Below are 262675 nucleotides of genomic sequence, written 5' to 3'. Positions count from 1 at the left end.
TTGAGAGACAGAGTAGCTGGGGCTGGGGCCTGGGAACCATAGTTTTGGGAGACATCTAGGTCAATTGGTAAAACATAGTTTATAAAGAAAATGTTCTACATCCCACTTTGAAGAGTAGCGTCTGGGGTCTTAAAAGCTTTCGAGTGGCTATCTAAGATATATCTATTGGTCCCATCCCACTCAGAGCAAAGGAGAATGAAGAAAACGAGATACAAGTTAAATACTAGCTCAGAGGACTAAAGGACCAAATGAACCAGAGACTCCACCAGCCGGAGACGAGAAAAACTAGATGATGCCTGACTACTACCAATGACCATCCTTACAGGGAACACAGCAGCAAGTCCTGGACAGAACAGGAGAAAAATGTAGAACAGAAATCAAATTCGTGTAAAACGACCAGACTTAAGAGTCTGACAGAGACTGGAGGAACCCCTGAAACTATGGCCCTCGGACACTCTTAACCCAGAACTGAAACCATTCCTGAAGCCCACTCTTCAAACAAAGATTAATCAGGCCTATAAAACAAAAAATAATACACGTGAGGAATGTGCTTCTTAGTTCAACCAAATATACAAGATCAAATGGGCAGCTTCTGTCCAAAAGCAAGATGAGAAGGCAGGAAGGGACAGGAACTGGTCGAATGGACATAGGGAATGCTTGAGTGGAAAGGGGGAGTGTGCTGTCATATTGTGGGGTTTGCAACCAATGTCACGAAATATTATGTGTATAAAATTTTGAATGAGAAATTAAATACAGCTGTAAATTTTCACCTAAAGCATGTTTAAAAAAAAAAGAAGAAGAAGAAGGAGAAAATACTATGGCTTGGGTCAGGTGCACCTTAAGTTCTCAAAGTGACGTCTTTGCTTTTTAACACTTTAAAGAGGTCTTTTGCAGCAGATTTGCCTGATGCAATATGTCGTTTGATTTCCTGACTGCTGCTTCCATGGGCGTTGATTGTGGATCCAAGTAAAGTGAAATCTTTGACAACTTCAGTCTTTTCTCTGTTATCATGATGTTGCTTATTGGTCCAGTTGTGAGGATTTTTGTTTTCCTTATGTTGAGGTGCAATCCATACTGAAGGCTGAAGTCTTTGATCTTCATCAGTAAGTGCTTCAAGTCTTCTTGGTTTTCAGCAAACAAAGTTGTGTCATCTGCATAACTCAGGTGGCTAATGAGTCTTCCTCCAAACCTGATGCGAGGTTCTTCTTGATATATTCCAGCTTTTCATATTATTTGCTCAGCATATAGATTGAATATATATGGTGAAAGGACACAACTCTGATGCATACCTTGCCTGATTTCAAAGCAATCAGTATCCCCTTGTTCTATTCGAACGACTGCCTCTTGGTCTACATACAGGTTCCTCATGAGCACAAGTAAGTGTTCTGGAATTCCCATTCTTTGCAACGTCATCCATAATTTGTTAACACAGTCGAATGTCTTTGCATAGTCAATAAAACACAAGTTAACATCTTTCTGGTATTCTCTGCTTTCAGCCAAGATCCATCTGACATCAGCTATGATATCCCTGGTTCCATGTCCTGTTTTGAATAATCTGGCTTGAATTTCTGGCAGTTCCCTCTCGGTGTACTGCTGCATCTGCTTTTGAATGCTCTTTAGCAAAATTTTACTTGTGTGTGATATTAATGGTATTGCTCGATAATATCTGCATTCAGTTAATCACCTTTCTTTGGAATGGGCACAAATATGGTTCTCTTCCAGTTGGTTGGCCAGGTAGCTGTCTTCCAAATTTCTTGGCATAGACGAATGAGCACCTCCATAACTGCATCCGTTTGTTGGAACATCCCTGTTGGTATTCTGTCAATGCCTAGATCCTTGTTTTTCGCCAATGCCTTCAGTGCAGCTTGGACTTCTTCCTTCAATACCATCAGTTCTTGATCATATGCTACTTCCTGTAATGGTTGAATGTCAACCAAATCTTTTTGGTACAGTGACACTGTGTATTCCTTCCATCTACTTTTGATGCTTCCCACGCCGTTCAATATTTTGCCTATAGAATCCTTCAATATTGCAGCCCAAGGCTTGAATTTTTTCTTCAGTCCTTTCAGCCTAAGAAATGCCCAGCGTGTTTTTCTCTTTTGGTTTTCTAACTTCACATTGTGTCTTTGCACATTTACTATAACACTTTGCCTTCCATTTGCTTTAGCTGCTCTACTTTCAAGAGTAAGCCTCTTCTGACATCCACGTTGGTCTTTTCTTTCTTTCCTGTATTTTTAATGACCTTTTGCTTTCTTCATGTATGATGTTCTTGATGTCCTTCCACAACTCATCTGGTCTTCAGTCATTAGGGCTTAATACCTCAAATCTATTCTTGAGATGGTCTCTAAGTTCGGGTGGAATATAGTCAAGGTCGTATTTTAGCTCCCATGAACTTGTTCTAATTTTCTTCAGCTTCAGCTTGAACTTGCGTATGAACAGTTGATGGTCTGTTCTACAGTCCACCCCAGCTTTGTTCTGACTGATTGATACCGAGCTCCTCCATCGTCTGTTTCCACAGATGTAGCTGATTTGATTCCTGTGTATTTCATCAGGCGAGGTCCACGCGTATAGTAGCTATTTATGTTGTTGATAAAAAGGTATTTGCAAGGAATAAGTCACTGGTCTTGCAAAATTCTACCATGTGATCTCTGGCCTCATTGTTTCTATCACCAAGGCCATATTTTCCAAGTACAGATCCCCAACTTTCATAATCCAATCACCAGTAATTATCAATGCATCTTGATTGCATGTTTGATCAATTTCAGACTGCAGAAGTTGGTAAAAATCTTCAATTTCCTCATCTTTGGCATTAGTGGTTGATGTATAAATCTGAATAATAGTCATATTAACTAGTCTTCCTTGTAAGCGTACGGATATTTTCCTATCACTGACAGTGTTGTACTTCAGGATAGATCTGGAAATGTTCTTTTTGACAATTAACATGATGCCAATTCCTCTTGAATTTGTCGATCCTGGCATAGTAGACCAGATGATTTTCCAATTCAGAACGGCCAATGCCAGTCCATTTCAGCTAGCTAATGCCCAGGATGTTAATTTTTAATGTGTTCCATTTCACTTTTGACAACTTCAAATTTTCCTAGATTCACACTTCGTACATTCCATGTTCTGATTATTAATAGATGTTTGTAGCTGTTTCTTCACATTTTGAGTTGTGCCACATAGCAAAGCTTGACTCCATGGGCATCATTAAGGTCAATTCTACTTTAAGGAGGTAGTTCTTCCTTAGTCGTTTTTTGAGTGCCTTCCAACCTGAGGGGCTCATCTTCCAGGATTCTATCAGAGTGTCTGCTACTATTCATAAGGTTTTCACTGGTCAATTTTTCCCGAAGTAGACCACAAGGTCCTTCTTCCTAGTCTGTCTTTGTCTGGAAGCTCCACTGAAACCTGTTCACCATGGGTGACCCTGCTAGTATTTGAAATACCGGTGGCATAGCTTCCAGCATCACAGCAACACCCAAGCCAACACCAAGCAACCACGGAACTACAAACTGACAGACGAGTGGGTACACCCAGTAGTCAATTGAATTCCACAAGAATAGAGGCCAACGGGCAGAGATGGAGCAGAGAAGGCAGGATGACTGGAGGCCAGTAGAAAAAGACAGTACCATGGACCAGCTCTACTCCTATATTCCCAGGGAGCAGGGGTGGATTAACCAGTAAGCAAGGTACACAAAGGCTTAGCTGTGTCTACTTACTAATCTGTAGTGCACAATTTCACATGTTATTGGAAGAAGGTATTTGCAATGAATAAGTTATTGGTCTTGCAAAATTCTGTCATCTGATCTCCACATCTTTGATGTGGTGAAAAACAGGTGAAATTGTACATCACAGATTAGTTAAGTAAGCACAAGTAAGCCTGTGCATACCTTGCTAATTGAGTAATTTATCCCTGCCAGGGAGGATTAGTAAACTCCCTTACATTAGGGCACTGTACTTGAGAAGGAGGAGGGGAAGGAGAGGAACATACTCTTGAAGGCTGAACTTTGAAACTGACTTAATAATAACCAAAAAGAGATTATTACACATGAAAACCAAAAAGCAAAGCAGAAAATAAGAATGAGAGGAGGTGGCTGAACAGATAAAAAGGGTTTAGCCTGTGAGAGTTTTTCCCGCAAAACAGAAACAACTATATTTGTTAATTGATTAATTTTTTTATTGTGGTGAAAATATACACACAAAAAATTTGTCAGTTTAACAGTTTCTACATGTATAATTCAGTGACAATGATAATATTTTTCATGTTGTGCAACCACCTTTTTTCCTTTTCCAAATAATTCCACCCAGTTAGCATAAACTCCATATCCTCTAAGCAAAAACTACCCCTTTCCCTTTCCCCCCAGTAGCCACTAATAATCTTTGGCTTCTATATACTTGCTTACTTCGTGTAAATGAGATCGTGCAGTATTTTTTCCTTTGCTACTGACTTATTTCACTCAGCATAATGTTTTCACATTCATCCATGTTGTGGGATGCTTTGGGACTTCATTTCTCTTTATGGCTGGGTAATATTCCATTGTATGTATATATCACATTTTGTTTATTCATTCATCTGTTGATGGACATTTCAGTTTTTTCCACCTTTTGGCTGTTGTGAAAAGTGTTGCCGTGAATCTTGGTTACAGGTTTCTCTTTGCAATCCCACTTTTACTTCTTCTGGGTATACATACCTAGGATTGGAATTGTTGGGTCACAGGTAGTTCTATGTTCAAATTTTTGAGGAACAGCCAAACTATTTTCCGTAGTGACTGTACCATTTTACATTCTAACCAGCTAATGGATAAGGGTTCTGGTTTTTCCACGACCTCGCCAGCACCTGCTGCTTTCCCTTTTCTTTTTTTTTTTAATCATTGCCATTCAGTGTGAGTAAGCTAGTATCTCATTGTGGTTTTGATTTTTTTTTTAATGGCTAATGCCGTTGTGCACCTTATCATGTGCTTGTTGGTCATTTTAACTTTTTTTTTTGGTTAAATGTCAGTTCAAGTCCTTTGCCATTTTTTTGATTGGATTGTTTGTCTTTTTTGTTGTTAAGTTGTGGCAGTTTTTTTAAGTATTTATTCTTATATTAGACCCTTATTGGGTATCTGGTTCCTGAAAATTTTCTGACACTTTGTAGGTTGTCCTTTCACTTTGTTAATAAAGTCCTTTGATGAACAAAAGTATTTAATTTTTATGTGGTCTCATTTATCTATTTTGTCTTTTGCTGCTCTTGTTTTTATTACCATATCTAATACTTCATCATTACAAACTAGTTTCTGCAGTCACACCCCTATATTTCCTCTAATAATTTTATGGTTTTAGTTTTCACATTTAGGTCCTTGATCCATTTTGAATTGGTTTTTGCGTATGGTGTGAGACATGGATCCTGACTCATTCTTCTGCATGTGGAAATCTAATTTCCCCAGCACCATTTATTAAAGAAATTCTTCCTTCCTCCATTGAATGAACTTAGCACCCTTGTTAAAATCAGTTGACCATAGACATATGGATTTATTTCTAAACTCTCAATTCTATTCCATTGGTCTGTATGTCTATTATTATACCAGTACCAGGCTGTTTTAATTACTGTGACTTTATAGCATGTTTTAAAATCAGGAAGTATGGCCCTCCTACTTTATTCTTCTTCAAGATCACTTTAGCTATTTGGGGTTCCTTGCCCTTCCATAGAAATTTGAGGATTGGCTTTTCCATCTATGCAAAGAAGGCTGTTGAAATCTGATGGGGATTACATTAAATTGATAGGTTGCTTTGGGGAGTATGTTTATCTTAACTATATTAACCCTTCCAATCCATGAACACAGAATGTCCTTCCATTTATTTAGGTCTTCTTTAATTTCTTTCACTAATGTTCTATAGTTTTCTGCATACAGTTGTTTCACCTTCCTGGTTAAGTTTATTCCCAAGTACTGTACTTTATTCTTTTAGATGCTATAGTAAATGATAATGTTCTCTTCATTTCCTTTTCTCCTTGCTCATTGCTGATGTATAGAAACCTGACTAATTTTTGCATGTTGATATTGTAACCTATCATTCTACCGAATTCATTTATCAGTTCTAATAACTTTCTTGTGTAATTGTAGGGGTTTTCTATGTATAGAATCAGACAGTGTTCCACTGCTATTCATAAGGTTTTCACTGGCCAATTTTTTTAGAAGTTATTGCCAGGTCCTTCTTTTTAGTCTATCTTAGTATGGAAGCTCCACTGAAACCTGTCCACCATGGGTGACCCTCCTGGTATTTGAAATACCAATGGCATAGCTTTCAGCATCACACAACATATAAGCTACCACAGTATGACAAACTGACAGACAAGTAGTAGTCAAGAACTGATGGTATTATGTGCAAACAAGAATCAGTTCCCAAACTGTCTGCAGTTGTTTGTTTTTTCTTGTCTCCCTCTCCCCTCTCTTATAAATCCTGTTTTTTGCGTTTATTCTTTCAGTACGATCTAATGTCTATCTTCTTTGCATATGAGTATATTTTCTTGGGCAGTAACTAAAAAAAAGACCCCATGGTATTGAAGGAAGAAGCCTAAGCTGCTCTGAAGACATTGGCAAAAAACAAAGCTCCAGGAATTGACAGAATACCAACTGAGATGTTTCAACAAACAGTTGCAGCACTGGAAATGATCACTTGTCTATGCCAAGAAATTTGGAAGACAGCTATCTGACCAATCAACTGGAAGAGATCCATATTTGTGCCCATTCCAAAGAAAGGTGATCAGAGTGCAGAAATTACTGAACAATATCATTAATATCACACACAAATAAAATTTTGCTGAAGGTCATTCAAAAGCAGTTGCAGCAGCACATCAACAGGGAACTGCCAGAAATTCAAGCCAGATTTAAAAGAGGACGTGGAACCAGGGATATCATTGCTGATGTCAGATGGATCTTGGCTGAAAGCAGAGAATACCAGAAAGATGTTTACTTGTGTTTTATTGACTATGCGAAGGCATTCGACTGTGTGGATCATAACAATTTATGGATAACACTGCAAAGAATGGAAATACCAGACATTAAATTGTGTTCACGTGGAACCTTTACATAGAACAATAAGCAGTCATTTGAACAGAACAAAGGGATGCTGGGTGTTTAAAATCAGGAAAGGTGTGCATCAGGGTTGTATCCTTTCACTATGTATATTCAGTCTATATACTGAGCAAATAATCCGAGAAGTTGGACTATATCAAGAACCTGGTATCAGGAATGGAGGAAGACTCATTAACAATCTGCGTTATGCAGATGATACAACCTTGCTTGCTGAAAGTGAAGAGGACTTGAAGCACTTCTGATGAAGATCAAAGACTGCAGCCTTTAGTATTGATTACACCTCAAGATAAAACAAAAAGCCTCACAACTGGAGCAATAAGCAACATCATGATAAACAGAGACAAGATTGAAACTGTCATGGATTTCATTTTACTTGGATCCGCAGTCAACGCCCATGGAAGCAGCAGTCAGGAAATCAAATGACGTATTGCATTGGGTAAATCTACTCCAAAAGTCTCTTTAAATTGTTAAAAAGCAAAAGACGTCACTTTGAGGACTAAGGTACACCTGACGCAAATCATGGTATTTTCATTCAGCTCGTATACATGCGAAAGCTGGACAATAAATGAGGAAGACCAAGTAAGAGTTGATGTCTTTGAATTATGGTGTTGGTGAAGAATATTAAATATACCATGGACTTCCAGAAGAATGAAGATATCTGCCTTATAAGAAGTATAGCTCAAATGCTCCTTAGAAGCGAGGACGGCAAAACTTCGTCTCACATACTTTGGGCATATTATCAGCAGGGAGCAGTTCCTGGAGAAGGACATCATGCTTGCTAAAGCAGAGGGTCAGCAAAAAAGAGGAAGACCCTCAACAAGGTGGATTAACACACTGGCTGCAACAATGGGCTCAAATATAGCAATGATTTTGAGGATGGCACAGGACCAAGCAGTGTTCCATTCCGTTGTACATAGGGCCACTATGAGCCACAACCTACTGGACAACGCCACCTAACAGCATGTACAGGATCATGTCACCTGTGAAAAGGGATACTTTTACTTCCTCCTTCCTGATTGGATACCTTTTATTTATTTATTTATTTTTCTATCCTAATTGCTGTGGCCGATTAATGTTTTAAAACACAGATTGCATGATGTCATATTCCTACTTAAAATTTTCCAGTAGTTTCCCATTGCATTTAGAATAAACCCTAAATCCCAATTGGGCCTAAAAGCATCCATGATGTGTGCCCATGCCTATCTCTCCAACATCTGACACCACTTTATTCCAGTCCCAAAAGCCCTAATAATAATGAGCTAATATTCATTGAACAATTACTCTCCCCACAGTCACTCTATGAAGTCATTGAACAATTACTCTCCCCACAGTCACTGTATGAAGTAGGTATAAATGAAGAAACCAAGGCCCAGAGAGGTTATGTAACTGCCCAAAGTCACACAGCAACTTAGGGGCAGAGCTGGGATTCAAATCCAGGCAGTTTGACCCTAGAACCTGGGCTCTTTACCACCACTCTGCACTGCCTGTTTCACTTCCTCCTGTTGCAGGCTCTTTCCCACTTCAGCACCTTTGTTCACATTATTCCTTTTATCTAGAATTCTCTTCATCCTGCTGTTAATAACCTCACTCTTTAGGTCTCAGCCTAAATATCACTTCCTCTGTGAAGCTTTTCCTTGGTAGCCATCCCCCCACAGATTAGGCTAGATCCCACTGTTACACAGCCTCGTAGTACCCTATATTGTTCCATAGCAGCATATTAGTAATACAATATTTATTTGTGTTATTATAGAGTAGGTGGGGGATTGAGTCAGAGGTTATATACTCTAAATCATGTACCCCAGAAAAAAGCTTTTTTTTTTTTCAAATAGTAATCTTACTTTTCATCCCCTGCTACCTTGTTAATATTTTTGATTATTGTTCGGTTGAACAATTTTGAGAAAGTCCTCAAACATATAGATAAGTAGTTGTAAATGATAGCATTTTATTTTTAACTACTGACCTTGCATCCTCAGGATATTTTTCAGTTATGCAGAGACTGTCAGAGGAGAAGCTCCAAGTCCAAGTTTTACACAAGTTAATATGCTGGTAGTCTAAAATGTGTAAAAAAAATCGGTAAAGGATATGTTACATGTGCCTTCTATGTATTTATTTTCTAAAAAAAAAAAAAAAAAACCTAAAATACATTTCAAAAATAAAATTAAAATCAAACATTTGTGCAGCCTCTGAAACATTTTCCTAAATTTTATAGAACACAACATAAAAAAATTTGTCTACTCACTATAAGTGATTATTAGGGTAATTCAGTTTCCAGTATTCTATACATCTATAAAATTGGTCTTAATCGTTCCATTGTCTTTAAAATTGCAAGTTGCTTTGTCTTACCGAGAGGATATATTCATTTAATAATCATTGAAAAATTGGGCAAAGTTCATTTGGTCTTATCATATCTGTTTCCTTTGTCAAAGAGGGGCCTGCCTTCTTTGCTACCAGTTAAAGACCTGAAGAACAAAAGCAGGGTAGTGGAAGTCATCAAATACATTTATTTCAAGGAATAACTCTATATGACAGTGTCCTGGACATAGAAAATTAAAACTAGAAAAATGGAAACTTTCAAACTATAAGAGCTTGAACTATGTGCCAACCATGATATTTCTTTGCACCAAACATACCATCTTATGGTAACGATAGAGACTGAGCCTTGTTCAAACCTGTTGGAATTTCCTCCAATCCTATAATCTGTAATCTTTTTACAAGATAAAAAGGTCATAATATTTTTTTTATACTCTGTGAATTCTGAGCTGGTAGAATAAGCAACCGTTTCTTTCTCTCTGAACCATGAACTTCTAGCTGAGACCATCACTGACAAGTTGGGCACACACTCGCCTACACATGTCACATGCACTTTGAGTTGTGCACATACAAAATCATATAACTCATTGTACTATGCCAAGAAAACCTAATTATAAGGCAAGAAGCCTCCACCAGCTGAAGCATGTCTATTTAGGGACATTCTTCCTTAGAGATTATTTTAGATGAAAAGGATGTTGCCACCCACGCAAGAACATTACCCACAGAAACTGCTCAGGCACTGACTGAGTGTAGAGGAAACAGTTATCAAATCCACAAGCTGTTGGCTTCTTGGAGGCAGTGTTCAAAAGCTATCTCAAAGGTTGTTCTAAAAATATAGACTAAGACATTTAGAGAGTGGATGGGGAGTTGATTGGTCTCAAAAAAAAGTTTTAATGATGCCTGAAGATTACAAATAGGCTAGAATGAAAAGACAATAAATATACATCAATTTAAAAGTTACCCTGGAGTTCAGCTTATATTCCAAAAACTACTGTTCATTTTCTTTATGTATTTTCTTTTTGTCTTTTTCGTTGTTGATTTTGTATTTGATGAGTCTTTATGTTTTTCTTGTTTTTTATTTTGATGTGTAGAATTGTTAGTTTCCTTTGTGGTTACCTTAATATTTACCCCTATTTTTCTAAGTTTAAACCTAACTTTTATTTCTATATATCGCCTTGACTTCTTCTCCACATGAAGATCTATGACTCCATTTTTAGTCCCTCTTTTTTGTTTTAATGTTGTCATCTTTTACATATTGACATCTCTGTTTCCCTATTTTCAGTGTTTTAGCTTTGATCTGTTTTTGTGACTTTCCTATCTGGGTTGATATATGGTTGCTCTGTCCTGTGTTCTAGTCTTGGGTTGTTATCTGATGTTATTGATTTTCTAACTGGAGGACTCCCTTTATTATTTCTTGTAATTTTGGTTTGGTTTTTGCAAATTCCATAAACTTCTGTTTATCTGGAAATGCCCTAATTTCACCATCATAATTGAGAGACAGTTTTACTGGATATATTATGCTTGGCTATCAATTTTTTTCCTTCAAGCCTTTATATATGTCATCTCATTGCCTTCTTGCCTTCATGGTTTCTGTTGAGTAATCCGAGCCTAGTCTTATTGACTCTCCTTTGTAAATGACTTTCCATTTATCCCTAGCTGCTCTTAAAATTTTCTCTTTATCTTTGGTTTTGGCAAGTTTGATTATAATATGTCTTGGTGACTTTCTTTTGGGATCTACCTTGTGTGGGACTCAATGAGCATCTTGGATAGACATCTTCTCATCTTTCACGATATCAGGGAAGTTTTCTGCCAACAAATCTTCAACAATTCTCTCTGTATTTTCTGTTATCTGTTATCCCCTCTCCCACCCCGTTCTGGTACTCCAGTCACTTGTAGGTTATTCCTCTTGATAGAAAAGTACCACATAATTCTTAGGGTTTATTTTTTTTAATTGTTTTGTCTGATTTTTCCTCAAATAAGTTGGTGTCGAGTGCTTTATCTTTAACCGCACTAATTCCGACTTCCACTTCCTCAGTTCTGCTCCTATGATTTTCTGTTGAGTTGCCTAACTCTGAAGTTTTGTTGTTAATCTTCTGGATTTCTGTTTGCTGTCTCTCTATGGATTCTTGCAACCTGCTAATTTTGTCATTATACTCTTCTGTAATCTTCTTAAGTTCCTCTATTGCTTTGTCTGTGCGTTACGTGGCTCATTCTGTGTTTTGCCTGGTCACCTTCCTGATCTCTTAAAGAATTCTGTATATTAACCTTTTGTATTCTGCCTTCAGTAATTCCAAGAAATTATCTTCTTCCAGAAGATTTCTCGATTCTTTGTTTTAGGAGCTTGCTGAAGCCAGCATGGTCTGCCTCTTTATGTGATTTGATATTGACTGCTATCTCCAAGCCATAAATAAGTTATTACATTTATTTATTTTATGTTTGCTTATTGCATGCTAGTTTCTTGTTTTGTTTTGATATGCCCAAATAGACTGCTCATGTGAGCTAGTTTGATTATTGGTATCTTTGAAGCTCTCATGTCCTGTCACCAGGTGGTTAGATCTGTTACTAGGTATGTGAGCCCAGGAGTCTGTCTACTTTTCTTGTATGATTTCAGCTCAGGTGTCCAGGTAGTCAGTCACCAAGCATGTGGTGCAGGCTCTCGCCTACAGTCCAAGACAGACAGGAGTGATTGGTGTAGGAACAGATATCTGGCTGCAGTAGGGGGTCACATGCTGAGCAAGGCAGGGGGCTGACAGCTGCCTCTGAGTGTCTGTGAGGAAAGCATGTCCCTGTTCCCTAAAACATGTAGGTGAATGGGTTTTGCAGCCAGAGTATGGGTACCCAATGCTGTAAGGACTGGGAGGCCCCACTTATCCTTGGACCCCTGTCGCAGATGGCTAGGTGGCATGGGTGAAGCCATCAGTCCTCAGGCCTCTGATATGGATAGGTTAGGACCCTTCTTAATGGGCAGAGCGGCGTCGAATGTCGTGAACCTGCCACTCCACCATATAGCTGATATAGTTGAAGTTAGACTTTGGGTGTATACCCTGTTGTACTGTGCTAAGGAGGGTCTATGCTGTTCAAATGGGCCCAGACGGGGCTGTGCAGGGGTGAAAGGCATTCAAAGTTCATGTACTGATTATGACTGTGCCTACGCAAAGTAGCTGTGCCTGACCTGAGTTCCCGGCTTAGGGGAGCTGACAAATTATTTTTTCCTGTTTGTTAATTTGTTTCCTCTCCGAGGCCAGGAGAATGGCTCCGCGTGTGTGACATGTCCTACTTCTGTCCCAGGGGACATGACAGTCTCTGAAACTTGCCTGGGACCCAGTGCAGAGGAGGGGGGGGCGCAGGTAAATGAGAGAGAGGTTTTTCCCAAAGGGGTGTTTTTTTGATCCATGTGGTAGATTAGACACATGTATTTATTTTTTGCCAACTGAGCATTGCTTTTCACTGGCTCTGGGGGTTGAGCAGACTCTTCGCTGCTTGGTGTCTCCTAATGTGGAAAATGCATCCCGAGCACCACCGCTTTCCTCACCACACACAGCCAATCTGGCCTGCAGGGTGCCAGTTCCTGCCAGATCAGGTCCAGCAACTCCTGGCTGCTTCTGAACCGTCTCTCCCTTCCCCTGCGGCTCAGTCCGATTCCTCAACTTTGCCTTTGATTTTCAGGGCTCCTAGATTGTCATATATAATTGACTGATTTGTTTTTTCAAGTCTTTGTTGTAAGAGGATCCACAGGAAGCATCCGACTACTGCACCATCTTGGCCCTACTTCCCCACTATTAATTTTATTTCGTATTCCCTATAAGGGAACCTAGAAGTCATTAAGTCCAGTGCCCTCCCAATGCAGTATTCTATTTTCTGGAATCTGTAGGAAATAATGTTAGGGAACTAATAAAGCCCGTCAAATTCCAAGTCCCCAAATATTACCAGAACCAATTGTTGATAAAGCTGATTTTATTCCTTACAGTGGTATGGGAGAACCCTACCAGGAAGTCTAGAAAAGAAAGTATACTTGACTGCTGTTGGGTGGAGTGTTCCGTATATATCTGTGAGGTCAAGTTGATTGATTGTAGCATTTAGATCTTCCATGTCTTTATTGAGCTTCTTTCTGGATATTCTGTCCTTCACTGAAAGTGGTATGTTCAAGTCTCCTACTATTATTGTGGAGCTGTCTATCTCACTTTTCAATGCTATTAGAGTTTGTTTTATGTATCTTGCAGCCCTGTCATTGGTGCGTAAATATTTAATATGGTTATATCCTCCTGGTATAGTGTCCCTTTAATCATTCTTTAGTGTCCTTTCTTATCCTTTGTGGTGGATTTAACTTTAATGTCTATTTTGTCAGAAATTAATATTGCCACTCCTACTCTTTTTTGATTGTTCTTTGCTTGATATATTTTTTCCATCCTTTGAGTTTTAGTTTGTTTGTGTCTCTAAGGTGTGTCTCTTGTAGGCAGCATATACATGGATTGTGTTTTTTAATCCATTATGCCTCTCTTTTTCTCTTTATTGGTGCATTTAGTCCATTTACTTTCAGTGTAATTATGGATAGAAATGAGTTTAATGCTGTCATTTTGATGTCTTTTTTGTGTGTTGTTGACAGTTTCTTTTTCCCACTTAATTTTTTGTGCTGAGTAGTTTATATATTGTCTTTTCCTCTTATCTGTTGTTGATTTCTTTTCTCCGAAGTCTCTATCTTTTTCTTCTGTTTAATTTTGATGAGTAGGATTGTTAGTCTCCTTTGTGGTTACCTTAATATTTAGCCCTATTTTTCTAAGTGTAAACCTAACTTTTATTTCTTTATATCCTCTTGTCTTCCTCTCCATATGAAAGATCTATGACTACATTTCTTAGTCCCTTTTTTTTGTTTTAATGTTGTCTTCTTTTACATAATGACATTGTTGTTTCCCTGTTTTGAGCATTTTTTTATCTTGATTTCTTTTTGTGATTTCCCTAACTGGGTTGACATCTGGTTGCTCTGTCCTGTGTTCTAGCCTTGGGTTGATATCTGGTATTATTGATTTTTTAACCAGAGAACTCCCTGTAGTATTTCTTGTAGTTTTTGGTTTGGTTTTTACAAATTTCCTAAACTTCTGTTTATCCGGAAATGTCCTAATTTTGCCTTCATACTTGAGAGATGGTTTTGCTGGATATACGATTCTTGGCTGGCAGTTTCTTTCCTTCAATGCTTTATATAAGTCATCCCATTGCCTTCTTGCCTGCATGGTTTCTGCCGAGTTGTCCGAGCTTATCCTTATTGTCTCTCCCTTGTAGGTAACTTTTCATTTAACCCTAGCCACTCTTAAAATTCTCTGTTTATCTTTGGTTTTGGCAAGTTTGATTATAATATGTCTTGGTGACTTTCTTTTAAGATCTACCGTACATGAAGTTTGATGAGCATCTTGGATAGATATCTTCTTATCTTTCACGATATCAGGGAAGTTTTCTGCCAACAAAGCAACAATTCTCTCCACATTTTCTGTTATCCCTCCCTGTTTTGGTACTCCAATCACTCATAGATTATTTCTCTTGATAGAGTCCCACATGATTCTTAGGGTTTCTTCATTTTTTTTTTAATTCTTTTATCTGATTTTTCTTCAAATATATTGGTGCCAAGTGTTTTATGTTCAATCTCACCAATTCTGCCTTCTGCTTCCACAATTATTCTCCTCTGACTTTCTATTGAGTGGTCTACTTCTATAATTTTATTGTTAATCTTCTGAATTTCTGATTGCTGTCTCTGTATGGATTCTTGCAGCTTATTAAGTTTTTCATTATATTCTTGAATAACCTTTTTAATTTCTTCAACTGCTTTATCTGTGTGTTCCTCGGCTTGTTCTGCTTATTACCTGATCTCCTTCCTGAGCTCATTCCTGATGTCTTAAAGAGTTCTGTATATTAATCTTTTGTATTCTGCATCCTGTAATTCCAGGAAGGCACCTTCATCCAGAAGATCCCTTGATTCTTTGTTTTGAGAGCTTGTTGAACCGATCATGCTCTGCTTCTTTATGTGATTTGATATCCACTGTTGTCTTTGAGCCATCTATAAGTTATTATATTAGTTTATTTTATGTTTGCTTACTGTATCCTAGGTTCTTGCTTTGTTTTGTTTTGATATGCAAAAATAGGCTGCTTGAGTGAGCTAGCTTGATTATTTTTGCCTTGAAGCTCTCACGTCCTGTCACCAGTTGGCTGGAGCTATTACCAGGTATATGAGCTTATGAGTCCATTCGCTTTTCTTGTATGGATTCAGCTCAGGTGTCTGGGTAGTTGGTCATCAAGTGTGTGGTACAGGCTCTGTCCTACAGTCATGGGGGCAGGGGTGATTGGTGTAGGTACAGTTATCTGCTTGCATCAGGAGTTCATGCTCTGAACAAGGCAGGGGGCTGACAACCATCTCCCGAGTGTCTGTGAGAAAAGCGTGTCCCTGTTCCCTAGAGTGCACAGGTGGGTGGGTTCTGCAGACGGTCCATGGGCACCCATTGCTTTTGGTTGTAAGGACTGGAGGTACCAGTCATCCTTGGACCCCTGTCACAGGTGGCTCTGTGACCTGAGTGGAGCCACCAGTCCTTAGGCCCCTGATGTGGGTAAGTGAGGACCCTGTTTAACAGGCAAAGCGGTGTCAAACATCAAAACACCCACCTCTCCTCCTCACAGCTGAAACAGTTGCAGTCTGCCAGCAAGGGCCTATTCTCCTGACATAGGCCTGCACAGGTCCATGCAGGAGGGAAAAGTATTCAAAGTCCACCGACCATTTATGCCTGGGCAGGAGCCACTTCTGTCCTGAGCTCCCCAGGTTAGTGGAGCTGGCAGATTATCTTTTCCCCCAACTGTGAATTTATTCCTTCTCCAAGGCTGGGAGAATGGCTCAGAGCGTGCCCAGAGAAATCGGCAGCCACTGAAGCTGGCTTCGGGGCTGGGGGGACAATAAAATATACACAAGTACTTAGCTTTTGCCAAGAGGGCTGTTCTTCTCTGGTTCTGGAGGTGTGAATAGGCTGTGCGGCTGCTTGTTTCTTCCTGAGGAAACTGCAACTGAAAGCTACCACCAGTCTGCTGCAGTTGCTTCCCAGAATGGTGCCTGAGGGTTCCTGACGATTCAAGTCTGGCAACTCCTCTCCGCTTCTGAACCATCTCTCCTTCCCCTGCTGCTCAGCCTGTTTTCTAACTTTGCCTTTGATGTTCAGGGCTCCTAGCTTGTCATAAATATAATCGTTTCACTTGTTTTTTCAGGTCTTTGTTGTAAGAGGGATCTCCGGAAGCGTATGACTACTCTGCCATCTTGGCCCCACCCCCCCACCAGGAAGTCTGTAGTTTATCAGAGGGGAAAGAACGAGATCTGACTTACTGAGATTTTGAAGTCTGATTTAAGGCAGGTCCATCAATGCAATAATCAGGGGGTTTGGGAGGGCTTAATTAGGATTAAGTAACAATCATGGTATAATATTAGAATTGGTGGAAAGAACAAGATGATGATGTTGAGGGTGGGGGTTCAGAGTCTTGGGATGTAAACTGTTGATGCTAGCTATAAAGAGTTGATGCGTATTTCTGGAAGTTCCTGAAATAAACAATAAAGTTATTTCCTGTAATGAACAATCTTCCTGGGTAAGAGGCTCCTGGAATAATAAATTTTTCAAATTATAAAGACAGTGAGAGAGGCGGGGCCAAGATGGCGGACTAGGTAGACGCTACCTCTGATCCCTCTTGCAACAAAGACTCAGAAAAACAAGTGAATCAATCACGTACATAACAATCTATGAACCCTGAACAACAAACACAGATTTAGAAACGGAAAACGAACAAATACGGGGAAGCAGCAATTGTTTTCAGAGCCTGGAGCCAGCGTCCCAGTCAGGTAATCTTTGGCGCCCGATTTAGGGCAGAGCCCAGGGGAGCTGACGGCGCAAACAAGGGGCCCAGCCCTATCCCCCTGAACTCACCCCGGGAGGGGGCCCAGCCGGTTCGTGCGGGCAGCGTGGCGACACAGCCGGTGGGAGAAGTCCCCGGGAGGCAGTGACTGGTCTTGGAGCTGGGAGAGCAGCGTCCCAGCCGGAGAATTGTGCCGCTGGGATTTTGGCTGGGCGCTGTCACAGCACAAGCACAGGGAGCTGCTTCATTCCCCTGAACTAACCCCGGGAGGGGGCCCAGCCGGTTCGCGGATGCGGCGCGGTGACGCGCCTGGCGGGACGAGAAGTCCCCGGGAGGCAGCGACTGATTTTGGAGCCGGGAGTAAAGCGTCCCAGCACGGGAACCTTGACGCTAGGATTTGGACTGGCAGCGGGTGGCTTCAGAGGGCCAGACCCCCGGGGGCAATCTCCACACAGCCAGCACACACAGGCGACGTGCCCCTCGGGAATCTCAGATATAATAGTCATTCCAAGCAAGACAAGCAACTCTGGCTATATTCTGAGGTGCTACTCTCCTATCTCGCTGATCCCTCCCCCACCCTCCCCAGGCGGCTTCATTAACATTGGAATTGCCTGAGCCAGAGGGAGAATGGCTCCGGCTCCGCGGCGGCTTTGCTCCCCCTCCCCCCTTTTTTTTTCTTTTGGTCTTTTCCTAACCCACTCTTTCGGCCTGAGAGAAGGAAAAAAAAAAAAAACCCAGGGACCAAAAATCCACCCCTAATTCGACTAAAAACACAGAACCAGCTACAGCCAAGCATATATGATCCAAATCTCAGACTTTCATCCTTACAGGGAACAAGGTGGCGGTTATAATCCAAAGGCAATTCTGATAGGGATCTGACAGCATTTTTTTTTTAGTGGATTTTCTGCAAAAACTAGTTTCCCAGTGATGGCTCGGAGACAGCAGTCCATATCAAACCACATAAAGAAGCAGACCGTGACAGCTTCTCCAACTCCCCAAACAAAAGAATCAAAATCTTTCCCAAATGAAGATACAATTTTGGAATTATCAGATACAGAATATAAAAAACTAATTTACAGAATGCTTAATGATATCACAAATGAAATTAGGATATCTGCAGAAAAAGCCAAGGAACACACTGATAAAACTGTTGAAGAACTCAAAAAGATTATTCAAGAACATACTGGAAAAATTAATAAGTTGCAAGAATCCATAGAGAGACAACATGTAGAAATCCAAAAGATTAACAATAAAATAACAGAATTAGACAACACACTAGGAAGTCAGAGGAGCAGACTCGAGCAATTAGAATGCAGACTGGGACATCTGGAGGACCAGGGAATCAACACCAACATAGCTGAAAAAAAATCAGATAAAAGAATTAAAAAAAATGAAGAAACCCTAAGAATTATGTGGGACTCTATCAAGAAGGATAACCTGCGGGTGATTGGAGTCCCAGAACAGGGAGGGGGGACAGAAAACACAGAGAAAATAGTTGAAGAACTTCTGACAGAAAACTTCCCTGACATCATGAAAGACGAAAGGATATCTATCCAAGATGCTCATCGAACCCCATTTAAGATTGATCCAAAAAGAAAAACACCAAGACATATTATCATCAAACTCACCAAAACCAAAGATAAACAGAAAATTTTAAAAGCAGCCAGGGAGAAAAGAAAGGTTTCCTTCAAGGGAGAATCAATAAGAATATGTTCTGACTACTCAGCAGAAACCATGCAGGCAAGAAGGGAATGGGACGACATATACAGAACACTGAAGGAGAAGAACTGCCAACCAAGGATCATATATCCAGCAAAACTCTCTCTGAAATATGAAGGCGAAATTAAGATATTTACAGACAAACACAAGTTTAGAGAATTTGCAAAAACCAAACCAAAGCTACAAGAAATACTAAAGGATATTGTTTGGTCAGAGAACCAATAATATCAGATATCAGCACAACACAAGGTCACAAAACAGAACGTCCTGATATCAACTCAAATAGGGAAATCACAAAAACAAACAAATTAAGATTAATTAAAAAAAAAATACACATAACAGGGAATCATGGAAGTCAATAGGTAAAAGATCACAATAATCAAAAAGAGGGACTAAATACAGGAGGCATTGAACTGCCATATGGAGAGTGATACAAGGCGATATAGAACAATACAAGTTAGGTTTTTACTTAGAAAAATAGGGGTATATAATGAGGTAACCACAAAAAGGTATAACAACTCTATAACTCAAGACAAAAACCAAGAAAAACGTAACGACTCAACTAACATAAAGTCAAACACTATGAAAGTGAGGATCTCACAATTTACTAAGAAAAACGCCTCAGCACAAAAAAGTATGTGGAAAAATGAAATTGTCAACAACACACATAAAAAGGCATCAAAATGACAGCACTAAAAACTTATTTATCTATAATTACCCTGAATGTAAATGGACTAAATGCACCAATAAAGAGACAGAGAGTCACAGACTGGATAAAGAAACACGATCCATCTATATGCTGCCTACAAGAGACACACCTTAGACTTAGAGACACAAACAAACTAAAACTCAAAGGATGGAAAAAAGTATATCAAGCAAACAATAAGCAAAAAAGAAGAGCAGTAGCAATATTAATTTCTGCCAAAATAGACTTTAGACTTAAATCCACCACAAAGGATAAAGAAGGACACTATATAATGATAAAAGGGACAATTGATCAGGAAGACATAACCATATTAAATATTTACGCACCCAATGACAGGGCTGCAAGATATATAAATCAAATTTTAACAGAACTGAAAAGCGAGATAGATACCTCCACAATTATAGTAGGAGACTTCAACACACCCCTTTCGGAGAAGGACAGGACATCCAGTAAGAAGCTCAACAGAGACACGGAAGATCTAATTACAACAATCAACCAACTTGACCTCATTGACTTATACAGAACTCTCCACCCAACTGCTGCAAAATATACTTTTTTTTCTAGCGCACATGGAACATTCTCTAGAATAGACCACATATTAGGTCATAAAACAAACCTTTGCAGAGTCCAAAACATCGAAATATTACAAAGCATCTTCTCAGACCACAAGGCAATAAAACTAGAGATCAATAACAGAAGAACGAGGGAAAAGAAATCAAATACTTGGAAAATGAACAATACCCTCCTGAAAAAAGACTGGGTTATAGAAGACATCAAGGAGGGAATAAGGAAATTCATAGAAAGCAACGAGAATGAAAATACTTCCTATCAAAACCTCTGGGACACAGCAAAAGCAGTGCTCAGAGGCCAATTTATATCAATAAATGCACACATACAAAAAGAAGAAAGAGCCAAAATCAGAGAACTGTCCCTACAACTTGAACAAATAGAAAGTGAGCAACAAAAGAATCCATCAGGCACCAGAAGAAAACAAATAATAAAAATTAGAGCTGAACTAAATGAATTAGAGAACAGAAAAACAATTGAAAGAATTAACAAAGCCAAAAGCTGGTTCTTTGAAAAAATTAACAAAATTGATAAACCATTGGCTAGACTGACTAAAGAAATACAGGAAAGGAAACAAATAACCCGAATAAGAAATGAGAAGGACCACATCACAACAGAACCAAATGAAATTAAAAGAATCATTTCAGATTATTATGAAAAATTGTACTCTAACAAATTTGAAAACCTAGAAGAAATGGATGAATTCCTTGAAAAACACTACCTACCTAAACTAACACATTCAGAAGCAGAACAACTAAATAGACCCATAACAAAAAAAGAGATTGAAACGGTAATCAAAAAACTCCCAACAAAAAAAAGTCCTGGCCCGGACGGCTTCACTGCAGAGTTCTACCAAATTTTCAGAGAAGAGTTAACACCACTACTACTAAAGGTATTCCAAAGCATAGAAAATGACGGAATACTACCCAACTCATTCTATGAAGCCACCATCTCCCTGATACCAAAACCAGGTAAAGACATTACAAAAAAAGAAAATTATAGACCTATATCCCTCATGAACATTGATGCAAAAATCCTCAACAAAATTCTAGCCAATAGAATCCAACAACACATCAAAAAAATAATTCACCCTGATCAAGTGGGATTTATACCAGGTATGCAAGGCTGGTTTAATATCAGAAAAACCATTAATGTAATCCATCACATAAATAAAACAAAAGACAAAAACCACATGATCTTATCAATTGATGCAGAAAAGGCATTTGACAAAGTCCAACACCCATTTATGATAAAAACTCTTACCAAAATAGGAATTGAAGGAAAATTCCTCAACATAATAAAGGGCATCTATGCAAAGCCAACAGCCAATATCACTCTAAATGGAGAGAACCTGAAAGCATTTCCCTTGAGAACGGGAACCAGACAAGGATGCCCTTTATCACCGCTCTTATTCAACATCGTGTTGGAAGTCTTAGCCAGGGCAATCAGGCTAGACAAAGAAATAAAAGGTATCCGGATTGGCAAGGAAGAAGTAAAGTTATCACTATTTGCAGATGACATGATTATATACACAGAAAACCCTAAGGAACCCTCCAGAAAACTACTGAAACTAATAGAAGAGTTTGGCAGAGTCTCAGGTTATAAAATAAACATACAAAAATCACTTGGATTCCTCTACATCAACAAAAAGAACACCGAAGAGGAAATAACCAAATCAATACCATTCACGGTAGCCCCCAAGAAGATAAGATACTTAGGAATAAATCTTACCAAGGATGTAAAAGACCTATACAAAGAAAACTACAAAGCTCTACTACAAGAAATTCAAAAGGACATACTTAAGTGGAAAAACATACCTTGCTCATGGATAGGAAGACTTAACATAGTAAAAATGTCTATTCTACCAAAAGCCATCTATACATTTAACGCACTTCCGATCCAAATTCCAATGTCATATTTTAAGGGGATAGAGAAACAAATCACCAATTTCATATGGAAGGGAAAGAAGCCCCGGATAAGCAAAGCACTACTGAAAAAGAAGAAGAAAGTGGGAGGCCTCACCTTACCTGACTTCAGAACCTATTATACAGCCACAGTAGTCAAAACAGCCTGGTATTGGTACAACAACAGACACACAGACCAATGGAACAGAATTGAGAACCCAGACATAGATCCATCCACGTATGAGCAGCTGATATTTGACAAAGGACCAGTGTCAATTAACTGGGGAAAAGACAGCCTTTTTAACAAATGGTGCTGGCATAACTGGATATCCATTTGCAAAAAAATGAAACAGGACCCATACCTCACACCATGCACAAAAACTAACTCCAAGTGGATCAAAGACCTAAACATAAAGACTAAAACGATAAAGATCATGGAAGAAAAAATAGGGACAACCTTTTTAGGAGCCCTAATACAAGGTATAAACAGAATACAAAACATTACCAAAAATGATGAAGAGAAACCCGATAACTGGGAGCTCCTAAAAATCAAACACCTATGCTCATCTAAAGACTTCACCAAAAGAGTAAAAAGACCACCTACAGATTGGGAAAGAATTTTCAGCTATGACATCTCCGACCAGCGCCTGATCTCTAAAATCTACATGATTCTGTCAAAACTCAACCACAAAAAGACAAACAACCCAATCAAGAAGTGGGCAAAGGATATGAACACACATTTCTCTAAAGAAGATATTCAGGCAGCCAACAGATACATGAGAAAATGCTCTCGATCATTAGCCATTAGAGAAATGCAAATTAAAACTACGATGAGATTCCATCTCACACCAGCAAGGCTGGCATTAATCCAAAAAACACAAAATAATAAATGTTGGAGAGGCTGCGGAGAGATTGGAACTCTCATACACTGCTGGTGGGAATGTAAAATGGTACAACCACTTTGGAAATCTATCTGGCGTTATCTTAAACAGTTAGAAATAGAACTACCATACAACCCAGAAATCCCACTCCTCGGAATATACCCTAGAGATACAAGAGCCTTCATACAAACAGATATATGCACACCCATGTTTATTGCAGCTCTGTTTACAATAGCAAAAAGCTGGAAGCAACCAAGGTGTCCATCAACGGATGAATGGGTAAATAAATTGTGGTATATTCACACAATGGAATACTACGCATCGATAAAGAACAGTGACGAATCTCTGAAACATTTCATAACATGGAGGAACCTGGAAGGCATTATGCTGAGCAAAATGAGTCAGAGGCAAAAGGACAAATATTGTATAAGACCACTATTATAAGATCTTGAGAAATAGTAAACCTGAGAAGAACACATACTTTTGTGGTTACGAGGGGGGGAGGGAGGGAGGGTGGGAGAGGGTTTTTTTTATTGATTAATCAGTAGATAAGAACTGCTTTAGGTGAAGGGAAAGACAACACTCAATACATGGAAGGTCAGCTCAATTGGACTGGACCAAAAGCAAAGAAGTTTCCGGGATAAAATGAATGCTTCAAAGCTCAGCGGAGCAAGCGCGGGGGTCTGGGGAACATGGTTTGCGGGGACTTCTAAGTCAATTGGCAAAATAATTCTATTATGAAATCATTCTGCATCCCACTTTGAAATGTGGCGTCTGGGGTCTTAAATGCTAACAAGCAGCCATCTAAGATGCAGCAATTGGTCTCAACCCACCTGGAGCAAAGGAAAATGAAGAACACCAAGCCCACATGACAACTAAGAGCCCAAGAGACAGAAAGGGCCACATGAACAAGAGACCTACATCATCCTGAGACCAGAAGAACTAGTTGGTGCCCGGCCACAATCGATGACTGCCCTGACAGGGAGCTCAGCAGAGGACCCCTGAGGGAGCAGGAGAGCAGTGGGATGCAGACCCCAAATTCTCATAAGAAGACCAAACTTAATGGTCTGACTGAGACTGGAGGAATCCCGGCGGCCATGCTCTCCAGACCTTCTGTTGACACAGGACAGGAACCATCCCTGAAGACAACTCATCAGACATGAAAGGGACTGGTCAGCGGGTGGGAGAGAGACGCTGATGAAGAGTGAGCTAATTATATCAGGTGTACACTTGAGATTGTGTTGGCAACTCTTGTCTGGAGGGGGGATGGGAGGATAGAGAGAGAGGGAAGCCGGCAAAATTGTCAAGAAAGGAGAGACTGAAAGGGCTGACTCAAGACGGGGAGAGTAAGTGGGAGTAGGGAGTGAGATGTATGTAAACTTATATGTGACAGACTGATTGGATTTGTAAACGTTCACTTGAAGCTTAATAAAAGTTATTATAAAAAAAAAAAAAAATTGAGAACCAGCTATAAATTAGATTTCTAACACCTGGTGTTATTTTTTTTTTTTTATTAACTTTTATTGAGCTTCAAGTGAATGTTTACAAATCAAGTCAAACTGTCCCGTATAAGTTTATATACACCTTACTCCTTACTCCCACTTGCTCTCCCCCTAATGAGTCAGCCCTTCCAGTCTCTCCTTTCATGACGATTTTGCCAGCTTCCAACTCTCTCTATCCTCCCATCCCCCCTCCAGACAGGAGATGCCAACACAGTCTCAAGTGTCCACCTGATACAAATAGCTCACTCTTCATCAGCATCTCTCTCCTACCCACTGTCCAGTCTCTTCCATGTCTGATGAGTTGTCTTCGGGAATGGTTCCTGTCCTGGGCCAACAGAAGGTTTGGGGACCATGACCGCCGGGATTCCTCTAGTCTCAGTCAGACCATTAAGTATGGTCTTTTTGTGAGAATTTGGGGTCTGCATCCCACTGATCTCCTGCTCCCTCCAGGGTTCTCTGTTGTGCTCTCTGTCAGGGCAGTCATCCGTTGTGGCCGGACACCAACTAGTTCTTCTGGTCTCAGGATGATGTGGGTCTCTGGTTCATGTGGCCGTTTCTATCTCTTGGGCTCTTAGTTATCGTGTGACCTTGGTGTTCTTCATTCTTCTTTGATCCAGGTGGGTTGAGACCAATTGATGCATCTTAGATGGCCGCTTGTTAGCATTTAAGACCCCAGACGCCACATTTCAAAGTGGGATGCAGAATGTTTTCATAATAGAATTATTTTGCCAATTGACTGAGAAGTCCCCTTAAACCATGGTCCCCAAACCCCTGCCCTTGCTCCGCTGACCTTTGAAGCATTCAGTTTATCCCAGAAACTTCTTTGCTTTTGGTCCAGTCCAGTTGAGCTGACCTTCCATGTATTGAGTATTGTCCTTCCCTTCACCTAAAGCAGTTCTTGTCTACTAACTAATCAGTAAAAAACCCTCTCCCTCCCTCCCTCCCCCCCTCGTAACCACAAAAGTATGTGTTCTTCTCAGTTTATACTATTTCTCAAGATCTTATAATAGTGGTCTTATACAATATTTGTCTTTTTGCCTCTGACTAATTTCGCTCAGCATAATGCCTTCCAGGTTCCTCCATGTTATGAAATGTTTCATCGATTTGTCACTGTTCTTTATCAATGCATAGTATTCCATTGTGTGAATATACCACAATTTATTTATCCATTCATCCGTTGATGGACACCTTGGTTGCTTCCAGCTTTTTGCTATTGTAAACAGAGCTGCAATAAACATGGGTGTGCATATATCTGTTTGTGTGAAGGCTCTTGTTTCTCTAGGGTATATTCCGAGGAGTGGGATTTCTGGGTTGTATGGTAGTTCTATTTCTAACTGTTTAAGATAACGCCAGATAGATTTCCAAAGTGGTTGTACCATTTTACATTCCCACCAGCAGTGTATAAGAGTTCCAATCTCTCCGCAGCCTCTCCAACATTTATTATTTTGTGTTTTTTGGATTAATGCCAGCCTTGTTGGAGTGAGACGGAATCTCATCGTAGTTTTAATTTGCATTTCTCTAATGGCTAATGATCGAGAGCATTTTCTCATGTATCTGTTAGCTGCCTGAATATCTTCTTTAGTGAAGTGTGTGTTCATATCCTTTGCCCACTTCTTGATTGGGTTGTTTGTCTTTTTGTGGTTCAGTTTTGACAGAATCATATAGATTTTAGAGATAAGGCGCTGGTCGGAGATGTCATAGCTGAAAATTCTTTCCCAGTCTGTAGGTGGTCTTTTTACTCTTTTGGTGAAGTCTTTAGATGAGCATAGGTGTTTGATTTTTAGGAGCTCCCAGTTATCTGGTTTCTCTTTGTCATTTTTGGTAATGTTTTGTATTCTGTTTATGCCTTGTATTAGGGCTCCTAAAAAGGTTGTCCCTATTTTTTCTTCCATGATCTTTATCGTTTTAGTCTTTATGTTTAGGTCTTTGATCCACTTGGAGTTAGGTTTCTGAAATCAGGTAGAGTGAGGCCTCCCACTTTCTTCTTCTTTTTCAGTAATGCTTTACTTATCTGAGGCTTCTTTCCCTTCCATATGAAGTTGGTGATTTGTTTCTCCATCACATTAAAAAATGACATTGGAATTTGGGTCAGAAGTGCATTGTATGTATAGACGGCTTTTGGTAGAATAGACATTTTTACTATGTTAAGTTTTCCTATCCATGAGCAAGGTATGTTTTTCCACTTAAGTAGGTCCTTTTTAGTTTCTTGTAGTAGTACTTTGTAGTTTTCTTTGTATGGGTCTTTTACATCTTTGGTAAGATTTATTCCTAAGTATTTTATCTTCTTGGGGGCTACTGTGAATGGTATTGATTTGGTTATTTCCTCTTCGGTGTTCTTTTTGTTGATGTAGAGGAATCCAAGTGATTTTTGGATGTTTATCTTATAACCTGAGACTCTGCCAAACTCTTCTATTAGTTTCAGTAATTTTCTGGAGGATTCCTTAGGGTTTTCTGTGTATAAGATCATGTCATCTGCAAATAGAGATAATTTTACTTCCTCCTTGCCAATCCGGATGCCCTTTATTTCTTTGTCTAGCCTAATTTCTCTGGCTAGGACCTCTAGCACAGTGTTGAATAAGAGTGGTGATAAAGGGCATCCTTGTCTGGTTCCCCTGTTCTCAAGGGAAATGCTTTCAGGTTCTCTCCATTTAGAGTGATGTTGGCTGTTGGCTTTGTATAGATGCCCTTTATTATGTTGAGGAATTTTCCTTCAATTCCTATTTTGGTGAGAGTTTTTATCATAAATGGGTGCTGGACTTTGTCAAATGCCTTTTCTGCATCAATTGATAAGATCATGTGGTTTTTGTCTTTTGTTTTATTTATATGGTGGATTACATTAATGGTTTTTCTGATATTAAACCAGCCTTGCATACCTGGTATAAATCCCACTTGGTCATGGTGGATTAATTTTTTGATATGTTGTTGAATTCTATTAGCTAGAATTTTGTTGAGGATTTTTGCATCTATGTTCATGAGGGCTATAGGTCTGTAATTTTCTTTTTTTTGTCATGTCTTTACCTGGTTTTAGTATCAGGGAAATGGTGGCTTCATAGAATGAGTTAGGTAGTATTCTGTCATTTTCTATGCTTTGAAATACCTTTAGTAGTAGTGGTGTTAACCCTTCTCTGAAAGTTTGGTAGAACTCTGCAGTAAAGCCATCCGGGCCAGGGCTTTTTTTTGTTGGGAGTTTTTTGATTACCGTTTCAATCTCTTTTTTTGTTATGGGTCTATTTAGTTGTTCTGATTGTGTTAGTTTAGGTAGGTAGTGTTTTTCCAGGAATTCATCCATTTCTTCTAGGTTTTCAAATTTGTTAGAGTACAATTTTTTTGTAATAATCTGATATGATTCTTTTAATTTCAGTTGGGTCTGTTGTGATGTGGCCCATCTCGTTTCTTATTTGGGTTATTTGTTTCCTTTCCTGTATTTCTTTAGTCAGTCTGGCCAATGGTTTCTCAATTTTGTTAATTTTTTCGAAGAACCAGCTTTTGGCTTTGTTAATTCTTTCAATTGTTTTTCTGTTCTCTAATTCATTTAGTTCAGCTCTAATTTTTATTATTTGTTTTCTTCTGGTGCCTGATGGATTCTTTTGTTGCTCACTTTCTATTTGTTCAAGTTGTAGGGACAGTTCTCTGATTCTGGCTCTTTCATTTTTTTGTATGTGTGCATTTATCGATATAAATTGACCTCTGAGCACTGCTTTTGCTGTGTCCCAGAGGTTTTGATAGGAAGTATTTTCATTCTCGTTGCTTTCTATGCATTTCCTTATTCCCTCCTTGATGTCTTCTATAACCCAGTCTTTTTTCAGGAGGGTATTGTGCAGTTTCCAAGTATTTGTTTTGTTTTCCCTAATTTTTCTGTTATTGATTTCCGCTTTTATGGCCTTGTGGTCTGAGAAGATGCTTTGTAATATTTCGATGTTTTGGACTCTGCAAAGGTTTGTTTTATGACCTAATATGTGGTCTATTCTAGAGAATGTTCCATGTGCGCTAGAAAAAAAAGTATACTTTGCAGCAGTTGGGTGGAGAGTCCTGTATAAGTCAATGAGGTCAAGTTGGTTGATTGTTGTAATTAGGTCTTCCGTGTCTCTATTGAGCTTCTTACTGGATGTCCTGTCCTTCTCCGAAAGTGGTGTGTTGAAGTCTCCTACCATAATTGTGGAGGTTTCTATCTCACTTTTCAGTTCTGTTAAAATTTGATTTATGTATCATGAAGCCCTGTCACTGGGTGCATAAATATTTAATATGGTTATATCTTCCTGGTCAATTGTCCCTTTTATCATTATGTAGTGTCCTTCTTTATCCTTTGTGGTGGATTTGAGTCTAAAGTCTATTTTGTCAGAAATTAATATTGCTACTCCTCTTCTTTTTTGCTTATTGTTTGCTTGATGTATTTTTTTCCATCCTTTGAGTTTTAGTTTGTTTGTGTCTCTAAGTCTAAGGTGTGTCTCTTGTAGGCAGCATATAGACGGATCGTGTTTCTTTATCCAGTCTGAGACTCTCTGTCTCTTTATTGGTGCATTTAGTCCATTTACATTCAGCGTAATTATAGATATGTGTTTAGTGTTGTCATTTTGATGCCTTTTTATGTGTGTTGTTGACAATTTCATTTTTCCACTTACTTTTTTGTGCTGAGACGTTTTTCTTTGTAAATTGTGTGTTCCTCATTTTCATAGTATTTGACTTTATGTTTGCTGAGTCGTTACGTTTTTCTTGGTTTTTATTTTGAGTTATGGAGTTGTTATACCTCTTTGTGGTTACCTTAATATTTACCCCTATTTTTCTAAGTAAAAACCTAACTTGTATTGTTCTATATCGCCTTGTATCCCTCTCCATATGGCAGTTCTATGCCACCTGTATTTAGGCCCTCTTTTTGATTATTGTGATCTTTTACATATTGACTTCAATGATTCCCTGTTTTGAGCATTTTTTTAAATTAATCTTAATTTGTTTTTGTGATTTCCCTATTTGAGTTGATATCAGGATGTTCTGTTTTGTGACCTTGTGTTGTGCTGGTATCTGATATTATTGGTTTTCTGCCCAAACAATTTCCTTTAGTATTTCTTGTAGCTTTGGTTTGGTTTTTGCAAATTCTCTAAGCTTGTGTTTATCTGTAAATGTTTTAATTTCACCTTCATATTTGAGAGAGAGTTTTGCTGGATATATGATCCTTGGCTGGCAGTTTTTCTCCTTCAGTGCTCTGTATATGTCATCCCATTGCCTTCTTGCCTGCATGGTTTCTGCTGAGTAGTCTGAACTTATTGATTCTCCCTTGTAGGAGACCTTTCTTTTCTCCCTGGCTGCTTTTAAAATTTTCTCTTTATCTTTGGTTTTGGCAAGTTTGATGATAATAAGTCTTGGTGTTTTTCATTTTGGATCAATCTTAAATGGGGTTGGATGAGCATCTGGGATAGATATGCTTTCGTCTTTCATGATGTCAGGGAAGTTTTGTGTCAGCAGATCTTCAACTATTCTCTCTGTGTTTTCTGTCCTCCCTCCCTGTTCTGGGACTCCAATCACACGCAAGTTATCCTTCTTGATAGAGTCCCACATGATTCTTAGGGTTTCTTCATTTTTTAAAATTCTTTCCTCTGCTTTTTTTTCAGCTATGTTGATGTTAATTCCCTGGTCCTCCAGATTTCCCAGTCTGCATTCTAATTGCTCGAGTCTGCTCCTCTGAGTTCCTATTGCGTTGTCTAATTCTGTAATTTTATTGTTAATCTTTTGGATTTCTGAATGCTGTCTCTCTATGGATTCTTGCAACTTATTAATTTTTCCACTACGTTCTTGAATAATCTTTTGAGTTCTTCAACTGTTTTATCAGTGTGTTCCTTGGCTTTTTCTGCAGATTGCCTTATTTCATTTCTGAGGTCATCCCTGATGTCTTGAAGCATTCTGTAAATTAGTTTTTTATATTCTGTATCTGATAATTCCAGGATTGTATCTTCATTTGGGAAAGATTTTGATTCTTTTGTTTGGGGGGTTGTAGAAGCAGTCCTGGTCTGCTTCTTTATGTGGTTTGATATCGACTGCTGAATCCGAGCCATCACTAAGATATTGTAGTGATTTATTCTATAATTGCTCACTGAATCTTATCTTGTTTTGTTTTCTTTCAATATACGTGGATGGGCTACTAGATTGTGCTATCTTGATTGTTGTAGCCCTTGACTTACTTATGACCTATTACCAGCTGGTTTGGGCTGTTACCGGATATATATGCCTGAGTCCATTCACTATTCTTGAGTAGAATCTGATTTTGGGTCATCAAGTGTGTGATGCACCCTGTCACCTATCCACCTTGAGAAGTAGTGGTGATAGTTGTGTGCACCAGATTCTAGTAGCAGCTGGGGTTCACACTCCAGGGGGGGGCAGGATGCTGACAGGCTTCCCCCAAGTGTCAGTGAGGTAGGTGTGTCTCTATTCCTAAAGCACCCTGGTGGGTGGGCTCTGCAGCTGTACCTTAGGCCCCCAATGCAAGTACCTCTGCAGATTGGTAGGCGCCACCCTCCTTAGACCCCTAAGGCAGGAGGCTAGGTGGTCTGGGGGGAGCTTCAGCCCTCAGTTCCCTGTTGTGGGTCAGTGAGGCTCTGTTGAATACGCAGAGATATCAGACCTGGGAAACTTGTCTTTCCAGTAAATTCGCTAAAAAAAAAAAAATGCAGTCAGATCCCTATCAGAAATGCCTTTGCATTATAATAGCCACCTTGTTCCCTGTAGGGATGAAAGCCCGACACTGTGGATCATATATGCTTGGCTGGAGCTGGTTCTGTGTTTTTAGTCCAATTAGGGAAGGATTTTTGGTCCCTGGGTTTTTTGCGGTTGCTTCTCTCAGGCCAGAAGAATGGGTTAGGAAAAGACCAAAAAAAAAGAAAAAGAAAAAGCGTGGAGCAGTTCTCCCTCTGGCTCAGGAAATTCCAATGTTAATGAAGCCGCCTGGGGAGGGGAGGGGGGTTCAGAAAAACAGGAGAGGGTAGCACCCCGGAATATAGACAAAGTTACTTATCTTGCTTGGGATGACTGTTTTATCTGAGATTCCCAAGGGGCGTGTTGCCTGTGTGCGCTGGCTGGGTAGAGATTGCCCCCGAGGGTCAGGCCCGTGTCCCGTGCTTGAGCTGTCTCAGAAGCCACAGTCAGTTCCTCCACTGCCAGTCCAAAGCCCAGCGTCAAGGTTCCCCGGCTGGGATGCTGCACTTCTGGCTCCAAAACCAGTCGCTGCCTCCCGGGGACTTCTCCTCCCGCCAGCCGCATTGCTGCGCTGCCTGCCCTGACCGGATGGGCCCCCTCTGAGGTCAGTTCAGGGGGGTAGGGCTGCACCCCGTGTTTGTGCCCTCACAGGATGTTGTGCTCAGCTCCCCTGCGCCCAGTCCAAAGCCTGGCGCCAAGGTTACCTGACTGGGACGCTGGCTCCAGGCTCCAAAAACAGTCGCTGCTTCCCCGTAGTTTTTCGTTCATGGTCTCTGTCACTCAGGTCAACTCTTTAAATCTGTGTTTGTTGGTCAGGGTTTGTAGATTGTCATGTATGTGATCGATTCACTTGTTTTTCTGAGTCTTTGTTACAAGAGAGATCCGAGGTAGCATCTACCTAGTCAGCCATCTTGGCCCCCTTCCCACCTGGTGTTATTTAATGGTGATTACTTTGATGAATTTCCGTGATAAAAAAGCTTTTTAATCTCAAATCTTACCATGTCTCAGCCAATCTCAGAATGAGAATGGAATATGTTATTGATCTAATTGACTGCAGCCTCAGCCAACCTTAACCTTGGAGAGATATAACACAAAAAGCTTTCTTTAGAGAAAGTCCATTCTGGGTTTGAGCCTTGGGTTCAGCCCTGAATTCCTAACATCTCAAGCTGTGTCTACCAGCTTCTGGTAGCACATTTCTTCCTTCCTTCCTTCCTTCCTTCCTTCCTTCCTTCCTTCCTTCCTTCCTTCCTTCCTTCCTTCCTTCCTTCCTTCCTTCCTTCCTTCCTTCCTTCCTTCCTTCCTTCCTTCCTTCCTTCCTTCCTTCCTTCCTTCCTTCCTTCCTTCCTTCCTTCCTTCCTTCCTTCCTTCCCTCCTTCCCTCCCTCCCTCCCTCCCTCCCTCCCTCCCTCCTTCCTTCCTTCCTTTTTATAATTTTTATTGTGCTTTAAGTGAAAGTTTACAAATCAAGTCAGTCCCTCACACAAAAACCCATATACATCTTGCTACACACTCCCAATTACTCTCCCCCTAAAAAATGAGACAGCCCGCTCTCTCCCTCCACTCTCTCTTTTCATGTCCATTTCACCAGCTTCTAACCCCTTCCACCCTCTCATCTCCCCTTCAGGCAGGAGATGCCAACATAGTCTCAAGTGTCCACCTGATCCAAGAAGCTCACTCCTCACCAGCATCCCTCTCCAACCCATTGTCCAGTCCAATCCGTGTCCGAAGATTTGGCTTCGGGAATGGTTCCTGTCCTGGGCCAACAGAAGGTCTGGGGACCATGACCACCAGGGTCCTTCTAGTCTCAGTCAGACCATTAAGTCTGGTCTTATGAGAATTTGGGGTCTGCATCCCACTGCTCTTCTGCTCCCTCAGGGGTTCGCTGTTGTGTTCCCTGTTAGAGCAGTCATCGGTTGTAGCTGGGCACCATCTAGTTCTTCTGGTCTCAGGATGATGTAGTCTCTGGTTCATGTGGCCCTTTCTGTCTCTTGGACTTGTAATCGCCTTGTGTTCTTGGCATTCTTCATTCTCCTTTGATCCAGGTGGGTTGAGACCAACTGATGCATCTTAGATGGCTGCTTGCTAGAGTTTAAGACCCCAGATGCCACTCTTCAGAGTGGGATGCAGAATGTTTTCTTAATAGATTTTATTATGCCAATTGATTTAGATGTCCCCTGAAACCATGGACCCCAGACCCCTGCCCCTGCTATGCTGGGCTTCGAAGCATTCAGTTTATTCAGGAAACTTCTTTAGGTTTAGTCCAATTGTGCTAACCTCCCCTGTATTGTGCAGTAGCACATTTCTTGATGTGCTTGGCTTGGTTCCTTTCCTTAGGTTGTAGATGACATGGTGTCTTCCCCTGTGTGTCTTACTGTTTCCATGTCTGTTCTCCACTTTTATAAGACACCATTCAGAAAGGATTAGGATTCACCCTATTCCAGTATGACCGATCTGATACAACAAAACCTGTGAAAGCCAAAACCTGTGTGTGATGGGTAAGATTGTGTGTCAACTTGGCTGGGCATGATTCTCAGTGTTTTGGCAGTTGTATAATGTTGTGATCACTTCCCTGCTGAGATTTGATACGTGACCACCCCCATGATGTTGAAAGTGAGTTTCCTTGAGTGTGTGGCCTACATTGACTATGGGTGAACGTTCAGGTAGGGCTCGGGGGCTTTTGCTCATTCTGGATCCTGCAGCTGGCTCCTTTTCATCTGACATCCGGTTCTTGGGACTTGAGCTAACAGCTTACCTGTGGTCTTGCCTGCACATCTTGGGATTTGTCAATCGTCATAGCCTGTGAGCAACAACCCTGCTCTCCAACATGCCAATCTTGGGATTGCCAGCCCCTGTGGCTATGTGAATCAGGAGGAGCCTCTTTCCTGACCCATGGACTTGGGATGTTTCAACCTCTACAACCAAATGAGCCATTTCTTTGATATAAATCTCTCTCTGTATATATATTTATATGCCCTACTGGTTTTGCTTCCCTAGAGAACCCAACCTAAGACACTGTGTAAGGCAGAAACCTTTCAAAAAAGGAAAACTCAAATATTTTCCACTAATACAGAGTGGTAGAAAAGTAACACTGCACGCTGTCAAGGGCAGAAAATTTGTGAGATCCAGAAAAACAAGGCAGTCCCATCAAGTTCCAGCTCTCACAGTTTTCACTGTACTGTCTTCAAGGAAAGACCCTATTTCGCCAAACAATGTCACATGCACAGTTTCAGGGGTTAGGACTTCAACATATCTTTTTGGGGGATGCAGTTCAAGCTATAACAATATTAATTTGCATTTTTCTTAATATGAGTAAATTTGATCATCACTTCACATCTTTAAGGGTCATTGATATTTCTTTTTCCATGAACTATCTGTTCATGTTCTTTGGCATTTTTTCTATTGGGTTAATAGGAGCTCTTCATTTATAAGGGAGATCAGTCTTCTGTCTGTGTGATGGTTAAGATTGTATGTCAACTTGGATGGGCCGTGATTCTCAGTGATTTGGCAGTTATAATGTAGTTTGGCAGCTGTGTAATGACATAATCACCTCCATGATGAGATCTGCTATGAGCAGCCAGTCAGTTGAAAGAGTTTCTTTGGGAGTGTGGCCTGCATCCAATATATGTGGACTTTCTGGCAAGGCTCCTGGGTTTTTGCTCACTCTGGATCCTGCATCTAGCCTCCGGCTCTTGGGACTTGAGTTATCAGCTTACCTGCTGATCTTGGAATTCATTGGCCTCTGCAGCCTGTGAGCCAAAAGTCTGCCATCTTACCTGCCAATCTTGGGTTTGTCAGCCCCTGCAGCTACTTGAGTCAGGAGAAGCCTCCAACCTGACTGACAGACTTGGGACTTTTTCAGTCTCTACAACCCCACGAGCCATTTCCTTGATATAAATCAATCTTTCTCTCTCTTTCTCTCTCTCTATATATTATATATATATATGTATGTGTGTGTGTAGCATAAGGTAGCAATAGAAATACACAAAATACCATCACCAGTCAATCAGGTCTTAGTAACAGTGAGGTTCTGGGTGATCACGTTTGATTCCTTTTTATGATTTTGTCATAATGAGAAGTATAAGGAAGCTGGTTGGTTGATCCTAATTTCACTAGACAGAGTGGTGAAATAAAGAGATGAGTTCAGAGTCACAGCTCAAGCACTGCATTAATGACCTCAAATTTGCCATTTGTGCCTTGAAAGAAAGCCTTATTTCTTATAGTAACAAAGCTGATATTGCTGAAAACCAAACCCAGAGTCTTATTGTAACAGTAGCTGAATTACATCTCAGTTGCCAACCTCGAGAAGTGTCTAAAGTTAAAGTGAGAGCATTGATTGGGAAGAAATGGGATCCTGAGACTTGGCATGGGGACATATGGACAGATATTCAGAAAGCTGGAGACACTAAACCCCTAAATTCCATTGAATGGCTCCTGCCAACAGAACCAGCCCTCTCACTCACATCTGAAGAGGTTACTCCATCTTTGTTGGCTAAGCCACCCTCCCCCTATTAAAACCATTAGTCCCTCCACCCCCATCTGATGAGATTAACGCAGCTGTGTCTGAAGAGCCTTTGTCTGAGTCAGCCCCTGGGGAGGCATCTGAGTCATTGCCTGGGGCATCACCTCAGGCAGACTCCTTCTAAAACATTGCTGAATGTTTGAATACATCCCCACCACCCATTTTACTTCTAGACCTATAACTAGACTTAAGTCCCAGCAATCCTCAAGAGGTGAAGAAAAAAGCATGACCCAAGGAAGGTATGCTACACTCCAAAAGAACTGCTTGATTTTTCTAATATGTACAAACAGAAACCTGGGGAATATGTGTGGGAATGGCTATTAAGGGTGTGGGATAATGAGGCAAGGAACATAAAGACAGACAGTCTGAGTTTATTGATGAGCCCACTAAACACAGAGTATTCATTCAGCGTTTCAGCTCGAGAAGTTAGGAAAGGGTCTAGTGGTTTATTTGGTTGGTGTGCTGAAGCATGGATTACATGGTGGCCTACACTAAATCAAGTTGAAATAACAGACCTTCCTCGGTATATTGTAGAGGAAGGAATCCAAAAGCTTAGGGAAATTGGCATATTAGAGTGAATTTATCAAGTTAGACCCATAGACCTGCACACCTTTTACTGCAAAGGTGAGAAAAAAATTTGTGAAGGGAACCCCAACATCCTTGAAAACTGCTATGATTGCTATTTTATGTAAATCAGATTTGACAGTGGGAACTGCCCTAACTGAATAAAGACACTTAACTACAATGGGGCTGATTGGATCCCTTGGTGGTAGGAGCCAAGTGGCAGCACTCAGATGATGAAGACAAGAGTAGGGGTGGATTCTGTAATGGGCAGCAGAGTTAAAGCAGTAATCAGAATCATCTGACTCATGGATTTATGGCATTGGCTACTTAGTCATGGTGTCCCTAGGAGTGAAATATATGGAAAATATACTAAATATTTACTTGATCTGTACAGGCAGAAGAATTCTAGGTCAAGTGAAAGGCAATCTAAGTCGAATTGCCAGAATAGAGAGTCACAGCCCCTCAATCAATACCGAGACTTGAGCCAGCTTACAGACCCACAAACCCTTGAATGAACGAGAGGCTGAGTCCCCTTTAGGGAGGATTTCACTGCACTGCCAAAATTTATACTGTTAATCTTTCTTTTCAGGAGTGACTGTTCATTGGGAAAAAGGAAATAGACTTTTCAGGGATTACTGGATACTGGTTCTGAACTGACACTAATTCCAGGAGACCCAAAACATTACTGGGGCCCACCAGTCAGAGTAAGGTTTATGGAGGTCAGGTTATTAATAGACTCTTAGCTCAGGTTCAGCTCACAATGGGTCCAGTGGGTCTCCAAACCCATCCTGTAGTGATTTCCCCCGTTCCAGAATGCGTAATTGGAATAGATATACCCAGCAACTGGCAGAACCCCCATATTGGATCCCTGACAAGTAGAGTAAAGGCTATTATGGTAGGAATAGCCAAGTAGAAGCCAGGAGAACTGCCCCTACCTAGGAAAATAATAAACCAAAAGCAATACTGCATTCCTGGAGCAATTACAGGGATTACTGCCACCATTAAGAAGGTGAAGGATGTAGGGGTGATGATTCCCATCACATTCCCATTCAGCTGCTGATTTGGTCTGTAAAAAAGAACAGGTGGGGGTGACTCCAATTGTAACTGCTCTTCCAGATGTGGTTTCATTGCTTGAGCAAATTAATACATCTCCTGATACCTGGTATGCAGCTGTTGATCTAGCTAATGTGTTTTCTCCATACCTGTTTCAAAGGACCACCAGAAGCAGTTTGCCTTCAGCTGGCAAGGCAGCAACACACATTCACTGTCCTACCTCAGGGATATTTCAACTTTCCAGCATTATGTCATATTTTAGTAGGCAGGGAACTTGATCACCTTTCCCTTCCACAAGATGTCACACTGATCCATTACATTGATGACATTATGCAGACTGGACGTAGTAAGGAGTAAGTGTCAATGACTCTGGGCTTATTGATAAAACATTTGCATGCTAGAGAGTGAGAAATTAATCCAACAAAAATTCAGGTACCTTCTACCTCAGTGAAATTTCTAGGGGTCCAGTGGTATGAGGCATGTTGATATAGTCCTTCTAAAGTAAAGCATAAGTTATTGCATCCGGTCTCTCCCACAACTAAAAAGGAGGCACAATTTCTGGTAGGCCTCTTTGGATTTTGGAGGAAACATATCCCTCATTTGGGTGTGCTTCTCCAGTCTGTTTATCAAGTGACTCGAAAAGCTGCTAGTTTTGAGTGGGGCCCAGAACAAGAGAAGGTTCTGCAACAGGTTTAGACTGGCTGCCATGCAAGCCACTCTGCCACTTGGACTATATGATCTGGCTGATCCGATGGTGCTTGAAGTGTCAGTGATAGATAGAGATGCTGTTTGGAGTCTTTGGCAGCGCCCTATTGGTGAATCACAGTGCAGACCCTTAGGATTTTAGAGCAAAGCCCTGCCATCCACTGCTGATAACTACTCTCCTTTTGAGAAACAACTTTTGGCTTGTTACTGGGCCTTAGTAGAGTCTGAATGCTTAACTATGGGCTACCAAGTCACCATGTGGCCTGAGCTGCCCACCATGAACCGGTTGTTTTCTGACTCACGGAGTCATAAATCATATCCACACAGCATCACCTCGGATCAAGGGATTCACTTCACAGCAAATAAGGTGTGGCACTGGGCCCATGCTCATGGAATTCACTGGTCTTACTATGTTCCCCATCATCCTGAAGCAACTGGCTTGATAGAATGATGGAATGGCCTTCTAAAGACCCAATTACAGTTCCAGCTAGGTGGCAACACCTTGCACGGTTGGGGCAATGTTCTCCAGGAGGCTATATATATTCTCTAAACTAGCATCCAATATATGATGCTGTTTCTCCCATAGCCAGGATTCACGGTCCAGGAATCAAGGGGTGGAAATGGGAGTGGCACCACTCACTATTACCCCTAGTGATCCATTCATAAAATTTTTGTTTCCTGTCCCCACGACCTTAGGCTCTGCAGATCTAGAGATGTTAATTCCAAAGGGAGGAGTGCTCCCATCAGGAGACACAACACTGATGCCATTGAACTGGAAGTTAAGAATGCACCCAGCCACTTTGGGCTCATGCCTCTGGATCAACAAGCAAAAAAGGAAATTACTGTATTGGCTGGTGTGATCGATCCTGATTACCAAGAGGAAATCGGACTTATATTACATAATGGAAGTAAAGAAGAATATGTCTGGAAATCAGGAAATCTCTTAGGGCATCTCTTAGTACTACCATGTCCTGCGACTAAAGTCAATGGAAAACTACAGCAACCCAATTCCACATGACTACTAATGGCCCAGACCCTTCAGGAATGAAGGCTTGGTTCACCCCACCCGGCAAAGAACCATGACCAGCTAGGGTGCTTGCTGCAGGTAAAGGGAATACAGAATGAGTGATGGAAGCAGGTTGTTCAAAATACTCGCTACAACCACATGACCAGTTGCAGAAATGAGGACTGTAATTGTTAGGAGCATTTCTTCCTCGTATGTGAGCATCACATATTTTTGTTTTCTTTGCTTATAAAATACAAGATGTGTAATGGTTAAGGTTGTGTGTCAACTTGGCTGGGTCATCACCCTCAGTGATTTGATAGTCATATGATGGTGTGATCACTTCCATGATGAGATTTGATACTATGTGATCACCTCCATGATGGGATCTGCTGTGAGTAGCCAGTCAGTTCAAGTGGCCTGCATTGCATATAAGTGGATATTCTGGTAAGGCTTGTGGCTTTTGCTTGTTCTGGATCCTGCAGCTGGCTCCTGTTCATCTGACCTCCAGTTCTTGGGACCTGAGCTAGCAGCTTACCTGTGGTCTTGCCTGGCAATCTTTGGGATTCATCAGTCTTCATAGCCTGTGAACAAGAACCCTGCTCTCCAACCTGCCAATCTTGGGTTACCAGCCACTGTGGCAACATGCATCAGGAGAAGCCTGACCCACGGACCTGGGACTTTCCAGCCTCTACAACCTCATGAGCCATTTCTTTGATATAAATCTCTCTCTCTCACACATATGTATGTATTTATACTTTACTGGTTTTGCTTCCCTAGAGAAACCAGCCTAAGACAAGATGTAAACAGGTCTAGTGCATTTTAGGTTGTATGCATTTTAGTTGTATCATGTTAGGTACAAATATGACTTTATAATTGTCTTTATTTACAGATTGTATATGGTTTAAGAAGATGTGTATGGGTGCCAAGTTGACAAGGGGTGGGCTGTGATGGTTAAGGTTGTGTGTCAACTTGGCTGGACCATGATTCTAAGTGGTTTGGCAGCTTTGTAATGATGTGATCACCTCCATGATGATATCTGTTATGAGCAGCCAATCAGTTAAAAGGGAGTTTCCTTGGAGGTGTGGCCTGCATCCAATATACGTGGACTTTCTGGCATGGCTTATGGACTTTTTCTCACTCCGGATCCTGCATCTGCCCTCGAGTTCTGGGGTCTTGAGCTAGCGGTTTACCTGCCGAACTTGGGACTCATCAGCCTCCACAGCCTGTGAGCCAGCGACCTGCCGTCTTACCTGCTCATCTTGGGTTTGTCAGACCCAGCAGCTACATGTGTCAGGAGAAGTTGCCAGCCTGACTCACAGACTTGGGACTTTCCAGCCTCTACAGCTGCGTGAGCCATTTCTTTGACTTAAACCTCTCTCTGTCTCTATTTATATATGCATGCTTTACTGGTTTTGCTTCTCTAAAGAACCCAGTCTGTAATAAGAATCATGAATTTGTCTTTTGGCTTTGCATATAGTGTATTTTGCTATGTAGAGGTTTTTCCATGTAGTAGAATTATTAATCCCTTATTTTATGGTTTCATAGTCTTAATTAGAAGGACTTCCTTCTCTTCAAGTTTTGAAAGGAATTGTTCTGTATGTTCTTCTAGTACTTTCATGGTTGCAAGTGTATGGTGCAAAGTATGAATTCACCTATTATTTTTGAGAAGGCTCTCCAGTTGTCCCAAAACCATTTATTTAAAGATACATGTTTATTCTGCTGATGTGAGATGCTACCTCTATCATAATTATACTCCCATTTATATTTATTTCCCAGTATTTTATTCTGTTCTATTTGTCTGTCTATTCATGCACAAGTACTATATTGTTTTAATTATTATGACTATATAGTTTTTTATTACTCGGTAATACAAGTCTTTTATCATAGTTCTGCCTTTTGAGAGTTTTCCTGGCTATTTTTGCTTATTTTCCAAATAAATAAATAAAATCATATGTTTATTGGGATCACATTAATTTACAAACTAACTTAGGAGGAATCGTTGAGGTTTCCTGTACCTAAAAATATCTTTCTATTTGTTCAAGATTACATTTGTGTCTTTAAATATGTTTTAACTTCTTCTGAAAAAGGTTTTGCATGTTTTCTTTCTAGGTATTTATTTTTTCGCGTTGCTTTTGTAAAAGGAATTAGGAAGTTTTCTCCTTAAACATATCTTCTAACTGATTATTATTTCTATATACAAAGTATTTTGATTTATGTATATTAATTTTTATATTCTGCTACCTTACTGAATTCTCTCTAGTAATAGTAGGGAGCCCTCATGGCACAGTGGTTAAGAACTATGGCGAGCTACAGCTACTAACCAAAAGGTTGACCGTTGGAATCCACCAGGCAGGCACACCGTGGAAACTCTATGGGGTAGTTCTACTCTGTCCTACGGGGTCGCTATGAGTCTAAATCAACTTGACGACAGTGGATTTTTTGGATAGTAGTAGTAGTATAAGGAGCCCTGGTAGCACAGTGGTTAAAAGCGCTGGGCTGGTAACCAAAATGTTGGCAGCTCAAACCTACCAGCTGCTCTGGGGGAGAAAGATGTGGCAGCCTGCTTCCATAAAGATTACAGCCTTGGAAACCCTATGGGGCAGTTCTAGGATCTGCCTTATAGGTTTGCTATGAGTTGGAATTGATTCAGTGGCACTGGGTTTGGTTTTTTCATTAGTACTAGTAGTAATTTTTTAGTTGATTATCTTGGGTTTTTCAGTCATGCAATCATATCACTTTTCAATAGTGATGGCTTTACTTTCACCTGACTTTTTATGTTTTCCATTTCTTTCTATTTTCTAATTGTGTTATCTACCATACCTCCAACTAGGCAAAGGCAATGAAGAGAAAGATAAGCAGGTAGTCAGAAAGGCCATAAGAGGACTTCAGTGAAGGTACTCCTTAAGTTTGTGTTTTGTCATATTTTCTCTTCCATTACAGCCACCAATTGTGCCAGGTACAGTGCTAAACTCTTAATATACAAAACCCCATTTAATCCTATAAGAACTCTATGAGGTTTGTACTATTACCATCTCCATGTTACAGATAAGAAAACTAAGACATGCAGAGGGGAAAAAAACTTACCCAAGGTCCCAAAGAAAGCGGTGAAACTAAGGCTCATATCTAGCAAAAAAAAAAAAAACCATTGCCATCGAGTTGATTCTAACTCATAGTGACCCTACAGGACAGAGTAGAACTGCCCCATAGAGTTTCCAAGGAGTGCCTGGTAGATTTGAACTGCTGACCTTTTGGTTAGCAGTCGTAGCACTTAACCACCATGCCACCAGAGCTTCCAGATTCATATCTGAAAAAAAAAAATCTAGGTCTGTCTAATTCCAAAGAAACCACTCTTGACTGCCATGTTATTTGGGTTCACCTGAGGGTAGCACAAGAAGATCTTTGCTGAAACTTATCAGACTTTGGTCTTGCTGAAAGGAGCCCTTGTGGCACAGTGGTTAAAGTGCTCCACTGCTAACCAAAAGGTCAGTGGTTCAAACCCACCAGCCACTCTGCAGGAGAAAGATGTGGCAGTCTGCTTCCAAAGAGGTTACAGCCTTGGAAACCTTATGGGGCAGTTCTACTCTGTCCTATAGGGTTGCTATGAGTTGGAATCCTCTATGGCAATGGGTTTGGTTTTTGACTGGTCTTGTTGAGACTGCCATCTCTGAGCTGTAGTCCATGGTTTTGGCAGGATCCAGACTCCAGTTTCCTAACCAGGTTTCCTGGGCTCTCTAGGGTGTCCATGAATGGATTTCCAATTGCCCATGACGCCTGAAGTGGAGTATAATTTTGTCTTTCAACTTGTGTCTTGTAAGTGAAATCTGATGGGACAACAAAGGATGTGCATGAAAAGGGGAAATACACACAATATGTATATCTGCCATTCCTTGCTGCCCCATTTGCTTATAGCATTCTCAGTGCCCCATGAACACAGAATTCTGGTGCAACCGTAATGCATGGGAGTTCAGCGAGACTCATGTTGGTAGATGTGCACGTATCAAGAAGTAAAATAAAAATAGTTGAGTTAGTTTCATGCAGCGTTTCTATTCTCCTGGTAATAATGAAACACATATTCATGAATGAGCTACAAAACATGAATTGTGTAATGTTGGTGATTTTGCAAACAAGTTAAATGCTCTTATATTTGCATTTAAAACTGACATTGTACAATATAAAGATGAACAATAAAGTCCCCACTCATTATTTAGATTTTTAATTTTTCTGTACTTAGAACATTAAACAGCAAATAAAAAAACACCATAACAAGTAGAGAGACAGGAGGAAAAGTGAAAAAGATTTATATTTTAGCACCTTTAATGGCATTTTTTTCCCCTACTTTTTGAACAAAACCAAACCCATTGCCATCGAGTTGATTCTGACTCATAGCAACTCTATAGGACAGGGTAGAAAGGGGCCTGCATTTTCATTTTGTACTGGGCCTCACAAATTAGGTACTGTCTTAGTCATCTAGTGCTGCCATAACAGAAATACCACAAGTGGATGGCTTTAACAAAGAGAAATTTATTCTGTCACAGTCTAGTAGGGTACAAGTCCAAATTCAGGGCATAGGCTCCAGGGGAAGGCATTCTCTCTCTCAGCTATGAAGGAAGGTCCTTGTCCTCAATCTTCCCCTTGTAGAGCAGCCACTTAGGTGCAGGGACCCTGTGTCCAAAGGATGCGCTCTGCTCATGGTGCTGCTTTTTTTGGCGGTATGAGGTCCCCAACTCTGCTTGCTTCCCTTTCCTTTTATCTCTTGGGAGATAAGAGGTGGTGCAGGCCACACCCCAGGGAAAACGTTTTACATTGGATCAAGGATGTGGCCTGAACAAGGGTGTTACATTCCATCCTAATCCTCTTTAACCACAGGCAGAGATTATAATTTATAATACATTGGAAAATCACAAAAGGGGGGACAACCACACATGGCCTAACCAAGTTGACAGATATTTTTGGGAGGACACAATTCAATCCGTGACATGTACCTAGCCCTGTTTTTAACAAGCATTCTGTGTAAGTGATTCTGATGTAAGGCCAAGATTCAGAGCCACCACTGCACCTCTTAAAGTTCCTGTCACTGCTGAGACGGCAAGTGGTGCCCTCTAGTGCCTCTGGCGCCATCTAGTGATACTCAGCTACACTTCGTAGGGTAGTAGCCTGCTGTGTGAGCTCTGGTGGTCTTGCTGCCTGACACTACTCTGGGGCTTAAAATAGCATGGAAATCTTAGCTCTTGGGCACTAACAAAGTTGCTTATGCATAAAAATATTGCTGCTGAATGGCAGCAACTATGCTCTCTGTCCCCAGAACCCAATGGAATATTTGGCACATCTTAGGTGTGCACTAGTATTTTCCAAGTGTAAGACAGTGAAACTCCTTTGTAGGGCTTGTGTGGAGGGACAAGACTCACATCATTGGCATCTCCGTCAGGATTTTTCTTCACAGGGCTATGATATGACCCATAATACATATGAATCAGTAAACATAACAGTTTCCTGAAGAAATTCTACTATTAAAATAATTGTGACACTGTAGTGTAATGGAAGTTTCTAAAAACAAATGACTAGGAATCCTTTATAGTTGTGTAAGTCCACAGAGTATTTTCCTGTACTTCATCTCCCTTGAAATTATCTCTGTAAGGTAGACAATGTACTGGTTGGAGCAGGTGAGAGACTTGCAGAATCTGGTGTTTTCCTGGGGCAAGAGGTTGGACTAATGGAAGATTGAGAACTGTTGTAGCATCATAGAGGGTAGCAACAGCTGCAGGAAGTAGGAAATTCTTGGGTAGTACTAGGAAATATAAACCAAACTGGTTGCTGTTGAGTCAGTTCTGATTCATGGTGACTCCTTGTGTGTCAGAGAAGAACTGCAGTCCATAGGGTTTTCAATGGCTATAATCTTATGGAAGTAGATTGCCAGGCCTTTCTTCTGCAGTACCACGGGGAAGATTCAAAGCACCAACCTTTCAATTAGTAGTCGTGCACAAGCCATTTGTACCACACAGGGAACATGTAGGAGATACAGTCCAGTAATAAAAGATTCAAGCTACTCTGTAAGTATCTTGACCTGCTACTAAAAAGTTGATGCAAGCTGCTTTCTACTTGTGTTTTCACCTTGTTTGATTTTCATTTACCTATCATTCAGTGCTCTTTGGTAAAAAAAAAAAAAAGTCTCCATGATCATGTATTATGGGATTTTCAAATTCAAGAAATATGTTGAAAGACTTAAATCCATCCCATGTTCAGGTGGGAATATCCTGAATTACCTTAAATATAAGGATCTATTTTGTTCACAATCTTGCTTGCTGAAGGTGAAGAGGACTTGAAGCACTTATTGATGAAGATCAAAGACTAAAGACTTCAGTATGGATTACACCTTAATATAAAGAAAATAAAATCCTCACAACTGGACAAATAAGCAACATCATGATAAATGGAGAAAAGATTGAAGTTGGATCCACAATCAATGCCCATGGCAGCAACAATCAAGACATCGAACAATGTATTGCATTGGGAAAATCTGCTGCAAAAGACCTCTTTAAAGTGTTAGAAAGCAAAGATGTCACTTTAAGGACTAAGGTGTGCCTGACCCAAGCCATGGTATTTTCAGTCACCTCATATGCACGTGAAAGCTGGACAATTAATAAAGAAGACCAAAGAAGAATTGACACCTTTGAATTATGGTATTGGTGAAGAATATTGAATATACCATGGAGTGCCAGAAGAATGAACAAATCTGTCTTGCAAAAAGTACAGCCAGAATGCTTCTTAGAAGCAAGGATGGCAAGACTTCATCTCACATACTTTGAACATGTTATCAGGAGGAATCAGTCTCTGGAGAAGAACATCATGCTTGGTAAAGTAGGAAAAAGAGAAAGATCCTCAATGAGGTGGATTGACACAGTGGCTGTAACAATGGGTTCAAGCATAACAACGATTGTGAGGATGGCACAGGACCAGGCAGTGTTTCATTCTGTTGTACACAGGGCCGCTATGAGTCAGAACTGACTCGATGGCACCTAACAACAACATTTTCTTCTTGAAGATATAATAAGAAGGATTTTTAAGAATAACATGTAATAATTTATTTTACTTGTCTATTTATTAGCTTATGGACATTTGGATTGTTTTGGCTATTGTGAATAACGTTGCTGTAGACATTCATGTACAAGTTTTTGTGTGGACATGTTTTCACTTCTCTTGAGTATATATCTAGAAGTGGAATTGCTAGGTCATAAACACTCCATGCTTAACTTTTTAAGTTTTAAGCTTTCTGAAGTGGCTACATCATTTTTTATATTTCTACCAGCAGTGTATGAGTGTTCCAATTTCTCCACATCCTTAGCAACACAAATTATTATCTTTTTCATTATAGACATCCCAGTGCGTGTGATTGGACCCCTCCTGGCACAGTGATTAAGAGCTTGGCTGCTAACCAAAAGGCTGGTGGTTCAGATCCACCAGCCACTCCTTTGAAACCCTACAGGGCAGTTCTACTCTATCCAGTAGGGTCGTTATGAGTCTGAATCGACTTGACAGCAATGGGTTGAGTGTGAAGTGGTATCTCATTGTGACCTTGATTTGCATTTCCCTGATGACAAATGATATTGAGCATCTTTTCATGTACTTCTTGGTCATTTGTATAGCTTCTTTGGAGAAATGTCTATTCAAGTCTTTTGCCCATTTTTACATTGGATTATCTCTTTGTTGTTGAATTGAAATAGTTCTTTATATATTCTAGATACTAGACCCTTATCAGATGTGCAAATATTTTCTTCCATTCTGTGGGTTGTCTTTTTACTCTCTTTGCAGTGTCTTTTGATGCAGAAGAGTTTTCCATTTTACTAGAGTCCAATTTCTCTATTTTTTGTTGCTCATGCTTTTGCCACCATATCTAAGAAGCCATTACCAAATCCAAGGACATGAAGATTTATTCCGATGTTGTCTTCTAAGAGTTTTGTAGTTTTAGGTCCTACATTTAGGTCTTTGATCCATTTTTGAGTTAATTTTGTATGTAGCATGGGGTAGGGGTTCAAAGTCATTCTTTTGCATGTGGATATCCCATTATCCCAGCACCATTTGTTGAAAAGGCTATTATTTCCTCCACCAAATTGTTTTGGCACCCTTGTCAAAATTCAATTGACCATAAATGTGAGAGTTTATTTCTGGATTCTCAAATCTATTTCATTGATGTATATTTCTATCCTTATGCCAGAACTGCACTCTCTTGATTACTGTAACTTTTCATAATCCGTTAAAAAGTGGAAACTGTGAGTCTTCCTATTTTGTTCTTCTTTTACGAGACTGTTTTGAGTCTCTTGAATTTCCATATGAATTTTAGGATCAGCTTGTAAATTTCTGCAAAGAAACCAACTGGAATTGTGTTGAATCTGTAGATCATTTTGGGAAGTATTTTCATTTTAACAATATTAAGTCTTCCAATCTATGAACATGGGGTTTCTTTCCATTTATTTAGATCCTTTAAAAATGTCTTTCAACAATGTTTTGTGATTTTCAGAGTATAAGTTTTGTATTTTGTTAAGTTTATTCCTAGGTATTTTATTCTTTTTGATGCTACTGCATATGGAATTTTCTAAAGTTCATTTTTGAATTATCATGGTTTACTTTTTAAAGTTTAGTTAAAATAGAAGATATCTATAGAAAAGTATACAAATCTTAAGTGTACAGCTTGATGAATTATCACAAGTAAACATGCCTAAATATCTACCTCTGTGATATTCAAGAAATAGAACATTACTAGCACCTCAAAACCCTATTGTATCGCCTTCTAATCACCTCTCACCCTCTCTTCTCTCCAACGGTAATTTCTATTCTGATTTCTAATATCCCTATTTTTAACTTCATATAAATGGAATCATACAGTATGTATTATTTTATCAACATTGTTTGTGAGATTCATCCATGTCATTGCATGTAAGATTCATTTATTCATTTTCATTATTGCATAGTATTCTGTTGTATGAATATGCCATGATTTATTTATCCACTCTACTGTTGATGGACTTTGTTGTTGCTTTTAGTTTGAGTTTATTTTAAAATAATGCCACTGTGAACATTCAAGTAAATGCCTTTTGGTGAATATATGTTTGTGTTTTCCTTGGTGTAAATTTAGGAGTGGACTTGCTGGATTATAGGGAAATGCATATGGTCAGCTCTAGTAAATACTGCCAAACAGTTTTCCATAATGGTTGTACCAATTTATATTTTTAGCAGCAATGCATGGAATTTCCAGTTGCTTCAGATCCTTATCACCACTGGGCATTCAGTCTTTTTAATTTTAGATTTTCTGGTAGGCATATAATCATATCTCATTGTGGTTTTAATTACTTGTACTTCTGTGATTACTAATAAGGTTTAGAACTTTATCATTTGTTTATCAGCCATTTAGATATCTTTTTCTTTGAAGTGCCTATTCAAGTCCCTTTCCCATTTATCTGTTGGGTTATCATTTTCTTATTGATTTGTAGAAGTTCTTTATGCATTCTGAATGCAGTCTATTTATTGGTTAAATATATTGCATATATCTTTTCCCCTTCTGTGGCTTGCCTTTCCACTCTCTTTATGGTGTAGTTTGATGAGTAAAAAGATCTCGATTTTAATATAGTCCAGTGTATCAATTTTTTTCTTTATGATTAGTGTTTTTTGTGTCCTGTTTAAGAAAATTTTCCTGTCCTCAAGGTCATGAAGATATTGTCCTAACTTCCAGCCAACATGGCACCATAGAAGAACCACGCTGTCCCTCCACAGCAAAGACCCAAAAAACTAAGTAAAACAAACGCCATTCCTGGAACCTGAAGTGTCAAATGAAGAGATGAGAACTCAGCCAAACACCAAATGGAATAAGGACTGACATAGGACAGAGAGCAAGAAGAGGTATGTGTGGAGGGCCCCTTTCAGCTAACACAGCACAGATCCGCCATCTTGGACTCCTGTTGGGAATCAGCGAACAGGCAGCATGGGAAAGCAGCTTCATGGAGCTCCCAGCAGGAGACAGAGCATCCAGTAACCAGCAGTACATGCTTTCCCACCCATCATTCTCTCCTCACTGCTCTACCTCCGAGCTTCCTGGCTGGATGCACTGGCTTGGCTGGCTGGGAAGTGCAGCATCCGTGCTGCTTGGATTCACCCCGTCTACACTGCAGATCGGCAGATAGGGAGTATGGGAAAGCAGCTTCACGAAGTTCCCAGCAGGAGATAGAGCACCCAGTAAAGAATGATATATGCTTTACTTTATCCGCTCCCGCTCGGCCTCCTCTGCTTCCCGCCAGCTGCAGCCTCTTGGCCAGGAGGCAACTGCATTGGCCTCAGGCCGCTTGGGTTCGCCCTGTCCACACGTGCCGGCCCCCTCAGCTGGTGCTGGTTCTTTCCATTTCTTTTGGTTTATTCCCTTCCTCCCGCTACCTGCCCTCCTTTCTCTCGAACACGTAGCTCTGTGTGCCGTCATTGCTTCTTCTTGAAAGGCTGTGAAGCCACACTTGACTGGGGAACCACTCCCCTGGCCCATCACACCACACTGGTGGGATCCCTGGGGCATTTTTTTTTTTTTTTTGCTTGTTTTGTTTTGTTCTGTCTTGTTTGTTTTTTTTCTTTCCATGGCTTGGGAGCCCCTTCTGGCCGGGCTGCACTGCACAGCTTAGGAGCCACTCCCCCAACCTGTGCAGCAATGTAGGTAGGATCCCTGGGGCATTTATTTTTTTCTTTCTTTTTTTTCTTTTCTCTTTTTCCCTTTCTTTCTTCAATTCTCAGTTTTCGTCTCTCTATAATTACCTTCTTTTCCTCTCTCCTGAATACCTGGTGCTGTATGACATCTATACCCCCTCTAGACAGGCTATACTGCACAGCCTGGGAGCCACTTCCCCAGTTTTTGTGGCCCCACCGGAGGGCTTTCTGGGGGCTTTTATTCTCTCTCTCTCTCTTTTTTTTTTTCTTTCCTATTTTTATCTACTTTTTTTTTCTTTTTCCCTTTTTCTTTCTTTTTTTTTTCTTTCTGCATTTCTTGTTTCTCATCTGTCCACTCCAATGACAAGAACCCTTAGCACTCTTTTTTTGTTTGTTTGTTTGTTTGTTTGTTTGTTTGTTTTGGCTCCTGTTTCTTTCTCCTCTTTCCCATACCCCTATTAGCTCTACACATCACAACCTCCCCCCTCTTTCCTGCCTACCTGCACCATGTGCTGTACAACATCACATCCCCAAGCAGCACAGGCACAGCCTACCAGAACCTGCCCAGCACTGATTCCTGGCCTGCCCTGTCAGCCCTAGCACATGCCACAAACAACCCATCCCAGACCCTCCCCTTGAGCTGGACCTGCACTGCTGCACCGTAGTTGAATGACTGGCCCTGCCCATTGGGCAAGGAGGTGAAAAGTATCATGACTACAGATGAGCAAACAACAAAGAACACACAGCCCACCTGCTCAGACATAACCAAATAAAACAAAAAAGCAGGATGAAGAAGACAAATCTACAATCAAGAAAAGAACTACTGAATGTCCCAAAGACAGCAGACAATATCAAAACATATTAAAAAACAGGACAGAATGGTTCTAGTAGGCGTCCAAAATAAAACACCAGATGAGTTTCCAGTAGAAGAAGAGGCACTAGAACTACCTAACAGGGAATTCAAATCTCTAATATTCAGAGCAATACAAGAGTTGAAGCAAAAAGCAAACAAAAAATGAGGAAAAAATAGACAAATTTATGGAAAAGGTAGACAAATTCATGGAAAATACAGACAAAAAAATGGAAGAATTCAGGAAAACAATAGAGGAACAAAATGCCAAAATAAATTCACAACTATAAATCATATAAAAACAACAATTAGAAATCTAAAAGATAAACAAGATTTCAGAAATGGGCAGTGTCATAGAAGGGCTGAGGAGTGGGTTTGAAATGATAGAAGGCAAGATCAGTGAAATTGAAGACAAACACTTGGATACAACTTTGTTTGCAGAAAAATCAGAAGAAAGAACAAAGAAAAATGAAGAAACCCTGAGAATTATATGGGATAAAATCAAAAGTGAAAATTTGGGAGTGATCGAAGTTCCAGAACAGGGAGGGAAAAGGGAAAACACAAAGAGGATCACTGAAGAATTGCTGACAGAAAACTTCCCTAGCATCCTGAATGATGAAAAGCTGACCATCTAACAAGCTCAATGAACCCCATATAGGATAGACCACAATAGAAAAACACCAAGACATATCATAATCAGACTTGCTAAAACTAAAGACAAAGAAAAAATCCTCAGAGCAGCTTGAGAAAAACAAAAAGTCACATATAGAGGAGAAACAATAAGACTAAGCTCTGATTATTCAGCAGAAACCATGTAGGCAAGAAGGCAATGGGATGACCTATGTAAAACCTTGGAAGGAAAAAATTGCCAACCAAGAATAATATATCCGGCAAAACTTTCATTCAAATATGATGGTGAAATTAGGACATTTTCAGATAAACAGAAATTAAGGGAATATGTAAAAACCAAACCAAACTTACAATTACTAAACAAACAACATCAGATCACAGACCAAATATAGGATGCAGGATTGTACCAGCCAGATACCAACCTAGGAAGTGGATTCTCAAGGGCTATCCAAAACCAAAAGAATTGCAACAGGGAACCAGAGAGGTTAATCTGTAAATGACAACAACATCAGAACAATAAAAGAGGGAATAAACAGTATAGTTATAGAACTTTCTACTGGAGAGGAATGCAAGGCAATGCCAAGTAATAATAGACTGGGTCAAACCTAGGAAGATAAGGGTAAATTTCAAAATAACCACAAAGAAAGTTAACAAACCTACTCACCAAAATAAAGAAGAAAAACATAAAGTCTCAATAAAAACAAAATCTACAAAAAAATTAAAAAGAAATCCACAGACAAAAGGAACTCAGCAAAGGAGAGTAAAAGAACAAAGAAAATGTTAGCACCGCAAAAAAAAAGCACTACAAGATGAGCACAATAAACTCACACGTATCAATAGTTACGCTAAATGTAAATGGCCTAACGGCACCCATAAAGAAACAGAGAGTGACAGATAGATTAAAAAAAACAGGATCCATCAATATGCAGTCTACAAGAGACACACCTTAGAAAGATGTAAATTTATTAAAAATCAAAGGATGGAAAAAATATACCAAGCAAACAGCTACCAAAAAAGAGCAGGAGTGACAATACTAATCTCAGATAAAATAGACTTTAAAACAAAATCCACTATAAAAGATAAAGAAGGGCACTATATAATGATTAAAGGGATGATCCATCATAAATATTATTAACCATAATAAATATCTACACACCCAGTGACAGGGCTCCAAAATATATAAAACAAACTCTGACAGCACTGAAAATAGAAATTGACAGTTCCACGATAATAGTAGGAGACTTCATTCAACATGCCACTCTCGGTAAAGGACAGAACATCTAGAAAGAAACTCAGCAAAGATACAGAAGAGCTAAAGAGCACAATCAGCCAACTTGACCTCATAGACATATACAGAACACTCCACTCAACAGCTGCAAAGTACACATTCTTTTCCAGTACACATGGAACGTTCTCCAGAATAGACCACAACTTAGGCCACAGAGCAACCCTCAACAAAATCCAAAACATTGAGATAATACAAAGTATCTTCTCTGACCACAATGTCATCAAAGTAGAAATCAACAACAGGAAGAGTAAGGAAAAAAAATCAGTTACATGAAAACTGAATAACACCCTGCTTAAAAACCACTGAGTAATAGAAGAAATCAAAGATGGAATCAAAAAATTCCTAGAATCAAACGAGAATGAAAACACATCATACCAAAGTCCTTGGGCAGGGACTGGAAAGCGGGAGGGAACAGGAAAGCTGGTAATAGGGAACCCAGGGTTGAGAAGGGAGAGTGTTGACATGTTGTGGGGTTGTTAACCAGTGTCATACAGTAATGTGTGTACAAACTGATGAGAAACTAGTTTATTCTGTAAACCTTCATCTAAAGTTCAATTTAAAAAAAAAAAAAGATATTTTCCTATGTTATATTCTAGAAGCTGTATAGTTTGTTGTCACCACCCTAAAGAAACAGGATAGATCCCTACTCAAAATTTGGTTCAGATGTTGAGACAGATGGTGCCACACACACACACCAGAGGGTATGAAAAGGTTTAATTACTTACATAATTGAGGTCTCTAGGTAGAGCAAATCAGGCCTCAAAAACAGGTCTGATATGACTTAAGAGAGCAAAGAAAGGAAACTGGCTTGGAGTTTTTATTGTGGTAAGCAATGGGGCCAAAGTTAGGGTTCCCATGTGTGTGCAAAGCCTTGAGTAGTTTGAATCTCCTGATGCCAAAGGAGAAAGGAGTTGGGCTTACTTTATCAGCTTGCCCACATGTGGGCTCAAGGAAAAGAGAGGGATGAGGTTTAAAAAGCTTCTAGTAGTCAAACATCAAAAAATGAAGTCAAACTATTTATGTGGTTTTACCTTTATCAAACTGTCCATCTGGAGTAGAATTTTGTGTATAGTGTGAGGTAGAGGTCATTTCATTTTTTTACCTATGGATATCCAAATGATCTAGCTGCATTTATTTAAAAGATTCTTCCTTTCTCTACTAATCTGCAATACCACATTGGTCATAAATCAACTGTCCATATATGTATAGGTCTGTTTCCTTACTCTCTTCTGTTCCACTGTTAGTTTGCCTATTCGCCCAGTGGGATTACATTATCTAATTACTATAGCTTTAGTATATGTTTTAATTTCTGATAGATGATCCTCTTTGTTCTTCTTCAAGATTGTCTTAATATTCTTGGTTATTTTCATTTCCATACATTATAGAATGATACTGTAAATTTTCACCAAAATTTACATTTATTTTGTAATATACATATTGGAGCTCTGTGCTATCAGGGCTCCAATGTGTGTGTGTGTGTGTGTGTATATATATATATATATATATATATATGTATGTATGTATGTTGTTGGAGCCCTGGTGGTGTAGTGGTTAAGAACTTGGCTGCTAACTAAAAGATTGACAGTTCAAATCCACCAGCTGCTCTTTGGAAACCCTATGGGCCAGTTCTACTCTGTCCTGTAGGGTCGCTATGAGTCAGAACCAACTTGATGGCACCTAACAGCAACAACAACATATATGTTGTTAGGTACCATGGGTGTTGATTATGGATCCAAGTAAATGAAATCCTTAACAACTTCAATCTTTTATCCATTTATCATGATATTGCTTATTGTTCTCGTCGTAAGGATTTTTGTTTTCTTTATGTTAAGGTGTAACCCATACTGAAGGCTATTATGTTCGACTTTTATCAGTAAGTGCTTCAAGTCCTCTTCACTTTCAGCAAGCAAGATTGGGCCATCTGAATATCACAGGTTGTTAATGAGTCTTCCACCAATTCTGATGCTACATTCTTCTTCATATAGTCCAGCTTCTCGACTTATTTGCTTAGCATACAGATTGAATAAATGTAGTGAAAGGATACAACCCTGACACACACCTTTCCTAATTTTAAAACACTCAGTATCCGCTTGTTCTGTTCGTACAACTGTCTCTTGGTCTATTTACGGATACTGCATGAACAAAATTAAGTGTTCTGGAATTCTCATTCTTCACAATGTTATCCATAAATTGTTATGATCCACACAGTCTAATGCCTTTGCATAGTCAATAAAACACAAGTAAACATCTTTCTGGTATTCTCTGCTTTCAGCCACAATCCATCTGACATCAGCAATGATATCCCTCATTCCACGTCCTCTCCTGAATCTGACTTGAATTTCTGGCAGTTTCCTGTCATCAATATACTGCTGCAAAGATTTTTGAATGATCTTCAGCAAAATTTTACTTGTGCGTGATGTTAATGATACTGTTCGATAATTTCTGCATTCTGTTGGATCACATTTCATTGGAATGGGCACAAATATGAATCTCTTCCAGTCGATTGGCCAGGTAGCTGTCTTCCAAATTTCTTGGCATAGACAAGCGAGCACTTCCAGTGCTGCATCAGTTTGTTGAAACATCTCAACTGGTATTCTGTCAGTTCCTGGAAGCTTGTTTTTCACCAATGCTTTCAGTGCAGCTTGGGCTTCTTCTCTCAGTGCCATTGCTTCTTGATCATATGCTACTGCCTGAAATGACTGAATGTCGACCAGTTCTTTTTGGCACAGCGACTGTGTATTCCTTCCATCTTCTTTTGATGCTTCCTGCATCATTCAATATTTTGTCCATAGAATCCTTCAAAATTGCAACTCAAGCCTTGATTTTTTTCTTCAGTTCTTTCAGCTTGAGAAATGTCAAGTGTGTTCTTCTCTTTTGGTTTTCTAACTCTAGGTCTTTGCCCATATCATATTTTACCTTGGCTTCTTGAGCTGCCCTTTGAAATCTTCCATTCAGCATTTCTTTCATCATTTCTTTCATTAGCATTAGCTACTTTACATTCAAGAGCAAGTTTCCAAGCCTCTTCTGACATCCATTTTGGTCTTTTCTTTCTTTCCTGTCTTTTTAATGACCTTTTGCTTTCTTCACATGTGATGTCCTTGATGTCATTCCGTAACTCGTCTAGTCTTCAGTCATTAGTGTTCAATGAGTCAAATCTGTTCTTGAGATGGTCTCCAAATTCAGGTGGGATATACTGAAGGTTGTATTTTGGCTATCATGGACTTGCTTTAGTTTTCTTCAGCTTCAACTTGAACATGCATATGAATAATTGATGGCCTGTTCTGCAGTCAGCCCCTGGCCATGTTCTGACAGATGATATTGAGCTTTTCCGTTGTCTTTATGTACAGATGTAGTCGATTTGATTCCTGTGTTTTCCATCTGGTGAGGTCCATGTGTATAGTAGCCATTTATGTTGTTGAAAAAGGTATTTGCAATGAAGAAGTCATTGGTCATGCAAAATTCTATCAGGTGATCTCCAGTGTTGTTTCTGTCACCAAGGACATATTTTCCAACTATCAATCCTTCTTCATTGCTTCCAACTTTCACATTCTAAACATCAGTAATTATCCATGCATCTTGATTGAATGTTTGACCAATTTCAGACTGCATAAGTTGGTAAAAATCTTCAATTTCCTCATCTTTGGCATTAATGGTTGGTTCATAAATTTGAATAATAATCATATTAATTGGTCTTCCTTGTAAGTGTATGGATATTATCCTATCACTGACAGCATTGTACTTCAGGATAGATCTTGAAATACTCTTTTTGACGATGAACACAACGCCATCCCTCTTCAATTTGTCATTCTCGGCATAGTAGACCATATGATTGTCCGATTCAAAATGGCCAATACCAGTCCATTTCAGCTCACTAATGCCCAGGATATCCATCTTTATGCATTCCATTTCACCTTTAATGAATTCCAGTTTTCCTACATTCACACTTCATATATTCAACGTTCCAATTATTAACGGATGTTTGCAACTGTTTCTTCTCATTTTGGGTCATGCCATATCAGCAAATGAAGGTCTCGAAAGCTTGACTCCATCCGTGTCATTAAGATTGACTCTACTTTGAGGAGGCAGCTCTTCCTCAGTCATATTTTAGGTGCCTTCCAATCTGCAGGGCTCATCTTCCAGCACTATATCAGACAGCATTTCACTGCTATTCATAAGGTTTTCACAGGTTAACATTTTTCAGAAGTAGACTACCAGGTCCTTCTTCCTAGTCTGCCTTAGTTTAGAAGCTCTGCTGAAACCTGTCCAGCAAGGGTGACCCTGCTGGTATTTGAAATACCAGTGGCAAAGCTTCCAGTCACACTTAATATAGATATATATATATCTATATATATCGATATATATCGATATAGATAGATAGATAGATAGATAGATAGATAGATAGATAGATAGATAGATAGATAGATAGATAGATAGATAGATAGATAGATAGATAGATAGATAGATAGATAGATAGATAGATAGATAGATAGATAGATAGATAGATAGATAGATAGATAGATAGATAGATAGATAGATAGATAGATAGATAGATAGATAGATAGATAGATAGATAGATAGATAGATAGATAGATAGATAGATAGATAGATAGATAGATAGATAGATAGATAGATAGATAGATAGATAGAAGTGTTCAGCTGCTAACTAAAAGGTCAGCGGTTCAAATCCATCAGCCACTCCTTGGATACCCTATGGGACAGTTCTACTCTGTCCTATATGGTCAGATGGCAACAGATTTGGTTTTATCAGTTTACATACATATATATATATATGTTTGTTGTTAGGTGCTACCAAGTCAGTTCCCACTCATAGTGACCCTATGCACAACAGAATGAAGCACTGCCCAGTCCTGTGCCATCCTCACAATCATTGCTATATTTGAGCCCACTGTTACAGCCAATGTGTCAATCCATCTTGTTGAGGATCTTCCTCTTTTGCACTGACCCTCTTGCACTGACCCTCTGCTTTACCAAGCATGATGTTCTTCTCCAGGGCCAATCCCTCCTGATAACATGTCCAAAGTATGTGGGACAAAATCTGGCCATTCTCTCTTCTGAGGAGCATTTTGGCTGTACTTCGTACAAGACAGATTTGTTTGTTCTTCTGGCAGTCCATGTATTCAGTATTCTTCACTGACACCATAATTCAAATGGATCAATTCTTCTTCAGTCTTCCTTATTCATTTTCCAGCTTTCACATGCATACGAGGCAATTAAAAATACCACAGTGTTATGGATTCAATTGTGTCCCCCAAAAATGTGTGTGAACTTGGCTAGGCCATGATTCCTAGTATTGTGTGGTTGTCCACCATTTTGTGATCTGATGTAATTGTCCTATGTGTTGTAAATTCTAACCTCTATGATATTGAGAGAATATTAGAGGTAGTTATGTTAATAAGGCAGGACTCAATCTATAGGATTAGGTTGTGTCTTGAGTCAAACTCTTTCGAGATATAAAAGAGAGAATCCCGCAGAGAGGAGAGGGACCTCATTACCACCAAGCAAGAAGAGCCAGGAGTGGAGCATGTCCTTTGGACCCGGGTTCCCAGTGCTGAGAAGCTCCTAGACCAGGGAAAGATTTATGACAAAGACCTTCCCTTAGAGCCAACAGAGAGAGAAAGACTTCTGCTGGAGCTGGCATCATGAATTTGGATTTCTAGCCTCCTAAACTGTGAGAGAATAAACTTCTGTTTGTTAAAACCATCTACTTGTGGTATTTCTGTCACAACAGCACTAGATAACTAAGACATATGGCTTGGGTTGGGCACACCTTAGTCCTCAAGGTGTCATCTTTGCTTTTCAACACTTTAAAGAAGCTGTGATGGTTAAGATTGTATATCAACTTGGCTTGGCCATGATTCTCAGTGTTCCAGCAGTTGTATAATGTGATCACTTCCCTGTTGATATCTGATATGTGATCATCCCCGTGATGGAATCTGCTGTGAGTAGCCAATCAGTTGAAGGTGAGTTTCCTTGGGCATGTGCCCTGCATTGAGTGTAGGTGGACATTTAGGCAGGGCTTGGGGGCTTTTGCTTGTTCTGGATCCTGCAGCTGGCTCCTGTTCATCTGACCACCAGTTCTTGGGACTTGAGCTAACAGCTTACCTGCAGTCTTGCCTGCCGATCTTGAGATTTGTCGATCTTCACAGCCTGAGAGAAACAGTCCTGCTCTCCAGCTTGCCAGTCTTGGGTTCGCCAGCCCCTGTGGCTCCATGAATCAGGAGAAGCCTCTTTTCTGACCTGCAGACTTGGAACATTACAGCCTCTGCAACCACGTGAACCATTTCCTTGATATAAATCTCTCTACATATATATGGAAACTCTAGTGGCACAGTGGTTAAGAGCTGCAGCTGCTAACCAAAAGGTTGGCAATTTGAACCCACCAGACATTCCTTGGAAACCATATGGGGCCATTCTACTCTGTCCCATAGGGTCGATATGAGTCAGAATCAACTTAGCGGCAACAGGTTTGGTTTTTGGTTTTTATGTATATATATTTTTATATGCTTTACTGGTTCTGCTTCTCTAGAGAACCCAGCCTAAGACAGAGGTCTTTTGCAGCAAATTTGCACAATGCAATACATCATTTGATTTCTTGACTGCTGCTTCCATGAGCATTGGTTGTGGATCCAAGTAAAATGAAATCCTTGACAACATGAATATTTTCTGTTTATCATGATGTTGCTTGTTGGTCCAATTGTGGGGATTTTTGTTTTCTTTATGTTGACGTGTAATCCATAGTGAAGGCTATAGTCTTTGATCTTCATCAATAAGTGATTCAAGTCCTCTTCAGTTTCAGCAAGCAAGGTTGTGTCATCTGTACAATGCAGGTTGTTAATGAGTCTTTTTCCAATCCTGAAGCCCCATTCTTCTTCATATAGTCCAGCTTCTCAGATTATTTGCTCAGCATACAGATTGAATAACTATGATGGAAGGATACAACCCTGGCATACACCTTTCCTAATTTTAAACCAGTATCCCCTTGTTCTGTTCAAATGACTGCCTTTTGGTACAGGTTCCTCATGAACACAATTAAGAATGGAATTCCCATTCGTCACAATGTTATCCATAATTTGTTATGATCCATGCAGTCAAATGACTTTGCATAGTCAGTAAAACACAGGGAAATATCTTTCTGTATTCTCTGCTTTCAGCCAAGATCTACCTGACATCAGCATGAGATCCTTCGCTCCATGTCCATAGAAGTATTTTTGAATATGAACATACTACCATACTACTACAGAAGTACAGTAGCATATTCATATTTTAAAAAATACACTCACAACTGTACCCCCCTAACAAACACTATCAGTTGAGGGTAATTCTTTCTGGATTTTTTTTTCTAATGCATACAATTGGGTATACATTTTTACACAGCTACAGTCATGGTGCTCAAGTAATTTCACATGCTGGTTTTTAACTTAACCTTATCCCATCAGTATTTTACCTAAATACTTCTTATTATAAATATCTATTTTTTCCAAAATCTCTTAAATTCCTTTTTTTTTTTGGTTCTCCCAGGAGAAGACCCACAGCTACTTCTTACACCCTAGTGAAGCAGCTAGCCTATGCAAAATCAAGCTGAGTAGTGGGTAGAAAATAGAGTAGCCCACTCTGCTGGTCCTCTTGCATCATGGCTCACCAGGCTTGGCCAATGGAACTGTGGAGTCAGAAGCCAGATATGGGGGAGCAAGGAATAGGAGGTCTTATCAGAATTAACAATACCCCAGCTGTATTCTAGCTCCCTCCTGCCCTCTCCTCTGTTCTGAGCCATGCATGTTAATCTGGCAGCTGGCTGATCTTTGCTCCAATACCTCCTCTGCTTCAGTGTGTTCAGTACCCACCCTGATCCTTTAGCATCTGGCCCAGCAACGACGCTAGCTTTTGTCCAAGCCTGCTAGTTAGGGGATGGGCTTTTTCTTTTCTCCTGTGCTAATTCATTTTTGTCAAGTTGGGCCTAACACCTGGCTTCTTACTCAACACCTGTCTGGCTGGTTGAGCAGGTGATTAATGAATATGTCATGGGACTGGATAAAAAACGCCAAATCATGACAGATGATATCCTTTATCTCCTCCATCTACTAGTAATGTTCCTGTGCCAAAGATTACCCTATTTTGGCAGGACCTGTTCTTTAGAGCAGTGGTTCTTCACTTTTTTCCGCCCTGATATATTTGACAAACGATATTAAAATACTCAATGTACTCCAGTGCACAATTTCCAGCATATATTCTGTAACTCTACCCCTCTGTCTCTCACACAGCAAAGCAGTCTGAATGAAAGTGGTATAGCAGAAAAATTTAAATCATCGTTATTTTTCATCAGGTAAAACATTCTCAGATTTTAGCATAATATTATTTAGTAACAAATCACCAAGACTGAAAGCCACTACTTTGGAGAGAAGTGATGCTTCTTCTCTTTATTAGAAAGCAGTTACTGAGCACTGATACAATAGATTCAATTCCCAGAATCACTTACCTGATAGAGCTTTGCTCCCCATCAACTGCTCTATGGCTTACTCTTGTCTCTAGCCCTGGTCTTAGGTACTTTTGCTAATTTAAGATTGCTTGGGAAAAATAAGGAAAGAAATAAGCCATCTCCCCAAGAAGAAAAGGACAACTGCTTATTATGCACCCATACAGGACCCATACAGTAATGCAGATTTTTTACCCAAACACAGAAGATCTGTAAATATAAAAAAGACTCTCCTAGGGTACTCAAGGAGTCCTCTCTGACATGAGAATGGTGGTTAATGTCATGGGTCCTTCTCAAAACCCTGGGTAGATAAAACAATTATTGGCCCCAGATTTCCAAGGGATGGATGCAGATGAACAGAAATGGCTAAATAGCCTAATCCTTTCTGCAGTTATTTGGAGAGAGGGGAGCCAGAAGAAGCCAATCGAAACTTTAGAATTTACGTTGATTGCTTGGTTGTATGGTTTTAATATAATTCCCATAAATAGGAGTTTTGCCCCATTCTGTGTTCATAATTCATTCATTCTATATTAATTGTATCCCCCTTTCAATGCAGAAACTGGTACTAACCTAAAGGTGCTTTATAGAGTTTACCACCTTGTAGAATTGCAATGGCATGTGTCAAGTAAAATAGGACTAAAATATTTCTAAAAGCCTTGTATTTTGATAAGGGAAAACTTTTTGACAGCATTTATGTCTCGAGATACAAATCTTTTAGCATATGGTGGACACTTTCACAAAAGCTTAGAGAAAATGTGCAATACAGGTAAGAGAATATATATATTTTACTGAAATGATTTCTCACAAGCTGCCTTTAACTACAGTGCTGTTTCAAGCTACATTTTCATTAAACTTTTAATTAAACCAGGAAATTGGTAAACTTTTTGTAAAAAGCCAGATAGTAAATATTTTAGATTTGGTGGGTCTCTGTCATAACTACCCAACTTTTGCCACCAACTATAGTGGGAAAGCAGCCATAGACAATATATCAACAAATGGCCATAGCTATGTTCCAATAAAACTTTATTTACAAAAACAGGCAACTCAAGTTTCCCAACACCTGCACTATACTACATTTTTACGAAGCATGCCTTTATTGTCTTGTTAAAGTGAAGTATAACTGTTTTAAAATGCAAGTGTTCAGTGAAAATTTATGTGAATAAAGTGCATAATTTTTCACCTTGTAAATTTGCTAATGTAGTCAGCAGTTTTTTGTGTGATAATTGTGGCAACCAAGAATTAGCTGAGGCAAGGCTCTTTGTTGGGGACCTACAGCAATGCTCTTGCTTTGCCTAGAGGTGTCTGCTGTATGGCAAAGACACAGTGTCATGCTGAGAGTAAGCGAGGAGAGAGCTGCTCAAGGACTGGCCCGGGGGCAAGGTTCCAAGACATTTACCCCACTATCTCGCAGCCCGCCTTTGCTCCCAGGTGTCCTGTTCTGAGCTTAGTCCTTAGTCCTTTGGGGGACTCTCAGCTACTTATTTTCCACATGAGCTTTTCTTCTGTCTATATTTATGAAGTTGAAGTCTGGTTAATATTCCCTTTAGTCCAGGCATATTTGTACTGTATCTCACTGAAACGTCACAAAATATAACTGTCCTTCCAGTGCTGATACAGATTTTCTCCTATTTTTATTTTTCCTTGGAATTTGAAGAGAAAATAATTAAATGGAAAAAGAAATCTAATTAAATGGGTTCCATACTCATTGCCAGTTCTTTTATACCATTACTTCTCTCGGTACTCTCAAGAATTTTCTCAGGAAGCATACATGGATGGAATGCACTGAGCCTTTGCATATGTTAAGAGCACCTTCTGTTACCTTTTTCTTCCACTTAAAACTTTTATCATGAAATATTTAAGATTACTAGCTGGCTTAGCTCCACTTTCCTAGAAAACAGAGCCCAGGCAAGGCTAAAGTACTAATTCTTTACAGGGAAAGTGAGGAAAACCTCCAATGAGGGAGGAAAGGATGGAAAGCAAATAGAAGGTGGTGCATTACAAAGTTGGACCTACTTCATGAAGAAACACCAGCTATCGCTTAGCCATATGTAGCATCTCTGGACAGGCAATATGGAAACACTGTGCTTTGTAAAGCTCTATTAGCACTGGGAATTGAGAAAGAATTCATCTGTCTGTCTGGTAGCCAGCCACCAACAGCATCCAAGATGGCTCTTAATAATCCTGCCTCCAAGTATTCACATTCTTCTTCAGTTCCCTCCCACATTATACCAGGTTGGCATATATGTGTGTGTGTATGAGTGTGTACCACATATAAAAAAAAAAAAAAAAAAACATATAAAAGGTAGTCCCCAATTAGAATGTATTCAAGTTATGACGAACTGCACCTACTACACTTTTTTTTTTTTTGGTACATCATATCATTAGTACATCTTCCTGGGAGAAAGTTACAGGAAAATGCATGCAGGGGATATGGAAAAATTGCTGAGTCATGTGAACACGCTCCAAGCATTTGATCAAGATAATACGGTGGAAGACACCAGTGGGAAAATCATCCATATGGCAAGAACGCTGAATTTAGAACTTGATGTCATCGATGTGGAACAGCTTATAGATCAAGGAGAAAGGAAATTGACAGATCAGGACTTAATGGATTTTGAAGAAGAAAGAAATGCCGAAGAAAAAAATAATGAAGAAGAAGGAAAGAAGTTGTCAAAAATTTGTATCGTGACAGGGTTAGCTGGAGTTTTTTCTAAACTAAATCAGGGGCTTCAGTTGCTTGAAAACATGGACCCAAAAGCTGATTGCGTTGCTAACGTCAATTGGCAGATTCGAGAAGCAATGACATGTTACCACAAAACATATGAAGAAAAAAAGGAAAAGACCATACAGACAATGCTCACTGATTTTCTGACTAGAAACACCAACCCCATATCCACGGATAGTCCAGATGATCCAGAACCTTCCATGTCATGGATTGAACTGTGTCCCTCCAAAATATCTGTCAACTTAGCTGGGCCATGATTCTCAGTATTGTGTGATTGTCCACCACTTTATGTGATTGTCCACCATTTTATGTGATTTTCCTATATGTTGTAAATCCTATCACTATGATGTAATAAAATGGATTATCGGCAGTTATATTGATAAGATCTACAAGATTAGGTAGTATCTTACGCCGATCTCTTGAAATATAAAAGAGAGAAGCGAGCAGAGAGACATGGGGACCTCGTAACACCAAGAAAGCAATGCCGGGAGCAGAGTGCATCCTTTGGACCTGAGGTTCCTGCGCTGAGATGCTCCCAGACCAAGGGAAGACTAATGACAAGGACCTTCTTCCAGAGCCAACAGAGACAAAAAGCCTTCCACTGGAGCCAGTGCCCTGAATTCAGACTTCTAGCCTACTGAACTGTTAGAGAATAAATTTCTCTATGTTAAAGCCATCTACTTGTGGTATTTCAGTTATAGCAGCACTAGATGACTAAGACATTCCACAAGTGCAGTCAACATCACCCAACTCTTCTTCATCATTGGAGTAAATTTTTATGATTTGTGTATTTCTTATGTATGTACGTATTAAAATACATCTGTAAGTTTATATGTAATGTTTCCAACCCCCAAAGACAAATAAAGACTGGCTTTATAAAGATAATGATAATAAAAGGCAATAATAATGAAAACTAAAAAAAAAAAAATGGAGTATTTGACTTATATCAAAACCAACTTATGACAGAGTTGTTAGAATGGAACCCTGTTGGAAGTCAGGGACTACCTGTACTTTTGCTTTTACAAAAATGGGAGAATACTATATGCACTTGCCGGTTTCACTTATATACAACAGCATATGTATCTACTTTATCTTTTTTAGTGGCTGCATAGTATTCAATTGTATGGATATGTCATAATTTATTTAACCAATTATATGTTTAAGTTGTTTCCACTCTTTCACTGTTGTAAATAATGATGCAGTAAACACCCTTATACATGTCTTTGAAAAAATGGGTGAGTTTATCTATTGGATAACATTCTAGAAGGGAAAATGCTGGGTCATAGGCTATGTGCATTTTACATTTCTGTAGGTACCCCTAAAGTGCACCCCAAAAGTTTATTCCTATTTCTGTTCCAACCAGCAGCATATAACAGTGCCTCTTTCCCATACCTTTCCTAACTTATTGTATAATCAAAATTTTATTTTTGTCAATCTGAGAGATTAAAATGGTGTCTCATTTTAATTTGCATTTCTTCTCATGTGTAAGGTTGATCAGTTTCAAGCTGATGAATAAACAGGTTTCTTCATCTTCTCTAGAAAATCCTGAAAACAACAAGGAAAATAAGAATTGAAAGCTATATCTTGGGTAAAACTAGGATATAGCTATAATCCAGAACCATAGTACTTATTTGTCAAATGAGTCATAAAGGCCTGCCCAGATTCAAGGGGAGAGGAAACACATCCTACCTCTTGGTGAGGGACTGATAAGTTTTGGGAAAAGCATGCAGGATTGGAAATATTATTATGGCCATTTTTGGAAAATACAGTATGCCTCAGTTGGCTTTTACAACTCATGGTTCACCCTGAGGAACTGGGCATATTGTGGCTTATAATAAAAGTTAGGCTTCATCATACATTCCTGGTAAGAATATAAAATGGTGCAGCCACTTTGGAAAACAGTTTGGTGGTACCTCAAAAAGTTAAAAATAGAATTACCATATGACCCAGCAATTCTACTCCTAGGTATAAATCCAAGACAATCGAAAACAAGTGTTTGAACAAAAACTCATACGTCAGAGCATTATTATTCATAGTAGCCAAAAAGTGGAAATAACTCAAATGCCCATCAACTGAGGAATGGATAAATAAAATCTGATAGCCATACAGTGGAATATTATTCAGCCATAAGAACTGAAGTACTGATACATGATACAACATGGATGAACCTTGTAAACATTATGCTAAGTGAAAGAAGCCAGACACAAAAGACCAAATATTGTTAAGGTTCCATTTATATGAAATGTTCAAAATAGACAAATCCATAAAAACAGAAAGCAGATTAGTGGTTGCAAGCAGCTGGATGTGGGGTGGAGTAGAAAGAGGAATGGGGATTGACTGCTTAATGGGTACAGGGTTTATTTTGGGGGTGATTAAAATGTTCTGGAATCAGATAGTGGTGATGGTTACACAACACTGTGAATGTACTAAAAGCTAGTGAATTCTACACTTTAAAATGGTTTAAATGGTGAATTTATGTTGTGAATTTTACCTCAATAAAAAAAGTTAAGGCTCAGTTAGCTTGATAGAATTGGGAGAATCACTGATTGGTAACCAATTTCCTGTTTTGTGAGGAAGAGAAGCCCTATTGGTCTAAAAAAGTATTTCTCCTTCATTTTTTGAAATAAATTTTTGGTTTGTGTAGTATTATGAGTTGACAGCTTTTTCATCCAGCACTTTAAAGATGTCACTGGACTGTAGCTCACATACTTTTTTTATGAGAAGTCTGCTATATTTCTTATTTTCATGCCTCTGTATATAGGGTCACTATGAGTCGGAATCAACTCAATGGCAGTGGGTTTGGTTGTTTTGGGTATGTAACGTGTCTTTTTTTCCTCAAGCCGCTTGCAAGATCTTCTTTTTGACTTTAGTATTCAGCAGTTTGACTATGATATGTCTAGTTGTGTTTTTAGGTATCTACCCTGCTTGGGACTCTCTGAGCTTCTTGTATTTGTGGTTTAGTACCTGTCATTAATTTTTTTTTAATTCTTAGTCATATTTCTAGAAATATTTCTTTGTCTGATTCTCGCTCTCTTCTCCTTCTGCAGTGCCAATTACACATATGTTAGACTATTTGATATTGTCCCATAGCATTTGGATGCTCTATTCTGGGGAGTGGATCCCACTTTTTTCTCTTTGTGTTTCAGTTTGGGTAATTTCTATTGAACTTTCTTCAGGTTCATTGATTCTTTCCTCTGCTGTGTTAAGACTACTGATGAGCCTGACATACAAAAGAATGTTTAACCTACTTAAAAACAAATTTATAAATATACAAGATACAATTTTTTACTTCTTGAATTGACAAGATCAAAAATTTGATGATACTGAATTGATGAATATGGGAAGAGAGGCACTCTGACAGTTTTGGTGAGAATACAAATTCATACATTGGTGGGCAATTAGGCATTGTTAATATTTAAAACCAACATTTAAAATTGATCTATCAATGAATTTGAACTCTTACCTTACACCACATATAAATATCAACTCAAAATGGATCAAACATGTAAATCTAAGAGCTACAACTATAAAACTCTTGGAAGAAAACAGAGGTGGAAACCTTCACACCCTTGGATATGGCAATGAATTTTTAAGTATCACATCAAAAGCACAGGCAATAATAGAAAAAATATATTGGACTTCATTAAACCTAAAAACTTTTGTGTATCAAAGGACACTACCAAGATAGTGAGAAGACAACCCACAGAATGGGAGAAAATTTTTGCAAATCATGTACTAATAAAGGGTTAATATCCAGATTATATAAAGAACTTTTACAACAACAAACAAAAAAATGGACAAAAATTTGATTACACATTTCCCCAAAGAAGACACCAAAATAGCCAATAAGCACGTGAAAAAGATGTTCAACATCATTAGTCATTGGGGAAACAGACATCAAAACCACAATGAGATACCACCTCACACCCACTATTATGAGACAGCTTTTGTGATGGTTAAGATTGTGTGTCAACTTTGCTGGGGCATGATTCTCAGTGTTTTGGCAGTTATATAATGTTGCGATCACTTCTCTGTTGAGATTTGATATGTGATCACCCCCATGATGGGATCTTCTGTGAGTAGCCAATCAGTTGAAAGGGAGTTTCCTTGAGCATGTGGCCTGTATCGAATATAAGTGGACATTCTGGCAAGGTTCAGAGGCTTTTTTGCTCGTGCTGGACCCTGCAGCTGGATCCTGTTCATCTGATCTCTGATTCTTGGGACTTGAGTTAGCAATTTACCTGTGGTCTTGCCTGCCAATCTTGGGGATTCATCAATCTTTGCAGCCTGTGAGCAAGAGCCCTACTCTCTGACCTGCCAATCTTGGACTCACCAGCCCCTGAAGCTACATGAATCAGGAGAAGCCTCCATCCTGACCCATAGACTTGGGACATTCCAGCCTCTGCAACCACATGAGCCATTTCCTTGATATAAATCTCTCTCTCTCTCTCTTTCTGTGTGTGTGTGTGCATGTGTGTGTGTGTGTGTGTGTTTGTGTATGTATATATATATATATATACCTTACTGGTTTTGCCTCTCTTGAGAACCCAGCCTAAGACAGCTGTTATCAGAAAACAATTATCGAGGTATTATCAAAAAGTATTGTCGAGGATGTGAGAAATCAGAATCCTCGTCCATTACTGGTGGGGTTGTAAAATGGTGCAACTGCTGAGGAAAACAGGCAGGTCCTCAAAAAGTTAAAAATAGAATTACCATATTACCCAGAATTTTGCCCTTAGGTCTACATCCAAAAAAGTTTAAAGCAGGGACTCAAACAGATACTTGTACACCGGTGTTCATAATAGCATTATTCACAATAGCCAAAAGGTGGAAACAACCCAAGTGTCCATCAACAGATGAATGGATAAACAAAATGTGGCATATACATACAATGGAATATCATGCAGCCATAAAAAGGAATAAAGTTCTAATGCATGCTACAAGATGGATGAACCTTGAAGACATGATGGTAAGTGAAATAAGCCATACACAAAAGGACAAATATTATATGATTCCATATATATGCATCATCTAGAATAGATAAATTCATAAAGTCAGAAAGTAGACTAGGGGTTACCAAGGGCTGGGGGTTACCAATGGGCAGTTATTGTTTAATGGGTACAGAGTTTCAGTTTGGAATAACTAAAAAGATCTAGAAACAGATAGTGATAGTTATACAACATTGTGAATGTAATTAATACCACTGAATTGTACACTCAAAAATTGTTAAAATGGTCAACTTTATGTTATATATGTTGTACCACAATTTAAATAATAATAATAATAGAGGGAAAAATTGATGTATCCATTTAACTTGCAGGAATTCTTCCAATTTAAATACTCATACCTGTGTGCAAGCACTTACTACATGACGTTCATGTCAGCATTGTTTGTTAGAGCAAAAGACTGTAAATAACTAAATATTTGTGATAGAGGATTGAAGATAAGTTATGTTGTAGTCATATAAAAAGAAGACTACAATTAATGGATGAATGGATAGACAAAATGTTATAAATCCATACAAAGGAATATTGCTTGGCAATAAAAAAGAATGAAGTACTGATAGATGCTACAACCTGGATAAACCTCAAAAACATTATGCTAATTAAAAGGAGCCAGACACAAAAGGCCACATTTTGTATGATTCCATTTACATGAAATATCTAGAGTAGGTAAATCCATAGGGACAGAAAGTAAACTTGTGGTTGCCAGGGGCTAGGGAAGAAGGGAAAGGAGACTGAGTGCTTAACGGGTACAAGATATTCTTTAAAACCACACTCATTGCCCTCGAATCAATTCTGACTCATAGCAACCCTATAGGGCAGAGTAGAACTGCCCGCCTAGAGTTTCCAAGGCTGTAATCTTTATGGAAGCAGACTGCCACATCTTTCTCCCACGGAGAAGCTGGTGAGTTTGAACCACTGCCCATTTGTTTAGCAGCTGAGTGCTTAACCACTGTACCACCAGGGCTCCTTGGGAGAGTCTTTAGGTGATGAAAATGTGTTGGAACTAGATAGAGGTAGTAATTACACACCATTGTGAATATACTAAATACCAATAAATTATACACTTTAAAATGGTTAATTTTATATTATGTGAATATCACTTAGATTAAAAATATATATATTTATTATTCAAAATTCACAAAACCAAGTAAGTATAAAACATTTAAATAAACTTTTAGGTGATATTTTCAATAACAACAACAAAAAAAAAGACTGGACGGTCATTAAAGAAAATGATACGCACAAAGTATATTTATATTATTAAATGAAATGAGGGGAAATTATCATATGCTTCCACTTGTTTAAAAAAAAAATCTATGCTTCCCATTCTAAACTAGTTCTGAAACACACACAGGGAAGAAAACTGGGAGATGGGAGACAAGTGTCAGAAAGAGACATACTATGTACCTTCTCATGCTTTTTGAATTTTGTATCATTTCTGTGTATGCCTACTTTTTTAAAAATCAGTTAATTCTAGTGGTTGAAATAAAATAAATGCCAAAGCCCTCCATCAAGAAGCCTCATCCCTGCTCTTCTAATCTTTCCTTACAATTCCTGTCCAATCTAAACAACTGCACCTCTGGTAGAGACGGACTGCATTTTACTGCCAAATAAACTCCGTGGCCCATTCCTCACCTTCTACCATTGTGTATAAGTTTCTGACCTGCAACACTCTCCTTTTCCCCACAGCCTCCATTTTTAGACTCAGCACCAATGCTACTTTCCTCAAGAGCCTTTCCTGGCCACCCTGATCCTCACTACTCTTTCTCTCCTCTGAAATGCAATGTTTGTGACTTGGGCCTCACAAATAAGTACATAATTCTATTTGTTCTCAATTGTTGGCCCTGTCTTCATGTGAATTGGTCCTGTCTTTGAAACGTTTTCAGTGTCGGGATAGTTAATGTTATGTGTCAACTTGGCTAGGACATGATTCTCAGTATTATTGAATTATCCTCCATTTTGTGATCTGATATAATTATTATTCATTTTGTGATGTAATGTAATCACACCCATGATGTGATCTGATGTGCTCAGTCAATCAGTTGTAAAGGGAGATTCCCAGGGTTGTGGCCTGCTCCCAACATATATGTGGACGTTCTGACAAAGCTCACTTGCTTGTTCTGAATCCTGTTTCCAGCTCATCGTCATCTGACCTCTGGTTCTTGGAACTTGGGCCGGCAGCATGTTGTCTGGCCTGCTGACTTTGAGATTCTCCAGTCCACAGCCCTGTGAGCCAGCAGCCTGTTATCTGATCTCCCAACTTTGGGATTCTCCGGCTTCTGCAGCCCTATGAGCCAGCAGCCTAACACCTGACTTGTCAATTCTGGGGTTTGTCAGCCCTTGCAACCATGTGAGTCAGGAGAAGCCTCAGCCAACACCTGAACCATGGACTTTGGGACTTGCCAGCCTCTGCAACCACTTGAGCCATTTCCTTGAGAGATATATATCTATATATAAACATTTCACTAGTTTTGCTTCTCTAGAAGACCCAGCTTAAGACATTTGTTACCAGTAATTTCTGTCTTAGTTATCTAGTGCTGCTATAACAGAAATACCACAAGTGGATGGCTTTAACAAACAGAAATTTATTCTCTCACAGTTTAGGAGGCTACAAGTCCAAAATCAGGGTGCCAGCTCTAGGGGAAGGCTTTCTGTCTCTGTCCGCTGTGGGGAAAGGTCCTCATCAACCTTGCCCTGGGTCTAGGAGGTTCTCAGTGCATGGACCCTAGGTCAAAAGGACACACTCTGCTCCCAGATCTTCTTTCTTGTGATCATAGGTCCCCCTCTCTCTGCTTGCTTCTCTCTCCTTTTATCTCTTGTAAGATTAAAAGGTGATGCAGGCCACACTCCAGGGTTACTCCCCTTACATCAGATCAGGGCTGTGACCTGAGTAAGAGTGTTGCATCCCACCCTAATCCTCTTTAACATAGTCTAATCTTGCCTCATTAACAACAGGCAGAGATTAGGATTTATAATACATAGAACATTTACATCAGATCACAAAATGGAGGACAAACATACAATGCTGGAAGTCATGGCCTAGCCAAAGTTGACACACATTTTGGGGGGACACAATTCAATCCATGATAGTCCACCCTTTGGTCCCCCAAAATTCATATCCTTGCCACACGTAAAACACTTTCACCCCATCATGTCATCCCAAATGTCTTAAATTAACTCCAAGTACAAATTCTATCCCGGGGCAAAATTCCTGTTCATCTACAAACCTGTGAAATCTAGAATACAAGTTAAGTTATCTGCTTCCAAAGTACAATGGTGGAACAGGCACAAGGTAGACATTTCCATTATAGATGGGAGAAATTGGAGGGAAAAAAGGAATAACAGTCACCAAGCAAGTCAAAAACCCAGCAGAAAAATCTGCATTAGCTCTCAAGGCTTAAAAACAATCCTCTGTTCTCTGAGACCTTCTAGGCAGTGGCCCTTCCCTCTAGACTCTGAGTGTTGGCCTTGCTCTCTGGATTCTGGATGAAGGCCCCTCAGCCTTAGGCTTTAACTCTGCCTCCCAGGCCCACTGGAATGGCAACTGTGCTCTCTTGGCTTTGGGCAGCCACATTCTCCTAGTCCAACTGAGTGGCGAACCCACCCCCTCGGCCTTGGCAGGCCCCATTCTACTGCCCCTTGGGCATGGCATCCCTGCCCCCTCAGCTTTGGGCAGTGGATCCAGCACCATCCCTCTGGCACTCATGAACAGCAGTCCCACACTCCAGAACCAAGTTGGTGAAGATCTGACTCTTTGAAACCTAGGAGGTCATGGCCCTACCCTTTGAGACTGAGGCAATTCTGCTTCCCATGCTCCTTGTCTCTTCAGCTTCTGCTTTCTGGTTCATTGGCCTCTTGAACCAAAGGTGCTCAGCTCTCTTGCTCTGTGGGTCAGCTCCCACGCCATATCGCACCAGTCTCTTGGTTCTGCTGCTGTTTCTCTGCCCCTACTTCTCCCTGTCTGCACCATCTCCAGTGTTACAGCTCTCCCTACTTCCTTTTGAGCCCTCACTAGAATTGTTTTTGACATCCATAATTCCATCAACAGTCTCTTCAAGTCAATCTAGGTTTTTACTGTTCTACGCCTTAAAACTCTTCCAGCTGTACACATTACCCAATCCCAAAACCATTTCCACATTTTAGGTGTCTTAGAACAGTACACTCCTCCTGGTACCAAATTTCTGTCTTAGCTATTTAGTGATGCTATAACAGAAATACCACAAGTGGGTGGCTTTAAAAAACAGAAATTTATTCTCTCACAGTTTCGGAGGCTAGAAGTCCAAATTCAGGGCACCAGCTCTAGGGGAAGACTTTCTCTGTCAGTTCTGGGCTATGGTCCTTGTCTCCTTTCAATATCTGTGGGCCCGATGTTCCTTGGATATTTTCATGTGTCTGGGCACCAATCTTTCCCTAGGTCTGGAGGTTCTCAGTGCATGGACCCCAGGTCAAACAGATGTGCTCTCTCCCAGTTCTTCTATGGTGTTAGGAGGTCCCTCTCTCTCTCTGCTCCCTTCTCTCTGCTTTTATCTCTTGTAAGATAAAAGGTGATGCAGGCCACACTCCAGGGTAACTCCCCTTACATCAGATCAGGGCTGTGACCTGAGTAAGTGTGTTACATCCCACCCTAATCCTCTTTAACAAAATCTAATCTTGCCTCATTAACCACAGGTGGAGATTAGGATTTATAATACAAAGCACAATTACATCAGGTCACAAAATGGAGGACAAACACACAATATGGGGAATCATGGCCTAGCCAAGTTAACACATATTTTGGGGGGACACAATTCAATCCATGACAAGTATCTTGAGAACAGAAGCAACATAGCTCAAATGGCTTTGTACCCTTGACACTGCCCAGCTTGGAGCTGGGCACATACTGAGTGCTCACCACACCTGCTGGTGGAGGTTGGAGAAAGAACCAAATAGCCTCTTCACTCTCACCAGGGCAAGACCTTTTCATGGAGTGTAGGAGTGCTGAGTACTGGGGCTGAATTGGAAAATACCTGCTCTGCTAAAGGTTTATAAACTGGATTATAATTAAAGAAAAAAAATCCTTCAGTCAAGCAGCATACATCCAGAGTAGATGAACAGATCCAACCATGAACAACCAGTTTGTGACCTTTAGTCGAATGTGGCCACTAACCCATCTCTGCAGGTAGACATCTCTCTGAGCAGCAAAAACTGTAACATCTGTAAAGGTAGCTCTGGAAAACCAGGCCTTGGACAGGCCTCCAGAGGTGAGGCTCATTCCTCTGCCTCCATAGAAGGAATGTTTACAGTCTTTTCCAACCCACACAGACTGGAGGCCTCCCTTCCTTGCTTTAATGTCATTTAAAGATAACTGCCACCTTGGTCTTTTCCTATCACATCAGCCATCGTCCTCTTCCTGCACCTCTGATTACCAGTCACCCATTGCTTGTAGCATCAAAGCTCTCCATTTTGAAGGCTTAAACAGATTCTGCCTGCCCTAAACCTCTTGTATACTTTTCAGGTAAGTTTTCAGTACGGGTGAAGGAATTGGTAGAGGTTCCTCTGTCCTAGCTACTCTGTCTTACAAGGTGCCTTGTGTACTTAAACACTCAGTTGCTGGGCATGAGAGACTAAACTGTTATCACAACAGAGAGAGCTGAGTCATCAGGTTGGTGTAGGGTATGGAGAACGGAGAGAGAATGGGGTTGTAGACACTGCCTGTAACTGTGGCACCTTTAGTTGCAGCCTCTGAAACCCTCGCAGATAACCAGATGTTTTCATCTACAGGCAAAATCACCACATGAGCTTCCCTAAGACTAATGAAGGCCTTTGACACTGTATCTACCTCATGAAACAGGGAGGCTTTGTGATGCAGTCAATGTTCTGGTTCTGTCACCTGTGAGGCAGAGATGACAAAGCTTAACACTGGAAGTCATTAGGTACCAGTATCCTGGATGCCTAGATAGAGGAATGACTGGTCTCCTCATGCTAATGAGGCTTAGACCATGTTGAGCCCTACATTTGTTCTGTGGGATACTGGGTATCCCTTATGTACCTATGGCTCCATCTTCTTCATCATTATCCTAATTATTTGGCAAGTGAAAAGGAGTCACCATGGATTACGGTTGGAACCTAAGAAGAGCAGCTGCTGGGTAGGGAAACACCCTGACCACTACTGAACTGTTATTTCTCAGACAAAAAGATTTTAAACCCTTAGCTTCTTTCCTTATCACCTATGCCCCCAATTTTTTTAATACCAAAACTTCAGTTACTCTTGTATAATCATTTACTTCTCAGACCCAGGTGCTTGCCAGGTCCTCCCTGCAGCATACTCTAGTTGAAAGCAAGAACATTTCTACCTGGCTTAGGGTTGAGACCTAGAAAATATAAAGTCTACCTCACTGGATCTCAGAAGACTTCCCCATTAGGGTGATTTTTCTGGTTGGTGGTTCTTTAAGGCCTTTGTATACTGAAGCCTTTGGCTCCTGGAACCACTCACCCTTTCATCTGTTCCACTCTTTGTCCTGTGTTATCCTGGGCACCCCACAGAACTTCTCCTGGGTATGGGGTGGAAGGTATGGAGTATGGAAGAGCCTTGAAGTGAGTCAGAAATAAACAGAGCAGGGAAATCTTGGAGTGAAAAGGTAGACTAGGATTTGGAAATGGATCATGGTGATGGGTAAACATGGTAAATGTAATTCATGTCACTGAAGTGTACACTTAAAGATGGTTAAAATGGCAAATGTTTTGTTATATTTCACCACAAATTTTGAAAAAAAGGTGGACTAGGGAAAGGAAAAGTAGAAGAACGTATAAAATATAGAAAGATATATAGAAAGGGCCTGAGAAATGTTTATTAGTTTTATCTCATTTTAATATTAAAAGAAAATGATGTCACAGCTTTAAATTCTTTTTTGTCTTTAAGCGACACCGAAGAGTCAGACAAAGGGCTAGAGATGCAGCATCAAGAGGTAAAGTCCCAATCTCTCCTCCGACTCCCTGTCATTGTGGGAGAGGTTCCCATCAATCCTGGCCCTCTCTAACCCTTGGCCCTGGAAGTGAGGCATCCTAATCACTGAGTGTCCAGTTCCATAAACTGACACCTTCTCACAGAAACTTCCTTGGATGGGATATCAGAACCTGGGGATGTTCCAAAGTTCTCTACCTTACTCCCCTGGGAATGAGAAACAAGGATAGGGAAAAAGTCCTTAACTGTGTTATTTACTAGTTTTTTGACCCTATAAAAGCCCTTAATCTCTCTGTCTTATTAACCAGAAAATGGGCCTAACACTGATGCTTCTGCCTCACTCACATGATGGTTGTAAAGATCCAAAGAATTTAGCTATGGGATTAAAAAAAAAAAAAAAAAAATTGATAGCACATGGTAAATGTTTAAGTTGTACACAGACATGCCTTAGAGCATGACTTGGGATTTTCAATTTCCTCTCCTTCAAAGTCAAAAGCCTTATTACTCGCTTCCTGTAGGATGCCCCTGCCCCTCTCCTGTCAAATCTAACACTGGCTCCTGATTTCTCAGCTAGGAGAGCTTCCCGGAAAGAAGCTGAGAAGCCATGGGAACTGCTGTCCATCATAAAAAGGTGATTTGCTCTTGATTGTCTCCAAAGTCCCAACCTGGCCTATGATAACCTCCCAACTTGACGTAGGGCAGGGATGAAGAGAGGAATAATGGCTGGTTCACAGGCTGAGAGGGTTGCCAGGGCCAAGGGAGTTAGACATCCCAGAAGTCTCCCAATTCCGCTTTTGGTACTAGAGCCACCATAGTCCTAGAATTCAGGGTTTGACTAGTGTGTAATTCATAAGCAATTTTACATAGGGTTGAACTCAGCAATGAAACAAGCTATCCAGTTAAGACAATGGATTTTGCATAAGTCATTGTCATATTCTCTTTGCAGTCCTTTCAGGGCAGACTCCTCTAAGTCTAGCCGGACCTTAAAAACACTACCTCCTCTGGCCTATCTTCAGTGAAGCCAGTTCCTGGGGCAGCCCTCAGACAGGAGCCTATCATAATATCCTGTTAAGATCTCCAGAGAACAGAATTGGTTTGCAAAAGATACTGTGTACAGCACCAGGGACACCCCACAGACCCCAGAATGCAGAATTCCCACAAGAATCTTGTTTTCCACAGTATGGAAACACTGAATAACAAGCTTTGCTTTCTTAGCCTCAAATGAGACTGACTCCAGGTTCTACCTGGAGATGTTCCTGATGTTGCCCATTCTACTAACCACCTGACACCTCATTGGCCTGGTTCCATTCTCCTAGTTCAGCTTCACAACACAGTTCTGCAGAGAACTGACACCACCTCTCAGTCCTCTTGGAGGGCCCAGCCCACTCATGGATTGTTTGACACTTTGCCCAGCAAGACCCAAGACCCTCAGCTCAGCCAGGCCAAACCTGCTGAATGGCACTTTCTTAGGGAGAAAAGCAAGTGGTAGACTCCCAGAGGAAGGCCCAGGGTTTACAGGCCTAGTGGAGGGCAGGGCCAATCCCCTGGCCACACTTTTCTAAGGGGGCAGATGATACTGTATCAGTAACAGTTGCCATGTCTCCCTTCCCAGCCAGGGCTGGCTTCCTCAGGAGGGAAGTGTGCGGCAGCTCCTGTGTGCAGACCCCTGCTGTCACATCTGCAATGACATGGATCTGGAGATTCAGCAACTGCTGGCAAGTGAGAACACCCTGACAGCCCCCACTGCCCCAATTTTAGTGGGGGCAACACAGGGCTCCTCTTGCCTAGAGATTTTGTCCATGTCTAGTGTCTCTTTTAAGCAGACTCTGGAGCTCCATTCCCAGCATTCCAGAGAGCTTTCACTGGCGTCTGTAACCTCCACACTGTCACAATTAACAGATCAAAAATCCTTAACTCAGATGGCTGCCCCATCAACCAGTGTGATCAACATCCAAGATTACTGGGCTGAACACCTGGACCTACAGCAGGAATTCGAACTGCCAGATGTGCCTAGGGACCCAGGGACTATGTCTTCTTCTGGGATTGAGGAGCTTAGGTTTCCTGTGAACCAGCAAGAGATGATGAATACCAGCTATGAATTTGTCCATGGGAACCAAGACCAACAGCCCTTAAAATCCCATGTTCCTTTGCTGTCCCTGAACACAGAGCTTACCAATTTGACACACCCTATGGCTTTGCATATGGTCAATGTCCTCCCTGCCCACCTGCCATTCCTCAGTCCTGAAGTCCTCAGGCTTCTTGAGGCCCATGTAAAAAAATGGATGCATTTCCAGAGGTGGGGACTCCCCAGACGGGTGGAAGAGTCCCTGAGGCAGCTTATGCCAGACCCACCATTGTTTTACCAGCCTGAAAATAGCCAATCAGTTCCTTTCATCATGAATGATACTTCAAATGCTTGTGCTGAAACAATTGGGACCATTTCTCACAAGACCTGGGGTTCATGTATGGTCGGTCAGCCCACCCAGGCTTTCTGGGTTTCTGAATGGTCTATTATGCACCCAGAACAAAGCCGCCACTGCGAGAAAATCCCAAACCCTCTGGCTCTGGCCTTGCCTTCTCCAGCCCTTAAATTCCTAAATGGTCTCTATCCACAACCAGAGGAACAGGCTGAAGATTCAGGGGATCATCTGAAGCAGAAGCACAGCCAGCTTTTCTGTGGCCTTCCTTGTCTACACAGTGAGTCCCTAGTTGCTACCTGCATGGGCTATCAAGACCGCTCCATGAATAGGAGCATGTCCCAGCCCTCCCTGAATGTTCCTTTTCTCTTCAACGAGCCCTCCCTCCTCCCTCTGCTACCTAATAATCCAACCCAGTCAGCTCCACCTTCTTCCCCACCTACCCCAAATTGGGTCTGTCCATCTGACCATCAACGAATTCAGATCAATGTCCCATTTCTGACTCTGGCCGAGTGTGAAGCCTTGGAGTGGAACCTGCTGCAGAGGCAGCTCCAGCTTAGGTGGGACTTGCCAGCTGTTTTCCAGAGATCTCAGCATGCTCAGAGACCCATGCAGTATGAGCCCTGTGACACAGCCCAGTCTCCTAAGACCTTGGAAACTTCCTGGTCGGGAAAGCCCATCTCAGTCTTCACAAGGGAACTACTCTTCTTCCCAGACCATGCCCGGAGGCTGCTGGAGTTCCACCTCCAGAAGCAGTTGATTTACCATCGCTGGGGCCTGCCCCAGAAGATCAAGCAGTCCATCCAGTTGCTCCTGAGCCCTGCTGACCAGCAGCCCCTGCCCTGGAGCAGCACAGCCTTGGACAATGTGAATGTTCCCCAGCCTGCAGCCCTAGAGGCCAATGGGGTTAGTGACCTGTTCTCACCCACCTTGGCCCCAGTGTCATTCCCCATGCCACACTTGCTCGCCCAGGCCAAAGAAATACTGCAGAGCCACATCAACTCCAAATGTTGGCAGATTCGCCAGGGCACTGTCCCTGCCCGTGTATGTATCTCCTGTGACTGCGGAATTCCTGGTGGCCTCGCAGTGGTTCCATTCCCCTGCCTTTCAGAAAGCAAGCAGGCAGCAACTGATCCTCACCTACATCAGATAGCTGTGCCCTCACAGACCTCACCAGGTGCTGTCATTGAACACACTAAGCTGTCCCGATGCCTGTCTGAGGGAGCCATTCAGAAACTGGAGACAACTTTACGGCACAAGTATTTAGCCTTCCTGTCAGGGCTGCCTGCTCTCTATTATTTGGCTCTCTCTAAGGCCACGGGCCCGGCAATCACTAGCCAATCTGCAATCACAGAGATAATGCCTGAGCCTGTTGAAATCACACCAGAGCCTTTGACTGAGATGATCTCATACAAAGAGCAGTGCATAAGTCCCAGGCCAGGCCTTCAAGAGGACAACGAGACTTGTGCAGACAGTGCACAAGAGTTCATGACGGAAGTGCAGGAGGAAGAAACAAAGGAGATGATGCATCTAGAAAGCCAGACAGATGCTGATATTCCAAAGGCTCTCAAAACACCCACCTTGACCAAACTAAATTTCCATCTGAGAAGAAAGGTCCTAGAGATACAATTGGGAATTCCCATAAAGGTAAGGGAGTCCAGGAACCAATCTGTAGTAGTCCCAGAGAACATATCCACACAGGAGGCACTCGGGAGTCTAAACAACCAAGGGAAAACATCACTCCAGGAACTCCCCATCCCACCAGACAGTCCACATGCCCCAGATCCAGAATTAGTCTGCCTTAAAGAACAGCTGGCTGCTGAGCTAAAAACAGTGCAGCAGAGCCAGAAGCAAGCTAGTTCCAGAGCAGGGCCCCATGGTTCTGCCCACTGGGTCTCCAAGATCTCACAACTCAGCAGGGACATGACAGATGCCCAGGTGCTTTGTGTTCAGGTAGAAGCCAGAGTGAACAGCCCCAGCCTGGAAGAAGCCTGGTGCCCTGAGTTCCAAGGCCCTGGCAAGACCAAGGACTCAGCCCAAGTACCCGCAATGGCAGTGAAGAAAGAGCACCCAGGGAAACCGAACCCAGCAGGGGACCATGGGGAAGGGGATGCAGGATTTGGGCTCCCCTCAACCAGAGAAAACAGACATCCTGCTGAAGACCAGAGGCCAGCAGGGACACCTCTGAACAGGACACCCCGTGGTCCCTGGAGAAGGAGCCATAGCTTTGATCTTGCTGCCTCCTGTCAGCAGAATCCCAAGCACTGTCCTCAGCTTAAGCTTCTAGAGTTACCTCCAGGGGCTTCTGAGGGGAAAGACTCTGAGAAGAATGATCTGCAAGGCGGTCAAACCAAGCTGAATCTCATAACAGAACCAGCAAGAATTCCTGGGACTGCCCAGCCTGTGGTGCTCCAGGCTTCACAGTGCCAGCCCTTGTTTGGTCCACTTATTCAGGGTAAGCCTTTGCAGGGCCAAACTGTGCAGGATCAGATTCTGCAGCATCGAGTGACAATAGCCCATACTCACAAGAACCCCAGCCTTCCAGAATCTGGCTTAAAAAATAAGATGAAACACTTCCTGCACTCTATTAATCCCAACACAAAAGGCAAAGTGGGTGAAGAATCCATGCTCTCTCCAGCGGAGAAAGTTATCAAAACCAGGAAAAAAAGCGCTGAGAAGAGCCTGGCCCCAGCCAAAGGCCCTATGGGGAAAGCTAAGACAGAGAAGAGAACAGGGGACCCCAAAGCCCAATCTCCCCCCACTGAGAAGCAGGTTGGGCTGACCTTTTTTGATGGCCCCCAGGCCCCAGTCAATCAGCTCCAGCACCGTTCTCGTCAGTTCCACTCTGCCTCTTTCCTGGGCCACCCCCGCCACTGTCCTCGGCACTGTCCTCGAGTGGCTTGTGCCACCCAGCCTGGGAACCCACCCTAGGTCCCCATCCTCACCTTAAAGGGAAACATGGTCTCTTCAAGGAGAAGACCCAGTGCATTCAAAGAGAGTTTGTCGGCTCTCAAACCTATGCAACCTTGAAGAGCACTAGTATTGTCATTTTCATTAAGGTGTAGGTAGGACAGAATGCCACTTCCAAATATATCTCTAAGTGAAGCACTGTCTGCTTGCTTCTTGTATCTATTGTGGTGTGTTACAGGAATGCATGAGAGAGATTTAAAGCTTCTTCCTATCTAGGGAAAAACCTTAAACCTACATTTCATATGGGCCAGCATTCCAAACAACTTCTCTCAGCCCCACACTGGACTGTTGATAAAGGGACTTGAGCATAGAAGGCAAGGCTCTTGTCTAAGGTGCATTAAGGGTAAAGGTCAGGCTGGAATTCAATCATGGCTTCCCATGATGACCTTGGACCAGAGAGGAGCAATGTGGACATGATGCCAGCACTAAACAGAAGGAGTGGTTAAGAAATCAATGTAGTGTTGGCCCACATATGCCCACAATCTGAAGAGAAGGTTTTTAGGGGAGTGCCACAGTGCTCCATCCTTGAAGAGGTGCTTTTGTGATTTGCAAAAGCAGTTTATATGACAGATGTCAAAACCAAAATATACAATCTCCCCTCTCTGCTCCAGGTTGGTACTAATAAGATCTTTCAAACAATCTGGGAGCCTGCTGTGGCCCTATTGCCTATTTCCCACCTCCACTCCCTCTCAGCTGCATGAAAGGAATGCCTCCTAGAATGAATGAATCAGAGTAGAAGGTGGAGAGGTGTTTGTCCTCCACCCTTAAGGAAATGAGGCAGGTTGGGAGAGAAGGTAGATGGAGGTATGAATACCTGGGACAGCATGTGATATTATGACCAGGGCATAAGGAAGAAAAGTTGGTTTTCTTTGCACTTAAAAAAAAAAGCTCAGATCCAGGAAGCCAACCCAAGGCCTGAATGCTCTTGAGGAAGGGAGGTGAGTAAACTCTGAGCTTCCGTCTGCTTGCAGATAGTGTAGCGTGAGCAGTGACCTGAGCACTGAAGTTTCTGGGAAAGAACCACAGAAAACACAGGGATTTTCTAGACATATCCCAGCCTGTCAAGTTACTGCCAGCAGCTTGGCCCTGGACCTGCTGCTGTGTCTCATTTCTACACCACCTATACCTGGGTTCCTTCTCCATCACCCTCCTTTTCTTCTGCCTTGTATTTCCTGAATATACTTCCATGATAAGCAATGGTGCAAAACTCAATTAGCTAAATCCCTCCCAGGATCTGCCCTTCCGAAATTCAGAGGATGACTCCTGTCCTTTACCCCACCAAGGTCTGTACCATATCACCCTCCTAGTGCCAGCCCCCCCAATATAAGTTTGTTTCCCATTATCCTTTCCTATCTATTCACATGTTCCACTTCATTTGAGAGAACACCAAAACCACTTACCTTGACTGCCAAAAGAAGACCATAAGGCTTTTGGAAAGTGTCCTGCCCATTAACCAGCAAGTGAGCAGGAATCTAGAATATACTGTGACATGAATCTCTAACAGCTAGCTCAGCTACTCAGAACTGAAGTGGAGCTCTGGCCCTTTTGCCTCTTTCTGGGAATGTCCAATAATTTGCTATTTCAGGGAAATATGTTTACTATTAATGGAAATATTATATGCAAGTGTCTGAAACTCTTGAAGCAAAATGGAGAAACTCAAGAGGGTAGCTGAGAGGCAAAGTGAGATCTGCAAGCAGCTGCTAGGAAACAGAAAAGAAAAAGCCCCTCCAAACTATGTCCTATGACACCTTCCCTCACACAGAGACTAAACGATGTTCTGCCTACAAACTTGTTTTAGGAGGCCTCTCAGCTTACCATACTGTGACTTCTAGAGTTTTTCCTGTCTCTTGTCAGCCCAGCCTGCCGCCCTCCCCCCCCCCCCCCACAGCACCATCACCAGACGGGTAATCTACCACCAAAGGCGGCCTTGGTAGTCCTGGCCACAGAGTCAGACCTCTCTTTGGTGACTGTCATGCTCCTATTCCCTGAACTCCTAAGGAGACCCAAGTGACCCTGTACTTGCTTCTCTTGTTACCTTGATTCGGCAGGCATTGGTCTCCCTGGGAGGAAGACTGAAACCCCTGAACCTCTTAAGGAGGCCATGGTAAAACAGCACAGGGCTATGTTTGCTCCACTCAGCAGAAGGTTAAGTATGGGTAAAAAATTTGGCTCATCCCCTTCCCTTTGGAATAAAACTTCTAGCTGAAGGGGCCAAAGAATGATTTCAGGACAAAATGATAATAAACAGAGGCAAAGGGCAGCAAAACCACAACTCAAGAAAAACATTACAAATACTTGAGCAAGTGTTTTTCTAATTTTGGGGCCAAATGTCTGACCCTTGGGGAGGATGCAGGTTTTAAGGTCCAATCCAAAAGGATGGAATGTGGAAGATGATCAACAGGGTTAGAATCCTAGCTCTGCTGTTTGACAAGTTAACATTTCTAACCCTCGGTTTCTTCACCTGGGAAATGGGGATAACTGTTTATCCATATCCAAAGCCTCTATTACTACTAATGTACTGCTGATTTTCAAAGCCGTTTCTCTGACCTACTCTTCTCCCCTGAGCTCCAGATGGTACAGCCAACCCATTGCTGTCAATTCCAACTCATAGCAACCCTATAGAACAGAGCAGAACAGCCCCATAGCGTATCCAAGGCTATAAATCTTTACAGACACAGACTGCCACATGTCTCCCACAGAGCAGCTGGTGGGTTCAAACTGCTGACCTTTTGGTTAGAAGCCAAGTGCTTGACCACTGCGCCACCAATGCTCCTATACAACCAACAGCCAGGGAGAAATTCCTTCTTGCTTCAAAGACATCACAAACTTAAAATTTTCCATATACTTGCCCTTCATTCCACCAAACTGTTTTCTAACATCAGGGAATGGTGTCACTATCCACCTACTTCCTTGCTCAGCCCATACATCAAGTCATCTAATCTTGATATTGCTCAGCTTTGCCACTGTCCTCTATTCTTACTGTCTTTGCTTTCAGTTCAGTTTCTTATCCTTTATTGCCTGAATTATTACAATAATGTCTAGGTTCAGGGCCTAGGATAGTGGTTGGCACATGGTAATACTGTAATATTAGTTGATCCACAGTATGGGGTGTGAAAACAGACAAGTCATTACATCAGTGCATGAATGTTATGGAATATGGGAGGCTGCCACAGGAAGAAGTACTCAGCTGATGATGAGGACCCCTGAAGGGTCACAATTAAAACAACCTTGAGCTAAGTCTTATATTCAACAATGTTCCAGGTACTATGCAAGACACAGCAGTTGACTTGGGGTAGACAGTCTCACATGCCCAGTTGCCTAATCAACATATATAGTTGGTGTCCAATACTCATCTCCAACTTTACAAAAGTGAACTCTTGACTCCCCACCCTCACCACAACCCGATCACACCAACTTTGTTCCAAATGCAATATCCCATACATCGGTTAATGGCAACTCATCCTTTAAGTTGTTCAGGCCAAAAACATTAGTGTCATCCTTTTTTCCCTAACCATCCACATTCAATATGTCAGTACCTCCTATTATCTTTACCTTCAAAATAAGTCCAGAATCTGACCCTTATCACCACCTCTGCTGCAACCATTACTGCAATAACATCATAACTAATCTCTCTGCTTCTTCCTGAGTCCATACCCTCAATAGTCTATTCTTTATACAGCCTGAGTGATCCTCAGGAAAGGTCATGGAGAGAGAGAGTGGAGATAAGAGTAAGGAGAGGAAAGGAGAAGAGAGGAGAGGAGAGAAAAAATAAGAGAGAGGAGATCAATGAATTTAAAATGATGACAGTGGATAAGATCACCAAAGGAGTGAGTATAAATAAAGAAGAAGTAAAAGGTTGGGCTCTGAGATTCACTAACATTAAGAAATTGGGGGAAAAAAAGGAGGAACCAGTAAGCAGAGGAGACTTAGAGGCAGCAGCCAATAAGGCAAGAGAAAAACCAGAAGAATAGTATACTAGAAGCCAAGAAAGGAAAGTATTTCAAGGAGAAAATAATCAAATGCATGAAAAGGTACCAACCTGACAAGTAAGATGAGGACTCGGAGTTAACCATTAGATTTGGCAACATAGAGATTATCCATGATATTGAGAAGACTCACATGAGTGATGGAGGTGAAGGCGTGACTGGAGTGGTCTCAAGAGAGAATGGAAGGGGAGCAATTGGTGATCAAAAGTATAGTCAACTCCTTCTAGGAGTTATGCGCCACAGAGGCGCAGAAAAATGAGGCAATAGCTGGGTGGGGAAATAGGATCCAGAGAGTGATTTTTTTAAGATGAGAGACATAGCATATGGATGTTAATGGAGAAGATCCAACTGAGAAGAATAAATTGATGATGTAGAAAAGAAAGGGTAAAAGTGCTGGAACAATGTCCTGGTATGGAGTAGAGGGAATGGGAGCAAATGCCCTAGTTGAGAGGTTGGCCTCAACTTAAAGCACAGGCAATTCACAGATGGTAGAGAGAACATAGCATTAATGAGGGTGCACTCTGTGAATCATAAGAAGTTTCCCCCACGTGTAAAAGAGTGTGGGCAAAGACCCAGGAAGGGTGAGTTAGAAACTGGGAAAGGACCATGGCTGGGATTGGGGGAAGGAATATGGAGAACCATCATGCCTGAAAGCAAGAAGTAGAGACAGATTCTGGAAGTTACCATGGCTAAGTTTCTAGTAGGTCCTCAGGAGGTGGTAGCCAGCTGAGAACCTAGGTTGGCCTGAAAAGGTGGCTGAATTACTGATCATGAGTATGAATCAGGGGCTCTTAGAAAACTGGTGTTGCATGAGAGATATCAGATAAACCTCTAGACGCATGGAGTGTAAGGAAGAACATGGGCCTAGAGATGCAAAAACAGAACAGATGTGGCATCCTAGTGTTTAGGAACCAGTGAGGTTTGGGGCTTGGAAGAGAGAATTGGGAAGCAAGAAGACAAAGACATTGTTCTGGGCACATGGGACAGATTTCTGTGTTTTGGTTGTCTAGTATCCCTTAGAAGGTACCACCTCTGCATCCTACTCTAACATCACAAAGAAGCCAAGAGCTAGAAAAAGAACAGAAAATGTGGCTTCCTTATGATGTGGTATAGAGGACGGTGGGATACCCCTGCCTCACTGGTTCCTAAGGAAATCCAGAATCACTCGCCATCCCATCAAACCAGGAGGAGGTGGTGGCTAGACTCACTTCCTCTACAGGACCCCAGTACTTAGTACATTGTGTCCATTGTGATGCAGAAGAGCCAGAATGGGAAGAAGCATGGATGTGTCCCTGTTCTGAATAGTGATTCTATGTCTAAAGGATGAGGACCCAGCCCCTAGTGGGGCCTCCATATGGGAGGTGGCACAAGCCTTAGGCCTGCCATGCCAACATTCTCCAGGTGTTTTCCTAATGCATCCCCAAAGGAGATCAAAGGAGGTCTTGTGGCAGGCACATCCTCCCTGCCTGGTGGAAGCTGGGCAGAGAGCCACAGAATAGAGGAAGCCCAGAGTGAAGGGAAGTGACTCAAAAGGGTCAAAACAGCATCAGGTGGGAAGCAAGGGTTAGCGTGCACACATCCTGACTTACGGTGGAGCAGGTCCTTCCCATGGTCCCCACAGGCTCCTACCTGCCCTAGCCCAGCATGGGCTCATGCTGCTGATCAAAGTCCTGTGCCAAAGGGCTAGGGGCAGTGAGATGAGCTGGAACCAATACCTTCAGGATTATGAGTTCTCAGCAAAATCAAGGGCTGAGAAGAGACAGGGTGAGAGCCTATGAACTCATGCAGGATGTTGTTGAGGGGGTGAAGCCTTGCTCATCATATCCCATAACCCTAGCACAACCCCAACTTCCTCCTCCCCCGCCGCCCTAAGCTCGAGAGAGTTAAAATAAGAGCAAAATAAATGCTTCATGGCAGGACACAAACTCCAAAAATGTAATACACCCCAGAATTGGTGGTAGATGCTAGGAATACATCACTGCTTGCTTGGGATCTTTGGAGTTCACCTCTGGGCCTTTGAGGTAACAGGTCATGGTGAACAGCCCTGACCTTCTACAGTCCTTCCTTTGGGCTCTCTGGATGGGTACTTTAGAATTCTATAAACATAACTTAGGAGACTGACTAACAGCAGTAAGAGAAGAATGTCTTCTCCAAACATCACTCTGCCTGTTAATCGCTGAGTCCTTGAGGATAGGGACCATGCCTACCTCATTTTGTACATGTTTACCCTGTCCCATCCAGGGAAGGCAAAAAACACACTGGGCACAGGAGTGAGAGGGTGAGACCCCACTGAGATGCTATTTCCTCCACCTTGAGAGAGGTCGCTGGGCCTCTGCTGCTTTACGGGCCATCGGGCCTGTGCTCAGGGGCCCAAAGCATTAACCAGGGCTGTCATGAAATGAAGGACAAGAAGGTTCAGGTGTCCACTTTAGGATTAGAAAAGGAGGACAGACAACCTTGAGCTGGAGTAGAAAGATGAAGAAAGGGCACCATGCAGGCAGGTGAGGTGCTGGGAGACAGTACCAAATCTCTAGCACATCTGGCTGGGCTTGCAAAGAGATGTTCATTCTCATCCCCAGAGACAGTGAGGTCAGGCCCCTGAATACTTGGTCTGCATGAGAGCACAGGGGAAGAAGGGGCCCTGAGAAGGAGTCAGAGAAAGATATCCATTTCCAGAAGGAGGAATGGGTTCTGCCAACGACCTCCCTTCCCCGACTTGTCCCTCTCCTCCACCGTAACTTCTCTGGGTCCATGGCCAGGCAAGGAGTATGCTGGGGGCTTTCCAGAATGTATTACTTCCAAGGTCAAGCCTGTACAGAGGCCACAGGGGCAGGGCCTTGGGCAGACAGCCTGAACCGTGGGAATCCAGACTGCGGGAAGGGAAGCCTATCTTTGCGGTAAATACTGCTGGCAGCTGGGGTACATCAGGTGGGGGGTGGGGATAAAGAGAGACGTCAGACTAGAATCTCATGCACACAGTGAATAACACATGGACACATAGGCACCCAGTCTCAGTGAAAGACACAGATTCAAAGATGCCACACAGAAATACTACAGAGTACCAAGAGACATGACCAGAAATATACACCTACATAGACCCAGGAACACCCTGGGTCAGACATGCTCAAGCAGACACAGGCACAAGCACAACACATGCATATACAAAGGCAGACTTGCACATATAACAAGCAGACACAGCTCATTCTGTAGACCCATAAACACAAATGCAATCCAAATCCATTCTTCAAAACCCGTTTCCTCCATAAAGCTTCCTACGCCACCTCAAACCAGGCCCATCTCTCTCTCCTCTAAATTCTGGTTTGTAATTTCTGTTCCACTGCTTCTCCTTTGATAGGGACAGTCTTGGCTCTGACAGGGATCACAGTAGAGGGTCCCAGACAGAGCTGGAGAAAAATGTAGAACAAAATTCTAACTCAAAAAGAAAGGCCAGACTTCCTGGCCTGACAGAGACTGGAGAAACCCTGAGAGTATGGCCCCTGGATACCCTTTCAGCTCAGTAATTATAAGTCACTCCTGAGGCTCACCCTTCAGCCAAAGAGTAGACAGGCCCATAAAACAAAACAAGACTAAAGGGGCACACCAGCCCTGGGGCAAGGACTAGAAGGGGGGAGGGGACAGGAAAGCTGGTAATAGGGAATCCAAGGTTGAGAAGGGACAGTATTGAAATGTCGTGGGGTTGTTAACCAATGTCATAAAACAATATGTGTACTAACTGTTTAATGAAAAACTAGTTCTGTAAACCATCTAAAGTACAATTAAAAAAAAAAAAATAGGCACAGTCTTGGATTTGCGTACAGACCCCTGGTCTCAACAACTTGGCTATGTGCTCTTTCAGAAAATATCAAGGGCTTGCAGTGAGTCTACCGCCATCTTCAACAGTCTCATCCTTCACCTACATACCCATCTCCACAAGGGCCCCTGTAGGGTCTTGGCCCCCAGCCACTTTAATACAGCAGATGGAGACACCAAGGGAAGAACAAACAAGATGGACACACCTGCCGAGGGCACTCTCAGGGAACCATGAAAATGCAGGTCCTGGTTCCCCAGGAGGCAGACCATGACACATGGTATGACTACTTGTGTAGTTCTAGCCCAAATTTTAATGTTAACCACAATCTCACTCCTGTCAATGCTAACCCCTACTCCAACCCTTTTCCCAGAGACAGCTCTAAGCCAGCAGTGCTTTTAAGTGCAACCCTTGGAACAACTGTACCTCAGAAATGTAATGCTAGTAAGTGTTACTCAAAAATTATTTCCATAGCCAAATAAGTTTGAGTTAGAAAACTGTGATGATCCCTCTGGTCAGGAGCTGAATGCTTATATCCCCCTAGCTGACAATCACAGCTGCAAGGGCTATTTGTACCCCTTGAGTGTGGACACCCGGAAAATGGCCAAGACCCTCTCATCTAAACCAAATCAATACCACAAAATATGCTTAAGCCCCTCTCCAGACTGTTGTAGAAGCTTAAAACTAATCCCAAACATAGAATTTAACTCTTAGGCCAATTTTAATCATAATCCTAAACCCAACCCCGACCCTAACACAACCTAATCCAAGAATCCATTACAAACCCTACTTTAACATCACCATGATTCCACCACTATGCTTAACACAACCTAACTCTAATCTGTAACCATTACATCGATGCTATTCTAAGCATAATCCTAGCTCTGGACAGCTACTCACTGAGTAATTTCTACAACCACACTATGTACACACATACCACATGCATATAAATGTTTGTGTTATTTGCACCCCAGAAACTAACTAGCTCCTTCAGTCACGGTTGTACAGTCCACAGGGTAGCTTGTTTGTGGAGGGCTCAATGCTCAGCTGGAAGTCAGGAGCACAAAGGTGCCCAGGCTCTTTGATCCTCGTTGGACATACAGGCCCACAGGGGTCCTGCCCCCACCCAAGCCCTGTTCCAGGATTAGCCCAACCGGTGAGCAGAAATTCTGGCATACCCCTCCCCATTTCCTGCCTGCTGGGAGCATCTGCTGCCCTGGAACCCCCCACCAGGCAAGAACAGATGGGCCTGGGGCCTGGGGATGGAATGAGGCTACTTCCCAGTGGGAGGATTTCCAGATTCTTGCAACACCCACACCTAGGACCTCTGCCCCAGGTGCCTGTCCTAAAGAGGTAGTGGGCCTGCTGACATTGAGGCTGAGGTAGAGAATGAATTACCACACTCCCTTGCCCTCCTCCAGGGTCCCAATCCAGTAATAGGTCTTTTAGGTCCACTCTCATCAACAGGGCAAAGCTCCCCTCACCCCACACCCCCAGCTTTCAGGTACCCAGTGCAGTATTCTCTGTACCTCAGCCACCCCAAAGAGGTTGTCAAACACTGCCTAGGCTCTCAGTAGTTCACTGAGCCAAAGCCTTCACCCAGAGGAATGGAACTCTTAGGTGGACACTCACATCTCGGGTTTGTAGCCCACCAAGTCTTTGTGTCCCCTTGCACCAATGTCTACATCCAGCCTGGCCTGAGGACCAAGTGAGGGGCTTGGATCAGGGCCACAAGCTGCAGACCACCATGACATGGGGTTCAAGTGGGACTGGGAGGTGGGAAGATCCCAGCCAGCAGCTGAGGCCAGAGGAATGACTGGTGGAAGGACTTGGGATTCCAGAGAACAGTAACAACTTTTCTCATCATCTCAGCCCCTCTCCTGGGGATTGTATCTATACCTGGGCTCCACTTCCTTCTAGACTCCTTCAGTGCCTCCCTCTCACGTCCACCCCTCCCTTCCCAGGGCTCAGCCACCTGCAGCCAGGGTGGTGGTACTGCCACCTTCCTGCCCTCAGGGCAGCTGTTTCCTCCCTGGCTTTTTGTCTAGCCAGGTATCCACCTCCATCAAAGTCCCACTCTTTACTTCCATTTCCTCCCATAGCGACTCTACAGGACAGAGTAGAACTGCCCCATAGGGTTTCCAAGACTATAATCTTTACGGAAGCAAAACCACCTGCCTTTCAGTTAGCAGCTGAATGCTTTAACCACTGTGCCACCAGGGCTCCTCAGGTCCATTTTCCCAGGGCCCCTAAATTAAGTTTTGAGCGCCAGAAGCAAGCATGGAAGCCCGAATACCTCCAGATTGGATTATCTGCCTGAGGCTGGGCCACCACTGCAGGCCCAAGCTCAGAGGTAATGGCTTAAAACAGATGCTAGGAAAAGCTTCCTGAATCTAAGAAAGGTAGGCGAGGATGGCACCTGAGGAGGCTGTGGACACCACGTGACACAAATTAGAGGCCCCCCAAATTCGCATAAACAAGGGCAGGGGGCAGGCAATGTGTCTCAGGAGAGAGAATTAGCCTTTGATTTTATGAAAGGAAGCAGCACAGCACCCCCTTCCCTGCCATCTCCCCCCTTTTCCCACTAGCTGTGCCAGCCAGAAAGTCTCCCACTGAGGGGGGCCAGAGGGTATCACCCCATCTTCCTCTTCTCCAGACCACCTTTGTTCACTTCCACTAGTGCTTTGCCCATCTGGAGTTTGAGATGGGGAGCAGAATAGGCCCAGGTGGTTCTACCAGTCCCATCAGAATTTACTTGGAGAACATGGTAAAAATTCATATTTTTTGGATCTTCTGAGATTCTGTTTAAGACCATCTGGGGCCGTGCCTCTAATTCTGTATAATTTCCCCAGGTGTTTCTGAAATGCAGCCAAATTTGGAAACTGTAGAAACAGTCTAATACAATATGATTCTGAAATCATGCACATGCCCCCTCCCACCCCACTCCTCACCCATGCCATCCTACCTCTCTGGGAATTGTCTAAACACAAGCAACTCACAACTTCATCACTTCCACAGAGGGTGAGGTGGGTGGAGAAGGGGAAATGGGGGAGCTGGAATTTAAAAGCTCTCTGGTGTCAGGATCTGCCATCAGACCAGATAAAACACCCAAGAAATCTTATCTCGTTGCTTTTGCCCAGTCCTGTCCCAGGAATGCCAGCCTCATGTCAGCAGGGGCATTCTCCGCCCTGCTTGAGGTCCCAGCCTGTTAGAAAACCTCAGACTCAAGGGTTCAATTATCTCTCCTCTAGTCCAAATTCCATTCCCTCTTCTCTGTGGGCCTTGGGGTAAAACATCTTCCACCTCCATCCCAACGATATCTCCATCTCCAACCCTTACCCTTCTGCATCCCATCCTCCCCCAACAGTACCACCCCTGTCCTAGACTCAATCTTTCTGTATCCACTTTGTCCCTGGCCCTCTCTGTTCTGGCTGCATACCTTCCAAGCCTCATCCGAATCTCCCTATGGTCTCCCTACCCCTCATGAACAGTCCTTCTAAAAAAGCTGGAACAAGCCTGGGAGTGAGGGGCCTGCTGTTGGGTTTAACCCTCAGGGAACCAAATGGATTTTCCAGTCATGGTCTAGGAATCACAACTATGAGGTCCTGATTTGGTTTTAAAGACAGAGTCTAAGTCATGATCCAATAATCTTGGCACACCACACACCAGAATAAATTCCAAATGGATAAAAGATTTCATGTTACCTTGCTTATGGATAGGAAGAATCAAGATTGTAAAACTGTCTGTTCTACCCAAAGTGATCTATAGATACAATGCAATCCCGATCAAAATACCTGTGACATTTTTCAATGAGATGGAGAAACAAATCACCAACTTCACATGGAAGGGAAAGAGGCCTCAGACAAGTAAAGCATTACTGAAAAAGAAGAACAAAGTGGGAGGCCTCACACTACCTTATTTTAGAACATATACTGCCACAGTAGTCAGAACAGCCTGGTACTGGTACAACAATAGATACATAGACCAATGGCACAGAATTGAGAATCCAGACATAAATCCATCTACATATGAGCAGCCGATATTTGACAAAGGCCCAAAGTCTGTTAAATGGAGAAAGACATTCTCCTTAACAAATGGTGCTGGCATAACTGGATATCCATCAGCAAAAAAAAATGAAACAAGACCCATACCTCACACCATGCACAAAAACTAACTCAGAATGGATCAAAGATCTAAATATAAAATCTAAAATGATAAATATGATGGAAGAAAAAATAGGGACAATGCTGGGTGCCTTAATACATGGCATAAATGGTATACAAAACATTAATATCGATAGAAGAGAAACTAGACAACTGGGAGCTCCTAAAAATCAAACACTTAACGCTTATCCAAAGACTCCATCAAAAAGGTAAAAAGATTACCTACAGACTGGGAAAAATTTTTTGGCTACGACAAATCTGATCAGCATCTGGTCTCTATAGTGTACATGATACTGCAAAAACTCAATGACAAAAAGAAAAATAACCCAGTTAAAAAATGGGCAAAGAATATGAACAGGCACTTCACCAAAGAAGACATTCAGGCAGCTAACAGATACATGAGGAAATGTTCACGATCATTAGCCATTAGAGAAATCCAAATCAAAACTACAATGAGATACCATCTCACCCCAACAAGGCTGACATTAATCCAAGAATCACAAAATAATAAATGTTGGAGAGGTTGTGGAAAGACTGGAATGCTTATACACTGCTCATGGGAATGTAAAATGGTACGACCACTTCAGAAATCAATTTGGTGTTTCCTTTAAAAGCTAGAAAAAGAACTACCATACGATCTAGCAATCCCGCTCCTTAGAATATATCCTAGAGAAATAAGAGCCCTCACATGAACACATATATGCACACCCTTGTTCACTGTAGCACTGTTTACAATAGCAAAAAGATGGAAGCAACCAAGGTGCCCATCAATGGATGAATGGATAAATTATGGTATATTCACATAATGGAATACTATTCAATTATTAAGAACAACGATGAATCTATGAAACATCTCGTAACATGGAGGAATCTGGAAGGCATTATGCTGAGTGAAATTAGACAGCTGCAAAAGGACAAATATTGCATGAGACTACTATCGTAAGAACTCAAGAAAAAGTTTAAACACAGAAGAAAATATTCTTTGATGGTTATGAGGGTGGGGAGGGAGGGAAAGAGATATTCACTAATTACATAGTAGATAAGAACTATTTTAGATGATGGGAAAGACAACACACAATACAGGAGAGGTCAGCACAACTGGACTAAACCAAAAGCAGTTTCCTGAATACAACCAAACGCTTCAAAGGCCAGAGTAGCAGGGATGGGTGTCTGGGGACCATGGTTTCAGGGGACATCTAGGTCAACTGGCTTAACGAAATATATTAAGAAAATATTCTGTATCCCACTTTGGTGAGTGGTGTCTGGGGTCTTAAATGCTAGCAAGCAGCCATCTAAGATGCATCAATTGGTCTCAACCCACCCGAAGCAAAGGAGAATGAAGAACATCAAAAACACAAGGTAAATATGAGCCCAAGAGACAGAAAGGGCCACATAAACCAAAGACTCCATCAGCCTGAGACCGGAAGAATTAGATGGTGCCCGGCTATAACTGATGACTTCCCTGACAGGGAACACAACAGAGAATCCCTGATGGAGCAGGAGAACAGTGGGATGCAGACCTCAAATTGTCGTAAAAAGACCAGACTTAATGCTCTGGCTGAGACTAGAGGGACCCCAGAGGTCATGATCCCTGGACCCTCTGTTAGCCCAAGACTGGATCCATTCCCAAAACTAATCCTTCAGACAGGGACTGGACTGTAAGACAGAAAATGATACTGGTGAGGAGTGAGCTTCTTGGCTCAAGTAGACACATGAGACTATGTGGGCAGCTCTTGTCTGGAAGCAAGATGAGAAGGTAGGGGGGACAGGAGCTGGTTGAATGGACATGGGGAATATAGAGTAGAGGGGAAGAGTGTGGTGTCTCATTAAGGGGAGAACAGCTAGGAGTACACAGCAAGGTGTGTATAAGTTTTTGTATGAGAGACTGACTTGATTTGTAAACTTTCACTTAAAGCACAATAAATAAAAAAATTAAAAAAAGAAAGATTTAATGTTAAAAACTAAACTATACAAGACTAAAGGGGCACACCAGTCCAGGGGCAAGGAGTAGAAGGCAGGAGGGGACAGGAAAGCTGGTAATAGGGAACCCAAGGTCGAGAAGAGAGAATGTTGACATGTTGTGGGATTGTTAACCAATGTCATAAAACAATATATATACTAATTGTTTAATGAGAATCTAGTTTGTTCTGTAAACCTTCATCTAAAGTACAATAAAGAAAAAAAAAAAAAAAACTATAGAAATTCCAGAAGAAAACATGGGAGAATTTCTTTATAACCTTAGAGTTGTAAAGGCCTTTCTAATATTTTTAACTATTACTTTGGTCACTTAAAAATTAAACACGACTGCAAATATAAAAACACCATGAGCAAAGTCAAAAGACAAATGACAAGCTCAGTACTACATTTGCAACACATTGTCACAGACCAAAGGCCAATCACCCTAGTAAATAAAGAGCTCCTAAAATTGATAAGAAAAAAACAACAACCCAATAGAAAAAATAAGCAAAGGATATGGATAGACAGTTCATATTTTTAAACATATGAAAGGATGCTCAACTTCATTCATAAAAAGAAAAATGTAAATTAAGACTACACCTAGAAATCTTATACATTGTAGGTGGGAGTGTAATAATCACTTTAGAAAAAGATCTGTCCAGTTCTTGTAAAACCAAATCCTGTTGTTTTTGTGCCATTGAGTCGATCCTGACTTATGGCAACACTATGGGACAGAGTAGAACTGCCCATTGGGTTTCCTACGCTGTAATCTTTACAGGAGCAGATCACCAGGTCTTTTCTCCTGCAGAGTAGCTGGTAGGTTCAAAGTGCCGACCTTTCAGTTAGCAGCCGAGAGCTTTACCAGTATGCACCAGGGCTCTTAACTAAACCCGATGACCCAGTAAATCCATTATTAGGTATTTATTTACCCAAGAGAATTGGAAACAAACATTAACAAGAAGACCAAAGCAAGAATATTCATAGCCACTTTACTCATATAGCTAAAAACTAGAAATAGCCCAGCACATCAACAGAAGAATGTCTAAGCAGACCTTGGTATATTCAAACAATGGCATACTACTCAGCAATAAAAAGGAACAAACGGCTAATACACACAGTAACAAAACAGAAAATATTTTACTGAGTGAAAGGAGTCTTATGTGAAGAAGCAATGCCTCTTGGACAATCAGGAGGCCCGTCAAAGCCAGAAGCCAGAACCTACCCATATGATTCCGGGGTTCCCAGCTCTGCCCAGGCCTTGTTTCTCTACGCTGAGTAATCTCTACTATCCATCCCTCCTGCCCAAGATGAGGCTTGCAGGTCTTTCCCAAGAGTTTGTCTCATGGGCCTTCAGGTGAGCAATCTCTGTCTGGGGATGTGTGGGCCCAGTCTGGGTATGGCACTACAGGCAGGAATGAGAAGCACCTCACTTGCCCTGGCTGTTGAAATCTGGGAAAGGCCAGAGATCCCAGGGCACCCAGGTTCTTTCCATTTTGAACTTCTAGCTCCCTGAGGCCCCAGAATCCTCTCCCTGCTGCTCTCTACAGGGCTGACTCCTTCTACTCCTAGGTGTCTGCTAGATGTCCCTCCCTTGAGAGGTCTTCCTTGACCAAGCCTCACGTTCTTACATTACCCTGTTTTATTTTCTTTATGGCACCTATCACTCACTGAAACTACCCTATTCATTTATCTGTCTTTCTCTTCTAGAAAATAAGTTCTATGAGGACGAAAACCATAAAATTATTGCCGTCTAGTTGATTCTGACTCACAGCAACCCTACAGGACAGGGTAGAACTACCCCATAGGGTTTCCAAGGAGCTCCTGGCAGATAAATGAGCCCCCGCACAGCCTCCAGAAGGCCTCAGAACATGACTGCCCCAGCGCCCTGGCTTGGTCACTCAACCTCCAGTCAGCCCTCACAGTCTTCCTAGGCCTCCTTCGAATCAGGACCAGAACAGAGTGGGGTCAGAGGCCTCCCCCTTCCCATGCCCAACCTCTCAGCCCAGTCCTCTGGGGAACATTACTCACAACCAATGACAAGTACCCCTGGCCAGCGTCTTCTCCTCTTGACCCCAAGCAACTCTGCCAGATGAGCCTCTTAGGAACCCCCTTCACTCATATTAACAGTAACTGAAGATCATTCTCACAACCAAAGAGAGGAGGCTCATACGGGAGATCAACACTCCTGCTTCCTCCTGAACTTCTCCCAGTGTTATCATCAACTTGACAATAATCACAGCAAGGCCAACTTGTGCCAGGCCGTACAGGTGCAGATATGAGCATGGCATGATCCCTGCTAGCAAAAAAATCTCATGGAATAATGGGAAGCCAGACAGTAAACTGTGGCTAAGCCATTTGATTGCATTATTAAAGGCCTACTGTGTGCTGAGATGGAATAAACTGAGGGTGCTGTGGGAGCCCAGAGAATGCCTTGAAAGGACAAGGATTCAACTTTTGCTGGGACTCTACCAGCAAAGAAAAGGAAAAAGACACTCTGGATAAAAGGATTACCATGTGCAAAGGCTCAGAGGAGGGACCATTCAAATGTATTTGTGAGTGGTGACTCAGTGTGCCTAGAACATGCAAGGTTGGTAACAGAAGATGGAGCTACACAAACAAAGAAGGGCAGGCCAGGCCAAGGAACACGGGCTTCATGCTAAGAGAAACAGGCAACATGAAAGGATTTGGAACAGAAGAGAGATATAATCAAATGTGTATTTTAAGAACAGTCCTCAGCCTGGTGGAAGAGTGGCGTGGTGGGGCATAGCACCTGGAGGGCAATGAAGAGGCAATCACTGTGTTCCAGGGAAGAGATGGTGAGGTCTAACCAAGGAGGTGGCTGGGAATAGAAAGAAAAAAAAAAGGGCCTGGTTAATTCAAATGATGTTGAGGAGGTAAAATCTGGTGACTTGGGGACTGACGGGCTGTGCTGAAGTTTTCATTTGGCCAGGACCCGCCTTCAGGAAGGAAAAGGAGGGAGATCCCCATTCTTGCTTAGACAGTGCGCCTGGGGATGAGGGGGAGGGCCTCCTGGGGGAGGTTGCTGCCAGATAAATAGGCAGTGGGCCAGTCCCAGCCCACACACAGCCCCCAACTTGCCGCGGTCCATCTTGCCCACAGCTCTGGCCTCATACTCACCCTCTGCTGTAGCCATGGCTCAGTCACTGGCTCTGAGCCTCCTTGTCTTGGCTCTGGCCCTCTGCAGCCCTGGGACTCAAGGTACCAGTGGAGGGTGTGCCTAGGATGGGGGTGAGGGGCTGGAGAGGCTTGGGGTAGGGACCTACAAGCAGCCCCTGGCTCCCCGTGAACTCTGCCCTTGCAGGCAGTGACGGAGGGGCGCAAGACTGCTGCCTCAAGTACAGCCGGAGGACCATTCCTGCTCGGGTTGTCCAAAGCTACCGGAAGCAGGAGCCGAGCTTGGGCTGCCCTATCCCGGCCATCCTGTGAGTGGGCACAAGGGAGTAAGTGTAGGCCAGCGGCTGAGTGGGGTGGGCAGGGTGTGCAAAACTAGAACAGGCTTACTGACCCCCAACCCCCAGGTTCAAACCCCGGAAGCAGTCTCAGCCCGAGCTGTGTGCAGACCCTAAGGAGGACTGGGTGCAGCAGCTGATGCAACAGCTGGACAAGCCACCGGCCCCACGGAAAGGCTCTCAGGGCTGTAGGAAGGACAAGGGGGGCCCTAAGCCTGGCAAGAAGGGAAGGGGCTCCAAAGCCTGCAAGAGGTAAGGAGTCTGGAAGGCTGGGAGAAAAGGAGTGACGGGGGGCATTCATCAGCCCCTCACACCCCTCTTCTGTTCTCCCAGGACTGAGCAGCCCACAAAGCCCAAAACCGTCATAGCCCAGTGACCATCCTGGAGCCCAGAAGGCCCCCACCAGCCTCACCAGGGCTCGGAGCCCCAACCCAAGGGGCAAGAAGGGGGCTAGGAGAGAGAGAGGACTCAGCAGTCGCAGAGCAGCTACCCCATGCTGGCCCTGCCACACTCCTTCTCCTGCTTGAACCATCCCGCCTGTGTCCCCAGCCCCATCCCGCATGGCTGAGCTGCCCAGACCAGGCCAGGACCAGGGAGGCAGAAGAGGGGGGTCACCCAGTGAGTGTGGGAAGAGACAGCAGGACTGTCAATCTCGAGAGGTCACCCAGGACCCTGGACCTGACCCTGCTCCCCCACCGCACCCCGCCTCGTCAGTATAAATATGATTTACAACTAATTGAATAAAAAGTTGCTTCAGCCTCCCACCCAAGCGCCCGTTCCTGTGTTTTTGTGTCCACGGTGAAGCCAGTGTCTCTACAGGGTGGGGTCACACACTCCGGGATCCAAGCCAAGAGCTCAGACTAACTCAGATGGGTATGTTATCACCTGCCCTGAGGCCTTCCTTATATCAGCCAAGTGCCCAGACCTGTAGGTAGTAGAGGGGTGGCTGATGAGCAGGGTGGGACGGCATCCTTTCTGGACCTGAGGATGCTCCTGGTCTCTGAGGAATTCTGCCAATGAAAAGGGAGAGGCAGTGGACCTGGAGCACCCACCCCCAACTATTCTGAAGAGCTCCCTCACCCCTAATCTATCCAGTACTCTCTCATCCCAGGAGTGACCTCCAGGTCTTTTCTCAGACCCTCTAGGGACTGCCTCCCCTTTCCTTGGTGCCTATGAGTAAGAAACTCCAGGTGTCTCTTTGGAAGTATCCCCAGGAGGGAGGCTGTCATGCTTCCCCTCCCGCCTTGAGCCCTGTGTCCTGGGCCAGCCTGTAACCCAGGGACACACACGTTCTACTGAAGCCCACCTTAACAACAGTGCCAGCCCTGGGAGCTCCTCAGGACCCCTCCCCTCCCAAAGACCCAAAAGGACGCCTGCTCAATGAAACTCGGTCCCTGGCCTCTCCTCTGTGTTTAATGGGGCTGTCGGGATCACTTTCTGTTCCTATCTGGGCTCCTTGACACCCTCGGCTTTCTTCCAGTTGGGAAAAAACTCCTTTCCCTTTTTTTCCTACTTTCTCCCTTGGCTGGGGTCCAGGATCTCATCATTTTTTTGAGGTCAAGGAATAAGTCTCCTGGGGCAAGTCGTTCTTTTCTCCAAGAAGATCCCAGCTCAGCTCTCTTCTCCCTCATCCTCCCAGTGCAGGCACTGCTATCCTCCCCCCTCACCCCAGGCAGGGAGAGGGAGGACCATCAGATCAGGCCTGGCAAAGTGGGAGAGAAAGGCAGATCTAGGGGGGAGGGTCAATAAAGCAAGGGACACAAGGAGCTAGAGGCGGCTACTCCATCATCTTTTCCCTCCACGGAAGCCTGGACCTGCCACAGCACTTACCACTTATCGTAAAATCTTGAAAGTATTTGCTTATTTGTTCCTCCTGTGGCTGTTGAGGATGGGGCTCCTTCCTACGTATCCTGTTACAGCAGGTATGAACTTAGCATATAAACTCAGATGTGCAAGAAATACTGCATTTTAAAATGTTCCTTAAAACAACTTAATTCCTACTCTAAGCCCCTGTGCTGGAGTGCTGGTGAAAAATGCAACATCAGTCACTCCTGGGGATCCCACCTACCAAAGTTTATGCAAAAGTCATAGAAACATCAAAGCACGGAGGAGGCTCCCTGCCTGCCCCCGCCCCATCCCATCATTGAATGCTATGGCCCCTGTGGTCCCAGCAAGTATGTCTCTTGGATCCTGACCTCTGACTCCAGGCCTGTGCCACACTTGAGACATGCGAATTCAGACATGCGAGCTTGGACTCGGCCTCCCCAGGCACCCGGTAAAGCCACCTACTCAGAGTCCTGTCATTCCGTCACCGCTGGGGATTAAAGCCCAGTGCCCATGCAGGACAATCCCCTACTTAGTCTTGAAGAATTCTCTCTCCAACCACTGCTAAGCTTCTCCAAATGCACTCCCAGCCCGCAGGACATAACCTCGTCCCAAGTTTACATTACCAAAAAAAACAAAACAAAGCCCATTGCCTGCAAGTCAATTCCAACTCATAGTAACCCTATAGGACAGAGTAGAACTGCCCCATAGAGTTTCTGAGGCTATAATCTTTTATGGAAGCAAATTGCCACATCTATCTCCCAAGGAGCCACTGGTAGGTTTGAACCACCAACCTTTTGGTTAACAGCCAAGCATTTAACCACTGACCCACCAGGGTTCCTTTAGGTTTACATTAGACTTTCACAAAAAAGCAGGAGGGCCTTTGACATCAAGATGCTTCTGCTCTCGGCCCTGCCAAAACCCTTGTCTGCTCTAAAAGGGAAGGAAAAACATAGGCTGAACAAACAAGAATTCACATTTCACTAAATTATCTTGGCATACTTGCATGCCTGGTATTTGCCTCAAGCCCTGCCCTGTGTAGGCATGCAACACATTATTTATCCCAACAGAGAATGAGTGACCACTCTCTTTGTCTGCCTTCATATTTGACAATGTTTTCCTTTCTTCTTTCTGTAAGATGCATAATTCAAAAAAAATTAAAATATATATACTCGTGGCTTAAAAAAAAATACCCCAAAGTACCAAAAGGCTTATTCTGAAAAACCATTTCCTACAACTTTCAACTCTTAAGCTACTTCTTCTAGGTAGTGCCATATGTCTAAATACTTGGTTAATACCTCTATTTTTTGATTTATCTGTTTTTAACTTTACCAACCGACTTCGGCTGCTAAACAAAAGGTCGACAGTTCAAATTCACCAGCCGATCCTTGGAAACCCTATGGGGCGGTTCTAGTCTGTCCTATAGGGTCACTACAAGTCGGAACCGACTTGACAGCACCTAACAACAGCAACTGACTTCCCATTATAAAAAGTGAAGATTAAGCTTTCTTACCAACCCCCGACTCCTGTCATCTCATCCTCCAGTCATTTTTACCATTGCCCTCAAGTTGATTCCAACTCATGGCAACCCCTTGTGTGTCAGAGTAGAGCTGTGCTTCATAGGGTTTTCAATGACTGATTTTTTGGAAGTAGATCGCGAGGCCTTTCTTTTGAGGCACCTCTGGGTGGACTTGAACTTCCAGCCTTTCTGTTAGCAGCAGAGCATGTTAACCATCTGTATCACCCAAGGGCTCCCAACATAGTCACACCACCATGTAAACACATATGGAGAGTAGGCAGGGCTAGTTATATCTCCTGGAATTACAGCTAATGGAAGTTTCTTAACAACCTCAACCATAAAAACTGTAAACCTGAAACTAATTCCAAACTAAGCAGTCAGGTTTCTTAACAGCTCCCACCATGCCTGGGGCACACTTTGGCTAGCCACAATTCACTCTTTACTCTTCAATCCAGTCCTTTGGAGGGACATGATCACAAAAGACAGTTTGATTCCTTTTTTTTTTTTTTTGATATCTTTCTTTTCAAAACTAAAGATGGAGCAGTATGAGGTTACCTGCATAACTCAACCAACACACTTGGCATCTTCTGCATCGTTTGATAGCACAGTGATGGTCAGGGACGGGGTCCATGTTTGCTATCTACAAAAGCTCAAAATTATTTTATTTCCTAGTTGAATCATTTACCTGTGAAATGTAATGATTTTTTCTCCATCTTCAGCTGGCCTCTTTTGTGAAATCCTTGTTCTTGCCCACATCCAGGTGTTATTTCTCCTTACATTTTGAGTGTTATTTCTCCTTGTATTTGGGGGCAATGTGATGCTGTTTTGCTAAAATCATCAATGCTTCTGTCCTTTGCCATCAGTCTTGACCAAGGAATTATCATTTTTATGGATACTGAAATTGCCAAGCCTCTTTTTCTAATGTCTGTATTTGTAATTCTTCAGGAGATGTCTACTGTACCATTCCTCTACAGAGATTGTGTCTGCTGTGTCAAGTAGCTGATAACTTTTAGTTTTCAAGACATTCATTTCCCAGATGGTGGCAAACCAAAACACTCCTGGGAAACTCTGTTGCCATGTTCTTTAAGCCTTTTGCTTTACAGCTATGGATTGTGGTAGAAATAAATTTTAATCCAATATTAAGAGAATAACAAAACACCACTTCTGATGGCCTGAGCAACCAGAGTCTATTTCTGTTCAGAACTCTACCTTGTTCAATGGAAACTCGGCTTGGCTGTGAAATTCTGGTTGCCCCATTTCACCACCAGGAAAGCAGCATCACTAAAGGCAAACATCAGGCTTGTGGGATAAGTTTTCTGTTCCCCTTTCCTTAATCTTTCTGGGAGCTTTTTTTTTTTTAATTATTTTGTGTGTCATGCTAAGCCGGAAGTCTAGAATTTTCCTGTGTCCATTTACCGGCACTTGAAACTTTTTCCACCCCTGTCCAAGTTAAAACCTTCACTAGCCAGTGCCATGCATTGTGCCCAGCACACAGTACCCTCCCAATGTATATCCATTGAATAAAGGAAACTTTTATTAGCGTTGGCACCAGAATTAGGTGTCTGAAGGAATCAATCCGGTGAGGTGGCTTATTTATGCTGCAAAGGCAATGCCGGAGATGAGGTGAACTTATTTCAGCCATTAAGCCAAACATTAGTTATTTCATGTCTTCAGCGTTTGGCGCCTGAGGCTCAGGAGAAGTTGGGGGTATCTGGGGTGGGGGTGTGGAGACAAATGCCTCATATTCCAGGGCAAATACAGGCCTTCATCTCCCATCCATCTCGGCCGCACCAATCAGTACCCGAGGGGCTCCGCTATTCTGAATGGCGGTGAACTGACCGGAGGACCGGTGCCCCGGGCTCGGGGTAATGGCTGCCCGGGGATTTCCGCTGGCCCCAGGTCCCCGGGAGTGCGAGTACCACCCCCAGCCCAAGTCTCCACCCTGCAGTTCCTGCCCGCGCGGTGGACCAGGGTGCTGGGGGTGCGGGGGTGTGAACTGGGACCCTCAGCCTCGGGCCGGCGAGGGGCTGGAGCACGGAGAGCGGCAGATGCCGGCCCGGGCCCAGGGACTTTTGGCACAATCCTCCCCAGCCTCCACTCGCCCACTCCAGCAACTAGAGCCGTCCCCCTCCCGCCTCCCCCGTTTAGCCCGCCGGCCCTCCTTCTCAGGCTCGGAGCGCCCCCTGCAGGCCCGGGGATACACATCAGGCACACACGTGGACACCCAACCATATATAGACCTCGCACTAACATACACATACACACGTGATGGATAGACGGGTCACGAACAATCCCACGGACACAGTTCGGAATACACATATTCATTCATTCAGCAAACACTAAGCATCTAGTCTGTGGCCTCTCCCTGCATCTCCTGCACCCCCACCTCAACTCAACTGTCTCAAAAGGGATTGACTCAGGATAAAACCTAATCCTATAGATTGTGTCCTGCCTCATTAACATCATAAACCAAAAAAAAAGTTGCCATCGAGTCGATTCCGACTGATCTATGAGTCAGTATGACATTAACATCATAGAGGTTAGGATTTACAACACATAGGATAATTACATAAGATCACAAAATGAAGGACAACCACACAATATTGGGAATCATGGCTTAGCCAAGTTGACACACATTTTGGGATGACACAATTCAATTCATAACACTATCCATATGCTCTCAATTTTATATTTTCAGCTAGAATCTCTCCCCTGAACTACAGACTCATATATATCCAACCACCTACTCCACATTTCCACTTACACTTCAACTAGGCAGCATCGTCTTAACAAGTCAAAACGAGGCTTCTGATCTCTCCCCAAACCCACTCCTCTACAATCCTCCACATCTTGGTAAAACAGTAACTCTATCCATCACATTGCTCAAGCCCAAAACCTTGTAGAATTCTTACCTCTTCTCTCACACACCACAGAAGGCTCTACCTTCAAAGGATTTCCAGAATGTGATCACTTCTCACCAACTCTAAGCCACCATCATCTCTACCTGGTTTACGTCAGTAGCCTCTAACCTGGGCTCCCGCTTCCATTCTTGTACCACTTTGGTCAGCTCTCCATCCAACAGCCTGTTAACCATTGCCATCAAGTCAATTCTATAGGACAGCCTACAGGACAGAGCAGAACTGCCCCCATAGGGTTTCCAAGGCTGTGTTCTTTATGAAGCAGACTGCCACATCTTTCTCCCGTGGAGTCGCTGGTGGTTCAAACACCCATCCTTTAGGTTAGCAGCCAAGCATTTAACCTCTGAGCCACCAGGGCTCCTTCCATCCGACAGCAGATGGGTGCTTTTTTTTTGACACTGAAAGATTTGTGTTTTTGGCTTTAGAAAAATCTATAACAAAATACACAGAGAGAATTTCTCTTTCTTCTTAAGTATTATATTATTATATATAGTTAAATATATATATTATTATATTACATAAAAAGCAAAGATGTCATCTTCAGGACTGAGATGCACCTGACCCAAGCCATGATATTTTCAATCACCTCATATCCGTGCAAAAACTAAACAGTGTATAAGAAGACTGAAGAAGAATTGACGCCTTTGAATTACGACGTTGGCAAAGAATATTGAATATACCATGGACTGCCAGAAGAATAAACAAATCCATCTTGGAAAAAGTACAGCCAGAATGCTCCTTGGAAGTAAGAATGCCGAGACTTTGGACATGTTATCAAGAGGGACCACTCCCTGGATGAGGGCATCATGCTTGGTAAAGTGAGGGTCAGTGAAAAAGAGGAAGAGCCCCAATAAGATGGATTGACACAATGGCTACAATAGTGGGCTCAAGCACGGCAACAATTGTGGGGATGGCGCAGGAGCAGGCAGTGTTTCGTTAATAAGACATGGGGTTTTTATGAATTGGAACCGACTCCATGGCACCTAACAACAACACTTTATTATTAACCCATTGCCGTGGAGTCGGTTCCAACTCATAATGACCGTATAAGACAGAGTGCAACTGCCCCATAGAGCTTCCAAGGGGCGCCTGATGAATTCAAACTGCCACCCTTTTGGTTAGCAGCTGTAGCACTTAACCACTACGCCACCAGGGTTTCTTTTTTATTATTACTGTTCTTAAAAGTTCCTAACAAAACTGTTATTTCTTCCCTCTCCTCCTCCCCCAGGGAGCTTTTTGTTTGTTTGTTTGCTTGCTTGCTTGCTTGCTTTTTTTTTTTAATTGTGCTTTAAGTGAAAGCTTACAAATCAAGTTGGACTCTCACACAAAAATTTATAAACACCTTGCTATATACTCCTAATTTCTCTTCCGCTAACGAGACAACACACTCCTTCCATTTCTTTTTGAGTCCATTCAGCCAGCTTCTGGCCCTCTCTACCCTCTCATCTCCCCTCAGACAGGAGATGCCAACATAGTCTCATGTGTCTACTTGATCCAAGAAGCTCATTCTTCACCAGTATCCTTGTCTATCCCATAGCCTAGTCCAATCCCTGCCTGAAGAGTTAGCTTTAGGAATGGTTCCTGTCTTGGGCTAACAGAAGGTCTAGGAACCATGACCTCTGGGGTCATTCTAGTCTCTGTCAGACCATTAAGCCTGGCCTTTTTATGAGAACTTGAAGTGTGCATCCTACTGCTTCTCCTGCTCCCTCAGGGGTTCTCTGTTGTGTTCCTTGTCAGGGCAGTCATCGGTGATAGCCGGGCACTATCTAGTTCTTCTGGTCTCAGGCTGATGTAGTCTCTGGTTTATGTGGCCCTTTTTGTCTCTTGGGCTCATAATTACCCTGTGTCTTTGGTGTTCTTCATTCTCCTTTGCTCCAGGTGGGTTGAGACCAATTGATGCATCTTAGATGGCCACTTGCTAGCATTTAAGACCCCAGACGCCACTCTCCAAAGTGGGATGCAGAATGTTTTCTTAATAGATTTTATTATGCCAATTGACTTAGATGTCCCCCAGGGAGCTTTTTAAAGCATGTTAGATCTTGTCACTCTGTTCAAAACCCTGCAATGGTTCCCTATCTTACCCTGAGTAAAACTTGAACCCTACAATGAACTGCAAAGCCCTACACTATCTGGCCCCCTGTTAATCTCTGACCATATCTCCCACTACTCTCCCCCTTTGTTCACATCCCTTCCTTAACAGTTAATCTCCATGCTATTCCTCAAACACATCCTTGCCTCAAGAACTTTGCACTTGCTGTTTTCTCTATCTAGAACATCTTCCTCTAAATCTCCATATGATTCTTTCCCTCATCTTCTTTGTATCAGCTCTCTGCTCAAATGTTATCAGTAAAGGCTTCCCTGACCACCTTATTTAAAACAATAGCACCCTGCCCAAACACTCCTTATCTCTCTTGCCTCCTTTATTTTTCTCCATAGCACTTATTGCCATCTGACATACTATGTATTTTGCTTGTTTGCTTATTGTGTCTCCTTCATTGAAGTTAAAAACTCCATACGAGCAGGAACATGTACCTTTTTTGCTTACTGCTGTAACCCAGTGCCTGGCACATAAAAAAAAAAAAAGTTACCGTCAAGTCCATTCTGACTCATAGCGACCCTGTAGGACAGAGTGGAACTGCCCCATAGGGTTTCCAAGGAGCAGCTGGTGGATTTGGACTGCTGACTTTTGGTTAGCAGCCAAGCTCTTAATCACTGGGCCACCAGGGCCCTCAATAAATATTTATTGAATGAATGTGGTATAAATTCCTATAACCTTCATGCCTTAACCCATGTCTGATATCCTTAAAAGATTATTTCACTCTTCCCTGCTGATTCTCAGGATCTTTCTCAACAGGTATTTTAGGCAGATAGTAGTAAAATTGAATTGAAACCTCTATGCCATCTTTGCACTGTACTGTTGTATCATTCAGGGTCTTGGGAGGAAACAAATGACGTGCTCAAAAAGGTTTAAAAGAAAAGAAATTAGTGAAGGGACTATTTACAGAGATGAGGGTAGGGTTAAAAGAACCAACAAGAGATGATGAAAAAACAAGGTCTAGCAACAGCAGGAAGTCATTATCTCCCCTAAGCTAGTCAGAGTAAAGAGAAGCCTGATAAGAGCTGGAGCTACAGAAGGGAAGGCCACCAGCGGGGGTTGCAGCTATAGAAGAATGCAGTCACCGACAAAACTTTGACAAGGACAAGACAAACCAAGGTTGAGGGGATGAATAAATACGTCAACCTCTCTTTATTACTTCCCTTTGATCTTTTACTGGTGATTCCCATTGGTCAAACCCAGTCACAAAGGCCTAATTTATCCAGAATGCTGGATAACCACAGTCCAGAGATGTTAGCCTATGGCACAGAGCAGAAAGTGGAACCGGGTCAAGTGAAGAATGATCAGCAGAGTGTATCTCTTTCACCATGCGGTATTCATTCTTGTCCCCTGCTTAGATGAAGAAAAATGTGTCTTCAAGATAAGAGAGACACAAAATCCCACCAGCTTCCATATCATTCTTGATGTCAATTCAGTCATACTCTAACCAGACCATAAACTGTAACATTGGCCACCACCGGTATTCTTCTTATAAGGTAGCAAGGAACATGGGGGACAAGAAACAATTAGCATAAAATATAGCTGCTACAGTCCCCACCTCTGTAGCTGGTCACAAGCTCTAAATTGATAACTGTAGCTTTCTTTCTCCACCACCTGTTCCATATTCCTCTTTTCTTCTATAATAAGCACCTCAGCTGGTCAAGAATTTTTTTTACATGGGGGGGTGACCCAAACATTCATTCCTATAGAATCCAAGTTCTTAGTGTCCTGTATTTTTCGTCATTGGACATGGGACTACTGAGAGGTACCCCAGTTAACTCTTTGGTTCCAGACATAGTTCTCCTTGCCCTATTATTTAGCAACAACCCAATTTTCCTTTAATAATTGGGATCAATCACCCTGGCCAGTACTATAACTTCCTTCTCTTTTTGTTGGTTCAGTGACATAAAGAGCTCAAGATTGCCAGAGGGAAGAATCAGTTTCCAGACACTGGAATTGTAGTTATGTTCCCTGGTGGAAGCAAGCCTTTGAACCTAAGGTTGTAAGAAATAGAAAAATTTCCATAAGTGGTTATTAGGAGTAACAGAGCAGCTCTTCCCACCTCCGTCTTTCACTAAGACCCACCATTCTGTCTGTGGGGAAATAGCCATTGGTTAAAGCCATGTACCATGTGCTGTGGGACAGTATGCCATCTTGCAGGGTGTTGTTTTTCAGATCATACCACAGTTGAGCCTTCCATAGGCCATTCGACTATCTTATCATGCCAGCTGCTTCAGGATAACAGTACATGAGGTAAGAACAGTGAATTTGTGGGCATGATCCCATTGCCACACTTTTTGGGCCATAAAACAGTTCCTTTTAGAAAAGAAAAAATGTTTTATGATCCCACTTATATGAAATACCTAAAATAGCAAATGTATAAGAACCAGAGTTTATCAGTGGGTACCAAGGGTAAGACAGAAGAAGAAAGAGGAAGGTATTGCTTAAGGGGCACTGAGTTTCTACTAAGGGTGATGGAAAAATTTGGAAACAGCTAGTGGTGATGGTTGCATAACATGATAAACATAATTAATGTCACTAATTTGTTGTTGTTGTTGTCAGGTTCTGTCTAGTCAGTTCCAACTCATACCAACCCTCTGTACAACAGAACAAAACACTGCCAGCCCCAAGCCAACCTCACAATCGTTGTTATGCTTGAGCCCATTGCTGCAGCCACTGTGTCAATCCATTGGCGATCTTCCTCTTTTTTGCTGATCCTCTACTTTACCCAGTATGATGTCCTTCTCCAGGGACTGGTCCCTCCTGATAACATGCCCAAAGTATGTGAGACACAGTCTCGCCATCCTCACTTCTAAGGAGCATTCTGGCTGTACTTCTTCCAAGACAGATTTGTTTGTTCTTCTGGCAGTCCATGGTATAGTCAATATTCTTCTCCCACACCATAATTCAAAGGCATCAATTCTTCTGCAACCCTCCTTATTCATTGTCCAATTTTTGCGTGCATATAAGGCAATTGAAAATATTATGGCCTGAGTCAGGTGCACTTTAGTCCTCAAAGTGACATCTTTGCTTTTGAATACTTTAAAGAGATCTTTCAAAGCAGATTTTCCCAATGCAATACATCGTTTGATTTCTTGACTGCTGTTTCCATGGGCATTGATTGTGAATCCAGGTAAAATGAAACCCGTGACAACTTCAGTCTTTTCTCCATTTATCAAGATGTTGCTTATTGGTCCAGTTGTCAGGATTTTGTTTTCTTTATGTTGAGGTGTAATTCATACTGAAGGCTATAGTCTTTGATCTTCATCAGTAAGTGCTTCAAGTCCTCTTCACGTTCAGCATGCAAGGTTGTGTCATCTGCATATCACAGGTTGTTAATGAGCCTTCCTCCAATCCTGATCACTCATTCTTCTTCATAGGGTCCAGCTTCTCAGATTATTTGCTCAGTATACAGATTGAATAAGTAGGGTAAAAAGATACAACCCTGACAAACATCTTTCCTGACTTTAAACCATGCAATATCCCCTTGTTCTGTTGGAATGTCTAATTTGTACACGTAAAATGTACATGTAACCCCTGAGGGAGCAGGAGATCAGTGGGATGCAGACCCCAAATTCTCACAAAAAGACCATACTTAATGGTCTGACTGAGACTAGAGGAATCCCGGTGGTCATGGTCCCCAAACCATCTGTTGGCCCAGGACAGGAACCATTCCCAAAGACAACTCATCAGACATGAAAGGGACTGGACAGTGGATAGGAGAGAGATGCTGATGAAGAGTGAGCTATTTATGTCAGGTGGACACTTGAGACTGTGTTGGCATCTCCTGTCTGGAGGGGGGATGGGAGAATAGAGAGAGTTGGAAGCTGGCAAAATTGTCACGAAAGGAGAGACTGAAAGGGCTGACTCATTAGGGGCAGAGCAAGTGGGAGTATGGAGTAAGGTGTATATAAACTTATATGTGACAGTCTGACTTGATTTGTAAACATTCACTTGAAGCTCAATAAAAGTTAATTAAAAAAATGGAAAAAAATGTACATGTAGAAAATGTTGAAATGGCAAATGTTTTGTTACATATATTTATACCATAATTTTAAAAAAAATGTACTGTTTAACCCCAAAATAAAAAGAGTTCCTTGGTTAGGGATGATGTTTGTAAGCTACCATGGTGATTTAAAAAAAAAAAGAAGAAGTCATCCTGAAAGTCCACAACTGCAGGTGCTGACAGAAGTGTTGTAGGCGGGGAAAGCAAATCCATATCTAGAATATACATCCATTCCCATGATGACAAATCATTACTCCTTCCTTGAGGAAAGGAGCCAAACGTAGTCAGCCTGCTACCAGCTGCCTGGCTGGTGTCCCTGGAGAGAATTGCTATATAAGGGCTCAGCTTTGGCCTTCTCAGGCTGAGCACTCTGCAGTGATAGTAGCCCGATCAACCTGGGTGAGAGGAAGTCCATTCACTGAGCCTATGGATAGCCTCCATCCCTTTGGCAACATGAACATGGGCTATCTAATCAAGTCCCACGATTCTGGGCATAAAAGCCAACTGATGGGTCATCTTGTCCACCTAACATTGGGAGCCTCCTTGGTAGTGGATCCCTCTAGTTGGCATTTGGACAAGAAGCTAATATCACCACACTACAGGCATCTGAGAGATCCATCCACATACCTCTCCCCCAGGCCACTCTTCTAATCAGTTTTTTCCAAATCCACAGCCAACCCATCGGCCACTGTCCGTGGTTAGGATACCTTCAAACCTCACTCCATCTCTCCTTCCCCACAAAGTGGACACCTAAATGTACTACCTGAAATTCGACCCACTGAGAGGATTTCCCTTTACCACCGTCTTTCAAGGCCACCCCTGGATGAGGCTTAAGCAGCTGTCTGCTTCTGGCTGGTAGCAGCATACCTTAGAGACCCATCTGGAAATACAGTCCCATGCATTTTTTCCATCTGTTAACTATAAGAATTTCTCCATGAATCCATAGGTGTGATTAGAGGAAGAAGCAGAAAACAATACAAGTAGAAGTCTGTGCTACCTGCCCATGCTTTTACTCGAGACTTCTAAAACATCTGAGGCTTGGCCTCATATGTACAATGTCCATTTAATAATGAAATGCTGCGTGCACATTCAACTTTATGATTTGTTATGATAACACCCTTAGTTTGCATCATCACTGAGAGAACTATGGTCTGGGTTTTGGACCAGGGCCCAGTGGCAAACAAGGAGCTGCTTTTCAAAGGTAAAATAATTGATCACAGAGGTGGCATGATCTTACTCTAACACTAAGGGTCTGTGCTGTAATTCTCCTTTTGAGGCATACCAGAAAGTCCCATGGCACCCTTATCTGCCACAGACAACCTGAAGTTCTTTGGATCTATGGACATAGTCCTGAGCAGCAAGCAGCTTTCCCTGGAGCTTGGACCTGTTGCAGAGCCCTTTCTTGCTCTGGGTCCCATTCAAAACTATATATCTAGTAAACACTTTGCAGCAGCACACCTAAATATGGTATATGTTGCCTCCAAATCCAAACTGCCCCTTAAGCACTGTGCCTCTTTCTTCATGCTGAAAGTGCAACATGCCCCAGACCAGTGGACCCCCCAGACATTTCACCTCTGTGGCAGCATCCTGAATGTCTGTAGGATTTATTCCCCACCTTCTGGCATGAATGTGTCTTACTAGGGCATGTAGGGTGGTTGCTATTTCTTGTGCACCAGATCCAGTTACCATAATGTCGTAAGTTCAAAGGCCCAGTTTGATATTCTGTGGGATATCAAGATTATCTTATGACAGAGAGCAGGAAAGTTGACATAGCCCTAATATAAGACAGTGAAGGTGGCTGCTGTAATACACCAGTTGAGAAGGAGCTAATTTTAATTGTCTTCAATTTGTTGGTATAAAAAGAAAGCACGTGCTAGAGTATTAGTGGATGGAAATAAATGGGGGTGGCGCAAACAGAATAAACAGCACTACCAGACGCAGAAGTATGGATAGATCAACAGACAGCTAGGTAGATAGATGAATTAATGGACAGCTATTTTTTATCTATAAGGGTAGAATTACAGAAAAACCTATGAAAGCCAGAACCCATGTAAGGCGGAAACCTGTCAGAGAAGGAAAACAAATATTTTCCACCAAAACAATAGAAAAGTGGTAACACTTTACCTTGTCAAAAGCAGAAAACTTGCGAGACCTGGAAAAACAAGGCAGTCCCATCGAGTTCCAGCTCTCACAAGTTACAATGTATAATAATGGCTGATATTTATTGAGTGCTTATTATGTGCCAGCCTCTAAACCAAAGGTTTTACCCAGATTACCTCATTTAATCCTAAAAGTAGGTCTATTATCATTCCCATTTTTTGCATACCCATTGCCATCGAGTCAACGCAGTGACCCTATAGGACAGAGAGGAACTGCCCCACAGGGTTTCCAAGGAGCGCCTGGTAAATTCAAACTGCTGACCTTTTGGTTAGCAGCCATAGTTCACCGTGGCTCTTAACCACTGTACCACCAGGGCTCCATTTTTTGAATAAGGACACTAAAATACAGATTGGATAACTTGCACATGGTCATACAGCCAGTAAGTGGTGGAATCCGAATCCTAACATCTACTGTAGAGTCTCCTCTATTCTGTGCTATGATCAACGGCCAGGTGGCAGGCAGGCAGTGTGAGGTAGTGGTCAACAGAGTAAACTCTAGAGCAAAAGATGACTGGGGACAAATCATGCCCCAGCACTTACTAGATGTGTGACCTTTTGTTCTGAGCCTCAATTTCCTCGTGTGTAAAACAGAGATAATAATTGCTAATAACAAAACTACTTCATAGTTTTTTGGGGAAAAGTTAAGCAAGATCACAGTGGTAAAGTACTTGATACAGCACCTAGCACAGAATAAGTGATTAGAAATGCTATTACTATTATTATTATTAATGGCTACAAAGAAAGATAAATTAGAAACTTTATGATGGAAACACCCGCATGCAAAGAAGGGTCCAGAGCTTGAGGGGGATGGTTGAGTCGGTGTCCAACATATTAATTTCTCTTTCGAGGCCTTCTTTTCTGGTCTATCTCTAGTCTTTCTCATCAGGATGGGGAAATCGCTTGTTCCCCTGCCCTGTCAATTCCTTGAAATTTGGGAATTTGTCTGGATGTGAGCTGGCCAGTTCTTCTCCTTAGAAATCCCCTCTTGGTTCCCAGGATTAAGAGGAGGGGAAAGATGAAGGGGGCTCTTCCAGGTCAGGCTCCCTTCAGCTCTTCCTCTGACCAGGTCTTAAAAAAAAAAAAAAAAAAAAAAAATTTTTTTTTTTTTTTTTAAACATGGGAAAATGGCAAATAGGGGAAGGGGCAGTGCTCACTGAGCCAGGAGGATGAAGTTCTAGAGTGTTAAGATGTGGGGTAAGAATTCTGGATCTTCTCCCAAGGAACCTCCCCTCTCAGCTCTGCTTGTCCCAGTGGAGGGACTGGTTCCAAGATGGCAAGTGGGCAGGCACTGTGATGACCTGGGGAGGCTACCCCAGGCTCTCATGGTGGTTCTTAGGGTACCAGGGAGCCTTCTTCACTGCCACCACCACCAGGGGGCTTAGAATCACAGAAGAGAGAGGTGGGATGAGGGACAAACCTAGTGAAGGGGGTACAACTCCTCACTCCTGCCCCCCAACCCTGACCATCACTTCTGAGCCCCAGTCCTAGGCTTCATCATGCAAATGCCACTAAGGAGAAGCTAGTGCAGACCCTCCCTCCAAAGCTGACAGAGCCAGGCTCCTTGTCATGGCCAGACTACAGGCTGCTTCCTCCGTTGTCAGAGCTGAGCCAAGGAAGGCAGAGGATGGGGGAAGCTGGGTCAGGTTTCACCAGAAAGAGGGGGGCATGGGGGATCCACGGAATGGGACACAGAGGGGAATTTCTGGACAGAGAAAGTGAAAGCTTCTGGGACCATAAATAGGAGGCAGCCGCAGCCTCACACAGGCTTCCACTCACACTCTTCCAAACCCGCTCACATTCCCCTTCCCACTGCTCCTTCACACTCCTAGCTAAGCCTCTGCCTCACAAGACTCCTGCACACGCCAGAGCTTCACTCCCACTCACCTGCTTGTTGTCAGTCTGCCTCTGTCCATCCTCCATGGCACCCTGCACAGCCTCACTACTGGCCCTCAGCTTGCTGGTTCTCTGGACCTCCCCTGGTAAGGCTGAGGGGAGGGCTAGGGTGGGAGCCTGAGGGAGGTGCAATGTCCAGGTCTCAGACTGCTTGACACTGCCTGTGAGGGTCTACTTGTTTCGGTGAACCTGGAGGGCCCCATGCCCTGGGTATGTGCCTGTGCAGTGTGGGGGTACCTGGGCCTCAGAATGCCATTATGTGTCTGTCTCTTAGGCATCTATCTCTTAGTATTTCCCTGGGCAGGCCCTATTTCCTGCTGCCTCTGTTTCCTAGGCAGGAGACAGCAGTGTATAATTCTTAAGGTGGGGAGAATGGAGACACTAAAGCAGGGCTGATAGTCAAAATATTAGCAATTCATAGGGCCTCAACACCAGTCTTCTAGAGAGAAAGGGTCTTAGGGGTCTCTGGCTGTGACCAGCATTAACTCTTTGCTTGCTGGGTTGTATGATGTTAAGAGGTCCTGGGACAGGGTGATCAGAGCAGCAGGAAGGCATTTGTGGGGGCTCAGGACAATGGTTATTTAACAACCAGTTTAGACATATTTGAATATATTTAGCAACCAGTAGGGCCATGTTGGTGCACACCGGCTGAATATCAGGTCTAGTTGTGCACACCCACACACACAGGTGTCCTTAATCCCAGTTAGGGTTATGGGCTCCCCTCCTCAGGGTCCCTATGTCCTGACACCACCTTTTTCCCTATCCCCACCCTCCAGCTCTGGGTGGTGCCAACGATGCTGAAGATTGTTGCCTGTCTGTGACCCAGCGCCCCATCCCTGGGAACATTGTGCGAGCCTTTCACTACCTCCTCCTCAAGGATGGCTGCAGGGTGCCTGCTGTGGTGTGAGTTGCGGGGGGTGCAGGGGTGTCTAGCCTAGCCTCTCTTCTATCAGCTCCTGGTGATACCACTACGTTCTTAACTCTCTTCTCCTTGCCAAGCTCAGCTCCTTCAATGAAGCCCCTGAAACAGGTTCCCAGACATGGTCCCCAGCCTCTTCCCCTCATACTAGGGTCTTCCAGGGAGCTGGGTTCCAGAGCTCCATTCTTTCTGGCCTCTGATTCTAGGTTCACCACAATGAGGGGTCACCAGCTCTGTGCACCCCCAGACCAGCCCTGGGTGGGCCGCATCATCCGGAGACTGCAGAAGATCACTCCCAAGGCAAGCCTGGCCCTCCCTCCTCCACAGCCCTGCCTCCTCCAAGTCCCCATCCAAAACTCCAGCCCATGACCCTGCTTCTCCTTCCTCCCCCAGAGCAAGAACCACCGCATTTAGCCCGTTTCAGGCTACTGGGAGCCCTGCGTCCTGGGGAACCAACGGTCAGAGGGAGGACCAGGCCTCCAGCTCCTCTGCACCAGGCCTGACCCAGCCAGGGTGGGGCCTGGATTGCCAATGTGAGTGTGAATGTGTGCAAGAGAGTGAGTGTGGCTGGAACACAGGCTTCATGCCCGGACTGCATTGTTTCCAATAAAGCCCAACGGGTACCCACACATTTGTCTGCTGTCTGCTCTCTGTCCAGGATGGCAGGTATAGGAAAGGGAAAAATGAAATGGTTGATCTATTTTCCACCCTGAAGCCTGAACAGTCTCCTGATAGACCTCCACCTAACAGCCCGATGTTCTCAGGATCAGCCCCCACCATCAGGGCCTTGTCTCATGTCTCTCCCTACCATCCTCCAGGGCTCAGCAACACTAAAATTGTGTCTGTTTCCTGAATGGACCAAGTCTCTCATCAGTCTTTGCTCTCCAACGCAGGTGTTCAAGCATCCAGGTGTCTCAGGGATCAGGTATCACTAGGGGGAAGGGAGCTGTAAGGAACTAGTTCCCATGGCTAAGCAGAAGACCCACCTCTACTGGCTCAGGGGAAAGTACCCATTCACCCACGCCATTGTTTCTGTCTGGAACAATCCTCTCTCTCTTCTATCCCCTGGCTCCCCATCTGGAGCTGGATGCCTCATCTGTCCCCCAGGAAGTCTCCTCTGAACTAGACTGAGTTAGGTAGCCTCCCAAGACCCCCTGCCCCTCTCTCTCAGGGCATTCATTACACTGAGTTACAATTCTCTTCAGTCTTTCTAGAAGACAAGGATCACGTCTGTTTTAGTTTCTGCTGTCTTCCTGGTGTCCAGCATATTGCCTGGCACATGGCAGTAGCTCGATAAATAATTTTTAGTAAATTAATAAGTATGTGAGGAAAGGCTCAGCTGTCATGGGTGAGGATCCGTCTGTCCATACAGAATCTGACCTCCAGGCCAGCCGTCTTCTCTCCCTCAGTTAGCCTGAGCAAGGTCCAGCCCCACCTGGGCAATCCGGGGGTCACACCTCTCAGGGACACTGACAGACTGAACTGGGAGCCAGAGGCCAGAGATGGGAGAGGGGCCACAGGGAGGAAGAAGAAGCAGCCAGGGGAGAGAGGTGGTTCACCATGGAGGAGCCCCACCCTCATCCCTGCAGCCCACATGGGCTTGAGGACCCAGAGGCAACACTGAGACCAGAAGAGTCAGGGAAGGAGTCTCCGCTCTGAATGAGGAAAACCCTGTGACACCTGGAGCATCCCATAGGGTTGCTCTGTGAGGAGCAAGTTCATTTTTCCTGGGGAAGCTGGATGGCCTCCAGACTATGGCCTCTAAAGGCCTGTCCAGCCAGGAAAGGCAAACCTGTGCCACTGGGGTCAGATGGAGACTAGGAGGCCAGACTGAGCATCCTGCCGAAAGAGGGGTCATCATTATAGGACATACAAACCAGCTGACAACAAAACCAGGCCTGGGCAGGCCCTAAAGGGGAATAGTGGTGAAGGGGTTGTATCAGCCTCTTCTCCCTGGGTTGAGAGCATAGCAGCCTCTTCCTCCCCTCTCCTCACAAATGGAAGTGTTCAAAGCCCGGAGTATCCCAGGTCTCAGAGTCACAGGGGGTGAGGGGGATGGGCATAGTTCTCAAGAACTGCTGCCATGGCTCAAAAGTTTGGCTCTGCTGCCTAGAAGAAAATACCCAGCCATTCATGCATGCATCCATCTAGCTGATCCTGCATCCATTAGCCCTCCCTCCATCCATTCATCCATTCATCCATTCATCCACCCACCCACCCTCACATCTATTCATTCATCCATCCATCTAGCCAGCCAGCCATGGAGTCCCAGAGCTCCCAGTTATGAATCCTCTTTGGATCCTATGCCCTGCACCCCAGTAGGCAGAGGACAATCACAGGTATGAGAGGGGCACATTGCCTCAAATCCTTCTTAGTTCACAGTGGAGCCAAGAGGCAGTCAGTGTACCACAGAAGCAGACAAAAACCCTCCCTCTGGACCCTCAGGAGAAGACACGGAGAAAGGGGGCTGAGGGTGGGAGCCCTGAGGAAGGTGCTACCAGGACACAGGCCACTGAACACTACCTCCCAAATACTGACACTGGGAACTACAAGAAGAAGTCTGTGCTCAATGCCTGGGCCAGAGTCCCAAAATCCTGTCTTCCCACCACACTGTGTGACTCTGGGCAAGTTCCTTCCCCACTTCCCAAACTTGGTTTCTCCATTTGTCAGATCCAGGCAGGGCTTGATTTTTAAGAGTGCTTCCAAACAAAATCTTGGCTCCTGAATCTTTGGGTCTCAGGCTAAACCTCCAGGATTCACTTAGGCTCCCCCAAAGTTATGCACATTCAGAAATTCCCTATTTACTCAGGGGACACTCTCTGGGAACAAAGTGTAAAGTGAGACTTACCCAAAAACCAAACCCACTGCCATCGATTCCGACTCATAGTGACCCTACAGGACAGAGTAGAACTGCCCCATAGAGCTTCCAAGGAGCGACTGGTGGATTTGAACTGCTGACCTCTTGGTTAGCAGCTGTAGTGCTTAACCACTATGCCACCAGGGTTTCCAAAGTGAGACTTAGGAAGGAGAAGAATTCTAGCAGCTTGTGAAGTGTCTTGGACCAAACCATCCCCTGCTTGATCCTGGGGGCTCAGGGGATGAAGAGTTTGGAGGCAAACTGAGGGGTAGACTCCAGAGCCTCTCAGGGAGCAGGCATGCAACATTCCTCACTCCTCCAGTCAGTACCGTCCCTTCTGGCTTTCTCCCTTCCTCTTTTTCCACGCACTGTTCCTACCCATCCCCCACCCCCAGCCATATCAACCCCTCCTGGGCACTGGTTCCTATTTTATGGGGCTTAGCCCAGCAATCTGAGGCTTGTCATGTCCCAGTCAAACATTCTCAGGGCTGTAACTCCATCTAACCAACATCTGCTTTGTGTTTCACTATGATTCACTGACAAGGGTTGCGTGTTTATTTATGCTGGGTTCCGGCAAGCTGGAAGCCTACATGCCTATCTCTGACAACGATGAGGCGGCCAGCTCTCTGAGGAGCAGCATGGACTCCTGATTCCATGGCCAGGATGCAGTGGTCTTGCCTACTGCCTATAGAGGAAACACCTTCCTTTCTAGGGCACATGATGCCTGCTACAGGTTCAAAGACTGCAACTAAGTGACACTGGCATACCCTGAAGGCCTGTGGCCCCAGCAGCTGGCAATATCCCCCTAAGGGCTCTCCCCCAGAGATCCCCTAGCCTTTTTGTCCACCTATGTGGTGGACAAAAAAGACCCCTGTCCTAACTGTCTAATGAGAGAGCTCCTGGGGAAAGGATTGAGCCATTGCTAAGATTGCTTTGCACAGGGCCCGGCCCCAAACAAACACTAGCACACACTTGATGAACAAAAAATGGAATTGAACGTGGTCCTTTCTCACTATGCCCTATCCCCCGCTCCCCATACCTGGAGCACATCCAGTTCTCAAGACCTCGTGGGGCTGTCTCTGCAATCACTGTTCTGTAGCATGGGTAGAAGCATCTGGTCAGAGACAGCCCCATACGGTTTTGATCATGTTTTGATCATTTCATGTTCGACTTCTCGGTAAGCCCCCACCCCATGCCACCCCCTTCTTCTGGCTTCCGGAAAACTCAGTATCCGCAGGAAACTCCTGGAAATAACAGTCTCACAAAGGAGCTGAGCTCCCCAGTGGGGAGCTTCCTCCAAGATCCCCTCTGTAGAAATAAAGACACTTCTCTAGCCAGAGAACTTCTTAGATGACCCTCGAGATTTTGTCCACATGGAAGACCATGGCTCTGTAGTACTAGCTAATTCACCCACTACTAGTGGTTACTGTGTGCTGAGCACTGCTTTAAGCACTATTGTCATTCTTAGGTTGCAGGTGAGGAAACTGTAGTGTAGAGGTTAAGTAACTTACCCAAGGCTAGCAGCTAGTGAAATGGCAGAGCTGGGGTTCCTGCCTGGGCAGCTTGGCTTGAGTCTGTACCCTTAACCACTATGCATACCACCTTTGTGAGTTGACCCACCCCGTAAGGAAAAATGGAGAACAACACAGCAGGGCCAGGTCTGAAAAGGTGGTCCCCAGGGAATAGGAAGAACCATTACTTTGGGGTACCGACCATGTGTCAGGCTCTAAGCTGAGTCCTTTATTTGCATTATATCATTCCATCATGAGCCCTATGAGGTGGTATCATTAGTCCCATTTTATGTATGAGGTAATTGAGGCACAGACAGGAAGACCTCCCAAGTCCACTCAACTAAAAAATCGAAGTAACTAGCAAAGTTGGGACTGCTGCCTAAGTCAGCCTGACAGAAGCACTCAGACTGAGGACTGGGGGCTGGGATGTCTAGTTGGGCTGGAAAGGCTTGGCTTGACTGCAAGAGCTGGGGGGAAATGAGAGCGGAAGCTGGAAGCCTCAGGAGGAACCCAGGCACTTGATCCTGGATGCAGAGATGCCCCCTGGAGGGCCTCTCCAGCAGAAGGGGACTTGCCTTCCCCAGAATGTCAAAGGGGAAGTGGGAGCTGGGTCTGCTAAGTCTCAGTGTTCACAGCAGTAGAGGGGTAAAAGGAACCAGGCTACACTTATGCCCACTGTAGCCCCATACCCAGCAGAGTATCAGAGGCCAGGACGTGCAGATGAAGTAAGAAAAGGAGGAATGGAGGGCAGGGCTGGGGATCTGGAGGGTAGCGGCGAGGCTTGGGGCCCCGTGGGCAGAGCTTCGGGAACGGGCAAGCCATGCTTCTAACTCACCAGTGTCTGAGGGCTACTGAGCCCACCTGGCCACAACCTGTGAAGGGCAGAACATTTGGGATGGCTGGGGCTGGATCAGACCCCTGAAGTGTTTGCTTCTAAGGGGCACTTGGGTCTCCTGAGGGGCCAGGGGTGGAGCAGGGAGTCAGAACTTCCTGCCTCGCTTCTGGTCCTAGGGCTCCTGGTTCTTCCCAATGGCTCCCGTGGAGAGGCAAGAAGACATGAAAAGACTTGGGTCTGGGGTGCCAGCCCACCTTGGGCTCTGAGGTGGGCCCAGAGGCCCCTCGACCCAGCAGAAGAGGGAAAATTTTAACTACAGCAGCTTCTATGGCATCTCCCAGGGCTCTGGATCTCAGAATCACTGTCCCTGGAGATCTAAGTCCATCACCATTAAAACCCCAATCACTGTGTTGACCCCACACCTGTCAGGCCATCATTTCAAAGATTCACTACTAAGAGGAAGCTGCCCCTTCCTACCAGGTCCCCAACAGTGTAAAGCCCTCCATCAATTCAGGAACCTCCATCTCTGACCCGTTAAACCTGTTGCCATTCAGTCAATTCCAACTCATATGCAGACCCTTTAGGACAGAGTAGAACTGTCCCATAGAGTTTCCAAGGGGTACCTGGTAGATTTGAACTCCCGATATTTTGGTTAACAGCTGTAGCTCTTAACCACTATGCCACCAGTGCTTCCCCATCCCTGACAGGACATCCCATATCTCTTGGTGTCCCCATAGCTGACAAGACCACCATTAATGACAAGGTTCCTCCATTACTATCAGGCCACCATTTCATTCCTCTCAGGAAATATTATCACTGCCAAGAACACATAAGCCTGTCAAGCAGGACAACAGCACTGCACAACTCCAGGAGGCACCATTTCACTATAATCTATGTAAATGGTACCTCCTGGCCAGGCAGCCCTGAGTGTCAGGGTATCCATTGCTGTAGGGCCCCCAGTAGATTCAGGGCTGTCATCGCATGTGCCCCAGCCCTGTCAAGACCTTTTATGTCTAAAGGGATGCCCCATCACTATCCAGAACACAGAACCTTTACTCATGCCAGGCACTGTTCTAGTTGCTGGTGATATAATAAAGAACAAGACAGATACGATCTTGGACTTCATTGAGCTGGCATTCTGAAGACAATTACAGTACTGACCCCCTAGACAACTGGGGCCCATGTCCTGTGCTCTTCGTTTTATAGGGCACTGCTCTGGCCTTCCTCCAGTCATATCACTGGACATAGGACAGAAAGTCAAGGCCAAAGGGGCATGCCCATCTGGAGCTAATGCTTTCTCCTTCAAAACCACATTTCAGGAACTGGAAACCAGAGAATTACCTGCCCAAGTGGCCCCAGCAGCTTCCAGGGTCCATGCAGCAGAGCTCACCTCTTCCCCAGATCTCTCCTTCCTAGGATGGACTACATCACTGATGTGCACACTACTAGGACGAGAGGGTGGCCAAGAAGTAACTGTTTGCAGGGGATGTGGAAAGACCTTGTATGTATGGGAGCAGTGACACTCATGCAAATGAGGCCCCTCATGATGCAGGATAGAGGTGAGGGTAGGAAGAGGAGGGGTGAGAAGAGAAGCAGGGAAGGTAAAGAGATGGAGCTTAGCTCTCCCATTACCACCTCATTCCAGCATGGAACACTGAAGGATCCAAGAATTCTAAATTTGAACCTGGTCTTCGAGTTGTTTTGAAAGTATATTTTGCAAGGTAGGAAGATAGACATTTTTATTTGATAATTTGTTAGTCTGATTTATAACTTTTAAATACTTAGGTACATAGTATGTGGTCCTCCATTTATACTGTAGCCTCAAGACCCACAAATGTTAGGTAGTAGCCTACCAGATGCCACCTCTGAAATCACAGCTATAGCTGCCACTCGAAAATGGACATCACTTCCACCACAAAAATGATTGCACACTAACCCTGCTCCTTTGCATCACTACTAGTGTTCTAGTCACAGTCCTTGGAAGGTGCTTTTGATTGCCTGAACCTAGGTCATGTGCCCACATCCTAGCTGCAAAGGGGGCTGGGAAAATTAGTATGTGACTGTTATGGATTGAATTGCGTCTCCCAAAAATATGTGTTTTAATCCTAACCTGTATGCCTGTGATTATAATCCCATTTGGGAACGGGTTGTCTTTGTTATGATAATGAGGCAGGATTAGTGTACAGTGTTTCTGGAGTCAATCTCTTTTGAGATATAAGAGATTAAACAAGCAAGCAAGCTAGCAGAAGCTCAAAGAGACAAGGACCTTCCTCCAGAGCCGACAGAAAGTCTTCCCCTAGAGCTGGCACCCTGAATTTAGACTTGTAGCTTCCTAAACTCCTAAAAATAAATTTCTGTTTGTTAAAGACACCCACTTTTGGTATTTCTTTTATGGCAACACTAGATAACTAAGACAGTGTCTTTTGGAAATTCTATGATAAAAGAGAAGTTCTACCAGTGACCAAACTAATATAATAGGAAATTGCTCAAATGCAGAAAGGGGTTGAGGTTATAGGCAGTGGGAGAAAAAAAAGATAAATATCTACAGCCCACCCTATGGCTTTCTGACATCAACATACATACTTCTTCACAAACCCTAGGCTTCTTTAAAAATTAAAACCATCACTTAACATAATAACACCTTTGCTTATACAACCAGAAACATTCACCCCTCCCCAAAGAGAGCCAACTGAGAGCATTAGCAATTACCATATCCAATTCTAAATTCAAGATCTCAGGGGGATGTCCATTCTACCTCTAGTTCTGTTGCAATCTTACCTCTCTATTCTACAACATCTAGTAACTACCACCAACAAACCTGTATCAGCCAGGATAGGCTAGGTTATGCTGTAATAACAAACAACACTCAAATCTGAGTGATTTAACACAACCAAAGTCTATTCTCCATGAGTACCAACCAAGTCTGCTGTGGGTCCAGGCTAGTTTCTAGTGCACCTGTGTTCTATGTGCTGGCTCAACATTCCAGGCTACTTTCATCTTTTGGCGTGCTCCTTCATCTCAGCACATGCTTCTACAATCACTTCAGCTAGGGAAGAGAGCAAGGAGGGCCACACATCAGTTTTTAAATGCCTCTGTCCACAAGTGGCATATGTCACTTCTGCTTACATTTCATTGACCAAAGTAGGTTATACAGCCATGCTTAACTTCAAGCGGCGAGTCCCAGGAAGAAGAAAAGAACCAGAATTTTGGTGAGTAGTAGTAATATCACCACAACAACCTATGGAACAAGGGAGGATAAAAGAAAAGTGGAATCAGTTAAAGTAAAAAAAAAAAAAAAAGGCAGATTTCACAACAAAGAAGAAAATACAAGTAAAAACTATAGTCAGTACTTCTGAAACTTAGCTGGCATTTATTACTTTCTTCCTGTATTAGTTTTCTATCACTGTATAACAAATTTAGCAGTGTAAAACCATTGAAATTTATCATTTCACGTTTTCCATGGATCATGAGTCTAGGTAAGGGTTGACTGGGTCCTCTCCTCAGGGTCTCACCATGATGAACTCAAGGTGTCAGCCAGGGCTGCAATTTCATCTAAGGCTCCGAGTTCTCTTTCAAATCCCCTGATGTTGATAGTCGTGGTTGTAGGACTGAAGTCCTCAGCTGCTAGAGGCCACCTGACATTCCCTGTTACATGGGCCTCTCTACAACATGGCAGTTTGCTTCTTCAAGGCCAACATGAGATCATCTGCTTCTTATCTTACATCTTAGACACTCTTTAAAAAGGGCTTACCTGATTCACCAAAAGAGTAAAAAGGCTACCTGCAGACTGGGAAAAACTTTTTAGCTATGACATTTCTGATCAGCGCCTGATCTCTAAAATCTACATAATACTGCAAAAACTCAACTGCAAAAAGACAAATAACCCAATTAAAAAATGGGCAAAAGATATGAACAGACACTTCACTAAAGAAGACATTCAGGTAGCTAACAGATACATGAGGAAATGTTCACGATCATTAGCTATTAGAGAAATGCAGATCAAAACTACAATGAGATTTCATCTCACTCCAACAAGGCTGGCATTAATCCAAAAAACACAAAAGAATAAATGTTGGAGAGGCTGTGGAGAGATTGGAACACTTCTACACTGCTGGTGGGAATGTCAAATGGTACAACCAATTTGCAAATCGATTTGGCGCTTCCTTAAAAAGCTAGACATAGAACTACCATACGATCCAGCAATCCCACTCCTTGGAATATATCCTAGAGAAATAAGACCCTTTACACGAACAGATATATGCACACCCATGTTTATTGCAGCACTGTTTCCAATACCAAAAAGATGGAAGCAACCAAGGTGCCCATCAATGGGATGAATGGATAAATAAATTATGGTATATTCACACAATGGAATACTATGCATCAATAAAGAACAGCGAGAAATCTGTGAAACATTTCATAACATGGAGGAACCTGGAAGGCTTTATGCTGAGTGAAATTAGTCAGTTGCAAAAGGACACATATTGTATAAGCCCACTATTATAAGAACTTGAGAAATAGTTTAAACTGAGAAGAACACATTCTTTTGTGGTTACGAGATGGGGGAGGGAGGGAGGGTGGGAGGGGTATTCACTAATTAGATAGTAGATAAGAACTACTTTAGGTGAAGGGAAAGATGGCACACAGTACAGGGGAGGTCAGCACAATTGGACTAAACCAAAAGCAAAGAAGTTTCCTGAATAAACTGAATGCTTCGAAGGCCAGCGTAGCAGGGGCAGGGGTCTGGGGACCATGGTTTCATGGGACATCTAAGTCAATTGGCATAATAAAATCTATTAAGAAAACATTCTGCATCCCACTTTGGAGAGTGGCGTCTGGGGTCTTAAACGCTAGCAAGTGGCCATCTAAGATGCATCAATTGGTCTCAAACCACCTGGAGCAAAGGAGAATGAAGAACACCAAAGACACAGGGTAATTATGAGCCCAAGAGACAGAAAGGGCCACATAAACCAGAGACTACATCAGCCTGAGACCAGAAGAACTAGATAGTGCCCGGCCACCACCGATGACTGCCCTGACAGGGAACACAACACAGGAGAGCAGTGGGATGCAGACCCCAAATCCTCATAAGACCAGACTTAATGGTCTGACTGAGACTGGAAGGACCCTGGTGGTCATGGCCCCCAGACCTTCTGTTGGCCCAGGACAGGAACCATTCCTGAAGCCAACTCTTCAGACACGGATTGGACTGGACAATGGGTTGGAGAGGGCTGCTGATGAGGAGTGAGCTTCTTGGATCAAGTGGAAACTTGAGACTGTGTTGGCATCTCCTTCCTGGAGGGGAGATGAGAGGGTGGAGGGGGTTAGAAGCTGATGAAAAGGACACGAAAAGAGAGAGTGGAGGGAGAGAGCAGGATGTCTCATTAGGGGGAGGGTAATTGGGAGTGTGTAGCAAGGTGTATATGGGTTTTTGTGTGAGAGACTGACTTGATTTGTAAACTTTCACTTAAAGCACAATAAAAATTACTTAAAAAAAGGGGGCGGAGCCAAGATGGCGGACTAGGCAGACGCTACCTCGGATCCCTCTTACAACAAAGACACGGAAAAACAAGTGAATCGATCACATACATAGCAATCTACGAACCCTGAACAACAAACACAGATTTAGAGACGGAGAACGAACTAATACGGGGAAGCAGCGATTGTTTCCAGAGCCTGGAGCCAGCGTACCAGTCAGGTACGGCACAAGCACAGAGAGCGGCTCCACCCCCCTGAACTAACCCCGGGAGGGGGACCAGCCGGTTCCACCGGCGGCGTGGGACGCAGCCGGTAGGAGAAGTCCCCGGGAGGCAGTGACTGGTCTTGGAGCAGAAAGAGCAGTGTCCGAGCCAGGGAACCGTCCCGCAGGGATTTGGACTGGACGCAGCGGATTTTCTGGAAAAACTAGTTTCTCAGTGATGGCTCGGAGACAACAATCCATATCAAACCACTTAAAGAAGCAGACCATGACAGCTTCTCCAACCCCCCAAACAAAAGAATCAAAATCTTTCCCAAATGAAGATACAATCTTGGAATTATCAGATACAGAATAGAAAAAACTAATTTACAGAATGCTTAATGATATCACAAATGAAATTAGGATAACTGCAGAAAAAGCCAAGGAACACACTGATAAAACTGTTGAAGAACTCAAAAAGATTATTCAAGAACATAGTGGAAAAATTAATAAGTTGCAAGAATCCATAGAGAGACAACATGTAGAAATCCAAAAGATTAACAATAAAATAACAGAATTAGACAACGCACTAGGAAGTCAGAGGAGCAGACTCGAGCAATTAGAATGCAGACTGGGACATCTGGAGGACCAGGGAATCGACACCAACATAGCTGAAAAAAAATCAGATAAAAGAATTAAAAAAAATGAAGAAACCCTAAGAATTATGTGGGACTCTATCAAGAAGGATAACCTGCAGGTGATTGGAGTCCCAGAACAGGGAGGGAGGTCAGAAAACACAGAGAAAATAGTTGAAGAACTCCTGACAGAAAACTTCCCTGACATCATGAAAGACGAAAGGATATCTATCCAAGATGCTCATCGAACCCCATTTAAGATTGATACAAAAAGAAAAACACCAAGACATATTATCATCAAACTCACCAAAACCAAAGATAAACAGAAAATTTTAAAAGCAGCCAGGGAGAAAAGAACGGTTTCCTTCAAGGGAGAATCAGTAAGAATATGTTCTGACTACTCAGCAGAAACCATGCAGGCAAGAAGGGAATGGGACGACATACACAGAACACTGAAGGAGAAAAACTGCCAGCCAAGGATCATATATCCAGCAAAACTCTCTCTGAAATATGAAGGCGAAATTAAGATATTTACAGACAAACACAAGTTTAGAGAATTTGCAAAAACCAAACCAAAGCTACAAGAAATACTAAAGGATATTGTTTGGTCAGAGAACCAATAATATCAGATATCAGCACAACACAAGGTCACAAAACAGAACGTCCTGATATCAACTCAAATAGGGAAATCACAAAAACAAATTAAGATTAACTAAAAAAAAAAATACACATAACAGGGAATCATGGAAGTCAATAGGTAAAAGATCACAATAATCAAAAAGAGGGACTAAATACAGGAGGCATTGAACGGCCCTATGAAGAGTGATACAAGGCGATATAGAACAATACAAGTTAGGTTTTTACTTAGAAAAATAGGGGTAAATAATAAGGTAACCACAAAAAGGTATAACAACTCTATAACTCAAGATAAAAACCAAGAAAAACGTAATGACTCAACTAACATAAAGTCAAGCACTATGAAAATGAGGATCTCACAATTTACTAAGAAAAACGCCTCAGCACAAAAAAGTATGTGGAAAAATGAAATTGTCAACAACACACATAAAAAGGCATCAAAATGACAGCACTAAAAACTTATTTATCTATAATTACCCTGAATGTAAATGGACTAAATGCACCAATAAAGAGACAGAGAGTCACAGACTGGATAAAGAAACACGATCCATTTATATGCTGCCTACAAGAGACACACCTTAGACTTAGAGACACAAACAAACTAAAACTCAAAGGATGGAAAAAAGTATATCAAGCAAACAATAAGCAAAAAAGAAGAGGAGTAGCAATATTAATTTCTGACAAAATAGACTTTAGACTTAAATCCACCACAAAGGATAAAGAAGGACACTATATAATGATAAAAGGGACAATTGATCAGGAAGACATAACCATATTAAATATTTATGCACCCAATGACAGGGCTGCAAGATACATAAATCAAATTTTAACAGAATTGAAAAGCGAGATAGATACCTCCACAATTATAGTAGGAGACTTCAACACACCACTTTCGGAGAAGGACAGGACATCCAGTAAGAAGCTCAACAGAGACACGGAAGATCTAATTACAACAATCAACCAACTTGACCTCATTGACTTATACAGAACTCTCCACCCAACTGCTGCAAAGTATACTTTTTTTTCTAGCGCACATGGAACATTCTCTAGAATAGACCACATATTAGGTCATAAAACAAACCTTTGCAGAGTCCAAAACATCGAAATATTACAAAGCATCTTCTCAGACCACAAGGCAATAAAACTAGAGATCAATAACAGAAAAACTAGGGAAAAGAAATCAAATACTTGGAAAATGAACAACACCCTTCTGAAAAAAGACTGGGTTATAGAAGACATTAAGGAGGGAATAAGGAAATTCATAGAAAGCAACGAGAATGAAAATACTTCCTATCAAAACCTCTGGGACACAGCAAAAGCAGTGCTCAGAGGCCAATTTATATCAATAAATGCACACATACAAAAAGAAGAAAGAGCCAAAAGCAGAGAACTGTCCCTACAACTTGAACAAATAGAAACTGAGCAACAAAAGAATCCATCAGGCACCAGAAGAAAACAAATAATAAAAATTAGAGCTGAACTAAATGAATTAGAGAACAGAAAAACAATTGAAAGAATTAACAAAGCCAAAAGCTGGTTCTTTGAAAAAATTAACAAAATTGATAAACCATTGGCTAGACTGACTAAAGAAATACAAGAAAGGAAACAAATAACCCGAATAAGAAATGAGAAGGACCACATCACAACAGAACCAAATGAAATTAAAAGAATCATTTCAGATTATTATGAAAAATTGTACTCTAACAAATTTGAAAACCTAGAAGAAATGGATGAATTCCTGGAAAAACACTACCTACCTAAACTAACACATTCAGAAGTAGAACAACTAAATAGACCCATAACAAAAAAAGAGATTGAAACGGTAATCAAAAAACTCCCAACAAAAAAAAGCCCTGGCCCGGACGGCTTCACTGCAGAGTTCTACCAAACTTTCAGAGAAGAGTTAACACCACTACTACTAAAGGTATTCCAAAGCATAGAAAATGACGGAATACTACCCAACTCATTCTATGAAGCCACCATCTCCCTGATACCAAAACCAGGTAAAGACATTACAAAAAAAGAAAATTATAGACCTATATCCCTCATGAACATTGATGCAAAAATCCTCAACAAAATTCTAGCCAATAGAATTCAACAACACATCAAAAAAATAATTCACCCTGATCAAGTGGGATTTATACCAGGTATGCAAGGCTGGTTTAATATCAGAAAAACCATTAATGTAATCCATCACATAAATAAAACAAAAGACAAAAACCACATGATCTTATCAATTGATGCAGAAAAGGCATTTGACAAAGTCCAACACCCATTCATGATAAAAACTCTTACCAAAATAGGAATTGAAGGAAAATTCCTCAACATAATAAAGGGCATCTATGCAAAGCCAACAGCCAATATCACTCTAAATGGAGAGAACCTGACAGCATTTCCCTTGAGAACGGGAACCAGACAAGGATGCCCTTTATCACCGCTCTTATTCAACATCGTGTTGGAAGTCTTAGCCAGGGCAATTAGGCTAGACAAAGAAATAAAAGGTATCCGGACTGGCAAGGAAGAAGTAAAGTTATCACTATTTGCAGATGACATGATTATATACACAGAAAACCCTAAGGAATCCTCCAGAAAACTACTGAAACTAATAGAAGAGTTTGGCAGAGTCTCAGGTTATAAAATAAACATACAAAAATCACTTGGATTCCTCTACATCAACAAAAAGAACACCGAAGAGGAAATAACCAAATCAATACCATTCACAGTAGCCCCCAAGAAGATAAGATACTTAGGAATAAATCTTACCAAGAATATAAAAGACCTATACAAAGAAAACTACAAAGCTCTACTACAAGAAATTCAAAAGGACATACTTAAGTGGAAAAACATACCCTGCTCATGGATAGGAAGACTTAACATAGTAAAAATGTCTATTCTACCAAAAGCCATCTATACATTTAACGCACTTCCGATCCAAATTCCAATGTCATATTTTAAGGGGATAGAGAAACAAATCACCAATTTCATATGGAAGGGAAAGAAGCCCCGGATAAGCAAAGCACTACTGAAAAAGAAGAAGAAAGTGGGAGGCCTCACCTTACCTGACTTCAGAACCTATTATACAGCCACAGTAGTCAAAACAGCCTGGTATTGGTACAACAACAGACACATAGACCAATGGAACAGAATTGAGAACCCAGACATAGATCCATCCACGTATGAGCAGCTGATATTTGACAAAGGTCCAGTGTCAATTAACTGGGGAAAAGATAGCCTTTTTAACAAATGGTGCTGGCATAACTGGATAGCCCTTTGCAAAAAAATGAAACAGGACCCATACCTCACACCATGCACAAAAACTAACTCCAAGTGGATCAAAGACCTAAACATAAAGACTAAAACGATAAAGATCATGGAAGAAAAAATTGGGACAACCCTAGGAGCCCTAATACAAGGTATAAACAGAATACAAAACATTACCAAAAATGATGAAGAGAAACCCGATAACTGGGAGCTCCTAAAAATCAAACACCTATGCTCATCTAAAGACTTCTCCAAAAGAGTAAAAAGACCACCTACAGACTGGGAAAGAATTTTCAGCTATGACATCTCCGACCAGCGCCTGATCTCTAAAATCTACACGATTCTGTCAAAACTCAACCACAAAAAGACAAACAACCCAATCAAGAAGTGGGCAAAGGATATGAACACACATTTCACTAAAGAAGATATTCAGGCAGCCAACAGATACATGAGAAAATGCTCTCGATCATTAGCCATTAGAGAAATGCAAATTAAAACTACGATGAGATTCCATCTCACACCAGCAAGGCTGGCATTAATCCAAAAAACACAAAATAATAAATGTTGGAGAGGCTGCGGAGAGATTGGAACTCTCATACACTGCTGGTGGGAATGTAAAATGGTACAACCACTTTGGAAATCTATCTGGCGTTATCTTAAACAGTTAGAAATAGAACTACCATACAACCCAGAAATCCCACTCCTAGGAATATACCCTACAGATACAAGAGACTTCATACAAACAGATACATGCACACCCATGTTTATTGCAGCTCTGTTTACAATAGCAAAAAGTTGGAAGCAACCACGGTGTCCATCAACGGATGAATGGGTAAATAAATTGTGGTATATTCACACAATGGAATACTACGCATCGATAAAGAACAGTGACGAATCTCTGAAACATTTCATAACATGGAGGAACCTGGAAGGCATTATGCTGAGCGAAATGAGTCAGAGGCAAAAGGACAAATATTGTATAAGACCACTATTATAAGATCTTGAGAAATAGTAAACCTGAGAAGAACACATACTTTTGTGGTTACGAGGTGGGGAGGGAGGGAGGGTGGGAGAGGGTTTTTTATTGATTAATCAGTAGATAAGAACTGCTTTAGGTGAAGGGAAAGACAACACTCAATACATGGGAGGTCAGCTCAATTGGACTGGACCAAAAGCAAAGAAGTTTCCGGGATAAAATGAATGTTTCAAAGGTCACCGGAGGAAGTGCGGGGGTCTGGGGAACACGGTTTGCGGGGACTTCTAAGTCAATTGGCAAAATAATTCTATTATGAAATCATTCTGCATCCCACTTTGAAATGTGGCGTCTCGGGTCTTAAATGCTAACAAGCGGCCATCTAAGATGCATCAATTGGTCTCAACCCACCTGGAGCAAAGGAAAATGAAGAACACCAAGGCCACACGACAACTAAGAGCCCAAGAGACAGAAAGGGCCACATGAACCAGAGACCTACATCATCCTGAGACCAGAAGAACTAGTTGGTGCCCGGCCACAATCGATGACTGCCCTGACAGGGAGCACAGCAGAGGACCCCTGAGGGAGCAGGAGATCAGTGGGATACAGACCCCAAATTCTCATAAAAAGACCAAACTTAATGGTCTGACTGAGACTGGAGGAATCCCGGCGGCCATGCTCCCCAGACCTTCAGTTGACACAGGACAGGAACCATCCCCGAAGACAACTCATCAGAAATGAAAGAGACTGGTCAGCGGGTGGGAGAGAGACGCTGATGAAGAGTGAGCTAATTATATCAGGTGGACACTTGAGATTGTGTTGGCAACTCTTGTCTGGAGGGGGGATGGGAGGATAGAGAGAGAGGGAAGCCGGCAAAATTGTCAAGAAAGGAGAGACTGAAAGGGCTGACTCAAGAGGGGGAGAGCAAGTGGGAGTAGGGAGTGAGATGTATGTAAACTTATCTGTGACAGACTGATTGGATTTGTAAACGTTCACTTGAAGCTTAATAAAAGTTATTAAAAAAAAAAAATTACTTAAAAAAAAAAGGCTTACCTGATTAGGCCAGGCCCACCCAGGATAATCTCCCTTTTGACTAGCTCAAAGTCAGCTGATTAGGAACCTTCATCTTTCCCGTATAATGCAACCTAATTACACAAGTAATATATCTTCATATTCACAGGTCAAGGGGTCAAGCAGCTCCCTTCAAGGTGAGGGGATTATATAAGACATTGCACATCAAGGAGCAGGAGTCTTAAAATTCTGTTTACACACTTCCTCTATGACTCATTCCAGGGTCCCTTTACCTCTAACTGGCATTTCACTTGGTTGATATTCTATGCCTGTGAAGGAACCCAAACCTTCACACACAACAGATACTAGTCTCTGGTGGTCCTGCCTGATTAAGGTTACAGTGGTCTTCCATTAACTTTGACCACTGGACTTGGCATCACTAAGAGGTGTCCCAGGAATTGCCTGGTGCTTTTACACCCCTCCATGCCCTTATTGTGTAGCAGTTGGTGTGCTCCTTCATCTCAGCACATGCTGATAGTTGGGATTGACTACTCTTGCCAATATAACTTCCTGTTCGCCCTGTGGCAAAAAGCCCAAGCGAAACGGCAGTCTCAACCTTCCCTTCAGGGACAAAAGGACAATAAGATGTTCTGCTCACTGGGAAAATTTTCCTCTCCACTGTCCTTCAGGATCACCCTGAATGGAGCTTTAATGATGTAATGATTCACGTCAAGCCGGTTCCAGCAACGTAGGTCACCTTCTGTTTCTGCTTAGGGGTTCTTGTTTCCTGAGTTTTCCCCAAGCCAGCTCAGGCCAGGTCCAGGACGCTGAGGCTCAGAGTGGTCCAATTTGTAGGGGATGAAGGCGAGGGGGTGTTTAGAAGACCCAGGCAGTGTGTGGCTGAGGCTGGGGTCACATCAAGCTCCAGAGGGCAGGAGGCAGGGAAGGGGGCATTTACTATTACTTAAGACTTTCCCACCCTGATGTCCTCCGGAAGGTCTGTGCAATAGTCCACCCACACTCTGGGGCTACAGTGCCAAGCTCTGCGCCTCTGGCTAGGCCAGAATCCTCTGAACCCAAACAAAGGGTTTGGAGAAGGATGGCGGTGGGGTGGGGAAGAAGCCTTCCCAGGATCAGGGACTTTCAGAAGCCAGAGCTGAGTCATCTGGTTTCTTGGTCATTTCCAACTTCTTTCTGGAATAAGACAGCCCAGCCAGCTCAGGCCAGAGCCCCCGACTTCCCCAGGCCAGGAGCACCACATTTCTTTTTCCTACACACCGAACGCCCCCTGCTGGCCTTGTAAGGTTGAGCTCCACAAAAGAATGGATTGAACAAGCAGCCAGAGTATATAGCTACACACACCTACACACAAACACACAAGTGCCACCACCTTCACCCACGTACACATGTCTGTACCCACACACACATACATAGACACATCATCAGTCACACAGCAATCATTCAGATACATCAAGGACACACCACAGACATCAAGCATATAATCGCAGGACAGACACAAGGGCACATACAGACGCACACGATTATAAACACAGTTGTGGGCACACAGGCACACAAACAGACATGAACACAATCTCTTCTCCAGAAATGAGTATTTGTTTGTAAACTTTCATTTAAAGCACAATAAAAATTAAAAAAAAAAAAAAAAGAGTATTATTTTGGAAGAAATAGATTGAAGAGCCACGTGGAAAAGAGGGTGATAGATACCCTGAGTAGTGGACTTAATAAAAGAGGGTAGCCAAACTGCTTTTAGTTCTAATGGAGCTTGTTGACTGAAGAGCCTTTTGTTTTGTGCCCTGGTGGCACAATTGTTAAGAGTTCAGCTGCTAACTGAAGGGTTGGTGTTTCGAACCTACCAGCTATTCCACAGGAGAAAAAACCTGGTGATCTACCCCCATAAATATTTCAGCCTAGGGAAAAAAAAAAAAATATATATATATATATACACACACACATATATATATATTTCAGCCTAGGAACTCCTACGTGGCCATTCTACTCTGTTTTAAGTGTCATTATGAATTGAAATTGATTCCCTGGCACGCAACAACAACGGAGGGGTTTTAAAGGAACCCTGGTGGCATAACAACGGTAAAGTACTCAGCTGCTAACCAAAAGCTGGTGGTTAGAGCCCACCCAGCGGCTCCACAGGAGAAAAGGCCTGGCCATCTGCTCCCATGAAGATTACAGCCTAGAAACTGTATGGGGCAGTTCTACTTTAACAAGGGGTTGCTATGAGTCGAAATCAACTCAACAGCACCTAACAACAGATGGGTTTTAGGTTTGGAACAGTGAATATAAGAGTTGGGGTAGAACTATTAAAAAGAGAAATTTGGAGCTTCAAGAGCTTAATCTACATAACTTATGTGGAAGTTCATCCTAAGAAGTTGTCATGGATTGAATTGTGTCCCCCAAAAATATGCATATCAATTTGGCTAAGCCATGATTCCCAGTATTGTGTGGATTGTCCACAATTTTGTCATTAGATTTTCCTATGTGTTGTAAATTCTACCTCTATGATGTTAATGAGGTGGGATAAGCGGCAATCATGTTAATGAGGCAGGACTCAATCTACAAGATTGGATTGTGTCTTGAGCCAATCTCTTTCAAGATATAAAAGCGAGAAGTGAGCAGAGAGGCAGAGGGACCTCACACCACCACTGTGGTGGTGGTGGCGGAGCAGCACCGGCAGCAGAGCGAGTCTTTTGAGCCTGGGGTTCCTACGCAGAAGGACTCCTAGTCTAGGGGAAGACCGATGACAGGGACCTTTCCTCCAGAGCCGACAGATGGCCTTCCCCTGGAGCTGACACCCTGGATTTGGACTTCTAGTCTGCTGGACTGTGCGGGAATGAACTATTTGTTGAGGCCATCCACTTGTGGTATTTCTGTTACAGCAGCACTAGATGACTAGGACTATATCCCTGAACTAGAAGCTATATCCCTGAACTCAGCAAGCCAAATTGATCTGTCCTCACTGTATCCCAAAACATAGGAATTCCTCATGATACTATGGTGAATGAGATAGGTGGTGAATGAGATAGGTGATGAATAAGAAAGGGGGATGGAGCTAACTTTCACTGAGTACCCACTCACTATGCATCAGGAATGTGTAGTACCTCCCAAGATATCTATTATTCCCATTTTACAGATGCAGAAACTGTCACCTGTTTCCTCATCTGTCTGAGGTCATAGAGCCAGATTCAAAAACAAAGGTTTTAATATAAAACTCTTGTTGTTTCCATTACATTACCAATGGCAAATACAAGGCATACATGCTCCCACTCTTTGTTCATGTTCCCATCAACAATAGAACGTATGTGTTTTCCCCATTGATCCAGGCCTGCCATCTGTTTTTGTAATTAAAAAAAAAAAAGTTTTTATGGAACACAGCCACGCCTGATCTTTTACACACCGTCTATGGCTGCTTTTGTGTTACAACTGCAATGCTGAGTAGTCACTACAGAGACCATATGGTTCCCAAAACCTTAAATATTTACTCTCTGAGCCTTTACAGAAGTTTGCCAACCCCTGATCCAAACCCACCCTCAGAATTGTAGTTGGCAAGTTAAAAAAAAAAAAAAAAAGCCTATTACCTTCTGATTCTTAGCATAGAATGATAGACAGATGACTACATGGATGGATGGATGGATGGATGGATGGATGGATGGATGGATGGATGGATGGATGGATGGGTGGGTGGGTGGGTGGGTGGGTGGGTGGGTGGATGGATGGATGGATGGATGGATGGATGGATGGATGGATGGATGGATATATATATAGGTAGTATAGCAGAGTTTTGCTCCAAATACCAATGTTAAATCACTTATTAGCTGGGAAACCTTGGGCAGATTAACCTTTCTGTGTCTTAGTTTCCTCATCTGTAATGTGGGGATAATAACACAGTGATTATTATTTAGGGCTCTTTCAATTGCAAATGACAGAAACTCAACTCAAAGCAGCTTAAGCAAAAAGTTAAATTTGTCACATCATAGCATTAGATCCATTGATGAGAAAATTTCATTTGCTCCAAGTCTGGCTGGATAAAGGGGTTCAAATGATGCTATCTCCATCTCTTAATGAAACTTCTAATTCTTTTTGTGTGGGAGTGTCATTCTCTCCTGTCACAGATAGGTACTCTTCTGCTAGCATGAAATATGGCCACTGGAAGCCTCAAGTCTAAGTTTTTATAGTTAGTAATCTAAAACAGATTCCCTCTTTCCCCCAGAATCCAAACATCAAATCTCATTAAAAGCTTTGATTGACTGTGCTTGAGACACATACTCAGTTCTTCAACCTATTGCAGTGGCCAGGGAAATGGGGTACTATAATGACAGCACTGTGGTTTGCAGCCCCACCAAGATCACAAGCAGTAGGAAAGGAGTTTCCCAAAAGAACCATAAAATGGAGTATAGGAAACTGGTCCGCACAAACAAAAACACAGCCCACAGAAATCTTCTTCATAGAGTTGTCACAAGGTGCTGAATCTAAAGCATTTAGCAAGGCGCCTAGCACTTAAGTATCAACGAATATTAATTATTACCATAAATGATAGATGAATAAGTAGACAAGTGAATAGATGTATTAATAGATGGACAATGGTTGAACATATGGATGAACAAATGGCAATGAAGATGTGGAAATATAGATGAAAGGAAATATGGAAAATGGAAGAATGGGCTGATGAAGAGACAAAGATGGGTGGACACATGGATGGATGGATGGATGGATGGATGGATGGATGGATGGATGGATGGATGGATGGATGGATGGATGGATGGATGGATGGATGGAGCAGAAAAATATGGGTCCACTGTTCCTTGTAGTTATTCTGAGGGAACCTGGGGGACTGACTGGGTCCCATCTTTGCCGTTCCTCCCAGGTCCAGGGGTGTTAGGATCAGAGAGAAGAGGTGCAGATAATGAGAAACCTGGAGGAAACGGAAAGACTTCTTACCCTGATCTCTAATCCTGAACCAAATCCTGCCCCCACTCTTGAGACTGATGGTTCAATTGCCTCCAAAGGCGGAACATTGAAAAACTTCCCCTAAGGGTAACAGTATAACCACCCCCTCTTTCCTTGTCCAAACTGGTGACTGCTCAGGTTCTCAGAGCTGAAGCCAAGGAAGGGGAAACCAGGGTGGAGAGCCTACTGAGGAGAGGTATGAAATGGAAAAAGTTTCTCCAAAAAGGAGGAGGTAGTGGGGAGCATGTCCAGTGGGAGGAAATTTCTGGACAGAAAAAATGAAATTTTCTGAGGAACGTAAATAGGGAACAGTCCCAGCCTCACGCAGATTCACAGGCACACATTCTCAGACCCCTCACAGTCTTCCAAGGACTCCCTCATGCTCACGGTCACACTCTCCCTGCTCAATCTCCCCATCCAGCCTCACAAACAGAGTCTCACACAGACTCCACACAAGCAGGCTCCTGCTCACTCACACACATTTGCCGCACCCATTTGTTCATCTCTATCCATCCTCCATGTCCTCCTGAGTGGCACTGTTCCTCTTGTCAGCCTACTGATTTTCTAGGTCTCCCTGGAGAGGCTGGGTAACGGAGTCAAGTGATAAGGTGAGGGGCATATGACTCAGAACATCTGTGAAGCAGGCCGTGAGTTCATGTCAACAACCAGATCCAAGTGTGTCTGTGAACCTGTAAGTGTACATGTGCCAAACAGGGTATCCTTATGGTGATTGCGTGTGATTGTGATGTGGCCATACCTGTGTGCTGTGTGTACTCCTATGCAGTTTGTGTGTGTGCCCGTGTGGTGCAGGTGTATCTGTGCCAGGTATAGTTCCTGTGCATTCTTTGTAGGTGCACCAATGTTGTGTGTGTGTACCTAAGTGGTGTGGGTGTACCTGTGTCCTGTGTGTACACCTGTGTGATGTAAATGTGCCCATGCACCAGGTGTTCCCATTTGTGTCATCACCTGGATGGGACCTATGGCCTATGGCTGTTCCTCACTTTATAGGCTGTCTCCTGTAGCCTGGGTCCCCCAGAAGAGGACAGTGCACATCAGCTGGGGAGAGAAAGGAACATTAAAGTGATGATGTTGGACACAGGTGTCCTGGATTCCAGCCAGAGCTGTGACTTTCCCACGTTAGAGTCCCTCCAGCCCTAACACTAACACCCACCCCCCAGCTTTGAGTACTGCCAATGACTTTGAGGCCTGCTGCCTCCTGGTGAACCAACACCCAATTCCTGGGAACATTTTGGGTGCCTTTTTTTTGTTGTTGTTGTTACCTCCTGCTCAAGGATGGCTGCAGAGTACTGCTGTCCTATGAGTGGAGGTAGAGAGTGACAGGGCCTCTCGCTTTCTAATAACCTCCCCATCATCTGGGCCTCCCCTCACCAACTTGCTTCCCTTCTCCTTGCAGAAGCCCCTTCCCACAAAACGGGAACAGGTTCCCAGACATAGTCTCCAACCTCTACCCTCATACCGTGACCTTCCAGGAAGCCAGGTTCCAGGGCTCCATTCGCTCTGGCCTCTGATTTCAGGTTCACCACGCTGAGGGGTCACCAGCTCTGCACACCCCCAGACCAAACCTGGGTGGACTACATCATCCAGAGACTGCAGAAGATCTCTGCCAAGACAAGCCTGGCCCTCCCTCCTCCCCATTCCTGCCTCCTCCCCATTCCTGCCTCCTCCCTCCAAGTCCCCAACCCATGACCCTTCTTTTCCTTCCTTCCCTAGAACAAGAGCCACTGCAGTTCTCCCATTCCAGCCCAGAGGGAGCCTTGTGTCTGTGCGGAGGGTTGTGAATCACCATGGTCCTGGGGAACCAAGGGCCAGAAGGGAGGACCAGGCCTCCGACTCCTCTGCACCAGACCTGACCCAGCCAGGCAAGGCCTGGAGTGTCAGTGTGAAGGTGTGAGTGTGGCTGGAGCACAGGCTTCACACCCACACTGCAATACTTCCAATAAAGCCCAATTGGCACCCACTGGATCTGTCTGCTGCCTCTGTGTGGCTCAGGCAGGGAAAGAGGGTGAGATGGTGATAGAGGGTAGGTGTATCCATTCTCCACACTTCAGCCAGAGTGAACTTTCACACCTCACCCATTTCTGGTCCTAGCCAACCAACTCTGGCCTTGGCCGGAATGTCAGCCATCTGGGGCAGCTGTTCCCAATCTCCACCCTCGGCTAATTTCCCTTTCTCAGCTCTACTGCAGCACCCTCTAGTTCTCCTAGCCAGCCTGCTATGTTTATCAATCTAATTGTCTCTTTTGATCCTCAGCTCCATCCCAGATGATAAGCTCCCTGAGGGCAGAGGCTGTGTCTGTCTTCTTTACTACTGTATCCCTATGCCCAGCACAGTGCCTGGCATGTAACAGGGACTCAATAAATATTTGCTGATTGAATAACTGTAGGGAAAATATCACAGGGAGGTAGGTCTCAGTTCAGAAAGGGCTGTGACTCTGGCCATTCAGTGACCTGGCCAAGGCCACTAAGCCAACAAGCATTTCCATAGCCTGGCCGGTTCTAGACAGAGACCTCTCTAGGGGCCTATTCCTCCTCGGCCCACACAAGAGGGATGGGGTAGGCAAGAAGGGAAGTCATCAGGATGTAAGTCAGAGAGGGAGAGATTGAGGGGGTATTGGGAGAACAGTGCTGGACAGAGTCCCAAAGCTCTTTTCTCATAGCCTAGTGCTGAGGTCTCTGCTTCCCAGGTCGAAGCTCTAAAATCTGACTTCATTCTTCTAAAAGGTCCTGTGCCTGGTGTTTTAGTAATAAATCCCAACTCCGCCCCCTTAGTGACAGGCCCAGGCTCCACCTCCTAGTGTGACGACATTTCGACTCTGCCTCCTCCGTATGAAATCCTGACTCCGCCCCTTCTAGTCATTGGTCCTGGCTCCACCCCTTCCGGGTGATAGGCAAGCCCTACCCCCAGTGCGCGCTGGGGTCCCTGTGACGTAACGGTAACGGTCTGCTTCCGGGGTGGAGCCAGGGAGGGCGGGAGTTTAGACTGCGCCGGCCCCACAGCCCCCCCTCCAGGTGACGCCAGCCCCCGAAAATCCTCACCTGGGGCCCCAAATCTCCCGGCCCTGTTACCTCCGATCCCCTTGCCCTGACCCCCTAGAGATCCCAGGCCCCCGAGTTGACCGATCTCCTAACCCTTTAACTTCTAGCGTCTCCCAAATCTTCAATCCCATTCTGTCCCGATGTGGCAGTTAAGGTTTCCCGGGGGCACCTGCCTCAAATTGCTTGAGAACGAGTCAGACTCGTCATGAAAATGACAGAGAAGGGGATCTAGGGTTGGAGAATCCTTGATCCAATGATGCTGCTGCTCCCCAGGAGACGTTCGGAGCCCGGGACATGTCGGGACTGAAGAGATACGAAGTGGCGCTGGAGGCAGAGGAGGAGTAAGTGGAGGCGGGTTCTGCGGGGGAGGGACCAGCCGCTCCGGAGTGGGGGAGGGCGCGGGTTCCCGGGGCGGGGGCAGGACCTTTAAGGAGGCGCGGGCTATGGCGGGATCCGCCCCTAAGGGGCGGGGCGGAGCCTTCATGAAAGGAGCGAAGCGTCCGACGGGCGGAGCCCGCGGAGCCGGCCCCGCCCCGTCCGGCCCCTCTCTGTCTTCTCTACAGGATCTACTGGGGCTGCTTCTACTTTTTCCCCTGGCTGCGCATGTGGCGGAGGGATCGGAGGTGAGGGGGATGCGACGCCGCGGACCCACCCGGGGCATGTACTAGGCTCAGTCTCGAAGGACCGATAGGGGGAAGCCGGGAGGCCACGCCCCACCTCATGCCACTGCCGGTTCGCCCCACAGCTCGGCGCACCCCCGGGAGCAGAAGCTGGAGCCTCTGCGGGGTCTGATGAGCTGTCTGTCGAGCGGCCTGGGCCCTGCTCCCCAGTCCTCACGCCGCGGCCTCCCTCCCCGCACCCCCTCCGCAGCTACCCAGCCAGCCCATGCATTAAAGATTTAATCCGTAGTCCACTGTACCGCCCTCCTGATTCTGCCGCCGCTGCCGCCTTTTGAGCTGAGTCCTTCTCCACACAGACGGTTTCCTTAAAGTTTCCTCCCTCCCTGAGAGGGTGCCCCTCATCAGTGTCAGGCCTCCTGTTACTATCAGTGACTGCCCTTCCCATCACACACACCCAGCACTGTGAGTGACCCATATGGCGTAAACTAAATAGTCCTGGCCTGGTGTTCCTTCCAGCTTCATCCCCACACTGATGTGTTCCCACTTCCCAGCCCTCTGCTCCTACCTTCTGCCTGGCAGGATTTACCATGGATCTGAAGAATCTCCCCTTTCTAGGAATGAATCGAAAACATTTTAAGCCAAAAGTTGGAGGAAGTAGGCTGAAAATGAGGGGAAGATTCCTAGAAGCTGCCTCCCTCAGTGTGCCATAGGGGAGTTATTTGGGACTGCTGGGGACCTTTCCTAGAGTTAATACCGCAACTTTTGGCTCCTCTAGTATGACGCTCGACGGCACTGGTTAGTCTGACCCCAGGTTTGGAGGTACTTGGCATCAGTCCACCTAGCAGTTATTGATATCTGTCTCCCTGAGAGAGTCTGATGACCACTGCTCCCTACCACCTCTTTCCGTCTTGTCACCCAATCAGCTTGGGACCCACTAACTCCTAAAGTGAGAAGGGTCAGGGACCTCTAGGTGGCCCTGCTTTTGGTTAGGGACTGGCTCCAGTACCAGAAAGGGCACCAGAGGAATATGTTAAAGAGGTAGCTCAGTTTCTGGCTAGGGAGAAAGTTGACTTTCAGCCTGGGGATGCCCCTGACACAGCAGGTCATGGCTGGGAAGACCCCTCCTGAGGAGAAGACATGGCCTTGTCTTTGGAGAAACCAAAGTTGGGAGATGGATATGGGTACATACCCAGAAGAAATTGCTTCCTGTCTTCCCAGGCCTTTGCACTGATATGTCCAGGAAAGACCACAAAGTGTGTGACATATAGCTAGCTAATTGGAGGTCTGTGACAAGATGATGGCATTTGAGCAATTTCCTTGGGCTACACCCAAGCTCTGGGGCACAAGTCCAGACTGGAGAGTAGGAGAAAGACCCTCTGGTACTAGTGGTTCAAGATGAGTGACCAGTAGGCTGTGGCCACTTTCAAGAAAGCACCTGATTTCTGAGCCATTACCTCATAATGTCCACACCAAACCAAAAACCGAACCCACTGCCATCCAGTTGATTCAAACTCATAGTGACACTATAGGACATAGCAGAACTGCCCCATCGAGTTTCCAAGGAGCACCTGGTGGATTCAAACTGCTGACCTTTTGGTTAGCAGCCATAGCACTTAACCACTACACCACCAGGGTTTCCAAACCCCTTCAAATGTGCAGTACCCTGTCCAACCCTGGGCCCACAACTCACCAGGACACTGTCTGAAAACCTAAACTCCAGGCAGGGGCCTTCAAGCCTCACCCTGGGCAGGAGGAAGGAGAGGCTGGGGTTGTTCAGCCTGGAGGGGGACTAGTCCCTACTGGGGCCCAAGTCACTCCTGATAATATATTGACGCATCTCTGCAGCGAAAAGGGCTACCCTTTCCAAGGCAATCCTGCCCCCAGAAGACGGTTGGCGGCAGAATAGAAGGCTGCAAAAAAAAAAAAAAAAAAACCTGTTGCATTAAGTCAATTCTGACTAAGAGTAACCCCACAGGATAGAGTAGAACTGCCCCATAGGGTTTCCAAGGCTGTGATCTTTACAGAAGCAGACTGCCACATTTTTCTCCCACAGAGCAGCTGGTGGGTTTGAACCACTGACCTTTTGGTTAGCAGCCAAGTATTCAACCACTGCACCACCAGGGCTCCCTGGAAGCTGCAGAAGGAACCCCTGAAACTACCAGATAAAGAATGGATTGCTGCATTATGACTCAGTTTATGTTTCAAATACAGAGCAGAACCTTCGGGTTGAAATCCCCAGGAGTGGCAAATTCTTCAAGGCACCAAGATACTAAATACAGTAGCACACCACCCACCCCACCTCACCTTAGGCAGTTCCCAGCTTCCTGGAAAGGATAGGATGAGGAGGGGTAGGAGTTTTGTGTTGAGTGGTGTTATGGATTGAACCGTGTCCCCAAAAAATATGTGTTCTAAATCCTAACCCCTGTACTTGTAGTTATAATCCCATTTGAGAATGAGTTTTCTTTGTTATGTTAATGAGGCTGGGTTAGTGTAGGCTGTGCCTTAACTGAATCTCTTTTAAGACATAAAAGAGCAGATTAAACAAGGAAGCAAGCAAGCAGAGATGGGGGAAGACAGATGCCATACCACATGAAGATGACCATGATCCCCAAAGAACAGAAGCTGGAAGAGACAAAGACCTTTCCCCGGAGCCCACAGAAAGAAAGCCTTCCTCTAGAGCCAGCATCCTGAATTCAGACTTCTAGCCTCCTAAATTGTGAGAAAATAAATTTCTGCTTGTTAAAGCCACCCATTTGTGGCATTTCTGTTATAGCAGCACTAGATAACTAAAACAGGCAGGAAGAGGGGATTGAAGGCTGGGTATGGGATTAGGAGGGGCGGGGCAACAAGCAGATGGGAAGCGGGGCACAGAATAGATGGGGCTGTATCAGGAAGATGGGATGCAGAAGGTGTAGGGGTTTTGGATGGGGATATTATTGGACCCAGGTGATGAGGGGGGCTGTTCCTCCAAGGCCCATAATAGAGAGGCTAGAATTTGAACAGAACAAAAGGGAGGTAATTGAGCTCTTGAGTCTGATGTCTCAAACAAGCTGGGAACTGGGAACCCCCTCCCCACAAGACAGGTTTTCATATGATGAAAACCCCAGGCTCCTGCTAACAAGAGGCTGGCATTCCTGAAACAGGACTGGGCGAAACTAGAAGGTAAGATATCTTGGGCCTTTTACCTGTTTTGAAGGCAGCAGCCTGGCACCAATGAGCTTGTATCTTATCTGTTCTTTTATCCACCCCACCCTTCCTCCCTGTCTCATCTTTCTGGGGAAAGCAGCCACATCATTCACTCTGAATGTGGCTGGGCCCAGCCAAGACACCTTCTCATCCAGAAGGGCCCACTTTGGGGACCTATTCTCTTCAATTTCTCCTGATAAGCCAGGCAGGCTAGGAAAGGAAGTGAGAGGGGAAGATGAAGGCAAGTTAGTGCTGGCCCACCCTCTGTTCCCACCCATCCTCAACCTCCTCCATCAGAATCTGTGTGCTTGTGTATGATTGAGAGTGTGATTGGATGATTGTGAAAACACAACTGTGTGAAAGTGAGTATAATCTGGGCTGTATGACTCTGCCTGTGGTTGTCTGACCATGGGTGTGACTGTGAGCTGATCAAGTGACCGAGGTGTGACTACAAATGTGTGGCTATGGGTTTACGAGTGTGAAAATCTGTCATCGAATGGCACTGTGGATCCTTGGCTGCCCTTATTCGGTCACTGTAGCATCAGTTCCCAAAGCATGCACTACCCCTCTCCTCAGCTTCTCTGTCCAGGGCTTAAGAGCCCATGGGAAATGGCAGTCCTAGAAGAGGAAGGAGTCTGTGGCAACAGGCCAAGTGTTAGTGTCCAGGGGTCATCACAGGCTGAGCAGGGACTTTCCCACCTGGCTCTGACTCACCTGGTGCCCCAGATGAAAAGTAGGGGAGGAGAAGGAATGAGAAGAAAGGACCCAAGCTGAGCAGCATGAAGGGGACCTTACCCACCAGCAGCCTCCTACTACTGTTGCTGCTGAACTCAGACCCTGGGGCAGGTGAGTGCTTGGGAGTCTAGAAGGCTCGGGGTCTGTGTGAGTAGGATAGAGAGAAAAAGGGGTCCAGGAAGCCCAGCTGTATGATGGGGGGGGTTCTGGGTCAGGATGCCTCTGAACACATGGCTCCGTTGTCCTCTAGCATTGTTATCGCCACCCAGTATCACCTGCTGTACTCAGCTCTACCAACAGCCACTCCCGAACAAGCTGCTGAGGAAGGTCATCCGGGTGGACCTGCAGAAGGCTGATGGGGACTGTCACCTCCAGGCCTTTGTGTAAGCTCTGGCCCCATCTCTGATACTGACCCCTGACTCTGATCTCAGTCCCAACCCCTGACGGTGATCCCAACTCCAGCCCCAAACTCTAATTCTGATACTGACTCAGGTTTTCATCTGGACTGTGTCCTTAACCCCTGGACCCCAAACTCATCCCCAAGCTTTGACCATGGCTATGGACCTTTCCCTTCCCAGGCTTCACCTGGCCCAACACAGTGTCTGCATCCACCCCCAAAATCACAGCCTGGCTCAGTGGTTTAAGCGTCAAGGAAAGAGAATCCAGGGGACTCCGCCCAGCTGAATTTTGGGCTGCTGGGAAAAATCGGCTGGGACTCCCAACAGTCAAAACAATAAAGCAGCGTTGAACAATGGTCTCTGACTGTGATCTCCAAGTTCTATGTACTCCAGTGAGCCCTGAATCTGGAGCTGGGAAACATATCAATAAACAGAACTTTCTTATTGTCTTTATTCACACCCTCCCAACCCCATTAGGGGCAAGACCAAGGACCCCCATACACTCCCCAGGCACCTATATACATACATGCAGGAAACACACGTTCCCTGTTTCACATACACATGGTCACACATGGACAGACATACACACATGTCCCTCAGGCTGGACCTCCAGCTCTGGGATGAAATCAGGTCCAGACACCTGTCAGTTTGCAAACTTGGAATCCACGGTCTCACAGAAATGGGCTCCAAAGAGAAATTCCAGTTTAGACTCCCCTCTCGTAGTGGGGATCTACTATCCTGCCTGGGGTTCTATCTGTCCATCCATCCACACCAGCAATACAGTTACAGGTGGAATCAGCTGAAGCCCTCCTGGATCCTCTATAAGTCTGGGGCTCCTAGAAGAAACAGGAGGTAAATCAGGGGAGGGAGTAGGACTGGATCTTTGCCCAGACATCCTGAGAATGAGGCAGGGGACCCAGCTCTGATCCAAGACACCCAAGAATAAGGATGTTTATCTAACTCTGAGCCTAACACCCTGAGAATGAGGAGGGGCGTCCAACTATGAGCCTCAGTATCCTGAGAGAGAGGGAAGAGACCCAACTCTGAGCCCAGGGACTCAGGAATGAAGAGCACTGCCCTGAGCCCAGACATCACAAGAATGAGAAGGAGACCCAGCTCTGATGCCCACCACCCTGCGGATAACTAGGGAAGCCATCTCTTAATCCAGACAGTCTTAAAATGGGGGCACACGTCTCGAAGCCCAAACCCCTGGAGGTCCTACTCACTTGCACACTTGTCCACTGTAATGATTGGGCCCAAGAATCCACGTTTTGGGGGTCCATCCTTCTGTCCCAGTCTCAGTCTCAGCCTGGGGCATAAAAAGGCAGCTGTCTCCCTGACAATGTGGGGCATCTCACTCTCCTTCAAAAGGGTTTGTTAGTAAAGGGTCAGGGCAGGAATCTGTGAGAATCACAAAATTGGGGGCAGCAGGAGTAGCTCCTGAATCAGACAGGTTCAGTGGGAAGTCTGTGGGAAGTCCCAGGGGTGCGAATGGGGATGGTCTGTGGGCATCAGATTGTCCGTGGGGACCAAAGGCTAAGGGGCCAAAGGTAGACACTTACCAGAGCCCCAGTACCAATGCCCCAGCCACCAGTCCCAGGAAAGAGAGGATTCCCAATGACATCAGCATGGCTACCTGCTCCAGAGGGACCCTGTGATCTAAAGGGGAATACCACATGTAAATGTGAGATCAAGCCTGCCCAAGCTCGGTGCCCCCTTCTCTCTGGGGCTTCCTTTGCCCATATGCTCAAGCTCACCAAGTGGCCGTGGGCCTGGCTGGAGGGAGAGTCTTGGGGGAGCGAGGCTGCCTGCTTGCATCTGCACTTCCGGCTTTGAATGTGGTTGGTCCCCAGCTGGTGGCTGGCCCCCAGCTAGTATCTCCTTTGGTAGGCGCCCTGAAGGGAGGCCAGACCTGAGAAGTGTCCATGTGCAGTGGGGGTGGGGGCCAGGTCCTGCTAGGCGAAGTCAGGACCTGGATTGGACATAGGGGTGCCTTGCGGGGAGCCTGAAAGGGAAGGACCAGCTTCTGGGGATGTAGCTTGTAAAGGTAGCCCTAGTAATTGTAGGGGAGAAGGCTGAAGGGCAGGGCTGAAGCTAGGGGAGGACTGCAGACACCCAAGTCTGAAGCCTGGGACTGCAACTGCCATGTCTGCGTGCGTGGGGCACGTGCAACAAGTCCTACTTACACGAAGTAGTAGGGGGCCAGCTGATAGATGCTGTGGGGTGGGTCCTCTGCCCTTTCCCTGGGCTTTGTCTCTCACCAGTGCTCGGAGTCCCCCAGGCCTCAGGACTCCAGGCACTCCAGGTGCCAGCATCCAGAAAGTCTCGGGCACTGACCCGCACTATGTGGGGCAGCCCAGCCACAGCGTCTGTGATCACCTCTTCCAACCCAACCGGCTCCACCTAGGGGTAAAGATGGTAGTGGGCACACTATCTAGGTTGTAAATGCAGAGCCTATTGACCCTCAGCCCCGGTCTGCACAGAGCTCCCTGTCCTATGAAGCCATCTGGGCTTCACATGAGGTAGCTGGTGGGGTCAGGTCTACACCTAGTGTTGGGAAGACAGTATTATATAGTGGTCACATAGGCTGTGGTATCAGACTGCCTGGGTTCAAATCATTCCTGTACCATTTACTGAGTGACTTTAGGCCTTTCTATGCCTCAGTTTCTTAATTTGTAAAATAGGGGTAAATATACCTAAATGAGCTTGGCTGCTAACCAAAAGGCAGACAGTTCAAATTCACCAGCCGCTCCTTGAAAACCCTATGGGGCAGTTCTACTCTGTCCTATAAGGTCGCTATGAGTTGGAATCAACTCTATAGCAACAGGTTTTTTGGGGGGAGGGGGAGGATTTAACCTAAATGCAGGGACAGATTACCCAATAAACAAGGTACCCACTGGCTTATTTGTACTTATTTACTAATCTGTAGTACACAATTGCATCTGTTTTTTCACATCTTTGATGTGGTGAAATCCATGTTTTAAAAAATATCCTTTCTTACTGTAAACCCATGCATACCTTGCTTACTGGTTAACCTGCCCGTGCCTAAACGAGATAAGGCACGTAAAGCGTGTTGTATGGTGCCTGGCAGGCAGGTTATTATCTGAGGCAGCCTCTCCCCATACCTGACACCAGCCAGTCTTTGACATCTCTAGAGATAGGAATTCACTACTACCCTCAGCTGGGTGTATGAGTGTTTGTTTTGGAATGTGCCTCAGGGTGAAAGTCACTCCTTCATTTTCCTAGAAAGGTTATTTTTTAAGTCACTGCTGTCTTCCCACAAATGGGCATGCATCATAGTTCCAGCCCTGCAGGGCTGAGGCTCTGTTTGTGACCCAGTACCAAGCAGACTGTGGCCCACTGGGTGCACTCTGAGAGGCGACAGGGCTTCAGTGACCTGACAGCCAGGAGAAGCCACGCAGGGCACTCAGGAACGTGAAACCAGAGACAAGCCCCACAAGCCTGGGTTGGGATGTGCTCCAAGCCTCACCGTGGACCAGGCTGGATGCTGCACTGGGCGGTACTGCAGCCGGAACTTGAGCAGAAAGTGGGGTTGGTGGGGCCAAGAGGTGGGGTACTTCCAGCTGGCGTGCAGGCGGCGGGGGTAACCAGGTATTGGCTCCACTCGCAACCCCTGAGGTGGGTCAGGGCGCACTGAGGGTGGTTGAGAAGCAAAGTCAGGGTAGGTGACAGGACCCTCCCTTCCCTACCACTTCCCGAGGGGAGGAGAGTATGTGCTTAAAGCCACCTGAGTGAGGTGCTTCCAAGGGGGCAGGGGAAACCTTAAACTTATCATCAATTGAGCTCAGGAGCTATCTGTCATCCATATTACAAAATGAACCGAGATCTGGAGATGGGGCTTTGAAATGTTTGTTGAATAAATAAAAAGAGGATTTTGCATTCCATTCAAGGAAGAAGATGAGTTGCCTCAAATTCTAGCCAAAGCTTTTTAGTACCACTTCTTCCATGCACAGACCAAGAGGAAGGAGGGTAGTAGGGGCTTCCATTGGGCAGGGAGGACTTGAGATATGGCTGCCTTTAGTACAGGGCCTAGAAGCAGGGAGCCAGAAAGGATTTGTGGGGAGGAGGGTAGTAATAGCAGGCTCAGAGTGCTGAGATAACCTTGCTTCCTGGGCTCTGATCCCTTTGGCTTCTTAGTTACCACAGGGCTATTTGTGGTAGTGGTGGGGCTTCATTCAGGACATTCTATACGCTGAAACGGGGTCTGTGTTAGGAGGGAGCTGTTTTGGAGCTCTGTGGAGGGGTCTGTATTGGGGCATCTTCCTCTGGGGTCAGTCTAGGGGTTCTGTGCAAGGGATCTGGGAGAGTCTAGGGTGGGCACTCACAGATGCTCTGCAAGCTCACATCCAGCAGGCGTGTGCTGGCCCCCAGGGGGTTCACCTCAGTCACATTGATCCGGTACTGGCTCCAGAACTCTGCCCCACGTACCACACATCGGGCAGCCCCTGGGGGGTCCTGCGGGCACAGCCAGGGCCCAGTGGCTGAATGCATCCTAAGAGGGAGGATGTGGTCTTGGGCTTTGGAAATGCCCAGTGTAGGACCCAGCTGGAGCCCCCCAGTCTCTCTCTCATATCCTACCTCTGATCATCAGCCCCTGGCACTGTCTTCTTCCTGGTGGGGGAGGGGGACAATCTCAAGTAAGGAGGGAAAACAGAGCCCCCACCAGGCCTTCCTCAGGACCTTCCTCCCTACCTCCCATACCAACCTTATGCTGGCACACCCAAATGTATAGACACACACATCCAATCATGTACACACCTGTAGGAGGTGAGGTAGCGGGTGGGTAGACTGCTGACCTGACCCTGACTCCAAGTGCAGGAGAAGTTCTCATAGTCAGCTGCTTGGCAGGAGACGACAGGGCGGGCTGGAGGGTCTAGAGGCAGAGAGTACAGCTGGAGACCGAGCAGTCCCCGGCACCTCCCCATCCCAGAGGACTTACTCAGGGCCTGCGTTCCCTCAGGAGTTTTATGTCTCACCCCTGCCCCCCAATACTCCCTCCCCAACTCACAGCCCAACCGCAGGGTCACCGTGCCTCCAACAGCACCATCCAGGGTCCGGCAGATGTAGATGCCCTCGTCAGTGCTGTCTGCCCGAGCAAGGACCAGTTGGTGCACTTGCTCAGAGTTGGGTCCCTGGAGCAGCCTTGGCTTTCCGTCCCGAAACCAGGACACTGAGGCCCTGAAGGTGGGATGAGGTGAGGATGGACCAAAACCAAAACCAAAACCAAATCTATTACCGTCAAGTCGATTATGACTGATAGCGATCCTATAGGACAGGGTAGAACTGTCCCATAGGATTTCCAAGGCTGTAATCTTTACAGAAGTAGACTGCCACATTTTTCTCTCATGGAACAGCGGTGGGTTCCAACCACCGAGGTTTAGATTAGCAGCTGAGTACTTAGCCACTGTGCCACCAGGGCTCCTTGAGGATGGACAGAGAGAAGGAAGATTTAAAGTGTAAGACAGACGTGCCATAATCCCAAACTCCTTTCCCCAGCTTTCAAAGCCCCTTTGGATCTAGCCCCTCCCTTCCTTTAATTCTTCAGCTCCTGCCTCTCTCCCCCTCACCCACTGCACTGCAGCCACTTCGGGCCTGTTCCTCAGGGGTGCTGAGCTCATTCCCACCCCAGGGTGTTTGCACTAGCTGTTTCCTCTGTCAGGAAAGCTAATATCCCAACCTGTGCATGGCTGCCCCCTTCCTGAACTTCAGAAACCAATTTCAATGTCACCTCCTCAGAGAGGCCATCCCTGATTACCAATAAAAAGTAACCACTCAGTTAACCTCTTCCACATCACTCTCTTTTGCTTTTCTGCCTTGAGCGTATCACTCCCAGACAAGAGTCCTGTGTCCTTACTGCCTGTTTTCCCCACTAGGTTGTAAGCTCTGTGAGGGCAGGCACCTTTCCTGGCTTGTGCACTGCTGTAGGGAGAGCCTAGAATAGACTAGCTACTTAGAAGGCGCTCAATACATGCTGGTGGATTGTTCTGTTGAAAATGATGGGCTGCAGGGTTAGGACAGATAGAGGAGTGAGATTACACACAGAGGGGGCAAGGATAGAAGAGGCCATGAGGACTGGGCAGGGTCAAGAAAGGACCCCGACTGTCAGATCTACAGTCAGGAGGGTCACTTACCCAGCAGTCACTCCAGGGCAACACAGCATCACTGACTTGCCAAGCTGCCCATACTGGACCCCTGTGGAAGACACTTTTGAAGTGAGGCTCTTTCTCCATCACCACCCACTTTGTGAGAGTGACAAGGTAAGGGGTGGACTTTTGAGCCCTGGGAAGGGTCATCAGTTCAAAGCATCATGTGACAATCAGGAGACAGAGGTCAGAGAGGGGCCTCAGGTTAGGTTTTGGGGTTGGGGTCACAGGTTAGGCATGGGAATGGGCCACAGGGCATGTGGTAAGTCAGGAGTCAGAGTTGGGGTCATAGAGCAGGGCTCCTCTCACCTGGGGGGCCCCAGGCCTGGGGGCAGGGGGAAGAGACAGATACCAGGGCTGTAGCCACGGCCACCAGGACCCTACTCAGCCCTGAGCAGCTGCTGCTCATCTGTGGGGAGAAAGGCAGGGTCAGGGATCACTCATCCCTGAGATGGCTAAAGCCTAGCTCTTCCTTCCCGAAATTGGGCCTTCTAGGAGGAAAACTGAGGCATGAAGCAGGGTAAGGATATCAGAAACCATTGCAGGTGATCCTGAGCTCTGATTTGAGGTCCCCCTTCCCACTATACATTCAGTGCTGAGCACACACACACACACACACACACCCTCCATCTCAATCCTGGGCTTAGGGCCCAGAACAAAAGCCGGAGGCAACAGATTATGCCAGCAACACCTCCCTCCCCCACCGCCCTTGGCGCCCACCCCTGGCACTAAGTGCTGGCACCCACTTGGCCACTCCTGTTAACCCCTCCAGTCCAGCTGTTGGGAATCCTGATATCCATCTCTGCCTGGCCCAGGGCTAGTCACTGCCTCTGACTGACCTGGGGCAGCCCTCATCACCCTGGGGTACAAGGCTATCATGGTGAGTCTGGGCCGACCCTGTACTCTTGCCATGAGGCCTAGCCTGCTCCTGGCTGCCAAGCCTTTAGCATGGGCCTGGTTCCCTGCTCTGGCTACTTGGGCCACTCCACTGGGCCTGGCTCTGAAATCTTGTTGGTCTTGAGCCTGTGAAGCTGGATGCAGCTAGGGTGCAGGCTGAGGCTGCAGAGCTAAGCAGATCCAGATGCTGCTGCCAGAGGCTGGGGGTGGGAGAGGAGCCAGCAGATGGAGACAGGATGGCGGGGTGGGGAGGGGAGGCTGAGATGAGCTGGGAGCCTGCAGGAACAGGCACCCAGGGGTGGGGGTCATAGGACCAAAAAACACTCAGAGATCAAGAACAGTAGGCAATGGGGGCTCAGTGAGGTGAGGGCTGGGCTGCAGGCTGCAGGAACGCAGGCAGAAAAGGAGGTAACAGTCAGGGCAGGCGGTTGCTGGGAGAGAGGGATTCTGGACCCTGGAAAGCAGGAGAAGGAAGGCAGTGGGGAAGTAGCCAGATGAGGAGAGGGCTCTGGGGAGGGCGCCAGAGAAGGGAGAGCCTGGTCCCTCCTAGGTAAAGCAAAGCCTGGCCTCCATGTGTCTGTGTGTCTCTCTGAGTGTGTCTAGTGGCTCACCCCTGATGCCCCCCACCACACCCCCCCCCACACAGCCACATTTACCCTGCACAGGCCCGCCCTACCTCGGTGATCCCAGTGACTGAGTGTCCATGGCCTCCAGGACCTCCTCCCGCCAGCTGCGGCACAGTCTTCAGCTCCACTCAGTTCTGGGACCCCAGAACCGCCCCTCCTTCTCCTTCCCCGCCCCTCTAGGCCCAGGAGCTCAGCCACCCCTAGCCAGGCCCCCTCCCCCCTCCTTCCTCCTCTCCTCCCACCCGAGGCCCTGGGAAGGTAAGCGGCCTCCCCCCAAGTCTGGAAAGGAAGCCACAGAGGATGCCAGGACCAGCAAGGAAAGGAGGGTTGCTTATGTGCCCATCAGGGAGAGACTCCCTGTGTTTTCACACAGCCTAACACAGCCACAAGTCACTCATAGACTCACTGAGGCATACTCAACAAATAGATACTCCATTGAACACATGTGGACATACTCAAAGGAAAAATCAAGACACAGTCACACACTCATGCTCCACTCTTCACTCCCCAGCAAATGTTTCCTTAGGGCACAGCTGACTGCGTGGTGAAGTGGGAGGGGGGGCCCCAGGTTGGTGAACACAAGGAGAGGCCAGAGGCCAGTTTCCCCACCCCTGGAAGTTCCAGCCATTTCCCACCTCCCCCTCCAATCTTTGGGCCCCAGCACCAGGAAATGCCTTTGGTCCCTTGGTGCCAGATACATAAAACCTACACTCACCCTCTGACATGCACTTCCAGATATAACTACTCACAGTCACACCGATACACTCACTTACCTTTACACATACCCATATGCCCACAGACACATACACCTTAGTCTTCCTCACACAGTCACCTAAACACACACGCGTGCACGCGCACACACATATGCACGCATGCGTGCACACACGCACACCACACATAGCACTCCGCCCCAATATAGGTCACAGCACTCCCTAAAAGCAATACTTCACCATGGTTTAAGCCTCTTCTTCCAGGGAGCTCTTGACAATGGCAGATCCTCATCTCATCACTGTTACGGCCTCCAGGGAACCAAAGAGACAGGGAGGGAAACATGGGAGCCAAGCACAGGGACACAGATACAAATACTACGAGACACAGAACTGGAAAAGCAGATACACCTGGGGAGACAAAACTGTGAAGAGACACACACAGAGAGAGGTGCACGATTCTAAGAAGATAGTAGCAGGGAAAGAAAGAGAAATATAAGGGAACTGAGGCAGGCAGAGAGACTGAGAAAATAAGGAGCAATAGACCAGTGATGGGGATTCTTGAGCAGAGAAAGGAGGGGAAGCCAAGCGTGTTGGGGGTTAGGCCCATTTATGCTGGACACTAAGTAGAAAGGTCAGTCCCCTATTGAAGTGGGTTCCCAAAATGTAAACATAGCTACATTCCCACACAGTCTAACAGTTAGGACACAGGACGCATAGTCATAAGTTTCCTTCTTGCTCTGCTACTGCTGAAGTCACACATTGGCACACACAAACCCAGCCACCCACTCTTACACTGGAAGACAGTCTTAAACCCCAGAGACCTTCCCAAGACACATTCACTGATGTGGTCACAGTCCCTTGTACACACACAAACACACAGCCCAATCTCACCTGAAGCTGCACGTTGACAATACACACATAACTGCACACTTGCACAACCAGACACACATTCACACTAGCTGACAGCTGCACCAAGTGACACTCAAAGTATCACACACTGACCCTGTTACATACAAATACAGTCTCAGAGTCAGACAAACATACACACTAACAGCCACTCCAGGCCCTTCAACTCATCCACCACACCGCCCCGCCCCCTCCTGGCACGGCTTGGTCGGCTACACCCGCCGCCCCACTAGGTCTCACCTTCCGCGGCCCCGCCGCCGCCTGCGCCCTCCGCCCTCGCCCTCTGCCCTGGCCTCTACCCTCTCCCGCCCTGGGCCCCCCACCCCCCCAGTGGGGGCGGCTCCGCCCAGGCGCCAATGGAACGAGAAGGGTGAAATAGGGGGACTCCCGGCCCATTGGAGCCTTCAACTGCCAATCACCTCCACCCCCACCTCCGCCGGACACTTCCTGTCCTGTCCCGGACTGAGGAGGCTGCTGGGGACAGAGTCTGGAGCTGGATTCCTGGGTCCCCGCCTGAAGGCCTGTTCTCCCAGGAACAGCAGGACTCTAAGTCTGCAGGTTCCTCCAGGTCCCGCCCGCTCCAGCTCGTGACTGGAAAAGCTGAAGGTGCCCCTGCCTCCAGATAAGATAACGAAGGACGGAAGGAGGGTAGGGTAGGGCAGTGGTTCTCAAATTCTGCTGGACATTGTGGTTTTAAAACTGCCAAGCTACACTCCTTACCAATTAAATCAGAATCTCTGGGGATTGGACCCAGTCATCAGTATTTTTTAAAACTCTCCCAGATGATTCCAAAATGCAGCCAAGTTTAACAATCAGAAGTGTAAGGTCAGGTAAGTGTATGGTATTGAGTAATAAAACAAACCAGCCACCCACCCTGGGTTCTCCCCCACCCCCTCGCAAAGAGACTCAAGAGAGGTATGTCCCATTCCTGCCTGAGCTCCTTCCAAACCAGGGCAAGACTAAATCCTAAACTCAGGTTTAGGGTCTTAGGGCAGAAAGAACCCTGGACTGGAAGGCAGGCAGCCAAAGTACTTCTGGGTCAGGTTCAGTCACCGTCCAGCCTTCCTGTGATTCCCCCTCCCAAAGACTCAGTTCACAGGAGAGAATGGAGATAAAAAGCATTCAGGTCATCCCTGCATTGCTCACAAGCCCTGCCCCCCACCTAAAAGTTTGGAGGACACTGGGTGGCATCAGATATCCTGGGCTGCATGGCCTGTTGTGCCCCTACTGTCCCATAGTCACACTGAGGAAACACTCCAGGGGGGAGATGTAGATACCGGGTCACTCTGAGAACCATTTCCTCCTTCTAGGCCCTGGGGGCAGGGGGAGCTCCTAACTCTAGTCAGCCCCTCCCCACCAGAACTGGTTTCTATTCTGTGCAATGACTGACTGTCTGTGATCCTCACTCCTCTATCTGTCCTAACCCTTTATCCTATCTGTAGATCAGGTGGCAGGCTGGAGTCCTCTGCTAGCTCACGGGGTTGCAGGGGCTGGTGAATCCAAAATCTGCAGGTAAGGCAGACTTCTGCAGGCTTGCATCCCAACAACTGGAGGTTAGGCAACCAGAAGAGTGAAGGGTCAAGAGAAAGTAAGAGAGCTAGCTTTGCCAGAACATCCCATGTATACACTAGAGGCAGGCCACACCCCCAAGGAAACTCCCATTTCAACTGATTGGCTGACCACATCAGATCACATAACACAAAGCAATTACATTACATGACTACATCATGGAAGAGCACTGTCATGGATTGAATTGCATCCCCCCAAAATATCTGTCAACTTGGCTAGGTCATGATTCCCAACATTATATGATTGTCTACCATTTTATCATCTGATGTGATTTCCCTATGTGTTGTAAATCCTATCACTATGATGTAATAAGATAGATTAGTGACAATTATATTGATGAGATCTGTAAGATTAGATAGTGTCTTAAGCCAGTCTCTTTTGAGATATAAAACAGAGAAGTGAGCAGAGACATAGGGACCTCATACCACCAAGAAAGCAGCGCTGGGAGCAGAGCACGTCCTTTGGACCTGAGGTTCCTGTGCTGAGATGCTCCTAGACCAAGGGAAGACTGATGACAAGGACCTTCCTCCAGAGCCGACAGAGAGAGCCTTCCCCTGGAGCCAGCACCCTGAATTCGGACTTCTAGCCTACTGGACTGTGAGAGAATAAACTTCTCTTTGTTAAAGCCATCCACTTGTGGTATTTCTGTTATAGCAGCACTAGATGACTAAGACAAGCACCCAGTCCAGTGTCTGCCAAACCACTAAGAATCATAGCCTAGCCAAGTTAGCCAAGTTGACACATAACATTAACCATCACAGTAGACAAAGAAAAGTTGTGGCTGGAGCTATGCCTTCAGCCTTTAACTCCAGACCCCGAGGGTTAGAGTCCACACTCCTCTGCTGTTAAAACGTATAATTAAAGTTTGAGAAGCAGTTTTATTGACCCTACATCTGCCCAAACCCCAGGTTCTGGTTTCCTCAGACAAGAGTCAGGGCTCTGTGGTCAGCATGGTCAGGCGATGGCTGCTGTCTCCCTGTCCTTCTGCCCTAGGCGGTAATGAACCTCAGGAAGTGCCCTTAGTCTCTCCGCAGCCTGGAAAGGGGGGAGGGAGTAGTCAGGAAGGATTAGGGTAGCCCAGAATGTATGTAGTTCTGAGCACCCAGGAGACACTGGGGGAGGCCCTCAGGGATTGGGAGCCTCAGGATAAGGAATGTTGGAGTCACCAAAGGTGCTGAGCAGTTCTTGAGTACCTAGGGATGCCCAGGATGTTACAGGGGTTCTCAGGGTCATGATTGTTGGGATCCCTTGAGGAAGTGGGAGAGAAAAGGGGACTCCAGATGCTCCCAAGTCCTGACCTGCTCAGGGGTTAGGTCCCTCTGAGCCTGGGCCAGCATTTCATAGCCAACCATGAATTTCCGGACAGTGGCAGAGCGCAGGAGTGGAGGGTAGTAATGAGCATGCAGCTGCCAGTGATCACAGTTGGCCTCGGCCTCTGATCCCGTGGGGGCCCCTGACAGGAAGAAGAGGATACAGTTCTTCAGCCAAGCTCCTACCCACAATCAGGCCAAACACCTGGAAACTACATCTCTCAGTATCCCCTGCACAGAGGAGCCGCAGGTAGTGGAAAGCATGTGGGGAGACACAGTTTTACCAAGCTTGCTGCTCTACCCTCAGCCCACCATCCTTCTTCCCACTTCCCTCAGCAGTGGTTTCAAGGCCTGCTGGGAGTTACACTACAATAGGTTAGACCCCAGGAGCCGAGAATGGTGTTGATATGGGTACTCAAAAAAGGCTCACCGTGCCAGCCCATGGAGTAGGGAAAGGACGTTTCAAATAGGTTGTCGTACTTGGTCAAGAGCTTCTTCATGACAGAGGCTAGATCTGGAACCAGAGCCTGACTCTCAGTCTGAGGCCCAGTTGCTGGCCCTGCCAGAGCCACCCTCATCCAGAACCTGGCCCCAGGGTCCCAGCACGAAGACCCACCATCACGCTCGGCGGGGGTCAGCTCAGGCAGCCGATGCACATGCCGACGGGGCAGCAGCAGTGTCTGGAACGGCCATACTGCCCAGAAGGGAACCAGCACTAACCAGTGCTCACTGGTTAGGACCAGACGTTCCTGGGCAGACAAAATGGAGATGAGGCCATCAAGGCAGGTGGCAAATGGGGTGTCAGCAAATAGGCAGGGGAAACAGAAGAAAAATATATACCCAGTTCTGATGGCTTCTAACCACCTCTACCATTACCACTCTAGACTAAGCCACGATCATCTCTCCTTTAAATTATTGTTATGGTCTCCTAGCATATCTACCTGCTAGTTCCCTTCTACTCTTCTCCTTCACACACCTCTCTCTTTTGGGGTGAGAAGGCTAAAGGCTCCTTGGGGACTCAGGGCCTCGCTCTCTCCCACCTTCCTGAGCAGCTCCTGGCGGCCATACTCCATTAGTAGAGGCCCTCCATGCTGATTCTGATAGGCCCGCTGAGATCGCTCCTCACGCTGGGCAATATCTGGCAGGAAACTGCTGGCCCACACCTGTAAAGGGCAGGAGTGGAGAAGAGCAAGCAGGCCTTCACCCCCAAGCCTCCATATCATTGGCATACTTCCTTTGTCCCCTCCCTTAAGCCAGGTCCCCTCCCTTAAGTCAGTTCCCCTCCTCACAGTGCTGGCTGGGGCCCAGTTCAAAAACTCTGGAGACCCTGACACACTTACCTGACAGTGGGGGTGGGGATTGGAACAGCCCATCATGGCTCCTTTGTTTTCAAAGATCTAACAGGTACAGGTAGAGAACTTTAGTAGCCAAAACTATACCAAGTCAGCCCCCTTCCCACCACACTCCTGGTGGGAATAACACTCCCCATAACCAAAGCTGTACCGCCCCCTCCCTGCTCATCCAAGGAAGGAGGTGGCTTCACAAACCTGCACCCAAGGGTACTGGGCACCCAGCTCCTCTGTGACAGAGGCCCATGCATCAACGACAGCCCGGATCTCAGGGACTGACATAAGTGGCAGCGTCACATCCGACCAGGGGTGGAAGCACATGACCTTACTAGGTGGCGGTGGGGAGAGGGATGACAGAGGGATAGGGCTTGGCTGTGTTGGAGGCAGGACTCACCCCCTAGTGTTCAGTCCAGGCCCTGGGGTGAAGGTTATAAGAAGGGAAATGTATAGTTACCAAACTCCTCGAGCAGCCTCTGCTTGGAAAAGGGGGTGATCACTGAGTCCTGAGAGAAGGGGGTATCACTCTCTGCAGAAGCCCCCAAAGACCCAGGCTCCCTCATCCCCCATCAGCAGCAGGAACCAGGTTACCTGGATTGGGGGCATCAGGCTGCAGAGCTGGGAAGTCATTGTCAAACAGAAAGGTGCCATGGTACTCGGGATTCACCTAGTAGCAAGGATGAGCTATGGGGATGCTGCCCCATACTACTAGCTATCAGGTGGGCTTCAAGGGCCCACTCTGGGGAACAAACAAAGGCTTGATGGGATCTGACTCAGAAGGAGGTCCACAGCCCCGTCGGTGAGGGGCAGTTCTAAGTGGGTGCCACTCGTGCTGGCCCAGCGAATGTGGGCTCTAAAAGCTTACCTCTCCGTTGGCTCGTGTGGCCCCAGGACACAGAGGGTTGTGGGGGTCATGGCGCGGCACTGTCTCCAGAAGCGGGGGCTCCACTTGTCCCTGCCAGGGCCGCTTCATGCGGTGAGCTGACACCAGCACCCACTCATCTTGCAGCGGATTGTAGCGAATATGCTGATGCTCTAGGGGCAGACGGTCAAGGTCAATCAGCAAGCGCTGTACCGCCCGCTATCCCCTGGGTCTCACCGACTAGCAGCCCTAGCTCAGAGGCGCCCTCTCGGTCCCGCCCTGCTCCTGACCCAAAGGTCCGGGCTTGGACCTTCCCAGCGTCGCCTGGCCTGCAGCCTAAACACCGGGGTCTCCCTTCGCCCCGCCGGCCTGGCCAAGCGTGGGCGTTCGGACCCTGCGGGTGGGGAGAGAACGTCCAGAATAAGGGCTGGGCTCCGCTCCGCGTCCCTGTGGGTCCCGGCCGCCCTGCAATTACCACTCGCCCGGAAAGTTGTTTCTGTGGCGTCCGCCTCTGACGCCTGCTGGCGCTGCCCAGTGCCGGTTCCAGAAAGCGACATTACGCCAACCCGGAGATCCCACTGGAACGTCTGCCGGGCCGCCCCTCGCCCTTCCAGTCGGGGCCTGCCCCGCCCCTACCGATTGGCCGGTCGCCAGCACGTGACTGCTTGAGAGGCCCGCCCGGCCTCCTGGGGGAGGAGCTCGCGAGAGGCACTCTTATCTCGGGTGGAAACCTCTCTTCTGGAAGAACCTTTGTGAAAGCTGCCTACTGCAGAGTATCTCGATGCCTGGATGCTTACAAGAACTCTTTGCTGCATTCATTTATTTATTTGGTCATTCACTCAACAAATATTACTGAATATCTACCATATGCCAGGCACCTAGGCTGTGCGTGGCACAAGGACTATCCCTATGTGCACAAGTCAGGCATGGTTTCTGCCTTCCCACATTTTACGTTCTAAGGCAGAGTAAGTGCATGACTCCTGGATCCACAATCACGTCAGTTCCCTGCTCAGCGTCTACTTTGCGGTGGGGGGCGGGGGGGCTTGATCTGCTATATCAGAACCCTGACCTCAGATGTTACCGGGAGGAATGGATACTTAGCATTTCCGTACCCTTTCCCCACCAGGCAGCAGAAATAGGTTTGCCAAAAAGGCTAAGTAACCGTATTATATCTCTCTCACATACACACATACACAGAGACCAAAAGCACAGTGGGATGGGTAAGAGGGCTATACCAAAAAAAAAAAAATTCAAACCCATTGGTGTAACAAACAACCCCCAAAACTCAATCGCGTAGCACCACAGTTCACGGGGGGGGGGGGGGGGGGGCGGGGCGGGGGGAGACTCTGTTCCATGCAGCTTTCAGGGACCCAGGCTCCATCCATCTAGTAGCTCTGCCATTTCCTAGGGCCTCAAATTCTCCACTAGATCCAAGACAATAGATGAGGTAGAGTGAGAAGGTAAGTAATTTCACTGGAGACTTTTGGAGCCAGACCTGTAAGTGCCATATATTATTTCTGCCTATTACATGGTTCCTTCTAACTACCAAGTAGACTGTGGAATGTAATCCGTTTGCTTGAGAGCAAAAGGAAATAGATTTATGAATGCTTAACATTGTCTCTGCCACATGCCCCTACTGAGAAATCTCATGACCACTTCCCATCACTTTACTGGACCTCTCAGTTACTTTTGACTGTGTTGACCCTTCATTCTGTTACTCCCATGTGTGAGACTACTCTCTTCCAGTTCTCTTCTCCTTTATATTTTATTTTTATTACTAACACATATAATGCTCACCACATAACCACATGCCAGGCACTAATTGCTTTATAAATATTAACTTATTTAATCTTCATAACAGCACTTGTGAGGTAGGTTCTTTATCCTATTTTATAGTTGAGGAAACTAGGTCACAGAGTGTAACTTGTTCAAGATAACAGAAGTAGTAGGTAGCAGGAGCCGAGCTTTGAACCCAGGCAGTCCACCTCCAAGGCTTATTGCTTAATCACTGCACTATGCTGCCTCTTTTATTTCTTTTACTTCTCTTCCTTTTTGGTCACTTCTTCCTTCCTCTATCTCTTAAGTGCTGGCTCTAGGCTTGGCTTTATCTTTCTCTGTACTCCCTTCCTGTGAGATTTTATTCACTTTCTTAGGTTTTAATTACCACCTTTTATGTAGGCTCCCCCATGAGATCTCTAAGATGGGTTGGGAATTATGCTTGCCATATCAGCCACCACAGAACTTGGTACATACAGGTGCTAAGAAAACATCTGTTGCCTGAATGAATGACAACTCCTAGCTCTCTGACTGGATCTGAGCTCCAGACCAGAGTACTCAGCTGCCCATTGGGCATGAACAAGGATGTTAGCCAAATAAGGGGGAGTTAGAATGGAGGGAAAAGAGTATTCCAGGAAGAGGGAATCAAGTCCTCCCAACTTTGTTTCCAATGTACTTCTCACGCTCATTTCTTTTTTCCATCTCTACAGACACAGACCTCCTCTCTCACTTGGACCATAGTCATGGTCTCCCTGACTCTCATCTTTGTTGTTGTTAGGTGCCACCAAGTTGGTTCCAGCTCATAGTGACCCAAGTACAACAGAATGAAACACTGCTAGGTCCTGGGCCATCCTCATAATTGTTGTCATGCTTGAGCCCATTGTTGCAACCACCGTGTCAATTCATGTTGTTGACGGTCTTCCTCTCTTTTGCTCACCCTCTGCTTTCTCCAGGGACTGGTCCCTGCTGATAACATGTTCAAAGTGAGAGGAAATCTTGCCATCCTCACTTCTAAGGAGCATTCTGGCTGCACACATCTTCCAAGACAGATTTGTTTGTTCTTCTGGCAGCCCACGGTATATTCAATATTCTTCGCCAACACCATAGTTTTGGCCTTTATTCATTGTCCAGCTTTCAAATGCATAAGAGGTAATTGAAAATACCATGGCTTGGGTCAGTTGCACCTTAGTCCTCAAAGTGACATCTTTGCTTTTTAACACTTTAAAGAGGTCTTTTGTAGCAGATTTGCCCAATGCAATAGGTCCTTTGATTTCTTGACTGCTGCTTCCATAGTCACGATCTCCCTGACTCTCATCTTGCCCCCCTCCAATTTAATCTCTACTCTGTAGCCCCAAATGTGATCTCATCACTCCCCAACTGATAACCCTCAGGGATTTACAAGGCCCCCTTCTCACACTTTGTCTTTCAGAACAATCTTGGTCCCCTAAGCTGGAAAGCCTGCCCCATCTTTTTTTTTTTTTAATCTTTGTAAAAATATATATAACACATTTGCCAATTCAACATGTACAATTTTTCACGTGTACAATTTGGTGACACCAATTACATTAACGGTGTTGTGCAGCCATCACCAGTATCCGTTGCCAAATTTTCCATCACCTTAAGTTCCCATCTTTCTTAAAGACACCGTTGGTGTCCCCGCCAGCCTTCCCTACGCCCCCAGGATGAACTGCGTTCTCCCCCCAGCGCCCCCCACTCCCGGTTCCGTGCTAGCAAAACCAGGCGGTAATAATCACAGATCCCGGAAGGCTCTGCTTCCGGGATCGCCTGCTTCACCAGCCAGTGGGCTTAGGCGGGTCAGTCCATTCCGGCCTCACTCCGCCCAAACCGACTCCATGCAGCGTTGCGTTAGGAGAGACCCTGCCTGGCGTCCTCGACGTCAGCCGCCAAGACGACGTTTTGGCCCGCCCCCTCGCCTCAGGTGCGCGTGCCGCCTCACCTCTCCGCTCTCCCCTCGAGGAAATGGTTCCGCCCGAGGGGCGGTGCTCGGGTGCCTAGGCCGTTCCGATTGGCCAGATCGAGCCATACCACGGCGGTAGCCGCGGAGCTGGTCGGTGGCGGAGCGCCTTGGGCTTGTAGGCAGTGTCACGGCCACAGGCTCCGGCTCGACTCCAGGTCGCCTCCTACGCCGCGCTGTGCCAGGCCGCCATCCAGGATGCAGTGGGTCGTAGGTCGGCGGTGGGCGTGGGCCGCGCTGCTTTTGGCTGCCGCGGCTGTTTTGGCGCAAGTCGTCTGGCTCTGGCTGGGTACGCAGAGCTTCGTCTTCCAGCACGAAGAGATCGCGCAGCTGGCACGGCAGTATGCGGGTGAGCGGGCGGGAGACGGGCAGTCTGGGTCGAGCCCGGGTGGACGAGAGAGACCCGGGGCTGGTCAGGAGGCGGGCCGGCCGAGAGTACGGTCCCCGAGTCCAGGACCGATGCCGGCCCTAACTCCGCCACTCCTCTGCCCTCGCCAGGGCTGGACCACGAGCTGGCCTTCTCTCGGCTGATCGTGGAGCTGCGGCGACTGCACCCAGGCCACGTGCTGCCCGACGAGGAGCTGCAATGGGTGTTCGTGAACGCGGGTGGCTGGATGGGCGCCATGTGCCTTTTGCACGCCTCGCTGTCCGAGTACGTGCTGCTCTTTGGCACCGCCCTGGGCTCCAGCGGCCACTCTGGTCAGTACTGGCGGCGGGCCGGACTAGGAGGCCGGGGGGCATACCCTCGTTTCTGATATTTGGCGCCATCATGTGCCGCCGCGGATACCCTGATATACGATGTTCATCTGATTTTCCCTCAGGGCGCTACTGGGCTGAGATCTCGGACACCATCATCTCTGGCACCTTCCACCAGTGGAGAGAGGGCACCACCAAAAGTGAGGTCTTCTATCCAGGTGGGTGGAAAGGCTGTCAGAGAGCTGGGTCCCCTCCACCTGGGTGTGTCCACAGTTGGGTTAGGGAGCCATGGCTTTGGGAAAGGGTGCCCTGGAGGGTCCTCGCCGTGGTCCCCCCCCTTAAGCCACAAGTGGTTTGTTGGTTGGACCAGGGCCTAGGGCCCCTATTGCTTTCCTCTGACAAAGAGAAAAAAAAACATAACAGCTTGCTATTAAAGATGTCTGATTTTTATCTATCTATTCTACTTAGCCAGTATCCAACAATTGTGGAGGAGACAGTTGGGTAATCAGAAATGCTCTCATACCCTCAAGGCAAACAGTTGTCTTCCCCCCCGCCATAATGAAGCATTTACATAGAAAATTGAGCTTTGGACTTTCAAGTAAATTTGAGGTTGATTGATACAAGCACCCCAGGCATCGGGATTCAATAGCTGCATTTCTCAGAAAGCCTCGCAAGTCTTTTAACCACCCCTCCCTATCTAACAGGCCTAGCCTAAGGTTTGCTAGATTTCTGCCTGACTTGAGTGGGGCTTGGGTATGACTTTCATACTGTGGCCCATGGCCAGGTGAGATGGAGGTGAAATGGGTCTGCTTCCCAATGGCCCTCCATGGCTTTCCCCAAGAGAAGTCATGGGTCAGGTGATGCCACAGAGGGATATGTAGGAGTGGCCATCTGGGCTTCTTACTCTTCCAGATAGTAGACCAGGCCAGTGAGGTAGGGCTTTTTCCTTTCCTGAAGCTCCCTCTCTATTCTCCAACCTAGACAGCCAAAAGGCTATAGAAGCAGCAGCAATGGAGGGGCAGGGCAGGGCTGGGCTGGGCTGGGCTGGGCTTCTCACATGGGTGCTCCCTGTCCCCCAGGGGAGACAGTGATGCACGGGCCTGGAGAGGCAACAGCTGTGGAGTGGGGGCCGAACACGTGGATGGTGGAGTACGGCCGGGGTGTCATCCCATCTACCCTGGCCTTCGCACTGGCTGACACAGTCTTCAGCACCCAAGACTTCCTCACTCTCTTCTATACTCTTCGTGCCTATGCCCGGGGCCTCCGGCTTGAGCTTTCCACCTACCTCTTTGGCCAGGACCACTGACCAGCAGGGCCAGAAGGAGGACCTGTGGATGGACAGGAGCGGGCAGGCCTGCACATGTCCACTTGCTGGAGCCCATGTGTTTGGGAACATACTCATACCATGCAGATACTGAGTTCCTGGTGTACAAGCAGGGACATAATATGCTTATACATCCAAACACAGAGACCGGTGGGAACATATGAAACACATATGCAGATACTGAGATCTGTAGGTATGACAGCAATCATGTGCTCACACCCATTGAGAGAGGGAGCCCCACGTGTACCAAGGAGGGCAGTCATGTTCAAACACATATAGCATAAGCTTGACTCTCTAACTCGGGCCTTTCTAAACCTTCCCCACCCTCAATCAGGGCTCTGGAGTTAGGGATGGGGTGAGTATTACACTCTGCCTGGGTCTGACCCCTCAACCTAGCAGTAATTTGGAGGGGCTAGGAAGAAGAGAAGCTGCCCTTTGGAGGCCTCCTTTCCCTGTAGCTGTGATGCCCTTCCCCTTCATCTCCCTTGCCCTCACCATATGCCTTACACTCATTCTGCTTCCTTGCTATGCAAGTGCCCCATGGACTGTCCCCAACTCCATCAGCAACCAAATAAGCTGGGGAATCAGGAACTTGAGAATGCTGAGGTTAGGACCCTACTACCCTGAAGGACCCCCATCCCCCGCTTGGGGGTATGATGGGAGGCTGACCCCAGCCCAGGGCCCACTACTGAGGAGAGGGCCTGAAGAGGTGACACTGAGTCCAAGAGGCCATCCCTGGCTTAGAGAAGGCCCGCTCTGCACACTCACATCGCCCTTCCGCACACACCTCACAGCTTCCAGACACTGCCCCTGCTGCATTCTCTGTCCTCTATGTTAATAAAGACCTGTCAAACAGTTACATTTCTTTGTGTTGTCCGAGCAGCAGGAAGAGCTGCTAACTCCTGGAAGACCTAAGGAAGGCCTCTGTATTGCTGTGTGCCTTAGTTTCCCTATCTATAAGACCACAGCTTTGGACTATAGTATGGATTCAAACTTAAGTGTGCATAGAATCACTAGGAAGCTCATTGACTACAGATTCCTAGGCCCAATCCTCAGAAATCAATTTTGGGTTGAAGCTTTGAGATCAGCTTGTTTAATAAGATCCTCTCCACCACAGTTGTAAATGTCACAATTTGAGAAGTTCAGGGTTAGATAAGGTGGTATGTGTCTTTGCTTGGCTTGGACTCTCCCACTGTTCTGGGAAGTCTTAAGAGTCTGCGCCCTGCCCTGGATGGCCACAGAGTGGCAGTGTGCACCCACTTTTGAGCTGCAGGAGGCATAGTCCCACTTCTCAATCTCTGCTCTTTTGGGGCTCCCAGGGGACTGTATCCACCCTCCTCCAGAGCAGAAGTTTCCCCCTCTATGGTCTATCTTCAGGCCCCCCACTTCTCCAGGGGCTCCACACAAGTGGGGAGTGTACACACAACCTGGCAGTAAGGTAGAGCCAAACAAGAGTGAAGCAAGAGAGTCTGCTTAGGGTGCAAAATTTAAAAAGGCACTCACTCTAGGACATCACTCAATTCACTTGTTTCCTCAGATTTTGTGCCCTAGGCACTGCCTCACTTCACCTCTAGTCTTGACCCTCCTCTGAGGCTGAGTAAGGCTCCAGCCGCTCCCACTTCTTAAGGTTCCTGGTATATAAAAAATGGAAGAAACATGGTTATAAAAATTGTATATTATTAAAATTTGACATTCTAATTCACAAAAATACAAATGGCTACATGCATAACCTCATTTGGAAAAGTCAGAAGTCTAAAATTTGTGGCTCTGAGTGAGTGGCTATCCCAACCCCACCACCACCACCCAGCCATAGCAGGCCATGGCTGGGGCTGCTCCATTGAGCATGAATAGTAAAGTCATGTCTCTTTGAGGATTTCTCCCACCGTATAACCCAGCTCTGCCTCTAGGCTCAGAGACACATCTGTCAGAGACTCCTTAGTTTCCCTCCCTCCCTTCCACATAAGACTAGGCTCCCAGGCCCCTTGGCCCCTTCCCATTTCTATTGCTAAATCCGGGGATCACTTCTTAGTTCTCAATTTTCATTTCCCACAGTTAATTACTCTTAAGCACACTGTCCTTTGGGCTTCCAGGACACCACTCACTCAGCTATCTTTCTTCATTGCATCTTTTGCTGAATCCTTCTTACCTCCTCAACCCCTGACTTCCCAACGTCTTAGTCCTCAAACCTCTTTTCTGTCTACACCCCCTCTGAGTTGATCTCAGCCACTTCCCAATGGCTTTAAATACCACCTATATATTTTGATGCCCAAATTTTTGTCTCCAGCCTAAATCTCTTCCTGAGTTCCAGATTCAGATATCTGACTGCTTCCATCTCCATTAGCATCTCCACGTGGATATCTAATAGGCATCTCAAACCTAAAATGGCCAAAATGAACTGATTTCTCTTCCAATCCTGCCCTTCCTGCATGCAGTCTTTACTGTCTCAGTTAAGGGCACCTCCATTTACCCAGATGCCCAGTTCAAAAATCTTGGAGTTATCTTCAGTATCTCTCATTCTCTCGTATCCCACATCCAATCCATCAACAAATCCTGTCAGTTTTCTCTTCAAAACATATCCAGAATCTATCCACTTCGTGTTACCTCCGCTGCTGTCACCCTGATCTGAGCCACTGTCATAGTTATCTTGGTTATTTCTGCTATAACAGAAATACCACAAATAGATAGCTATAGCAAATAGAAATTTATTTCCTCACAGTTTAGCAAGCTTGAAGTCCGAATTCAGGGTACCAGCTCTAAGGGAAGGCTAAGGCTTGACATTCTAATTCAGGATGCCAGTTCCAGGGGAAGATTTTCTCTGCTGGCTCTACAGGCAGGTCCTTCTCTCTTTAGAGCTTCTGTTCCTGGGAGATCTTTATGTGGCATAGAATCTGTCTTCCCCCATCTCTGCTTCTCTAGCTTGCTTGTTTAATCTCTTTTATATGTCAAAAGAGATTGATTTAAGACACTCTACACTAATCCTATCTCATTAACGCAACAAAGAAAACCCATTCCCAAGTGGGATTACAACCACAGATATAGGGGTTAGGATTTACAACACATTTTTTAGAGGGGGACACAATTCAATCCATAACAGCCACCATCATCTCTTTCCTGAACTACTGCAACGGCCTCCTTACTAGTCCTTATCCTTATATTCTGTGTGGAGCCAGAGTCAGCAGCCAGTCAGGCTTTCACTATCTACTCAGAAACTTCCAACGGCTTTCCACCTTATTCAGTCCTGTCAATGCCTCCAAGGGTCTTCTCCAGGGCCTGTGTTACCTCTGACCAAATATCTGACTACTCACCCATTGGCCATCCTGTTCCAGCCCAGTGACCTCCTTGCTTTTGTTCCAGCACGTCAAGCAAACTTCTACCTCAGTATGTTTGCACCTGCTATTCTCCTGACTGTAATGCCCTTCCCTAGATATTTACATGGCTGTTTCTCCCCCTCATCAATCCCTGCTGAGTGAGTCCTTCCCTTAATACTTAGTATAATAGTAGTCCTTCTGTAATGGTTTTAAAATGCTCCTTGTCGTTAGTTGCCATCAATTCGATTCCAATTCATGGAAGTGATTCACAGGGTTTTCTTGGCTGTGATCTTAACAGAAGCATATTGCCAGGCCTTTTCTTCTTCGGCACGAGTGGGTTCAAATGCCAAACCATTTGTACCATCTAGGGACCTTGGTTTTAAAACACATCCACAAAATTTTTGGTATTCCTTCCTTCAAGATGAGCCTGATTCCCTCCCCCCTTGAGTGTGGGCAGGCTTAGTTCTATACTTTCAACAAATAATATATGGCAGAAGTAACCATGTGTGACTTCCTAGACTAGATCATAAAAAGCATTGCCATATCTTTATTCTGTCTCTTGGGACACTCATTCTGGGAGAAGCCAGCTGACATGTTGGAAGAACACTCAAGTAGCCCTATGGAGAGGCCCACCTAGGGAGGAACTGAGGCCTCCTGGTAACTGCTATGTAAGTGAGCCATCTTGGGTTTGGATTCTCCAGGCCCAGTCCAGGCTGGTCAACAGTTTTACTACAACCTTGTGAGAGACGCTGAGCCAAAACACCAAGCTAAGCCACTCAAACCCATGACCCGCAGAGCCATAAGAAAAGAAGTGTTGCTCTAAGCTGCTAAGTTTTGGGGTAATTTGTTACACAGCAATAGATAACTAATACATCCTTCCCTTCCTATTCTCCCCCGCCCCAATCCAGCTTTATTTTTCTCCATAATACTTATCACCATCTGACATACTATGTATTTCCCCCACTAGAATTAAAGATCCATTGTAATAGGAACTTTGTTTTACTTACTCCTGTGGTCAACAGTACCTGGCATAAAGTAGATGCTCAATAAATCTGTGTTGGATGAATGAAACATTGGTCTCTGGGAGTCCAGGTTTGTTGCAGAACCAGACAGGGACTATGTGTGGGTGTGAGTGGCAGCCTTTCATTTTCATGAATGAAGAAAGAGACCAAGTTCCAGTCAGGCTTACTCCTTTCTGTTAGCCATTCCCAGTTGTGCCCCTCCTAGTCCAGGCCACAAAGGTGGGTTTATTATGCTGTGACTGGTGCTTTTATTTTGGGGGGTAGCTGTCCAGTCCTTTTTTCCCCTCCCCCACAAAGCAATCTCTAAACTCTCAGAGACCTGGAATTTCCCCAAGCCAGCTCCTACTTTTACAATAGGAACCTTACCATCTATTTCGCTCCAGATACCCCTTCTCTGAGAAGTCAGAGGAAGTTATGGGGGGAAGGTGAACAAGCTGGGCATAGGAGCTACTCAAATCTCTACACTCTAGTCCTCCATGAGACCCTCAGGTCATATCTCTCTGCCTCCGCCCATTCACCAATTCGCCCCTCTGTTAGCCAAACCCCCAGGGGAGGAGATGGGCAGAGGAAGGGGAACAGTTAGTTCTACTGCTACAGGAGACCTCAAACCACACAAGGCCATGGGGAAGAGGGCATCATACCAACCAAAGGTGCTTGGATCATTGAGGCTTCTTGGGGGAGACTGGCTGTGAGGTCTGAAATCTGAGCAGGAGGGCACTGGGATGAGCCAAAGGTATGAGTAGGGTCTGAGCCTCAGTGTGTCCAGGGTTGGGCCAAAGAAAACAAGGACTCAGAATTGCAGTAGGAACTGTACTGAGAAGAAGGGTGGAGGCTGGAGGCAGGGAGAACGGGGTGTGTCATCCACCACAGAGTTCTGGTAAAAAGAGCCATGGCAGTATAGGGCACTGAGAGGGGACAGTAATTGGGAGAGGGTGAAAGAGGAGGGAGGAAGCAAGGGTCACACCTAGATTCCTGCCTCCTGGAGGAGTTGTGGCCCTGGCGCATGTGTGTACCACTGGGTGTGAGGTGAGAGGAGGGTCCCTGGTGTGGGGTGTGACATAGTGGAGGTCACCCCTGCAGATACCTGTTGTTCACACACACCTGGCATCACCTCAGTGTGGCCCTCCTGCTTTTGGTAGGTAGGTTCCCGTGGGCACAGGAAGAAATTGGGGGAAAAGTGAGGTTGCCTGAGAGGAAGAAGGAGGGTCCTGGCTGCTCAGGAGAAACTGTGGCATTCCACTCAGGACTCCCAAACAAGGAACATCTTCTCAGCTGGGGGTGGGGTGGGCCCAAAACAGTTGGCTGAAGGGGTCTGGAGATGCAGATTCAGGAGGCATACACACGTGGATGGAGAGCATGTGTGAAGACAGCCAAAATGTGGATCCCTGTTGAAATGGGTGGTCAGTACCAAAAAACCCACTGCCGGTCCAGTCAATTCCAACTCGTAGGGACCCTATAGGACAGAGTAGAATTGCCCAATAAAGTTTCCAAGGAGCGCCTGGCAGATTCAAACTGCCGACCTCTTGATTAGCAGCCGTAGCACTTAACCACTATGCCACCAGGAGTACCAGTACCAGGAGTTTGTTATTCACTCTTCTTATGTATATATTTGAATATGTCCATAACAAAAAAACAGAAAAAGATAAAAACTGCGTGTGACTGTGTATCTTTATGTTGTGTGTATACCCTGCTGTGGGAGTGTGTAAGTGCACAGGTGTTCATCTACTGCCATGGTTAGGCCAGTGTGTACACTACACCATGCATACAGTTGGAGACAAAACCCAGGTAGGATAGAAAGATCAACTTCTGTTCTAGTCAGGTCCTCCACATTCAGGCCAGCCTGGGCAGAATGATTCCGGAAGGACCACAGCCTGCCCAGGTCATGGGCGCAGTAGTGAACATGTAAGGGCATGTGTGAAACAGGGGAGCTGTGTGCCTGAACTTATGACGGGAGTGTGTCAGGGTGTGAATGTCCGGCTCTGAGTGCGGGGTGGGGGGCACGACTTGTGAGGGTGGGCAGGCCCTGGTCCGGAGTCCCCACTGTCGCACGATTCCCCGCAGCTCTTCAGCGCCTCTCCCCCCAAGCTAGCTATGTGGAGGATGGGGCTGGGTGGTAGGGGGCACCTGTTGGGGGGTGGGCTGCGAGCGGCAGAACGCAGGGGGCCTCTCCCCCGGCGCCCCGCCCGCCCTGCCCTGCTCGGTACCGCCCCCGCGACCGCCGGCCGCAGAGCAGCGAGTGAGCGCCCGGTGGTCAGAGGAGCGCACAGCGGCGGGGAGCGCACAGCTGGGAACCCGGCATCGGGAGCGCAGCCGAGGCAGGGACCGCTCGGGAGGCAGGCGGAGCAGAGGGAGCGCCATGGAGACGCCGGGGGCAGCGGGCCGCGCCAGGCTGGTGAGTGGGCTCAGGAGGAAGAGAGCTGGGCGTCGCGACCCACGACCCTGCCAGTTTGATCCAGTCCCTGTCTCAGGCTCTGCCCGCACTGCTTCCCTTCTCGCGCTTCCTGGGTTCTTGTCCTCCTCGACTCTGCCCGGTCTCTCTGCGTCTGTTTCTCTCTGCCCCGTCAATCTGTTCCCCTCTATTCAGTGTCTCACCTTGTCTCTTTCTGATCTTTCTCTCCTCTCTGTCTCTTGCTGAGTAGGTCTTTCCCTGTCTCTCTCAACCTCTGTCTCACTATTTGTCTCTTGTCGCCTCTGTCCCTCTCTCTGAGGTATCACTCAGGTCTTTGATATTTCTCTCTGCCTCCTATATCTCTCATACCCTCCTTGTCTCTTTACCCTATATCTCTGCCAATCTCATCTTTCCACATCTGTCTCTCCATCCTTGTCTCTGCCTTCTATCTTTCTCTCCCTACTTTGATCTCTCCCCACCTCTGTCTCTCCTTGTCTCTCCCTTGTGTCTCTATCGCCATATCTCCGCCATTGTCTCTGTCAGGTCTCTCTGTGTTATCTCTCTCTAACAGCTCCATCTTTCTCTGTTGCTTGGTCTCTGTCACCCTCTCTGATCTGCTTCCTCTCTCCCTATCCTCAGTTAATGTCCATTTCGATGTCCCTAAGTCCGGTCTCTGTTTCTTCTGCTCTTTCTACCTCTCTGTCTCTGTCCATCTCTGAGAAAGCTGTCTTCCTCTTTCCTTATGGCCCCCAACAGTTCCCTGTATCTGTGACTACCTCCTCTTGTGCTGGGGTTATAGGGGCAGCAGGGCCCAGCCCCCATAACTGCCTCCCCCACAGGCGGCCCTTTCCGCAGGGCCCCACCTGGTGCCAGGGCCCCCCTCAGTGGGGGGACTGCGCCTGGAAGCTGTAATGGAGGCCCTGCAGAGGCAGCAGGCAGCCCAGCTAGCCCAGGGAGCGAGGCCATTGGCCCCGCCCCGCCCTCCACCACCAAGGCCTCCCTGGCCTGGACCCCGGACCCTGCAGGCCCCTGAGGGGGCCTCGGGTGAGGTTGGAGCTGAGGAAGAAAAGGATGCGGAAGAGGAGGAGGAGGAAGGGGAGGAAGCTGGTGCAGAGGAGGGGGCAGCGGAGGAGAGCCGTCCAGAGGCCAGGGGCCCCAGCTCACCTGCCAGCCAGCTCCCTGGACCCCATCCCCATGAGTGGACCTACGAGGAACAGTTCAAGCAGGTAGGACGTCCTCAATGTTTTACTCTTCCCCCTCCCTCCCCTCTGGGCAAAAGGAGAGTCAAGTCATCAGTAGTCCACCAGCCTCTCATTGCCCTCTGCAGGATAGAGAAGAAGACAGACACAGAGACCTAAAAACCCAGAGAGACAGAGTGGGAAGATTAGGGGATAGGTAGTCATAGGGAGGAAGAGACAGAGGGACACACAGAGACAGAGTGGGAAGACTGGGGGGTAGACAGTGACCGGGAGGGAGAGACAGACATCCAAAGATACGCACACACTTAAAAAGAGAGAAGAGGTGCAGGACAGACACCAAGAAACATGGGGACAAACAGAATGGAGGCCTTTGGTGGGGCTGGAAGAGAAGGTGGGGAGGGGTATCGGGGCCTCCATGAAGTCTTTTGAGGGAGGGGGACCTGGGAGCTGAGGATTTCAGTGTCAGAGCTGAGCCCAACATCACCCTGTGCTCTCACACATCAAACCACAAGGTTACAGTCCAGTGGGGGTGTCCTGGGCTGGTGACTCCTGTCTTTGGAAGCAGAATAGAGGTTGCCACCCTTTGGTAGGCTGGTGACCCCCTCCTCTCTTCCCTCCCCCCCATCTCAATTCTCTTCCCTGGCCTGAGATCTATAAATGACAGTTTCCAGCCTGTGATGGCCACTATAGGCTCAGTGTGACTGAAGGTTCCCTGTGCAACTGGGAATGACAAGATATTACTCACAGGGCCTTAATATGGGGCTCTTCCTCCCTGGGGTGGGGAGGCCTTTCTGGGTATTTTTCTAAAGACATTACTCCAAGGTGTCACTATGAGGGCATTAAGGAGGGCTGTTTCTTGCCAAAGTGTTATTCATGGATGTGACTCTAGGTGTTCTATTCTGATGGTGTTACCCACTGGGTGCTTGTCTTGGGTATATTCCAGAAGTGCTAATCTGTGGCTAGTACTTTGAGGCATTAGTTTAACAGGGATCTGTAACTCTGGAGATGTGGCTCTAGAGGTTGTTTCTCCTGAGTATAATTCTGAGGATTGTTACTTGGGGTGTGTGTTATTTGTGGGTATCCAGCTAAGGCGTAGGGCTCAGTTGTTTGGAAGTGTTACTCTAAAGATGAATCTCTAGGGTTTGTTACTCATGGGTGTTTGTTACTCTGAGAGTTCTTACTGGGGATGGGGTGTTATGGGTGTTACTCAGGGACTGTTACTCTGGTAAATGACTCCATTACTCTAGGGATTGTTCCTCCTGGGTAGTATTTGGGAGGTGATGCTGGAGGTGGGGCTCAGGGATACTGGGAAGGGGTCAGATGACCCTAGGGTCCTTCAAGCTCTGACACTTACCTTCCTACCCAGAAGTCCTGAGTGGTACAGGGCCATTGTGGTAGTTTCTGCAGTAGACAGAATCAAAGGCATTGGAGGGAGATCAGACCAGAGGGTGGGCTGAAGGGCCCCAGTTTTCAATTCAAGAGCTTCTGGGCATCCACCCTGGCTAAGGGATAGGTTGGAGGATTCTTTTCCCCTCGCCCCTGGCACACAGGGATGTGAACAGCATAAAGCGCTTGCAGGAATGAATGAGAGTGAATGAGTGTCTCAGGTATACTTGTCAATCTTCTCAGTGTGGAATAGGCTGTCCTACGGCAGGGAAAGATTCACCCCCAAAGGGCAGGTTGAGCCTCCCCAGCTCCTTCCTATTTCTCTTCCCCTACTCTCCAGACGGGTGGATCGCCATTACCAGTACAAGGCCTCTGTGTGTATTAGAAAAATGTGCCCCTATCTGCCCCCAGGGAGAGAGGACACAATACCAGGAAGTCCACATTTTAGACCCTACTTGGCCTTCAATCGGGGGGCCCTTGCTCAGAGTATAACTTGAGTTGAGGTCCCTGGGGGGAGAGGAGGTCACCAGAACTGGGGAATGATGCTGTTCCTTCCCCAGCTGTACGAACTTGATGCAGATCCCAAGAGGAAGGAATTTCTGGATGACCTGTTTAGCTTCATGCAGAAGAGGGGTGAGTGGGGTGATGTGGGGGGAAGGATCCCGGGATGGCCTCCATTTACCAAGTTTAAGGAAGGGAGACCCCAGGGTTTAGTCCCTGCAGAGGCCCGAGCTGGGCAGTACCTGTCCTTTAGGCCCTCAATAGCATCTTTAACCTCTGACCCTGCTCCCTCCTCTACCCAGGGATTAATTAGTGGTCAGACCACTGGCAGGTTAATGAATGTGGGATCAATTGGGAGGGTAGGAGGAGGAACTGGTGAGGGTTGACCTGAGGTGGGGGGTTGTCCCAGGATCGGAGGCTGGGAATGCATTGGCCTTCTATAGCAGGTCCTCCCTCCAGCCTCGTCTCTCTTCAATTTCCCCTTTTCTCAGGCATGGGCCATCCCATGTGTTCTACAGCAGGAAAGACTGAGGTTAGACTGAAGGGAGGACTTCCCAAAGGGGTAGGGTGTGGCTGTGTGTGAGTTGGGGCTTTGGGGAAAAGGAATTTCTTTCCAGGAATATCAGAACTAGAAGAGAAGGAAAGAAGAGTCCAGGAGGGGAGCAGGTTGGGTGGTAGTCCATCACTCTGGCTTCTCCCCAGATTCATGGGTCCAAAGACTGACTCATTATCTCTCTCTACAAAGCTAATTAACTCACTCAGACTGAGGCCTGATAAGCGGCTAATTAACTAGCTGCACTGCCCCCCCGCTCCCCCCTCCTTGCTGCAGCTGCTGACCCAAGCCCCACGGGCCACCACCCCAGGCCCCGCACCCGTTTCAGGTCTCTTCCTTCCTTCCCTAGGGACCCTCTGTGGGGCTCCAGGTCCTCTTGCTCTCCAGGCAGGCCTGGTGGTTCTGAGCCCAGTGTTCCCTCCCTCTCCTATGCTGGGCTGGAGGCAATGAGCAGATTCCAGCACAAACCCAACCCCCCCGCCCCCCCCCCCCCGCCCCAGTGCCCTGGACTCTGCCTCCCTCTAGTCCCTGCTTCCCTCCACCGCCTGCTGCGTGGGGGGGGGGGGGCGGGGGGGGAGGTGTCCCGCGGGACCGATAATTTCCCCCCATTAATCAGGCCGCGGCTAATTGTTCGGGTCCAAAGGCGGCGGAGAGAGGGGAAGGGATCGGTAGGGAATTAACTGGGGCCCATCGCTCAGCGCAGACAGGCCCTTTTGTCAGAACTGGCGGGCGGAGGTGGCGCGGGCTGCGGAGTCGGCAGGCTGAGCGGGTTGTTCCTTCTCGTGCCCACCATCCTCTGGCCTCCAGGCAGCCATCCCTGGGCCACTGTTTAGGGGAGTCTTGCTTTGCAGCACTGTGGGGAAGTCCTTCCTACGGTCTACCCCAGAAGTGGGAAAACTAGGGCCTGGAGGCCAAATCCAGGCGCCTGTGGGAAAAGAATTGTTCTTACATTTTAACACAGTTGGGAAAAAAATCAAAAGAAAAAAAATATTTCCAAAAATGTGAAATTCAAATTTCTGTGTTGTAAACAAAGCTTTATTGGAGCACACCCACACCCATTAAGTATCCTCTAAGGCTGTCTTCAGAGTTCCTGAGTGGTGCAAACAGTTAAGGCTCTCAGCTGCTAAAAGAAAAGATTTTAGGTTCCAGTCCACCCAGAGGCACCTTGGAGGACCTGCCTGACAATCTGCTTCTGAAAATCAGCCATTGAGAACTCTATGGAGCACAGTTCTCTGACACACATGGGGTGGCCGTGAGTCAGAATCCGCTCTTGAGCAACCGGCATGGCTGTTTTCAGGCTATAACGACAGAGTTGAGTAGTTGTGACAGAGGCTGGCCTGCAAAGCCTGAAATATTTACCATCTGGCCCTTTACAGAAAAGGTTCGTCCTGGTCTAGCATCCAGTCCTCCTTGCTACAACTGAGGCCCTGGGGGCTCTGCCTGTAATTCCACTTCCCCACCCTTTCCTCTGGAAACCCTGGTGGTGTACTGGTTAAGTGCTAAGGCTTCTAACCAAAAGGTCGGCAGTTCGAATCTGCCAGGCGCTCCTTGGAAACTCTATGGGCCAGTTCTACTCTGTCCTATAGGGTCGCTATGAGTAGGAATCGACTCCACGGCACTAGGTTTGGTTTGGTTTGACCCTTCCCTCCTCCTCTCCCTCCTGCCTGACCGCCCCGCACCCAGGCATCTTCCAGGGATTCAACTTCTTCAGTCCCCAGGGATGCCGCACGCAGGGTCTTATTGTCCCGACTCTCTGTCCACCCACCAGGGACGCCAGTGAACCGCGTGCCCATCATGGCGAAGCAGGTGCTGGACCTATACGCGCTGTTTCGCCTAGTGACGGCTAAGGGCGGGCTGGTGGAAGTCATCAACCGCAAGGTGTGGCGGGAGGTCACGCGAGGCCTCAGTCTACCCACCACCATCACCTCAGCCGCCTTCACTCTACGCACCCAGTGAGGCCAGGGGCGAGCGGCTGGGGCAGGGCGCGCGGGAGGCGGGCTGGTAGAGCACCCGACTGGCGTCAGAGTGGGACTTGACAAGTCACGCCCAGCCTCCCGCCCCACGCCCCGTCCCCCCCTAGATACATGAAGTACTTGTACCCGTACGAGTGCGAGACGCGAGCGCTCAGCTCGCCGGGGGAGCTCCAGGCGGCTATCGACAGCAACCGGCGCGAGGGCCGTCGCCAGGCTTACAGCTCCACCCCGCTGTTCGATTTGGCTGGGCCGCCCCTTCGGGGCGCTCTTGGCCCCGCCTCGGGGCCTGGCCCCGCCCCACCCTCTCCCTCTCCGGGCCCCGGCCCCGCCCGGAGCTCCGCCCCCGGCCTGCCTGCGCACGCGTGCGCTCAGCTGGGCCCGAGCCCCATTAAGAAAGGTACGAGGGGACAGGGAGGAACAGAGTTTTGGGGATCTCTGAGGTTTAGAGGGCGCTGAGATATAGGGGACATAAAAATATGGGCTATTCAGATCTGGGTGGCATCGAAGGATAGGGCAGTTTAGGGGGCGTTGAGATTTAGGGGTCCTGAGTTTTAGGGGTCTGAGGTTTGGGGTCAATGAAGCGTTAGGAACTCTGGGGTGCCAATTACTGCGTTGTGGGGCTGAAGCTCAGGAAAAGGCCCTTTATCCAGAGCACCTCCTTTCCACGTCTGCCCTCCCGGGGCTCTTATTTGCATGTGGTTTGTGCCACCTGTAACCTGGATTATTTAACAACCAAAACGAAGGAAATCCCCCAAATTGGCTTGCGCCAACCTGGGCATATATTGGCCCTTTGGGCTCTCCAGCTTCAGAGGCTCCATGCTGAGGCTCTGATGGGAGGCGAGATTGAACTCCCTGCCTGAGCTTGGGTGAGAACCAAATGCAGAGATGGGGTTGGCTGGATCAGAGAAGCTGAGTGATCTGTTCTTCCAGAGGAGAGCGGAATTCCCATCCCTTCCGTGGCATTGCCTGTGGGTCTGGCCCTGGGACCTGTGCGGGAGAAGCTGGCACCAGAGGAACCCCCAGAGAAGAGGGCTGTGCTAATGGGGCCTATGGACCCACCTCGACCTGGCGCACCCCCCAGTTTTCTGCCCCGTGGCAAGGTTCACCTGAGGGGTGAGGAGGGACTTATTGCTGAGGGGGCTTCGGTCCTGCGTACTGAGGGAGGACAGGCACATTGCCTGATAGGTGCTGGAGGTGGGGCAGACAGATCCCTCTATAGATGGATGTGCAATTACAGGTGTGGGGCCAAAGTGGGATGGGGGCTGTCTACAGGGATGGAAGAGGGCACTTCTAAGTCTGAAGTTTGATTCCCAACAATGTGACCCCTGCCCCCCTCCTGGACAGAAGAGCGGCTGGATGGGCCTCTCAGTCTGGCAGGCAGTGGCATCAGCAGTATCAACATGGCCCTAGAGATCAACGGGGTGGTCTACACTGGTATGGGTGCTGCAGGCTGTCTACACTGGCATGGGTTTGGGGGTATTTACACTGGCATGGGGATTTTAGACTGTCTCTACTAGCATGAGGTTCAGGGATGTCTAAATTCGCATGGTAACTTGGGGTCCAGGGGATTACTACACTGGCATGGGTTGAAGGGCATGTCTACATGGCATGGGGTCCAAGGCATGACCTCATTGGCATGGGTACCATGGGATGCCTGCCCTATCATGGGCCCATGTATAATTATAGATACAGTTTACCCATTTGAGAGTATCTACATTGGCATAGGAAACCCTGGTGGTGTAGTGGTTAAGAGCTATGGCCACTAACCAAAAGGTCAGCAGTTTGAATCTACCAGGTGCTCCTTGGAAACCCTATGGGGCAGTTCTTCTCTGTCCTATAGGGTCACTATGAGTCAGAATTGACTCGAAAGCAATGGGTTTACATTGGCATAGGAGTCTCTCAGTGACACAAGGAGCTTGTCCTAATTGGTTTGTGTCAGGAGTATGTGTGTGGTATTCTAGCAATCTTACTTTTGTTCTCCTCTTCTGTTTTCATGCCTCACCCCCTCTGCTTGTGTTTGCCCTTTACCATCTCACGCCTTTGCCAGGTGTCCTCTTTGCCCGCCGCCAGCCTGTGCCAGCTTCCCAGGGCCTAAACAACCCTGTGCCCCAGCCCCCTACAGGTCCCCCTTCCAGCACCTCACCCTGAGAGTTCCCACTCAGAACTAAGAGTCCTAACCCCACTGCTGAGGGGGGAGGACAACCCCCTCCACACCTTGATTCTTCCAGGGCACTCACTCTGGGACCCTTCCCTGGGAAGTGACTCCTTCCCTATGCCATTTGGACTTGAAGCCAAAGGATTTCTTTCCATGTTACATCTACCTCATTGTAAAGGAGGCACCTTCTCCTTGGCCAGCTCCAGCAACGTCTACCAAAGAGTTTGCCCCTCTGTAACCCCATCATCGCCTTCATATGCTCCCTGTGTCAATGTCCTCTCTAGGGCCCCAGTTCTGCTCCTCTTCAGGAGCCAGGTGAAGGGTTGGGTTGAGGGCGTTGTGGAGGAGGTGTCCCAGGCCACATCTGGGCAATAAAGGTGCTGTCCCTCCCTCTCCTGTGTGTTCTCTCCTTGTTTGGGCGGGGGAGGGTGGAGGGGGAAATAAGGATGTGATATACAGGCTATACAGGCTACATTCGGTCAGGGATCCCAGGGGGAAGGCAGCATAGCGAAGCTCAGTGAGAATAGAAGCTCAGGCTCTTGAATCAGCCCGAGTTCGAATGCTGATTCTAGCATTACAGAGCTGGGTGGCCTTAGGCTAGTCAGTTAATCTCTTGAGCCTCAGAAGACTCCAAAAGGCTATGCTAACCCCTGGGGCCTTCTATTGACCTATGGGAACGGACCTATCTTGGAATAGTGGGTGTATTTATACCTAGAACTTCAGGGAATGGGGTGGGGAAACCTCTCTGGTACTCTCGAATTAGGAAGAGAAAGGCAAAAGTCTTGACAAGCAAGCTAGGGTCAGAAGTAGCCGTTGCCTAGGTAACCAGGCAGCATTTCACACTTCACCCGCTCCATCCGATCACTTCCGGCACTGAAAGCGCGAATTGTGGTGTCACTTCCCCGCTGGAGGGCGCCCATACACTCGGATTGGTCAGCTTTCCTATTTGGACGGACGTCCCGCCTACCGACTGTTTCCGGCTGAGGCGGGGCGGTGGTGGCATGGCGGCCGTGACGGATCTGCAGCGGCTACAGGCCGGTGTGGAGGAACTGGAGCGCTGGGTGTATGGGCCAGGCGGGGCGCGTGGCTCGCGGAAGGTGAGCGGTCTGGGGCCCGGCTGTCCCTGTCCGGGGCAAAGCAGGGCGGCCCACTGGCCCGGCCCTCGAGGTGGATGAAACCGTTCCAGTCTCGGCCTTCGAAATAACAAACTTCCGGGACCTCCTGGAGCAGATCCAACCTTCGGGGTCCATTCCCATAGGGCGGGGAGGGGGAGGCTCTGTGGGTGGTTAGGTCCGCTCGAAATGGACCCAGCAGGAACAGTGACCAAGACTCCACCCTGCTGTCGCCGCCTAGTTGAGACCTGACACACTCGGGAAACTGACTAATGGGACTTTCAATAAGAGCTGAAGTCCACAATGGGCTGTCATGGAACCCTGCATTATTGTTAAATGAATTGTGTGGAGAGAGAGGTCCATGATACCCAGAGGAGGCAGGACAGATGTGGGTAAGGAAAGCCCCAAGGGGTAGAGGTGAGTGAGGTCTGAGAGGGCTAGGATTAGGAGGGGAAGGAGTTGGATGCGTGGTGTTCAGATGCGGACCAGCGCTCCTTTACCCAAGCTACTGAATTTTGACAACCATGAGGCTCAGGTGCCCTCCCACCCCTTTACTACTATGAGACGATCTTTTGCTGAGGAACTTCTGGTGGAGTGTCAGGCATATCTGGAGCTAAATGCATCTGAAGTAATGGTGTCTGTTTGTACACTTTTTGTGGAATTAGGTGTCACTATCAGATTGTGCTCCCATCTGAGAACTAACTTCACAAAACATTCACTCCCTTTGGCAACCAAGATGCCAACCCTTCTGGTTTTCCTCCTTCTTCTCTGGTTGCTTCTTACCAGTCTTATTTGCCTCTCCGTATATTTGGCTCTTTATATATTAGCATTCATCACCCCTACCCTTAAGCCCTAGCTCATTCACTTCCATAGTCTCAGTTACATTTAGATATCATGTCTCAATTGTGTATCTCCAGTCCAGATTTCTCTTCTGAGAACCAGACTTATATATGGAGTTTCCTACTGGACTTTTCTACTTGGATGCCCCACAGGCATCTCAAACTCATCCACATACTGTTAACTGTACTCTTCCTCTCCCCTAACCTGATTCTTTTCTTTATTGCCTAATACAGGGATTGTACTGTCACTGGGATCCTAGAGGTTGTCCTAGACCCTTCCATGTCCCACGCTAAAGTTGATGTGGAGGGGATAGGGCTAGAGGTTGGCCAGCCAGTGTGGAGGCTGGTACAGTTATTTAGTGATGAGGTAATAAGGCCTGGATGAGGATGCTTGCATTCATCATGCCTAAATCCAGGGTTTAGGAACCAGGGAATATATAGTATGTGCTGGTGCCCCATAAGCTCCAAAATAGTTCGTTGCCTCCCCAGTCAGGCTTAAAACTCCCCCAAAGAGCACATGATTATCTCCACATTCACATCGAGTCTTCCCTGAAGATAGGATTGCCTCTCCTTTAACACAAGAGAAGAGAGCCAACCTACATTGCTGGGACTCAGAGGTTGAGGAGTTGGGGGATAAGGGTTCTTTACTTCTGCCAAACCTTGATCTAGGTGGTACATCTTGGAATTAACTTCCATTCCCCTTCCAGGAACCTCAGTGGTTAAGTACTTGTCTGCTAACCAAAAGGTCTGTGGTTTGAACCCACCAGCCACTCTGTAGGAGAAAGATGTGGCAGTCTGCTCCTATAAAGATTTACAGCCTTGGAAACCCTATAGGGAAGTTCTGCTCTGCCCTATAGGGTTGCTGTGAGTTGGAATCGACTCAGCAGCTACAGTTTGGTTTACGGGTTTGCCCCTTCTAGGTGGCTGATGGCCTGGTCAAGGTACAGGTGGCTTTGGGGAACATCGCCAGCAAGAGGGAGAGGGTGAAGATTCTGTACAAAAAGAGTAAGTGCCTCTCTGGGGTGCCTGCCTGCTCTCCTTCCCATGCCTGTGCTTTCTGGGACTTAGCCCTAGCCCTTCAGTAGGTAGTAGGTCATGGAATAGCCCTTTGGGAGAGCAAGAATGTAAAGACATTCCCTGCTGAAATAGTGAAGTGGGGTGTGCTCTTTTTTCTTCGTGAATAAACCCTAAGGGTATGATGGTGTCCCAAGTTATGGGATGGGAGCTCTGCCTGACAGTTTGTGTTGGTGGAGGAAGGAGAAAGGGCAAGGTTAAGAAGCAGAAATTAGGCACTGAGAGCCCCAGCCTTGGGTCAGTCAAGCCTTTTTTGGTTATCTTAGAGCTAGCAAACCCTGCTCAATAAGTGGAAATCAGACAAAGCTCTGACTTTTGGTGGCACAGAGGTTAGGTCAGTGGGAGAGCTGAGGGCCCCACGGTGGTGGTAGCAATCATGTTCCCAGCTCCAAGGCTTGAGGTGATGAGAGCGGAGAGACAGAATTGGGGGTGGGGGCCTGCTGATGGGGCACTGTGAATGTCAGCTCCTCTCTAAAGGCTTCATGAGATAGAGCCCCATTTACCAACCCTATTGGTTCCATTTTCCATCTTGCTACTTTTCTAGTTGAAGACCTGATCAAATACCTGGATCCTGAGTACATCGACCGCATTGCCATACCTGATGCCTCTAAGCTGCAATTTATCTTAGCAGGTAGTGCTGGACAGTGTGTGCACATGTATCTGGGGATGTGGGTTGTCGGGGAGACTGGGCACAGAGATGGCCTCCCCATCCAGTGTTCTCATGGATACAGCCCTGGAAGCTACTCTCTTTAATTCTGGTCTGGCTCTGGCTTGAGGTGGTCCTGTGGGTTCTCTAATAGGCACTGGGCATGGCATACCTCTGGGCTAGCTGGAGATCATGTTGCCAACCACCACGGTGGGAGCTACTCCAACGTTCTAGCAATGGTCTAACCCTAGGATTTTCCTTCAGAACCTTCTTCACTTCTCATGTGACAGAGGAGCTTCTAGGACAAGGTGGGGTCAGAGGGTACTGCATTTGGGAGAGGGGGAGTATTGGCATGAGTTTCAATATCTTCCTTCCATGTGAGAAGGCTCTGGGATTTCAGAGATCTAGGTAGGGACTGTTGCCCTGGCTGTGTCTGCTAATAAATCAGCCAGCCACTCCACAAGTTAGGGTTTGCTGAGTGCTTACTGTGTTCATTCGTTCATTCAATAGATGTTTAATGATTATTTACTGTGAGCCAGTATACCTCACACTACCCTGGGTGTGAGATATATGATGGAACCAGAAAGTTCCTGCCCTCTTAGGCACAGGCTAAGCTAAAGAGACAGAATCCTTGCTCAAGGACCTGAGCATATAACCCAGCTGGGAGATCAGATTCCCAAGAGGAGACTGGGGTGGAGGCAATGCAGGACTGGGTGAGGATGAGCATCCCAAAGAGCTCCTGATCAATTGCCATGACTCAGGCACCAAGTTCAGGATGGCCTCCCCTGCACTGACTCTTGAGTCCTGTTTCTCTATCCCTCCCCATGGTCACATCCCCAGTGTTCATCCCCCGTCTTAGTGACTTAGTACTGCCATAACAAATATCACAAATGGTGGCTTTAAAGAACAGAAATATATTTTCTCACAGTTCAGGAGACTAGAAGTCTGAATTCAAGGCATGGCTCTAGTGGGAGGTCCTTCCTTGTCTATTTCAGCTTCTAGTAGTGGAGGCAATCCTTGGCATTCCTGAGCTTGTAGATGCATCTGTCTTCATCGTCTTTCTTCCTCCCCTGTCTGTATGTGTCTATTTTGGTCTTTTTATAAGTCAGAAGTGATTAGGTTTAGGATCCATGCTACTCTGGTATGACCTCATTAATGTAACAAAAGTAAAACCCCTATTTCCAAACAGGGTCATATTTATAGATACAAGGATTAGGATTTTAACACATATTTTGGGGGGACATAATTCAATGCATAATATCTCCTCACACCTGAACAGTTACACTCTAGTCTTTCCCCTCCAGCATTTGGTTTCCAATATGCCACTTTGCCTACTTTGGAACCTCAGCACCTCTCTATCCCTGATGCATAAATTCCTAATTCCTTAGCCTGGCATTCAAGGCGTTCCACAGTCTGCCAGACCTGCTCTTCCATCCAGCTGTATTTCCTGCGCCCTCCCTTTTCCTGTTCAGTAATTCTTTCCTCTGCTAAAAGACAAGCACTCCTGCCTCCAAGCATTTGCCCATACAGTCTCTTCTTCTTGAATGGCCTTTGCACTCTGTGCAACCATTGATATCCCCTGTGCAGGACCCAGCCCAGATCCCACCCTGCCACTGGACTCTCCTATTACTGCCTCAGCTCTCCTGAAGTTTGTAATTGTCTGTGCCTCTCAGAGCCACTGAACAGAACCTGCCTGGTATAGTCTGCCATATGTCTCCTCTCTCAGACCTTCCTGGAATCCTTGGGTATGGGGACCCAAGTCTGAAGGCCTTCCTTTCCTGTGGCCTACGAGGGCTCACTGAGAATTTATTGAGAAGAGGCTAGAGGAAGAGGCCCTGGAGTTGAAACTTGGAGAAAGGTGGGATTTGAAGAAACTGAGAGACCCCTAGCTCAAGATGGGTCAAACCAGAGGCATCCAGAAGAGGTGGGGGCAGGATGGGGGTATATGCACCTAGAGACGGGGGCAGTGGGCAGAGTAGCTGTCGAAAGCTCCAGGACCCAGCCCCGTGCTTGGTAATAGGCCTGCCTCACTGCTGTTGTCTTGTCTGCTTCTGCTTCAGAGGAGCAGTTTATCCTCTCCCAGGTTGCGCTCCTGGAGCAGGTGGAGGCCTTGGTGCCCATGCTGGACAGTCCTCACATCAAAGGTACCTATCTGCGGCTGTAGCTCCACTACTCTGCTTGGAAGGTGGGTGGATGGGCAGGACTTCCCCATGCCCTGGGTTCCCTGGGCCCAGGCTGGATTTGCCCCTTATGTTTACCCTCGCCCTGGGGCCACCTGCCACCTCCACTGGAATTAGAATTGCCAGGGCAGAGAGCCCAGGGTCAGGACCTCAGGCAATTTGACCCCAAGGACACTAGTATAAGCTCCAACAGCCCCCAGCTCTGGGGATTCCATCTGACTTCTGTCCTACCCCTTGGCATCTGTCCTTCAGGGTGATGTAGAGCCTGAATTTTACTATCAGAGTCCCTGGCAGGTGTGTAAACGTGTATGAGTTCTGCTTGCCGCACTGCTGAGAGCAGTCCCTGGGCCTGGCTTTGACAAGCAGACAGTGGATTTAATTGAATCCAGATATCCATCTTGTCTGTCTCTGGAGGCGTTTTTTTCCAGCTTCCCCTCCCTGGCCCTGATCAGTTACCTGCTGAACATCTGACAGCCTTAAGCCGAGGGCCCAGCATGGTGGCCGAGGCTCTGGGTGTTAGATTCTGAGTGGCCAGCTTAGGGACCTGGCACTCATCCTCAGCCCACCAGCAGGCACCCCACTGGGCCAAGGGCAAAGGGGACAGGCCCCATGATAGGGAAAGGCCTTTCGACCTGACCCTGCTTACAGCACTGGGGTGGGGTAGGGGGCAACTCTGGGAACCGCAAAGTTTTGTGTTCTCCTAGGGGCCTCTGTCCTGTCCTCCCCTCCCCTCCGGGTCCTGGAATTGGACTGGGATGGGCAGGGAGCCCCACCACTTCTAGCTGCAGTGGTCGATGAAGCCTGGCGTTTGTTTAGCTTCTCCACTCAATACTCTAATCCTGCCAAAGACCTAATAGACTATTGAGCAGTCCCGGGGGAGGGCACAAGCATCATCGGGCAGTGTGTTGTGTTTTACAGCCGTTCCTGAGCATGCCGCCCGCCTGCAGCGCTTGGCCCAGATCCACATCCAGCAGCAGGTATGGGAGGGGAGAGGGCTGGAAGGGAAGGTAGAGGTAGTGAGCCCCCTATGCCTCACCCCTACCACCTGGGGAAGCAGCCTTAGGCCCCTTTGATGTCAGCTTCAGGGGAAACTTGGGGGTGGGGTGGGGAGGTTATTCTTTATCTTGCCTTGGACGGGGGAAGTAACTTGCCTAGGCCCACATCTGAGTCTCCTACCTTCCAAAGTAGAGCTAGCCGGAGACACCAGAAGGTTGATTGGGGGAGGTACCCAAGAATTCCTGGATGGTGTGTCCTTGACTGTGGGTGGAGGAGCTCTTTTTTCACTATTCCCAGGCCGTAGTGTAAACTTCAAAGAGGGTTCAGAAATAGGAGACAGGGGAGGAGGAAACCTACTAGGGGGAATGGTTCCTTAAATGTTTGGCCTACTCCCCCTTCCATCAGCCTCTGGACTGAAAATGAGGGTCCCTGATGAGGCAGGAATGCTAGTGGGAGGTTGGGGTTTTACCCAGCTCCTTTTCCTGACACTCGTTGGCCCCACAGGACCAGTGTGTGGAGGTCACCGAAGAGTCCAGGGCTCTCCTGGAGGAATACAACAAGACTGTATCCTTTCTGCTCAGCCAGGCCCCTAATGGGTGTTGTCCCCAAGCTCTGTCTTTTTGTCCCACCTCTAGCTCTGTCTCATCCCTGCCCAACCAGTCTGTCTCTTCCCCTGCTTCCCCAGCCCTACCCCTTTTGGCCAATGTGAAATCTCCATTCCCTCAGACTACTGTTCTTCTCACCTTGACCTGTGACCAGACAATGCTTCTCTCCAAGCAGTTTGTGCAGTGGGATGAGCTACTTTGCCAGCTAGAGGCCGCTAAGCAAGTGAAGCCCGCGGAGGAGTGACAGGTGTTGCCCATGCTGGGGTGTCCAGGACAGCCCCACTGCAGAGCCCTGTGCCCATCTGCGCTTGTAACAGGGCAGAGGCAGGTCTCTATATTTATTGGATTCACGGCCCACTTGCCTGCACTCAGGTGGGGCTCTGAGGTCAGGGGTTACCTGAGATTTGAGATTTGTACCACCTCCCAATCAGTATCCTTATTCCACTGAGAATAAACTATAGAGAGCACTGGAGGAGTGTGCCGACTTCTGATTTAGGATGGCGTTGGTGGGGGTGGGGATGGGAGTGGTGGGGATGGGAGTGGCAGGCACCTAGTAGTTGTGCTGGGACCTACATGCATCCTGTTCTGGCCACCCAGAGGTGTGTGGCTCTCAGAATGAAGGCTTCATTTGACCGATTTGAGTGGGACATTGTTTTTTGTGTTAATTTTTCACTTTTACTGAGCACCCTGTAAATAACAGATACCATGCCAGGTGAGGAGGACACAGGTAGGGCCCACCTAATCCCTGCCCCGCACGGGCTGTCGGGGGAGGGGGATATGGAGACAGTCAAGGAAAAGGATAGTCACATTAGATGGACACAGAGTCCTTTGGGGCATAGAAAAAGGGGCTGATGGAAAGGCAGCCCTGGTAGGTGATATGAAGTGACTTTTGAGAGCTAAGGGAGCAGCATGTGCAATGGCGGAGAGAATCCTTTAAGTTTCTCTCCTGGGAGCCTACCTGGAGCTGTCAGCCAACAAGGGGAGTCCAGAAAAGGTGGAAGGTTTGGCTGCGGGGAGTTGTAGGTTCTGGGGAAGGGAGGTTGGATAGGAGGCCGGCTAGCGTTAAAAGAAAGCGAGAGACCGATATGAGCACCACACTCCGCCAAGTGTTTGCTGCCCTCTTGTGGTCTTAGGGAGTGTCTTGGTCTTTAGCCTCCTTTCAAACTGTCCGCCCGCCATCCCGCGTGCGGGGTCTCAAATTCAGCTTGTCCAAACTGGTCTGAAACTTGGAAATCATCCTAGACTCTTCACTCCGTCCAAACAGTCGCCAACTCTTCGCCGAATCTACCGCCTAATATCTCTCAGCTTAATCTCCTCTCCATTCCCACTGCCATTTCTCTGGTCCATTCTTTTAACAAATATTTGCGTGCCTATTATACGCCAGGCACCGTTCTAGGCTTCGTGGACACGCCCCTGGGGCCCCCACGGCCAAAAGTCACTAGCGGCTGCGGTCCGATTTCCCCCACCAGCCCCTCCTCTGCTGCGGCCAGGGTGAGCGTCTCCTTCGACTGGCTCCGGCTGGAAACCCCTCCGTGGCTCGCAGGGCCCACAGGATGAGCGAAGCTCAGAGCGCGGTATCCAAGGCTGCCGTCCGCGTAGCAGCAGCCACTCCAAACTGAACCTTTTGCTTCTGCGCATAGAGAACTCCGCTGCTTTTCGCTTCATCTTTGCTACTCCAGGATGCCCAACCAGTACCGCCAACCTCCATCCTCGAAGGGCCAAAGCTTCCCCATCCTTCAGACGCTGGACTCCTCTGATGGCCGTCCCTCCCATCCGCAGGGCTCTCTGCCCCGCAGTAGGAGTGCCCTGCTGTGGGCATCACAGCGGATACAAAGCCCGTGTGTCCCCACTCCCCAGACGTCCTCGCTCCTGGACTCCGGCGGACCTTTAGTTTCCGAGACAGAGGTACTGCGAGCCGCACTCCCTCAAGCCCCGCCCCCGGCGTGCGCGGCCCCGAGGCCGCGGCGCGTTCCCGGCCAGCGCGCCATTTTGGCTCCGAATCGCGCTCGAGGCGGGCGCGGCGGCGGCGGTGAGAGCCGGAATCTGGTGGGGTGGGGGCGCTTAGAGGTGGAGGGAAAGGGAGGCCGGCTCCTCGGCGGGTGCAGTTCGTAGCACACTGGGAACACCAGTGGCGATGGGACGGCCGGGGCCAGGAGCAGCCCAAGCCACCGCCCGCGCCGATCCTCTGCTCCCGAGTTGGAGTGACCTGGGCTGAGGCGGATCTTGGGGTGAGGGGTGCTCGGCCCTCTTAGGATCCTGGAGTGAAGGGTGGTCGATTCTGTCTTTGGGGCGCCTAGGGTAAATAAAGGTGCTTGGCCCTGTCCTTGGAGAGCCTTAGTTCTCTTGGAGAGTGCCCCCAAAACAGGCGGATAGCCCTGTTTTGGGGGAGTTTGAGGTGAGGGGGTTGAGGGAGGCTGAGCTTTGGGCCCAGTCCTGGAAACCTCTGGGATCACTGTCCCAGAAAGCCCAGTGTCTGGGGAATTTGACCCCCACGTTTCAAAGACTCCGGGATGGGAGGAGGGTTATGGCCCTGTGCAGAGGAATGGGGGTGTATGAGGTGCAGCCGCATCCCATGGTGAGAGTGGCATGGTGCCTGTCCTGAGAACCTGGAGGTGTAGTCCCACTCCTGGGAAGTCTGGCATAAGGAGCACAGCCATGTCCTGGAGAGCCAGGATGGCCTGGGGTGTACTACCTAACACTCATCTGACACTTACCAGCAGTGGGCAGCAGGATTCACAGACACCACAGCGAACAGGATGGAGCACTACCGGAAAGCTGGCTCTGTGGAGCTCCCAGCACCTTCCCCGATGCCCCAGCTACCTCCTAATACCTTGGAGATGCGGGTCCAAGATGGCAGCAAAATCCGCAACCTACTGGAGCTGGCACTGGGTCAGTTGGAAGGAGGCAGCACACGCCATGTGGTCTTCTCGGGTTCGGGCCGGGCAACAGGGAAGGCTGTCAGCTGCGCTGAGATTGTCAAGCGGCGGGTACCAGGCCTGCACCAGCTCACCAAGCTGCGCTTCCTGGAGACTGAGGACAGCTGGGTCCCAGCCTTACCTGACACAGGCCTCGACCCCCTCACGGTGCGCCGCCATGTGCCTGCGGTGTGGGTACTGCTCAGTAGGGACCCCCTGGACCCGAATGAGTGTGGCTACCAGCCACCAGGGGCACCCCCTGGCCTGGGCTCCACTCCCAGCTCCAGTTGTGGCCCCCGACCCCGAAGAAGGCCTCGAGACACGCGGTTCTGAAGACCTGCTCCAGAGCCCTGTCCTCCAGACCCCAGTGTCTGGGATGACTGGAGCCCTGTTCTCCAGACTCATGTGTCTGGAATGACTGTATGGAGCCCCTGTTTTCCAGACTCGAGTGTCTGGGATGCCTGTGCTTTCTTCAGTGAGCCCCTGTAACTGCTCAACATCCCCAATAAGGCTTGAATCCACAGAAGTGGGCCTTGCTGTCCTGCTTCCCCTCTCCCGTATTGTGGGGGGAAGGGATTGCTGTGAAGACTGGGGTCTTTGCTGGGTTCAGGATTGCTTAAGAAGGGCTTCCTCTGCCTTCCACCTACAGTGCCTCTGATCTGCCTTCTGAATAGAGATCTGAGGAATGAGTTAGGAAATAAAAATTCTGCCTATTTGTCTGATGAGCCTTTGTGTCAGCCTGCTGTGTGGAGGCGGGACTAGGGGAATGGGAGTCCCTGCCCCTGCCCTGCTTCTGCCATCTGAGTGTCATTGGCTCACCATTGGGCTCCACAGCTTTGGGACTAGGCCACCTTGCAGATGATTGATCTTTGGTTCAGGATCCCATTCTGATGCAGTCTGCTGTAGCTAGGGTGGTGGATCACGTGAAATAAGCATGGTGACGTACTCCAAAGAGTGATTCAGTAAGGTAAGCATTGCAAGCTCTGGGAGCTCCACCAGGGAGCTCCCATCGTTGAGGTAACCCGTCATTGAGGTACCACTTCGTCCCCAGGATGATTCAGGCATAGTGTGCAGGGAGACTGAACTGGGGTTAAAAATCCCTTGGGAAGACCAGAACCTGCAGCTCAGAATCAGGATACGGGAGATGGCTAGCGCTTCTGGGGCCTTTTCTGTCCCCCTTGGCTTTCATAGAAGCAATGGAACGGCAAGTGGTGGTGGTGGTGGCAGCTTCCACAGGGCCTAGCTGGAGCCTGTAGGAGGAATATTGGGGGGGCCAGAGAGGTAAGGCCTCTGGGGTCAGCCTGATCAGCTGTAGGGGGCGGAGGGAGGGACGCAAGAGTTTGTAATTGCTGATTCCATTTCTTCCCACTTAATCCATAGCAATGTGGCTTCTGTCTCCATTATTAGAAAAAGTTATGCCTTGCATAAAAGGAAGTGGAGACAGCTCATTCAATAAGTTGGGTTGTGAATGGGAAGAGAGGTGGTAGATAGCTGGAGAGGAATGTGGATACAGGGAGGGTTTTTTGTTGTTTTGTTTTAATAGAGATTTGAGCATGTTTGTAGGCTGATGAAGGAAGCCAGTGGGAAAAGAGAGGTTAAGATGCAGGAGATTATGGATAACTGACAGGTGAAGCTCCTGAGAGGGTGAAAAGGAGTGGGACCTGGAAGCATGGAGGTATGCGTCTCCCAAGGGGAGAGGTGGGTCCCTATAACAGGAAAGGAAAAATCGAGGGCGTGGGAATGGATAGCTGAGCGGCCTGGAGGAAAAGCCGCTGGCGATGAGGTTGAGAAATTAGGCTGGGGAGGGTGGTGGTATTGTGATGGGCATCCAGGTGGGCAGTGAAGTCGTCCAGGATGGAATGTGTTGAGCATTCTCACCTCCTGCTTTAGAGATGGGATGTATAGGGAGTTTGTTAACCCTGAAATGGGGACTTCAGAACATAAGCCCAGAGGAGTTACATGTCTCCCATACCTAAGCAGTATGGGCTAATGCTGAGTCCTGCCAATTTTGCCTTTTAGGTCTCTCCCAGGGGGCCTGGTGGTGCAATTGTTAAGTGCTCAGCTGCTAACCAAAAGGTTGGCAGTTCAAACTCACTAGCTGCTCCATGGGACAAAGATGTGGCAGTCTGCTTCTGTAAAGATTACAGCCTTGGAAACCCTATGGGGCAGTTCTACTCTGTCCTGTAGGGTCGCTATTAGTTGGAATCGACTGGACAGCAACCGGTTTAGGTCTCTCCATCCCCATGGCCTCTGTTAATTTGTGCCACTTACTATCTTGCAAGAGTCTCCTTACTGGTCTTTCTGCTTTCCTCTCTTCTGAGCTCTCCTCCACACCAAGCCACTGGCAGTTCCCTCTGTTTAGAATGTTCTTCCCCCAGACGCCTGCGTAGCTGTCTCTCCTTTAAGACTTTGCTCAAATGTCACCTTATGAGGCCTACTCAGACCACTTAAAATTGTAACTCAGGACTTTTGATTTCCCTTACCCTGCTCTGGAAACCCTGGTGGCGTAGTGGTTAAGTGCTGCGTCTGCTAACCAAAAGGTCAGCCGTTTGAATCCACCAGGTAGGTGCTCCTTGGAAACTCTATGGGGCAGTTCTGCTCTGTCCTATAGGGTCACTATGAGTCGGAATCAACTCGATGGCAACGGGTTTTACCCTGCTCTATTTTTTTTCCATGTATTTTTTTAAAACTTCTAACATGTAATTTACTTAAAAATAATGTTTTTGTTTGTTGCCTATCTCCTGTTATAAGAATATAAACTCCAAAGGGCAGAGATCTTTGTTTTTTTCACTGATGTATCCTAAGGATCTTGAGTATTGCTTGGCACATAGTAGGTGCTCAGTAAATACTTAATGAATGAATGGATACTGAGCCACCAAGTGTGTGGCCACACCAGATCTGATCCTGTCATTCCTCTGCTCCTTTGGCCTCCCCATGCCCAGATTAAAGGACAAGATCCAAACTCCTTTACTGGATTTGACCACTGCCCAAGGCTTGGCCCATCTTTGGCCTGGTCCACTTGGGCCCTGGAGTGGTGTGGGGTGAGATGGAGTAGTTGAGAGAACTAGAAGGATAAATCATTGTAGCTGAAGGGTGGGAATGTCTCACCTTTTCCACTATGGCCATAAGATTTTCCCCTTCTGAGCCTTTGCTCTTTATCATTCTGTCTGCTTGAAACTCCTCAAAACTGGGTCTGAGCACTCCCTCCTCAGGGCTTCAGAGCACCTGAGCCTATCTCCCCACTCCCTCCTGCACTGTACTTGCCTGGACCACCAGCCCGGAGCTCCCAGAGCTTGGGATTAGGCCTAATGCTTTTGGGCACCTCCAGCTACCATGTTGGTCCCTGCACTAGGATGGCAGTGTTCTGGTGCACTTCTGGTTCTGGCCACAAGGTGACAGCATTTACAAAGCATTATCTCTTCCCTCTGCAGGCTCTGCAGAGGGCCCTGGGAGTTCGAAGAGATCATTTAGCCTTAAAATCTGGTCCAAATGGTTTCAGTTATTCAAAAAACATCTAATGATCATCCACAATGTGACAAATACAGTCACTGGGCTTAGAACTTCCAACCCTATGAGAGCTATAGCCACGTATACAATTTCACTATGATATGATACATACACAAATCAGGAAAGTTCATGAGACTGCAGGAGTTCAGGGGAGGACTCCAGGCTAACCTTTAGGGACAGGCAAAACTTCAAGGAAGAAGAGGTGATGCCTACATAGAATCTTGAAGAGTTAGATAGGATAAGTGGAAAGGACATTCCAGGTGAAGGGAAGGCATGAGCCAAAGCATAGAGGTGAGAAGCAGGATATCGTGTAGGGCTAAGGACGAGAGGATTGCTGGGACAGGACGCTGAAGACTGGGAGTGTGAGGAATGAGACTCAGAGGAGGGTAGGGGCCAGACTGGAAGAACCTGAGTGGCCAAGGAGGATGGACTTTATCCTGAGAATGAAAGGCAGTTATTGAAGGCTTTAAGGAGAGAGTGCTGTGGAAAATCAGATTTATTCTAGAGAGGACTCTGGCTGCTGCATTGTAGAGAGTGGACTGGAGACACAGGGCAGGAAGAACAGTGAGGAGGTTGCTGTAGGGATCCAAGGGGCAATGGTGAGCTCAAAGTTCTGACAAGAGAAGGCCCTGGAGAAGCCCCTCCCAGCTTAACCTTGGGACCTACAAGGGCTTTCAAGTCCTGGCACTGAAAAGTTTCTTGACCCTAGTCCCTCTCCTCCCTCAAAATGAGCCACATTGTTCCTGAAGCCTCTTTTGGCTCTCTCCTAGCTCCTCTGATTATCCTGGTTAGAACCAGGGCTGCTTGGGTTTTGGTCAGTTTCCGTGTAGAGACCACAGTGCCCCAGGTTTCTGCCTCTGCATAGAACCATCAGCCTTAAGCTCAGCTTATGCCCAAGCCTCTTTCAACATGACGCATTCATGCACTCCCTTTTTTGACATGTCAGAAACACCCAGATAGGAGTCTGACTGAGCCTAGTCTCTTCCACTAGTGAGCCAGAGTGAATATTGGTCACTCCCTGCTACCCCACCTCCCCAGGAGTTCACCTCTGTATGTGTCAACTGCTGGCAGGGGTGATGCTAAGGAAAAGGCTTCCCTGACAGAGGGGCATAACCTGAGGAAAGGCCTGGAGGCTGGAAAGTACAAGGGGAGTACCTGGGGAACCGAACCGGGATGTTAGCAGAGCTTGGCAGGGCTGGTCAGTGCCTGCAAGGCCAGCGTTGGATCTATGACCATGTACTTGAGCATGGATTGGGAGAGTCACCTTCATTCACAGTTTCATGAATATGTATGAACCTGTTGAATTATGCAGACATGATGTAAATGTGTATGCAAATTTCGTGCTGCCCTCCCGTTGCTATAGAAACCAGAGAATAACAAGGTGGGTGGGGGGGCCCCATGCCCTAGGGAGACCAGGCAGTAGAGACTGGAGACCAGGAGACCGCTCTGTCGCCTGCTTGTCCTGCTCCTGCTGTTTTAATCTTTCTTCGCCTCACTCTGTCTTTGCCTCCCTTTGCCTCTCCTCTTCATCTCCCTGCTTCTCCTGATCTTTCTGTCTGTCTGCTCCATCTCTCTATGATTCCCTCCCAGCCGTTTTTTTCTGTCTCCCAGTCTTGAGTTTCTGTGTCTTTCTGCATTGTTGATGCCACATCATTGTTGCTCTGTGACTTTGAGATATTGTGTTTTTCTCTGACTTCATATCTCTCCCTGTCTCTGTCTTTAACTCCATGGGTCTCTCTTCTGCATCTCCCTGTCTCTCTGTCTCTCACTCACATCTCTCTCTGTGACTCTGTCTTTGTGTCTGATTCTGTTTCTTGATCTCTAGTTTCTTTCTTGGTGTCTCTTTCAGGCTCTCCTCTCTTTCCCTCTGATTTTGTCACTCTGAGCCTCTTGTCTCAATGCTCATCTCTATCTGACGGGAAGGACAGGAAGCCGCACATCTGTGCTGGCCTGATGGGATGCTCCACCCCTGGCCCAGCTGCCCACATGTTCAAGGATTCCTAGGCACTCTCCCCACATAAATCCTGTTTTGGGCCTGCCCCCTGTCATAGTGTTGGCACAGGATTCCCATGACAGGCCCAGGCTGGCTGCCAGGATACCAGGGCCCCATCTCAGCTTCTGCCTGCTGTGTGACACGACCCAGTATCTCCCTTTTTCTGGGTCTGTAGTCCCAGCTCTCTCTCCTTGAAGCTGGTGGGTGCCATGAGGCAAGGATGTGTTGGGAATAGGTAAGTGAGGGGGGTGTCTTAGTGGCTCACCCATCTGGCCTTCCTCCCAAGGGCTGACATGAGGAGCCTGGCTGAGGCCCAGGTATGGGGGTGCCTAGGGCTAGTTGAGACCAGTCTTAGCCCTCAGAGAAGACTGCTTGCTGAACTGCAGAGTGGAGCTCCCTGCTCCTGCCTGCTGCAGCCTCAGCCATTCAATTCCCTCTTTGGGGAATTCTGCTTCCCCACCTTCGTTTGGCTTGTATTAGATGCACTCCTATTCTACACCGTGCCATCTGGCTTCACAGGTCCACAGTGTCCCCTGCCAAGAAGGGGCTCTTTGGGCCAGGTGAGGAATGCGGATTGTTTAACTCGCAGCTTCCTATCACTAGTTTGGGATGTAGCTCCAAAATCATGGCTCAAAGCTGAGAGGGACAGAGACACAGAGATGGAGACAGAGATAGTGAGACAGATATAGAGACAGAGACAAGAGAGGCTGTGTCTGTGGAGGCAGTGCGCCTCCCTCGGGGTTTGAGATGTAGGATGGGTGGCTCAGAGCAGGAGCTGGGGTGAGGGGGCAGAGTGTTCTGGGGGTGTAAGCAACATAATGCAGGGGTGGGGGCTTCCCCTTTCAGTCTTGGGCTCTGGACAGGGTGCCTCATCTCCTGGCTTGGGCCCAGGTGTGGGGGCGGCCAGAGCAGTCAGGGCAAGTCCCACCTACTCCAAGAGGCTGCTAGGCTGAGCCCCCAGCTCTCCTGCCCACCCCATAAAGGTCACAGACACGCAATCTCCCCCCCCCCCGACTATGATTCACCCACGTTCAGGCCCAGACCTGATCCTGCCACTAGGAATTCCATGTTTGAATTAAAAAACTCCCTGGACACCCCGCTCTGTCCCCGACTGGGCCAGTTGTGCCAGCTGGGGTGGGATTAGAGTCAGACAGGGCCGTGTGGAGGGCTGCAGACAGAACCAGACTTGGGGAGAGAAAACGAAATCAGGAGACAGACAGTGAGAGAGATAGTCAAAGAGAGACAGAGGACGATGTGGATAGAGAGATGGGGAGAAAGACTGTGACAGAGACAAGAAGAAGAGGTACAGACAGCAATGGAGAGAAATCTAAAGCCACCTATGAAGGAAGTTGGGCTTTATCATCCACCCACGAGGCCTGTGCTAGACACTTGCCTGGATTATCTCATTTAATCTAATCTTCACAACAACCCTAGGAAACAGGGACTATTATCCCATTTTACTCTTGAGGTAATTGAGGCCCAGAGACATTAAGGCATTTGCCTGAGGCCAAGCAGTCAGGAAGTGGTGGAGTAGGTACTTGAAAACTTTAGTCTGACTGAAGAGCCAGGGAGAGAGACTGACAGAGAGGAGGGGACAGACTTCCACACCAGCTGTCACCGGGAATCTGGAAATCCTAGAGTCTTCAGCAGTTGTGCAAGGGAAGGGCCTTCCCATCAGGCTGCCAAACGTGTGACTTCCTGTCCTTTCTGTCAGAGACAAGGACTGGGACAGAGAGAGAGACAGAGATAGAAACCGAGAGAGAGAGAGAAACATAGACCATGGGGAAGGGAGAGAGACTTCAGAGGGGCCCTCCGGGTCATGGAATTCCTTCTCTGACCGCCCTCCTTCCTGCCACCCTGGCGTACAGCCTGTCCTGCCTCTGCTTCAGATCAGGCGTAGCTAATACCCCGTTCTGGTGGTGTTGGGCCCCTCTAGTTGAGAGCTACGCCTGCACCACATCTCCTACCTTCTCTTCTTCCCATTGTTGAACTTCAATCCCCTGGGATAGGCTCTGTGGTGAGGGATTGAGACTTGAGTTTGGGGACTTCGATATGTAGGGTTAGCCTAGTGTACAGTGAGGTTGTCTGAGCACAGGGGAGAGGTTCCTGGGGGCTGGTGTTAGGTGACTCTGCTTATAGGCCCCTTCTAGTTGGTTTGGGGAGGAGGGTCAGCAGCCCAGCTGGTGGGGGCAGGGAGAGTGGAGCTGTCAGCAGCAGAGACGATGGGAGAGAAGAAAACCAGGAGCTATCCTGGGGGAGCTGGAGAGTTGGCGTTATGGTTTCTAATGTCTTAGCCCTGGTTTCAATTACCCCCAGGGTCCCCAGGGCTTTCGACCACTCCAGGCTCCCCAGCCTGAGGAAGGCCCAGTACCCTCCAGGTAAGGCCAGGAGCCAAGAGCCCTGGGATGGATTCTGGGCACTGGGGACCAGGGGTGGGGGAGAGCTTTTTCACTCTCCTTTACGTCTGTGCCTTTGTAGACTCAGGGAAAAGTCTACACTCTCCTCACAGGCCCTGTGGAGGGGTCTGCACTGTCCAGCTCCATAGCCCCAGCTTGGGCACCGGCCCCACCCCACTCCTGGCTGCTAAACCTCAGGGCTCTTTCTTGGCCTCACCATACTCCTCTTTGGCCTCATGACAACTCTGACTCCTGGCTCTCCTTCTACCTCTGGGGTCACCACACTTTTCTTGTCTTCTGGGAGTCCCTCATCTCCCCCGACTCCACACACACACCTTTGAATCATGGCTCCCAGCGTTTCAGCCTCAATACTCCCCTCCCCTCCTTCTCCCATCACATCTTCTCACCCTCTGATCTGTCTCTTCAACTCCCAGCAGCCCCCATAGTACCCAGTTCACTCTGGGACTTTGATGAGGGCACCTGAAACTATTGAACAAGGACTGCATACCTCCAGCCAGCCAGCCCACTCTCAGCTGTTTGAGGCCCTCTCTGCTCCTCCCTATCCTTTCCCTAGCCCAGCCATCATCCCACACACCCCTGGACTGGCCATATCAAGCCCCCTTCTCTCCCCAGCTCAGTGAATGGCACCATCATCTCCCAGTCACTCATGCCAAAAGCCAGGGAATTGTTTGTGCTTTCGTACACAATGTTCCCTCTGGGCCTGGCACACAGTAGGCACTAATAAACGTCTGTTGAACTGAGTTTAATTCAATTTTCCCTCTTGGATTCCCCTGTCTGCCTCTGTCTGTTTCCCTGGGACTTGGTGTCTTCGGGTTTCAGTCTTTAAATCTCCTGACTTTTTCTCTGCCTTCCCAATCACCACAGTTGAGTTTCTGGGGGCGAAGTTGGGGCCTGTTTTCTTCCCCCTCTCCATACCTCGGTGAATGGAAGGCTGGCCAGGAATGAAGCCGTAGGAAGTGAAGGGAGGGAACCAATGGCCCTCAATTTCTGCCCTGTGATCAGGGCAGCAACCCTACAACAGCAGGGATCAAGGTTAGATTCTGGACTGACAATAAAAAAAAAGACAATGGAAGGGGACAATTCTTTGAAGAAAGATGCCTTCTGCATGAAAAATAGGAGGGGGGATTGGAGCCGACTGGGGTGGGGAGGAAGGGAGGGACTTCGTGCTGCTGAGCAAGGAATTAGTTTCATATAAATTTTTGCAACACAAAATGAAAAACTTGCATCTGTGATTTTGTAAGTCTATGGCCCTACTCCCACCTGAAAACACACGGAGCCCCCCCCTCCGCCATCTACTCCCTGGCCTCCCTTGACCCTCTCACCACCCCCCTCCCCCTGCCCCCCCACCAGCCTGGTCCTTTGCTCCCTCTCTGCTTCTCTTTCTAACCTTGGTCCAGATCCCTGGATCTCCCAGGGGCAGGCACCTTGGGAAAGCAGACACAGGACCAAGTGCCAAGGGGGCCTGTTTTCTGTGTGTCGTGGGGGTAAGGGGGTTCCTCTAGGGGTTATGGAAGCAGATGGCCACTGCCTCTCTCTCCAGCCTAATGGTCCTGCCCCAAGTTAGGCTGGAGGTATCTCTCTTGTGTCACTGCAAACACCTCCCTGGCTGCCCCGCCTCCAGTCTCAGTCTTCTTTATCATCAGCAGCAGCCCGAATGATGCTGCTAAAACTCAAATCTGGTTGTGTTCTTCACCTACTTTATGCCCTTCCAGGCTTCCATGACCTTGACACCAAAGGCACTTCCGGATGTGGTTTCTGAACCACTTGGACTCCCTCAGCCTGCTTTCTGGGTTCCTGTTCCCCTTGTTTCTTCTGCCTAGTCCCTTACTACGTACCAAACCTTCTTGGCCATCCATGGAGGCTGCCACCTATTCAGATAGGCTCCAGGTCCTCGCTCCCTTCTTTGTGCCCTGGGACTTGGATTTATTTCTCTCAGGTGAAGATTGTCCTGCTTACTTGCTTGCTTCATTCATTCAACATTTATTTAAATCTATTTCAAATGTTGGAACCCTGGTGCAGCAGTGGTTAAGAGCTCAGCTGAAACCAAAATGTCGGCATTTCGAAGCCACCAGCCGCTCCTTGAAAACACTGTGGGGCAGTTCTACTTTGTCTTATAGGGTCGCTATGAGTAGGAATTGACTCGACAGCAATGGGTTTGGTTTTTTTTTTTTTTTTTTGGTTCTATTCCAGACCCAGCTCTAGGTGCCTAGAGAAGCCACGGGCACACACCTGTCCTCATGGAGCTCACAGGCAGGCACTACACAAGTAACTAGGTAATTAAAAGTCACTCTTAACAACAGGTCGCTGTGAGACGGAATCGACTTGACGGCGATGGGTTTGGGTTTTTCTGTTTTATGAGAGAAGACTAGGGAGTCTAGTCTAGTCTAGGTCTCTCTTAGGTGACATTTAGGTGACGCCTCTTGCCTGAGGGGCCTGGAGAGTCAGGTAAACTTTGTCACATGGACGAATTATATACTTAGCTATTTTGTTTAGTATCCATCCTCCCTGACTAGAGTATGAGGCCCATGAGGGCAGGGAATTTTTACACTTCGGTTTTCTTCAGGCAAAAATACATACAAATAAGAAAACATTCTTTGGTGGTTACGAGGCTGGGGAGGGAGGGAGGGGGTACTCACTAACTAGATAAAAAAAAATAGTACACAAGAATTATCTTAGGTGGAGGGAAGGACAACACACTATACAGGGGAGATCAGCATAACTGGACTAAACCGAAAACTAAGAAGTTTCCTGGATACCACCAAGCACTTCAAGTGACAGAGTAGCAGGGGCAGGGGTCTGGGGACATCCAGGTCAATTGGCATAACAAAGTTTATTAAGAAAATGTTCTGCATCCCCCTTTGGTGAGTGGCGTCTGGGGTCTTAAAAGCTAGCAAGTGGGTGTCTAAGATGCATCAATTAGTCCCAACTCACCTGGAGCAAAGGAGAATAAAGAACACCAAAGACACAAGGAAAATATGAGCCCAAAAGACAGGAAGGGCCATATAAACCAGAGACTCCATCAGTCTGAGACTAGAAGAACCAGATGGTGCCCGGCTACTACCAAGGACCACCCTGACAGGGAACACAACAGAGAGTTCTTGATGGAGCAGGAAAAAAGTGGGGTGCAGAACTCAAATTCACTTAAAAAGACCAGACTTAATGGTCTGAGATTGGAGGGACTCCGAAAGACATGGCCCCTGGGTTCTCTGTTAACCTTAAACTAAAACCATTCTCGAAGCCAACTCTTCAGACAAAGATTAGGCTGGACTATAAGACATGAAATGATACTTGTGAGGAGTGTGCATCTTAGCTCGAGTAGATACATGAGACTAAATGGGCAACTCCTGTCTGGAGGAGAGATGAGAAGGCAGAAAGGGAGAGGAGCTGATTGAATGGACACGGGAAATCCAGGGTGGAAAGGAGGAGTGTGTTGTCACATTATAGGGAGAGCAACTAGGGTCACATAACAATGTGTGTATAAGTTTTTGTATGAGAAACTGTCTCTTAAAGCACAGTAAAAAAAGAAAAAAAATACATACAAATGGGTTGACACAGTAGCTGCAACAATTGGTTCAAACATATCTACTGCTTCGAGGATGGCACAGGACAGAGCAACATTTCTTTGTGTTATACATAGGGTTGCTGTGGGTCAGAAACTTAAGAGTGCAGCTCAAATTTTGGCACATGTATACGCACCCTCAATAAAGGTAACTACTATTTTGACTTCTATCACCGTAAATTAATTTTGCCTGTTCTTGAGCTTTATATAAATGGAATCATTCAGGATGTACTCTTGTGTGTCTTTTTTTTTCTTTGCTCAACCATGTGTCTATGAGATTTACCCATGTTGTGTATACAGTGGTTAAGAGCTCGGTTGCCGACCAAAAGTTTGGCAGTTCAAATCCACCAGCCGCTCCTTGGAAACACTATGGGGCAGTTCTACTTTGTCCTATAGGGTCGTTGTAAGTTAGAATTGACTCGATGGCAAAAGGTTTTTTTTTTTTTTTTTGGTGTATAGTTGTAGCTGATTCTTTTTCGTTGCTGTGACTACATCACAATATATTTATTTGGCTTTTTTCCAGTTTATGGCTATTATAAATACAGCTGCTATGAACACTATCATACATGTCTTTGGTGACCATACATAATCATTTCTGTTAGGTATATATCTAGGAGTGAAATTGCTAGGTGATAGAGTAAACGTGTGTGTATTCAGCTTAGTAGATTCTGCTAGCGTAAACATGCTCACCAGTACCATACGGGAGTTCCAGTTGCTCCACATCCTCAAGAGGATAGGAATTTTGTCTGTTTGGTTCACTGCTGTATCCCAGCACTTAGATCAATGCCTGATATATAGTACGTACTCAATATATATTTATTGACTAGCTAATTTATGAGGAGCCATCAGCATTCCTGGGGTACGGCTCTGGCCCTTGCCCTAACTTGCTGTGTGACTCTGGGCAAGCGACTCCACTTCTCTGGGCTATTTCCCTGTCTGTAACACCAGGGGATCAGCACTAGGAGGTTTGCCATCTAGAGCTGGCTGCGTTCTGAAATAGCTGGACACTTGTTCATTCATTTACTCCACTTGTACTAAGGTCCTACTGTGTGATAGTGGGAGCCCCCTGGTGGTGTAGTGGTTAAGAGCTCAGCTGCTAACCAAAAGGTCAGCAGTTTCAATCCACCAGCCATTCCTTGGAAATCCTATGGGGCAGTTCTACTCTGTCCTATAGGGTCGCTATGAGTTGGAATTGACTCAATGGCAATGGGTTTGGTTTTTATTTTTATGTGATAGTGAAGATATGATCTGTGATGTGCCACTGACAGCCTCTTCTGAGTTGGTCTGGGTCAAGGGTCACTGCTCATCTTGTCCCCAACTCATCCTCCTGGAGCCTGACACTCCTCCATCTGTCCAGTCCTGACCCTGGGGGGAGGGGGTCTGGACTGAGCCTGTGGATGGAAAATGTGATTAATAATCAAAAAAACATCCAAGAGGAAGAGACCAGGAAAACAACTCAGGGAAGGCTCCTCGCTCGGGAGAGGGGGGCCATGTCCTGGGCCTCGGGACAGCTCCGGCCGCCCTCCCGCCGCCCTTTCTGGGAAGCTGCCACAGGAGTGGGTAATTTTAGCCAAAAGTGAAAAAAAAAAAGTCACTCTAATTATTTATGAAAAAAGATGCCCCCCAATGTAAACTGCTTCCCCTGAGGCTGCCCCCTATTCTGTTCCCCCTCCTAGTGGTTCCCCTGCATGGTCAGGCTGGGGGGCCTTAGAGACACTGGGCTGGGGGCAGAGGAGGAATTTCAACATGAAATGTTTTGTTCATTAACAGAGAACATAGGGGGAAATTCCCTTTCCGCCTGGGCCTGGGCAGCCTAGGCGGACGCTCAAAAGCTATTGTGAAAAATCGAATCTGGGCTGCAGAGTGGGGTGGGGGTTGTTCAGGGAGGGGATAGGCATTCTCTCCCCTCCTCTCCGCTCCCACTCCCTGACTTTCAGCTTTAGTCCTTCTTTCTTTCAGGGATTTTGTTCCCAATGCCTCAGGTTGCCCTCAAGCTTCTTAGCAAAGCAGGAGGAACTGCAGTTAGACTGGAGTTAGAACTTCTAGCTAAGGAGAAAAGAAAGATACCAAAGAGAGGGAGGGGAGGCCTTGGGCCTATCTGAAAAAACTAGAATCCTGATAGAATATGTTGAGGTCAGTAGGCAGGTATGCAGCAGATTTGAGAAAGGCCCAGAACAGGAGTTTGAGGCAGAAGTGAAAGATTCTATCAGAGTGGCTTTAGAGGGCCCTTTGGAGGACAGAAAAGGAGGTGGCTCCATGGAATTGGGGACAATTCTGGGCTGAATACTTAGGTTCTGCCATTATGGCTCCAGCCCTCACCCATTCTCTACCTTTAGGGATTCTTTGCCCTTTTCTGGCACCAGAGGTTGGAAAGGTCAGGGAACACTTAGGCAGCAGCACAGATGATAGGGTTCTAGAAAGGGATCAGCAGAATGAGGGTGCTGTGGGTGGGCCCTAGGTGCCAGGGCTGGAAGCTGGCCCAGAATGGCGGTAAGTTGTCCCTGGGGGGCTGGGCTGGTCCCTGAGTTGGGGGGGGCTCTGGGCCCCCTCCCTGGCTGGGCCCCGGGCTCTGTCGGATCGGGTTTCTCGGCGCCTGGAGCCTCTGTGAGGCCGAGCTGTTCCCGGGCCTGGGCCAAGCCGCCCCGGGCGCTGGCACTGCACGAGGAAGCAGGGGGAGGACCGAGGGGGAGTGAGGGGGGGCTGTGAGGGAGTTTACGTAACTGCCTCCTGGAGCCCGCCCCGACCCGCCAAATCCCAGTGTGGGACTTTGTGTGATTGAGAACGTGTGTGACTTTGCATGTGTGCCTGAGTGACACACGGGTGTGACTGACACAAGGCTGTGTGTGTCTGCAAGTGGATACGATGTGTAAGTGTGTGATTTGGGGACTCAGTGCCTTTCTTCAGGAATCCGTGGCTCCCAGCCTCAAGCAGGGGACCCTGATCCCCAGTGTGCCGTGGTGAGGCTGAATATACACATTTGATTCTCTGGGACTGGGTGTGTGACTTTACATGACCATGTGTTTGGCACTTGTAGGTAAGACAGAGAGCCTATGTGTGAAAGTGTTTGTACTTATGGGTAGCCAGGTATGTGCACCTGAGTGGAACTGTATAGCAGGCTAGAAATCAGCACAGTTTTTCTAAGGAGCACTGGAAAAGGTGGACCACAGGATGTGGAGTGGGAGCTTTCCTTCCTTGTAAACACCTCCATAGCAGTGCAGAGGGGTACTTGCTGCCCAAAGTCTTGGGATGGACCGACTGACTCCTCGGAGATGAGGATGGAAGGTTGTTCAAGCTTAGGTCACTTACCAGGGAAGTGCTGGCCAGGGACCTAAATCTCCAGGGACTCACAGAAATAGGAGGAGAATAGGGAATGTGTGGCTAATTGCCTCCATGAACAACTGCCCACTTTGTCATGAGACCAAAAGAACTTGTTGGTGCCCGGGCTACCATTACTGAATATTTTGGTCAAAGATTTTATAGAAGAATTCTGATCAAAAGGGGGAAAATGAAGAACAGAATTTCAAATTCTCATGAACTCCAGACTTTCTGGAGCCATGGAGCCTAGATGAACCCCTGAAACTATTGCCTTGAGATGATCTTTAAACCTCAAACCAAAAATATCCCCTTACGTCTTCTTAAAATCAAACAACAGTTCAGCTTAACTAGTATAACATGTTTGCCTTGAGCATTATGTTTTTTTAAGAACTATCTATATGGGATCAAAGTGACAACAGCAACCCAAAAGATGAGACAGGAAACTCAGCGGGCAGTGAGTTTTTGTTAATGGAGAAGGAACAACTCAGAAAAGGAGAGTAAGAACGATTGCACAACTCAAAGAATGTAATCAGTGTCACTGAATTGTACACGTAGAAGAGGTTGGTGTCTGTTTTGCTGTGTATATTCTCAACAACAACAACAAAATAAAAAGCAACAACTCCGAGGACTCAAAGTCAAGGAGAACTTCCCCCAATCTCCCAAGACCTCCCAGGGTTACCAAATTTGGGATCCCCATCACTTGCAAGGCAAGCTCTGGCCTCTGGGGTGTTGGTTCCTGCGTGCCCTCCCCACCCACCCCCCGCACATCGTGGGAAAGGAAGATGGTGAAGATCGGGGAGCTAGTGACTGCTGAAGGGAAGGTGCACGGTAAAGTGGGATTTGAGTTAAGGATAACCCTGTCATGACAAACGCAGAGCCTGGGAGCATCTAATAAAAACTGAAGTGGAGACAGGGGCAAATCCTGCGGGGCTTTGACGCCCCCTCCTAAGGACCCCAGTTTTGCCACCAAGGCAGTGGAGAGAACGGGAGGGTCCCTCACGGAGGTTTAGGAAGGTCAGAGGCTCACGTGCAGGTAGGGCATTGAAGGTGACAGGAGCAGAAACCCACAAGTAGTTTGTTGCCCCAGCTCAGGTAGAACAATCGGCTCTAGGCCAGGCAGTGGGGGTGGGCTGGAGAGGGGGCCACACCCTAACTATTTGGTTAAGTGGGCGCTGATTCTGCTTGAGCAGGATTCCCAGCCCGAGGGGAAACGCGCTTTCCACGGTGGCCGCCAGGTGTCGCTGCGGCCCCGGGGAAGAGGGCGCGGCTGCTGGGTCCCGCTCCCGGAGCAGCAGCTGACCCATCGACTCCCGGACAGGTCGGAAGTGCGCCCCTCGGGTTCCGTGGACCCTTGGATATAGGACCCATGAAGCTCCTGTACCCCAGATACGCTAAGTGGACTCTGTTCCAGCACCCGCGAATTGCGGCACTGCCGACGGCTGCCCCCCGAGCACAGCCCGGGGTAGAACTCCTGACGGCTCCCAACCTGGGAAAACTTGCCTGAACCCGGGACACGGGAGCATCCGGAGGTCAAGTCAGCCCACGAATGACCCACCGATCTTGAAGCTCCCCAGCGGTTCCCAGGCCCGGCATGAGCGCCCAGGCCCGTCTGCCCCTGGAGGAGAGGGGCGGCCTCCAGCACCAAACCTCGCCCAGGCCCAGGCTGTCGCAGAGGGAGGGGCAATTCCTATCCCCTCAGATTCTGTCGCCTCCCCTACTCCGTCCCCCACGCCCACCATGTCATTGGTTTCTGCGGCCCAGGAGGGTGGCGGGTCCGGAGAGGTCGTGTAGAGGACACTTACTGTGAGTGGGATAGGCTGGCCCTCAGCTGGGCACCACCTTTTCACTGTGTGTCCTTAAACTTCGGCAGGCCCTCTCTTGGCCTCAGGCCTAGCTGACCCCTGCCATTTGCACGAGGGGATTCTGCGACCACGGAAGTGAAAGTGAAAAGGCTCGGCAGTGGCGGGAAGATGGTTTTTCCCCTGCAATGGGACTCCCTGAGGCATTTGTTGAGAAAGGGCCGGCGCGCTCCGGGCAGCTTCCTAGAGAAGGGCGTAAGGAAACTGCAAGATATTTTCCTTCCCTTCCCCGCCCCCAGCCCTGGAGCAGTTCCCTGGAGGGGGAAAAGGGTAGCAGAAGGCTTAAGGATTATGGGTCATAGGTCAGGTGAAAAATCCTTGGGTGGAGATGGGGATGGGCCATTCATTCTCCGGCCTCTGGCATTCACCCTTTCCGTTGCGTTCCCGCGCTGCCTTAGAAGTCGGTTCGGTTGTCTAACCTCAATCCCCCATGTTGCAGCCAGACCGGAGGCCCGGGGGTGGCGACTGAAGTAAGCACACCGACCCCTCAGAGGCCCAGGCTGCTAAAGGAAGACTGGAGGGCGAGCCGCTAGCGCCAAGCTCGTTGAGGGGCGTGCCTCGCTCTCTGGATCTGCCCATCCAGCCTTGGCGGGCTCACTCTCCCTCTCGCCTGCATCCTGGTGGGGACTTCTCCCCAAGCGTGTCTGGGAGGTGAGGAGGGAGAGGCTGGTGCCGGCACCGGAGACGTGGTGGTCCCAGTCTGGCCCATCCCGGGACATGGAAGCGTAAAGCCCCCTTGCCTCCCTGCAGAGGGGTTTGTCTGTATGTGACTGGGAAGGGGGTCGTTGCTGGGGGCGATAAGGATAGGGGAGGGTAGAAGCCGACTGGCCTTGTCTGCCCGAAGCGGGGGCCGGTGGGAGACTCTGGCTCGTGCTACTCTCATGGCTGGGCGAAGGAAGGACCCCTAGAGTTGGCCCCGGGTGTGCCAGGGTGTCTTTGGAAGGCAGTCAGGGCCTGAAGGTGCGGAGTGTGCTCAAGAGAGACCTGGCCAATGCTGCGTGAGAGTGTGAATGAGCGACCCTGGGGGTTGTGCGCCCAGCGGCTCTGGAGAAGCAGGCGGAATGGGTGTGGATGTGTGTGCGCGCGCGTTTGTGAGACCTGCGGCTGGGGCTGAGCGTGAAGCGCGTGGATCACCGTCTGGAGGGCGCGCCCGAGCAAGGGCGAGTGTGAGGGAGTCACGCGTGCCAGGGCGAGCGAGTGTGCCAGCTCGGGGCGAGTTGGGGTGGGGGTTCACAGGCCTGCACGGGCGAGTGTGCCCGCGCGTGCCAGGGCGCGGGCGCGTGCCAGGGAGGGGGCCCGCGGGGGCCGTGGCGGGCAAGGGGCCGTGCCGCGCGGCCTCGAATGCGCGGGGAGGGAAGGCAGGAGGGGGAGGGGAGCGAGGGCGCGCGCGGCCGAGCGGGCGCCCGCGGTCACATGGGCGAGGGAAGGAGGGAGGGAGCGCGCGAGGGAGGGAGGAGGATGGGGGGGTTAAAGCCGCCGAGCGCCGAGGAGCCGGTGCAGAGCGGGCGGCGGCGGCGGCAGCGGCAGCGGAGGCGGCGGCTCCAGCCTGCGCGGCGCTGGGCTTGGCGGTGGGATCCAGCAGTGGCGCTCGCTCCGCGCTGCCTGCCTTGCTCCCTGCCGGGGGCGGTCGGAGGGCGCGGCGCAGAGTCACCGCGACCCGAGGGCGCGGTGAGTACCCCACGGCGAGCCGCGCGCGGCTGGAACCTCAGACCCTCGGGCGGTCCGACAGACTGGCCGCCCTTGTGCGCGCCGGGAGAGGGCAGGGACGCGCGTGGGCCCATGGCCCCGGGGGACAGGAAAGTTCACGGGAAACTTCGCCCGCAAACTCGGGGGCGGGGGCGCGGGAGACGCGGCCCCCCATGTCCAGGCGCGCGGAAGGTTGGGCGTGGTGGTGGGGGCGGACAATCGGCTGTATCTGGCGGGGATGGGGGGCAGATTGCAAGAGCGTCTCTGTTCTTCCCCGCCCCCCAGCTGCGCGCACGGGGTTTGGGAAAATTCCGGGCCTGAGGGATCGCAGTGACTCCCCGCAAGCCAGGGAGGTGGCTTCCTCCTCCCGCAAAATTTGGACTTCAAAGCGCCCGAGGGTGTGAACGGACGGTTGTGCGTCTGCCAGTGTTTGTGTGTCCGTGTGAATCCGCCTGTGCGTGTGTATCAGCATAAGCCCTTCTGTGGTTTCCTCCTGAGTCCGCCAGTAGGTATCTCCCCGTAGTGGGTCTCCTCCAGTGTATCTCTTTGTAAGTCTTGTGTTGTGTGTCCTTGTGAGTCCGCCTGTGGTATACTTCCAAGAGTCTCTTTGTGAGTCTGCCCGTGTGTGTCTCCTCCAGTGAGGCTCTGTGTGAGCCGGCCTGGGTGTCCCTGTGTTGCTCGGAGTAGTGTATCTCCCCGTGCGTGGGGGCAGGGCCGCGGGGAGGTCACCAGACGGACAGCTCTTCTCTTCTCCTGGGCTTGTCTCTCCTCCTCTTAGGAGCCTCTCCTCCAGCGTCTAGCTCTCACGCTCGCTTGCTCACTCGCTCGCTCTCTTGGCCCCTTCCTCCCCCCTCAGTAGCTTTAGGCGGGCAGGACTATTTCACGCCTTGTTGAAAATTCAGGATTTTCTTTCTCTTTCCGTCTATTCTCTGCCTTTGAGAAGCGTCTGTGTGTGTCTATGTGGCTGGCAGCTTGTCTGCAACACTGGTTGTGTGTCTGCATGCCGGTCGGTGTAGGAATGTCTGCATGCTAGTTGTTTTGCCTGTAATACCTGATGTATATTTGTGTCTGTCTCGCTGGGGGTGTTTGTGTGACTGTAATCACTGAGGTGGTGGAGGTCTAAAATGATGGGCGTGTTTTTGCATCTGTAATTGTTGTGTGTCCAGGGAGTCTGAACCACTGGGTGTGTTAACTCTAGGTGTGTTTGCATGTGTGGGGATGGGGCTTGAACAAGTGGATATTCCCCTGGATGTAGGGCTAGTCAGGGCTCTAGGGTGGAGGGGCCCATGTGTCTCAGTAAGCCATACCATCCTGTCTCCACTGTCACAACACACCAATCCTCTAGGCAGGTTCCTGGGAATCCTGGTCAGGATTGGTGAGATGGACCTAAGGTTCACGCCTGGCCAGGGTTCATACTTCAACTGGGATCCTGAGTCTTATACAAAGACTAGCAGTTTAAAGTTTATACTTAAGACTTCCTGGGGCTCTGAAATCTGTGCTCAGATTCACACTGGGACAGTTCAACTCATCCTGTGGTCTTGGGGTTTACATTCAGACTCATCTAGGCTCACACTCAGAATCACAGCTTGACAATGGAACTCGCACTCAGATTCACATTCTGGGGCTCATACTCAGAGTCATACTAAGACCACGGACCCATACTTAGTCTCACATGGGGAACCTGGGGTTCATGTTCGGATATATTTTAGGTCCTTTGGGATCGCACTTAGATTCATGTAACGACCCTGAGGGTGAAACTCACATGGGGAACCTAAAGCTCACACTTAGACTCATACGGGGATCTCATTCCTCCAATTCACTTGATATCCTGGGGCTCACACTCATTCATATTAGGATCTTGGAGCTCACACTCAATCTCATGCTAGGACCCATTGCTTACACTCAGATTCTCACACTTCCATCCTGGGATCGCTTAGGGACCTGGTGTTCACACTCAGACTTACACTAGGATTCTAATGTTCACACTCAACTTATGGGGGACTTTGGGGCTTATGCTCAGACTCAGAAGGGGACTCTACTGCTCAAACCAAGATGCACATGGGAAGCCTGTAGCTCACACTCAGAAAGCCATTAGAACCAAGGGCTCATGCTCAGATTTACATTAGAACTATGACGCTTACACTGACTTATATGGGAATCCTGGGACTCACAATTAGACTCACACTTCAGTCCTGGAGCTCACATTTAGACTTACATAAGAAACTTGGGGCTTATAGTCAGATGCTTACTGGGACTTGGGCTCACACTCAGATGCACACTTGCATCTTGGAGCTTATACTCAAATTGGCATTAGACCCTGGTACTCATGTTTAAACTCATATTTACATCCTGGAGCTCATGCTTAGACAAACACTAGGGCCCTAGTGTTCACACTCAGACTCACACTTCCATCTTGGAACTCTCAGATTCTCACAGGGATCCTGGAGTTCACACCCAGATTTTCATTTCCACTCTGGGCTCACATTCAGATCCCCACTAGGATCATGGTGTTTACACTCCAGGTAGAACTTAGGACTCATAGTCAAGTACTCACACTCTTGCTTTCCTTTGGTTTATCAGGGCAGTTGGGATGAGGAGCAGAGACTGCTATTATAAGACCTGTCCCCTCCAAAGATGGGGAGGAGAGGTGATTCATGTTTGGTCACATTCCTCACTTAGACTGTGGATGATGGGGTGGTAGGAAAAAATTTCCTTCCACAAGAAGACTGGGCTCAACAAGAAGGTCTGATTGACTTTTTGGTACAGGCGTGACATGTACGCTTACAGTCCCTCACATGCCATTTAAAGGGTCATCTCCCCTTAAATAGTCTTGAACATCCCTCTGGTAGAGAGAGCCAGGTGTAGGGAAATAAGACTCATGGATTCCTAAGACATCTTGCCACCGCATTCATCCTTTTAATGGTAAGGGTGTGAAGACTGACCTGGAAGTGGAGAATAGACCTTGGACTCCAGTGACTCCTCCAAGGTCCATCCCAGAATGGTGAATCTCTGATTCTAAGGGGGGTGGAAGCCCCAGATTTTTGGTGAGAAGGTAGCTGGAGGAGGTAACTGTCTGTTCCTGGCCAGGGTTGCGTGGGGGCATGTAATATGTTTCACCATGTCTCCTGAAATGCCCGTTGAGCCCTTATCCTGTGTTCTGAGCATGCTTGGGGTTTTCCCACTCCCCAGTATCCTCTTCTCTCCAGAAGGGCATCTTGAGCAATGACCCTGGAGAGCCTAGGTTACAGCCAGCCCTGGGATTCCACCTGCCTTGGAGACACTCCTCTGGGCTTTACATCCCCTCCCACCATGAGTGTCTTGTCCCCCACAGGAGCCCATACAGTAGGGACTTGACCTTGCAGCCCCCACTCAGACCGAAATGACTGGGCTGTAACTGCTCCCTGTCCCTGAAAGGGACACATGCTCTCCAACCCCCTATAAGGGTGGGGGCTTGGAGGCAAGGCGCCCTGCTCTCTGCCCCCCCCATGGTGAGTTCAAGTGTAAATGAATGGGAAACATATGGAGCGGATTTTCTTTGAAATGCAGATGGTTCGGGGGGGACCATGTGTGCCTGGTTTGGGGGGGTCCCAGAGAGCAAGGCGGCAGAGAAGAGAGAGATGACCCCTCCTCCAGACTGACAATGGGTTGAGGAAGTGGGGGAGACCTCAGCTGTGTAAACTCCTGTGGCCCTGAGTGACCACGCCCACTAGGGTCCCGGCTTCTTGTGCGGAGGGGCTGGGGAGGCAAGAGGTCCCTGTGGGTGGAGAGCCCTGAGGTCATCACCCCCCTATACCTTGACAGAGAGCAAAGAGAGACCCTAGAGCATAGAGCCATGCTAGGTTGGGGGGCACTGGAGCCGGGAGTTCTGAGGACCAGGAGTGGAGGAGGAGGTGGAGCAGATGTAGGGTAAGAGTTACACTTGGGCTGTGGAGAATCAGCTCTCAGAAGTTGGGGCTGGGGCTGCAGAGGGAGGAACTGAAATTAGACTACGGGGGTGACTCCTGATCAGCACTAGGGCCGGCTGGCTTCCTCCCATTTAGGAATGGACTAAAGAGTCCCCCGCTCTACAGGAGCACAGGTTTCTCCAGACCCAGAGCTGTCTGTATGCCTCACCATACCCGACCAGCCTTTCCCCTCACAACACTCAGCAAGGTTGTGGAGTAGTGACCTGTAAGCTCTGTGGGACCCAGGGACAGGGTCGTCCCTGTATACCACTGGACCTCCTGACCTGGTGCAGACCTGGTACATGGTAGGAGGGCAGTGTGGAGGGAACAATACATCCTTTCATTTCCCATCTGGCTGAGTGCTCCCAGCACAGTGCCTGGCAGAGAGTAGGTGCTCAGTCAATGCTGAGGAATGAATCGTTGAGTAGGACAGATCACAGGAAGAGGGATCCCTCTGGGGCTCACGGGTTGAGGCCCAACGGCCCCTGTTGCACACGACTATTTGGCTCCAGAGAACCCTGAGTGGTTTGCAGGCTAGACTACAGGAAAGACTTCCCTGTTCTTAGTAAAGGCGTGCAGAGAGTTGGTGCCATCTTCCTTAGAAAGGTCTGGATTAGGGGAGTTGGGGCAGGGCAACAGCCCTGGTTCTATGGCAGAGGTTGGAGGTCACCTCTGTCCTCTCCCCAGCTTCAGAATTTTTTGGAAGGTGGGGAAGTCCTTTTCTCCCCATGTTGTCATGTGCCTGCCCCTTGCTCTCTCTAGGTCTAGGTTTCTTGGACTCTAGATGAGGGAATGGATTCCTGTCTCTGTGCTTCCAAGGGCTGGGTTTTGAGGATGCATAGCTGCTTCAGGCACCACACACTGTCTGTATTGGTTATTAATGTCTGTCTGAGAACACAGGGTTTGGATCCTAAAAATACCCTGTCCAGCCAGAGCCTGGGAGTTGCTGGTGTACAGCAGTGGCTGCATCTTGGTTGGATAGAGTTGGGGAGAAAGAGACAGAGAGGGAGACACACACACTCAGAACCAGGAAGACTGAAAGAGCGTGTGAGTGCAGGGAAACTGAGGCAGAATGGGTGAGAGATGCACAGGAGACGAAGAGGTAGAAAGAGCAACAGAGATTTATGGAGCCAAGATTTATAAAATGAGTGTGCCGGTTAGTAAGATCATGGCAACATGTGGGGTAATCTCTTGTCCTACACTGCCGATTTTAAGTTTCTTCTCAGAAAGTCTGGAGATGCATCTGATATCAGACATAAAAATAAAGTTGTCAGTAGTAACAATTTCAAATCCAACTTCAGGATGTTCCAAAATAAGTGTATGGCAAAGAAAACAAAATCCTCCCCAAGTGTCCTTTTCTGTGCCACTGCCCCCCCCAACCCCTACCTCTTTAGAGCCCTTCCTTGCCTTCCTTGCAGCCAGAGTCCCAGTGAGATTCTTGCAGATCCCCTCATACAGGCCCCCACGGCACTTCTGCCCCTGCCCCCCGGACTATGTGCTGCAGCCCCTTCCCCGGGGAAGGCAGCTGCACGGGTGGATCCGAAAAGGCAAGAGGAGCCCAGCCACTGAAGGCAGATGCCTTGCAACCTTGGCCCGTGAGCTGACCTTTCTGGGCCCCTCCATGAAATTCTGGGGTGGGGGGCTGGGCCCCAGCCCAGGCCCAGAGAGAACGCGGTATTGGCACCCATCCAGGCCCCTGACGTCAATGACTCTCCAAATAATGGAATCAATATTGGGGGGGGGCAAGCGTGAACCAGGCCCCAGCGATTAGAAACAGATCAGCACAAACCCGCAGCTGATTCTGATAGAGCTGCCTTGGAGAGCTAGGGTGGGAGGCCTAGAAGGAGGCAGACCTGGCGGGGGGGGTGGTGCTCAGGAATGGGAAGGGGACGTGGAGCCACCAAGTGTCCAAAGCTTGAGGGTACCCAAGTGGCAGAGACTCTGGGGCTGCCTGGGGTTGAAATGATGGGGTGGGGGGCCTCATGCTGGTCCCTTCCTCCTTTGAGGCTGTGTGGTTCCAAGGCTAGGTGAAGTTTGTGGGTGGAGACTTCTTTCAGTTAGTGAGTGGTAAAGGGTGGGCCGGGGTTGGGGAGGGTTCAGCTCCCTGCTTCACAGATCTGGGCCCCCAGGCCTTATTTTGGGGCACAGGTTATACCCAGGATGGGAGGGAGAATTCTGGGTGAGACCTAAGTGAGATGACCTATGCTTGGAGGCAGAGGGCATTAATCCAAGATAGAGAGATGAGTATTTTCCCTTCAGATTGGGAGTTGGGTTCCCCCATCAACCCATGTCCTCTCTGCCTCCTAAGAGATGCAGGTAAGGATGGAGGGGTCCATGGGGTCCATGGGGGGCTGGCCTGGCAGCAGCTGACAAAAAACAGGAAGAAGGGCTGGGGGAGTGACTGTAATTATGGGGCATTTATTATTAATCAGATGAAATTGCTGGAAGCAGCTGGTGTAATGTGCGTAGCGATACAGAGTCTGCATGTCCCCCCAGCACACATACACACACACGCACCCCCAGCGTAAGCCTTGCTTGCTTTCGCAATTTTTTTTTTCTTGTGACAGATGAATATGTGTCTCTGTGCATGTTGGTGTGTGTCTGTTGTTTCTTCATGTCAACCTGTCCCCTCCTCTGTCTTCCCTTCTGTCTCTCTCTTTTTTGGGCCTGTGTCTTAGTGTATCTGTGTCTGTCCCCACCAGCCAGCCTATCTTTAGCACCTTGTCTTAGTTTCTGTCCATCTCTCCCTTGTCGGTGGGCTCTCTGCATCCCTGGGCAAGATTGAGATGACATAGAGTCCCTCTCTCATGAGTGCATTTTAACACCTAATCACATCTTTGACAGACATCTGTTTTGGGGAAGGACAGCTGGACCCTGAGGATTTCTGGGGTCTTGTAGGTGGTGGTGGTGGAGTCTGTTGAGTGACTGGAGTCCTTAGAAGCAACTGTTGCTTTCAAGACATCCCTGAGTTCAAGGCCAGCTCTCCTACCAACTATGAATTGTATGACTTTGGGCAAACTGCTTTCTTGCATTCTGAGTCTCATTTTCCTCAGGTTGTTTTCATGATTCAGGACAAAAATGGTTGCTAACTGCTTCCACGGTATCTGGCTCTGTGCAAGCACTAGCTGCTGTTATTACTGGGAAAGGCATCAGGGTGAGAGATCTGCAGAGGAAAACTGGTATAGCAGAAAGGCTTTGGGGTTAGCCTGGGCTCAGATCTAGACTCGAGCTGACCAGCTCTGTGGTCTTGGGGAAGTTACTTAACCCCCCAGTATCTCAGTTTCCTCAACTGTCAAGTGGGAAGAATAATAGAATCCACCTTATGAAGAAGTCATGAGGATTAAATGAGATAATGAATATAAAGTACCCAGCCCAGTTCCGGGCACATAAGAAGTGCTGGGTAGATCATGGTGGTTGTGAGGAAAAGGAGGAGGACTGTATGCCCTGGGCGTTTATCCCCTGCCTGTGGCCCTGTGTCTCTGTGCCAGTACATGTATAAGGACGAATTGGTTGTGTAGAAGATTTTGGATTGTCTGGATTTTTATGAGTGTGTGTATCTTTGTGTGATGTCAGGCCGCTGGCTTGTGGCCTTCCTTTGTCCCTGTGTTTCAGAACCTCAAGTCAGCAAGGGGCGCTGGAGGGAGCCTGGGTTACTCTCAGCTTTTACTCTTCAGGCACTGACCTGCTGCCTGCCTCAGTTTCCCTCCTTCACAGTGGGGATTCGAGTGTGGAATGAGCTCTGAGTTGGACCGAGGCATGTGGCTCCTCTGTGACCTCTGATTTATGCTCTTTGCCCTTCCAGAATCCAGCCTTGTCGCTTCATCCCACCCCTTGGTTCTGGCAGTCCCAGGAAGAGTTTGGTCTGGAGAAGGAGGAGGACATTGATGCTCTTGGTATATCCGTGGTGAAGAGGTAGGAGCTGGGGGCCCAGGCAGGGCAGGTTCGTCTCAAGGTATGAGGCAGGTGTGGTGGGGCCGTAGGTCTGGGGGACATGAGTGAAGGGAAACTTGAGTTCTCTTCTTTCTGTTCCTCTCTCCTTCCTCCTCCTGCCCCCAGGATAGGCCCACAGAGGAGAAGAGATTTACCCAATGGTCACACAGGCAAGGCCAAAACCAGGTCAGGAAGCTGGGCTGTGCTCTGACGGGAGCTGAACCCTGGGTGTGGTAGGGTGTTTCTGTCCCAGCATCCTCAGGCCCCCTCTCTGCCTCTGAAGCATCTCTCTGGTTTGATTGTGGGGGGTGGGGGGGGGTGGGGGGGCTGGGCTTAAAGGAGTTGGGATGGGGGGTCTGAAAGTGCAGAGTCTTCTGGGGCCAGCTGTGGGGCAAGGCCTGACTCTCCCTGCCTCTCATTCAGGCCAGGCAAGGCCCCTGGATTGGCAGCCCAGGGTGGGGGCGTCTAAGGAATCAAGGCGCTGAAGCGGAACGGAAGGGCCTATTGTCCAAAACCCGCCAGAGGCCCACAAAGGCCGGCCTGGGCTTTTCATCTGAGCTCCCAAACAGACTGGCCATTTTCCCGGCCTGGAGGGGGGCTGACCCTTTAGAACTAGGACTGGGGTGTTGTTGAGTGTTGGGTGGGTACCCCAGGCTGACACTTGGCAAGAAAAGGGGCTTAAGATGCGGCTGGGGCCCTGGAGAGGAAGAAAGGAGGCCTCAAAAGGCTATGGAAAGTTAAGCTTCTACCTCACTAGTCCAGAGGACCCAAAGACATGGGATGGGGTATCTGATGGAAATGCAGATTAAGATGGGGCTAAGAAGTGGATTTGAACAATAACATAATATGTACGGAGGACACACCTGGGAGAAGTCTGAGGGCTTATTGGGAAAGTGGGCTACTGAGCTGTGAGGGCACCCTGTTTCCCCTCCCCATACTCCATAATCCTCCTCCAACTTTGGGAACACTTTAGGGAGCTGGGACAGGAGCTGGAGAGAAGGCTAGTGGTCAGACTAGAGAATGGGCTCCCTGCAGTAGAAGGGACTAAGGCCAGACAGCAGGAGGGACTTTCTGCCAGTGAACAGTAGCTCAGATGCCCTGACCCTGGCCCAGGAAATCCCTGAGGATTGGAGAGAGCAGGGGAGCTGCAGAACACTTCAGGGGCTCAGGCTAAGGCAGCTTCTGTGGGGGCTGAGGAGGAGGTGGCTATGAAGGGAGGACTTGGCAATTGTGTCCACCCCTCCCCCAGCAGCACCTCCACCACCACTTTAAAAACAGCTTTTTAATTTAACAAAGTGGATGAAAAACTGTTTTTGGAAATAAAAGATATCTTCTGTCTCCCAGGCTAGCACTCAACCCTTGCAGAGAGCCTCTCTCTGGGTCTCTCCCTGCTGCGGGTAGCTCCTTTTCTCTCTCTGTCTCGTTTGTTTGTTTGTTTGTTTCTACCCCTTGGCCCTCCAGCTTTCCTTTGGCCTCCAGTTACCCCCCTTCTCGATCTCAGCCTCTGGGGAGTCTCACCCTCAGTCTCTTATTTCTCTGTCTCTGCACCTTCTCAGTCTCTCCTCTTCTAGGGCCTGTCTCTCTCTCATTTTCATCTCTGTCTCCCAGCCTGTCTCAATCTCTGTCTCCCTCCCCCTCCATCTCTCCCCCCAACCCCTGCTCTAAATGGGTCTATTTAAAACGCCCGACGCTGCCAAGTCAGAAAAGCGTCTCCTGATAAAGCGCATTAGGCGGAGGGAGGGAGGAGGGAGGAGGGAGCAGCGGGCGGATGGATTGATCCAAGCCCGTAACCCCATTAATCAGGCAGCTTGGATCCCCCTCCCTCACCCAGCTTCAGCCCCTTCAGAGCTAAAAGGCCCTTAAATATTTATCACCCCTCCCCCACGGGGGCGAGGGGAGGGGTGTGTGGCCCTTGGTGTGAGATCCCCAGCTGCCTGGTGCCCCCCTTCCCCCGTGTGCACGTGCACATGTGTGCGTGTGCTTATGTGTGCATGCACGGGTGTGCACACCCAACAGGCCCAGGGCCAAGCCATGGCATACCCCCCACCATCTGGGCAGCCTGGTCCCCTGGGCAGCCCCTGGGGACCATAGGAATCTGGCCCTGCTCCTGCCCCTCCTGATGGATGGGGCATGAAGAGTGGGGAGACCTCAAGGTTATTTGGGGGTCCTTATGCCCGCTAAAGTGCAGAAAGTGACTATAGGACTGGGGAGCCTTTGCACTGTCATTCCTAGAGAGTGGGAAGGTGAATTGGGGTTCAGTGGCCAAATCCCCCCAAATTCTCAGTCCAGGAAGTGACTTGGGTAATAGAGTTGGGGACCCCATGCTCCTAAAGTGCATGAAGTTAACGTGGAAGGCTGGTTGAACTTCCCCCTTTATCTTCAGAGGGTAGGACTATGACCTGGGGTGAGTTGGGGACTTTCTCTTATATGGAGGAAACTGACCTGGACCTGGATGGGGAGGTTCTCCATCACCCCCAGAAAGTAGAAATTTGGCTCAGAGCTGAGACTGATACCCCAGGCAGCAGAGGTCAGTCCTGAGACATGGCCTGAGGGGACTTTAGCTGCTAGGGCAAGGGGGGTACGGGAGGCCTCCGGCCGCCCCTGGGTGTGAGAAGGGGCCCTGGCCCCACAGCCAGGAGGGTCTCTTCCTCCTCCCCTCCCCTCGAATCAAGTGCCACATCTCCTCCTGACTCAGACAATTAGATTCAAAGGATGACCTCACTGCATGCCGTCCCTCACTCGCTCCCTCTGCTCGCTCGCTCGTTCGCTCGCGGCGCGCTTCTTCCTCCCTCCTCCCGGCCCGCTCGCTGCCTCGCTCGCGGCTCGGCCCGCGTCGGTCCCGGCCGGGTCCGGCCCCTAACCCGCCCGCTTGTTGGGACTCGCAGGGCCTCCGCTCCTGCCGCCGGCCCAGTACAGACCCCGGGGACCCGATGCCCGCGGGCGGCCGGGCGGGCCCACGGAGCGCCGGAGGCACCGACGGGCGCCTGCGCGGGGACCCAGGTCAGTGGCCGCGCGGTCGCAGGGCCGGGGTTCTAGTCCCTCTCCGCCGCCGCGACGCCCCCGCCCGCGCTCGTCCGCCAGCCCGCCTCGGCGCTTCCCGCTCCTTTCTCGGCCCCCGCCCCCCGCGGCTGCTCGGCGCGCTCCCCCTGCCAAGCTGTCTCTCTTCGCTTCTCTTTCTCTCCCCCCAATCCCCCTTGCCTCTGCAGCCGGTGGGAGGGACTGGGACTTCCTGAGGTCCCAGGGATGGGGCCGGGGCCCACTGGCTGCAATTGGACCAGGCCTCTTGGAAGTAGGGGGGGCTCTGGCTCTGTCCAGCGGCCTGGGGGAGGGGACCACCGGCTGGGTGGGAGGGGGCTACTGAAAGAGAGGCCCAGGGTGTGGAGGTGACATCTAGACAGAGGGGATGAGCTCCTGATACCTTTCCTTTCTCACATCCTGTGGGCCTCTTGCCTGGTTTCATTTGATCCCCGCCGCCTGGCTTCATTTGTCCTCACCTCCTAGCTAACTTCAGCCGGCACTGACAGGTTCCATTTGGCCCCTACAGCCTACTTTCTTTTGGGCCCTGTCAGCTGATTTCCTTAGGCCCTGCTGCCTAGTCCCCCTCTCCGCCACCTCTACCCCACTTGGTTTCCTTAGACCCTGCAGCCTGGTTTCTTTTGTCCCAACTGCCTTGTTTCCGTAAGTCCCCATCACCTGGCTTTATGGGATTGCCCTGCCTGGTTTCCTCAGGCCCTGCTGTGGGCTGCTTGGCATGCTTGGCTGCCTGGATGGCTCCCATGGAGCCCTATCAGGCTTCCTTTAGGATGGGGGCATCGGGGTCCCAGCTACACCTGGAGCGGCAAGTGGTAAAGATGTCAACAACGTTGCCAATTATTCCGTTTGGGGCCTGGCCAGCACAGCCTGAATTTCATTCTGCCTGGACTGCAACACAGCTTCCAAGGGGCCCTGGGGTGGGAGGCTGGGCTGCAGGGTCCAAGGACACTTTAGGACTCTTGTCCTCAGTGGTTAGTTAGGGGAGCATTCCCACCCTCCAGTGTTCAACTTCCTGACTGCCGCCTGCTGCTTGGTGTTGGCCCCTATCTGTCTTTGGGCCTGACAAGCAAGTGATGACAGGGCTTTGGCATCCTGTGCCTCCTTCCCCTCCCCTCCCCCTCCTGCAGCCAGGCCTGACATTTGGGTGCCCTTTAGGCAGCTGTGGGCACAGAGAGGTTTCACAGAGGCCTGAGGTCACACAGCAGGTGGCTAGGCTGAGAGCTGCTGCTGTTCCTCATCCTGGAGAAGAGGGGTGAGGAAGGGAGGAGGTGGGGGCCTAGGGAGTGGGCTGGTTTCTGGGATTTTCTGGCTCCTCTTGCTGCTCCCAGTGCTGCTATTTCTCACACACAGGGGATCCCTCACCCCTTCTGTTTGGCCTGGCCTGGTTCTCCCCTCATTCCCTAATGTCTTTGAAAGCACTGTCAGGGGAGAAACGAGCTGCCTAGGGAATAGACTCCTATTTTCTTGCTTTTTAAAATTAGGGACCAGCAAAGTTTCCCCTTCTCTTTCCGGTCCTGCCTTAGGTCACCCTGGGCTTTATTCCCCTCCCCACAAGTGCAGCTTCAGCCACCTGAGGTCCCAGTATGATGTGACTATTCTGAGTGTGTGATAGTTGGATCAGTGTATTTCCCACTGCTGGGTGTGGGGGTGTGAGAGGCTGAGAGTGACTGGGGAGATTCTCAGTTTCTGGAGGTGTGTAATGCTGTTTGTGTGGAAGATCGACTGTTCCGAGTGTGTGATGGTATCCATATGTGAGACCACGACTGTTTTGAGTGAACGTGTGTGAGGGAGTCCGTGTGTGTGTGAGACTGTGACTGTAATGCGTGTGTGCATGCACACCAGTGTGTTCGAAGCTATGGCAGCGGATGTCCACGTGGGAGGGCCTGATGTGTGGCCATGATGGTTGACTCTGAATGCCAGTGTCAGTGTGAGGCTGCCTGGGTGTGTCTGTAAAGCTATGGCTGCGTGTGTGTGGGGGGCGGGGGGAGGGTGCGGTTTGGGAAGCTCTGCTGGATGGTAGTGAGAGCCCAAGTGTGTGCTATGTCTGGGGGTGAAGTGAGCACTGGGTGCTGTGTGACCCTGAATTGCTGGTGTGTGTGTGAGCGTGCACATGCACGTACTCTCGCCTGTGTTTACCCATCAGGAACAGATTGCTTTGGCTTCCCCACTGTGAGGAGGGGAGGGTTTGCTCTTGCCCAGCAGACCAGAAGGTTCCTCAGAAGTAGCATTCGCGGTACGCGTGTATGTCCAGGCAGCAGGGAGAACAGGACACTTCCATGAAGACAGTCGAGGCTTCTGTTCTCCCCACTCAACCCTGGCTTTGTCAGAAAGACCATCTTTGGCTATTTTTGTTACCGAACAATGCTTCATGTCTACTGCCCCCCTCCCCGTGTGTGCGTGTGTATGAGCTTGCTTTGGTGTCTGCGTATGTATTTGAGGGTGTGTCTGCACCTTAGCAGTGATGGGGCCAGGGGCAGGGCGTGGTGGGAGATGTGGAGGCAAACAGGTCTTTGCCCCAGCGTCCAAGCCTGGAAAGCCATTCTGTCCATCCTTCCACCTCCAGGGAGGGCCCTGCAGACTCTTTCCTGTCCCCTCCTCATCCCCTTGGAGCACTCTCTCCCTCAGCTAAGGGAAGTCTCATTTAACCCTATTGCTCTGCCCATCCTCCACCTTTCATGGGACTCTTCCAGCTGTCTAACCTCCTGCTGCAGCATTCTGTCCTTCCAAGAGGAGCAGCTTCCCTCCCTGCAGACTTAACCTGACTGGCATGTGGGCCTTTTCTTGGCGGAAGGGTCCTCCTTATTCTCCTGGCAGCGAGAAGGAACTCAGGTGGGGGATGGGAACTTGGCACTTGTATTTCAGATTCTGAGTTGCTGCCCAGAGCCTGTGTGCCCAGAGGGAGGAGATGAACTTATCTGTCCCTTTTGCTCCCTGTTTGAGAGGCTGGGGCTGAGCCAGATGCCTTTTGGGGGAGAAGACCCAGGCCCCCTGCACTTAGAGGGCTGCTTACTGTGTATGTGCAATGCAGCCCATGCCCAGGTCACCAGGCAGCATTCGGGTTCTGACTAGGGCTGCACATGTGGGCACCAGGCTGAAGGAAATCAGACCTCTGCCTCTCCAGGACACCGCTCCAGCTACCCGGCCAGGCCCGCTATGCGAGGGCCTCAGCTCCCCCTACAACATGCCTGCACACATGTGTAATAGGGCACACACATGCTGATCTCAGGGTCCCCGTGGTGCAGGAGGCTGGGGGTGGGGGGACTGAGCACTCAGAGTCCAGGCTGCTGCCAAAATCCATTGGAATCTTGTCCCCCCGCCCCGCAGGCCCGCAACTCCGGCTGTGGAGGTCACAGCAGCAGGTGCAGATACCCACCCCCCAACTCACTCACACTGGGCCGCCTCCTTTTCCACAACCTCGGCCAGCGGCTGGAGCTGGGGGACTGCTCCCCCTGCCTCCCTCCTGGCCCCCCTCCCACTGGTGCTCAGCTCATCCTGCCCCCTTCTAAGTGGGGAAAGGGGAACCTATGCTTGGGTAGGGTCCTTCCCCACTGAGCACTGGGGCTTTCAGTTCTCAGTGGCTCCGACGTGGGTGGGGATGTGGTAGCCCACGAGGAGATAAGCCTTGCTTCCTGAATCCAGGCATGGCATCTGGATCCTTTGCACCACTTGGGGGTGAGACCATTGAGAGCTGAGAGAAGAGGCAGGGCTGGATTCAGAGAGAAGTAACGAAGGGAGATAGAGAACCAGAGACAAGAGACTTGGAGAGAGACAGGAGGGAGAGACGCCACAGGGAGTGGGAGCCTGAGGCCAGCCGGCCCAGTCGAAGAGCTGGCCCCTGACCTGGGCCTGCCCCCTCCCTGGTGGGGGGCCTGCTGGGCCAGCTGCCAGGGGCCAGGCCTCCCTCCTTAGCTGGCCCCCCTCAGTCTCAGGACCGCTCAGGCCTCTGCCCCCGCCCCCACCGCCCACACTGTCCAGGCTGCCTAGGCCTGGTGGGATCTGGGGGCCTCCCAGCCTCGGCCCCTCCTCCCCCTTCTGGAGCTTCCTGCCACCCTGATTGTCTCTCCCAGGCTCCCCCTCAACCAGTGCTGTTCCTCTCTGCCCACTGTGTCCTTGTCCCTGTCTCTGCCTCTGCCCTGTCTCTCATTTTCTTTCTCCATCTCCAAGCTTATATGTCTCTTGTCCTTGCTCCAGCCTACTTCCTTTGCAGGTTTGAGGCCTCTGGAGTTCCCCAGGCCTTTGAAATGGTTAGTCCATGCTGTGTCCTGTGATCTTGCCTTGTTCCCAGGGATGGGCCCATTAGGACTGCTGAGGAGGAGGCGAAAGAGACACAGCCTTAGGACAGAGGTGCCTTTTCCCTCACACTGTGGGATTCTGGGGCCTGAGGTTGCCAAAGGAGGACTGGAAGCTATAGAGATGTCATTTTGGCCCTGCCCCAGGCCAGATGCCCTCCGTCAGGTGGAGTGTCTCTGACCCTACCCTGACCCCAGGGGTGACCAGTCTTGTGAACTTCTTTGAAGTTCAATTTCCCCATCTAGGAGATGTGATAGTAACTTTGCTTTGAGGTCATGCCCTGGGGTCTCCCTGCTCACTCATCTTCCAGGCCAGATTGAGCCTACCCTCAATACACCCATGCCAACCAGCACCATGAAGCTCTGAACACACTATTGCAGGTTAACACTCACAATTGTAGCTGAGATTCAGTCAATGTGCTTGCACCCCACCCCATCCCCTCCAAACCTGGTTGTCAGGCTCTGTACTGAAACTGCTTTCTGATTCTGCATGGGTAAGTAGGGGCTTTCCAAAGCTAACATCTCTCCTGCCTGATGTTCTGCCCTTAGCTGGGCTGGGGTAGGGGGATGGGAGCTGGGCCTAGCATTGCTGGGGCTCGGAAGAGGGGTCTTGGGCCCTGGATCCTAAGCCAGATTCAGAAACTGGGTAATTGGGGTCACTGTTCTAGAGCCTGTCTGTATGTCACTGTGTCAGTGTCACTACTGATGACTGTTAGCCTCCATGGGTGTATTATGATGGACCAGTGTTACTGAGTCTGATTGTGTCGGTGTCTCTATGCATTGATGTCGCGGTGGGTGTCACTCTGTGTGACTGTCAGTCTTGTTGCATCTTTGATCCTGAGGTGACTGTCACTGTGACTGTCAGTGTCAACAGGTGTCATCGTCCTGTTGCTGCTGTTTTATGTGACTGTCATTCACTGCATCATTGTCACCCTGATTTCTATCAACATCCCTGAATGTAACTGTCACTGTGTAACTGTTATTTTTACTGGGTATTGTTATCACTGGAAACCCTGGTGGTGCAGTGGTTAAGTGCTTCGGCTGCTAACCAAAAAGTTGGCAGTTAGAATCCACCAGGCGCTCCTTGGAAACTCTATGGGGCAATTCTACTATGTCCTATAGGGTTGCTGCGAGTTGGAATCGACTTGATGGCAGTGGGTTTGGTTTTTTGTTTTTGGTATTGTTACCACTGTGTGATAGTGTCTTTGTGTCACAGTGGGACAGTGGTAGTAAGATGGGTCCCCAGGATTTGTCCCTTGATGTGTCACTTGTGTGTGTATAAGGATGACACTGTGGGGCTCACTGTCAGGAGAGGTGTTGGACCCTTGTGCTGACAAGAGATTCAGGGACTGCTGGGCACTGGGCTCCTTTCTTGCTAGCAGGGTACCATCTGTTCCCTCTTCATTCTGGACTGGGGCCAGAGGCCAGGCTGGCTCCCTTGGGGGGCCTGCAGGGAGCTGGGCTGGTTTGTGCCCCAGAGCCGTGGGGCGTGGAGTTGGAAAATTCCTGGGAAAAATGTTCTTTGGCCTGGGATGGGTGACCTGAGGTGAGCTAGGGCAGGGCGGTGCATGGCCTGGATGCCTCTGGCCTTAGCCTCCCCACCTGGTGAATGGGTCCCAGCAGGGACTTTGAGGAAAAGGGGAAGTGAAACTAGCCTGAGGCTTCCTGGATCCTGAGAAGCAGGGGCAGGGATGGGGTGGGATCTTAGTCCACCCCTACCCCCTGGAGGCTGAGGTTCTGGATCTCTAGGGAGAAGCCCAGTAGCCCCTGGGAAGGCCCAGCACTCACACTGCCCTCACACTGGAGTGGCTAGGTGGGCTCAGAGAGATGCTCTAGGATGGGCACAGAGACCCTGGGGTCTGTCATTCTCTTTGGGTCTGTTCCTCTCTGTGTCCTTGAATCTCTACTCATTTCCTGTGCTCCCCGTTTCTCTCCCTGCGTCTTTTCTACTCTGTCCATTTCTCCCTATTTCTGTTTCTCTGTGGCCCTCTGGGTCCCTGCTTATGTCTCTCCCCTTCCCCCTGCCTCTCTGTTCCCCCTTCCCTGGGTCTCTTCCTTCTCTGAGCACCCCCACCCCTGCAGTGTCTGTTTGGTACCCCATCCCCCACCCTCTGCAGTGCTCACGGCAGCGCCTGTCTCCCATGGCTGCAGCCCCGTTGGCCCAGGGCCCGGCCCTTACAGTAACTCATCGGGCTGATGGAGGCGACTTTGATGAAGAAGCCACCCCTCCCCCTGCGGGGGCCTGAGTATGCGCCTGTTGTGCGCAGCGTGTGCCAGCATGCGTGCACACCCGTGCCTGGCCATCCCCTTACCCGTCCCACCTGGCCAGGACCAGGAAAGAGCTGGGAGGCCACCTTGACCTAACCTCAGTCCACTCTGCCTGCTTCTCTGGCTCTGCAGACCCTGGCTGTGCTCCCAAGTGATGGGCAGTGGGCCTGGCACTGAGGTGGGGTATCTTCCTGACTGTGAAGAGGAAGGGACAGACAGATGGCGGGGATGGTGGGGGAGGGGCTGAGGGTCACTGGCAGGGGTCAAGGTAGGGGACAAGATAGGCTCCAGCCTCTCTCTTTCTCCAGCACCAGTTCTGAATTTGGACAGCCCTGGGTTCATTTCCTGGCTCCCCTGCTTGCTGGCTATGTGGCTCTGGCCATTGTCTTAACCACCTAGGCCTGAGGACTAGCCGAAGATGAGGGAGAGGCTGAGATCAGGAGGAGCCAGGCCAAGGGGTAGCTAAGGCTCAGGAGTCACTGATGTGTAGGAGGAGTAGCTGAAACCAGAGGGGGCATAGAGAGAGGAGTTGTGCCAGGAGGGGCAGGTGGAGCACCTGCAGCTGTGGCTGGAGGGAAACTAGGTTCAGATGAGGGGACGTGCCTGGTGAGGGCCAGGTGTAGGCACAGGGCAGACAGGATCCCTCTCCCAGAAATGAGTCCTAGAAGTCAGATTCTCTCCATCTACTTAGGATCCAAAAAACCCCAACTGCTATAGGCTCTGAGACCTGCGTTTCTCTCCCCTCTGCTAAAGCTGTGTCTGCAGTGTCTCTAGCTGTTTCTCTGGCAGTGTCTGTGGATGTATCTGGCAGTGTGTCTCTGTCAGGTTCTCTGGCTGTGTGTCTGGCTGTTTCTCTCACTATGTCTGGCAGTTTCTCTGGCTGTGTCCCTGACAGTTTTTCTGGCAGTGTCTGACTGTCTGATGGTGTTTCTGGTAGTATGTCTGACTGTGTGCCTGACGGTGTCTCTGGCAGTGTTTTTAGTACAGATCCTGCCTAACTGAGCATCTGGCAGTGTCTCTGGCTATTTCTCTAGCTGTTTTTTGGGGTGTTTGCCTGTTTGTATCTATCAGTTTCTCTGGTATTTCTCTGCTTGTGTGTCTGACAGTTTCTCTGGCAATGTTTCTAAAAGTGTCTCTAGCTCTCTGGCTATGTCTCTGATGGTTTCTCTGGCTGTGCTTCTTGTTTTCTCTGGTGGTGTGTCTGGTTGTGTCTGGCTGAATCTTCCACAGTGTTTCTGACAGGCTCTTTGGTGGTGCTCGGCTGTCCTCTGGCCGTTTCTCTGGCTGTGTCTCTGGTTGTGTCTACCTGTTTTTCTGGCTTTGTCTGGTAGTGGTACTCCCAGTGTCTCCATTATATAGACAGATAGAGGACTGGTACTGTTTCTTTGGGGTTCTGTGTTGTTGTTTGGGGCAGTGTCTCTGTCTAGTGTCTTCTATGTGTCTGTATCTCTGACAGTGGCTCTGGTTGAGTGTCTGGCAGTCCCTCTTGGAATCTCTGCTTCTGTCTGGCTGACAGTTCACCTCTCTTCATACTGGGGTGGGAGTCAAAATTGGGGTCCATTCTGCAGGAAACAGTTACTTCCCTGCCCTCAGGTGTGAGTGTATGTGTGTGTATGTGTGGGGGGCTTGTTGAATTCATCCCAGGAAGCAGGACAACAGGTGGCGGGGGGGGGGCACCAGATCCAGCCTGGCTTCTGGGAACGTGGCCTGAGTGTGCCCTGTGTACCCACATGTGTGCATGTAGATACTGATGCATTTCGGCTGGCTGGGGCTTTAGGGCTCGTGGCAGTGGTGAAGGATGGGCTGGCGTCTCTGAAAGGACTTACATGTGCAAACCCCTCATTCTTCTCTTCATCATTGATGTACAGTAAAGCAGAAGCCACATCTGCCTTGGGTCACAAGGTCCTGCTGCCTTGGTACCCTGCTGCTCTGAGTTTCCCAGAGCCCAGTGGCAGGGCTTTACAGGGAGTAGGGCAGAGCCAAGGGGCTCCTGAGCATCCAGGTTTCAGGCAGTGGGCCTCCCATTCAAGGCAATTTAGAGAAGTACTGTCCTCCAATTAAGTTAAAATACTACCCTTCCAGTTTGTGATGTTTACAGCTAATTAGCCAACCTCACCAGCAAAGTTATTTTTGTTGTAGACAAATGGCCCTGGTATTACCAATGTTTTATAACTCATCCGTGGTTGACTACATCCTGCAGCCAGCAGCCTTATCGAACAGCAAACCACTGTAGGTTGCCTTCTACCATCTTAGCAAACCTTTGCCTACAGATGCCAATAATGTTGCTTTCTATTGCTTGAAAGAGGATCCCAAGCCCCATTAAGAAGGGCATTTGGGGTCAAGGTGCCCTGGCCCTGCAGCTGGGATTTCCCAGTCTTGCCTGAGAACAAGAGGGGGCTCCCCAGGCTGTTCCTGCCTGGGCTGATGCTGCCCCCTCCCCCGCCGGTTTCTCCCAACAGATGGCCGTTCCTGTCCCGTGGGCCTGCTGTGCTGTGCTTGCTGCTGCCGCTGCAGTTGTCTACACCCAGAGACACAGTCCACAGGGTAAGTGCTTGAGGGAGCTCCCTGCTGACCCCCTCACTGAGGGCATGAGCCCTTATTGGCACAGCTGCACACTGACACCACCCAGTAAGGACCTGGCATTACCACACATGAACACTGAGAGGGACGTGGAGTCATATGACACATGCAGGGTGACCCACTGATGTGGTCTTCCAGGCACAAACCCCCTATAGTCACACTTGGGTGGTCACATGCTGATGGTGTCTCTGGCTTGAAGGGACCTGTCCTTCTTCCCACCAGGGTGGGTGTAAGGTACAGGCAGATGGGAGGGGCAGCTAGGAGTAGGGTCCCTGTAGGGCATCTGTGTGGAATGGTACCTTCTGGAGGTTTGTGGGAGTAGAAGCACTGAGAGGAGATAGTGGACAAGACTTTGGTCCCCTTCTATCCTCAGCCTCATCCTGGAGGAAAGATAGAGGACTGAGAACAAGGTGGGGGGACAACAGACTGGGTGACCAGTGGGAAAGGGCTGGTGCACTGAGGAAGGGGACAGGTTAGTGGGCTGGTGTGGCTGGAGGAGGGAGAAACTGTTCAGGGTTGGGCCACTGGCAGCCTTCCTGCCCCCACAATTTGTCCAGTGAGGGCTGAGTTCCCCCCACCACAGCCCACAGAGCAAGTAGCTGCACCCCTGCGGAGGAGCCAGGCACCGTCTTAACTTGACCCCCAGCCCTCCCACTGCATTTGAGGCAGCACCTTAAATAGCCATATCAGCATGAGGTCTGAACTTGAAATTCTCCTCGAACAAGGCTCCAAGTGTGGGGAACTTCCCCCTTGGATGGGTCTGCCCCACCACCTTTGCAGATCACGAGGGCAGGGAGGATGGGGGCATCTCTGGAGCCCAGGCACAGAGCAGACCTTGCTGGCTGAGCTCTGCCACCCTCAAGGCTGTGGGTTCAAGGAGTGTAGTGGGTCAAGGCTCCCATGGCCTCCTTGTGAGACTGACACTGAGACTTAGAGCAAGCCTGGCCAGCCCTAGAGCAAGCCTGGCCAGCCCCAGGACCACTTCCCAAAGAACAGTGGCCAAAGGGACTACCAGGCCAGCCCATCCTCCCCTGCCTGCAGTTGGTCTGCCCTGGGCTCCTGTGCTGACCACACCTGCCAAGGACCTACCAGTGGTCTCTACCATTGGCCTGGCCTCTGCCCTGAGCAAAGGGGAATGCTTGGGTGCGAAGGCCGGGCCGCATGTGACCAAGGCCCTCCATCCCTGAGAGTGTGAGACTCTGCCCTTGTATGCATTAGGCTGTGTTCCTGTGTGAATGAGACCGTATCCCTGTTTGAGTGTCTCTGTGTGGTTGTGTCCTTGTGGGCAGTGTCCCATATGTGACATTGTATGTCTTTTGTGGGGCTGTGTCTTTGTGTTTGAGACTGTGCCCCATGTGTGATAGTGTCTCTCTGTTTCTGTCCCTTTGTGTGCTTATTAAACTATCTCCCCATGTGTGAGACTGTTCCTACATTTGCCGCTTGTGCGTGCCTGTGATCTCATGTCAGGTGTTACCATCCCTGAAGTAGACAGCTTCCATGTGTGACCGTGATCCCATGTGTGACTGTGACCTTGTGGATGACTGTCCTGTGTATGCTTGTTCTTTGTGGGTGACCTTCCTGTGTGTGGCAGTGTGAGGTTGCTTAGTGAGGATGCTCGGGTTAGAGGACTGTTTCCGGCATGTGGTCCCCATGTGAGGCTGCGTGTGCAGGTGTGAGGGAGCTGTCGGCTCTGTCCCTCTGTTCTCTGTGTCCATGACCTCATCCTGTCTCTGTCTCTCATCCTGGCTTCTAACAACCTTTTCACAGCTGATTCCTTTGGAGCATTTGTCACCGCGTCAGGGCCAAGAGCCCCATCCTCCCCCTGCTGCTTGATTTAATTTCTGAAATGTACAGCACATCAGTAGAGGCACCTATGGGGTGGGAGGAGAGCTGTCCAGAGACAAAGGATTCAATCATTGCCATCTTTGGAGCTGTTGCATGACTGTGTGTATTGCCATTGTTGTGTTATTGTAGCCGTTGTGACACTCTGTGATTGTCATGGCACATTGCCCCCTCCGCCTCCGCATTGTAGCCTGTAGCTGTCTTCTGTCATGTGTTGTCACGTTTTCATTCCCACCCTGCCCTAACATTGTCGGACTGTCATTGTTGTCAGGTTGTTTCCACTTCCTTTGTGAGATGAGTAAGGTGTGGCGTGGAAGAGCTGTCCACGGCCATTGTATTTGCTGTGTTGTTTGGTCATCGTTTCCTCCTCTTGTGGCCAGACCTGCCCCCCCAGCATTAAAGGGCCCATCCTGGGTCGGTGTTAGTTCTGAGCTGTTGTTGGTCAGTGTTGATGTGTTGCCCCTGGGACCATGATGGCCACTCCCCCTCCCCAACGGTCAGTTTTCAGCCTCCTCCTCAGGCAGCTGGATGCAAAGTCTCTGCTGGGGTTGGGGGGAGGGGGTGATGCAGGGAGAGGGGCTTGGCATGTTTCCTGGAAGCTCCAGGTTTTTGGAAGGGAGGCTAGAGGGGGGCTCAGTGGCTGGAGCTGGTGCAGGGGGGCTCTATGGCCTGAGTCTCGGACACTAGGCCTCTGGTCAGGGGAGGCCCCCATTCAGTCTCTGGTCCAGCCTCACAGCTGTGGCCTCCAAGGCCCCCAGCCACCGCCCTTCCGCCCGTTCATTCTCTGCTCGGCTGGTCTCAGGCCCCACAGACGAGTGGTCAGGGCTGGCTGGGTTTCCTGCTTCCCTCTCCTCTGAAGGGGACAGAGAGGCTCAGAGATGGGCAGGACACAGACAGGCAGTCAGGGAGAGAGACCCAGAGACCCAGAGAGACCCCAGCATGGGGAAGGCCACAGAAGCAACAAACAGGGACAGATGTTCCATCAGAGAGAAAAGAAGTACTGGGGAGGGGGCTGTGATGGGGGAGGGGTGGCTGGCTGGTGGAAGGGGATTCCCCACCCCCTGCAGTCCTGGTGGTGTTAACAAGTCTAATTAAGAGGCCATTGGCCCAACTTAATTGGCTCGTTAACAGGAATCGCCTCTGAAAACCCCCCAACTCAGTGGGGTGGCTCTCTGGAGGGGAGATGTGAGCGAGTGTTAACGAGGGATCCCGCAGACCCCCCCCTTCCTCCTCCTCCCCCTCTCCCACCCTCCCGCTGCAGATCTGGCTCTGGCCTCTGGCCATGACCAGGGAAGAAGCATCTGTCCTTCCAGGCTTGGGGAGCAGGATGAGGGGAGTGGAGAGGGGTCCCAGGATTCATATCTCCCTGGCTCTTCCTCCTTGCTGCTCGCTTGCTCAGCTTGCTCGCTAGGCTGTAGATCTGCATCTCTGACTTCCTCGTCCCACTTGCCTCCCCCACCTAGTGCTGGCTCTCGACAGGTGCTCCCTCCCACCCTTCCATCTCTAGTCTCCTGGGCTCAGTCCATCACGCCTGGGTTGCTGAGGCCAGGGCTGGGGGTTGCTTTTGGCTCTGACAGGCCCCTCCTGGGGGCAGGAGAGGAATGGTCAGCATGCTCACTCAGTCCCAGCACCCCCACCCGCCCCATGCAGTTCCTGCCTTCCCAAGGTTGACAGCTGCCAGGAGTTCCCTAGGGCTCTTGTCCTGGACCTAACCATTCTCTCTTGCTGCTGCTTCTGCTGTCCCAGCCCGGGATGGTAGTAGGGGGAGAGGGTTCTCAGGGGCCAGAGTGGAGGAGAAGGAGAGATGGGGAGAGAGAGACAGGACAGAAAGAGACAAAGGTGAAGGAGAGAAAGAAGAGGGGGGAGACAGAGACAGGAGTCCAGTAGTAGGGCCCCTCAGCTCCAGCTTGACTGGGTGGCAGATGTCAGTGGCAAGAGATTAGGGTCACGGGGGTCAGGAAAACTTTTTAAAGGACCCAAGGACTGGAGGTGAAATAGTTTTTCACTGAGAACTGATCCCTCCTGGCACTCTACACAGACACACACAAAAGTTGCCCATTTACACACACACACTTGGAGACTTTCATGTACCTGCACACTTGCACCGTCACAGAGTTTTCACACTCACCAGTCTCTGGAGCCTGGCCGTGTACCTTACGCACAGTCGCAGGCTTTCATCCATGCAGGCTCACCTGGGGGAGCTGGGCAGGGCTGTGACCTGTGACTTCTGCCCTGTGTCCCCTGCCCCCCCTCCCACAGAGGCACCCCACGTTCAGTATGAGCGCTTGGGCTCAGACGTGACACTGCCGTGTGGAACAGCAAACTGGGATGTAGCTGTGACGTGGAGGGTGAATGGGACAGACCTGGCCCCTGAGCTGCTCAACGGCTCCCAGCTTGTGCTCCATGGCCTGGAACTGGGCCACAGCGGCCTCTATGACTGCTTCCACCGTGACTCCTGGCACCTGCGTCACCAAGTACTGCTACATGTGGGCTGTGAGTGTTGCCCTTGACCCCTCATCTGACCTCCTGCTTTGCTCAAGAGGATTGTCAGTGAGGCCCAGACCCCTGGCCCAGATCAGATCCCCTTCCTGTGGGCAGGGATGGGGATGGGGAGGTGGCTGCCACCCCCTGACTCTTTTCCTATGACTTTAGCTTGCTGTTCTGACCTCTGAGCCCAGTTTTTCCCACTGAGCCAGACCCATGGGCATTTTATCCATTTATCCCACCCTCCTGGAGGTCTTTGAGATCCTGTTCCCTATGACAAGATGGGGAGAAGAAGGCTGGCAAGGCATGGTCCATCTGGGGCTAAGTGGGATCACAGCTCTGAGCTGGTGCAGCCTGTGTCTGGTTTCACAGGGCCTGGCCATAATGGCTTTAGGGAGAGAAATGGGGCATGGGCTATGCAGGTGTAGGTATGAGTACTTTAGGAGGCCCCTAGGAAGGAGGAAGGCTTCCAGGAGTAGGAGGCACATGGAGACTTGTAGGATTTGGAAGATACATTGGAAATGTCATTTCTGGCAGAGAGCCGAATGTGACTATAGACCTCAGAGGCTGGGAGGGCATGGAAAGGCCACTTGGCACAAATGAGGGGAAGGAGACTAGGGAGAGGGCAGAGATGGCTTATGATCCTGGAAGCTGGGGAGTGCCAGGGAGGGTCAGGGTCATGTTCTTAGAAGATCCCTCTCACTGCAGTGAAGGGAGGCAGTTAGAGGGGACAAAGCCAGGGCAGGAAGAACAGGAAGGAGGCTGTTTCTGGGATCCAGGAGAGATGTGAGGACCTGGGACCAGGCCACAGAATTAGGGAAGTTGAGAGGGGGTGGTTGGATCTCCAGAGGTTAGTGATGGATTGGCGGTGGGAAGACAGGAGAGCAGAGAGTAGGAGGAGTCAAGACAGCTGTCAGGACCAGCCACTGTGACAGGGACAAAGCAGAAGGGTCAGTGTAGAGGATAAGATAGTGTGTTCTGCTTGGACAATGTCTTGGTTTGGGTTTCTCTGGAAGCAGATTCTGAGATGAGAATTTGTGTGCAAGTAGTTTATTTGGCAGGTGATGGAAACACCGTAAGGGAGTGAGAAAGTGGCACAGAAAAAGGAAGTTAAGATAGCCAATAAAGAGTGAGTCATCAAAGCCATTACCTCTGGGCAACGAGCTTAACCCATCGAAGGAATTCTGGGAGCTAATGAGGGGTGAGGAGCTGGGGTGTTTACATACTGACTCCTGACTGTATGGTTGAGGGATTCTCCTGGGGTGGGGTTGGGGTGCTTTAATTCCCCAGTAGTTTTGGCCTCATGCCCCAGCTGGCAGAGTGGGTTTTGGTGGCCAAAGAGAGCTCTTAGACAAATAGCTGCAGAAGCTGGCAGTGGGAAGTGGTGGGGTAAGGGATCTGCACACCATCAAGATCTGCCACAGACATGTTGGGTTGGGATCCTTGAGGAACAACCAGGAGTTGATGGATCTGAGGCCTGGGGCTCAGGGGAGAGGCCTGTGCTGGAGATGGGGATTTGAGGGGTTGCCAGCATCAAGGGGATGGGCAAGGGTGAGATGGCCAAGGGAGAGATTGTGGGTGAGGAGAGAAGAAGACCCAGAATTGAGCTCTGAAGACCATCAGTGTGTAAGGGGTGGATGGAGAGAAACAAGCCACTAATAGCAGTAAGAAGGAGCAAGAAGGAAGGCTGAGGGAAGACCAGGTGAGTGTGATTTGGAAGAAGGGTTTGGAGAAGTATGCGTGAGTGCTGCTATGGGCCAGGCAAGGGGGGAGCCCTGCAGCCATGCACTCCAACATCTGGGCAAACACCCCGTTTCAGCCAGAGGCATCTGCAAACAGAGTAGATACTCTGAAAACAGCATCATGTTTCTTCCATTTCTTTTCTCCTTGAACCAAAGACTTAAGCTCCTCTGGCCTCCTCCCATTCGGATGTAATACATCCTACTGCCTGGAGATGGTTTCTTTGCTCCTTGGAAGCTACCCAGAAGATGCTGAGGGACTTTGGTGCAGGCCCTTGCCCCCATTGTTGGGAGACTGATGTGGAGAACCATGTGAAATGTTAGATTAAAGGGTTGCTCAGGGTCCTTCACAAAAACACTGACCCACCAGTGGGGCTGGGGAAGAGGTAAAAATATGTTTTAGGGAGAATGTACCCTCTCCCACAGAAAAGCCTTTTATGTATTCAAACTGGAGAGAAAACAAAAAACCAAACCCATTGCCATCGGGTTGATTCTCTGCCCCATAGTGTTTCCAAGGCTGCAATCTTACAGAAGCAGACTGCCGCATCTCTCTCTTGCGGAGTGACTGGTGGATTCGAACTGCTGACCTTTTGATTAGCAGCCAAGTGCCAACAGGGCTTCTTAAAAACAAAACAAAAAACTGTAGAGATGGCATTCATAATTGAACCTCTTAGTTGCAAGCCAAGGGTGGCATGACCCCTGTTGGCCAGCTTGAGAAATGCCGGACCAGCCTAACGGTGTCCTTCCTGACCCACCCACCCCAGAGTCCATCAGAACTGGAGTACTCAGTTTAGCTTTGGGCCTTGGCATGGGGAAAAAGCCCATTTACTGGGTGCCATGGAAGAAGAATGAGGCCATCTTGGCACCAATCACCTCCACACTCCATCTTCTCAGTTTAGGTCCCAAGAGTCTTTAGGATGGACAAGGCTGGCAGCAGATGGATGGGCCTTGATGACCCTGGGCCCCCTTTTCTGATGAATTGACTTGATCTTTGGGAGGTCACTGCGGGGAGGGAATGGGTCTTGAAGGAATGTCTGTACTCACAGGACATGCCCACAGTTGCCCTGTTGTGACCAGAGCCCAGACCTTTTCTACATAGCGCTCACCACCCCCCAGGCCCCGCCTGTCAGAGGAGGGCTGGCCAGGACTTGGCTGTAGCATTAGTATCAGGTACTTATCTCTCATTGCCTTATTTCCTCGAAAAGACCTGGCCAGAGGAACAGGGGTGTTAATCATGATTGTCTCAGTCACTTTATATTAGTAACAAGAGACTGGGTATGGCAACACTCAATATTGAATTATTCTTCTCATCAGCTCTCAGAACAGGACAGAGTTAGCCCTGATTTGTTGATCATTCAAACTAAAAAATGTTTAATATTATCTTAAACATATAAGACTTTCCTGCCTTTATTTCTGAGAGAAATCAATGTCAATATTCTGTTAAAAGTCTTCTTAACCAGGCTGGTCCCTTAACTGCTTTCTCCTGCCCTGCCCTCCTGCCTTCAGACGAATACTCACAAACAGAGCTCAAGGAATCTCTTACCCAGGATTAGGAAAGGACCCTCCAGGTTAGGAAACAGGATCTCAGAGTTCCTTTTAGTAGCATCCTTTTGTTCACTTGTTGTTGTTGTTAGTTGCCATTGAGTCAGCTTCGACCCATAACAACCCTATGTACAACAGAACGAAACACCATCTGGTCCTGTGCCATCCTCACAATCGTTGCTGTGCTTGAGCTCATTGTTGCTGTGTCAGTCTGTCTCATTGAGGGTCTTCCTCTCTTTTGCTGACCCTCTACCAAGCATGATGTCCTCCAGGGACTGGTCCTGATTTTAAGTTAAGCAGGTTAGAGATTGAAGTGATTTTTTAAATGGACAATTCCTTGTCCAGTTTTTAGAAATCTTTATTTGATGGTCAGGAAGTGAAACTCCAGACCCCCTGGTTCAGCACTACTTTCCCTGAGCCCTGATTCGCTAAGTAAAGAGTGGGTAAGAGGGCTGTGGTTGAAGAAGAAGGTGCCTGGGGAGAAAAGATGGGTGGGAGGCAGGAGGGGGGCATTTGGGAGTCTGGAAGTTAGGGTGTCTCGAGGGATGCCATGAGATAAAGTTGGGACAGGCCATGAGCCTTCAGTGCCAGGCAGGAGGGTGGGGCCTGGGCAGGGCTGGAGCTGGGTCATCCGACCCCACCCAGCCTGATCTGGCCTGGCCAGGGCTGTGGGCAGTCTGCCCCTCCTCCTCACTGGGCCGGCGGGTAGGCTTCGTGCGTGCCGGGGGCTCCAGCCCAGGCGGGCTGGCGAGATGAGAGGAAAAACATGCGGTTTGGTGGGCTGGACATGGAAAAACAAGCCAATTAGGAGGAAAACAAACAAACCCAGGGCCAGTGGGGGCACACGCACGCATGCACATGCACACACAGCCCCGCATGGGACCCAGGGACACCCTGCCCGAAGCTGACACAGTCACTTGGACGTCTCAGGAGCCCCCCCCCCCCCACCAAGGGGCAACTCAGGATGCCTGGGCAGCCAGGAGTGCGCCTGTACACCCAGCGTGTGATACGAATGCGTACGAGCTTTTGATCACTCTCTCCCTCAGCATGCTCTCACGTGTTCAGCTCACACGTGTGAACACGCTTGGAATTCTGGGCATCTTCCCACACCCACAGTTTGAAAAACTACTCAAGCTTCTATGCAGTGTCTCATGTGTGTAGTCTTGCTGTCACCATGTGTTTGACACACAATGTCACACTTATTCTCACAGAACACCTCACCATACAGGCTCACATACAATCTCGAAATCAAACAGCTGCACACTGAGTTACATGTAGAAGCAGTTATTCGGTCACAGACAGCCTCAAATAGTACGACGACATGATTGCCTAGAGTCTTAGTCACACATGTGAAGCCCACAACCAGTTAGTTGCTCACAGTCAGCCTCTCAGAGTTCCAAGTACATCTTCACAATCGTCTTAGAAGCATCTTAAAAATACTCTCACAACAGGACTGTCCTGTAATCTCACACTTGCTCTCTCATAACACCCCCACCTCCGCCCACCCAGTCCCTCAGCTGGGCTCCAGCTGCAACAAGTCACTCCTTTTCTTCCTTTTCTTTGTTTTTCTTTCCTCCTTTTCCCTCTGAGAAACCTGGTCCCTGTCAGGAAACCCAAGCTCTTCCCTGCTCAGGGCCCAGGGCCAGGCAGGAGTAGCCAGATGACAGACAAAGCTCCCGCCTGGCCCCCCAGACCCCCTTGCACTGCCCAGTCAGAGAGGGGAACTGGTTTCAGGGGGTGGTTGGAAGGGGATGCAAGTCTGAGGGGAGAGGGCAGTCTGAGGAAGAAGGAGACTGGTCAGTGGGGAGGCTGGCTGGGGGAGGGGGCCCATGAGTCTAGTGCCATGGCCCGCTCTGCCCTCCAAAGAGTCTGAGGTGGCAGGGCGCTGACTCTGCAGGCTTCAATCCCTTACCCGCCCCCCCCCCCCCGCGCCCTTCTCCTTTGAAGCTGGGGGTTGGGGGGGTAGCGGGCAGGAGCGGGGAGTGGAGGCTTTTCGGCCGACCTCGGAATGTCCTTTCCTCCTGGGGTGGCTGCCAACTCTGGCCTGGCCCACAGGCCCCCACAAGGCACTTCCTGTGTCCTTGGCCGCCCCCCACCCCACCCCCATGCCTCTGCAGTCCTGGGCAGATAGGGAAGGGACACGAGAGGCATACAGTATGAACATGGAAGAGAAACAAGATGAACCTGGGGCCAGGAAGGCTTCCCAGGAGACGAAGACAGCAGTGGGCAGAGCAGAGGTTGCCCCTGCAGGAGCCTAGCTGGGCTCTGGCTCTCCCCTGCAGGTCCGGGGGTGGTGCTGCCTTGGCCCACAGCATTACCCATTTCACCTGTTATACCTCAAGCTTTCCTGATGCCCACCTGCCCCCTCCTCCCTTCTGCTGCAAAGCCAGATCTGGGCCTGGGGGTTCTGCCCCAGACCCCTCCCTCCAGAGCTTCACACACAGTGGCCATGTACATGCAGTCACACATTCACACAATCGTGTGCACAGTGGATGAAAGCCCACAGCTCCCCACATGTCACCATGGCCACCCTACAAGCATAGACACGCACTCCCCTTCACCGTGCCTGGATTATTGAGCTGCCCCCTCCCATTTCCTGTCCACCTGTCAGGCAGGGGGTGGGGGCACACAGGAGGGAGGTGTCAGTGTCCCTGGAGCCCTAGACGGACATTCCTTGCCTGGGTCAGATCACAGAAGCAGCCTCCTTCCAGGAACCTGAGCCGCCTGTCCTCACGCCTTGCCCAGTGCCTGAGGGTGGGACAGCTGGGCTAAGTGCTCACAGCAGCAAAATGAGTGAGGCTGGAGAGCAGAAAGGACTTCCCAAGTGTGTCGTGGGGTTTAGTCCCCGCCCGGGCTTGCTGTGTGAACCCAGGCACGTTGTCATCCCTCTCTGGGCCTCTCTGTATTCCAGAGAGAAGGCAGCCCCTAACCATGCAACGGGCTTCTTAAAGGCTCTGTGATGAGAAGCTGGGGGCTGGGGGTGGGGTGAGATGCACACCAAGGGACAACAGGTTCCTCTCAACAGGCACATGTATAGACATACACAGTAATACATGAGCACGCACTCTGAGAGCCACATCTGGATTCATATACACCCGCATAGAGACTCCTACATATGGACCCACATCCAGTCACGGGTGGGTCACTCGTTCATGTAATACATAGACATGCATCTACATATGTATCCATGCACTCAGATGTGTACATAGATATGCACGTGAACAGCCGCCCAGTGCTCTGTTCCTCTGTAGCTGCCAGGCCTCTCCTTCTGTCTCAATCTCTGCTGAGGGCTTCCTGCAACCATCACCATGGGAAGCCTGGGGTGTCTTCTTCAGGAAGTACAGCCTCATCACCCCAGCAACCAGAGGACCCAGTCAAGGCTCTCCTTGGCCTCTGTTGCATCTGCCTGCTAAGGCCTGTCCTCCTCTGGGAATGGACACAGTGTGGCAGGAGATGTGGGGCTGGGGCTGATCCCCCCAGACAGCACCTCCATCCTGTGATTGATGAGCTGAGGCCTGCAGCCCCCTGCTCCCCGAAGGTCCCGCCTCCATTGAGCAGGTGGGGGGTGCTCCCTCTCTGCACAGCCCTTGTTTTTCTTTAATTAAACATCTGGCTCTCTGTGGCCTGGGAAGCCTCAGACCCTTGCTGACAGCACCCCCCACCTCTGGCGTTGCTAATGGGTTAGGGGGTGGGGAAAGCTGGGGCTCTGGGGCCCACCTGTCCCCACACTAATGCAGGGGACTGGGGGCTCCAGGAGTGCCCTGACCATGTTGTCCTCGCCCCCAGTGCCACCGCGGGAGCCTGTACTCAGCTGCCGCTCCAACACTTACCCCAAGGGCTTCTACTGCAGCTGGCATCTGCCCACCCCCACTTACATCCCCAACACCTTCAATGTGACCGTGCTGTGAGTAGCTGCGCCTGTGACCCACTCCCAACCCTGACCTCTGACCTCACACCTGACCCCCCCCATGCCCTCAGACCAATCCAGCCATGGGCTTGACCTCCCCCCAACCTCTGCCCCACCTGACCCTTAATGTTGGTAATGGTGCCTGGGCCCTGCCCCTCCCCAGGCATGGCTCCAAAATTATGGTCTGTGAGAAGGACCCGGCCCTCAAGAACCGCTGCCATATCCGCTACATGCACCTGTTCTCCACCGTCAAGTACAAAGTCTCAATAAGTGTCAGCAACGCCCTGGGCCACAACGCCACAGCCATCACCTTCGACGAGTTCACCATTGGTGCGTGGTTGTTGGGGGGGATCCCTTCTTAATACTCAAGTGGGAGTGTGTAAGTGGATGTGTGCCACAGGTGTACACTGACATTGGTGAGGATGCTCACATGTGTGCACCCTGACATCTGTGTGAGGCATGTGTGTACCTGTGAACATAAGAGTGAATATCCTTTACCTGTGGGGGCCAAGAGGCATCTCCAGCAGCTCTTCCTATTGTCCCTTTAGCTCCCAGACCATGCAGTAGGGGGAGGGGGGCAGGCTGGGCCAGAACCTTGAGCAGCTGCAGCCTCCACACTCCCCCCCCCCCAACGCTAATGGCTTCCTTACGGCCTGTGATGAATGAGGTGTCAGAACAGGAGACAGGACTGGGACAGATACTCCCCTTCCCCCGCCCCATCCCAGCCAGACCCGCTGCCTGCCCCTGCCCTATTCCAGGCAGACCTGCCTCCTCCTATCCCATCTTAGCCAGACCCAGACTCCCTGCCAGCTCCTGTCCCATCCCAGGCATACCTCCTGCTTGCCCCTGCCCCATCTCAGTTAGACCCCCTGCCTGCCCCTATCCCACCCCAGCCAGGCCCTCTGCCTGTTCTTGCCCCATTCCAAGCAGACCTTCTGCCTCCTCCTGTCCCATCCCAGCCACATCCCCTGCCTACCCGTCTTCCTCTTCCACTCTGATTGCTAGATACCCAGCCAGACTCTTTTCTGCATGAGCTAAGCCTTTAGATGCACCCATCATACCCCCAACTACCTCCAACCCAGATCTGTAACACCTGTGGACTGTCCTATAACTTTGACTCACAGAGCAGCTTCAAACCCAGATCCATCCAAGGGAGGCAGTATCCCAGTTTGGAACTGGAAAAGTTGAGGTGACAAACCAGATTTGGGGGAGTGTGTGATGCTGGTGCAGGAGGGGGTGATCCAGGTGATGATGGAGGTGATGATGGCAATGCTGAAGGTATTGTATAGGTTTAGTTACTGGGAGCTGGTCATCATGAGGATGAGGTTGGGATGATGGGATGAAGGTTGGGGTGTCAAGAACTGATGACAATGACTATAGTGATAGTCATTGGTGATGACAGGGATGTCAGAGATGGAAGTAATGGTTTTTAGTGGTGGCTGCCAGGATTGACAGAGAAGATGGCAACCATGGTGATGAGAATGGCTGGTGATATGAGGTCAACATGATGGCTGGAGCTGACAAAGTGGGGTTGTTTTCAGAGATTGCTGTGGTAATGAAGCTATGTTTCCTGAACAGTGAAGCCAGACCCTCCAGAAAATGTGGTAGCCCGGCCGGTGCCCAGCAACCCTCGCCGGCTGGAGGTGACATGGCAGACCCCTTCAACTTGGCCTGACCCTGAGTCCTTTCCTCTCAAGTTCTTTCTGCGCTACCGACCCCTCATCCTGGACCAGTGGCAGCATGTGAGTGCCTTGCCCTGCCCTGCCCACATCCTGGGTGCCTGAATCAGAGCCACATGGCCTGGGAGGCACCCATATCCTGGTGGTGGCAGCTCCAGTGTGGGCCTGAGGGCAGTCAGAGAGCCTTTCTGGGATGGAAGGACAGAGGTGGGCCTGGGAGATGGATGGATCCAAGGGAGGTATCCTATTTAAGGCCCTTAGGGGTTCCCAGTGACCCCACTAGTGCAGTGGGAGCATGACTGTCTTTGTGGTTCCCCAGGGTAGTAGAGAGATGCTGGAGGAGAGATGGCAAGGTGAGCGGTGTTTCCCTTTCCTTACGTCTGGCTCTGGGCTGTGATCATCTGTCTTCCTCTTTATACTCTGGCCCAGACCCCGGGCCTATGCTGGACCTAAAGGGCAGGACAGTTCCTGTCCTCAAGGACTCAGAGCTGGGTTCAGGGGGTCAGGATCAGGCAGTAGGGTCAAGCCTGGTCCAGGGTGTGAGTTCAGGCCATAACTAATGTCAGGGTTCCAAAGTCAGGCCTAGCTTAGGGGTCAGCTTAAGGTTATAGGGAAGGAGGCGACCTAGGCTGAGAACCAAGCAGTAGACAATGGTCAGTATGTGGTCAGGCTGTGGTCTGGATGCAGGTCAAGCTATGGTAGAAAGCTTTGCGGGGCAGTCAGGCTTTGGGGCAGGCTTGGGTTTCTCTTCTGCTGTGAGCTCTGAACCTATAGGGTTGTGGGCATCTGTGGCCCATGAGGACTGTGGGTTAGGCCTGGGGCTGGGAGAGTGCTCCATGGGGCAACCCAGCCTGGCTCCTAGTGGTCAACCTGTACCCCTACCGCATCCATCAGGTTCCAGCTCCATCTCCTCATGCCCTTCTCCCATCTGGCCTTTAAAGTGGGTAATTCGATTCCCCGGCAGGCGTCTGTCCGGGTTTCGGGCCTGGCCCCCACAAAGGCTGCTCACCCGCTCACATGTTCCCTGACAAGAGTCCGCAGTCCCTCCCACCTGGCCAGCTGCCCGAGCCTAATGCATTGCTAATAACCAAGGTCTAGTTTCACAAGCCCCCCTCCCCCGCTAACGAGCTACAGGCAGCAGCCCCGCGCGTCGCGGCGCACACGCCTTGCAGTGGACCTGGCACACTGCCCATTGCACACACGGGGACATGCACATACACACGTGGCCCCCAGCAGGTACCGTGTTCACACATGTGTGACTAACATGCCAAGACACTGCATTGGCCTACACCATGGGAAGAGCTGACCCCCACACACGGTCAGAGCAAAGTGTGTGGGCTCTGTGGTGAGAACATGCATGGCCTGTGGCACGTCCTAGCTCGGCTCTTGTCTCCTTGGCACTGGGGTTGGCTAGATTTATGGCACCTCTGAATTTTAGTTTTGCTCGGAACAGAATCTACTCTTTTCCATCCTTGATCTTGGAGAGAGGCAGGTGTATGATTTGGGAGGCGGCACAGAAGGGGAAGCCCAGAAAACATTACTTGGATTTTCAGGAGGAGATGAAAGATACAGGCCAGGAATTGCACAAGAATGGGCACCAGGATGTCTGGCAGGGGCTATCTCAGCATGAACAAGAGAGAGGCGAGTACTGGGACCCAGCATGGGTTCCCTACAGCTCCTGCTGTGGCCCTAACTCAGCAGGGAGGCCTGGAGGGCATGTCTGACATCTGCTGCAGCAGGCAGGATGGAGGACCTAGAAGTGGATGCCAGGCACTAAGTTCCTGGCAACTGAGGAGCTATTCCCTTAAGGGGATGGATTAAGGGATTAGTGACAACCTAGCAAGAAGGGCCCAGGCCTAGGAGATGTGGCTGTCAGGAGAGCACTGGGGTTCCGGACCATGTTCCTAGAAGGATGGTGCCTACCATGACCCCACCAATGAGGTGACAATTTCATCTGCTTCCCATGGCTCTGTCCCTTTGGGGAAAGACAGATATGGAGGTCTGAGGGACAGAAACAAAGGAGGGGACTGGGGGCCAAATCCTGGCAAGAGGGAGAAGGAACTGAAGGAGCTGGGTCTACTTAGCCAGTGTGTCTTTGTGGAGCAAAATGGGTCTCTGGAGGCCAGAGGTGGAGCTGGGGCCCCAGGCCTAGGAGAGGAGGATCTTTGGAGCCTACCCACCTGTCAGGGCTGGGAGTGGGACCTGCTGAGCCCAGGTCTGGGCCCCAAATGACTCTGACTCTCACCCTGACCCTGACCTTTACCAGAGCCTCCTGAATCAGGGCTACAGACTTAGTGGGAATTGGAGGAGGAGTTTCCTGCTCTGCTTGGACCACACTGCACTCAGGAACACACACACATATACACACGTACTGGCAGCCAATAGGGTCAGATAGCCCAGACCCCAGTTTTCTGGGGGGAAGATTGGAACAGGGACCAAAAACACCCTAAAGCCAGACATGGCCCAGAGTGGCCCACTTCTCCGCCCCTGCCGGCTGCCCCTGTTTACGAGGCGGCTTAATGAGGCAGCGGGTGCTGCTGAGATGAACCAGAGCCCAGCCTGGGCCGGGGAGGGGCGCCGGACAGGCAGGCTAGCCTGGAGGGTTGGGGGGAAATCAACAGGATGGGGCTGGCCAGGGCGGGGGTGGGGTGGCGATACCTCCAGGAGGAAGTGGAGCAGCTGTCTTGTTGCCCTGGGGGCTGCCCCCCAGCCCATTTCCGCCTCAGGCCAGGTGATAATCCACACTGAGGTCTTCCTGCGGAGGAGGCCCAACTTGGGCCAGGCTGGTGGTTGTGGTGAGCACCTGGGAACCCTTGCTTGGAGTTGGACCCCGTGATAACTACAGCATTGGCTGCAGTCTGTTTGCTGCTTCCCATGTGTTGTAGTCCTCATTACAACCCTATGAGGTAGATATCATCATTAACACCATTTTACAGATGAGGACGTAAAGGCACATGGAAGTTAAGTAACTTGGTCACCCAGCTAATAAGGGACAGCCAAAATTTGCATTCGGGCAGCCTTTAACCTTCTCACTAAACTGCTTAATGGGGGAGGAAGACAGCATGAGGTGGCTGGTACCATTTCCTCTCTTAATCTGTTCCTCTTGTCACCTCCAGGCTGGGACTGGTGGAGGGAGGTAGGGGGGAGGTACGGGAGCCGGGACAACCACAGTTGTCAACGCTGAGCAAAGGGGTCTTTATTCTCTCCTGGGGGTGTTTCCGGAATATTCTCAACATCCCCTCTCTCTCAGGGAAGTCCTCATCTACCCAGAGTTGTCTTCACCCTCCTTTTCCCATGGGTGCTCTCACTTCCTCTGGGGAGTGCCTCGCTCTCCTGACCCTTGTCCTTACTCCCCTACCCCGTGGTCTGGCTGCAGGTGGAGCTGTCTGATGGCACATCGCACACCATCACAGATGCCTACGCCGGGAAGGAGTACATCATCCAGGTGGCAGCCAAGGACAATGAGATTGGGACCTGGAGTGACTGGAGCGTGGCTGCTCATGCCACACCCTGGACAGAGGAGCCACGACACCTCACCACTGAGGCCCAGGCCCCGGGTGAGCCCACCCTCGCCCCTGCACCTGTGCTCCCCAGAGTCCGTCCAACCCCCTTCCGGGATGCAGAGCCCCTGTTCCAGAGCTCGCCATACACTCTCTGGCCACTGCGCTCCTGTCTGTCTGTCCACCCTGCTGTTCTGTATAGTAGAGATCATTGAGCAGTCTAACCTGTGAGCCTTGGGAGGAAGGGGCTGTCTGATGAAGGAGGCAGCGCTGGGCTAAGCAGGAAGCATGAACAGTGTGCCTCGTGGGTGGGATCCCAGCCCCGGCACTGCCCTGAGTTTCCCCCATGCTCCCCAGAGACCACGACCAGCACCACCAGCTCACTGGCACCCCCGCCCACCACGAAGATCTGTGACCCTGGGGAGCTGGGCAGTGGCGGGGGACCCTCGGCACCCCTCTTGGTCAGTGCTCCTGTCACTCTGGCCCTTGCCACCGCTGCTGCCACTGCCAGCAGTCTCCTGATCTGGTAAGGTGGGTGGGGCTGGGCAGAGAGGAGGCCCCAGGGGCACCCACTCGCCCTCATCCCTCACAGCCCCCTGCCCTGTCTCCCTAGAGCCTGACACCCTGTGACGACATGACAGAGCATCTGCAGAGGAGCAGAAGCCGGAGCCGAGCCCGCAGACCCCGGTTTCTATTTTGCACATGGGCAGGAGGACCTTTTGCATTCTCTTCAGACACAATTTGTAGAGACCCCGGCGGGCCCGGGCCTGCCACTCCCCAGCCCCACCACATTATGCAGGCCATCCTCCCTCCCTCAGGGGAGGAGGACCATGCAGCTAACCCACCCACCAAAGACCCCCTTCCCACCCTTACCGTGCCCCCTTGGGCTGGACCCTCCAACGCCAGCGACTCTTAGGAGCCCTTGAGGGGCCTGAGGGGAGCCCCTCACATCCACAGTTTCTCCTCCTGCCTCAGCCTCCTGTCTGTCCCAGGGTCTCTGTTGCCACCATCAGATGATAAGCTCCTGATGCTGGGGGGGCCCAGCCATTCTCCTCCCCCCAGCGCCCAAACTTTTCAGTCCGCCCACCTCTGCCCCTGTTTTGTACGACCCTCCCCTAGCCCCCGCTCCTACTCCACAGTATTTAATGCCCTGCCAGTCCCTTCTAGTCTGACTCAATGGTAACTTGCTGTATTTGAATTTTTTATAGATGTATATACAGGGGTGGGAGGTAGGGGGGTTCTCATTAAACGTCACCATTTCATGAGTCCTTGGAACAGACCCACTTTGGAAGGATAACCGTCTTCCAAGGACCCTTCCCCTTCCAGGCCTGGAGGAGGAAAGAAGTTAGGGTTGAGGAGAGTGGGGAGAGAGAGTTCAGCTTTCATGTAGATGTGGTTGGAGGGAAGACTGTGCATCTTGGTGGGGTAGGGCTTCCCTGGAGATTGGTCTGACACCCCTACGCCCTCGTAGCCCAGGGCCACAGAGACCCCAGAGCACAGGGTTGTGACCACAGACAGTGTTGTAGGGAATGAGAGGGCCCATGGGCCAGCCCTGGAGACTACTAAACTCCTGGCTGGGGTAGAAGCCTTCCAAGGGCCCTCTCTGGAGCTCCCTTCCATTAGTGCCCAGGCCTGGACTCTACCCACAGGGGCAAAGATAGAAGAAGGTGAGGAGGCCAAGCCTCATCTTTTTGGCTAGGTGGGAGGTTCCTGCCAGCCAGGATACACTGTCCAGGGGCTCTAGCCGGTCAGGCCTGGGGTTCAGCCAGATCATACGGGCTCAGAGGACAGAGTGTCCTGGGCAGGCAGGAGGCTACCTGAAGGAGGAGGCCACTTGGACTGTGATTGGGGATTTGACTGCTGCTGTGGGACTAGAATTATGTAGTACAAGGTTTACGCCCAGAGTTAGATTACAGCTAGGACTCAGTGTGGGGTGGGTGGGGCAGGGCTCTGGCTTTACAGCAGTGGCCAGTCCTTGGTCTAGCTCCATACCCTGCTTATCCTTCCAGTCCCCAAGCTGGGGCTCCAGGGTCCCTTTGACTTCTCCTCCTCTAAGAGGCCCTTTTGCCGCCCCACGCCTGCTCAGGTAGTAGAAGCTACCTCACCAAGGCTTCTTAGCTGAGAATGCCCAGGGTGGGCCAAGCTGATAGTCACCTCTGGCCTGGATGTGAGGGTGTGGGGTAGCCCTGCCTTGGCCTTGCTCTAGGTGGCTGGAGCAAGAAGAGAGTCAAAGCTGTGAACACAGTCATGTCCACACTGACACACACTCCCTACACAGCAGGTATTAAGCACAACACTTGCACTCATCCAGACCCCCTGCCTTGTCACACACACCCCCAACACATACTCTTCTCCTCATTCTGGGGACAGAAAATGGATGCTTCGCACTGGTCTCATCAGGCCTAACTGGGGTCTTGTCCTGGCAGGGTGGGGGGCTCACAGTGCCTCAAGCATTGATGAATCAGGCCTAGACAGCACAGAACTTGAGTAGGGGACTGGTGAGGGGCTTGAGACTGAAGACTGGCTTTCCTCCTGGTCAGGCATGAGTGGACAGGAAGAGTGTTGCAGGAGGAAGCCTCATGGAGAGCAAAAGCCTGGTGTCAGGGTGGACAGGCCCATGACTCTTCAAGCTGAACAGCCCTTGCTATGAGAGCACATGGCTTGTCATTCCAGGTTGGACATTCTAAGAGGTGGCCTGCAGCTGTCTCTGTACTCTAACTCCAGTCTACCTGTCTGGTCCCTGTGAGGTGGGGTCCAGGCCTGAACCTATGCTCCAGGTCCAGGAGGGGTAGGGGCAATGGGGGGCCTGCCACCTCTTACCAATGACATTATATTCCTGGGATGTATCTGAGCCAGACCTCCTATGTCCTTGGGGTGGGTGGGTAGAAGCTACGAGTCCTCTAGCCTGTGCTGCTTTCCTCATTTGAGAGCCTTGGTCAGCTCTGACCCACCCAGGGCTTGGGCATCAGCAATCTGGCCTCCATTAAGAGCATGGGAAAGCAATTATGTGGGCCTGGGGAGGAGGAGGGGGCAGAGGGAGGGGAGGGGACTTGCTGGAGCCTCAGAGGCCGATGGAGAGGGGGATTGGGGCATCTCCGTGCCCCCAACCCCAATCCCCTGGAGACAAACAGAACCAGCCCCAAGGTGGCTAGAGGTTGGTGTCATGCCTCTGACTGGACTGGGTCTGGGTGGTCATCCCTCCTTGGGGGTCCTGGCCCCTCGACCTCACAGAGGCTGCTTGCCTTGGAGGATCTTGGCTGTAGTCTACCACTGCTTCCGTCGAGTACTGTCCCTCCACATCTGTTATTTCCCATGGTGGTTCTGGGGAGCTGGGGATAAGTAGACATCAATTCTTGGAGCTAAAACATAACCCAGAAAATGAAAACACTGCTAGGGAGTTGGGGGGCTGGTGGGAGAGGTTTGGATCCCAGACCCAATGTGCAGTGGCCTAGCCTTTTTGCCCACTAGTTCTCTCTGCTCCCCCAAGGTGCACTGGGATGGAGGGACCCCTGCTATGTTCTGGCCTAGCCCCCTGCCCACCTGATCTCTCAGTGCGGCTCTGTCCCATTCCTACCATGCTGGACTTGTCTCTGCCCTGACTTCTCTCTGTCCCCATGCCCATCTATGTAGCTATCTCTGTCCTATTCCCATCTCCGGGTATATCTTTCTCCTGGTCACTATCTTCGTGTTTCTTTCTGTGTATCTCTACCTCATCTCTCTCTCTGCATGTTTCTATCTCCTGCCTTTTCTCCTGTCTCTGCTCCCAGTTTGTCTCCCTTTGTCTATCTCTGTGGGTCTCCATCCCCATCTCTGTGTATCTTCACCTCTGTCTCCATCTGTCTGTACCTCTTCTCCGACACTGTCAGTCTTTCCCCCTTTCTGCTCTGCTCTTGTGTTCTGCCCTGGTGCAGACCCCAGCCTGTGGCCACTGTGCTTCTCTGGCCCAAGCCAGGGGCTGTCCTGGCTTCTGCTGCCCCCTCTCGGCCACCCGCCCGCCCTTCATTCCTGCGCCCAGGCCAGCGTCTGTCAGCACAGGCATCCCACAATCTGCGTTCTCAGCAGCCAGCCGGGAGGGAGGGAGACACTAGGCAGGAGTCCCTCTGGGGCAGCCTCTGGCCTTGGGAACTTCCTAGAGCTAGTGAGCTTACTACCTCCATAGGCTGGGACTCAGGAAGTTCATTCTCATCTGGAGAGAACAAAATGCTTGGCTCTAGACCCCAACTCTGTACCCTGCACCTGGGTGTCTTTATGTCCTGAAGCCCAGATGTCCCCTGTGCCCACAACCTAGAGATGCTGAACCTGGCCACATAGAGGCAATACCCTCAGAAGGTGGCATGCCTGTCTGGGGATGCAGGGCTGAAGCCTTGGGGGCAGGCAGGGTTGGGTGTGAACCCTCATCCCTCTCCTCAGGGGAGGGGGAAGGGAAAGCAGATCTGTGGAGGGAAGTCTGAAGAAACTTGTTCAAGGAGAAAGGCTGGAGGGGACCTTATCTGACAGGGCCACTTGGATAGGGGAGGCTAATCTGAAGATGAGTCTATCTGAGGTGGTCTTGTGTGACAGGACTTGCCCAAGAGGGGGAGGCTGGTCTAGGACATGCTTTTGAAGAGATCTTGTTTGAAAGGGATAGTCTGAGGGGGTAGGCTGATCTGGAGAGTGAAGGGGCCTGATCTGTTGGGTCCCGTCTGAGAGGGAGACTAATTTGAAGGCATGTGGATCTGAGAGTAGGGTCATCAACTAATCCTGGTTTGCCTGGGACTTTCCTGATTTTAGCACTGAATGTCTTATGTCCTGGGAAACCTCTCAGTCCCAGGCACACAGAACAGTTGGTTACCCTATCTGAGAAGGTCTTGTTTGACAGGCCAGTCTAAGGGAAGACATTTCTAGGCCAGAAGTTTCTTTGGGCAGGGACAAGGCCAGGAAGGGGGTGGGTAGTGAGGGTCCTTCCAGAAGGGCAGTGGCTTAAGGAGTGGCCACCAGGGGGCAGGGCAGGCTCTCAGGAGATTCAGAGGCAAAGGCCCCAGAAAAGGAGCCAGGCAGCGTGAACCTGTGTGCAAGGTGTGCCTTCAACAGCTTGTATTGCTGTGCCATCATGTGCAAGTTGTGATTATATGCAGCTGTGCAGTTCCGTATCTGTGTGGCTGGGTACCAGGGTTCCATCTGTAGGTGGTGCCTTTAGGACCATGTGGTTAGTGTGTGGCTTGTGATGGAGAGTGTGCCTGATGTGGCCATGGCTAAGGACTTACCTGAGGCTGTAGGGAAGACAGCACGAGCACTTTGGGGCTCACCAGGACAGAGACTTAGCAGAAGTGGAACAGTCAGAGAAGGTTCCTTGGAAGGGCTGAAGATGGGGAGGAGAGGCAAGGAACCAGGTTTCCCTACCTGTGCTGCCCCTGTCCAGCGTAGTATTCTCTGAGGTTCCAGATACAGGACCCACGTGCTCTGGTCACACACAAGGGCAGCCTCTATGCCGGCCTGCACACCTGGGCCCTGCCTGCCATCTCTCCAGCTCCTCCTCTCCTTCAGCTGGTACTACTGCCACATGGACTCCTCCACACCCCCCAATCATGGTTCTGTACTTTCCTGCTGCCACACCTTTGCACATTCTGTGCCCCTGCCTAGGATGCCCTCTAGTGAAGCATTTGAGGTCCCTCCATCGCTGATGCTGCCTCCATGAAATGTTCCCTTCTCTGCCGTGGACTGAACACCAACACGTGCTGAGGCCTAGTCCTGGGGTCCCCGACTCAGGCCAGGGGAGGGGCTTGAGGGGAGAGGCACAGACAAGGCAGTGCTGCAGATCTCTGGTTAGGACAGCAAAGTGAAGCTATCACAGAATCCTCCCAACCTCCGCACTAACAAACGGACAAGAGTCAAGAAAAACCAAACCAAAGACATTGCTACAAACTCACCAAGGCCTACCAAAGAAATCCTTTTCATAAACCTTAAAATGTAATAGCCAAGGAAAGTAACAGAAGATTCTGGTGCAATGAATGAGTGGTATGTTTCCTAACATCATCCCCAAAAGTAGTATTGAGAAGAGATAAGTCAACAAAATGCCAATTCTAATAATCTGTAATTTGAGAGACATAGACTGTGGGGTGAGTAGGTAGCCTTAGGAAAAGTCTGGTAAAAACCTTCACGAGTAGAAGCCGTTATGTTCCTCCATGAGACCTCAGCAGAGGCAAGAAGAGCTGCCATGGCTTGGCATCTTCCAGGGTATGGGACTTAGGTTGTTGAGCAAGCCAAGCCCAGAGGAATGAAATATGCTCCCCCCGTGAAATCCTTAGCACCTCACCCCCCACCTCTGTTGAGAGAGTGGCCCTGGAACAAGACATCGGACAGGGTCTCAGCGGAAAGACAACACTCAAGCCCCATCCAGGTCAGCAAGCTGCCCATCTAAGCCACCCTCAAGTCATAGAAGGGACAGGAAAAGTTGAAAACAACAGTCAGCCTTCAAACCATAGCTCCCAGGGGAAGATGAACTGTTCCAGACAAGATGGGAAGGGGCTCATGGGGCATTTGCCTACACTCAAAGCAAGAAGAGGTCTGTTACACATGAGTCATGGTAAATAGGATTAAGAGGAAAGGAAATGGCATGGCCTTTAGGTACACAAATCACAGTTGAAATACAGGCAAGAAGGAAGAAAAGAGGGAAGGAAAGGAGGGAGCAAGGAAGACAGAATGTAAAAAATAGATGAAGAACCCAGTCTAGAAGAAGACACAACCAAAGGAATCAAAGCAGATTCTTGGTAAGTTTTCCTGTTATAGAAAACCCATAAACCTAGAAGGACTTAACAATAATGTGAAATCAATAGAATAAGAACTCAAAAACAAGATGATAAGGGAAATAACAGAGCTAAAGGAAAATAATAGAAGACCAAAATAATACCATTACGATGAATAAATAAACTAGACACAACAAAGAAAAGAATAGATACGGCTGAAAATCAAAGTAATTGTGTACAGGAAAGGATTGTGATCCTAAGAGTAAATGTGATGGAAAAAGACAAAGATATTAAAGAAATTGGAAGGTAATAGAGAGGACAAAGACAAGCTAGCATAAGCATAATTACTGAAAGCCCTAAAGTTTCCAAAAATGGAACAGAAAACAATACTAAGGTATGAAATAAAAAAACTTACCCTGAGATGAAAAAAGAAGTGAATGTTCAGATAAAAAATAGCATTTTATATTATACCAGAAAAGTTGATGCAGAATAATTGACCTTAAGACACATACTGATTTAGTTACTAAACTTTAAGGATAAAGTAAGAATATTTTAGGTACCTAGGCAGAAAAAAGCAAATCACTTACAAAAGAGAACATTCAGGCTGATCTCACTCATATTTTTCCAAGGTACTGTTCAACAACTGAAAATAGGGAAGTAGTATCTACAAAGTTTTGAGGGTAAAAAGATGTCATCTAAAAACATATCCAACAAAGTGGTTGATTTCAAACACTGATTTTGGGGATATAGAACTCATGAGAGCCTTTGGAAAAAACTACTCAATGACAAAATCCAATCAGCCAAGAGATGAATCAAAACAAGGCACTGAGGAAGGGAGATCCATGGTCAAAGGACTGGTGGTGAACATTAATTCCATTTAAGTTGAGATTAAATTGTGGGAATTTTGGTTACAAAACACATTGTAAATATTAGAAATTCTAACAAAGTAAAAACAACATTGGCAACATAATCTTGAGTGGAGGGGAGGAGTGGGAAGGAGGGTAGAAGTACCAATCACATTTTCTTTCACAGTTCAGAGTCAACTAATTCATATAAAACTGAAACATAATGGCAAAAATTCTACTACAACTTTTCTCTTTTTTTAAGAGTTTCACATCCTTTAATGACCAGGGATGAATAAGAAGGAATAATCTGAGCAAAATACTAGCTTTTGTGACCTACATGGTCTGAGCATGGCTTCTGCTTAGAACACTAAATGTTTTTAAGTGGATGTTTCATCAAAATAAAATGCCCATAACAAATATTTTTCTATTTAATTTTTTATTGTGCTATTTTTTTTTATCGGTGAAAGTTTATAATTTAAGTCAGTTTCTCATATAAAAACTTATACACACATTGTAACGTGACCTAGTTACCCTCCCCACAATGTGACAGCACACTCCTCCTCTCCACCCTGTATTTCCCGTGTCCATTTAACCAGCTCCTGTCCCCCTCTGCCTTCTCATCTCACCTCCAGACAGGAGCTGGCCACATAGTCTTATGTGTCTACTTGAGGCAAGAAGCATACTCCTCACCAGTATCATTTTATGTCCTATAATCCAGACTAATCTTTATCTAAAGAGTTGGTTTTGAGAATGGTTTTAGTTTTGGGCCAACAGAGAGTCCGGGGGCCATGAACTACGGGGTCCCTCCAGTCTCAGTCTGACAATTAAGTCCAGTCTTTTTACTAGAATTTGAGGTCTGCGTCCCACTTTTCTCCTGTTCTATCAGGGATTCTCTGTTGTGTTCCCTGTCAGGGCAGTCATTGGTGGTAGGTGGGCACCATCTGGTTCTTCCGGTCTCAGGCTGTTGGAGTCTCTGGCTTATGTGGCCCTTTCTACTCCAACATCTTAATCAAAATCATTTTTCTTGAGAGGGATCTTTTAGGAATGAATATTCTTTGAAGTGAAGAAACATTTAGCTGAAGTTCAACTATTCCTTCATTTTTACCTTAGTTTCTTTTTCCTAAACTAAAATCAAGTAAAAGTACATTTTCTACTTTGGGTAAAAAAAAAAAAAAGAGCTTCTATAGTATGATCCCATTCTTTTCTCATTTTTCTACCTGTCTGTCTTTCTCTCTAAATTTTTCTCTCTCCCTCTTCCTCTCTGTTCTTTCTCTATTTGGCTCACCAAATGTTAATACTGATCATTTCTGAGTAATGGGATTTGGACTGTTACATTGCATTTTTCTTTGTATTCTTTTGTATGGCTTATAGATAATTTTTGAATAATAAGCATGTATCTTTTTTTAGTCTCTTTTTTAAATGTTTAATTTTTTGATCTTGGGTAAATCATTTAAATTCTATGAACTTCAGATTCCTCATCTGCAATCTGGGAATAACAAGATTTGCATTAGAAGGTGTTTTGAGGATTGTGAGATAATACCCCCCCCCCCTTTGTGGTAAACTGACTTAAAAAAAAAAAAGAAAACCCTGTTGCTAGGCCTTTCTTCTGCAGCACTGCTGGGAGGATTCAAACCACCAACCTTGCATTTAGTAACTGAGCGCAAAGCATTTGCACCACCTAGGGACATTAAGCTAAATAATGGCCCACCAATATGTCTAGAACCTGATACATTACTGTATATAGCAAATGGGAATTTACACAAATGTGATTAAATTAAGGATCTTGAGTTGGGGAGATTATCCTGGATTATCCAGGTTAGCCTGATGTAATTACAACAGTTCTTATAAGAGAGAGGCAGAAGGAGTCAGGACAGAGGAGGAGAAAGTGATGGGATGATGGAAGCAGAGACTGGAGTGATGCACTTCGAAGATGGAGGAAATGTCCACATGTCAAGGAATACAGGTGGCCACTAGAAGCTGAAACAGGCAAGGAAACAGATCCTCCTCTGAGAGCCTCCAGAAGGAACTAGCCCTGCTGACATCTTGATTTTAGCTTGCTGAACCTGGTTTCAAACTTCTGACCTCTAGAACTGTAAGAGAATAAACCTGTGTTGTTTTAAGCCACTAAAGTTGTGGTAATTTGCTGCAGCAGCAATGGAAAACTGATAGTTATACCTTCCAATGTGTTGTTCCCTCGGCCTGAGTTGCCCTCCTTATCCTCCAGCCAACTCCTACTCGTTCAAAGTTTGATTCAAGCTTTCCTGACATCTCCTACTTTCCAGTGCTGCCCAGAGGCTGGATGAGCATGCTTCATGGCGGCACTCACCACTCTGTTACAGTTGCTCATGGGTTGATCTCTCTCTTTCATGAGAGCTTTTAGAAAAGGACAGGGCCAGAGTCCAAAAGAAGACCCAGCTCAGTAACTACTGAATGAATAGATGATAAATACGGGCCAGATTAGCACTCTATGAATAACCATTGCCTACTTTCCTTGGTGTCAGATATGAGTCGAAATCAACTCAATGGCAATGGGTTTGGTTTGGTTTTGGGTTTCGGTGACAGAACTCTCCCTTCCCTTTTTCTACCTGGCTCTTTCCCTACCAGCCTGTCCTCCACATAAAGACATTCCTTCAATTTCTAGAAAACTTGTCTGTTTCCATATCTCTGGCTTCTTTCTTCAATAATTGATCCAAAACACATGTGCTGATACCTGTTGTGTGATTCTATCAGTAGGTTTATCGTGTGTGTGTGTGTGTGTGTGTGTGTGTGTGCATATGTGTATCATGGAGGCCTGTGAACTTCTTTGTGTGTGCTTTCCTGGATATGTGGAATGTATGTTTTGAGTACTATACATGCATGTCTCTGTGTGTGGATGTGTGTTTTTATGTGCATGTTTGTGTCTGTGGGTAGGCATGTTGTTGTCTGTATACATGTCTTGGCTTGTATGTATGTGTGTGCAGTCATCTAGTGCTGCCATAACAGAAATACCACAAGTGGATGGCTTTAACAAAGAGAAATTTATTCTCTCACAGTCTAGTAGGTTACAAGTCCAAATTCAGAGTGTCAACTCCAGGGGGCAGCTTTCTCTCTCTGTTGGCTCTGGAGGAAGATTCCTTGTCATCAATCTTCCCCTGGTCAAGGAACTTCTCAGGCACAGGGACCCCAGGTCCAAAGGATGCACTGTGCTCCTGGTGCTGCTTTCTTGGTAGTATGAGGTCCCCAACTCTCTGCTTGCTTCCCTTTCCTTTTTACCTCTCAAGAGATAAAGGTGGAGCAGGCCATAACCCAGGGAAACTCCCTTTACGTTGGATCAGGAATATGACCTGGGTAAGGGTGTTACAATCCCACCCTAATCTTCTTTAACATAAAATTATGATCACAAAATGGAGGACAATCACACAATACTGGAAATCATGGTCCAGTCAAAGTGATACATACATCTTGGGGGGACATAATTCAATCCATGACAGTGTGTTTATGCTTTGTGGGTTGTGTGTATGTGTGTGTATGCACGGGGAAGGATACCAAGTCTTGATGAAGGTGGGGTGGGGAGGTAAGGGAGAGGAAAGAGTCTTATATAACTCCTGTTGACTGGGAGATGGCAGGGCTGTTTATTAAAATAGTAAACACAGCGGGACAATGGTGGTAGAAGGACAGGCTCGGGAGAAGATGATAATAACCATGGCACAGACATTCAGTCTCTTGCCTACAGGCACACAACAATAGTTAGACATGTCAAGTATAGGGCACTAGTGGGACATCTTAGTGGAAGGCATCTAGTCAGTAGTCAAGAGAATGGACTTTGGGGTCAGACAAACCTAGGCTCCTGTTGACCTAGGATAAGCTGGTTAATCTAAGTATCGGTTTCCTTAAGTGGAAAATGGGACAACAGTACCAATCCACAGGGTTGTTGTAAGGATTTAATGAGATGATGTATATATATAGAGAGAGAGAAAGCACAGAAATGGGCACTGAAGCCACAAATAAATAGGAGTTAAGGAGATGAGAGAAGGGTGGGTATAGAGTGCAGAGCCCACAAAAGGTGCTGAGGAGGGGTCAGAGAGGCAAGGGAGACAGTGTGCTGGAGTTGAAGGCAATGCAGCAAATTTGGATTCTAATCTGGATGCTCTCACTTATTGCTGCAGGACCTTAGAAAAGTCCCTTGGTTGCCTTGAGGCTCAGTTTCCTCATCTGACCTGTCTTTTATCCAAGTGAGGATTATCTACAATGAGTATAAAGCCTTGACGGAGTCTAGGTACTTAATAAACAATAGTTGTTATTTTAGGAGGAGGAACAAATGTCTCTAGAGAGAGCGGTTTCATGGGAGACAAAGGAAGATAGTTTCAAGAAGGGATCGACAGCCTCAATACTGCCAAGAAGTCAACAAACAACTAAAAAGTATTCACTGGATGTGACAAGGAGTTGAAAGTGACCTTGGTGAGCCAGCTTCAGGGATGACGAGAGCAGAAGGTGAGGGCAGTGGGTGAGGAGCAAGAGGAGGTGGGGAAGCAGAGCTAAGAGAGAAGGTGACAGCCCAAAGGGAGATGAGCAGTGGGTGGGGGGCGCGGGGGGGAATGCAGTGATAGGGATGATTTTGAGATGGGGAAGTCGACTTCATGGGCAAGTTTGCCTGTCCCTGAGTGTAGTTGCTAGGTACCCACCCTGTCCCCAACCACCAGGGATTGGCTCTAGCCTTAGGACCCTTTGTTCTTTATACAAGGCCTCTCTGTCTGTGCCCCTAGCTGCTCCCTGGGCCCTGACCTGGGCTACCCAATACTGCCCCACAGGCCCTCAAGCCAGGTACCTCCTCTCTCTGCCCTACTTTCCACTGTGGCCTGGGAAAAGTTTAAATGGTTTACACCTTCTGCTAGGGCCTTAGCTTTTATCTTTGTCCCTGCTGCCTGGATATGCACAGCCCAGGGGGAGATGGACAGGAATATGAAAACAGGTATCAATTATATCCTTTCTCCTCATTCCTTCCCACTAGTATTTAAACATGCCCAAATAAGAAACATGTTATAAATTTTTAAAAATTAAAAAAAACTTTCCTCTGACTCTACATCCTTCAGTATCTATTCTCCTTCTTCCTAACTTTTACAGTCATTCCTCTTGAAAGAATCATCTATATTGCATACTTCTTTTTTTTTTTTTTTTTTTTTACGTGTACTAACTGTTTAACGAGAAGCTGGTTTGGTCTGTAAACCTTCACCTAAAGTGCAATAAAATAATAATTTTTAAAAAGTAGAGATTTATCATCTCACAGTTCTGGAGGCTAGAAGTCTGAATTCAAGGTGTCAACAGGGCCGTGCTCTCTGAAGGCTCTAGAAGATCTTCCTTTGCCTCTTCCTAGCTTCTAGGGGTTGCTGGCAATCTTGGCATTCCTTCGCTTGTAGATGCATCACTTCAATCTCCACCTCCATCTTCACATGGCTCTCTTCCCTCTGTGTCTCTCCACCCCTGTATCTTTTCTCTTCTTTTTTAAATAATTTTTATTGAGCTTTAAGTGAACGTTTACAAATCAAGTCAGTCTGTCACATATAAGCTTATATACACCTTACTCCATACTCCCACTTACTCTCCCCCTAATGAGTCAGCCCTTCTAGTCTCTCCTTTCATGACAATTTTGCCAGTTTCTAACCCTCTCTACCCTTCTATCTCCCCTCCAGACAGGAGATGGCAACACAGTCTCAAGTGTCCACCTGATACAAGTAGCTCACTCTTCATCAGCTTCTCTCTCCTACCCATTGTCCAGTCCCTTCCATGTCTGATGAGTTGTCTTTGGGAATGGTTCCTGTCCTGGGCCAACAGAAGGTTTGGGGACCATGACCACCGAGATTCCTCTAGTCTCAGTCAGACCATTAAGTCTGGTCTTTTTATGAGAATTTGGGGTCTGCATCCTGCTGATCTCCTGCTCCCTCAGGGGTTCTCTGTTGTGCTCCCTGTCAGGGCAGTCATTGGTTGTGGCCAGGCACCATCTAGTTCTTCTGGTCTCAGGATGATATAAGCCTCTGGTTCATAGGGCCCTTTCTGTCTCTTGGGCTCATAGTTATTGTGTGACCTTGGTGTTCTTCATTCTCCTTTGATCCAGGTGGGTTGAGACCAATTGATGCATCTTAGATGGCCGCTTGTTAGCATTTAAGACCCCAGACGCCACATTTCAAAGTGGGATGCAGACTGTTTTTGTAATAGAATTATTTTGCCAATTGACTTAGAAGTCCCCTTAAGCCATAGTCCCCAAACCCCCGCCCTTGCTCCGCTGACCTTTGAAGCATTCAGTTTATCCCGGAAACTTCTTTGCTTTTGGTCCAGTCCAGTTGAGCTGACCTTCCCTGTATTGAGTATTGTCCTTCCCTTCACCTAAAGTAGTTCTTATCTACTAACTAAGCAGTAAATAGCCCTCTCCCATCCTCCCTCCCTCCCCTGCTCGTAACCACAAAAGTATGTGTTCTTCTCAGTTTATACTATTTCTCAAGATCCTGTAATAGTGGTCTTATACAATATTTGTTCTTTTGCCTCTGACTAATTTTACTTAGCATAATGCCTTCCAGGTTCCTCCATGTTAGGAAATGTTTCACAGATTCGTCACTGTTCTTTATCGATGTGTAGTATTCCGTTGTGTGAATTTACCACAATTTATTTAACCATTCATCCATTGATGGACACCTTGGTTGCTTCCAGCTTTTTGCTATTGTAAACAGTGCTGCAATAAACATGGGTGTGCACATATCTGTTCGTGTGAAGGCTCTTATTTCTCTAGGGTATATTCCGAGGAGTGGGATTTCTGGATTGTATGGTAGTTCTATTTCTAACTTTTTAAGAAAATGCCAGATAGATTTCCAAAGTGGTTGTACCATTTTACATTCCCACCAGCAGTGTATAAGAGTTCCAATCTCTCCACAGCCTCTCCAACATTTATTATTTTGTGTTTTTTGGATTAATGCCAGCCTTGTTGGAGTGAGATGGAATCTCATCATAGTTTTAATTATATATTGCATACTTCTTACTCACTCTTGAAACCTCCGAAATCTGGCTTCCACCACATACCCTATCTCCACTCTCCCACTATCCATTGAAAGGAACTACTTCTAGCCAAGATAATGAACACCTTCCTTGTTCTAAAGTCCAACGGCCCCTTTTCTACCTATAAACTACTGTAGCTCTCTTTGACAATATGGATTATTGGCTCCTCCCTCCTTCTTGAAATGCTGTACTTTCTTGGCTTCCCTGAGACTATGTTCCCTCCTGGTTTTCCTTCTTTTCTCTGACAGCTCCTCCTCTATCTACTTTGTAGTTTGTTTCCACCCCCTCCCCCCACCCATAAAAGTTAGTGTGGTGTTCTTTATGTTTTGTCTAGATGGCAACCCCTTCTGGTAGAAACTGCCTTTCAGTTATGTGGTCATCATAGGAGTCACCGCCCTATGACCCCCACTCTCACCATGGATCATTGGTACATAGATTGGCATCTGACTAAAGCCAGGCTTATGAGGGCAAGTCCCTAGGAATGTTGGAACTGAAACTGAGAAAGATGAGCCAGAACTGAAACTTAAAAAGGTGAGCCAGCCTCTTGTTGGGTGCCTGTAAGCTGTAAGGTTTGAGAACTGTCAGAGCAGAGTTTATTGTAATGTGGACTGGAGAAGCACTGGAAGCTTGTGTGGAGAGGGAGAGGGGAAAAAAACGAGGAAGGGACGGTAAAGGGGTGGAGGAAGGGAGAGCAGGGCAGAGAGAGGAAGAGAGAAATGAAGCAGGCAGAAAGAAGCGGAGATGAGAGGTAGAGAGTCCTGATGACGCTCAAGTTCCGAGATCCAGTTGTGCTCAAGTTCCTGCCATATTCTTGTGCTAGGATTCCATGAGACACTATACTTTTCTGAATGTAAATTCCCCTTTTGCCTAAGCTAGCTCAAGTCAGGTTTCTTTGACTTGTAACAACATAGAAATTGTGTACCAGCAATGAAGTATTCTAAATGACAGACTTTAAAGTGAGGAACTGACTGAGTTGAAGTGTGTGGAGCAGCAGTAAGAAAACCCTAACCCCAGCCTGGGAAGCTGAAGTCCTTTTTATGTGGTAGCAAAGCAATTAGTTAAACTACCATCTGTTGTCTCTTGTGTCTCAGACCGTGTGCCTGCTGAAGCTGAAGTACCTGAAGATACTGTAACAAAAAGTCAAGATACCAAAATGGGTTATCCAAAATGGGTGGTCTGCAAGTCGATTAGGGGGACAACAGAACAAGCATAAGGAACCGAATAAGCATAAGCATAACAGGATATGGACATTTCTTTCAGTTTTGACCCCAGCCTGCTAGGAGAGTTAGTTGTTTGCTGCGCTCTAATGATAATGTCCTGATGAGGAAACTGCTGTGGGGTCCTAGCAATCAGGATGGAGACAGACTGGAAGATCCAGAGGAATTGAGAAGAACTTCTTGTCCCTACCTTACCAGACAAATGGGATGGTGCCTCCCATTGTAAAGTGCATTGACTGGAATGAGGGCGAGGCAAGGGCATCATTCCTGATTGAAGAAGAAAGGCTTCCTGCCCTGTCACTATGATTTCCCATCAAGCATAGTCAGAGGGAATGAGAGAGCCCCAGACATAGTGCTCAGAGAGCTTGGTCAGGTCCTAGATATTTTTGACAAACCTGGAGATTCAAAGAGCATGGTTCTACAAAATTCTGTTATTGACTCTTATAGTGGAAATCTGCTGTATTCAGGGATGCCCTTCACCTGTTAAATAGTTTTTCTGTATAAAAAAATTCCCATTTTAAAATCTGGCCATCTCAGTATAGAAGTCAGAACTCAAATTTCCTGCATCCCTAGCAGCTTGGTTATAGGCATATTTCACCCAGGTGAGACTTCGATTTGGAAGTGAGCAATATGCATGAGGTAAACATTACT

General features: G+C 47.4%; 11 protein-coding genes across 29 annotated transcripts; 10 read left to right on the top strand and 1 right to left on the bottom strand.

Moving 5' to 3' along the window:
• The first annotated feature begins 74697 nt into the window (after nucleotides 1–74697).
• SPATA31F1 (SPATA31 subfamily F member 1) lies at nucleotides 74698–81007 on the top strand. The gene is made up of 4 exons (XM_049894944.1): nucleotides 74698–74844; nucleotides 75618–75663; nucleotides 76230–76290; nucleotides 77272–81007. Exons 1-4 carry the CDS (start codon nucleotides 74698–74700, stop codon nucleotides 81005–81007), a joined length of 3990 nt encoding a protein of 1329 aa, XP_049750901.1.
• Nucleotides 81008–98023: 17016 nt separating this feature from the next.
• CCL21 (C-C motif chemokine ligand 21) lies at nucleotides 98024–99203 on the top strand. Its single transcript, XM_049895775.1, has 4 exons — nucleotides 98024–98178; nucleotides 98282–98402; nucleotides 98499–98681; nucleotides 98763–99203. Exons 1-4 carry the CDS (start codon nucleotides 98112–98114, stop codon nucleotides 98803–98805), a joined length of 414 nt encoding a protein of 137 aa, XP_049751732.1. The 5' UTR covers nucleotides 98024–98111; the 3' UTR covers nucleotides 98806–99203.
• Nucleotides 99204–114702: 15499 nt separating this feature from the next.
• On the top strand, nucleotides 114703–116386 carry CCL19 (C-C motif chemokine ligand 19). Its single transcript, XM_049895934.1, has 4 exons — nucleotides 114703–114929; nucleotides 115620–115746; nucleotides 115969–116062; nucleotides 116156–116386. The coding sequence occupies exons 1-4, from the start codon at nucleotides 114869–114871 to the stop codon at nucleotides 116174–116176; spliced, it is 303 nt and encodes a 100-aa protein (XP_049751891.1). The 5' UTR covers nucleotides 114703–114868; the 3' UTR covers nucleotides 116177–116386.
• A 24661-nt stretch (nucleotides 116387–141047) lies between these two features.
• Nucleotides 141048–143245, top strand: LOC126083017 (uncharacterized). Of its 2 annotated transcripts, none has more exons than XM_049896309.1 (4): nucleotides 141048–141091; nucleotides 141468–141535; nucleotides 141758–141817; nucleotides 141940–143245. In XM_049896309.1, the coding sequence occupies exons 2-4, from the start codon at nucleotides 141489–141491 to the stop codon at nucleotides 142094–142096; spliced, it is 264 nt and encodes an 87-aa protein (XP_049752266.1). In that variant the 5' UTR covers nucleotides 141048–141091; nucleotides 141468–141488; the 3' UTR covers nucleotides 142097–143245. The 2 variants fall into 2 exon arrangements, with proteins under 2 accessions (XP_049752266.1, XP_049752265.1); XM_049896308.1 differs by lacking the exon at nucleotides 141048–141091 and adding an exon at nucleotides 141110–141167.
• On the top strand, nucleotides 141596–146472 carry CCL27 (C-C motif chemokine ligand 27). Its single transcript, XM_049894943.1, is given in 7 exon segments — nucleotides 141596–141817; nucleotides 144337–144530; nucleotides 144894–144976; nucleotides 145727–145846; nucleotides 145986–146118; nucleotides 146314–146411; nucleotides 146414–146472. Coding segments are annotated over 4 exon segments (357 nt in total). The 5' UTR covers nucleotides 141596–141817; nucleotides 144337–144530; nucleotides 144894–144976; nucleotides 145727–145779.
• Nucleotides 146473–146564: 92 nt separating this feature from the next.
• Nucleotides 146565–161162, bottom strand: GALT (galactose-1-phosphate uridylyltransferase). Of its 9 annotated transcripts, none has more exons than XM_049896299.1 (22): nucleotides 161006–161089; nucleotides 160527–160696; nucleotides 160253–160328; nucleotides 160119–160167; nucleotides 159863–159992; nucleotides 159656–159712; nucleotides 159356–159478; nucleotides 158932–159064; nucleotides 158746–158829; nucleotides 158304–158458; nucleotides 152607–152706; nucleotides 152286–152346; nucleotides 151163–151332; nucleotides 150913–151027; nucleotides 150733–150765; nucleotides 150480–150646; nucleotides 149624–149787; nucleotides 148320–148536; nucleotides 147891–148028; nucleotides 147696–147792; nucleotides 147360–147442; nucleotides 146565–146969 (listed from the first exon to the last, which is right to left on the bottom strand). In XM_049896299.1, the coding sequence occupies exons 2-22, from the start codon at nucleotides 160632–160634 to the stop codon at nucleotides 146953–146955; spliced, it is 2277 nt and encodes a 758-aa protein (XP_049752256.1). In that variant the 5' UTR covers nucleotides 160635–160696; nucleotides 161006–161089; the 3' UTR covers nucleotides 146565–146952. The 9 variants fall into 9 exon arrangements, with proteins under 9 accessions (XP_049752256.1, XP_049752261.1, XP_049752260.1 ...); XM_049896298.1 differs by having other exon boundaries at nucleotides 146566–146969; nucleotides 160999–161162; XM_049896300.1 differs by lacking the exons at nucleotides 146565–146969; nucleotides 147360–147442; nucleotides 147696–147792; nucleotides 147891–148028 and adding an exon at nucleotides 148044–148138 and having other exon boundaries at nucleotides 160999–161162.
• A 3077-nt stretch (nucleotides 161163–164239) lies between these two features.
• SIGMAR1 (sigma non-opioid intracellular receptor 1) lies at nucleotides 164240–167151 on the top strand. Its single transcript, XM_049896559.1, has 4 exons — nucleotides 164240–164623; nucleotides 164773–164973; nucleotides 165096–165188; nucleotides 166050–167151. Exons 1-4 carry the CDS (start codon nucleotides 164473–164475, stop codon nucleotides 166274–166276), a joined length of 672 nt encoding a protein of 223 aa, XP_049752516.1. The 5' UTR covers nucleotides 164240–164472; the 3' UTR covers nucleotides 166277–167151.
• A 6773-nt stretch (nucleotides 167152–173924) lies between these two features.
• On the top strand, nucleotides 173925–181119 carry ARID3C (AT-rich interaction domain 3C). Of its 2 annotated transcripts, XM_049896207.1 has the most exons (7): nucleotides 173925–174239; nucleotides 176159–176231; nucleotides 178421–178604; nucleotides 178733–179022; nucleotides 179556–179738; nucleotides 179970–180059; nucleotides 180673–181119. In XM_049896207.1, the coding sequence occupies exons 1-7, from the start codon at nucleotides 173925–173927 to the stop codon at nucleotides 180771–180773; spliced, it is 1236 nt and encodes a 411-aa protein (XP_049752164.1). In that variant the 3' UTR covers nucleotides 180774–181119. The 2 variants fall into 2 exon arrangements, with proteins under 2 accessions (XP_049752164.1, XP_049752165.1); XM_049896208.1 differs by lacking the exon at nucleotides 179556–179738.
• Nucleotides 181120–181763: 644 nt separating this feature from the next.
• Nucleotides 181764–188730, top strand: DCTN3 (dynactin subunit 3). Its single transcript, XM_049896564.1, has 7 exons — nucleotides 181764–181877; nucleotides 183652–183736; nucleotides 184350–184436; nucleotides 186512–186595; nucleotides 187550–187608; nucleotides 188132–188191; nucleotides 188387–188730. Exons 1-7 carry the CDS (start codon nucleotides 181782–181784, stop codon nucleotides 188474–188476), a joined length of 561 nt encoding a protein of 186 aa, XP_049752521.1. The 5' UTR covers nucleotides 181764–181781; the 3' UTR covers nucleotides 188477–188730.
• A 58-nt stretch (nucleotides 188731–188788) lies between these two features.
• On the top strand, nucleotides 188789–191890 carry RPP25L (ribonuclease P/MRP subunit p25 like). 3 transcript variants are annotated; one of them, XM_049896761.1, is made up of 2 exons: nucleotides 188789–190261; nucleotides 190953–191890. In XM_049896761.1, the coding sequence occupies exon 2, from the start codon at nucleotides 190989–190991 to the stop codon at nucleotides 191478–191480; it is 492 nt and encodes a 163-aa protein (XP_049752718.1). In that variant the 5' UTR covers nucleotides 188789–190261; nucleotides 190953–190988; the 3' UTR covers nucleotides 191481–191890. The 3 variants fall into 3 exon arrangements, with proteins under 3 accessions (XP_049752718.1, XP_049752716.1, XP_049752719.1); XM_049896759.1 differs by having other exon boundaries at nucleotides 190950–191890; XM_049896762.1 differs by lacking the exon at nucleotides 188789–190261 and adding an exon at nucleotides 190281–190460.
• A 16524-nt stretch (nucleotides 191891–208414) lies between these two features.
• CNTFR (ciliary neurotrophic factor receptor) lies at nucleotides 208415–247469 on the top strand. 7 transcript variants are annotated; one of them, XM_049896403.1, is made up of 11 exons: nucleotides 209309–209465; nucleotides 217230–217339; nucleotides 217484–217543; nucleotides 229407–229491; nucleotides 233629–233862; nucleotides 240921–241038; nucleotides 241205–241371; nucleotides 242620–242783; nucleotides 246097–246277; nucleotides 246578–246746; nucleotides 246834–247469. In XM_049896403.1, coding segments are annotated over exons 4-11 (1119 nt in total). In that variant the 5' UTR covers nucleotides 209309–209465; nucleotides 217230–217339; nucleotides 217484–217543; the 3' UTR covers nucleotides 246835–247469. The 7 variants fall into 7 exon arrangements, with proteins under 7 accessions (XP_049752361.1, XP_049752362.1, XP_049752360.1 ...); XM_049896404.1 differs by lacking the exons at nucleotides 209309–209465; nucleotides 217484–217543 and adding an exon at nucleotides 208415–208448; XM_049896405.1 differs by lacking the exons at nucleotides 209309–209465; nucleotides 217484–217543 and adding an exon at nucleotides 208500–208559.
• Nucleotides 247470–262675: the final 15206 nt, after the last annotated feature.

Source organism: Elephas maximus, chromosome 9 (assembly GCF_024166365.1).
Source record: "Elephas maximus indicus isolate mEleMax1 chromosome 9, mEleMax1 primary haplotype, whole genome shotgun sequence".
Lineage (NCBI taxonomy): Eukaryota > Metazoa > Chordata > Mammalia > Proboscidea > Elephantidae > Elephas > Elephas maximus.
The sequence above is the reverse complement of the archived record's forward strand: the minus strand, read 5'-3'. Positions and strand labels throughout refer to the sequence as shown.

Bases quoted from the DNA above. Each gene is read 5' to 3' on its own strand.
- SPATA31F1 (XM_049894944.1), top strand. From the start codon at position 74,698: ATGTTGAGCCCTACATTTGTTCTGTGGGATACTGGGTATCCCTTATGT. The intron at 74,845-75,617 runs GTAGGGAAACAC...TTTGTCTTTAAG, and splicing joins CTAAGAAGAGCAGCTGCTGG to CGACACCGAAGAGTCAGACA. The intron at 76,291-77,271 runs GTGATTTGCTCT...CTCCCTTCCCAG, and splicing joins CTGCTGTCCATCATAAAAAG to CCAGGGCTGGCTTCCTCAGG.
- CCL21 (XM_049895775.1), top strand. From the start codon at position 98,112: ATGGCTCAGTCACTGGCTCTGAGCCTCCTTGTCTTGGCTCTGGCCCTC. The intron at 98,179-98,281 runs GTACCAGTGGAG...CTGCCCTTGCAG, and splicing joins CTGCAGCCCTGGGACTCAAG to GCAGTGACGGAGGGGCGCAA. The intron at 98,403-98,498 runs GTGAGTGGGCAC...CCCAACCCCCAG, and splicing joins TGCCCTATCCCGGCCATCCT to GTTCAAACCCCGGAAGCAGT.
- CCL19 (XM_049895934.1), top strand. From the start codon at position 114,869: ATGGCACCCTGCACAGCCTCACTACTGGCCCTCAGCTTGCTGGTTCTC. The intron at 115,747-115,968 runs GTGAGTTGCGGG...CTCTGATTCTAG, and splicing joins TGCAGGGTGCCTGCTGTGGT to GTTCACCACAATGAGGGGTC. The intron at 116,063-116,155 runs GCAAGCCTGGCC...TTCCTCCCCCAG, and splicing joins TGCAGAAGATCACTCCCAAG to AGCAAGAACCACCGCATTTA.
- LOC126083017 (XM_049896309.1), top strand. From the start codon at position 141,489: ATGTCGGGACTGAAGAGATACGAAGTGGCGCTGGAGGCAGAGGAGGA. The intron at 141,536-141,757 runs GTAAGTGGAGGC...TCTTCTCTACAG, and splicing joins GCGCTGGAGGCAGAGGAGGA to GATCTACTGGGGCTGCTTCT. The intron at 141,818-141,939 runs GTGAGGGGGATG...TTCGCCCCACAG, and splicing joins ATGTGGCGGAGGGATCGGAG to CTCGGCGCACCCCCGGGAGC.
- GALT (XM_049896298.1), bottom strand. From the start codon at position 161,080: ATGTCGCTTTCTGGAACCGGCACTGGGCAGCGCCAGCAGGCGTCAGAG. The intron at 159,065-159,355 runs GTGGGAGAGAGC...TTGTCTGCCCAG, and splicing joins GCCAGGAGCTGCTCAGGAAG to GAACGTCTGGTCCTAACCAG. The intron at 158,459-158,745 runs GTGAGCCTTTTT...TCTTCCTGTCAG, and splicing joins CTACTCCATGGGCTGGCACG to GGGCCCCCACGGGATCAGAG.
- SIGMAR1 (XM_049896559.1), top strand. From the start codon at position 164,473: ATGCAGTGGGTCGTAGGTCGGCGGTGGGCGTGGGCCGCGCTGCTTTTG. The intron at 164,624-164,772 runs GTGAGCGGGCGG...TGCCCTCGCCAG, and splicing joins GCTGGCACGGCAGTATGCGG to GGCTGGACCACGAGCTGGCC. The intron at 164,974-165,095 runs GTCAGTACTGGC...ATTTTCCCTCAG, and splicing joins GGGCTCCAGCGGCCACTCTG to GGCGCTACTGGGCTGAGATC.
- ARID3C (XM_049896207.1), top strand. From the start codon at position 173,925: ATGGAGGCCCTGCAGAGGCAGCAGGCAGCCCAGCTAGCCCAGGGAGCG. The intron at 176,232-178,420 runs GTGAGTGGGGTG...TCCACCCACCAG, and splicing joins TAGCTTCATGCAGAAGAGGG to GGACGCCAGTGAACCGCGTG. The intron at 179,023-179,555 runs GTACGAGGGGAC...CTGTTCTTCCAG, and splicing joins CCCGAGCCCCATTAAGAAAG to AGGAGAGCGGAATTCCCATC.
- DCTN3 (XM_049896564.1), top strand. From the start codon at position 181,782: ATGGCGGCCGTGACGGATCTGCAGCGGCTACAGGCCGGTGTGGAGGAA. The intron at 184,437-186,511 runs GTAGTGCTGGAC...CTTCTGCTTCAG, and splicing joins GCTGCAATTTATCTTAGCAG to AGGAGCAGTTTATCCTCTCC. The intron at 186,596-187,549 runs GTACCTATCTGC...TGTGTTTTACAG, and splicing joins GGACAGTCCTCACATCAAAG to CCGTTCCTGAGCATGCCGCC.
- RPP25L (XM_049896761.1), top strand. From the start codon at position 190,989: ATGGAGCACTACCGGAAAGCTGGCTCTGTGGAGCTCCCAGCACCTTCC.
- CNTFR (XM_049896399.1), top strand. From the start codon at position 220,070: ATGACCTCACTGCATGCCGTCCCTCACTCGCTCCCTCTGCTCGCTCGC. The intron at 241,039-241,204 runs GTGAGTAGCTGC...GCCCCTCCCCAG, and splicing joins ACCTTCAATGTGACCGTGCT to GCATGGCTCCAAAATTATGG. The intron at 241,372-242,619 runs GTGCGTGGTTGT...TTTCCTGAACAG, and splicing joins CTTCGACGAGTTCACCATTG to TGAAGCCAGACCCTCCAGAA.